Here is a 288,358-nt window from a genome sequence, read left to right on the forward strand (position 1 = left end):
TCTTTTCTTTATTTGTGTGTGTGGAATATATCCTGAAAGTTTGGCCATACCTTTTTGTAACACCCTGTATATTTTCCATGATGTGCTTTGTTTAAAAAGATAGCAACTTATCTAAAACTAATAGTTCGTACCATAATTGTACACCAGAAGAAAACCTGATATTCATTATGGTCTAAAAACAAAGAGCATGGTGCAGAAGGGGGTTTTATACAGTGCCAGCCAGATTTTTAATGCCCTTCCAACAATAATTAAAGAATTGGTTGGAAACATGCCCAAGTTTAAAGAAAAGGTGAGGCAGTTCCTTCTAGATGGATCTTATTATAGTACAGACGAATTTCTAAGCCAAAGTGTATAATATCTCCTGAGTATGCTTAAATTTATTTTTGTGGCTTTTATGACCTAATCATCTTTGTCTATCTACAGTGTAATTTAAAAACTGATATGTATGCATATCTGTATGTACAACTGTATATTCATTCAGAACTCAAGTATGGTAACTCATACATAAGGTTATATGTTAGCTTATCTGTTCCTGTTATTTATATGATAAGAACAATGTACTCGCACATTAAAGAATAATATGTAAAAATCTGACTCATTCTATATTCAGAGATATATTCTCATATGGATCTGCAGAACTCGAAATAAATAAATAAATGTGGTTGTCCTACCTACAAGGTTGTCCGCCCCAGTAGCTGAGTGGTCAGCGTGACGGATTGCCGTCCTCTGGGCCCGGGTTCGATTCCCGGCTGGGTCGGAGATTTTCTCCGCTCAGGGACTGGGTGTTGTGTTGTGTTCATCATCATTTCATCCCCATCCGGCGTGCAGGTCGCCCAATGTGGCGCCGAATGTAATAAGACCTGCGATATGACGGCCGGACCTGCCCCGCGAGGGGCCTCCCGGCCAATGACGCCAAACGCTCATCATCATCATCATCACCTACAAGGTTGTCTGCAGGTCTTGAAAATGCTAAGAGAGAAGCAGAGGAGTTGGTTGCATCTTTAGGAAATATTGGTGAATTAACAGAATCCAGATCGCCAAACACTTGAAGGCAGTTTTCTTACAAAAGTAAGGATTAACCCATTTCAGGGAAAGAAAACCGCGTAAGGCTACACTTCTTCAATGTTCTGGCAGACACCGCCATTATGCCTATTGCCTCTGAAGGAACGGTTTCAGCAGCTCAGTAACTGCTGTGACGTGTTCAGTGTCAATTTTGGTATTAAGAACTTGACAACAAAGAAATGCCATCTCAACAGAGAATGTAAAAATTTTTCAGAAGCATTGAGAGACCCTAAAATGTATTTAGGAGATAAATTCGCAGGATCTCGCAAAGGAATTGGAGCTGTTGTCACCCGTGCTTCCACAAACTGCGGACATGTTTAGAAGTACTTCGGTATATCTTCGAAATGAAGTTGCAAGGCTTTTCCCAAATATAACAATTGCATTAAGGATATTTTTGTGCATACATGTCTGCAACTTCTGCAGAATGTAGCTTTTCCCTGATAAAGATTGTTAAAAACTGTCTCAGCTCTTCAATGAGCAACGAACGACTGAGACTCCTTCCGTAACAGCATTGGAAAGACAGATTGTGAGTTCGCTCGACATTGAGAAACTGGTGAAGGGCTTCCCTGCTCTCAAAGCAAGAAAGGTAAAGATTTAGGTGAGTAATTTTACTATATTAGTTGTACAATTTAGTAGGATTTCCTGGTCGTATCTACTGTTAGAATCTATTAAATTACATGCCTAAGTTTGCATGGTCATAGCTGTGCATGTAAGTTAAGCCTATACTACTAAGTCAGCCGGGCTTCGCTCGAAACTTGTGAACTGTCACTAAGGTGTGGATATTAGTGATAAAAAATAACGAAAACAAAATTTATGAATGCATATACACAGTTTATTTCTACGACAGCTCTCATTGGCTGATTGCCTTGAATGTAAAAACAGATCAACGTTTCACGCAATCTGCAAACCCAGTGTTGAATCAGCCACTATCTCTTATTAAAAAGTAAAAACTATGATGAAACATAGAGTCAGTATAGCCGCTGTAATATCTGTAGTAATCTGTGGTCCCCTCAATTTATATGACATACTGTAAGTAAGTTTTTTAGTAATTTCAAAATCGCTATATACTTGCTTGCTGTTATAAGTTATCAGGCCTTATGATTCTGGACGTACTCCGAGGATTATTGTACTTGCAACATTGCGACATTGAAGTTCTGCTTCGTACCATAATGTGACGCAGGTGTTTTTCGTTTTTTTTTTTTTTGTTTTTGTTTTTGCAGATGTTAAAAGTGCTATGATGAAAACTACACTCCTGGAAATGGAAAAAAGAACACATTGACACCGGTGTGTCAGACCCACCATACTTGCTCCGGACACTGCGAGAGGGCTGTACAAGCAATGATCACACGCACGGCACAGCCGACACACCAGGAACCGCGGTGTTGGCCGTCGAATGGCGCTAGCTGCGCAGCATTTGTGCACCGCCGCCGTCAGTGTCAGCAAGTTTGCCGAGGCATACGGAGCTCCATCGCAGTCTTTAACACTGGTAGCATGCTGCGACAGCGTGGACGTGAACCGTATGTGCAGTTGACGGACTTTGAGTGAGGGCGTATAGTGGGCATGCGGGAGGCCGGGTGGACGTACCGCCGAATTGCTCAACACGTGGGGCGTGAGGTCTCCACAGTGCATCGATGTTGTCGCCAGTGGAAGGTGCACGTGCCCGTCGACCTGGGACCGGACCGCAGTGACGCACGGATGCACGCCAAGACCGTAGGATCCTACGCAGTGCCGTAGGGAACCGCACCGCCACTTCCCAGCAAATTAGGAACACTGTTGCTCCTGGGGTATCGGCGAGAACCATTCGCAACCGTCTCCATGAAGCTGGGCTACGGTCCCGCACACCATTAGGCCGTCTTCCTCTCATGCCCCAACATCGTGCAGCCCGCCTCCAGTGGTGTCGCGACAGGCGTGAATGGAGGGACGAATGGAGACGTGTCGTCTTCAGCGATGAGAGTCGCTTCTGCCTTGGTGCCAATGATAGTCGTATGCGTGTTTGGCGCCGTGCAGGTGAGCGCCACAATCAGGACTGCATACGACCGAGGCACACAGGGCCAGCACCCGGCATCATGGTGTGGGGAGCGATCTCCTACACTGGCCGTACACCACTGGTGATCGTCGAGGGGACACTGAATAGTGCACGGTACATCCAAACCGTCATCGAACCCATCGTTCTACCATTCCTAGACCGGCAAGGGAACTTGCTGTTCCAACAGGACAATGCACGTCCGCATGTATCCCGTGCCACCCAACGTGCTCTAGAAGGTGTAAGTCAACTACCCTGGCCAGCAAGATCTCCGGATCTGTCCCCCATTGAGCATGTTTGGGACTGGATGAAGCGTCGTCTCACGCTGTCTGCACGTCCAGCACGAACGCTGGTCCAACTGAGGCGCCAGGTGGAAATGGCATGGCAAGCCGTTCCACAGGACTACATCCAGCATCTCTACGATCGTCTCCATGGGAGAATAGCAGCCTGCATTGCTGCGAAAGGTGGATATACACTGTACTAGTGCCGACATTGTGCATGCTCTGTTGCCTGTGTCTATGTGCCTGTGGTTCGGTCAGTGTGATCATGTGATGTATCTGACCCCAGGAATGTGTCAATAAAGTTTCCCCTTCCTGGGACAATGAATTCACGTTGTTCTTATTTCAATTTCAAGGAGTGTATTTTGACAGATGTAAGGATGGCCTTTTGAAACATTTGGAAAGATGTTTGGTAATTTATTATAACAGACACAATTAAAAACCGTTCAGCATTGTTTCAGCACTGCTGTAACGTCTGCAACAGCTAACAAATTTTTAGATTTCTGTTTTTCCAGTTATATTTGGTGTTGGTTTTAGGTACAGGTTCGTTCATTTTAAGTGCATTTTAGCGTAGGTGCAGGTTCGTTCAGTTTAAGTGCATATTAGTGTATTTTTGGTTCACATTTTCTTTGTTTTAGTTTATATTTCGTGTAATTTTTTGTGCATGTTTTAATGCAAAAATATTTGCATTTAACACGGCAAAGCTAGCTGGCGATCTACCTGCGGCAACGGCACCATCTGTTTACATTTTAAAAAAAGATGAACGGAGGTACCGGGTATTATGAAATCTACACTGTCCGATATTCTTACGACTCAAGGTTGACACGTTATACTCCATATGAAAAATATATGAATGCGTTTTTACTAACAAGTACAAGCTAACCTGTGACTTCGCATAAGCTTACCATGGGAAGTTGTGTGTAAGCCTAGTACTTAATAAACTACTGATCTGTTTGTTGATAAGATTCAAAGAATCCTCAATCCGCGAATTTCATCGAAACGTTTTGAATTGCATACACACACACACACACACTCATAAAAAAAAAAAAATAAATATATATATATATATATATATATATATATATATATACAAAAGTCATACGAAATGTAAACAAAATTACATTCCAGAAAATTTGGGTGCCCCTAACTGAGACTTCGCAGGGGTCCCCGAAGTTTCTTAAACCAGCTCTGGCTCTTACCAACCAAAATCGGGACACATCTAACCAGGCAACTTTTTCCCAGTCTTCTAGGATCCAACCGATAATATCACGAGCCCAGAAGAGGCGCTGTAGGTGATGTGCCCGTAGCAAAGGCACTTGCGTCAGTCGTCTGTTGCCATAGCCCATTATTCCCAGATTTCGCCGCACTGTTCCAATGGATACGTTCATCGTAAGACCCACACTGATTTCTGCGGTTATTTCACGCAGTGTTGTTTGTCTTTTAGCACTGACAACTCACACGATCGCCGCTGCTCTCGGTCGTTAAGTGAAGGGCGTCGGCCACTGCGTTGTTGGTGGTAGGATGGTTCAAATGGCTCTTAGCACTATGGGACTTAACATCTGAGGTCATCAGTCCCCTAGAACTTAGAGCTACTTAAACCTAACTAACCTAAGGACATCACACACATCCATGCCCGAGGCAGGATTCGAACCTGCGACCGTAGCGGTCACGCGGTTCCAGACTGAAGCGCCTAGAACCGCTCGGCCACACCGGCCGGCTTGGTGGTAAGAAATAATGCCTGAAACTTGGTATCTCGGCACACTCTGGACACTGTGGATCTTGGAATATTGAATTCCCAACTGTTTTCTAAAATGGAATAGTTCCAACTACCTTTCCGTGTTCAAAGTCTGTTAATTCCTGTCTCCATAATCACGTTGGAAACCTTGTCACATGAATCGCCTGAGTACAAATGACAGCTCCGTCAGTGCACTTCCCCTTTATAGCTTGCGTACTTGATACCACCGTCAACTGTGTATGTGCGTATCATTATGCCATGACTTGTGTCACCTCAGTGTAGGACACTTATGGTTTATCAAGTCGGGAAACTACCTCAAACTGACCTACAAAAACTAACAGTACATGCATGTCGCTCGAGATTTTCAATATTCTCTCGGTCTCTTCACACAAACTATTAGCCCTGCGGGAAAATATTGGAACTTTTTTGTAGGGAATTTAAAATATTTTAATTTTTTACTGTGATGCGTTTTCGCTAAAGGCAGCGTTTATCGAGTTATTTAAAAAAAAAAAAAACGTAAAAATGTGACCTTCAAACGCACTCCCATCCTCACTCTCAACCCCCCTTCCCTTCCCCCCCCCCCCCCCCCCCCCCCTCCCCTTTCATATCCGACACGATTTCTATTGGCCCATGACGTTCATGCGATTTCTTCCTACCACTGTACAAAAATGTGCAACAACGCGAATTTTTCCCATATTCAACTTTCTTAGTCTTCATTGTATGGGATATTATGCTGCCGGCTAAGTCAGGTACTTACAAATAGCGAAACTGACGTCTGTGTAAATTATAATTGACAGTTTTTTTTAACTTTACCAGCATAATATTGACAACGAAATATGTTGTTCGTCTCGTCTTCTTACTAAGAGACAGCTATGTTTTTTTAAGCGTTAAGTTTAGATGGAAATGTAAACGTAATTAGTTTTTGCACAACGTTTACAGAAGCTCTTTTTCTTTCATTACTGTCACAGGAAATTTTAAATTCGTAATGTTAACAAAATAGCCGACTAAGCCCGTGAGCATAATTGTCCAGTCAATGAAGGCCAACAAAGGTCAAATACGGGAACTAATTCTTCTAGTTGCACATTTTTGCACAGTAGTAGCAGGGAGTAGCATGAACAGTCTACTCGAAATCCTGACCAGTTGTCTGGGGGGGAGGGGGGAGGTTCAGTGTGTGGATGGTGATGCATTTGACAGTCATCTTTTTATGTTTTTCCTGATTAACTCTAAAAATGCAACCTCTATCGGAAACGTATCTTAGTACATACGTAAACTACATTAAATTTCCTAATTCACTTTTTCTCTAGGACTAATAGTTTGCACAAAGAGAGGGAGAGAATACTGAAAATCTCACGCAATGCGCATAGGTTGTAGGTTAGGTAGTTCTTTAGATCAGTTTGAGGTACTTTCCTGACTTGATAGACCCCAAGTATTCTGTATCAAACTGTTCATCTTGGTTTCCTCTAAACCACTGCATCACTTCATGAACAGTTATTGTTTACACCTTGTATTTCTGCTCTTAATTTGAATAGAAAATGTCAAATTTCAGAAGCCCAATAAATGCTTAGATACTTTTGAGTGAGTTGTTACTTCTTATCCTTTAACATACCACTGCACTCAGAATATGCTGTTGGCTGTCGTGTGAGTCATCCGAGCTGCGGTTTTCAGGCAGTGCTCAAATGGAACAGATTACAAAGTGACTCAGGAATCACTCCCCTCCCAGTGGCTCACTGCTCCCCATCGCTTACACATAGCAGATTGCAAAGCCACTTAAGACTTACTCTACTCCCCATCGCTTACACGGAGTGGATCGCAGAATGACTCAGATGTCTGCACTATGGCTCAATCCCTGATTTAGCTCACAGCACTTCTCCACCTGAATTCAGCTTTACTGGATACTGTTCTTTGTAGTGATAATGGTATGTATATTCCACTATTATTTTTACATGTGTGATGTGCCTATATATATTATTTGTTTTCATTTTTGTACTAGCTAACCCAGCAATGCTCCAAAATTGCTAACACGTATGGTATTGGATATACATCCTAATACCCTTTTTCCCTCTCACTATGCCCATTTCCTCCTCCCCCTCTCTCTGTATATCTCCTCTTCCCATCTCTCTCTGAACTTGAGCCTTATTTATTATTATTGCAAACAAAACCTTGGTTGGGAATTGAAGTCACTTAAACTGAGCGGATAAATCAGCTGGAATCATTGGTATATGGGGTACGGCAGAGACATGTGAGGACAGTTAATGACGTATTTCACGTAGTTTTAATATGCAAATAGGTAGGATTAGAAAGTTTTGAATGATTCAGATTCCTTTGTAGTGCTCTAGACGTAACCTAATAAGTTTCCTGTTAAAACCAAGTGCGAGGAAGGAAAAAAAAATAAAAAACAGCACATTATTGTCTATACAACTTTTGTTTAAAATTATGTATGAAGAGACAGAATATCTACGGGAGGAACAGTTTTCTAAAGATTTGAGTGTTCCACTATCATACTTAATACTGACTGTGAAAAAGGAAACTTAATCACAAATTTTCACAGAACAGCAAAGCATTTTTCAAAAAACTCTTCAACCGCTTAGGGTTGGAATTTTGAAAAATACCTTCTTAAACAACACCTACAGTATAAGATCCACACCTTCTCTAAATGTCAAGTTTCTGTACTTGGCAGTTTGGGCTGGGCGATGGTGAGGCAGTCAGCCTGTCAGTCGGGACGTTGCCTCTTATACACTGAAGAGCCAAAGAAACTGGTACACCTGCCTAATATTGAGTAGGTCCCTCAAGAGCATGCAGAAGCGTAGCAACACAATGTTGCCTGGACTCGAATAATGTTTGAAGTAGTGCTGTAGGGAACTGACACCATGAATCCTGCACGGCTGTCCATAAATCCATAAGAGTATGAGGGGGCTAGAAATCTCTTTTGAACAGCACATTGCAAGGCATTCATGTCCAGGGAGTTTGGTGGCCAGTGGAAGTGTTTAAACTAAGAAAAGTGTTCCTGGAGCCACTCTGTGGCAATTCTAAACGTGTGGGGAGTCGCATTGTCCTGCTGGAATTGCTGAAGTCCTTTGGAATGCACAATGGATATTGATTGTGTTGTGTTGTATGAGTAAAAATTAGTGGAGAAATGTGATTGGCCAATGGAACCACATTAAAATGGCTGGAAATCCCAAGCTCTAAGATTCACTAAGATTCAAGCTCCCCCTCCTGATCCTTTATAACTAGTTCAGTTGCGCAGACCTCTTCATTTGAAGTATGTGCACCTGAGGAAGAGGTTTAGGTTTGCAACAAACAAATTATTATTAACAGTAATACTATACTGAAATGGTCAGGAAACAATAACAATGATACATTAACTAATGGTCTATTAATAATATTTTTCCATTTTTTATTAACATATCTTTTTTCTTTTGTTGATTTATTTACAAAGCTATTTGTTTCTGGTGGACAATAATTTGCAAAGCCATTTTTAGCTAATGCCTTCTATACATTGGTTTATTTACAAAGCTATATTTTTCTGATGAACCATAATTTGCAAAGCTATTTTTTTATGACCATACTAATTAAGATAGCTTATCTTGAACCATGGACCTCCTTGGGGAGGCTTGCATGCCTCAACAGTACAGATACCCATACCATAGGTACAAACACAGTGGAGAGGTAGCTGTTTAGAGGCTAGACAAATGTATTGTTCCTGAAGAGGAACAGCAGCCAATTGACTAACCTGGCCTTGTAACATCAACCAAAACAGCCATGCTATGCTGGTACTGCGAACCGCTGAAAGCAAGGGGAAACCTCAGCTGTAATTTTTCCTGAGGGCATGCAGCTTTACTGTATGGTTAAATGATGATGGTGTCATCTTGGATAAAATATTCTGGAGGTAAAATAGTCCCTCTTTTGGATCTCTGAATGGGGGCTACTCAGGAGGATGTTGTTATCAAGAAAAAGAAAAGTGGCATTCTGCAGATTAGACTGTGAAATGTCACATCCCTTAATCAGGCAGGTTGGTTAGAAAATTTAAAAAGGGAGATAGGTTAAAGTTAGATATAGACGGAGGTTGCTGCATACTCCTGGACTTTTCTATAAGCTATGAAGTGAAAACAGATTTTAATTTTTTAAATGAAGATTGCATATTCGAAAGTTGTTGCATAGAGCTTTAAGAGCTTAATATGTTGATCATTTCAATTTATAGAATTCCAGAAAGGGCTTTAGTCACGCCATTCCTCTCTAAATTCCAGTGCTTGCTAGATAAACTAAAGAAAGAAAAGAAGAAAACATTGTAATAACAGCAGATTCTAATATAAACATTGCAAATGACAATAAAGAATCAACAACATTTATTTATTCAGTTAATAAGTCTGGTTTTAAACTAAATTTTTCAGAGTTCACCAGAGAAAATATCCACTCAGCAACATGCATCGACAACATTGTAACAGATTACTACTTTGATAATGTACATAAACTATGTCTAGACTTAGGACTTTTCGATCACTGAGTCTTATTTGTCTCACTGCCAAAAACTGATAAACATAATGTAAGAAAATCATATATCGAAGGAAGTTTCAATAAAACAAATATTGAAGTATTCTATGAGAAACTAACTTAAGTTAAGTGGTGTTTTGGGGATGTGGATCCAACAAATGAAAACTTTAGTACATTCTTAAACAGTTTTCTTGAAGTATTTAATGAAACTTTCCCACCAAGATCATATTGCAACAAAACATCAAGCAAGATAAGATGGATCACACCAGGAATAAAAATATCGAGTGAGAGGAAAAGGAAGCTACACAATCAACTGAAGTACAACAAAGATCCTGATTTTGTAAAAGTTGTTAGAAACTATAAATCTATTTTTAAGGAAGTTGTGAAAGCTTCAAAACAAATGGCAAATAACAAATTCATTCTAGGGCAGAAAAATAAAACAAGAACAGTATGGTCTGTAGTTAAGTCTTAATTAGGTGTCCGAAATCATAAACAAGACTTTTCAGAAATCAAACTTAAGGAAAAATCGATTGTAAATCCAGCTCAAATATCTGAGTGCTTCAATGAGTACTTCATAAATGTAGCAAAATCTGATTTAGACATAGCAAATTATGAGCAGAAAACAAATAGTTTTGGGTGAAAAGGCAATACCAGTGAATGTCTCAAAAAATTCAACACAGTCTCAGCAAAATTTGTTGAAAATGTCATACTCTCCTTAAAAGACAAAAACTCTGCTGGCTGGGATGGGATACTCACCAAAATAATTAAAAAGTTTACAACATAATAGCTCATCCTCTCTCTCTTATAATAAACAAATCCTTTGAAGAATGTCTGCTTGTGTCTGTGTATGTGCCTCTCCCTGGAGGCACCACCTTATCGTAGCACTGTCCGTGCGGGTGGGAGAGTTTGCGTGTTCCTGTGATGCTGAGAGCTATACCGGTGGTAGCGTAGCTACTGGCAGGTTCAACCTAGCCGGTCAGGTCTCAGCAGAGGAGCCAGACGAAGTGTGCCTCACAACGACCTACCGTCCTTTCCTCCCTTTCCCTTCCAGTCTCCTCCCTTTCCTTCTTCCCTTCTGTCAGTCTCTTCATCGGTGTAGGAGGCGGGTAATATTGATAGGTAAACACTCACGGCTTCTGTACCGACGAAGCAAGGCACCTGTGATGTGCCTTAAGGGCGTATGTCAGGATACTTCCAGTGGCATATGGCCTTTCACTGCATCCCCTGCCTCTTGCCAGTCGTATCGGCCCTACGATCCACTGCCAACCAGAGGCAGAGGACGAGAGAGTGGATCTGCATCAGTGCAACTGCTTGTCCTTTTTAAATACCTTCACGCGCAGATGACTCTGGCAAAGTTTCAATGGACTATTGAGCTTTGAAAGTCCTGCGGCGATGGAGTACTGATGGTGAGGCAAGGGTTTGGTGTACCTGAACCTTAGTTGGTGCTCTGCACGTTAGGCGGTCACACGGTGATGGTCGTTCTGGTACTCGTGAGAGACGGGAGGTCTGGTTCGGCAGCTCGTCAGATGACAAAACAGCCCTATTTAGGATCGCTTTGCTTTCCCTAATCCAGGGAGGGGCCTAGAAAAGGTGGCCTAAACATAGCCCGTCTCAACCCAGCACAAGTGGCAAACTGCGGTCACTTGTTCACTAACATATGCGGTCAAAAAAATAATAAAATAAACAGTTACCTTAAATATCTAATGATTGGAGTCTGGAACGTCCGTACTTTACAGGATAACGACCATAATCAGTGCCCAGAGAGAAAGACAGGACTTATCGCAAGGGAATTGGCTAGATATAACATCGACATTACCGCCGTAAGTGAAACACATCTTAGTGACTCTGGACAGTTATGTGAACCGCTCGGAGGTTATACCTACTACTGGAGTGGAAAATCATCCACTGAAAGGGCAGAAAGTGGGGTACGCTTTGCCATACACAATAAATTGGCATGTCCACTAACAGAACTCCCAAAAGGTATCAGTGACAGAATAATAACACTCAGACTTCCCCTGGCATCCAAGAAATATCTTCACTTGATCAATGTATATGCACCTACATTGCCATCTCCAGATGAAGAGAAGAACAAGTTCTACCAAGACCTCCGACATGTCCTTAGAGATATTCCTTCTGCAGATAAACTTCTGTTACTTGGTGATTTTAATGCTCGTGTTGGGAATGATTTCAGTGCTTGGAATGGAGTCCTCGGTCGCCATGGGATTGGAAAATGCAACTCGAATGGTTTGGATCTTCTAACTCTATGTGCCGAGTTTGAACTCTGTCTGACAAATACATATTTTTGTCTGCCTGCAAAATATAAAACGACATGGATGCACCCGCGATCTAAACATTGGCACCTTCTGGATTATGTGATACTACGGAAAAACATCTTGGTGACGTACTGGTCACACGTGCAATGAGAGGCGCTCAGGGATGGACAGACCATCGACTCGTGAGGTCCAAATTAAAGATAACTTTGAAGGCACCACGCCGAGCTTCACGCAAAATACCAACAAAATAGTCCTGCAAAATCTTGGCCAATGATCAGATTATGAGAGCAAAACTGGATGAAAAATTTGGTGTCGATGGCCTTTTGATATCTGAATCTGCCCCTGTAGATGAACAGTGGAGTGCATACGCTAGCAGACTGCGTGTCTGTGCTTCAGAAGTCTTGGGAAAGCCTCAGAAGAAGCACCAGGACTGGTTTGACGACTCAGATTCAGAGATCAGAAAGCTAATTAATGATTTCAGAACCTCTCTTCACACCCCTGATGATAACAAGCGTAGAGCAGCGCATTACAATCTGAAAGTGAAGGTACGTGCTCTCAAAGACAGTTGGTGGGCAAATAAAGCAAACGAAATACAGTTATATGCCGACATACACCAAACGGGCAGATTCCTTGAGTCCCTGAAAACTATCTTTGGACTAAGAGTTGGGAAGATAGCACCAGTCTATAACAAAGACAAAAGTTGTCGGCTGACGCAACAGAGTGACATCCTGTCTCGGTGGGCGGAACATTTTAATGACGTTCTTAATCCCGACCATCAGACAACCGATATTGAAGCACTTGAAGACCTGCCAGTTGAGGAACAACTTGCGGATGCCCCTTCCTACGATGAATTCATTTCAGCACTGGCTAAGCTGAAAAATGGCAAAACAACAGGATTAGATAACTTGCCATCAGAGCTATATAAATATGGGGGGCCAAACATCAAGAAACCATTGTTTGCTCTGATCTTAGGATTTGGGAGTATGAAATGATTCCACAAGACTGGAAAGATGCTTGTATTTCCAAGATCTATAAAGGTAAGGGTGACATATCAGACTGCAGCTCCCACAGGGGCATTTCTCTTCTCTCAGCAGCGGGAAAAGTCCTTGCCCACATAATTAACACCCAGTTAACACACTTTGCAGAAAAACTGCTACCAGAGACCCAGTATGGCTTTCGCCCAAACAGAGGAACAGTGGATGCCATATTTGTTGTCAAACAAATGCAAGAGAAAAGCTTAGAGCAAAAGCTTTGTTCATGTGCTTTGTAGACCTGGAAAAAGCTTTTGATCGTGTCCCAAGGGAAGCTCTCTGGATCATACTAAAGAAAACTGGGTGCCCTGACAAAATTGTCAGTTTGATTCGGCAGTTTCATGAAAACATGATGGCAAAAATCCGCCATGAGGACAAGCTCTCAGAACAGTTTCCCATGACATGTGATGTAAAACAAGGCTGTGTTCTGGCTCCTACACTCTTCTCACTTTACTTTGCAGTTGTTATGAGAGATGCGACCAAAGCCTGTAGTAATTAAATTAGTCTCGACACAAGGACAGACAAAAGTGTCTTCAACATCTCTCGCTTCAGAACCAAAAGTCGCGTAACCAAACTATCCATCTTAGAGATTCTCTATGCGGATGATGTATGCATGATGGCTAATTCTTGCGAAACTCTTCAGACTTACATAAATCTGCTAAATGCCTCCTACAGAAGATTTGGCTTAGCCATTAGCATCACTAAGATGCAAGTTCTCAAACAGCCACTTAGAGGTCTTAATGCAGATGACTCCAGTATTGAGATAAATAACAAACCCTTGCAAAATGTGTCAAATTTCAAACACCTCTGAAGCCAAATTAGAAGTGACAACAGCCTGACAACGGAAATTGCAGCGCGTATAGCCAGCGCAGCCTCAGCCTTCGGTAAGCTTAATGACCGAGTTTGGAAATCACATGATCTCAAACTACAAACAAAAATTGCAGTCTACAAAGCAGTAGTATTATCCACCTTACTCTATGCCTCGGAAACCTGGTGCTGTTATAAAGCTGACATTAAGAAGCTAGATAAATTTCATCTTCGATGTCTGAGATCAATTCTGCGCATCAAATGGGAAGACTGTGTCCAAAACACAGAGATTTTGCGCCGCGTGAAACTGGCTGGTATTGAAGCTTTAATAATGAAACATCAACTGAGATGGAGTGGTCACATAGTACGCATGGATGACAGTAGGCTACCTAAAGCGGTGTTCTACTCGCAGCTTTCGTGCGGGAAGAGGAGGAAAGGTGGTCAACACCTGCGATATAAAGACACCATTAAACGCCACCTTGCAGCCTGTGGCATTCCAAGCAACCGTTGGGTGGAGCTAGCATTGTGCTGATCGGAGTGGCGATCAACTGTGCATAAGAGCATCGAACAATTCGAGCAAAAGCGTCTAATGAACCTGGATGCTAAAAGAGAGCTCCGAAAATCTCAGCTCAAGCCTGTCTACATGTATACTTACAACTCTGCTGGTCAACTTCACTGTGCTTCATGCAACAGGATATTCAAAGCGAAATTCGGATTCGCGAGCCACATCTGAGCCTACCACAAGGACAGAGAAGACTGACGGAGTCGCTGTCGCCAGACACGGCGAGGAGGACATCATCATCATCATCATCATGTGCGGATGGATATATGTGTGTATACCTGTCCTTTTTTCCCCCTAAGGTAAGTCTTTCCGCTCGCGGGATTGGAATGACTCCTTACCCTCTCCCTTAAAACCCACATCCTTTCGTCTTTCCCTCTCCTTCCCTCTTTAAATATGTCTGCTTGTGTCTGTATATGTGTGGATGGATATGTGTGTGTGTGTGCGAGTGTATACCCGTCCTTTTTTCCCCCTAAGGTAAGTCTTTCCGCTCCCGGGATTGGAATGACTCCTTACCCTCTCCCTTAAAACCCACATCCTTTCGTCTTTCCCTCTCCTTCCCTCTTTCCTGACGAAGCACCATTGGTTGCAAAAGCTAGAATTTTGTGTGTATGTATGTGTTTGTTTGTGTTTCTATCGTCCTGCCAGCGCTTTCATATATATATATATATATATATATATATATATATATATATATATATATATATATATATATATATATATATATATATATGGTTATAATCTTTCCTGATGAGGCAACAGTTTGTAGCGAAAGCTTGAATTTTGTGTGTATGTTTGTGTTCGTTTGTGTGTCTGTCGACCTGCCAGCACTTTCATTTGGTAAGTCACATCATCTTTGTTTGAGCGGAAAGACTTACCTTAGGGGGAAAAAAGGACGAGTATACACTCACACACACACACACACACACACACACATATCCATCCACACATATACAGACACAAGCAGACATATTTAAAGACTGTCTTTAAATATGTCTGCTTGTGTCTGTATATGTGTGGATGGATATGTGTGTGTGCGAGTGTATACCCGTCCTTTTTTCCCCCTAATCCCGGGATTGGAATGACTCCTTACCCTCTCCCTTAAAACCCACATCCTTTTGTCTTTCCCTCTCCTTCCCTCTTTCCTGATGAGGCAACAGTTTGTTGCGAAAGCTTGAATTTTGTGTGTATGTTTGTGTTTGTTTGTGTGTCTGTCGACCTGCCAGCACTTTCATTTGGTAAGTCACATCATCTTTGTTTTTAGATATATATTTCCTACGTGGAATGTTTCCCTCTATTATAACTATATATATATATATATATATATATATATATAAAATAGGGAAACATTCCACGCGGGAAAAATATATTTAAAAACAAAGATGATGTGACTTACCATACGAAAGCGCTGGCAGGTCGATAGAAACACAAGCAGACACATACATACACACAAAATTCTAGCTTTCGCAACCAATGGTTGCTTCTTCAGGAAAGAGGGAAGGAGAGGGAAAGACGAAAGGATGTGGGTTTTAAGGGAGAGGGTAAGGAGTCATTCCAATCCCGCTCCCGGGATATATATATATAATAATATATATAATATAATATTAATATTCACTTAAAGAATATGTTATAGAGCTCAGTAATCTGTTGTACTATATTTGACCACTAATGCATGGACTATGGTCCGTTGTTTTTAATTTTGTTCTTTGTCTGTAGTAGCAGTGTTTATTTCTTGTATTATAGGCATGCATATCGGAGCACTTTGTTGCTTTGTTTTGGTGTGTCACAAAAAATATAATTAATTAGTAAAGATACAGTGAGTAGACTGTGAGGTATTTATGATGAACAAAGATTTCCCTGCATGAATCTCTATACCCTAAGCCATGGATAATTCTGATTGCTCTTTTCTGTAGTGTTAATATTCTGTTCATATGTATGCCAGCAGCACAACCCCATATCTCTATCCCGTAATTAATCTGTGCAAAAATGGTTCCATAATAAATTGTTTTTAATGTCTGATGTGGGACTACTTTTGATAACTGGCTGATTAGATGTAATGAACTGCTGATTTTATTGCATAAAAATTTGATATGGTTTACCCATCTTAGATTTTCATCTAGGTGAATACCTAGAAATCTGCAACCTTCTGTGTCCACTACTTCAATTCCACCTATGTTACTGATAGAGGTTTGGTGTGATTTTGTAAGTTTAAATGGCAATAACTGAGATTTTCTGATATTAACTTTCAAACCTTGATCTTGGAAATAAGTAGTTATTTGACGTAGTCCCTCAGTTGCTACCAACGTTAACTCATCATTTTGTTTAACAAGAAATAACAGTGAGGTATCCTCTGCATAGGTTACCAATTGGGAGTTGAAAGGTTGCTCTATATCATTTATGTACACTAGAAAAAGGAAAGGGCCCAAAATTGAGCCCTGGGGTACACCTTGTGTGACTGTCTCATATTTGGACTGGAAATTAATGATATGATTATTGATTTTGTAAGTCAGCTTTGTACACTGCTTGTGGTTAAATAAATATGTAGCCAGCAATTGCATGGATGCAGCATTTACATTGTATGACTCAAGTTTACTTAAAAGTAACTCATGGTTTACCGATTCAAAGGCTTTAGTAAGGTCTAGAAATATGCCAGCTGTTTGCATTCCTTGATCAAGGGCACCATACGTTTTGTGAAGAAATTCCGTAATTGCTGTGATAGTACTATGATCTATTTGGAATCCATGTTGTGTCTCTGTTAGGAACTTATTTTTGAAGAAATAGTCACTAAGTTGTGTGAGCAGCACAACTTCAAATACTTTGCTGAAGATAGGTATTAATGATATGGGTCTGAAATTTGAAACCTCTTCCTTGGATCCTTTTTTATGCACTGGTTTAACTGTGCTCCATTTCAATACATTTGGAAATGTATGTTCTCTGATACTGCAGTTTACCAGGTGGGTGATTATTTTAACTAATTCCTTATTACATTTTTTAATCACGATACTACTCAAACCATCCCATCCAGATGAGAACTTATTCTTTAGGTTATTTATTATCCTGCCTATTTCTTTTTCACTTACTTGTTTGAATTCAAAAGGTGGCTCTTCAAAGGGGCAGAGCTTTACTTCACTACTCACAATTGTGTTATTAGCTGGACTAACAGCTGCAGATATAAAGTATTTATTGAAAACATTGCAGACTTTATTAGGATCTTTAATTGTGTTTCCTTCATGTCTTGTATTTACAATTTCAGTTTCTGGCTTCAGTGTGGCTTTGCGAAATTGATTTACAATTCTCCATGAGGTCTTGGCTATATTGTCTGATTGAGCTATTTCACTGCTGTATATCTGTTTTCTTAGATTTGAAAGCTCTTTCTTAAAGATTTTCTTGGCTTCATTGTACTTGGCCTTAAAAACCTGCAGGTTTGTTGACTTGTGTAACACATCCAGGTCCTGGATGTTTTGCCTGAGTTTTATCATATTTGCTGGAAGTATCAGTCTGTTGGTTTTTGCACTTTGGTTATGGGTGAACACTTTGTATTTTCTTAACAGGGCAGCATCTGTCAAAGGGTCTTAGCATAGTATCATAGAATTTGGCCCATTTGTTTTCAGATCCTTCAGTCTGGTAAACCAGGGCAAGGATGTTACCATCTTTTAGGATTCTTTTATTTTCGATAACTTTTGTCATTTTTGGGATGCTTGTGTTTACATACTCTACAAGCTGGCATTTGTGGTCAGAGTAGTGAAAACCCATATTCCAGCACCTAACACTGTCTTTAATATGTTTACTTAGTATAACGTAATCAGTTCTGCTAGATGTGGACTTTGTTACCCTGGTATCACTATTTACTACATTTATGAGATTATATGGGTTAAGAGTATCTATTAACCTCATATTACACAAACTGGAAGATTTTGCCTCAATATTCAAATCACCAAGTATAGTTAGGTCACTGGGACCACAACGTCCCACTACTCTACTAAATATGTCTATGAAGCTAACTACATCAGCCTTTGGTGGGTGATAAATCCCAATAACTTTATGTTTTCTCATAACCTCTGTACACTCTTTGGTGTGGACTTCAATGCCTGTCACTTCAATCAAGTCTTCTTTGTTGTACAGGTCTAGATAGTTTATTTTCTTGTACTCGAGATTCTCACTAATGTAAACTGCCACACCACCACCCTTATGTTGCTGTCTACAATAACTATTTGCTAAGGAGTTGCCTTCTAGTTTACAGTAAATAATTTCATCAGATTTTAATCCATGCTCCGTTAACAATACTATATGAGGTGACTGTTCATTTACAAAAACCTGTAATATATTAAGCTTATTTCTGAGGTACTGTATGTTTAGGTGCATGAGCCTTAGTGGTATTTTTAACTGGTCACTCTGATTATCTTCCTTTAAAATGCACTGAGTTGGTTCATTTACATAAGTTCTGGATACAGGCATTAAAAGGGTTCCTGTTCAGTGGCGAACTTGCTCCGTACAGTCCGAGAAGTTGCCGGACTGCCTGGTGTTGCAGTAACTGGAGTTGTATACTCCACCACATTTGATTGAGTAAGTGATGCTGAAGAGTCTGCAGTTGATGCCACAGCTTCTGTTGTTTTAACTAGCTGGCTTGGCAAGTTGTTTTTACCCAGTCCTGGGAATTTGTTAGTTGCTTTACTTTCCCTCAAAAACATGTCACTTTGAACTCTGGGTTTTATTGGTCTTGAGGATCTTCTAGGAGCACAATGTGTTTCTGGACTTTTGAATATCCTGTTGTTGCAAACTGATCTTCCTACTCCATTGTTCATTACTGTCCTCTTGACAACATTGTGATTGATTTCTGGTACTGTAATTTTTTCTTGCTGTGGTATTATTTGCTCAGTTCCATCTGGATCCTTCGACTCAAGTGATATTTCAGGCTTTAGTTGATTTTTTGGAGAGATGACTGCATGTAAAGTTATGGCCATTTCTTCCTTGCCATTAGCATTTAGGTGTAGTCCGTGAGAAGTGTACCAGTCTCTGTTATCAGGGCCTGTTACAAACTGAGTGTTTTGGAAAGATTTCACTATTTTGGTTATTTTCCTATTTGTTCGCCTGGTTTCATCGTTTACACAAGACCAGTTTTCAAGATCATATCTATGGAGTATCCCTACTATGATTACATTTGTGTGCTGAAGCTTAATTAATGCTGATGTTATAGCATTTAATGCCTTGTCTGCTTCGTTTTTGGCTACATCATTTGCGCCACCCCAGATTATAACTGTGTCATTCATTGTGAGATTCTGTAAGTTGTTACAGCTTTCAAGTATTGAAGTTAATGGTGCACCTGGTATAACATTTCCTTGGATTTCGAAATTATTATGACTTTGATGCATTAAGTTAGCTGCAACTGATCACCCATGGCTGTCTGCAAACACTGTTATTCTTTTTTTGTGTTTAGGTGAGCTTTTTATGTTACTGCTGTGTCTGTTGCACGAATGTTTGTTGCTGCTTATGCTGTTTTCTTGAACTATGAAGTTTTTATTTACCTCAGTGCTTTGTTGTTCACAATTTTCATCTTTTTGTAGCCCATCAAACCTGTTTCTTGTCGTAATGTGTAACAAGGAACCATTCGCAATTTTTTTCACACATACTTAAGAAGCATTTTGGTGTGTATTATGCACATATATCATTTATAAACTATGAAAAGCACAAGCAGGCAGTGGAGCGAGGCATTTCGTATTTCTCACTGACATTTTGTGTCATCATGCTTACTATTAGCATTACTAAAAGTGATGTTATCTTCAAAATCTTGATGACAATTCAAATGTAATAAATAGTGCATTAACACTTCAAATTCCATAATGAAGGAGGACTTTATAAGCTGCTAATTAGAAGATTTACCAAGTACTGAATAGCAAACATAGCAACAAATTTACTGAATTCGTATAAGCCAAAGTTTAGAGGTCACCCTTTGTGTGGGTGGACATCTGGTTGGTGTTTGTTCTCATATGTACCATAATTTCAACAAAGTTGACCAGTAACATTGTTACTTTCACATGTGATCTCAGGAGTAGTAACTGATGAATAAATAAATGGTGCAGGTCTGACTGTAATGGGAGATGTGTGAAGAATGTAGTGATGAATGAGTGGAAGTTATAAGCTTAAAGGAAAATGTGATTAAGTTGTTTTAATTTAGAACTTCTATTGGTCGATAATGTCGTACCATGATTAAAATAACTTTTTGGTTAACAGATTGCAGTGGTGGATAATTGGGGGGGGGGGGGTGTTGTGTGGTGGTGGCAGCGGCGAGGGGATGGAGGGGGTGGGGGGGAGGGAGCAGTGTTACAGGCATACAGCCACTTGTGCTTAACAGGACTCCGAATGCACCAGAACAAGTAACATTGCAAGAATGAATTATGGCTGGCTGACAAATGGCTCCTCGCTCTTAGCTTGCTGAAACACGAATCACAGAGTTATTTTAACAGAAATACAGTTTTTACATTTCAGAACTTGCAAGCAATTTAAGGGATTCAGCGTGTGCTTGTGTATTTCAGATCAGAAGAGCAGGGGAGGGAAGGAGAGTTCTATGGTTTCCTTTACTGTTTGTTCAGTAAACAGAATATCATTGGGGATATGCATGGTAAATTGCCCCAAGTGTAAGTTTCACCTTTCTTTATGTATGAGAGTTTCTTACTCATTCCTAATCATTTCTATGACACTATTTTTTCTTATTAGTATTACATTATTTATCTGCCTGCCCTCTGTTGTAGCCCAATGATCTACTTTGATAGGTATCTACATCATGATTACTCTGCAGGTCACACTTAAGTGTCTGGCAGGGGGTTCAGCAAACATCCTTCAAGTTATTTCTCCACCATTCCAGGATAAACAAAAACTTAAATGTTTCCTTCTGAGGTCTGATTTCTCTTATTTTATTATGATGATCATTCTTCCGTATGTATGTGGGTGGCAACAAAATATTTCCAGATATTGAGGTTAAAGTTGGTGACTGAAATTTCATGAGAAGTATGTGCTGCAACTGAAATTGCCTTTGCTTTAATGATTGCTACTCCAACTCATGTATCACACATGTGGCACTCTCTCCACTATTTTTTGACAATACAAAATGAGCTGCCCTTCTTTGAACTTTTTCGATGTCCTCCAGCAGTCTCATCTGATGCGTTTCCCACATCACACAGTAGTACACCAGAAGAGGGCAGACAAGCATAGTATAAGCAGTATCTTTAGTAGACCTGTTGCATTTTATAAGTATTCTGCTATAAATCTCAATCTCTTGTTTGCTTTCCCCACAACATTATCTATAGGATCATTCTGATATAAGTTATTCATAATTGCAATCTGTTATTTTCAGTCTTCAGAGTTGTATGATTTAACATATAACCGAAGTTTAGTGGATTTCTTTCACTGCTCATGTGGATGACTTCACACTTTTGATTGTTTAGAGTCAGTTGCCACTTTTTGCACCATACAGAATGTTGTCTAAATTGTTTTGCAATTTAATTTGATAATTTGATTTTCTGATAATTTTATAAGATGGTAAATGATAGCATCATCTGCAGACAACTTAAGAAGATTGCTCAGACTGTCTCATAAATCATTTATATAGATCATGAACAGCAGAGGGCATGGGGAACACCAGATATTACTTCCCTTTTACTAGATAACTTTTCATCAATTGCAAGTAAACTGTGACCTTTTTGACTATAAATCAAGAATCCAGTCATACAGCTGAGACAGTAATCCATATGTATGTAATTTTATGAGAATCCACTACTGAGGAATGATGTCAAAAGGCTTCTGGAAATCTAAAAATATGGAGTCAATTTGACATTCCCTGCCGATAGCACTCATTACTTCATGAGAATAAAGAACGCATTGAGTTTCACAAGAACAATATTTTCTGAATCTCTATTGGCTGTTTGTCAGTAAATCATTCTTTTTAAGGTACCCATAATGTCCGAACACAGTATATGTTCCAAAGTCCTGCAGCAAACTGACATTAGCGATATGGGTTTGTGATTCAGCAGATTACTCCTATTTTCTTCTTTGGTATTGGTATGACTTGTGCAACTTTCCAGTCTTCAGGTAGAGATCTTCCAATGAGCAAGTGGTTGTGTATGATTATGGCCATTGTGTCAGGATATGCTGAAAGGAACCTGACTTGTATACAGTCTGGACTGAAGGCCTTGCCTTTATTAAATGACTTAAGCTGCTTTGCTACATCTAGGATATTTACTTCTCAGTTACTTATGTTGGCTGTTGTTCTTGATTTGAATTCAGCATTATTTAGTTCATCTTCTCTTTAGTGAAGGAATTTTGGAAAACCGTGTTTAGTAACTCTGCTTTAGTGGCATTATCATCTGTAACATCACCTTTGACATCACGCAGTGAGGGTATTGATTGTGTCTTTCTGCTGGTGTACTTTACATATGACCAGAATCTCTTTGGATTTTCTGCCAGATTTCAAGGCAGAGTTTCGTTGTAGAAATTATTAAAGGCATCTCAGATTGAAGTTTGCGCTAAGTTTTGGGCTTCTGTAAAACTTTACCAATCTTGGGGGTTTTGTTTTCTTTGAAATTCAGCATGCTTTTTTTGTTGCTTCTCCAACAGTATTCTGACCTGTTTTGTGACTTGAAAGATCGGCATCATCTCTTATTAGTTTATTTGGCATATATCTCTCAACTGATGTTGACATTGTTTCTTTGAATTCAAAACACATCTGGTCTGTACTTACATATCAGATTGGAAGAGGTGGAGACTGTCTCTTAGGAAGGCATCAGATGAATTTATAGCAGCCTATATATTGTGAGTTTCTTTTTGGTGGGCTTTGATGTTATAGTATTTGGTCTCCCTTCAACAATCTTGTGGTCACTGATCTCTGAATCCATCATGACGCTACCTACTTCCTCAGGATTATTTGTTGCTAGAAGCTCAAGTATGGTTTTGCAACCATTTACTCTTCATTTGGACTCCTGAGCTAATTGTTCAAAATAATGTACTGGGAAAGCTTTCAGAACAATTTCAGAAGACATTTTATGCCTACCAACAACAATGAACATGTATTTTCATAAATATACTGAGGGTAGATTGAAGACATCACAACTATAATTGTTTTTTCTTTGATCTTTTCAGCAGTTTTATTATCTGATTTGGAGGGAGGGGGGAGTGGTAAAAGGAACCAGTTATTAATATATTGACAAGTATAACCTCTACCCATACTATATCACAGGAAGTATCTACTTCAATTTCATTACAAGGTAAACTTCTTCTGACAGCAATAATCACTCCAGAACCTACTGTGTGTAATCTATCCTTTCTAAACATGGTCCAAATTTTGTCTGAACTTATTTTTGGCTTTAGCCAGCTTTCCATACCTATTACAATTTGAGCTTCAGTGCTTACTATTAGTGCTTGAAGCTCTAGTACTTTTGCAACACAGCTATGCCAGTTTATGAGTAGAATATTGATTGTTTCTAAATGTACCTTTGTGTGTTTGTCCTGTACCCTTTTAGACTGACACCCTTTCTGTAGTGCCCCAAGACACACTAACCTAAAAAACCATGTAGTGCCATCCACATAGCCCCTGCCTCTCTCTCTCTCTCTCTCTGTCTTTACTTTACTGCAGGGTTTTCCCTTTGTAGCATTGCTTTTGCCCTTCAGAACCTTCATTAACATGTCCAGGGACTTACATTCTTTGCTCACTGCCTCACTTATGAATAGTTCACAATAGTTCACTTAGTCACACCCAAGTGAGATTCAGGCTCACATGGAGGTTTACCAACAACAGTTCTTCCTGTAGATGATTCTCAGCTGGAACAGTGGTATGCAAAGTACCCTCCTCCCCACACCATTAGGTAGCTTGTGGAGTATAGATGTATCTGCATTGTTGTCTGCTGTGACGGGTAAGGTCCCAGCTTGATAGCACTTGCTATTTGAGAAGTGACCATATAACACCTCTCTGCATTTGTCAACACCTCATTTCTCTGGATCTAGTTTCTAATGACTTCCATGTCCTTCTGCAGAATCTCACTGTCTTACTTCCTTGTACCATAGTTACAGTTACTTCTGTTATCTGGGCTTGTACACTACTATGTCACCAGCAAACAGTCACAATTCTGAATTTAACTCTTCCCTAGTATCAGTGGCATAAATCAGAAAAGCAAGGACCCTAATTTTCTGCATTTAATGTGAAATCTCTCACACTCACCACCTATTTTCTTTGGTATAGAGATGCTGTCATCCAACATACCACTCTTTCATCAATACCCAGTATTAATTTGCATTACCCAGTGAATCTCCCAATCAGAAGCTTTTGAGAGAATAAAGCTATACAGTCAAGTGGCACTCTCCTGTCAGTCATTTCTGATAAGTTGAGGGTGTGTGACAAAAGTTATATAGTTGCATGGCCGATGCATTATAAGTGCTTCCCCTGATGGATGGACACTTACAGTACTTACAGTATTTTATTTTTGAAGCCATCCCAACAGGTAACTGAAGATGAGACAATATTGTCTTGAAGTTTATCACTGAGGTGACAAAAGTAATGGGATAGCGATACGCACATATATACAGACGGCAGTACTATTACATAAAAATGTACAAAAGGGAAGTACATTGACAGAGCTGTCATTTGTATTCAGGTGATTCATGTGAAAAGGTTTCTGATGTGATTGTGGTTGCAAAATGTGAATTAACACACTTTGTATGGGGAATGGTAGCTGGAGCTAGATGCGTGGTACATTCAGACTTGAAATCATTAGGGGATTCAATATTCTGAGATCGACAGTGTCAAGAGTGTGCTGAGAATATCAAATTTCAGGCAGTACCTCTCACCACAGTCAATGCAGTAACCAACGGGCTCCACTTAACATCTGAGAGCAGCAGTGTTTGCGTAGAGTTGTCAGTATTAACAGACGAGCAACATTGCTTGAAATAACTGCAGGATCTATGACAAATGTATCTATTAGGACAGTGTGGCAAAAGTTGGCATTAATTGGGCTATGGCAGCAGATGACCAACATGAGTGCCTTTGCTAACAAGACATCACCTGCAGCACTTTCCTGGGCTCGTGACCATATTGGTGGAACCCTAGATAACTGGAAAAACATGGGCTGTTCAGATGAATTCCAATTTCAGTTAGTAAGAGCTGATTGTAGGGTTTGAGTGTGGTGCAGATCTCATGAAGACATGGACCAGAGTTGTCAACAAGGCACTGTGCAAGGTGGTGGTGGTTCCATAATGATGTAGGCTGTGTTTACACAGAATGGACTGGGTCCGTTGGTCCAACTGAACCAATCACTGACTAAAAATAGTTATGTTTGACTATTTTGAGACCATTTGCAGCCATTCATGAACTTCACATTCCCAGACAATGATGGAATTTTTGTGGATGGCAATTCACTATGTTATCAGGCCACAATTCTTTGGACTGATTTGAAGAACATTCTAGACAATTTGAGCGAATGATTTGGTCACACAGATCACGCAATATGAATACCATTGTGTGTGTATGGTGCATAATCAAGAGTCCAGTTGATGCACAAAATCCAACACTAGCAACACTTTCACAATTATGAACAGTTATATAGGCAGCATGGCTGAATATTAATGCAGGGGACTTCCAACTACTTTTTGAGTTGTCACATCGAGTTGTTGCAATATGCTGGAAAAAAGGAGGTCTGACACAATGTGAGGAGGTATCCCATGTCTTTTGTCATCTCAGTGTAGTACAGATATGACATAAAATAAAAAAAAATTACAGCCACAAGTAAACTGTCTTTCATTAGAAAAAATAATTAACAATTGATAATTCTGAGTATATTGTATATTGGGTATGTAGCCAACTCTACAAAAACAAAAAAATACTTTTAGGTGAAATTTTGTCATTCCAATATTTAGTACATTGCCAGTGAAATGATTAATCACTTTTTCAATGTAGAGGTCCTTCAGGAATCAAAATTATGACTGACTCAGAACCACTTATTTGCAGATATCTTGAACCGTTACTAAGCGCATCACCTTTTCCAAAACTTTTGAAATGTATTTGAATGTTTCTTACTTCTGCATCTCACAAGCAATCTTATGCTGATTTAAACTGTGCTTAGTGGATTAGGAATCAGTAAGTAAATCATAATCTTGTGTTCTTTTTTTCATCCAGTGATTCACGAGAATTTGTGTACTATACTGTGATAGCGATTAGATACATATTTTTATCCCATTATCACCAAGTTTTCCTCCATTACCATTTGCAGATAGTCATCTCCAATTGTGGTGTTGAACTAATTACGTAGAATGTGAGACTGGCAAGCAGGGTGACATAGAATGTTCTTTGATTCACTGTAAATTTTCTAAGCAATATTTTTTGTTATGTAAGTTCACACCCTTTTTTTAACTTCAGCTAGTTCACATCATGCGTAACCGCAAATTGCACGTGGGTTTTGATGTATACTCCCTAGGAGAATGTATTCAAATCCAGTTTTGGACCTGAAAATAAGCAAATGCTTGAAACTAGCCAGTAGTTATTTTAATCTAACAGCCTCGTCGAAATGATGCCTTGGTGCCAACCCCAAAGATGTGAGCTATATGGATATTCTGTTTTGCAAACCAGTGGGGAAATACGTAGAGTATATAGAACATTTTTTCGGTATACTTCAATATTAAAGAGTTTAGTATCTTTTGAGGAGACGGGGGCAACGCTCTGAGTAGGTGAAATCACCTTTCATTTATTTTCCTTCTATCTTTCTTTTCACTAGCGTTTATCCCATCTAGAAGAGGATCCGCTTTCTATCAGAATTTGGTAGTTTTTATTTTTTTATTTAACTTTGTTGTCAGATGCCCTTCCTGACAAGGGTGGGAAGTCGCATGCGGTAACTGCCTGAAAACCACACTCAGGCTGGCAGATGTACCAGACCCCGGTCGTTAATCCACCTTATGGATTCGTGTCTTGCAAGCTAGCGCGCTGCACATTACGTTTTACAAGCAGGTCGAGGAAAAATCTTCTTTTCACCAGAACAAACTTATGTATCTCGCAACAAAGATCGAATAACATCTAGAATCTTTTCTGCACTGTTTTCACCCAGCAATGGAACAATCTCGCCCTGAACCAGAGAGTTCATTCACCTTCTCATACTAATAAGCCACCTGTTAACAGATCATGGATTTTCCTTAATGTTACAGACATCGCCATCGTTTTCCATACGTAGGTGACTCTAAGTTTCTTACCTTTTAAATAAATTTCTTTCCACAAACGTATATTTTCATCACTGCTAACATTAAATTATTATCGTCAGCAACTCCCTTTTTGTCCACAGCTTGTGGTCTTGTGGTAGTGTTCTTGCTTCCCGTGCACATGTTCCGGGTTGGATTCCTGGCGGGTCAGGGATCTTTCCTGCCTCCTGATGACTGGGTGTTGTTGTGTCATCTTCATCATCATCATTCATCCCCATTACGGTCAGAGGAAGGCAATGGCAAACCACCTCCACTAGGACCTTGCCTAGTACAGCGATGCGGGGCTCCCGCATCGTCCCCTACGCTCCTCGGAGTATGGGACCTCATCATCATCATCATCATCAAATAAATGTACTTTTTTATTTTAATTCCTTATTTCAGTGGAATTCTCCATCCGGGCAAAAATATCCACTGAGAAAAAAACCAAAATTATACAGTGGCTTCAAACAAAGCCATTTTGCAGTCATTTGGTAGAAACATGAAAATACTGTCTGCATTCCCACAGTACTTCATTGTATGGTGAAATTTGCAGTTAACAAATGCTTGTGATTTAGAAGAGCAGTAACATTCACATCATACTTAACAAACAGAATGCAGAAGGTCGTGGAAGAATAATTCAACCAATGTTGGAAAGGTAGAAAATTTTAGTGGCTGGAAAGAAATCACAAAAGGAGTCCCACAGGTATCAATTATGGATCCATCCTATTCCTTATATACACTCCTGGAAATTGAAATAAGAACACCGTGAATTCATTGTCCCAGGAAGGGGAAACTTTATTGACACATTCCTGGGATCAGATACATCACATGATCACACTGACAGAACCACAGGCACATAGACACAGGCAACAGAGCATGCACAATGTCGGCACTAGTACAGTGTATATCCACCTTTCGCAGCAATGCAGGCTGCTATTCTCCCATGGAGACGATCGTAGAGATGCTGGATGTAGTCCTGTGGAACGGCTTGCCATGCCATTTCCACCTGGCGCCTCAGTTGGACCAGCGTTCGTGCTGGACGTGCAGACTGCGTGAGATGACGCTTCATCCAGTCCCAAACATGCTCAATGGGGGACAGTTCCGGAGATCTTGCTGGCCAGGGTAGTTGACTTACACCTTCTAGAGCACATTGGGTGGCACGGGATACATGCGGACGTGCATTGTCCTGTTGGAACAGCAAGTTCCCTTGCCGGTCTAGGAATGGTAGAACGATGGGTTCGATGACGGTTTGGATGTACCGTGCACTATTCAGTGTCCCCTCGACGATCACCAGTGGTGTACGGCCAGTGTAGGAGATCGCTCCCCACACCATGATGCCGGGTGTTGGCCCTGTGTGCCTCGGTCGTATGCAGTCCTGATTGTGGCGCTCACCTGCACGGCGCCAAACACGCATACGACCATCATTGGCACCAAGGCAGAAGCGACTCTCATCGCTGAAGACGACACGTCTCCATTCGTCCCTCCATTCACGCCTGTCGCGACACCACTGGAGGCGGGCTGCACGATGTTGGGGCGTGAGCGGAAGACGGCCTAACGGTGTGCGGGACCGTAGCCCAGCTTCATGGAGACGGTTGCGAATGGTCCTCGCCGATACCCCAGGAGCAACAGTGTCCCTAATTTGCTGGGAAGTGGCGGGGCGGTCCCCTACGGCACTGCGTAGGATCCTACGGTCTTGGCGTGCATCCGTGCGTCGCTGCGGTCCGGTCCCAGGTCGACGGGCACGTGCACCTTCCGCCGACCACTGGCGACAACATCGATGTACTGTGGAGACCTCACGCCCCACGTGTTGAGCAATTCGGCGGTACGTCCACCCGGCCTCCCGCATGCCCACTATATGCCCTCGCTCAAAGTCCGTCAACTGCACATACGGTTCACGTCCACGCTGTCGCGGCATGCTACCAGTGTTAAAGACTGCGATGGAGCTCCGTATGCCATGGCAAACTGGCTGACACTGACGGCGGCGGTGCACAAATGCTGCACAGCTAGCGCCATTCGACGGCCAACACCGCGGTTCCTGGTGTGTCCGCTGTGCCGTGCGTGTGATCATTGCTTGTACAGCCCTCTCGCAGTGTCCGTAGCAAGTATGGTGGGTCTGACACACCGGTGTCAATGTGTTCTTTTTTCCATTTCCAGGAGTGTATGTGAATGAACATTCAGCAAGTAGAATTGCTACATTTTGCATATGATAGTTGTGTTGTAATAAACCCCATTAGAGAGAAAGCAAAACCACAGAGACCATTAATGATGTTTTCCAAAGAGTTATTAAAGTAATTCTCTGAAAATGGACTCTCTCTTAATTGTGAGAAAATGCACTATGTTCAGTTCTGTACAACAAACAATATCATAGCAGCAACTGAAGTAGCACATGAAAAGGAGTCAGTAAATAGGATAGAATGCTCTAAATTTTTATGTGTACATATTGATGAAAACTTGAACTGAAAGAAGCATATTACTGAGTTTATCAAATAATTAAGTTAGGCTACTTTTGCTATTTGTGTAATTTCTAGACTTGGTAACAGATGAACCAATCTCGTTATATATTCTGTCTATTTCTGCTCAGTAATGTCTTATGGAATAATCTTTTGGGGTAACTTATCACTTAGAAAGAAAATATTGATTGCAAAAAAGCAAGCAGTAAGAATAATGTGTGTTCACCCTCTTCAAGGAGTTAAGCATTTTGACTGCACCATCACAATACAGACAGTCACAAATGAAATTTATCATAAATAATTCATCACAATTTGAGAAGAGTAGTCACATCCACATGGCCTTTATTATCCATTATTAAAGTTGTCAGTGGTGTAGAAAGAAGTTCAGTATACAGCAACAAAAGTTTTTGATAATTTGCCCTATAACATAAAATGTCTGACAGGTAGCAAAGCCACGTTTAAATCTAATCTAAAATCATTTCTCATGGACAATTCCTTTCCCATGGATGAATTTCTGTTTACAAGCTGGTGGCCAGTAAAATAAATAACTAAATAAAAATAAAAAAAACCTAATTTTAAGTATACTTTCATGAGCAGGGCTAAAACAATAGTGTCCATTAATGTTAATGCCATACGTTTATACATATCCTATAAACTAACTTATTCTACATCATTTCAATAAAAGAATCATTCAAATGATCTATGGAACATGTAACTAACTAAAAGATATGATGCTAGGGCAGCTACCCTCCACTATTATCTACTAAATATGAATAGCCAGTTAACAACTCCATGATAATCATGCAAAGAGAATAAATGTCTTGTTGATAACCTAAATACATTCAAAAGCAGAGTATAGTTGTTTTGCCATGATAACTTTTAGATCACACAACATGTCTTCAACAGGAGGAGGCCATAAACCACAATCTCAAACTAACCATTGTATTTACAAGTATAAGTTTTGGTTCATTATGCATGATTTCTTTGCAAATGGCTTGCCCTTCACAGGAACCCTTTTGCTCATTTCTCTTGTTGCTCACAGCCTGGCACAAGCCTTTCTAGTTGAGGCCTGAGGCAGTAAGCATATCAGGTGTCTTTAAATGTTTTGTATAGGTGACAGAGATGAGTGCATAACCTATTGGTATGGATTAGTATCAAAATTATCACATGGCTTTATTCCATGAAACAAAATTACATCACCATGTATAGCCAGCAACAGGAGAAGAGGAGGTGGCATACAGTTCTTGACCTCCAGAATCTACACAAAAATCACAACATGAATTCCAAACTTCTCTGCATTGCCTCTTGGAGTGAGTGCATGTGACACTGTTGATGATAATCTGTCTGCCTTGCAAGAATTTTATGGTTTGTGCCCCTATGGTGGTCGTGTTCAGGTCTAGTCTATGTGCTGGCACTGGCATCCACTGTCTACTTTCTATCATCATCAACAAACATGACACAACATTATACACATACTCACCACGTATACACAATATAATAACGCTCAAAACCTTTAACAAGCAATCCTCCCAGGTGAAGCCCATTAGCAAGGTTCTCACTCAACTGTGAGCCATGCATGTTAATAAATACTGCAGTAGGAAAGAACATAGACTGTTGTTTCATGAGAGAATTTGGTGGAGATATATCTATAAGAAACTGTTGTTAGCCTTCTCTGATCTTCAGATGCTGTTGTTTTGATAATAAAGTTGCCAGATCAGTCCAAACTAATTTATACTCCTCAGGACTTTCGAAATTACTTTCTCAAGCCCACAGCCTATTATTTCTCTCTTGTCTTCAAATGTCTGTCAGGATTCAAACACAACCACTGATAAACAGGGAACCCATCTTAAAATTGAGCTGTGAATTATGGCACATTGAATTGGTTCATGGTGTGGGTTCCTGTAGTCATGTCCTAGTTCATGAACCACGGGCAACGTATGAGTGGCCAAGTAAGTGGTCCCGACAGTCGGGATACCAGTTACTTTGGAATAAGGCTGGGCATCTCGGACATATTCTGAGTCATGGTCACCTTTGTGCTCGTACGGCAAAGACTACCAAATCCACCGGTTAGTCCCTCAGCCGTTAGGGGTAAAACCCAATGGGACTCGGGGCAAGTAAGGCTAGCAACCTGCTTCCCTGGTACTTTAAATATGATGCTGGCAATAATCAGAGCAAAATGCCTCGGACCTTTGGAGGTGATGGAGTCCCACCTCTAACTGACAAACCAGGGACTCCTAAGATACGACTTGGCAAACAAATGGTAATGAGATGGGGAGCTATTAATATCAATGGGGGCTACTCTGGGAAGAAGGTAGAGCTGGCAGAGGCTGCAGGTAAGATGGGGCTGGACGTTTTAGCTGTTAGTGACATTCGGGTAAGGGGTGAGAAAGAAGAGGAAGTGGGAGAATACAAGGTCTACCTGTCAGGAGCCAAAGCAGGAATAGCACAATGGGGTGTAGGGCTTTACATCAGGAAAGAAATGGAACCCAGCGTAGTTGCAATAAGGTATGTAAATGAACGACTGATGTGGATAGATTTGACAGTGTCTAGCAAGAAAATTAGGATTGTGTCAGTATATTCGCATTGTGAAGGGACAGATCAAGATAAGATGGATAGTTTTTATGAGGCTCTCAGTGATGTAGTTGTTAGAGTAAAGGACAAGGACAGTGTTCTGCTCACGGGTGATTTTAATGCCAGGATTGGAAATCGAACAGAAGGGTATGAAAAGGTTATGGGTAAATTTGGAGAGGATATGGAGGCCAACACGAACGGGAAACAACTCTTGGATTTCTGTGCCAGTATGAGCTTAGTAATCACAAACTCCTTTTTAAAACATAAGAACATTCGCCGGTATACTTGGGAAGGCAGGGGAACCAGATCTGTCATTGACTATGTAATAACAGATCAGGAATTCAGGAAGGCTGTTAGGGACACACGTGTATTCTTTGATGACACTGATCATTATTTAATCTGCAGTGAAATTGGGATTGTGAGGCCGAAAGTGCAGGACATCAGGTCCATATGTAGGAGGATAAGAGTGGAGAAACTTCAGGATAAGGAAATCAGGCACAAGTACATAACAGCGATCTCAGAAGGGTACCAGTTAGTTGAATGTAGTCAATTACAGTCATTGGAAAAGTAATGGACAAGGTACAGGGAGACAGGACTAGAAGTGGCTAAAGAATGTCTTGGAACAGTAGTGTGTAAAAGTAGGATGAAGCAAACAGCTTGGTGGAATGACACAGCCAAGGCAGCCTGTAAAAGGAAAAAGAAGGTGTATCAAAAATGGCTACATACTAGAACTCAGGTAGACAGAGAAAGTTATGTTGAAGAAAGAAACAAAGCCAAACAGATAATTGCAGCATCCAAGAAGAAATCTTGGGAAGACTTTGGAAACAGGTTGGAGACTATGGGTCAAGCTGCTGGAAAACCATTCTGGAGTGTAATTAGCAATCTTCGAAAGGGAGGTAAGAAGGAAATGACAAGTATTTTGGACAGGTCAGGAAAACTGCTGGTGAATCCTGTGGATGCCTTAGGCAGATGGAGGGAATATTTTGAAGAGTTGCTCAATGTAGGTGAAAATAAGGTCAGTAATGTTTCAGATTTCGAGGTAGAATGGGATAGGAATGATGATGGAAATAGAATCACATTTGAGGAAGTGGAGAAAATGGTCAATAGGTTGCAGTGCAATAAAGCAGCTGGGGTGGATGAAATTAAGTTGGAACTCATCAAACACAGTGGAATGTGAGGTCTTAAATGGCTACACAGGATAATTGAAATGGCCTGGGAGTCGGGACAGGTTCCATCAGACTGGACAAAAGCAGTAATCACACCAATCTTTAAACATGGAAACAGAAAAGATTGTAACAACTACAGAGGTATCTCTTTAATCAGTGTTGTGGGTAAAATCTTCTCAGGTATTGTTGAAAGGAAAGTGCGAGTATTAGTTGAAGACCAATTGGATGAAAATCAGTGTGGGTTTAGGCCTCTTAGAGGTTGTCAGGACCAGATCTTTAGCTTACGGCAAATAATGGAGAAGTGTTATGAATGGAACAGGGAATTGTATCTATGCTTTATAGATCTAGAAAAGGCATATGACCAGGTTCCTAGGAGGAAGTTATTGTCTGTTCTACGAGATTATGAAATAGGAGGCAAACTTTTGCAAGCAATTAAAGGTCTTTACATGGATAGTCAGGCAGCAGTTAGACTTGACGGTAAAATGAGTTAATGGTTCAGAGTAGTTTCAGGGGTAAAACAAGGCTGCAACTTGTCTCCACTGTTGTTCATATTATTTATGGATCATATGTTGAAAACAATAGACTGGCTGGGTGAGATTAAGATATGTGAACACAAAATAAGCAGTCTTGCATATGCGGATGACTTAGTTGTGATGGCAGATTCGATTGAAAGTTTGCAAAGTAATATTTCAGAGCTAGATCAGAAATGTAAGGACTATGGTATGATGATTAGGATCTCCAAAATGAAAGTAATGTCATTGGGAAAGAAATATAAACGGATTGAGTGCCAAATAGGAGGAACAAAGTTAGAACAGGTGGATGGTTTCAAGTACTTAGGATGCATATTCTCACAGGATGGCAACATAGTGAAAGAACTGGAAGCGAGGTGTAGCAAAGCTAATGCAGTGAGCGCTCAGCTACGGTCTACTCTCTTCTGCAGGAAGGAAGTCAGTACCAAGACTAAGTTATCTGTGCACCGTTCAATCTTTTGACCAACTTTGTTGTATGGGAGCGAAAGCTGGGTGGATTCAGGTTACCTTATCAACAAGGTTGAGGTTATGGATGTGAAAGTAGCTAGGATGATTGCAGGTACTAGCAGATGGGAACAATGGCAGGAGGGTGTCCACCATGAGGAAATCAAAGAAAAACTGGGAATGAACTCTATAGATGTAGCAGTCAGGGCGAACAGGCTTAGATGGTGGGGTCATGTTACATGCATAGGAGAAGCAAGGTTACCCAAGAGACTCATGGGTTCAGCAATAGAGGGTAGGAGGAGTCGGGGCAGACCAAGGAGAAGGTACCTGGATTCGGTTAAGAACGATTTTGAAGTAATAGGTTTAACATCAGAAGAGGCACCAATGTTAGCACTGAATAGGGGATCATGGAGGAATTTCATTAGGGGGCTATGCTCCAGACTGAACGCTGAAAGGCATGTTGTTGTTGTTGTGGTCTTCAGTCCAGAGACTGGTTTGATGCAGCTCTCCATGCTACTCTATCCTGTGCAAGCTTTTTCATCTCCCAGTACCTACTGCAACCTACATCCTTCTGAATCTGCTTAGTGTATTCATCTCTTGGTCTCCCTCTACGATTTTTACCCTCCACGCTGCCCTCCAATACTAAATTGGTGATCCCTTGATGCCTCAGAACATGTCCTACCAACCGATCCCTTCTTCTGGTCAAGTTGTGCCACAAACTTCTCTTCTCCCCAATCCTATTCAATACTTCCTCATTAGTTATGTGATCTACCCATCTAATCTTCAGCATTCTTCTGTAGCACCGCATTTTGAAAGCTTCTATTCTCTTCTTGTCCAAACTATTTATCGTCCATGTTTCACTTCCATACATGGCTACACTCCATACGAATACTTTCAGAAATGACTTCCTGACACTTAAATCTATACTGGATGTTAACAAATTTCTCTTCTTCAGAAACGCTTTCCTTGCCATTGCCAGCCTACATTTTATATCCTCTCTACTTCGACCATCATCAGTTATTTTGCTCCCCAAATAGCAAAACTCCTTTACTACTTTAAGTGCCTCATTTCCTAATCTAATTCCCTCAGCATCACCCGACTTAATTAGACTACATTCCATTATCCTTGTTTTGCTTTTGTTGATGTTCATCTTATATCCTCCTTTCAAGACACTGTCTATTCCACTCAACTGCTCTTCCAAGTCCTTTGCTGTCTCTGACAGAATTACAATGTCATCGGCGAACCTCAAAGTTTTTATTTCTTCTCCATAAATTTTAATACCTACTCCGAATTTTTCTTTTGTTTCCTTCACTGCTTGCTCAATATACAGATTGAATAACATCAGGGACAGGCTACAACCCTGCCTCACTCCATTCCCAACCACTGCTTCCCTTTCCTGTCCCTCGACTCTTATAACTGCCATCTGGTTTCTGTACAAATTGTAAATAGTCTTTTGCTCCTTGTATTTTATCCTGGCCACCTTCAGAATTTGAAAAAGAGTATTCCAGTCAACATTGTCAAAAGCTTTCTCTAAGTCTACAAATTCTGGAAATATAGGTTTGCCCTTCCTTAACCTAGCTTCTAAGATAAGTCATAGGGTCAGTATTGCCTCACGTGTTCCAACATTTCTACGGAATCCAAACTGATCTTCCCCGAGGTCGGCTTCTACTAGTTTTTCCATTCGTCTGTAAAGAATTCGCGTTAGTATTTTGCAGGTGTGACTTATTAAACTGATAGTTCAGTAATTTTCACATCTGTCAACACCCGCTTTCTTTGAGATTGGAATTATTATATTCTTCTTGAAGTCTGAGGGTATTTCGCCTGTTTCATACATCTTGATCACCAGATGGTAGAGTTTTGCCAGGACTGGCTCTCCCAAGGACGTCAGTAGTTCCAATGGAATGTTGTCTACTCCGGGGGACTTGTTTCGGCTCAGGTCTTTCAGTGCTCTGTCAAACTCTTCACGCAGTATCGTATCTCCCATTTCATCTTCATCTACATCCTCTTCCATTTCCATAATATTGTCCTCAAGTACATCGCCCTTGTATAGACCCTCTATATACTCCTTCCACCTTTCTGCTTTCCCTTCTTTGCTTAGAACTGGGTTTCCATCTGAGCTCTTGATGTTCATACAAGTGGTTCTCTTATCTCCAAAGGTCTCTTTAATTTTCCTGTAGGCAGTATCTATCTTACCCCTAGTGAGATAAGCCTCTACATCCTTACATTTGTCCTCTAGCTATCCCTGCTTAGCCATTTTGCACTTCCTGTCGATCTCATTTTTGAGACGTTTGTATTCCTTTTTGCCTGCTTCATTTACTGCATTTTTATATTTTCTCCTTTCATCAATTAAATTCAATATCTCTTCTGTTACCCAAGGATCTCTGCTAGCCCTCATCTTTCTACCTACTTGATCCTCCGCTGCCTTCACTATTTCATTCCTCAAAGCTACCCATACTTCTTCTACTGTATTTCTTTCCCCCATTCCTGTCAATTGTTCCCCTATGCTTTCCCTGAAACTCTGTGCAAACTCTGGTTCTATCAGTTTATCTAGGTCCCATCTCTTTAAATTCCCATCTTTTTGCAGTTTCTTCAGTTTTAATCTACAGTTCATAACCAGTAGATTGTGGTCAGAGTCCACATCTGCCCCTGGAAATGTCTTACAATTTAAAACCTGGTTCCTAAATCTCTGTCTTACCATTATATAATCTATCTGATACCTTCTAGTATCTCCAGGATTCTTCCATGTATACAACTTTCTTTCATGATTCTTGAACCAAGTGTTAGCTATGATTAAGTTATGCTCTGTGCAAAATTCTACCAGGTGGCTTCCTCTTTCATTTCTCTCCCCCAATCCATATTCACCCACTATGTTTCCTTCTCTCCCTTTTCCTACTCTCGAACTCCAGTCACACATGACTATTAAATTTTCGTCTCCCTTCACTACCTGAATAATTTCTTTTACCTCATCATACATTTCACCAATTTCTTCATCATCTGCAGAGCTAGTTGGCATATAAACTTGTACTACTGTAGTAGGCATGGGCTTCGTGTCCATCTTGGCCACAATAATGTGTTCACTATGCTGTCAGTAATAGCTTACCCCCACTCCTATTTTTTTATTCATTATTAAACCTACTCCTGCATTACCCCTATTTGATTTTGTATTTATAACCCTGTATTCACCTGACCAAAAGTCTTGTTCCTCCTGCCACTGAACTTCACTAATTCCCACTATATCTAACTTTAACCTATCCATTTCCCTTTTGTAAATTTTCTAACCTACCTGCCCGATTAAGGGATCTGACATTCCATGCTCCGATCCGTAGAACGCCAGTTTTCTTTCTCCTGATAACGATGTCCTCTTGAGTAGTCCCCGCCCGGAGATCCGAATGGGGGACTATTTTACCTCCGGAATATTTTACCCAAGAGGACGCCATCATCATTTAATGATACAGTAAAGCTGCATGTCCTCGGGAAAAATTACAGCCGTAGTTTCCCCTTGCTTTCAGCCGTTCGCAGTACCAGCACAGCAAGGCTGTTTTGGTTAGTGTTACAAGGCCAGATCAGTCACTCATCCAGACTGTTGCCCCTGCAACTACTGAAAAGTCTGCTGCCCCTCTTCAGGGACCACACATTTGTCTGGCCTCTCAACAGATACCCCTCCATTGTGGTTGCACCTACGGTACGGCTATCTGTATCGCTAAGGCACGCAAGCCTCCCCACCAACAGCAAGGTCCATGGTTCATGGGGGGAGGCTGAAAGGCATAATCAATCCTAAATGATGATGATGATGATGAAATCCCACCACCCTACACAATGTGTATGCCCAGTGGTTGCTTATTGCTGGTCACCTTTTGTGCAGTGACCTGTCAAAAGTGCTGCCACACTCAAGCAGTAGAGAACTACTGTGGAAGCAAAACAAGGGAGCAACAGAGATGGGTGTGAGCTGTATGGAGAGCTGCTAGTTCATGTGGCCAGCAGTGAGACATTCTGGTTGGGTCTGACCCTGAGCTAGCAGCTAACAGAACTTGTTATCAATGTGCAAACATAAGTTCCTATTCTGGGTGGGCAGACAGTGACTGGCATCTTCATTCCAGGGGACGCATGCTGATGGTACACCCGCAGTGTGTACTCTTGGGAGGTGGTGCACATGAACTGTGTTGTGCAAGTGGTGCTTGACGAAAGTGCTGGTTATGCAATCACCTGCATTCTGATTGTGATTCACATTCACCTAGCTGTTGGAGGGTTGTGAGTTTTCCTGTTTACTGTTGTCCTAATACTGGGGCTGCTGTAAAGTTTAAGTGTGTTCAGCTGCAGTACACTTCAGTTGTTAAAAAGATGGTGTAGCATTTTTGACCAGGAGACCCCATCTGAGGTTGTTCAGCTGCCTAGAGCAAGTCCTTTTGTTTGATGCCACTTCAGCAACTTGTGTGTTGGTGATAACGAAATGATGATGATGACACCACATCACCCAGCCCCTAGGTTGATAAAATCTCTGACCAGGCAGGGAATTAAACCCAGGTCCCCCACATGGTAGTCAACCACTCTGACCACTCAGCTATGGGGGCAGTCAGTTGTTGAAAATTTATGTGAATTGGGCCCTAGGGGTGTGTTCTTATGTTATTGTTAATTTGTTTTTAAATGTGCTATCTTCTTATGTCTAATCAGTTGGCTTAGTGATTGATTTCGCTGCACTTGTATATCTGGTCCATATTCCAGCATAGTGTCGGCCTTTTTCTGTATGGTTTAATTTGTCTCTTTTGTTCTGCCTTTAGTTATTTGGCAGAATTAAAATTAGCTGTAATTATTTTTGTGTTAGTTCTTGTCCGTACTTCATTTATGAATTGTATCCTGAACTTGTGCCTAGCTTCCTTATTTCCAATGTTGTTCCTTCCACTATAGTGACTTACCCATGAATGAAGATGAAATAATTATGAGGACAACACAACACTCAGCCCCTAGATGGATAAAAACTCCAGTCATGTGAGGAATCAAATCTGGGTCCCCTGCGTGGTAGTCAACCACACTGACCAGTCAGCTGTGGAGGCTGTCAGTTGCTGCAGATTTATGCAAATTGCACCATGGGGATATGTTATTGTATTATTGTTGTGTGTAAATGTGTTATCTTGTGTCTAATCAGTCGGCTTAGTGTTTGATTTTGCTGGACCTGTGGATCTCACCTCTTTCTATGTGGTTTAAGTTGTCTGTTTTGTGCTGCCATTAGTTGGTTGGCAGAATTAATGTAGCTTTTGGTGTTTTTGTGTCATTTCTCATTTGTATTTTATTTCTGAATCGTATCTTGAACTTGTGCCACATCTGAATAAGCATAATTTGATCCCTGACAGTTGCAATGAAGCAGCTTTGCTCACCTGCCTCAACCAGTCATGTTACATGATTTTGTGAACATCTCTATGGCAATGCCTCATTGTTGTTACAGCTCTTTTCACCTGCCGCCATTTGCACTTCACAGTTGAAAGCTGGCAGCAGTGCTGCAAGCTGTCGGGGATCTTCTTATGCGTCTTCTAATGGGACACACTTTTCTAACATACCCTTTTTTTTTATATATATAAGTAGCCGATACCAGGATTAATCCTGAATCTGGTATAGGTGAACACTCTTGGCTGTTTCATTGAAGGAATTTCATTTGATTTTGTATACAATGTATCATATTTCAGGCTAAAATGTATAAAAAGAAATTAATTTGTTAGTACTCTGTTCGTACAGTTAAAATTACTCTTCATTTATAAATATTTGAAATTACAAAATATCTAGCTTATTTAAAATTCATATTATAAATTGCACAATCTAATGCTAATTATTAAACTTATTTCTGGATTCATTTATAAAATAATATTATATCTTGGTGAGGTTTCTTCTTTTGTCAAGAAAGTTTGTAAACTCCTTTGCCTTGTAAACTCTTCAGAATATTGTGAGTACCTCAGAATGTTAGTAGTAGTGGGCATGCCTGTGATGGAAGTGCACGTGTTTTTTAATTTTGTCTGCAACAATGTAATTGAAGGTTTTATGAAAATGGAGATTGTGAAGTCAGTGTGGTATAGAAGAATGGGATAAAATAAGAAGATATTCTTAGCAACAGAAGAATTCCATCAGTTAATCAGTTCAACAAGAACCTATAAAATCAAAAATTCAGCTGTAAGAATGTACCCCTAGATGCAATAATTACAGCCAACAACAAAAAGAGAAAATGAATATAAGAAAAAAGTTTTCTTTTGTATACCTTACACCTCTTGAAGCTTTTGAAACTTTTAGAAACAGAGAAATTTAATGTTGATGTGTGGGTGGGTAAGATTGCAGACTACAGCTACCCAGTTCCATTATCATTCCTTTCAGTCTGGAAAGTTACTCAGTTGTAGGCTTGTTGATTTACCTTGTTCTCTCCTGTACATTTATTTTAAGGACAAGTAATTTTGCCTGGTAGGCATTATGTGTAAACTATTAAGTTCATGTGTATTTGTTGAATTTGAGCACAAGTAATATTTTCTTATGTTTTTTGTTATGCTCATGCACTCTGATTTGCTTGATTGTGTCATTAATAAATGTTTTGAGCTTCATAAGTATTTATGTCTCCACAACCTCAAGCCACTTACCACTCCCAATGTTTCCTGTACCACAAACTTCAGTCCATAATATATATGTTAAACTGGAAAGATATAGAGCACTTGTAGCTCTGCAATTAGTTCTGAACACTGGATGAACTACTTCTGTGGAGACGAACTATGGTATGAGGAAAGGCAACCACTCACTGTATAAAGTAAGTGTTGAGCAGTAGGTGGGCATGCAAACAACAGTACAAGTATTGAAATGAAGCTTTCAAACTTGTAATCTTCTCCAGAACATACACACCCACTGCTGTTGTTGTTATTTTCATCATCAGTCCAAGGACTGGTTTGCCATTGCTTTTCAACCTAGTCTGTCTCATTCAAGCCCCTTCTCTGTGCATAGGTATTGAAACCCGAATCCACTTGAACCTTCTAACTACAGTGAAGCATTGGTCTCCTTCTAGTTTTTACCCCCTCTCCTCCATAAACACTTCCCCCTATTGGCAAATTAATTTGTTTGATGCATTGGATGAATACCATCAACCTATCACGTCTTTAATCAAATTGTGCCATAAATCTGACTTCTCTCTATTAGATTCAGTACCTCTTCATTAGTTACTCAATCTACCCATGTAATCTTCAGCTGTATTCTCCTTTGTTTGTTAATACTTATTATTAAAATTTCACTACCATATAATGCTATGCTACAGACAAATACTCCCTAACACTGAAATTTAACTTTAACAGTGACAAATGTCTCTTTTTCAGAAACACTATTCTCACAGTTACCAGTTTTCATTTTATATTATTTTTACATCTGCCATTGTCAGTTGTTTGGCTCTCAAACAGCAAAACTCATTTTCTACTTTCATTGTATAATCTACTTTCATCAGCATCTCCTGCTTTGATTTAGTTACACTCCATTACACTGGTTTTAATTGTGTTGTTGTTCATCTTAAAATCATTGTATGAGACACTATCCATTCCATTCAAATGATCTTCCAAAGATCCTGTTTGCATTTAATGATATGCTGATGAGACAGGGGCTTCTGTATGTGGCAGCAGCTTTAAGACCAAAGTCAAACAGATCCATTTACCTTTTTTTATTATGTAATAAAATAAAAAAGCTGTTTTTCAGCATTAATATTTGCAGAATGAACTACAACTTAATAAAATATAAATAACAATTATTCACATTTTTCTTTTTCATTACCATTTACACAACATCGTATTTACAGTTTTGAAGATTTCCCTTTCTCGTTTTAGTATGTGGATGTTCATACCAGACACACAAAAGAATTGTCCTTTAAGGATGCAAAGGGCATCCAAGTTACCAGCATTCCATGACAATATTCTGATGATTGTTCTTTAACATAACAAAACATATATAACATTTGTCTATGTTACATTTGTACTTTATGGTCATAATTCGAGTGAAGTATATGCCTGAAGTTCCTTAATGCTGATGTGATTCTTTGATATGGCTCACTATTGTTCAGCAACCCGTACATGGTCAAAATGTTTGCTTATAAACCCATTGTTTATTAAAAACTTATGTAAGTGACTGGTTAAATTGCTACTCAAGGTGCTGAAGAAAATGTTTAAAAAGCAGTTTTATGTACCAAGAAGCATATTTCTGACTTAGTTTTCATTCCTGTTAGAAAATTTAAGTATTCTGTAACATAACATGTCATATTGTGTTTCAAATCCTTATTAAACTGTTCACAATGATATCAGTTACCATCCTGATTAAAATTATAGTTGAAACTGAATTGAGAATATAATGATGCACCAACAAAAATGCTCAGTTTCAGAATCAACATTATTTCATTTAAATCCTAGAAAGAGGCAGTCAATTAATAATATTCTGTGGCACATTTGTCACCTCAATTCAATTCAAAATACAAAATTTCCAATGTAATAGGATGTTACAAATACCAGCACTTGTAAGTTTGGAAGACACTGGAAACCAACACAGGACGTTGTTATCAGTACAATGAATGAACAGCAATTGGCTGCATTGCTAGTTCAAAAAGTGAAAAAATGCACATGAATTTTCAAAATAATGAACATATGCCAGTTAGAATATAGGGAATACTTCGAGTTACAGAAGAGAAATTTAGTGTAATTCAGACACTGTCAATGTTATTATTATGACTTCATGATAAATTTCTTGTTACAGAGTCAAAGATGTGATTTTTTTTAATGGACCATTTGTGCAAGTCTTACAGGATGATGTTTCCTAAATGTGGATCAACAAATGGATTCCTCTCAGATAATTATAGACTGATGACAGAATACTTTTGCATGACTTAAGTAGTATATCATGTGACATATGATGAACCAGTATAAAAGTAACGTCTAGTTTTTCCTAAAAATGAGAATACTGAAATGAATTTACAGGTTCATGTTTGTGACTGATGAAAGGTTACTGTATATGAAAATTGAAACATGGAAATGAGAATGCTGCATACTTTTGAGTTTGCTGCTCATGATCATTTGTATGGAAAGACAATGAAATAGGATCATTATTTATAGCACTGTTACACTTTTAGTGCCATTTGTAATGACCCATAAAAATATTATATAATTCTAACAGTAAAAAGTGAGATCACATTAATGTTGGCTACAGCTAGTTGCCTCCACAAAGTTATCATACAGTCTTTGGTATATCACACAGGATTGCAGATGTCTGCATATCACATTTGTCATCACGTTTCCACTTTCTGTCAGCTTTCACTCATTTGATCTGAACTCATCTGAAAAAGAAAAAAAGTAAATGAACAGATAGCATACAGGTTTTTAAATTCTCTTCTATATTTAAAGAATTCTTACAACTCACCAAACAAAAAAAATTCTGTACACATTATTTTATGTTGTGTCACTGAGTATCAAATTTTCTTGCTCTTTTTAAAATCGGTAGAATTTGTATAGAACATGTAGATTATACAAACACAACAAATTTTGTTTAAGGTTTGGCTCCACTGTTGAAGGGTATATAAGGTACCGTATTTCACCACCTGTCATCAAATAATGAAATGTGCAGTTATCATTTCACCCTTGTGCTTGGCGAATGGAAGTTGCATGGATAATTTTTTGGTGGGGCAGGGAAGAAGGGAGCACATAATGTTTCTCTGCAGGAACTGTTCACACAAGGTAAATGACAAGAGTTACCTGTGGACAAGTGGCAGTAGTGATGTTTTGGTGGAGAAAAGAGCAATGGAGGATGATTAGATTTGAGTTTTGATAGCTGTGACTTAGGAGCAGAAACATTATTAAAGAAACTGTTAATGAAAACAAATGTCTCATTTCCTTGTGCCACTATTCTTTTTTATTTTTTTATTTATTTATTTTTAAATGCTTGCATGAACCTTCCATCAAACTGCATCGTATCTGCAAACCTTAGATATGAACCATGCAAACAGATAATGACTGAAGTCTATGATAGTATTAGTAAGAAACTATCATAGACAGTTATCACATCATGACTAATTTCATTCGAAAGAACATCATCAGGTTAAACTCCCAAAAAACTTCATAAGAATCCCCCTTGGGGGGGAGGAGGGCAAACAGCAGTGGGAAGTGGTAGCTGGGAACAGGGGCCACAGAAAGAGGACATTGTCTGACAGTTTCCCAAGTGACACAACCAATAGATTTGCCTTGCTACCACAGTTAAGTAAGGAAGAGGCTCCAGTAGAAGTAGATGTAGTTAAGATGCAACAGAATTTCACTAGGAAACCAACTGTTTCAAAAAAAAGTAGAAAGTAAGAGGAAAGTTCTGTTGCTAGGTAGCAGCCATGGAAGAGGTGTGGGCCAGATTTTGCAAGAAGAATTAGGTGACAGGTACCAGGTCACAAACTTTTTCAAGCCAAGTGCAAGTCTTAGCCAGGTGGTAGAGGATATAGGTTCCTTGTGCAAGGGATTCACAAAGCAGGATCATGTGATGGTAGTGGGTGGAGTGGGAAACAGTATTGATAGGGATCAGGGCTACAGCATTGAGTGTGACCTGGTGAAAATAGCCTCAGTAACGACCCATACCAATGTTGGGCTGGTGCCTGCTTTCGTGCTGCATGATCATCCCCAGTTGAACCACTCTGTCAGGAGGGTAAATATGGAGTTGGATCAGTTGCATAAGGCGGCCACTCTGTCAGACATTGGATTGGTTCCAGTCGAGGCTATTGATAGGGGGGATTTCACAAGGCATGGCCTACATCTCAATAGGAAAGGGAAGGGTAAACTGGCAGGGTTGTTAGCGAAATCTATAAGGGGGGACACTAGTACTCTTTTTCAGGCTAATATCAATGTGAAGTTCAGGCAGGCAGGTGCTAAAGATGTCCAAAACTCACAACATTCTCACAACAGGAAAGGAAATAATAATTTTACCATATTTAACCAAAATATTGGTGGATTAAAGAAAAAAGTAGATTCTCAGAAAAGTAAAGTAAAAAATAATGTTACCATTTTTCACCAAAATATTCCGGGATTGAAGAATAAAGTAGATGAGCTCCTGGTTTGTTTAGATGACATTGAATCTAATAATGTAATAGATATACTATGCCTGTCTGAGCATCACATTGTGTCTGATATGGAAAAGGTAAATGTCAGTGGTTATAAACTAGCTGCACATATGAGTAGAGAGAATAAGGTGGCAGGAAGAGTTGCCACATATGTCAAAAGTTATCACTGTGTAGAAAGCTTAGATACAAAAAAAGTTTTGTCTAGAGCAACATATAGAAGCATGTGCCTGTCAACTTAAACTGAAGGAGGGCTCTTTTATAATTGTAACAGTATATAGGTCCCCTTCAGGGAATTTCATTTATTCCTGGAAAACTTGGATGCCTTGTTGTGCTATCTGTCAAATAGGGGAAAGCAAATTATTATTTGTGGGGACTTCAATGTTGATTCATTGAAAGAATGTAATAGGAAGAATGACCAGGAAGTCCTGCTCGGTTCTTTCAATTTGACATCTGTCATTAATTTTCCTACTTGGGTAGTAAAGGACAGCAGCACATTGATAGATAAAACTTTTATAGACCAAGATAGGTTTAAAAACATAAATTCTTGTCCTGTTGAGGATGGGCTTTCTGATCATGATGCTCAGCTAGTTACAGTATATGACATAGCTCCGTTCAGTAATTCAAAACTGTTGTGTGTTAAATTAATGACTCAACAATTATAAATTTCAGAGAAAATCTTCAGCAGTTAGACTGGGATGAGGTGTACAAGGAACCCGATGCTAATTTAAAACATAATTTATTTCATGATTCACTTGTAAGAGAATTTGAAAACTGTTTCCCCAAGAAAGCAGTTAAATCTAATTATAAGAAACTATGCAAAAAACCTTGGCTTACTGAAGGAATAAAAATATCTTGTAACCACAAAATGGAACTGTATCTAACAAAAAGAAAGAGTAAGGACCCAGAAACAGCCAAATATTATAAAAACTACTGTGCTACATTAAGGAAGGTTATTAAAAAGTCCAGAAGCATGTGCATCATGTCTGAGATTAATACCTCTGATAACAAAATCAAAACAATTTGGAATATTATTACAAGGGAGACAGGACAACCAAGAGTACAGGATGACGGCATCACCATCAAAGCGAATGGAAACTTGATAAACAACAAGTCGAAAGCCGAAAACATTTTGAATAATCATTTTTTAAATGTTGTACAGAAAATAGGGTTCATCAGAAGAAGCAAGGCAGTTAATGGAAGAGGCCTTACCCACCATTTGATACAATTGAAATTCCACTCACCTCTCCACCTGAAATTAGGAAGATAATAAACTCTCTCAAGAATAAAAGCTCACATGGGATTGATGGCATTTCCAGCAGGATAATAAAAGCTTGTTCCCAAGAAATAAGTGGGATTCTTAGCCACATATGTAATAGCTCTCTGAAGCAGGGTATTTTCCCAGATAGACTGAAGTATGCCATTGTTATACCACTGCACAAAAAAGGGGATATGTCTGATGTCAACAACTACCGCCCAATCTCTCTTCTGACTGCCTTATCCAAAATTTTTGAAAAAGTTATGTATTGTAGAGTAGCTTCACATCTTTGTAAAAATAAATATTTAACAAAATGTCAGTTTGGCTTCCAGAAGGGTTTTTCAATGGAAAATGCTATATATACTGTTATAACCTTTAAACACCAATAATTGCATGGATATTCAAACACACTCACTTAGAAACAATAGCTGGTTACATGATAACAACTCAGTATCTCTCATTCGACTGCCGTGCCATGACATGCGGCCGGCGCCGTTCGTAGCTAGGTGGCGCTCCCGCACTCAGCCGAGTTGCGGAGTGCCTCTATCGCTGTTTGCGCGTACTGTCATGGTGACACTGTTATATGTCGTGGCACTATTACAACACTTTTCCCCCCTTGAAAAAAAAAACACTCACTTCCTTGGAGACATGGACAGCGCTGAGACATCCATGGCTTCTTGTGAGGCCCCGAGAAGATCCCGTGGAGAGACATGAGAGTATGGTCTAAAATGTCCAGGACGGAAGCTCACCGAGTATTTTCCCGCACTAGGGGACACAACACAAGGCCTGACAGGGTGAAGCAGGTGCAGTAGAGTGCGCGGTTGGCAGCCATGCAAGAGTTCAGCAGGGCTGCAATCACCCAGAGGCGTAAAGCGATAAGAACTCAGAAATTGCAGCAGAGCGTCATCTGTGGAAAAATCACTAAGGAATTTTTTCATCTGGCTTTTGAAAGTGCGGACAAGGTGCTTGACCTCCCCGTTCGATTGCAGATGGAAGGGCGGTGCTGTAACATGATGAATCCCTTGTCCAGTACAAAAATCACGGAAGGCCTGCGAAGAGAACTGAGGGCTATTGTCCGTGACGATCGTGGATGGAAGACCTTCTAGCGCAAAGATTTTGGACAAAGCCAGCGTCGTCGCCGCAGTGGTGGGTGACAGACACCGAACAACAAATGGAAACTTCGAGAAGGCATCAATTAACAGTAGCCAATAAGTACCGAGGAAGGGGCCGGCAAAGTCAGCGTGCACCCATTCCCATGGCTGCGCCGGATCAGGCCACGGAGAGGGCATTGTACGAGGTGCAGCCAGTTGTTGAGCACACTGACCACACGCAGCAACCATGTGGGCGATGTCCGAATCAATACCGGGCCAATAAACGTGCCTGCGGGCCAGGGACTTAGTCCGAGAAATCCCCCAAAGGCCGTTATCCAACAGTTTGAGAACATCTTTGCGAAGAGAGGCTGGCACCACGACCCGTGGAGATGCGCCATCCGTGGCCAGAAGAACAACACCATCATGAACAGACAGACGAAGGCGCAAGGCATGGTAGTTGCGAAGGGGATCCGATGCCCGGCCCTTGTTCCTGTCCGGCCAACCCCGTTGAACAAAACCGATCACCTGACGCAGGACCGGGTCCTGCGCAGTAGCCAACCCGACCTGCAAACCTGTAAATGGAAAACCCTCGACCGCACGATGTTCTTCCTCATCAATGTGGAAACAGAGTATTTCATCACGATCGAAAACCGGGTCGGGGCCCATCGGCAATCGCAACAATGCGTCAGCGTTGGCGTGCTGGGCTGTGGGGCAATAATGAATCTCATAGTGAAAACGAGACAAGTATAAGGCCTAACGTTGCAGGCGGTGAGCTGCCTTATCCAGAAGCGACGCCGATGGGCTGAACAGAGAGACCAGCGGCTTGTGGCTGGTGATGAGGTGAAACTTAGAACCATACAAAAAAAAGCTGAACTTGTTTAGAGCATAAATGATAGCGAGTGCCTCCTTTTCGATTTGAGAGTAACGCCTTTGCGCATCGTTGAAGGTCTTGAAAGCATAGGCGATGGGTCGTTCCGACCCATCCTCATATCGATGGGCGAGAACAGCCCCTAGGCCATATTGTGATTCGTCAGTTGCCAGAACCAAGTGCTGACCCGGACGGAATGTGGCAAGACAAGGCGCCGACTGCAAATGAGCCTTCAGGCGGACAAAAGCCTGCTCACACTCATCGGACCAACAGAAAGGGACGTTTTTGCATAACAGCTGATGCAGAGGATGAGCTACCGCTGCCGTGGATGGAATGAATTTGTGATAATAAGCAATCTTGCCTAGAAACGCCTGAAGTTCTTTGACCGTAGACGGCCGGGGTAGAGCATTAATGGCCGCAACGTGCTGACGTAGAGGACGTATACCCTCACGGGACAAGTGGAAACCAAGATACACAATGGAGGGTTGGAAAAACTGTGACTTGTCCAGATTGCACTTCAACCCAGCCGAATGCAAAACCCGAAACAGTGAACGCAAATTGCGAAGGTGCTCCTCAGTGGAGGCCCCCGTGACAACAATGTCATCCAGATAGTTGATGCAGCCGGGAACGGAAGCCGTGAGCTGTTCCAAAAACCGCTGAAAAATGGCCAGCGCGCTAGCGACGCCAAGTGGTAACCGCTGGTACTGATACAACCCACAAGGAGTGTTGATGACGAGAAATTCCTTGGAAGAAGAATCCAACGGCAACTGATGGTACGCCTCTGATAAGTCAAGTTTGGAAAAGAACTGGCCCCCAGCGAGCTTGGCAAATAACTCCTCAGGACGAGGAAGAGGATAAGTGTCAATGAGGCTCTGAGCGTTGACGGTGGCTTTAAAATCACCACACAATCGCAGACTCCCATTTGGTTTAGAAACAACCACAATTGGCGATGCCCATTCGCTGGAGGTAACAGGAAGGAGAACCCGAAAAACTGGAAAGCATCATAACCGAACAGGTTTTCAGTGCCCGCATGATCCACCACATAAAACGTGAGGGGCCTAACAACAGACTTGTAGGCAGTGGAAGCATCAAACTGGCCAATGATAGGAATTTTCTGTTTATTATAAGTTCTCAGATTTCGTGTAACTGGAGACAAGGGAGGGGAGCCCAACTCCAAATACGTGTGAGAATTAATGAGAGCTACTGCAGAGCCAGTGTCCACTTGCATGCGAATGTCTTTATCCAGAACACGAACAGTAACAAACAACTTATTTGTTTGAGAAAGCACACAGTTAACATCCATGTCCGATGCCTCGTCCTCGTCGACAGGAACTTTAGGGGACTGACACACAGAAGCAATGCGGCCTTTTTTCCTACATAAATTACACGTGGCCCAACGTTTTGGTCACGTGACCCTGTCATGCTGTACGAAACAACGTGGACAAGAAGGAAGTGCGGAACGAACCTGCTTTTGTGGTTGCTGTTTTCTCTGCGAGCGTTGCGGCCCAACGCGATGTTGTTTACGCGAGTGAACCACCGCCCCATCTTCGTTCTCCTGTGAAACAGGCAAATTGTCCGTGTCGAAAGTTGACCTACATCACACCATGCGCCTATTTGCGCACCAGCAGCGTGAGGCACTTCAAAGGATTGAGCGATGCTTAGAACTTCCGACAACGACGGGTTTGGCAGTTGTAGGGTACGTTGCCAAACTTCTTTATCAGGAGCAAGCCGTAGAATAGCATCCCTAACCATTGAATCAGCATAAGACTCATGATGAGTGTCCATGACAAACTGACATTTCCTACTCAGACCGTGTAGTTCCGCTGCCCAAGCCCGGTAAGATTGATGGGGCTGTTTACGACACCGGTAGAATGCTACGCGGGTGGCAATGACGTGGGTGTTTTTGCGGTAATAGGTAGACAATAAGTCACACATTTCTTGGAAGGACAGGGAGGCAGGTTCCCGCAGAAGGGCTAACTGAGATAGTAGCTGATAGATCCATGGGGAAATCCAAGATAGAAATAACGACTTACACATAGGAGCGTCGACAACGCCGAAAGCCAAGAAGTGTTGCCGCAAATGCTTCTCATAATCCTCCCAGTCTTCAGCGGCCTCGTCGTAAGGAGGGAATGGAGGCAGAGAAGAGGAAGACAGACGATGAGTAATAGCAGCCGTCAGCTGTGTTTGTTGTTCAATGAGCACTTGCATAAGCTGCTCCATGTCTGCCCCGTCACGAACACACAAATCCACAACGCAGTGAAAATATCCGACCTCGTCACCAAAAAGTGTTACAACCTTTAATCACCAATAATTGCATGGATATTCAAACACACTCACTTAGAAACAATAGCTGGTTACATGATAACAACTCAGTATCTCTCATTCGACTGCCGTGCCGTGACATATACTTTCACTAATGAAATATTAAATGCTCTGAGTAACCGGAAGTTACCCGTTGGGATTTTTTGTGATCTATCAAAGGCTTTTGATTGTGTAAATCATGGAATACTTCTAGATAAGCTCAAGTACTGTGGTATGAATGAGACAGTGCTCAAATGGTTTAAATCATACCTAACTGGAAGAGTGCAGAAAGTTGAAATAAACAGTTCACATAATATGCAAAAAACTGTGATTTCTCAAACTGGGGAACAATCAAGAATGGGGTGCCGCAAGGTTCGGTCTTGGGTCCTCTGCCGTTCTTAATATATATTAATGACTTGCCATTCTATATTCACGAAGATGCAAACCCATGCTTAGAGCTGAATAGGGTTGACTTTTAGCCTAACAGTAAGTAACATAGGTGCACCAACTTTTTGAATGATCTAATATTTAATCTTGAGGTTTAGACCTTTTATCAAGAAATGTAAGCACAGCATCCATAAGTCAGTGAATTTTATTAGTAGATTAAAAAAATTCAAACCTAACAGATGTGATTTATTAGTTAGCTTTGATGTTATCTTCTTGTTTACAAAGGGACCTAGTGTTGATAATTATCAGTAATTATCAACAGCTTTGAGGAAGAGATGAAAGCATGATTTAAGAATGTGTTAATATCCATTTAACTTTTCATGTAATAACCAGTGCTTTGAACAGATGATGATGTCGGCACAAGGAACCCCTTATCACTCCTTCCAACTAATTTATGTACAGAGTTTTTGAAGAGAAAGCACTCAACTCTGCAGTTTTAAAACTGATTGTGTTCTGGTAATATGTCAATGATACACTCATAGTGTGGCCCCACAGTAAGAATAAGTTGAAGTTTTGTGAACTCTTAACTCCACTCATGAAAATACCTGGTTCACCAAGCAAAAAGACAAGAATGGCTGTCTGCCATTCTTGGATGTACCAGTTTGGGTTTCTGGGACACTACATGTATTGTAAGCCTATCCATACCAATTTACACACAGAGATGTCCAGCTGCCATCATACATTGGAAACCATGAGCAAATTTAAAACATTGGTTCACCAGGCTAATTTAGTATCTGACACTGACAGCCTACAGTACAACTGAAGGCGGTATTTAGAAAAAATGGATATGAACACCAGATTAAGAGAGATTTGTCAGTCACAACAGCAAACCAACCAAAGAAGAGCAAGATGAAAGAGATGTAAAGTCTAGATTCTTTTTTACTTATAAGGGAAATGGTTCTGCAAAAAACTGCCAGAATCATGAAAAAACATAAAGTGAGTGTGATTGTCTGCCCAGCTGCCAAGATAGCAGCTCTGACAGGATCTGTGAATGATGATCTGCTTTTAAGAATGGTGGGAATCTGAAATTTCTTACCAGTGTTGTAAAATCTGTATAGCAAAAACAACATGCACTGTGCAAGAACAATATATACGACACCAACACCACACCACCCTTCTTCAACCTAACAGATCAGTAGTGGCTGAGCATTGTATTTCTGCCAGCTGTTCCACGGAGTTTGCAAAAGTTATGAGATTGGTCACAGCTCATCCTAATGGTAGTCTGTGGTCAATGAGGCTGTGAAAACAGAACTGGCAGACAAACTGCTCGACTGGCAAACAACCTGTTCAACAGAGATGAAGGCTTCCATCTTGCAATTCATAAAAACCTCTTATTTCATGTGTGCACTCTCAAAGGAACTCTTGTTTTCAATCTTTACTTGCCTACATCTGAACATTTGCATTTGGTGTATGTTGTACTGCAGACTACCTTTCTTCATTGTAATGATGGATGATTTTCACGGTAAATGAATACTTGGTTTAATTATGCACTTTAACAACATGCTCTGGTTTGAAATATAAGTGTTTGCATAGTTTTGATAGATATTTGTATTACATACCAATAAGTATGTCTGCCTGCTAAAGCTAAGTGAGCATGCTCAACAATATATTTTTGTTTGTACAGCTCATGAGTTAGTTTATTGGCTAAGTATGCACACATTTATTTGGCATTTATTTTTTTAAATGAGTACATTACGTTAATCATAAAATAAAATTTGGAACATAGTTTTTTGTTCAAGTTCTTTATTTTTATATATATTAGGAGGCTAATGATAAAATAACATACCAGTGACTGTTCTTTCAGTTTGTCCAGTTCCTCTTTCTTGGTTCGTTTGAAAAATCCAGCCTGAAAAGACGAGTACTCATTATTACGCTATCATTAAATATTCTCCTACTCTATTTGTAATGGAAAGAAAATTATTCTTGTGATATTAGTGTGTTTTAAAATTAGGTGAATCTTGTCCAGAACGAATTTTTTACTTTGGAGTAGAGTGTGCACAGATATGACACTTCCTGGCAGATTAAAACTGTGTGGCAGGTCAGGATTTGAATCTGGAACCTTCGCCTTACATGGGTAACTGTTCTACCAACTGAGCTACCCAAACACAACTCGTGACACACCGCACAGCTTTACTTCCACCAGTACCTCATCTTCTACCTTCCAGCCTTCACAGAAGTTCTCCTGCAAGACTTTGTAAAGGGCCACCCTCCTCGAACATTACCTTTATTCAACAGAAGTAATCAATACCAAAAGTATTTTCCACTCTTGTATAAGTTAATATTATCTCAGCTGTTTTCCTACAGAAATTTCATATGATTTTGTACATGATGTATTATATTTCAGGCTAAAATGTATAGAAAGAAATTAATTTATTTTTTGTTGTTACAATTGATGGATGTGTTTTTAATTTTGGCAATAACAATGTAATTTTTGATTTAAAAGAGGACATGGTAAAGCCGGTGTGAGATAGGAAAATGTGAAAAAATAAAATTCAAGATAAAAATAAGTAGTTCTCCAATAATTATCATGTCATTTGGAACCTACAATGTCAAAAATTTCAGGCTCAAGAATCAACCCCTAGACATGAAGTACTGGAGCCAACTATGAGGAAAGAAGGTAAGTAAATAAGTTACTTGTACATCTTACTTCTCTCAAAGGTTATTAAAAGAGTTAGTTATTTTGAAGAGTGACAACCAACAAATAATGTGAGAGAGGGTAAGAATACAACTTGTAGGCCTAGCACTACTGGAAGATAGAATATTGTGGAGACATGGTTTAGCCACACTCTAGGGCTTGTTCCTAGAACGAATTTTTCACTATGCAGTGGGATGTGTGCTGATATGAAACTTACTGACAGATTAAAACTGTATGCCAGGCTGGGTCTTGAACTCGGGACATTTGCCTTTCGTGGGCAAGTGCCCTACTGAGTGAACTACCTAAACATGACTGATGACCAATCTTCACAGCTTTACCTTCACCACTACATCTACCTTCCGAACTTCACAGATTTTCTCCTGTGAAACCTGCAGGATAACATCCCTGGAAACTAGAAAAAAAGAATTTGCGGAGACATGACTTAGCCACAGCCCAGGGGATGTTTCCAGAATGAGTACTTCAGTCTGAATTGGAGCTTAAACTTTCCCACAAGAGGCAAAAGTCCCAGTTCAAGTCTCAGTCTGGCACACAGTTTCAGTCTGCCAGGAAGTTTCATATCAGTGCACACTTTGTTGCAGCATTAAAAATTAATTCTGGAAACATTCCCGAGGCTGTGTCTAAGACATGTCTCTGCAATATCCTTTCTTCCATGAGTGCTAGTCCTGCATGTTTCACAGTAGAATTTCTGTGAAATCTGGATGATGGGAGATGAGGTACTGGCAGAAGTAAATCTATGAGTATGAGTTGTTTGTTAGTTGTGCTGGGTAGTTCATTTGGTAGAACACTTGCCCACCAAAGGCAAAGGTTCTGTGTTCAAGTCCCAGTCTGTCACACAGTTTTAATCTGGCAGAAAAGTTTTGATCAATCTTGTGTTTATAAAAAGGGAAAGAAGTAAAGTTAGAATTTAATGTTTTGTTGATATTATTTTTGTGGTTTTCTACATGCCACATGCAACAGTTGTGCTCCTAGTCATAAGAGTAAAATAGTGTTTTAGACATTTCTCAGGCGACCTACCAAGGCTAAATAATACTTTTTTTAAAGGCATATGATAGTTAATATGCTTCTTTGTATATATTTACCATTCAAAAAATCTGTAATCTCTGTCAATCATTCCATTTTGTGCAAACAGTTTAGTCTTCACATTTGCTGCTCTCATTTTTAAACAAACCTTTATAAGTTTTTAGATGAGTATCTATTATCAATATTTTGTCAAATCTTATTAGCAGCCAGCATTCATAAAATAATGTTAGGTTATGTTAAACATTGAAGTGAGATACTTAACCCCTCAGAACTTTAGCAATAATTTGTCCATATTGGGGACAGTCACTCTTTGTCATTATGATTTCACTTAACTAGTAGGCAGTCAATAGCAATCTGATGCTTCCATCACATTTAGGCATTGCAACAAGGGAATTATGAAAGTCATTAACTGCCTGTTCAATCAAACCCACAATCTAACATTCAGTAAGTTTATTTGTTGACTGCTTCCTTCCTAGCAACATGTATCTGGTAAAATTTTTTGAAAAAGGCTTGTCCAGGTTTAAATGACACTCATAATTTTTCATGACTCCTGGCTGATTCGAAAATACATTGTGATAGTTGGTTAACACTTTTCATAATTCTGGTCATTGACCACAGGACATCTTTTCAGCTGACTGTATTTTAACCTCTGTTTCTTCCAGAATATATTTTTCTTATTTGTCAGCATCCTGACTGTTTCTGCTGAATCCAGTACCTTCCTCTCAGTACCTTTTAGTTTTCATTACTCTAATGGTCAAGTCCCATCTTACATTATCATGAACAAAATGCCTTTTCAATAAAAGCCACAGTATATAAACCAGTAGTTTTTGTGATTAAAGCAGATTGTATCTTGATGAAACCATATATTAACTATCCTTTAAATTTCACAGTGGTGGTGAATTTCATCTGTTTAACACTTGAGTAGTGGTTTACTGTAATTAAAAGTTAATTTATCCAGAACCTACCGTATTTACTCGAATCTAGGCCGCACTTGAATCTAAGCCGCACCGGAAAAATGTGACTCGAAATAAAGAAAAAAAAAAATTCCCGAATCTAAGCCGCACCCAAAATTTGAGACTCGAAATTGAAGGGGAGAGAAAAGTTTTAGGCCGCACCTCCAAACCGAATCAAAGTTGGTCCATTGTAATATGAGACACAATTTAGGTTGAATGAATGACGATACAGCTGTAGTAGTTTGGTTCGAGTCGTAAGCTTAGCAGTTAAGCTTTACCAGGTAGCCATTGCTATGCGTCAGGCGCTCCGTCCGTATTTATACGGGCACCCTTCCTTTTTCACGTGCTTCGTCTGGTTTGAATCTATGGCTTATTTTGCTTCGATCTGATAAGTGCCGTTTTCTTTGTTATAGGTGTTTACGTCACTCTAAGCTGAAAATGCATTACTGTACTGTGTCATGCATTGTTTGTCGCATTCTGATAGTGCGATTTACGGTCTGTCGCCACTCGCGGCATGGCTTGCTTTTGTGCGCGCTACTGCCGCTAACAATAAAAAAAATAGAGAGGAATCGTCTCATTAGCGAAACAATGGCGTGAGACTGCTATTTGTTGTTGCTTACACTGCTGCTTTCTCTGATAATGATCAACAAGAACCAAATAATAGACTGCGTATGATAGAACATGTTCTGAACGAGAGTTAGGCGAAAATTTTTCTCCGTTTGAAAATCTTTGCGGCCGCTTCTTTAGTACATCAAATTCTGCACATAAATTAGAGTCATCTTAGATTTGAAAATCTAGTCAGCTGCCGTGCTTCACTTCTGACTGTATCACTTAATACGAATATAAACATGACACGATACGTATATTCTTCCGCATTTGCTGTTGTCTCACTCTAGTTTCATAGTTTATTAGGCAGGCAGGATTTAAATGAGATAGCAGCAAACATGAAAGAAAACATGGCAAAATGTTTATATTCGTCTTATTCTTATGGTGAAGAGAATACTGCATGTGATTCACAATTCATACAAGTTCCTATTAGCAACCATCTCTTGTCACAGGTAGGAAAAATTTCAGAACGCAAAGTTAGCCATATTGACAAACATCCCAAACAATCTTGCCAGTCGGATTTTTGTAGTACATTGAAATTTTGCTACATTCGAAGATGAACAATACGGAGTTGTATTTACTTCGTTGGATAATGTGTGAAAATGCAGTTGTCGAAACTCTGGGCGGAGAAAAAAAGCTCGTCTTCCACCTTTTTTTTAAATTTATTTACTGACGCAGAGGTTTTGGAGCCAGTATTTATCTTTGTGCCTACAAACCATGCCTGTCTAGCGCTACATATATTCAACAGCAGTTCGTTGTGGCGGCACCTACCAACATTTTTCAGAACTTCTGCTTGCTTTGCACTCGATTCTAAGCCGCAGGCTGTTTTTTGGATTACAAAAACCGGAAAAAAAGTGCGGCTTAGATTCGAGTAAATACGGTAACCTTTGTTCTTTCAGAATGAGACACATGAGCAGAAATCAGCTGTTGGACATATTTTCTTGTCTGTCAAAGCTCTATGTGTACAAACTTCAATAGCATCTTTGTAGGATACTGTCAGCCATCTTGTCTCTGTTCTAGACAATAACTGTAATACATTGCTACTTACATCCACATTCTCATTTGTACTTAGCAGCTACAATATATTGCATGACAAAGAGTTAAAAGTGTATCAGAATCATTCCCTCCTCCCTTCATATTACACTGGTGAAAGGTATATAAAAAGAGCTGGATACTCACCTCCAACTCTTGCTCCCTGCCTCTTTCTCCCTCTACCCAACACATCTGACACAACTGCCATCCTAGTTCACCCACCTTCTTCCCAAAACTAGCAAAGTGTGTGCTTGTTGATGACCCAGTGCTTCTGCTATATGGTGAGTGGACTCCTTTACTCCTGAATTACATATATTCCTCCAGAACTTTTCTTACTATATAATTAAGTTTTATTATGTAACAAAAAATTAAAAGGTTTGTAAATGGAGCTCAGTTTTTCTCTATTTCTCTACTTCTGTCACTTAATATTAGTAATGTGACATCCTATGCAACACAGCCAATGTGCAGCATCACAGGAATAATAAAGTATTCACTTGGAGAACAGATTGAGTCAGCTTATTAGTCATCAAGAGGAAAATAAAATATTAAAAATTTTCCTCTCTTACTTAATTTGAAAGTATGAATCTCTGGACTCGAGGGAAATGTCTTAATTCTGAAGTTCACTGACTCAGTTAAGAAGAAGTAATCAGGAAATAAATATGGCAAATATGAAGATTTCACTGTAAACTTTTGTGCAGGTTTCTTGTACATGCTCAAATTAAACTGCCACATGCTAACATGAAGTAAGGGCTTTTGACTGCTCTCATTATTCAGCAGTCAAATATTAGAAAACGTTTACAATATTTATTATATTAGCTTTATAAATGAAAAGAAAGAGAAGAAAAATAGCTACAGATTGTAATACTCTCTCTCTCTCTCTCTCTCTCTCTCTCTCTCTTTTCCTAGAAGTAAAAGTCAAAAATATTATTGCCCTTAAGCTCTACATGTAAAATCATAAAGTCATACAAACCTTGATGAGACCAAGAATAATGAGCAACAGAACAAGGACACCACTTATGGCTGATATAATAATAATCCATGTATCAACCTTTCGTAATGGTCTACTGGCTAGCAGAAGTATTGTTGCTGCTGCTTCATCAGTTCTGGGGAAAAAATGAACAGTAGCTATCAGTCATTGATTTCTGAAAAACATTTCTAAAACTATTGCAGCACATATTAATAAGAAAATGATCCATTAAGTCTCATGAATATAAGAGAATGCATATGAGGTATGTTCTTTTCTGTTTGATTACTGCCTAAACGCTAGGAACACCTGGTATACTTACAAGCACTGTATTTATTTAAAAATAGATGAAAGTATGTTCTGGTATGATAGTCCAGCTATTGCACTTGTTCGATAATAGTAAAAAAAGAAACAGTATTAAGGAGACTGAGACAGAATCAGAGTTTCTTCTTCTGTAAATTGAGGGAATATAAGTAATGAATCATTTAGCTATATTGGAAGCAGGTGGTAAACAAAATTAATAAATCCACTTGTTTCAAATAATAAGCACATAGGTGTTTTATAAAATCCACAAGATCCATAAATATGTCACTAGTCATTGTTATTTGAAGAAAGACAATAAGGAGGTGATGAGGTAATGAGAGACAGGAGCGAAAAGCTATTTCTCAGTTGTAGCAGCAAAATGAGATTACATTACGTAACAATCACAAAACTAGAGAGTGGAGCATGAGAAAGGCAGAAGAGAGGATAGAATATTGGCATAGTTTTTCAAAGGGAAAATCACAACAATAGAGAAATAAATAAGCAAAAATGAGGTGTGAAAAACTCATAATAAAGTGCTGAGCTATAAGTAAGAGAGAGAGTTTGAGAAAAGTAATGAGTGATGAGGTTATTGAAATAGGAAAAGTTGTTGATTCAGAAGCTATGCTGAGTAGAAACTGAACAGCTGTAGAGTTTGGAAGTGCTGCAAGCTTCATTTGAGATGTAAACAATCTTGTTAGTGGAAATGTGATGTACATGGAACAGAGTTGAGTGTCGTTGTATGTATTTTACTGCAATCTGCTTACCAAGAAACTGATTAAATGTCTAGATTTTAAAAAAAGGAATCATTAACTATGCAATACAGGATGGTTACTGATAAAAGAGTTTTTTGTTGAATTAAAAAAAGATATACATCACTGACATATTCTTGCGTGACAGTCATTGAAAAAAGTAGGTGTATGTTGCCACTTGTCCTGTTGCCTGAATTTAGTTATTCAGTGAAGGATATACCTGTTGAATACTGTCTGAATTTTTGATATTCACAAGGAAATTGGAATGACATTACCTGTTTCCTGATGACAGCACATAAGTTGGTATTTTGATTCTTGCAGAACTGGTGATGCTAAGGCTTCCTCCTTCCTGTAGTACTGGTCCTGAAATCAAGAGCATATCTGTTTGGTATCTGCATCATTTTCCCAGATTGGTTAAGTAAGTAGACCTAAATTCAAAGTACTGGTAAAGTAATAAAAGGTATGAGGCCAACAAAACTCAACATTTACTTTGTCAATAAAATTAAGCAGATGTGCAAAATGGATCATGGTTTAGAGTGACTCTTTTACCCATCCAATGCCTGTTTATGTCCTCATCTTTCCTATTTGTATCTTCCACCCAATAAAGAAACTGCTAAAAAGTTCTGGAAAAGAGACTGAAGATGAATATGTCTGTGTTATCTTAGTATCTATTACCAGTGATCTCTGTTCAGCTTTCAAAAGTAGTATCTCAGTTGATCCATCACACTACTTTGCGGTACACTGGATACTATCTCTAATTCTCATGCATCTCAAAAAGAGAATAAAGAAGATTTATGGGATAAAATGAAGGCACTTTCCTGTCTGCATATGTCTTATAATGTGTTGATAGTGAATCACAGCACTGCATAAATGAAGTGTCATGTACTACCTATCACTATGTACTATGATGCTACATTTGCGGTGGAAATCATGTACCACCCTATGCATAGTCTGAACATAGGTGTCTTGGCGTATTAAAATGTGAGTGCTAGTTTTTGAAACTAAGAAGAAGGTGGCATACTGTTCACGTATGAACTTGCAAATGGCAAAGGGCATGAAGTCGCGCATCTGAAATGGGAGCTTTTTCCTTCCAGACAGCAGCCAATGTACAAGATATTTGCAGTGCTACACTAGTATGTTTATGAAAGAGGTTCTATACTGGCTCTCTGAATGGTTGTCAACTCTCTTACACATGATCATTCTGCTCTGGAACAATGTATGCTGCGATGTGTGGACTATGATCCGGTTATGAGTATGCAAGCAGTGGGCTGTGAAATGTATGTTATTTATTTGTCTGTGTGGCATATATAGGTGTTTATGACTTGTACGTATACCATCTGCAAAGGGCCTCAAGGGGCAGATTTGCAACTAATGGCCCAATCTCTACCAGTAGTCTCTTCACATGGTCACTACCAGAGTGATGTTTGTGTTGTCTGTTTCTTTCAATGAGGAGGCCTTCATGATGTAATAAATTTACAGGTGGATGGATATTCTGTTTGCCAATTATCAACACTGATTCAGGCTCAATGTATGGTGCAGTATTATCTTGGTAACTTGACTGGTCCATGAACTGAATGGATCAGCATGCTTGACCTTCCTGAGGAATGTACTATGTCCACTATTGGAAAATATGTCCCCGGTAGTTTGCTACATCTAGTGGTTCATGTGGGATAGTGCTCTAGTGCACTTTAGTTTGCATATGCAATCGGTCTTGTAAAATATCTTCTCAAGAAAATGGTTCATGCAATGATGACCAACACAGTGGTTTAACTACTCTCATGACCTTAATCCACATAAATTTTAGTTGCAGGAACATGTGAAAAGTATGGTGCAAGCTACTCCAGTTAGTAATATTGATGACATGGAACAGTGTTCAACTGTAAAGCTGCGGGATAAATCTCTGGTATTGTAAAGCAAATTTACTGAAACATGGGGCATTGCCCTGCCACGCATCCATTAATGTTCTTGGCAGACATCTCCTATGATTTAGTCACTGTGTGTTGGAATTGAACTGACCAGCAGAGCTCATTTGGTTACGTATAGTACAGTATTTTATGACACTTGAAGTACTGGACCTCAGGATACTCAAAATATAAGAGTTCATGATACAGATGACATTTTTCTGGGAATATACTAATTCTTGATTTTGTCATCACAGTTAAATCCTAACAAACTATCTTGTCAACATACAAGCATTAAAGCACCTTTAATTAAAATGTTAATAAAAACATTTGCTCATTTATTTCTTATATTTATATGTCGACTATATCAATAATCACTATCAATAATCTTATTTATTTCACTTTTAAATATGAAGAAGTGATATTAGACAACAAAATACAAAATGTACTTTGAAAAGTTTTGTAAATGTAATTCCAATAATCAATGTATGCATTTATCATCTTTGGACTTCCATGTACCCTCTGTCACACACCATACAGTGGCTTACAGGGTATCTATGTCGATGTTGATGTAGATGTATCACATCTTTTTGTGTATCTCACCAGAGAAACACATTACTCATTCCATTATGTGTTAGGATGTGGGATGGATGTATCGAGGTGCTTTGTAAGAGAGACGTCTTTGTTTATTGTATCACTAACGAATGTGAACATAGCAATTAGCTGATCATAACAGTAAACTAAAACGGAAGTTTAAACTGCAACACACATCTGAAACTCTTTTTTTTGTATGGTTAGCATTGTATGAGAAAGTGGACCCATTACCTTTTTGCAGCCAAGCAAGAATTAATCATGCGCTTAGACAAAATGAAACCAACATACCACATGGAGATAATCTACAAGATTTGAGCAGAATAAGCTAAGTGAACTGATTTATAACTGTGCAAATACAATTACCATGGTCAAAATTTGTGCACTATTTGGTTTTGCATGAATGCATTTAATTTTCAATAAAATCTGACTAGATTTTGTCCATTATTAGCAAAAGAAATAACAAAAAAATGAAAAGGACCCGGTAAGAGTTTACAGTACACTTAAGCGTGTAACTTGGTAACAAGACTGTGTACAACATGGGTTCATAGACAGCAGTTATTTGGTTTTGCAAGGAATCCTTCCTACCCCTCACCCTCTTCCACTTTTGGAGGTCTCACCTGCTCGCTGGCAGGCATCAATTTTGAAAGCAATATTCTGTAACCATTGTTCAATTACAATGACAGCTTAAAATATGCCCTTTTGAATTTCAGTACCAGTATTTTGCCAGACACACATGGGTAATTTGAAGACATAATCACATTTATTTTGACTTCAAAGTCATAGGTATCATTATTCTCTGTCAAATGTGGGTGGTCTGTGCGTTTTAGATACTCGACATTACCTGTCAGTTGGAACTGATTCTACATCTGCACCACATCACTTTGACTCTGATGCACACATCAGTCAACTTCCCTGGCCTTCTGAGCATTACATGATGATGCAGACCTGATAATTTATCGCAATTGGGTCCTTCGTGGCATGATGGATGTTCACTCTACTGTTCCACAGACGTCTCTAATGTGTTCCTACTGGTGCTTTACTTTTAAATGAAATGCTGCAATCCAATCAAATGCAGTGTTCTACCCACAAGTAGTGCTCATTGTAACTATGTGTATGTTTATAAACAATGTCAAGAATGACCTGATCCATATAGGAACAGTCACAATAGCAACACACACCACATATTGAGGTGATGCAACAACTTTTGTTGATGTGGGTAGATGCAGAGATAACATCTAAACTGTCCACAAGACAGCCTCTCTGTAGTTTAAGCAACAGAAAAGCAGCAAGGCATTCAACAAGATGGGAAATGAAGTACATATTGCACACAGGTTGCCATCACTATGTTTACTATAGCAGTTTTCATTCTTTTGTTATACTGTACTTGCAGTGTTCGTAATACATGTTTCCTATTTTATAATACTCCTATGTAATAATTCAGATTTTCAAAAGACACTAAAATCCTATTTCCATTTAATCTCAGTAAAAAGAACATCCTGTACATTTCCATCAGGAAGTATTAAAATTGCCATTTTTTTGTATTTCCGTATACAGCATTTATTTCTAGATAGAAATACTCAGAAATGAAATAACTGTATAGGTTTTACTCACCCCATGAGGTAATAGGAGTGAGTTTTGCAGTAAAAGTAACAAGCACTCTTGAAGTAAGAGGTGCTAATAGGTCAACAGTGCAGTACACTTGAAGGCAGACCACATCTCGATGGGAACAATTGAATGATTGTACACTGGTGGATAAATCTTCAACCTCTTTTTGTGTCACTTGCCGTTTTCGGCGTCGTTGTTGTATGACGTTAATACCACTCCCAAGAAAGTCGCCCTCAGGCTCACCAGAATCCCAAGTTTCCATTGAAGTAAAGTCCAGTGGACCTACATGATGACAGTTTAGTGGTTCGTCATCAAGATATGCCTGCAAAGATAAATTTATGATTAATCATCACTACATATGCATATCTTGGATGTGTCCTCTTATTATTATAACAGACATAAATGTATTTGTAAATGTATTCCAAGTATCACTATAACTTATTAAAAACAGACAAAATTGTTATTGTTGTTCAAATATCATTCTAAAGGAAATCCCAGAAAAAACATTTTGTTTCCTACAAGAGCTTAACTTGACCTGCTCAAAAACGTTATCCATATCTTACAACATACAGACTTTATTTCAGAATAGGAGATTAAATTTAAGGGAATTATGATATCCATAGTGACAATGAAGTTACAACATAATTCATTAAAACAACAAAATATTACTGACGAAATGTCAAACTTGTGCCTCATTAGTGAATTTCATTAACTTTTGATTTCACAAGTTTAATATAAACAGTAAACAATTAATACAGTAAAGACAATTCTCTACCTACAAAAGTACTTGAAGACACTCATTTTTGGACATATTTTTTGCATATTGAATATTACAATTACCTTTGGTTTATAAATTTCAAGGAGGGTTATGATAGAGTTCTTCATCTTGACCTGCACAGGAATATGGAATTCAAGGCCAACATCCTGCACTGGACTTGGTCCATAATTAACAACCTGTGAACATAATGTGTTTTTTTGTGTGTCTGTCACATATATTGCATACAGTATAAAATCACTTTATTACAATTAACATGTTCATTGAAATTTTTGGAATATGAGGTCAGTTTTGGACTGCACATCCCTTTTCCTATTTCCCTACAACTGAGGGTCACACTTAATGTTATTAATTTCCCTTTTTTCTCATTCTTCCAGTTCTGACTATGTAATTTTTCTCATTCCTCTTTCTGATTCTTCTTCCATCTTTTAACGTTCTTTTGATCTTTTTCTTTTGTTCCTCTGTCTTATACCTCTGATTTTACAAGTTCACTTCTTTTTTGTGTGTCTCGGACGTGAATGATTTTTCTCTGTTCTACCATTTACCTTGTTATTAGTATCTATGTATTAAGATTATTACATAAAATAAGGCAAAGGCAATCACTCCTCTATAGTGTAGAGACACTTGGAGCACAGAAACATGTAACAGGAAACAACATCCTCACTAGCTTTCAAGCTTTTGCTCTGCCAAAGTACACACACTCACATGTACATGAACATGGACCATGTTCCAAAGACTTGCCTTTTTCCTGCTATTACCTTCTTGTGTCCTTCCCTACCTCCACTCCACCTCCCTCAGCTCAGCCAACTGCTTTCAATAATTGAGTATCAATAATCAGTCTCGCTGTGATCACAAGAGTGTGTGTTCAGGTGTCTGTGTGGTTGTGTGTGTGAGTTTGTGTGCATTTGCTGTGAAAAGAGCAAGAGCTCAAAAGCTTGTGTGAATGTTGTTTTCTGCTATGTGTTTCTGTGCTCCACCCATCGGCCCAGTAGAGGTAAGTGGTTACTGTTGCGTTATTTTACACACTGCTCCAGCCAGGATTTACCATTATTGTTATTAAAATTATTAACAGCTCCTAACTCACTGTCCAAGTTTCCACCGTCTTTCTTGTCTCTTTACCCTTTAGCTTCTAAATGATACCTTAATTTAAAATTTCAAGATACAGTGGTGCATTCTGTGTATTACCCTCATTTTTGCTATAAATTCTTTACATATAAATGAATAACAGCTCATTGAGAGAGTATATTTTGGGAGGAAAAAAAGCCTTCATCTAAACAAATATAAAACAGAGCTTCCATTATGATTATTAGATATTTTTCACTTGCTTTTAGCAGAATATATTGTTCCCTCTGCAATTATTTTATTAAACTCTAGAACTAAAACATTGTTCAGAAGCCTTACTTTTACATGAAGAGCTTGGCTGTAACAGTGGTATGGGGCAATTTGTTTGTTTTTGGAAAATTGCACAGTACAGTTTCAATAAAATTTCATAAATAAGAGATTTCAAGTAAATTAATTGTGATTTCTTTACTCAGATTTGGCAGTTTTTAAATACCTCCAGAGTAACAACATATAAGCTGTTGATTGGAAAACAGATAGTGGTACAGAAAAGCCAGCAGATGTAATTAAACCCCAGTGATATTACTGGGCTAGACTGCCTTCTGTTGACAAAGGCATCTCATCTCCCTGCAGGAATTTCCCACTGATGCTAATATAGATCTGTTTTACCTAGTTGGTTGTCAACACTAGTAAGAACTGTGCAGATGAGATCACTAGGTAAAGTGGAAGTAGAGCCAGTTACTGTTGCTGCAGCAGACAGTCTAAACATAAACCTAAGTTATGACTAAATGTGAATATTGGAGAACAGTTACAAGAAGTCAATTTAGTTATGCATTCAGAGGAGATGGTGGACATGGCATCAGCTCATTGTCTGATTGTGAGCTACTAGGTAGAGGAGTGTCAACTAAAGCCACTAATGAATACTTCACACAATGGAAATCTGGTATGCTATGCATTCTATGTGGCCATGATCACTAACACGCTGCTTGTCCACAGGAATGACCACTGTCAAACTGTGGCCAAGAAGCAGATGGACAACCCAGCTGCTGACCATGGCATCCAGTATGATGTGCTTGACTTCAGCAACTTCTTCACAGCCTTTGCCACCTGGATTTCTCCCACCAATATGGTCCTTTGTCAATGGCATAGGTAGGAACTCACCCTGCAACATGTCCTTCACTCCTGTAACTGTCCTGGCCCCTATCCTTGCTAGTCTCTTTCATCCACCTGCCTATTCCCTTCCTTGCTCCTTCTCCAACCCTTCATACTCCTTTTACCCTGCCAGTGCAGCAACATAGTCATCACTCCTTCTCTACTTTTCTCCTCTGTCCTTTCCCTTCTCCCCCAGCACAGCTTTCCAATTCTGCACCTAGCAGGCAACTGTCCTGATCATCCACATCATATACTTGTATACTCCGACAGGCAGTACTACAATTTCCCACCAACTCTTCTTTGCCATCGCTTCCCTCCCCACTCCATACCTCTTCTGTAGCCCCACTACCCAAACCAGGAAAGATTTCTGCTCACTTCAGATGCAGTTGCAGTTGGGCCTTACCACCCAAAGACAACAGTCGCAATGTGTTTAATTATTTCTGGAAAATAATTCATCTAAGGAATACAGCGGATGGCCAAGCAGGTATTCCTTTAACATATATCTGAATAGCATTTCATTTTCTCTTGTACATTTATTATAATTAAGGAGTGCATTAAAATTCTTAATAGCAGCATAGTTACTCCCTTCTGCACAAGTGACAATTTTTTTATTTCAGAATGGAGATCATCTTTACCTCCAGTGTTATCGTTGTGGTATGAACAATTTATTTCATACAGAGCATAGTTTCTGATGAATTTTGTCATTAAAAATTATGCTCAGTATGAAACACATTGTTCATACCACAACTATAATGCTACAGGTAAAGATGATCTCCATTTTGAAGTAAAAAATTTGTCACTGGATGGAGTAAAGTATGCTGCTATTAAGACTTTGAATGCTCTGCCTAATAATATTACATGTACAAGAGAAAATGAAATGCTATTCAGATGTACATTAAAAAAATACCTGCTTGACCATCCGCTGTACTCCTTAGATGAATTCTTTTCCAGAAATAATTAAAAGTTTCCATATACACTTTTAATGTACTCCTTGAATAAAAAGATACATCTTGTTATTCAGTTATTAAATGAAAGATACAATACTATATTAATGTTAGACAGTGAATTATAATACTAGATAAATGTTCGCTACTAATTAAGAAAAATTGATGCCTACTATTGTTTATATTATTGTACTGTTATTATTATTCTGTAGTATTTGTTGTATTTGTATAATTGTATTGACACATTCCACATCCAAGTGAATTACTTGCATGTATGGATCCATGGAATACACATACCAAATAAAACAAATGGATGTGAGTTACATATGTGTGAAGTGCAAGTTTTTGTTTTTTCTTTGTCTGATGAAAGACTTCATCCAATAGATAATGATATCTAGCAGTCTTTTTTACTGTGCCTGCCCACCACTTAGTGCCCCCTCTATGCAGTGAGTGGTAATCTGTTCTTTTCATCTTCAGATGGACTCAAGGAGGTTGAGCAAAGGAAGGGTAATCTAGAGCATAAATAAGATAAAAATAGCAAATGTAGAAGAGAGTTGCTGAAGAAGAGCAAAAACTGGAGGTAAATTCTGAAGATGAAAGATGAATTTTGCTTAAGGAAGTAGAAGTATGAAATGTAGTAAGCTGGAATCTAATCCCTCTCTTACATTTTCTACTCCCAAAAACAGCTAAGTTTTTTTATGCTTTCAATCTATTCCTAATCCTGTTGCACATGTAATTTGTACAGAAACAGATAAATTGTTATTTAATGAAATCTTATTTAAACTTATAGATCAGTAGTTTATATTTTTCTTCCTCATAACAATGATGCACTTGATTTTATTGGAACACTGAGAATTAAAAGTTACAGTTAAGTGAAGTACCAATAATGTCATATATGGTAAAACATTTTGAGCTAATGAGCAACAGAAGAGGTATTGTTGCCAATTATTTGGAAGCAGACATACCCAAAATTCTGAAAATATAATTGAAATTATCTGTATTTAGTTAACTTGCAAAATAATTGACATTAAAAATTTGGACCCAAAAAATTTAAATTGCCTATTTTGCTTTAATCACTGCAAATTCTGAACTCTGACAGTGTAATATTTTTGCTTAAAATTTTTGTAATAAGACAAAACCTCTTACTAACTAATTCAGTGGGTAATTAAGCTTTCAAATGATTTAGAATCATAAATCATTTATTTCAGGATGGTTATACTCATAAATAGGGGATTTCAGATGACATATAATAATAATGCTCTGTACACTTTTGAGAATTAGTAACCTGAAACATTTTTCATAAACAAACAATATTTACGTCTTTGAGTCCATTTAAAATAATAAAATCTAACCCAGTCAAATTTCAAAGCATTTAGTATTTTCAGACACCACATCAAGTTCTTACACTTATCTTTATATAGCCATCCCTGCCCCAAAATCAGCAGTCAGTGACCAGCCAGCAGACAGATGAAATCTGTATGCCCTAAAGGAATGTTGGAAATTAATATAGACACATGAAGTATGAAATGAAGAGGCTTCAGAAAGAACAGACAAGGGAAACAAATCTGTGAAAAATCATTGCAAAAAAAGATGTGTATGTTAGTGAGATGTCCTATGGCAATCAGGATATAAACTTGTCACAGGAAAAAGTACTGAAGAGAAGTAAAGACAAACATGAAAATATATTAAATAAATTAATGATGTTTAACCTAGTAGATACCAATATGAAGTGATGTAAATGTTAGAAAAGACTAGAAGAGATGGATGATGGCATCAGAGCAGTCAAAGTTATGATGATGGAACAAAAATATCTACAAATTATCCTCAGGTTTTTGTGTTTTCCAACCTTTATATTCTTACACAAGCAGACAGCAGTTAACTTTAATAGATTAACAGCAACCTGAAATTCAAACAAAAATACTTTGATGGTCATAGAATTAGATATTACTTTAGCATTACATATAAGTAACAATAATGTTCTTACAACATTTGACTCTTGTGCTAAAAGTTCCACTGTACATTGGTAGCTAATGTGGTGGATAGAAACTGTTTCCTGCAAATACATTTATTTACAATTGCATTACTGATCAACTTTACATTCCTGAAGGTTTCCTTCTATACTCTGCTAAGTGAGTAGGGGTATGTATGTACACTTACCTGAAACAAATGCCTGAAAACTCGCTTCTTTTCTAGAGCTTCATTTGATTCAACTGCGCTGCTGTTGGTAGTAAGAAGAAGCTGCTCATGACTGCTTTTCCTGTAAAATTGAGTTATACTTTTTCAAGAACCTCTGCACATAATGTAAAAGTTCATAATAAATGATGGAATGGACAGAGTGTCTATACTTACCAAGATCACTAAGAATTTGATATAGGTGGTATGAAAAAAAAGGAATAAAGATTTGGGTTTAATGTCCTATAGGCAACGAATTCTTTTAAAGTAGAGCACAAGATCAGACTGGGCAAGAACTGAGAAAGAAACTGGCTGTGACCTTTTCAAAGGACTGATATTAGCACACGTGTTAACTAACTAGGGAAACCACGGAAGACATAATTCTGAATGGTCGATGAGGATTTAAAGCCTGCATCTCCTGAATGTATCTTAATCATTATACTGCCTTTCTGAATAAGAGTATCCAAGACTCAAAAAGAATGTCTGTAGCATACAGAACACAGGTTCTCTCCTCTGGAGAAAAATAAAATGTAGAGATGTTATTAAAAAAGGTGGAGGGGGGAGGGGGGGGTTGTTCTCCTAGGTTTTGTCCAGAATTAAAGAAAGTAAATACAAATGAAAGAAAGTTCACTAGTAATTACAGTCAAACTATTTGAAAATTTGACTTAGATCAAGATCTTTATTGATCTAAATAGCCCCCTCTTTGATTTCTTACAACTTTCTTTCTCTCCAGAGTAAGGAACATGATTTCTAAACACTTAAATTGGATAGCAACAATACCGAGTCACATTGTGCTCTAGTTAAATCCCTGTAAATTCCCTAATATTCCCTGCCCAAGCTAGAACTCTGTTTCAAAGGTATTCTAAAAAAAAACAGAGCATTAAACCCTAAACTGCAGTTTTTCATAAAATTATTTTAACTATTTCTTCTGTCCTCACAATATTCCTATCAATTTTAGTGTGCAGAATGCCATCATTCAGTAATCATTTATACATTATTAAATGTATTAACACAACACTGGAAAATCATGGATGGATTACACGTAATAGAAGCAGTAAAGCGCTAAACAGGCATAATCAATATCAAAATTGTTTGTAAGCTTTCTGACAATGTCCTCCTTCAGAGCTGACTAATAAAAATGTAGACTCTAATACTGTTATATTATCCTGGGTAGTTACAGTACTTGGAATGGCACAGTTTGTGAAGCAGTCATTGAAGTCAAGCATGTTGTGCTTGACAGTGTGTTGCAACACTGAGTGCTCAACTTTACTCATAGCCACAGTTTAGCAGTGTCCATTCATTCAGGTAGTTGCACTCACTTAAAGGGCACTGGAAAAGTTACAATAGAGTTGGTATATTGACATGACTGCTTTCACATGTGGGTCTGCACCTGATAGAATAGGATTTGCCTATGACTCAACTGGAATAGACCACAAGGATATGCCCCTTGTGGCAAGAAATTGGAAGGAAGCATGAGATACGGATATTTTATAAATCAAGTGGGCAGTGGTATATCAATTACAAAGAGTTGGTAAGGACATTGTTTATTTCAGAGTACAATGAAAGATAGTCAAAGCTCTGGCAGAGGATGTGAATACACTGTTCCAAACCGATAGTGTGGACAAAAATGGGAGTCCTCCTTTGCAACTAGTTTGTGGTGTTAATTGGAAAATTAGGGGCATATGTAGGTATGGTGCAGGAGATGTGTTCATGGACTACATTTGGAGGGTAATGTCTGTTTGTGAAATCCACAGTATGTACTTTTGTTTAATGGGCAAGGAATTACTTTGCCACTCCTGTTGAGCCATCCACAGAGGCTAGACAGTATGGGGAGACTTTTTAGTATGGAAGGAATGACAGTTATTGAAGTGGAGGTACTATTGATGTTTGGTGGACCTCATATGGACAGAGGCTTTTATGGAGCCATTGTAAATGTGGTAATCAATAGCCAGAAAGAGGGTGCTGTGAGCTGAAGAGTACCAGGTAAAATGGATTTGAGAGGAAATGTTAAGTCAGTAGTGGAATGAAAATACAGTGTCTTGACCATTAGTTCAGACCATCATCAATAAACATGAACCAGAAAAGGGGTTTAGAATGTTAGGTGGATAGAAAAAGTTCCGCTGGATGTCCCATAAAGAGGTTGGCTTATGAGGATGCCATGCAGCATCCCATGGCTGTGCTACAGATTTGTTTGAATATCTTCCCCTAAAATTTAAAGTAATTGCTGAAAAGTATATAGTTAGTCAGGTGTGTAAGGTATGATGAGGTGAGTTTGATGTTGGAAGTGGTAATGGGGTAGTGATGGTGAAGAGGCAATGAAGGACATGGATCAAGTTCTTGACGTAGCAAGTTAAGCTAAGGGCAATGGATTGGAGGTGTTTATCAGGACTGAAATTCTTTCTGTGGGAACACACTAACAACATTGATATTGCTCCATATAACATTTATTAATTTGTATTTGCTCAAATTAATAAACATTATATGGAGCAATATCAATGTTGCTATTAAGTTGTACGTGCTCATCTCCTATAAGTCCAGCCCGTCATCCAAGTCATGGGAGATGGGCAACAGCATGAAGTAGGGGATTGCCTATAGGAGCGAAGTACAGTGGGGACTGTGTGTGCCCCAGGACTGCTACGGTAGCTGTGAAGGTCCTACAGGAACCCTGAAAAGTGATGGCTAATGGGGCTCTGGCGAAGCTACGGTAGGCCCAGCAAGCCACTAGTGGATTATGATTTCTGCTTTCAAAAATAGAACAGGCCATGAAAGGGACAGATTTAATCAATGACAAACTGGCTATAAACAAGGACTAAGATTTGGAACATTAAATATATAAAAATTGACTTGAAAGGTGGAGGAGATGGTAGACACAATGGAAAGAATGAAGTTAGACCTATTAGGGTTAGCTGAAACGAGGTGGAAAGGAGAAGGAAGGAGAGAACTGAGGAAAGGCTACCAACTGTAATGGAATGGAAATGAGGAGGGAAGGAGAAATGGAGTTGGAATAGCAGTAAGAGATGGATTAATAGAGGAACTGAAGAGAATAAGTGATAGGATGATGAAGACCAAAATATCACTCAAGGGGACGAACATAGAGGTAACACAAGTGTATGTGCCACAGGTGGGTTGCACTTCTGAGGAGAAGCAAGAGTTTGAAGAGGAAATGCAGAAGCAGATGGAAGGAAGAATATGATAGCAATGGGGGATCTAAATGCACACGCTGGAAGAGAAAGACAAGGCTGTGAAAGTGTGCTTGGACCAGAGGGTTGGGGCTGCCAAAATGATGAAGGTGAAAGACTATTGGAATTCTGTCAAAGAAATGGCTTTCTGGTTGGGAAAGAGAGAGCCACAAGATTACCTGACTTAAAGAGAAAGTCGATAGTTGACTACTTCCTGTATGATAGTGAGATGAATAGGAACATCATTGACACTAAGGTAATACCATCAGAGGCCTTGGATAGCGACCACCATTTGCTGGTTAAGAACCTGAGAGGGACTAAGGACAATAAAGGGACAGAAGACCAGGGAAGATGTATAAGGGTGTGGAAGTTGAAGGAGGAAGAAAGCAGGCTACAGTACCTACAACTAGTAAAGGAAAGCATGCCAAAGGATGAACCAAAAATGGTAGAAGAGGAATGGGGTAGATTCAAGGGAACATTAGTAAGTGCAGTGGAAGCAATATGTGGGAGGACAAGCAACAAAAGAGAAGAAAAGAAACACCTTGGTGGAATGATAAAACAAAGGATATAGTACAGAAGAAGAATAAAGCCTTTAGGGTGTGTTTCCAGAAGAGAGCAGTAGAGACAAGAGAAGAGTATCAGACAAGAAAGAAAGAAGCAAAAAGAGTGGTAGCGGAGGAAAGAAGAAAGTGACTGAAACAGTGGACCAGAATGATGGAGGAGGATATTGAAGGTTCAAGGAAGGTATTATATGGGATGATTAAAAATAAGAGGAAGAATGGTATGACAGATTATGCTCGAATGGTGAACAAAAGTGAACAAGATGTAGATAATAAGGAGGAACTCAAGAATATGTGGAAGGAGTATTTTGAAGAACTCCTGAACCCGAATGGAGACCTAGATGAAGAGGAACAAGCTGAGGAGAAAAAAGAGGAGGAACAGCAAATAGAAAAAGACTTTACATGGGGAGAAGTGGAAGAGGCACTCGGAAAGATGAAGGGAGGGAAGTCAACAGGTGTGGATGAGCTAAATGTAGAGATGGTAAGAGCAGCAGGAGTGGTGGGGATGCAATGGCTATATCGAGTAATGAAAATTGTGTGGAGAAATTTAGTATAAGTAACAGTGAGATGATTATCACAACAAGAAAGCAGGAGAGAGAAACAGCTGGAATAACAATTGGTGGTGGACGATTGAGGAGAGTGGAGAGTTTAAAGTATCTTGGAAGCCTGATAAAGGAAGATGGAAAAAACACCAGATAAACAAACGAGCGGGGGAGAAAAGCAGAAGAATTTCGGAAGAGTGTCAGAAGCCTGATATGGAGAAAGGATGTACCCCAAATCAGTAAAAAGGTTATATATCAATCATACTATGTCCCGATCCTGACATATGCATCCGAAACCTTGGTTATGAAAGGAAGAGAGAAAAGCAAAGTACAAGCTAGTGAGATGAAATTCTTGAGAAACAGTATTGGAGTGACACAGATAGACAGGTTAAGAAATGAGAGGATCAGAGAGTTAATGAAGGTAGAACCATTACAGGAGGAGATAGAGAAATCAAGGCTGAGATGGTATGGGCACATTAAGAGAAGAAGATACCCAGGAGTATACAAGAGATGAAACTGGAAGGAAAGGGACCAAGAGTAAGACCGGGAGACAGAGAGCTGAGAGGAGTAGAGGAATGTGTCCAGAAGAAAGGAGAAGGCTGGACCAAGGTGAACACAGAGAGATGGTGGCAAGACAGAAGATGATGGAAAGGCCTATGTTCCATACAGACCCAGCCAGAGGCTGGAAACTGTCCAAGATGATGATGATAATGATGATGATGATGATGATGATGATGATTTGTACTTGCTCACTAATAATTAAGCAGTGAACTAATGCATATTATATCTCCACTTTTGCGAAACTGGACACTTAAACAAGTGCAGTCGTTCTGGTACTCAGAGACTGCTTCCCATATGGCACGTATGGCAGGTAGGATGGTGAGGGCGGCAGTCTGACTACAGTGACTTGCAAGGGAAGATGTGCTTATAGGACATGCAACAGTGGGAGAAACCAATGGCAGCAGCTGTAAGCGTGGTGAATGCAATAAAAGAAGAAATCACAGATTATCAGATGCAAACGATTATGTGAAGTAGTGGGTGTAGCAAATAACCATAAATGCCCAGTGAATGTAAGTTCAGGTCCTAAGAATGACAAGAAGAAAATCATTGCTTCTAATATCCCTAACATGGCCTCAGAAAGAACAGATGGCTCTCAAAAAACACCTATTGTAGAAAAAGTGTGTGCATCATCTGTCAATATCATAAACAATAATTAAAACACTTCACAAAGTATTAGTTGTGCCTCCAATCTCCCAAGACGTCTGACCCATATGCTTTGCCTGCAGATGTAAAAAATAAAAATATAGGCACACTACGCCCTATGGCAGTTAGGAAGCTGCTCCACAGCTCTATTTCTGAAGCAAAGCATAACATGCTAGACATTTCCAGGTGAGGTATAAACAGCTTAAAATAGTGGTAAAGAGTCTAGATGTTGCTAATAATACTATGAAGTCACTAGTACTGGCATGAAAGATACTGATATATACATTCCCTATTATTTGATAATTAAATAATGTGTCATAAGAGGTGTGCATCAGACAGTAACAACAGAGGAACTGTTCTTAGAAATGCAGTCACTTATTAAAGTTGTTGATGTAAGAAAGATGAGCAAATTAGTGCTCCAAAATAACAGTCCAATAATTAACCATATACTATTTTGTCTAAAACTGACAGATGAGACTGTGGCTGTGTACAATTAATGTAGGTTAATTCTTACAAAGAAGAAGACAATAACCAGCCACTATTAATACTGGTATTTATTTAGGTAAATAGTGCCGTTACTGGTTTTGAACTGGCAAGTTCATCATCAGATGGCTGTTCACGTGATTTGCAAGATACACTTTACATTATTGTCAGTTTTCGATTTTTATTTTTCCACTGTGGCAAAATATTTTTGGTGTGTTGTTGCCGTCGAAAATTCCACATGATTTTGTTGCGAAGTTGCAGGATTGTATTTTTCGAATATTCCAAAATATATCCAGCACTTATTTGTAAATCTGCAATCTTTGTGATAACTTCATATGTGGCAAATTCATTTGGTGTATGTGTATGTGTGTATGTGTGTGTGTGTGTGTGTGTGTGTGTGTGTGTGTGTGTGTGTGGTGCTTTGCACAATATGATGATGTAAAAATTACACAAGTGCCTTTGTCAGCACCAACTCACCAAAAATATTTCGCCGCAGTGGAAGAATAAAAATCGAAAACTGACAATAATGTAAAGTGTACCTTGCATACCATGTGAACAGCCATCTGATGATGAACTTGCCAGTTCAAAACTGGTAACGGCGCTGTTTACCTAAATAAATAGCAGTATTAATAGTGGCTGGTTGCTGTCTTCTTCTCTGTAAGAATTAACCTACATTAATTAATCATATATGTCACCGGTCTTACTGCAGTCTCCATATATGTTTTGACCAGGCTGATGAATTTCTTAAGGCTGCCATATTCTGCCATGATTTCTCATTTCTCATACCGTTTTTTCTGTGCACCAAAACTTAGGCTGTCATGAAGTCAAGAACAAGCCATGGATGTTCTTATTGTATTCCATTAGTTCTTCATTGATGGTCTTGATGCAGAATATGCTGTTTGTTGTTGTTGATCCACTTTTCCAAAAAGCATTCTGGTAGTCCCCTATTATGCCCTTGATTTAGGGGATTAGTCCTTGGAGTATTATATGGGACAGTACTTTGTATGCTGTGACTGTGACTGGTAGAGAAATTCCTCTGTAATTCCTGCAGTTTCCTTTATCTCCTTCCTTGTATATAGGGATAGTGATTAATTCCTCCCATTCATCTGGTACTTTTTCATCTCACTAAATTTTAACACAGTCCATTCACTACCCATAAAAATTATGGGTGTTTTGTGATTCTCCTAACTGTCAGCACTCAAGGAATGTCTGAGTATGGCCTTCATGATTGTTAATTCATGATGCATTATTTCCCAGCAGTGATGGCTTGTAGTTAGCTGTTCACTCTTTTAATACTTCTGAGAGCTGCTAGATGGATGTTCTTGCTTCCACAAAGTGTTATGTAACTTGAAAAACAAATTACAGGCATGATAAATTCCCAAACATTCATTGTTGCAGTGTGCTTCTGTAGTTGTCTTGATTGCAAAAGTTTGGTGTGAAATGGGAGATGGTTGATTGATGAGGAAATTCTGCAGCCACTTGAAGAATCTGGATCTGAAGTTGATTATGATGCTTTTGAAATAGATGGCAGTATTTCTGAAACAGATGGTCATCTGATTTTTTTTCTTTATCTTATAAGCAGGAGCCACAAAAAGAAGTTGAACAAGTTTATGACTTCTGGGGGCTGCAAAACTCACTTTGGCCCAACTGGATTGTGTTAAGAATAAAATGAAACAATTGTTCATGACATTTCTATCAAATGTCAGCAATTACAGTGGCATTCTACCACTTCCAGCTGCTTTGTGGTTTCTCAATTTTTTCAACCTGCTGGTTACTGCTTTGTATGTTGGGCAAGTTTTCTCCAGTTTGTTGCCTGTTTCTGTACAGTTCAGTTAGTTGTCAAAATACTCTTTACAAGTCTGTAATATCTCATTTGATCCAGTTATAATTTTTCTTTTTTCTCTTGGTAGCACGTTGATTGTTTCCTTCTGTCTCCCTGTAGCCATGTTCTAAATCTTCATCTTTCCTATCCTGTAGCGCCCACGCCTTCCTGGCTGTGTTGCTAACATCTACCACCATTTTGCATGTATCATTGAACTATTTCTTCATCCCTCATTCTACTTTTGTTAATGTTTTTGGCTGACATTTGATTCACTTCTTGAAGCATGTCCAGAGTATATTTATGTCTTAGTTTCACTTTAATTCATTTCCTTTGCTGTTTTGTCAGGTGCTTCAAATATGTTGCTCACAAAACCCAGAGCTTAAACAAACTCAACTGTTCAACAAATACAACTGTTCAACATGTTCAGGTGGTGGTAGTTGCTGTTGTCACTGCTGCAAAATGTGTGGCCAGGCCAGGAGTAGGAAACATGTATGTGAGTGGATGCACTCACAGTTGGATGACAGTGGTGCTCACAGCACACCCTCAGAGAGACAAAGAGAGGCCTTCCATGCATACACACTGGGTAATGAACTGTGCTGCTGGACACTCCTGTAGTTATCAGCTAAATTAAACCTCTGCAGTGCAACATGTCTGGTCATTAACCAGAGGTTCTTGTTTCTCTTGTTTTCATTTAATGGCGGGTAGTGCTGGATGCCAGGCAGTGCTTATTTGAAAACCTGCACCCCTATTAAAATTGTCCTCTGTATGGATATGTATGGCCTTCTTCAAAACACAATCCCAGAATGATGATGCCAAGGATAAAATGTCAGTCTTCTCCTAACACGTGATGCCCTGTGTTCAGGCAGTGCTCTGCTACAGCTGATTTATCAGGTTGGCCCAAGTATGTATGACAGACTAGAGGCATTACCTATGTCTCTCCAGCATTTGAACTCACTCCATCCAAATATTCAGTCCACCATGGAAGTGGAAGAAAATAGGATCTTACTATTCCTGGATGACATGGTTAGAAGAAAAGTTAACAGTATGGTGGGAGACAGTTTCTGCTGCAAAGCACCTCGCACAGAGTTATATTTGCAGGTCACAAGCTGTCATCATCCTGCAAAATACAGTAGTGTCTTACACTCTCTGGTACACAGAGCATATGTGGTCTCAAATGCTGACAGTCTCCCTGGTGAGCTACAACACCTAAGAATCATGTTACAACAGAATGGATACTCTGATTGACAGATATGCAATGCATTACATTCTGAGCAAGTTCAGTGTGGGGATGTAAATAAAGATACAGAGATACCAAACAGTGGCCTTCTTCTAATATTTTGGCAGAATGTCAAGAATAGAAAGAACCTTCAAGAAACACAACTTTGTATTGCCTACCATATTCGTACATGCCAGTGCATGACAAGAGGTTTCGACCACCTCCCATCACATCCTGAAATGAGGACTGTTCTGCTCACTATCCTTCCCACCACTTCCACAGTGGTATTCCACCACCCACTGAACCTACAAAATATCCTCGTCCATCCCTAATCAAGCCCTGCTTCGAACCTCTTGCCTATGGTACATATCCTTGTAGCAAACCTAGATGCAAGACCTGTCTCATAGATCCTCCCGCCACCACTTACTTGAGTCCAGTCACAAGCATCACCTACCCCTCAGAGGTGCAGCTACCAGTGAAACTAATCATGTGATCTACAAGCTAAGATGCAACCACACTGCTGCTTTGCATGTGGGCATGACAACCAACAAGCTGTCTGTCCCCATGAATGGCCATCAAAAAACTGTGGCCAAGAAACAACGGGACCACCCACTAGCTGAGCACACTGCCCAACTCAATATTCTTCATTTCAATGACTGCTTCACGGCCTCTGCCATATGGATCCTTGCTACAAACACCAGCTCTTCTGAACCGCGTGGGTCGGAAGTCTTACTGCAATATATCCTGTGTTCCCATGGCCCTTCTGGTCTCAATCTTTGTTAGTCATCCTCTTCCTATATCCTTCCCTGTTTCAATTCCAACATTAAACAGGCTTGTATTCCATCAATGCACTCAAAGTCTGTCTGTTTCTCTCCTTTTCCACCCCCTCCACCCCCGCCCCCCTCCCCATCACCTTGTTCTCTGTCTAACCTCTCAACCGTACCTAGCTGCCCTATTCTCTCTCCATCTCATCCCTGCTCCCACAAATAGAATTTTACCATCCCCCTTCCCTACCCACCTCCCTGACCCAGCCTCTTCTTTATCCCCAATGCCCAGATTGCTTCTCCCATCACGTGCAGTTGCTGGATGTCTGGCCTCGGCAGCCAGAGACAGTGGTTACATGTGTGTGATTCTGTTAGTGTGAATGTGTGTGTGTGTTTTGCCTAATGCAGAAGAAGGCCTTCTGGTCATAAGCTTTCGTGTTTAACAGTCTTTTCAATGTAATTGTTTGCAACTCAATACCTTAATTAGAAAATATCATTAATTGAAAATATTCATGCAGTACAACTCTGCAGACTTGGTGCAACCTAGGAGACATATTTCAGTAATTGGACCTATAAGGTTCAATAATACAATAATCCAACATAACAATAATGCATTTTATTTTTCCTGAAATTAATTATCTTTCATGATAATTGAATTTGGAGTTCGGAGACGCAGGCACTTTTCATTGTGAATTCTGTCATAGCTGCTGTGGCATTCTGGACTTTGACTACATAAATTTGTTACCTTAATTTTTCTGTATAGAATGACACACAGCATTGATTGATTAACTCACTAATTAATAATTTACTTTAAGTAGCAATGTGATGCTCATTCATGTAAACAATGGATTCACATCTGTGTAAGTATAATAGTTCCATAAAATATTTTGAATTTGTAACTAGCAACATTTTTTATAATCCAGAAGTCTATTGCTTCCTTAGTCCATCAATAACAGTAAATTCCAACCTGGCCGAATTTTAAAGCTTTATGTGGTTTTCAAAGTAACAGTTTGTTCCTACACTATCCTTTACAAGTTCCTGCGGGAACACTACTCTCTGTGCCCTCAGTGGCTCAGATGGATAGAGCGTCTGCCATGTAAGCAGGAGATCCCAGGTTCGAGATCCGGTCAGGGCACACATTTTCAACATGTCCCCAATGATGTATATCAGTGCCTGTTTGCAGCTAGGGTGTCGATTTAATTATCATTTTATTACAACTCATCCATGTATAACCACTGTCTCAGGCCATTGTGGCCAGACTGGCTAAGGGTTCATGGGAAAGTAGGATGCATTGAAGGAAGAGTTCCTCCTGCACAATTCAGAAGAGCTGCTGTTGGCAGCAAGGATTCAGATGATGCAAGCTGTGAAGAGTCATTGAAATGAAGCACATTGTATTCGGCAGCACTTCAGCAAATAGGTGATCCAGCTCTCTCTTGGCCATAGTTTGTCAAAGGCCATTCATGCAGACAGACAGCTTGTTAGCTGAAAGCAGCACAATGGTTGCAGCTTAGTTTGCAGATCACATGACTGCTTTCACTGGCAGCCCTACTTTGGGTGGGATAAGAGATGCAAATGTCTGGAATGGATTAGGTGGTGGTGGAAGCACATATGGGACAGATCTTGCATTTAGGTCTATTGCAGGGATATTAGCCATGAGGCAAGGGGTTGGGAGCAGGGATGGAGTATGGATGGACAAGGATATTACATAGGTTCAGTGGGCCATGGAGTACCACAGTTGGGTGGGGGTGGTGGGGAGCATAGTGGAGAGGATATTCCTCATTTCAGGGCATGATGAGATGTAGTCAAAAACATGGTGGAGAATGTGATTCAGTTGCTCCAGTCCTGGGTGGAACTGATTCATGAGGGGAGTGCTCCTTTGCAGCCAGATGGTCAATGTGTGGAAGCTAACAAGTAATTGGAGAGTCGAGGAGCAACAAAGCAGGTGGATTCCATCCAGCTGTTATGTTTTCCTTGCCCCCAAAATTAATATTATTTTTTCCACATTTTGTAATATATTCAATATGCTCAACTGTATGACATGTTCACAGTACATAAAGATCTTGAATACTGATTCAGGTCCCCTCCTGTTTAACTTTATTATCATTCTTTTGGTTTACTAGGAGTTAATGAGCCAGTCAATTTGATAAAAATTATGATAATTACAGAATACCACTAATCTAAGATTTTGTTATCATTGTTCATATGTAAACATATACCTGACCACTAACTTCCTGATCGAGTAGATGAATCCCTTGTTTTGCAAATCAGTCAGCATAAATAATAGAAATTGTCATAGTACGTAAAGTTGTTTCTGCAACAAATCTTCTTCTACTATTCAATTCCTCAGAATCATAATTCTTTAATTGGAAGTTGTGAAAGTTCAGTAAACAAGATAGCTAACTTTATTTCTAATTGTAGTAAACTTATAAACAAGAGGTGCAGGAAGTCATTTTTAGTTAGTCTGCAGTGAGTCTGAAAGGAGCAAAATCCATGTTCACCAATACTGGAAGTGTATTGCAGACAATTTAGTACAGTTTAAAGTTGGAAAAAATACTTTGAATAATCTAGATTTCAAGTCTCAAAGTTGGTTCCATGGTTCAGTGACTGTTTCTTACTGACTGATGTGGTTAAACTTCAATGATAGCTAATGCAAACTGTGACAATAATACTGGAGTGTGAACTGAGTTAGTTCTGAATATCAATTACTGTGGACATCTTGTTCATACTGATTTGTCTGTTAGATATGAAAGTGTGCATTAAAAGAATAATTATTTGACTGTGTTAAATGTATGTTTGCCACATATGAACTTGGGCGAATGACCACTTCAGTGTTATTTTACTACACACAAATGATTGCATTGTAGAACACCACTGAGTGTAATATGTGACTAACTGTTAATCTGTGTATAAATTATAATGTGTGAGACTTGATCTGGCCATAAACATTAGTTCATTCATCACCAAAATGCAATTAAAATGTGTGAACTTCGAATCTCATGTAACCTACATCATTTGAAATAATCTAGTTTTAGACATCAATTTTTGAGCCAGATTCGATGGAAGCACAGTTACCAATGTCATATTTGTACAGGTAAATATGGTTACACTACAAAGGCACAGGAGATCTGTTTCTGTACAAGAATGGGAGGATAATTTTGACCCGTGAAGCCATTAGCGAGGCACTTAGTGTATCTGGAGAGGCACTGCCCATCACTACAGTAGTGTAGGCTGTATAGAAGAGACTGCTCTGTATGAAATTGGTGGCAGTTATCAATATGGAGGAATTGCTTGTGGTTTGGTGGGCTTGATATGGATGGAGGTATGGATGTGACTTTCTGTGAGATGGAAGTCAACATTGAGGAAGGAGGCTTGTTGAGATGATAAAGATCAGTTGAAGTGGATGGGAGAGAAGGTGTTGAGGTTCTGGAGGAATGTGGGTAGGGTGTCCTCATCCTCGATCCAGATCACAAAGATATCACCAATGAATCAGAACCAGGTGATGAGTTTGGGATTCTGGGTGGTCAGGAAGGATTCCTCTAGACGGCCAATGACTTGTTGACATAAGATGGTGCCATGTGGATGCCCATTGCTGTACTATTGATTTGTTTGTAGGGAATGCTTTCAAAGGAGAAGTAGTTGTGGGTAAGTACATAGTTGGTCATGGTGAGCTGGAAGGAGGTTGTAGGTTTGGAGTCAGTCAGGTGTTGGGAAAGATAGTGTTTAATGGAGGCATGGCCATGGGCACTGGGGATGTTAGAGTAGAGAGAGGTGAAATCAACAGTGATGAGTAGGGTGCCATGTGATAAAGGAACAGGAACTGTCAGTGGAGGAAATGGTTGGTGTATTGTAGGTATGAGAGCAGTTTATAGGTAATAATCTGAAGGTGTTGGTCGATGAGAGCAGAGATTCTCTCTATTGGAATACAGTAAATGGCCACAATGAGTCATCCTGGCCACAATGGGGCATCTGGGTTGTTTGGCTTATGGACTTTAGAAGGCATGTACAAGGTAGGAACTTCAGGAAGCATGTCCAAGGCAGGAGTGCGGTGAGTGGCAGTGGTGAAGAGAGAGATAGATTCAAGAAAGAGGCTCTGAGATGGGCCTAAGAATTTGAGGAGTGACTGGATCTTCTGTTGGATTTGTGGAATGGGATCACTGGATGAATATGACAGTTGGTAGAGTTGCTTCACTGGGTAATCCCTGTGGGTCGAAATCACAGTGGTGGAGACTTTGTCAGCAGGTAGATTATAAGGTCCTGCCTCAGCCTTTGTTAGTGCCGGTCCTTTACCTACCTATCGCCTTCGCTGCCCCCACTCCAGCACTACACAGCCTTCTATTCTGCCAAAGCACGCACTATTTATTCCCCTTCTCTACTTCTCTCCTTTTCTACTCCCTCCCTCCCCCTCCCCCAAACCTCCCAACTGGATCTAGCAGCCCTAACCTGTCCCCACCACATTCCTGCCTCTTCACACAAGTAGCAATACATCTTCCCTCCTCTGCCATCTTTCCCCTCACCACCCCGTACCTCCTCCTTACTCCACGTCAGATCACTGTTCCCATAAGGCACAGTTGCAGCCTGCAGTCTGGCCGCAGTGGCCAGAGAAAATGGTCAGGTGTGTGTGCGAGTTGTGCTTGTGTGTGTGTGTATGTGATTTCTATTGCAGAAGAAGCTCTTTAATATATAAAAGTCTTTCAGTTGTGTCTGTCTGTGTCTCAGTGTCTCCTCTATATAGTGAGTAGCAATCTATTCTTTTCCTAATACTGTTTTATGGGAAATGTACTGCAATCAATCCAGTTGATACTATACACCAAAAAATATACCACATTTGTGACTTGTTTCATATTCTACCTTTTACTACTCAATAATTCAGTGACAATTCGTGATATTATTTTAATGTGATCCTATACATGATACCAGTGACTGTGTCAGTCATTAATAGTGACATATAATGACAATGTTGATTAATAAGAACAAAGTATTGCTGTACACTTCTAAGTTGTTGTTGTTGTTGTGGTCTTCAGTCCTGAGACTGGTTTGATGCAGCTCTCCATGCTACTCTATCCTGTGCAAGCTTCTTCATCTCCCAGTACCTACTGCAACCTACATCCTTCTGAATCTGCTTAGTGTATTGATCTCTTGGTCTCCCTCTACGATTTTTACCCTCCACGCTGCCCTCCAATGCTAAATTTGTGATCCCTTGATGCCTCAAAACATGTCCTACCAACCAATCCCTTCTTCTAGTCAAGTTGTGCCACAAACTTCTCTTCTCCCCAATCCTATTCAATACCTCCTCATTAGTTACGTGATCCACCCACCTTATCTTCAGCATTCTTCTGTAGCACCACATTTCGAAAGCTTCTATTCTCTTCTTGTCCAAACTGGTTATCGTCCATGTTTCACTTCCATACATGGCTACACTCCATACAAATACTTTCAGAAACGACTTTCTGACACTTAAATCTATACTCGATGTTAACAAATTTCTCTTCTTCAGAAACGATTTCCTTGCCATTGCCAGTCTACATTTTATATCCTCTCTACTTCGACCATCATCAGTTATTTTACTCCCTAAATAGCAAAACTCCTTTACTACTTTAAGTGTCTCATTTCCTAATCTAATCCCCTCAGCATCACCCGATTTAATTTGACTACATTCCATTATCCTCGTTTTGCTTTTGTTGATGTTCATCTTATATCCTCCTTTCAAGACACTGTCCATTCCATTCAACTGCTCTTCCAAGTCCTTTGCTGTCTCTGACAGAATTACAATGTCATCGGCGAACCTCAAAGTTTTTATTTCTTCTCCATGGATTTTAATACCTACTCCGAATTTTTCTTTTGTTTCCTTTACTGCTTGCTCAATATACAGATTGAATAACATTGGGGAGAGACTACAACCCTGTCTCACTCCTTTCCCAACCACCACTTCTAAGTAACATTAATAATTCTATATGAGTGGAAGGACAGAATATTGAGTGATTTCTTAAGTGTCAGTGTTAATTGCTTATTTGCCACATTTGAATAATTGTGATTAATTACACCGATGTTAAGTTACACTCAAACTATACTGTAGAACGTCAGCTGAGCAAAGTATACAATTATTCATTTATCTGTACCCAAACTGGCCATAAAAGAGAGTTCAGACAATCTCAAAGTGCAGTTAAAGTGTTTTAACTTCGATTTTGGTGTGAACTACATTATTGACAGTAGGCTACTTTCACCATCAACTTTTCAGCCAGTTTTTGATGGAGGCACTGCTACTGAAGACTTCTGTGCATGTAAAATGGGTAGTTTGGAAACCTCCTTGACAGCTAAGAAGCAGATTACAAAATGATGTGATCTCAGGCTGCAGGGTGTTGGTTATCACTGAATGGAAGGAAGTGGTACAAGACAAAAAGAGAAGGAGATAGATTATGAGAGCAGCCCAGAATCATCACGTCCTGAAGAAGCCAATGTCGTGAGTAAAAGAATAACTACTAGGTCGAGAATGGGTGTGTTGGGTGTGTGTTTCATTGTGTGTGAGGGAGAGCTTGTACTTAAACTAAAAAGAAGAGATATGGCTTGAAAGATAGGTAAAGTACATGCATCTGTATACTACACATCAACCAGTTACAGGTGAAAGGTTTCCTTTCCTCAGTTTTGTTTATTCATTCTTTATAATGCAGAAACAAAATGTGAAGCCTGAGTTATAATTTACTCACCCTATCACTTCTACATCTGCTGCAGTTACCACTGGAATTTGAAGAACTACAATATTATCTTCAGGAGTACTCTCTGTGCCAGCACTGCTTGCAGTCACATTGACAGCTATAGACTCTAATCCAATGGCTTCATCTCCAATCTGAAGATACAACGAAAGACGTTCCTGCAAATAAATAATGAAGTATCCCATTATAACACTGAGCATTTGCTATTTATCTTTGTTTGTACTATGTACAAGCAAAAAATAAACATAATCTGAAAGAGAAAAACATATCAATTCACAATACATTCCAAGTGTGTTGTCCCAGTCATTAATTCAGTTCTCAAAAATGTAAGCCATCTTCATACAAGATAATTAGATGTTGTTGTTGTTGTGTGGTCTTCAGTCCTGAGACTGGTTTGATGCAGCTCTCCATGCTACTCTATCCTGTGCAAGCTTCTTCATCTCCCAGTACCTACTGCAACCTACATCCTTCTGAATCTGCTTAGTGTATTGATCTCTTGGTCTCCCTCTACGATTTTTACCCTCCACGCTGCCCTCCAATGCTAAATTTGTGATCCATTGATGCCTCAAAACATGTCCTACCAACCGATCCCTTCTTCTAGTCAAGTTGTGCCACAAACTTCTCTTCTCCCCAATCCTATTCAATACCTCCTCATTAGTTACGTGATCTACCCACCTTATCTTCAGCATTCTTCTGTAGCACCACATTTCGAAAGCTTCTATTCTCTTCTTGTCCAAACTGGTTATCGTCCATGTTTCACTTCCATACATGGCTACACTCCATACAAATACTTTCAGAAACGACTTCCTGACACTTAAATCTATACTCGATGTTAACAAATTTCTCTTCTTCAAAAACGATTTCCTTGCCATTGCCAGTCTACATTTTATATCCTCTCTACTTCGACCATCATCAGTTATTTTACTCCCTAAATAGCAAAACTCCTTTACTACTTTAAGTGTCTCATTTCCTAATCTAATCCCCTCAGCATCACCCGATTTAATTTGACTACATTCCATTATCCTCGTTTTGCTTTTGTTGATGTTCATCTTATATCCTCCTTTCAAGACACTGTCCATTCCGTTCAACTGCTCTTCCAAGTCCTTTGCTGTCTCTGACAGAATTACAATGTCATCGGCGAACCTCAAAGTTTTTACTTCTTCTCCATGAATTTTAATACCTACTCCGAATTTTTCTTTTGTTTCCTTCACTGCTTGCTCAATATACAGATTGAATAACATTGGGGACAGGCTACAACCCTGTCTCACTCCTTTCCCAACCACTGCTTCCCTTTCATGCCCCTCGACTCTTATAACTGCCATCTGGTTTCTGTACGAATTGTAAATAGCCTTTCGCCCCCTGTATTTAAGTCTACAAATGCTAGAAACGTAGGTTTGCCTTTTCTTAATCTTTCTTCTAAGATAAGTCGTAAGGTTAGTATTGCCTCAAGTGTTCCAACATTTCTACGGAATCCAAACTGATCTTCCCCAAGGTCCGCTTCTACCAGTTTTTCCATTCGTCTGTAAAGAATTCGTGTTAGTATTTTGCAGCTGTGACTTATTAAACTGATAGTTCGGTAATTTTCACATCTGTCAACACCCGCTTTCTTTGGGATTGGAATTATTATATTCTTCTTGAAGTCTGTGGGTATTTCGCCTGTCTCATACATCTTGCTCACCAGATGGTAGAGTTTTGTCATGACTGGTTCTCCCAAGGCCATCAGTAGTTCTAATGGAATGTTGTCTACTCCCGGGGCCTTGTTTCGACTCAGGTCTTTCAGTGCTCTGTCAAACTCTTCACGCAGTATCTTATCTCCCATTTCATCTTCATCTACATCCTCTTCCATTTCCATAATATTGTCCTCAAGTACATCGCCCTTGTATAAACCTTCTATATACTCCTTCCACCTTTCTGCCTTCCCTTCTTTGCTTAGAACTGGGTTGCCATCTGAGCTCTTGATATTCATACATTCATTCATTCGCTTCTCTCCAAAGGTCTCTTTAATTTTCCTGTAGGCAGTATCTATCTTACCCCTAGTGAGATAAGCCTCTACATCCTTACATTTGTCCTCTAGCCATCCCTGCTTAGCCATTTTGCACTTCCTGTCGATCTCATTTTTGAGACGTTTGTATTCCTTTTTGCCTGCTTCATTTACTGCATTTTTATATTTTCTCCTTTCATCAATTAAATTCAATATTTCTTCTGTTACCCAAGGATTTCTATTAGCCCTCGTCTTTTTACCTACTTGATCCTCTGCTGCCTTCACTACTTCATCCCTCAGAGCTACCCATTCTTCTTCTACTGTATTTCTTTCCCCCATTCCTGTCAATTGTTCCCTTATGCTCTCCCTGAAACTCTGTACAACCTCTGGTTCTTTCAGTTTATCCAGGTCCCATCTCCTTAAATTCCCGCCTTTTTGCAGTTTCTTCAGTTTCAATCTGCAGTTCATAACCAATACTGGAATGTTGTAGTGTAGGTTACAAACTACATTATTTTTCTGAACATGCAGGCAGAAATATACATAAACAGCTATATAATCCCAGCATTGCAGGCAAGAGTTTGCTTTTGATGAGCGACTGAGTTAAAAAGTAAAAATGCAAACTGAAGATAGCACTACAGGGAAGGGAAGAGGATATCAGAGGATGCAGTAATGAATACAACTCCTGAGAGAGACATAGCTTTGGTATGGCCACAGATTAAAATTGTGGTACATATAGAGATATACAGCATGAAGGTTCAGAGGAGGGGTGATTCAGGATTGAATAGGAAGAAAGAGAGTAGAGAAAATGATGTGTATGAAGATTCATTGACTTGTAGGTCTATAAACTCAACTATATTCAGAGATTTAGGGTGGTGTAATGAGAGGAAAGGTGGATGTAAACAGGGATGTGTAGAGATTTAGGCCAAAGTCATTGTGGGAGCTAAGTTTTTGAGTGTGGGATGTAATGGCATGGGTCATGAAATGGCCGTTGAGGTCAACTGTGAATTGTTCAGCAGTGTATTCTGCATCTAGATTGTAAACTTTGTCTTTGGCCACAGTTGTACAGTGGCCATTCACAGGAGTCGAAATTTGGTTAGTGACCATACCCACACAAGAGGCTGCTCAGTATTTGCAGCAGAGTTTATTTATAAACATGGTTGTTTCCAAAGGTATTCCTGCCGTGTAAATACTTGTTGCAAGCTTAGAATTGTATACAGTACACTTGGTGAGTGTATGGGACAGGTCTTTTTCACAGATACAACTGATTTGGAAGGGGTTGGACGTAGGAGTGGTACAGGATGGTCAAAGATATTTCTCAGGTTGGATGTGCAGTAAAAAACCAGAGAGGTGTCAAGGATTAATGGATGATCTTCCTCATTCAAAATCTTCAAAGGTAGTCTAGGCTCTACCGAAGGATGTGGCTCTTCTGTTCCAATTTTCATTGACTTTGTTTAACAAAAGAATTGCTCCTTTCTAGCAAGGTAGTGTATGTGGTAGCAGTATTAGAAGCATGGGAGAAAGTGCCACACCATAGCTGTTTGTGGAACAGCTGTGAGGGTTAACAACTATGTAGAGGGTTGCTGTGTAAGTGATCGCAGACTGGTAGACCATGGACAGAAGTTTTATGGTGACATTAGAGATGTGAAGGATGATATTCAGCTTCATTCACCTCTGCATTTCTTGTGTTGTGGCCTGATATTTGTGAGTGTTTCGTATCGAGCAACTTAACCTCTTACCCGTGTTTACATTCCGCGCTGACCAGTTGCAGCTGTAGCGGGACATCGAAAGCTAAGTACTAATTAATTGTTTGTGTATAGTAGTTTATTTAGGAACTTTAGTAGTCTTCAACCAGTGTTCTTGGTGTTTTCCGGTGAAATAACTTCAGAAGAAATTTTTGCGAACTGCTTTCAGTTTCGTTACTGTCATTAGACGTTTGATTTTCTTTCTGTGTTAGTATTTGTTATATTCTCATTTGTTGTTGATTAATACTGTCAATAATAGTAGTTACTTCCCTTGTAGAGCAAGTTTGTGATAATTGTAGTCAGTTTTTAACATCTTCTTATTGTAGTAGCGGAACTTAGATAAAGTTGTTTTCTTGTTTCAATAATTGTAAAATTTTACCATGAGTGAGAAGTGTGGGCTTTGCCGTAGGTTCATGAGTAGTGGATTGCGGTGTGAGACTTGTTCGAAGTATTTTCACTGGGGGGAATGCAGTGGGGAAGCCAGTGGGCATTCTGGTGAGATCCTCTCCTGGAACTGCAGGTTATGTAGCAAGAGTAAGTTGATAGAGGAGCAGGAGCGTAAGATCTGTGCCCTTCAGGTGCAGTTGAAAAACGCACAGGAGGAGCTAGATAGGATGAGGAGGGAGAAGGGGGTTGGGGAATGGGAGCTGGCTGTTGGCAAGAGATCTGCTAGGAGAAGGAGATTTTCAGATAGTTTTACTATTGGTGTTTGTAATAGATATGACCAACTGTCAGAGTCTAGTGGAGAGGAATCTCTAGTAGCTGTAGATGTAGGAAGTATACAGCAGACCTCAGCAGTTACGGTGGCTAGGACAGTTGCAAAGTCTAAGAGAAAGAAGAAGGTTCTGCTGTTAGGTAGTTCTCATGGTAGAGGTGTAGGCCAGCAGTTGCAGGAAGTTTTGGGGAGTGAGTACCAGGTCACCAGCATTGTGAAGCCTAATGCAGGATTGGCTCAGGTGACTTTTAACATAGGGGGGTTACGTAGGGATTTTACTAAAGAGGATCAGGTAGTGATTGTGGGTGGGGCTGGTAATAGTATTGATAGGGATGGGGAGTATGACATAGATGGTGACCTGGAAAAGATAGCCACTCAGACTGGCAACACGAATGTGCATTTCGTGGAACTGTTTCAGCGTCACGATCGGCCTCATCTTAATACAGCCGTCAGGCGTAATAACATGAGACTTGGGGGTGCGCTGATGACAGAAGGCATGAGTCACATTTCAGTGGTGTCGGTGGAGTCTATCAGTAGGACGGGTTTCACTAGACATGGCCTGCACCTCAACAGGTATGGGAAGGGGAGGTTGGCAAAACTTATAGGTGACAGCATAGGTGGGGGTGGTGGGATCACTCATGGGAAAATTCCGGTAGTTGTGGGTGTTAGAGCTGTACCTTTTTTAGATTGAAGTCAGCTGATAGGTATTCCTGCTTAAGGGAAGTCTCTCTAACAAAGAAACCACTTTCCACAAAGCTTGGGTATCCGATTAATGAGGGAATTAGTATATTTCATCAAAATATACAAGGTATTAGAGATAAAGTTAGTGAACTGCTTATAGATGTTGACTCTGAAATTATTGGTATATCTGAACACTTCTTAAATAAGGAGATAATTCAGAGGCTTCCTTTACCAGGATACAGGTTGGCTGGCAGCTTTTCTAGGAGCACTTTGCGGTGTGGGGGAGTAGCCATGTAGGTGAAAAACGGTATCCCATTTGAGTCAATTGATGTTTCAAAGTACTGCACTGAAAAGGTGTTTGAATGTTGTGCAGGTGTGGTTAAATTTAGTGGAGCTAAACCTCTTACCGTTGTTATTTATAGATCCCCAGACTCCGATTTCACAACATTTTTGCTAAAGCTAGAGGAGGTTCTTGGTTCACTTTATAGGAAATACAAAAAGTTAGTTATATGTGGTGACTTCAATATTAATTGTATAAGTGATTGTGCAAGGAAAAGGATGCTGGTAGACCTCCTTAATTCATATAATCTTATGCAAACCGTATTCTTTCCAACGAGAGTGCAAGGGAACAGTAGAACAACCATAGACAATATTTTTGTTCATTCGTCATTATTAGAAGGGCATTCTGTTAGCAAAAAGGTGAATGGCCTTTCAGATCATGATGCACAAATTTTAAGTCTAAAAGATTTTTGTGCTGCAACACATGTTAAATATAGTTACCAACTTTTTAGGAAAGCTGATCCAGTTGCTGTACAGACTTTTGTAAACCTTATCAAGGAACAAGAGTGGCAAGATGTTTATAGTGCTGATACAGTAGACGATAAATATAATGCTTTCCTCAAGACTTTTCTCATGCTCTTTGAAAGTTGCTTTCCATTAGAACGTTCAAAACAGGGTACTAGCACAAACAGGCAGCCTGGGTGGCTGACTAAAGGGATAAGAATATCTTGTAGAACAAAGTGGCAATTATATCAAAACGTTAGAAACAGTCAAAATCTAAATGCAGCAGCCCATTACAAACAGTATTGTAAGGTGCTTAAAAAAGTTATTAGGAAGGCAAAAAGTATGTGGTATGCAGATAGAATAGCTAAGTCTCAGGATAAAATTAAAACCATATGGTCAGTCGTAAAGGAAGTGGCTGGTCTGCAGAGACAGGTCGAGAATATAGAATCAGTGCGTAGTGGGGATGTCCGTGTTACTGATAAGTCGCATATATGTACAGTACTTAATAATCACTTTCTGAATATAGCAGGTGAACTAAATAGAAACCTAGTCCCAACAGGGAATCATATAGCGCTCTTAGAAAAAAGTGTTCTGAGACTGTTACCTGAAATGCTCCTCCATGATACTGACAAGAGGGAGATTGAGTTAATAATTAAATCACTAAAAACCAAGAACTCTCATGGATATGACGGGGTATCTAGCAGAATACTGAAGTATTGTTCCACGTATGTTAGCTCAGTACTTAGCCATATCTGTAACTTTTCCTTTAGGAGTGGTCGGTTTCCTGACCGATTAAAGTACTCGGTAGTGAAGCCACTTTATAAAAAGGGAGACAGGGATAATGTTGACAATTACAGACCTATTTCTATGCCATCTGTGTTTGCTAAAGTTATCGAGAGGGTTGTATATACAAGGTTACTGGAGCATTTAAATTCACATAATTTGCTGTCAAATGTACAGTTTGGTTTTAGAAATGGCTTAACAACTGAAAATGCTATAGTCTCTTTTCTCTGTGAGGTTTTGGATGGATTAAATAAAAGGTTGCGAACGTTAGGTGTTTTCTTTGATTTAACGAAGGCTTTTGACTGTGTTGACCACAAAATATTACTGCAGAAGTTGGATCATTATGGAGTAAGGGGAGTAGCTTACAATTGGTTCGCCTCCTACTTTAAGAACAGAAAGCAGAAGGTAATCCTCCGCAATATTGAGAGTGGTAATGATGTTCAGTCCCAATGGGGCACTGTTAAATGGGGCGTTCCCCAAGGGTCGGTGCTGGGGCCACTGCTGTTCCTTATTTATGTAAATGATATGCCTTCTAGTATTACAGGTGATTCAAAAATATTTCTGTTTGCTGATGACACCACCTTGGTAGTGAAGGATCTTGTGTGTAATATTGAAACATTATCAAATAATGTAGTTCATGATATAAGTTCGTGGCTTGTGGAAAATAATTTGATGCTAAATCACAGTAAGACTCAGTTTTTACAGTTTCTAACCCACAATTCAACAAGAACTGACATTTTAATCAGACAGAATGGGCATGTTACAAGCGAGACGGAACAGTTCAAGTTCCTTGGCGTACGGATAGATAGTAAGCTGTTGTGGAAAGCCCAAGTTCAGGATCTTGTTCAGAAACTAAATGCCGCTTTATTTACCATTAGAACAGTATCTGAAATAAGTGACATTTCAACACGAAAAGTAGTATACTTCGCATATTATGTCATATGGTATTATTTTTTGGGGTAATTCTTCTGATTCAAAAAGGGTATTTTTGGCTCAAAAACGGGCTGTTCGAGCTATGTATGGTGTAAGTTCGAAAACCTCTTGTCGACCCCTATTCAATAGTCTGGGAATTTTGACATTGCCCTCACAGTATGTATTTTCTTTAATGTCGTTTGTTGTTAGCAATATTAGCTTATTCCCAAGAGTTAGCAGCTTTCACTCAGTTAATACTAGGCAGAAATCAAATCTGCATGTGGAATGCACTTCCTTGACTCTTGTGCAGAAAGGAGTGCAGTATTCTGCTGCATCCATTTTCAATAAGCTACCACAAGAACTCAAAAATCTTAGCAGTAGCCCAAACACTTTTAAGTCTAAACTGAAGAGTTTCCTCATGGCTCACTCCTTCTATTCTGTCGAGGAGCTCCTGGAAGAGATAAAAAATTAAGCAAATTCCAGTGTTACATTCTTGATTTTCTTTATTTAAACTAACGACTTGTCGCCTGAATATGTTTCTTATATTTCATTTTATCTGTTTCTACAATCGTGTTATAATTTCATGTATTGACTCGTTCCATGACCATGGAGACTTCTCCCAAATGTGGTCCCACGGAACAATAAATAAATAAATAAATAAAATAAATAAAAAGATGTCTTGACCTGAAGAGGAACAGGTGGAATGAATAGTAGAGAAGATGTTAATTTAATAAAGGAATTATAATGCCTTGACCTTAGGTCTAGGTCTTGGAGATAATGTGATAAACATGAACCATGTAAGGGGACTGTAGTTTTGGATGGTAGAGAAGGATTTCTCGAAGTAGCCTATAAATAAGTTGATGAATGGGTTGATGATTACAGGTGTGATGTGAGAGCCAATCACTGTGCTGCAGATTTTTTTGTACATGTGCATTTCTTTATATATCTTCCCCTTAAAGGAGAAGTAGTTGAGAGTGTATCTATAGTCATCTGTATACAGCATGAGGTAGTATGTTTGGAGAGAGACAGTGTTTGATGTCTTCAGATAGGTTCATTTTAATAGGTTAGGTGAGAAAATGAAATGAGTACACAAAGTCTGTGGGATCCATACCAAACAGCACTCTCAGATGATATTGAACATGTACAAAGAAGGGCAGCACATAATGTTACAGGTTCCTTTGACCCATGAGAGAGTGTTACAAAGAGACTGAAGGGCCTGAAATGGCAGACATTTGCTGAGATCAACAAACTATCTTACAAATTTTGAGACTCAGTCTTAAGTGGACAGTCTATGAACATAATGTAATCCCTTATGTATCACTCCTGTAAAGACCACAAGGACAAGATTACAATGTGCACAGGGGCATTTAAGCAATCATTCTTCCCACACTCCCTGTATGAATGAAACAAGAAAAAGTTCTAATAAATGGTACAATAGGAAGTACTCTCTACCGTGCACTCCACAGCGATTTGCAGAGTATAGATGTGGATATAGATATCTTTCACATATGGTGAAGAATGTGCAAGTATTATTATTTTCAGTTATAAAGACAAATAGGTGATTGGAATGTAATATTCATTTTACAATACACTATACAATCATACATTATTATAAAATTACTTTAAGAAATAGTACTGTGTTTAAAGAAGGTACTGTTTCAAATATTTTTAAAATTACTTTAAGAAATAGTACTGTGTTTAAAGAAGGTACTGTTTCAAATATTTTTAAAATTACTTTAAGAAATAGTACTGTGTTTCAAGAAGGTACTGTTTCAAATATTTTTAAAATGTAGTTAGGCCACTAATACTGGATTTGAAATTGTCTGGAAGAGCATTAAAAAGCAAGACTCTATGTGCAAATTATGCTTATTTCTTATATTATGCTTGTGATATCTTTTTTCTTCATTCTGTCCAATCAAAAATTCTCAACAAAAAATGACATAAGAGAAAGAATGTAATGCAATATTATGGTGAAGATTCCTAGTTGTTTGAGTAAGTTTACAATTCCTTTATGTATGTGTCTGACTTGGTAGTTAAACAAAATTGGCAATCTTATGACAAACAATTTGTTTAAAGAAGCAATATTTGAAGGGTTTACCATTTCTCCTGTAATGAGGTTTCCAATACTACATGTCAGTAGTACAGGTGATGTCCCATCTTCTTGGCATTTATGAGGGAGACGTACCAATGACACTTCTGGTGGTAGTGAAACATAGACATTTGTCACAAAAGCAGGTTCCATTGTATTGGTTACAGAAATGTCAACTGACACATTATAAGCAGCAGCTGTTCCCAAGGTAATTGGATCTCTGTGGAGAAACAAAATAAACATAAGAAAAATAAAAATGTGGTCTGTGAAGTCCAAAAGCTCCAATGTTTGAATAAAACATTTATCACTGACAATGAAGCAACAGAAACTTTAGCTTCCTTAATGACTTTTATTGCTTATACATTTGTGTGAATGAGGATCCAAGAAAAGGAAACCTATGTTGTAAGTAATGATATTTGAACACAGAAAGCAGCCTGAAGTGAATAGAAGAACAATTGCAGTTTTTTGCACACAGTGAGTACTGTAATATACCTGACAGTATTTGGAGTAATTGAATGTCATCTGAGTCTTAAAGTTGAGACACAATTTCATAATGAAGATTGCAAAACAGGATAATTTGGAATATTGTGTATATTATAATGTAACAGCTCTAGATTCTTGTATGGGACCTTTCGATAAATTTTTAATGAAGAACACAAAAGTCATAATTTTTCTTATGAAGGTGTACATTTATGTTCATATTTCAGTCCTAACTTATATTAATCATTTTTTTCACAAGATTTGAATCATTACTGTAAGCACCTGAATCTAAGCTGCAATTTTTTCCAATTTTCGGGCTCCAAAAAACTGCCTGTGGCTTGCAATCAAGTGAAAAACAGAAGTTCTGAGAAATGGTGCTAGGAACCATCACAACTAACTTTTGCTGCCAAATATAAGCATTGCTACACAATCATGCTTTGCAGGCACAAAGATAGATTTCAGTGTTAGTAAAAATACAAAATAAAAGGAAAAAGACAAATCTACAATTTCTTCTTTTTTCTTCTCTTTTGTTTTTTCTTTCTCAAATCTAAACTATTGTGTTTTAATACATCACCCAATGCAGAAAACAGAAATTCAGTATTGCTCATCTCCAAATGTAGCAGCCTTTCAAATATTCATAGCAACAAAAATAAATTTCTTTTCATAAATACCAACAGTGCATACAACTTTAGGATTCTTGCATGAGCTGGTAATCTGTGGCTCATTCTGGTTTCATGAATTGTTTCATCGAATTTTGTGAAGGCTGGTGTTAGTGAACTATAATGAAGCTCTTTCATTAAAGTGCCAAATTCAAGAAGGAATTTATTTCTTTTGCAGAAAAAGTTCTAATTGTGTTGCAGGTCTGCAACACAGGATTGGTGAGAGCAACGTCAATGATGGTAACTGCAAAGCGACAAATTCTTTGAATGTTCTATGAGCAGGAAAGTCTTTAGTGGGCCAAAATGTGGTCAATATTGTGCTCTTGAAGTAATTTTAAATGAGTTTCTTAAGGAACGGTGTCAGAAATGTCTGCCTGTGAATGCTGAATTTTAAAAATTGTGGCAAATGAAATTGCTTGAGTGCACAAAATCAAAAATTTTAAGGCTGGCCACAACTAAATTGGTCTTTTTGTGGAGTGCTGAAGTTTTTCACTTTTGAGGTGAACTTCAATGGTGCAGAAGCTGCTGAAAAATTATGAAAAATAGCTTATGGAATTTCAGCACTTCATAATCAGGCTGCACACTGAAAACCAATACCTTCTTGGCTAGATAGGGAATGTGGCCAAATTTGCTTGCACAGCAGATGGGCACAAAATACCCCCATTCATAGTTTTCAAGCAAAAGACTTAAGTGAAATCAGAAGTGTTTCCAAAAACTGTGATTGTACAAGTAAATTAAAGTGAGTGTTTTTTGGAGAACATAATGATGGAATGGAATAGACTTGTATGGAATCACTGTTCTGGCATAATGTTTCATTTACACAGTGTGCTGGTGTCAGATGTGTACACAGGTCATAAAACACCTGCAGTAATACAGAAATTATTAGAAAGCTAAATGGACTTGGCAGTAATTCCAGGTGGGATGACATCAATTCTGTAACCATTCAACAACTGTTTGAATAAACCATTTAAGGAAAAGCTTAAATGCATGTACATGGATTGGCTTTTGGAAAATGACATACAACTGACACCAACAGGACGTGTAAAATGTCGAACTGATGATGCATGGAAGTGTGTCCCAAATCAGACTACAACAGGCATTTAAAAAAAGTTCAATATCGAATGCACTAGATGGTACAGAGGATGATGCTCTACACAAATAACTGAGCAACGAGGAATTGAGTGATAGCAGGGCAGCAAATGATACTGATTCAGAATTGTCTGATTGGTATTTTAAACATTTCATAAAATTTATATTATAAATTTAATAAAATTCTGTTTTATATTTTTGCTTTACATTTCTAAGTTATTTTCATTCTTATTTTGTAATTGTTGCTACTCATAAATTTAAAGTTTTCACTAAAAATAAACTACATAAAGCTGATTGGCATGTCTGTGTTTAAGATTTATGTTAATATGGCCAACCCTACATCTTGAATTTGGAAATTGAGAGGTGTAGTTACTTCTGAATATATGAGACTGACATATTTTGAACATTCGAGTCTCACATTTCTTATCGACTGCTGGTATGTGGGCACTCTTCACATGTAAGTGACACATTGAAGAAACAAAAAATAGGCATAAGAGAAATGTCTAGGGCTGGACGATGAGATCACTGTTGACCTTTGTTTATAAAACTTAAGATACTCTCAGTTGTAAACCTGTCTATACCAGTATATGTCTTGTCACTATACATTAAACAAAGTGTAAAAGAATTTCAAACAAGAGGAAATATTGACTTGCACAACACTAGGGGAAAATTTAAATGATTGTTCCAAAATTGCACCCTCAGCATGTCCATATCTCGGAAATTATTTGAAAAAAACTTGTATAGCTGGTTGACTGAAAATCCATTTTATAATATAAAGTAGCATTTTGATGTACTGGTAGTGAACATATGTCAAAATCCAAAATGTATGACTAGACATCTGTAATTGAGTATTTAAATGAGTATTTGAATACTATGTGTAAGAGATGAAGCAATTCCAGTGTATATATCATCCATGGTGAATAAAAACTTACGTAATATTATGAAGAAATGCAGTCAAATGAAGATCAGTGATGCAGTTCTCAACATTTTTACAGCCATTTGCAGTGTGCACAGTTGTGAGTAACTTCCGTGAAGCATCTGGATCAATTGTAGGACATGTCTTGCAGAAAGAGTCATCTGTAAGAATGCAAATTTTTGGTGCTACAACGTTTTACCAGCATCTAAATTAACTCTACACTCTGTTATGTTACCTAAGTGCAAAAAAAACAAATATGCACATTGTAAATGGTGACTTCAGAATGTTCCAGTGATGTCACTAAACATATTCAAATTACATTACATAGAATTTTTTCCAGTGTGTGACTACACTTTGAACACAAAAGTTACTAATGATGGCTGTTAATGAAATGAAAGGAAAGAAAAAAAAATGTTTTAATTTGCCCTAACTGAAACAGCTGTTATGGCACCAAAGAAAAGAAACATCAGTGAACCATTGTCTCTGAAGTCCTAGATTGTGAGAGCTTCTTCTCTGGATGTATGGTCACAGAAATAAAAGAAAAACATATTTCAAAAAATTGTAGGAGTGAAGATTCATAAGGTAGCAATAGATGTAAGAATTAACAATGAAATATAACAGCAAAGATACTAGACTACTAGTAATAATCTCTGCGTTACAAATTGATTGGGGAGAGAAGAGAGGATGAAGAAACCATACACTATGAGTGTCATAGAAGCTGTGTTACATGAAGGGGAAATTGCTGTTTGTTCTTATTGTGTAAGCAAAAATAAAATGCGATCAACTTTTTGTGTTTCATATGAGGCATCCATAATGCTCAAAAGTGGTGATGTAATTGATGAATGCACAAATGTCTTCACTAACTAGAATTGAAATGGCTCTATAAACTGACAGATCCACATAATTTTATAAACATATCTAAAAACACAGATGGTGTGACTTACCGAACGAAAGTGTTGGCAGGTCAATAGACACACAAACAAACACAAACATACACACGAAATTCAAGCTTTCGCAACAAACTGTTGCCTCATCAGGAAAGAGGGAAGGAGAGGGAAAGACGAAAGGATGTGGGTTTTAAGGGAGAGGGTAAGGAGTCATTCCAATCCCGGGAGCGGAAAGACTTACCTTAGGGGGAAAAAAGGAGGAAAAAAGGACAGGTATACAGTCGCACACACACACACACATCCATCCGCACATACACAGACACAAGCAGACATGTCTGCTTGTATCTCTGTATGTGCGGATGGATATGTGTGTGTGTGTGTGTGTGCGAGTGTATAACCACTTTTCATCATGTACAACATGTCAAAAGTTTTATCAGATACATCTTTCGGGTTGACAGAAGCATCCGATCCAACGCGTCGGCTTTGACCCGTGACGTAAGGGTGTTGTCGTGTGTGACGCCATGACGGCGCGGAGTTTGGTTTGAGTGTGGCTGTCTCCAGTTCTGTTTTATCTTATTTTATTTACTTTTCTGATCTGTTCATTCTATCTCGTGAGATTTTTTTTTTAAATTTAAAAACACTTATTACTTATTTTAATTATCTGTTTCCTCGAATTTCTGTTTTAGTTTATTATATTTATCTTTCTGATCTGTTCATTCTATCCCGTGAGATTTTTTTTTTTAAAAAAAGACAAAAAACACTAATCAGCTACTGAAGCATCTTTATCTTCTATGGGTTGCAGAGGTTACGACCCCTGGGGAGGTGGGTAGGCATTCATGCATGGCTGTCTTCACTTACACGTTGTAGCTACGCAAGGCATCTAAATTTGTTTATATTTAGTTTGCCCCCACCCAAAACACCCCATTCCCCGCACTTGTCCCGTTAGTGTCATTAGGCTTCTTGTGGAAAGTGTGTGTGTTTGTTTTTGTTTCCGCCATATTTGTGACGTCATGGGTCAAAGCAGACGGGTGGGATCGGACGCTTCCATATTTCCCATCTTTCAATGTTTTATTAAGATAGTTGCTAGCAATTTCACAGTTTTCCTCAAAGTGGCTTCTATATTCTGAAAATGATGTCTGAATTTAAAATTGTAGATTTTACATTGCAGTAAGATACACAAACAATTCTTTCACTATCTTTCATGTAGTAAGACTTTGCATTGCAGTAAGATACACAAACAATTATTTAACTATCCTTCCTGTAGTAAGACAATCTATCTTACAGATATGATTTTAATTTGCCCTTAAAATAATTTTTATTACTTGTTAGACCCTTCAGAATAGGTCAATAATTGTTGTTATTGCATACCTAATCCTTCTCTGATGGATTCTATGGCTGAATGATGGACAATATAAGCCACGTTTCTTTCTAACATTACTTTATGGAAGTGTTGTTGTTCTTAAACTGTGAATGTGGTTGTGAAATTATAGAATGAAAGAACTGTACAGTGAAGATGTTGGTCAATATGCCAGTCATCAAAATAGGTCCAGAGGTGGACTCCCCAACTTGTCATTTTAATACATGAGAAAATCTGCAGTTGGATGACACTTATCATTTGTGATGTCCATCCACTAGAGGCACAGTGGACCACAATACATGATAAAAAAAACTTCAGAATGGAATAACAAATCAGGGTTTACAGTGACTTCCCAATTGTGAATCAGGTTCAGCATAACTTACACTATTTTGTTCATATTTTCATTGTTATTGGCTGAGAGAATGAGTAAGCACTTTACTTTTCATTTTGAAGTTTATCTTAGTAGACTCTAGTAGGAGCCTCAACATTATATTGAATCATAGTGTGCTTTGACACAGCCATCAACCAAGAAATATTTATAGGCTATTGATGATGACTAGTCCATTGAAACCAGTATAGCCACCAAACAATGGTCATGTTAATGTTAAGAAACTAAATGAAACAATTACAGTGGGGATACACAAACATTATTTAATTACTTACTGTAATCCAGTATGGCCCTTCGTTTTCTTTCTTTGTCCAGATCAAACTCCATTGTTATGTCAATTGGTTTGTAGAATTCCTCAACATGAGTCTGTAATGAATGAAGTAACTGACTGTCAGTGCTCTGGATTGTATTTAACAGAAATAACTTTTTGTGGTAAAAACTGAGTAGAAGTTTAAATATGACCAGTGGATTCAATAAGTGCTGCATTTTCTTTTTTTTAAAGCTATTGTGTACATAGGAATGGAATATAACTCAAATTTACCGTTATTGAAATGGTGAAAGGCTTGCATGTTGCTTTGTCTGGATAGACTTCAGCTGAGAATGTCACGCTAGTGTCCATGCCAGACTCGTCTGTTAGAAACTTTGCTCTTCCTTCACTGGAGGTGACATGGAGCTTCACTCGCACTCCTAGAAATTGATATAAATTTTTATTAACCTAATATGTTGATAGTGCACAAAAAAGTGAAACAACTTAGAAAATTTTACAGATGAGTGTTATATATTTTGCCACAAATATTTTTATACTATAAAGAGATATGCATCGGAGATCTGAACAGTGAAAGAAGAGAGGAGAGTAGAATCTACGCCAGTGAAATTAAATTCCTAAGAAGCATGTTAGGGAAAATAAGGAGGGGCAGAGTGAGAAATGAAGATGTTAGGAATAAAATTGGAGTAGAAAAATATAATGAAAGAATTGAAAAGAACAGGTTAAAATAGGTTGTACATGTCAAGAGAATAGGAGATGGAAGAGTACCAAAATGTATGATGGAGGTCAAGTTTGAGAGCAAGGGGGAACTTAGAGCAAGATGGACCAACTCAGTAAACACAAGTTTAAGGAGAAGGAATCTGGACTGGAACAAAATAGCTGAAGAAGGAGTATGGTGGAAAGACTTAGGAAAGTGGAGAAGTACCACAAATGCCCCAACTTGGCCTGATGCTGGATAAAGAGAAATGATGATGACAGTGACCAGTAAAGAGAAGTGTTACAGATTTTCCTACAAAACTGGTCAAGATAGACTGAAAATTACTTTCTGGCTAGAGATCTGCATCTGGTTTTAATCCAGAAAAATGTTACACCCTTGTTGATCATATGGGAGCATCTGCCTGCAACATATAAAGTTGGCAGTGTTCCAAGATATGCTTAATAAATCTCAAGTGTTCCTGCTTGGAAAGATAGCTTGAAGTGAAAGATAGCTTGAAGCTCTTCTGGCATTTAGGGAGGTATTTTTCTATGTAGCTCTTCCCAACAACTGTTTTCTGACAGCTCAATTTTACTCATATTAACATTTTTTTTTTTTTTTTTTTTTTTTTGCAAAGGAATCCGCCATATTTCTGTCCTTGGAAAACTGAATTTTATTATTCTAACACTTGCACTTTCATCGTTATTGAAAAGTCATATTTTTTCTTACGTAAAATTGCTGTAACATAGTGAGACATTTCACTCGGAAATTTTTATTTTAGATATTCTATACGCCATTAAGCATGGGATGCTCTTAGGTCAAGGTCTGTGGTACCTATAAAAAGCAAAGAATTTATCAATGTGATGTTCTCCTACACACTGAATGATTTGAACAATGTGCAGACAGGCACAAAGCACTGCTGGTATGATATACTCCACTCTTCCTTTATTAATTTGTACACTTCAGCAAAATTCTCTTCAGTGACCAATGAGAAAATTTAGCATTAGTGGAGAGCAAACTTGAAACTGGAGTTAACTTCCTGGAATGTATGAACTATATGAATATGGTAGAAGTGGGTAAGATTCCTAAGTATTTGAGGCACTTTCTTGAATCACTGAACCATCTGATGAGTGGATATAACAACATTTAGTGAGAAGAGTTCAACCAGTTGTCTAGAATGTACAAAGGGATAATTGTAAAATATACACAGAATGGCTTATGAAATGTCCAGCTTGATCTCACACTGTACTGACTTGCTGTTAACCCTCAAGGTTCTCCTTTGTTAATATTATTTCTTTTACTTCTATTTTTATTTACATTGATGAGAAATCCAGGACTGAATATGGCATGTACATGAGGGGAGATCATTATTTCCTAAATAGAAAATCCACTGATAAGTGGGTGACAACTTGGATAGCTTGTTTCTTGATTCATTCCAGTGTACAAACAGAATAAGAGCAAAAGAAAAGAATAGTTACTTACGAGCCATCGGTGGTGGATACTGTGCACGGTAGCCTATACAGGCTGATATATTGAAGCTTGTATCATTGATAGAGATAACTTTGGGTGCAAGTATTTGTGGCAGCAATGTTATTACTGGGTATGACCGTAGAACAATAGTATGCCCAGATCCATAAGCACCTATGGCCACATCTGTAAAGTCAACGAAAAACAACTATAAATGACTCGGTGTTGTGTTAACACTTAACACTTAGGTTAACCCCAAGTAATTCTGTTGCTGCAAAGATCTATTATGTGCATAATAGAAAATGGTATATAAAAAGAATTCATTATTGCATTATTCTCGCTACTAGTATAGTTACTGTTGTTCTATTATACTCCTATTTGATAGGCAAGCAACCTTGATTTACAGTGCCAAATCTTGAAAGTTACTTGTTACTTTTATTTTCAAATTAGTGTAACTTTTTTCCAGTAACATTTTATTTCAGTTTGTTAAGTGTGATTAGCATTCCAAATGCTTGACTTCAGCCACCCACCTGAGTATAAGATTGTTTATGACACTTAACAAAACAGTCACTCCTGTGAATGCACTGCTGGTGTAAAAAATGTGATGTTGCGCTCTTGTTTGCAGTTTACTCAAAAGACGAGGGTCTCTTAAGATGGCTGAACAAACTAGTTTACAAATTGGATGAAAGAAAGGACAGATATATGCAATAGAACCATGTATTGTGTAGTATAGTGTTGTGCAAAGAAACCGTTTACTTTATGAGTGTCCTGCTAATTTTTCTTTCATCGACCATGAATCAACATATTACATTCAGGAATAACAACATTTCCTGTAAGGTGAAAATTTTCTGAATTCCATTATGCCAATTGCTTACCTAGTGATGCAATTATATACTTTTAAACGAATCCTCAAAATTGCTATAAATTTGTTTTATATGTAGCTCATGCGACAGTGGCTCTACTAACAATAAAATGTGTCTGTGTTCAAACAGTGCTGTAGAAACTGAGAGTGTTTTCGTTAATTTTATTTCCCTAAGCTTCACAGAAAATGCCCATTTATAGAGTAACCATTTCTAATATTGAGGCCTTAATAGAATGTTAACAGTTATTCTTTTACATGTTATTTCTACTAGCTAACTTTGTTAGATACACTTGTATAGAAGAGAGAAGTCTTACCATTGTAGTGGTTGTTATCGACATCAAAACCCCTAGAGATGCTAATCCCAAAACCCATCAACAAAGGACTGAGTTCAGAGGCAGCTATGCGCTGTGAATAAGGCATTCTCAGTCCTGTCTTGCTTGTACCACTACCCATATACACATAGACAGCACCACGACCTTCATCTTCATATGGTGCTCCAACAGCAATGTCTGAAATCCATATTTCAGTAAACTGCTAATATACTGTTGAATAAATTAAATAAACTTAAAATTACTCTAGATTAATGCATCTAGAGGAAAAGGCAACAAATAAAAGTGAGAAGAGGGAAAAATGAAAATGGTCAAATGTGAAATTCATTCAGATAAAAATAGGAAAACAAATCCTCTCTTCATATTATACAAACTGTGACAGTTAATTAACAGTCATGTTAAAAAGAAAGCAAGATAAGATAAGTTTTTTTTATTCCATAGATTCATAGTGAAAAGATCTTCAACTATGTGATGATATGATATTTCTTGGCTAGTATAGCACAGAATCATCAAATAGAAAAATCATTTTACAGCACTTACTTACATTGAATGTATTACTGCAGTGAATTTGTTCAAGACACAGATTGTTTGCAATACTTGCATTATTTGATGTTACACAAAAATATGTGCATTTGTGAATGGGATAGAAGTAGTTGGCCAGCAATAAATACTTTAGTCTCTTCTTCTTTTGAACTTCATTATTAGTTAACCTTTTATGGCTACTGTCAAGTTATTAAAAATGTGATTCTTGAATAATGGATACTTTTCTGAACCAAAGTAAGTGACTAAATCCTTATTAAATATATTTTTATTTTCAGTAGCGATTCCATGAAATTAGTAATAAATTATGCAGTGTGAAAAAAATTTTTAAGAGTTGGATGGGCTGGGCACAAGGAAAGTGTAGTTCACTGGAAAAAGTAGCCATGTATGTGTATGTTTGTGTTTTTGTGAATTAGCTCTAAGGAAAACATTATCTGAAAAAATTTCAACAAATCTAATCTCGATTAGGTGTCTGTTGACTCCTCATTCCTTAACTAGACAGTGAATGGTAACTTTACTCCTTCAGTCATTTATATGCTATCAAGGACTTTCCAGTAACATATTAATCTTTTTAAATGTTGAGATATGACAATCACTAATGACCCATGTGAAGAGAATTTCTAGGATGGAAAACTTGGCAGGTTGAGTAAGCATGAGTGTCAAAAAAAGCACTTTCAGGGAAGGGAGGAGTTTCCTCTTGATAAAGTGCAAAAGCAATGGACAATTTGACTCAAAAGATGGGGGAAATAGTGAAAAGTGCGTAGTATCAAGTCAAAACCCAAAGAAAAAATGAAATTTAGATTGAAATGGAAAATAGAGGAAAATAATTAATAAATTAAGGATGATGTTGTGGGAGGGACAGAAGAGAAAAAGTGGAAAAGGATATAGAAGTAATGTTGATTCAGATGATGGAACTTTGGGAGAGCTGCCCCAGAATCCTACAATCTACCAATGTGAAACCTATGTATACTCCCCTTTTCCTCTTTTGTTTTCTTCTCACTCCTCTATTCTTTCCTTTTATTCATGCTTCCACAACTCTTATCACAATTATCTTCTGTTGTTTTCACCAGTTTTTTGCCTTATTGTGATAGTCAACACACTGTCTGATGCCTCCCATGAAGAATAACTAAAGATACTAAATATAATATAATGTAATATAAATAATATAAAATAATGAATGTAAAAAATTCACAGTAAGTGAATCAATACTACAGCTGTTGTTTTCTTATTCTCTCTAACTGCTACATTTATCTGTGGAAAATAATTTGTTTACCTGGAAATCCATCCATGTTAATGTCACCAAGGTTTGATATTGCGGAACCAAATCGGGACCAAGGACTACCTGAACCAACTATTTTGTGACTTTCACCAATTTCTTTAAATCGTCTCTGTAAATCAGAATCACTGTGTAGTGAAAGCATTTCACCAATTGTACAAATGCTACAAATAAGTAAGAGACAATACAACACATTACTTTTTTCTAAGAAGATCTAAAAATGTGGTTTTCTCTAGATGCTGATTAAGTTGCATGACTAATTTTTATGAATTGTTTGTTGTAACTGACACTGAATTAAACAATTTTACTGTATGTGAAACATAATTAGAATTGCATCTTAACTTCAAAAGGAGTCCCTAAAAGCAGTATATTTTAATAAAAATAATTTTGTATAGATGTTTAAAAATATCATGAGGCATTCAATAAGTATAAGTAAGGTAACAATTTTTTTTCTTTCCCCAACCAATTTCAGTTGAAAAACTGCAGAATTTATTGTGGGACATCGTGGAATACTCTTGCTTCAGCTCCTATAGTTTCATGAAATTCCAATAGGTGGCAGCACTGTAAATAGCCTTTGAAATGATGTCTGCAAAGGTGATGCTTTTCAAGCAGAGAGCTGTCATTGCAGAATATCTCCAGAGACCTGGCAGTGAACAAAAGTGCGGTTAGTTGCTGGGTGAGGCGTCCATCATCATGACAATGAAGTCGCAAAATCCTGTCCGATCTCCTGTGCGCCAGCCTGCCACAGCTGTGACTCCTGCAATGTTGGAATGTGTGGTCACTCCTATTCGAGGTGACCAATGGATAACAATCAAAAACCTTGTTCTCAACTGGATGTCTCTGTTGGTAGTACTGACACACTCAACCACCAGTTGGGGTACTGTGAGGCTTGTGCCCACTGGGTTCCTCACCGCATAACAGAAGATCATGAAGAGCAATGAAGGAACATCTGTACAGAATTGCTTGCATATTGTGAGGCTGATTAACACCAATTTTTGTTGAACATCACCACAGGAAGTGAAACATGGGTTCATCACTTCAAATCAGAAACAAAATGGCAGTCCAGAGAGTGGTGACACGCCACTTCTCCTCTGAAGGAAAAGTTGAAAGCCGCACCCTCAGGCAGAAGAGTCATAGTGACAGTATCCTGGGACTCTGAAGGGGCTATTCTGTTTAATGTCCTCCCTGATGGTACAATGATCAACTCTGAAGCATGTTGTACTACCACCAGGAAATTGAAGAAATGACTTCAATGTGTTCACTGTGACAAAAATGCTAACAAACTTTTCCTTTTCCGTAACAGTGCAAGGCCTAACACAAGTATGTGCACCTGAGGGAAGCTCACAAAACTTCACTGAACTGTTCTTCCTCAATCACCCTACAGCCTGGATCTCATGCCTTCCAACTCCAGTCTGCTTGATCCAATGAAGGATGTACTCTACGGGAGCAGTACATGGAGGATGGGGAGGTTATTGATGCAGTAAGACATGGACTCTGACATCAATCAGTAGAGTGGTGCCACATGCACATAGAGGCCCTCTCAGTAAGGCGGCATAAGATCATTGCATTGAATGGAGATTATGCCGAAAAATAGCTTTTTATTGTCAAAAGAGTGGGGAATAATATGGTGTATTGGAATCCTGAATATAACCAGTCTTCTTTTAGAAAAAAATGTGTTGCATTACTTATTGAACATCCCTTCTAAAAACTACACTTTGTTGCTAACTTACTAGTTTTTATGTTCCTGTAGGATGTGAATACTCGAGGATTAAAGGAGACCACTCACAGAAAAGTGGAAACATTGAGTTGTGAATAGGCACACAGAAAAGAAAGAAAACTTGCTAGCTTTTAGAGTTATCCTTTCATGAGTTAGAGTTCAAAAACACAAACATACCCACAAACACACATACATATGCCTATTGTGTGTGTGTGTGTATTGCCTTTCTTACTTAAATCAGCTTTTATTTTCTTGCAACACTTCACACAGGTACTAAGATTTTTTTTTTTTTTCACCAACCTATAGCAACTTTTTCCCCTATCATCATCCTGTTGAATAGATATTTCAGCACTAATTATCATGAAGTCTACAAAATCTCATTGTCTAATGTTTCTTTTATCTCATCTGCTTTTTGGTAGGTCCACAGTACATGTTTTTGGGTCAAAATGCTGAATACATGACACCCAGTCAATGCAATATAAAGATAAAAAAGATGTTTTTCATGGAAAGGCTTTATTAAGGAGAATATGCAGTTTATTTTCCACATGATATTACAGAGGAAAGCCTTATGGTCCTTTTGGTGGAGCTTGTCCATTTCAACTTTTCTACTCCATAAAACGAGAAAGATGATTATTATATTTCATGGTAAAGTTACAGGTATAGTTTTTCTGCATAATATTCAGTAGCTCCCAATGACAATCCACCATCCTAAATTACAGATCCAGTTTACTGTCTATTCAGAACAAACCAAAAATTTCAGAACGGTTGCTGCATACATCCCTGAAATGATGGACTATAATTTGTAAACTACAGATATACGAGTGTTGAATGAAAAGTAATGCCTCCACCTTCATTAATTCGGTTTGGATGGGAATATTTTAATAAATCAAATGCAGAATAATCCTTAGAATGTGATCTTTAATTATCAATATTCACTTTTCCACATAATCACCAGCCATTTGGATACAATTCTGCCAATGATGAACAGGTTTACTGAAGCCATCATGGAAGAAGTCAACACACTGTTTCCACAACCACAGTCTCACAGTTCTCTCAACGTCTTCATCAGAAGTGTAATGACATTGTAATGGTGTACCCACATTTCATCTTCTGTCACAATTGAATGGAGAAAGATGTCACCTTCACTCTCACAACGCAAGAGGAGTTCCTGGCAAACTTCAAGTCTGTGCACTTTCATTTCAGAAGCCAGCATATGGGGTACCCATTGTGCATAGATCTTCCGATAGCCAATCAAAGCAATAATGTGACCTACACGTTCTTGTGAAATGCTGACTGTGCTTGCAATTTCTTTCTGAGTGATACAATGATCATGAATCAATCTGTCAACATTTTGCATGTGAAACTCAGTGGTGGCTGTCAGAGGACATCCAGCTCTTTGTTTGTCACACAGGTCAAATGTTCCCACCTCAGCATCTTTAAACTTACTTGCCCAATGACGCACAGTACTCCTATCAACAGGGTCTCCATAAACAGCTTTCATTCTCTGATGAATCGCCTTTGGGGGGACACCCTCTGCTGTCAAGAATTCAATGACTGCATGTTGCTTAAATTTCATTGACCGACCATCTGCGCAGGGTTCCATACTTTACACTGTAACAACACAATCATGTAATGCTAAGGCTTCCCGCCATCTGGAGCTGTACTGAAGAAGCTCCGGAACAGGACAGTACCTGCTGCATACCAATGCTGCCAACTATTGAAAAGTTAGGAAGGTGGAGACATTACTTTTCAGTCAACTCTCGTAATTCAGATTTTTGTGCCAAGAGGAATAGCAGTTTTGCTTACTCCTCACCTAAGTAGTTGATGTTGGTGACTCCAGTTTTACGAGGGAGTCTTACATCCAAAAGCACTTCTTTTTTTTTAAGGCCAACTGAAACAAGACTGGAGAATAGCTACCTCATGATACCAATTAATTCAGTACCAATCAACAATATTCCACTATACAATGCTTCTCATGTAGCTCTGAAGATACATTGTAAATCATGAAAGACTATATTACCTTACATGAACAAAAATGAATGTAATAACTTGAATTTTTGTAGTTAATGCTTCTGCAAGCATGTGATAAACTTCTTCAGGGTTACTCAATATGTAAACAAGAAAACACTGATCTCCCTTCATTTTTATCTTACCCTTCTCTCATTTATTTTTCTCCAGCAAGAAATACAATGGATTTCTCTAGCTCTTACCCCCACTTTAACTGATCATTGTGAATTGATCCACCTGTCAGGGATTCACCAAAGTGTGGAGTACTGTTACAATCATAGACTAAATTTCCTATTAATGGTATAATTTTCTTTTCTTGCCCTGAGATATCACATTGGCATTATCAAACTTATTTCTGACACCCTATACAGAAAGTCATAACTGAAAGTAAAAATTTTCTGTTTTTTCATGGTATGAGAATAGCAGCAAGCAGATATGCACTATCAGAAGCACAGATGCCCTGTAGGATACTGTAGTAGGAAGTAAGAGGCTTTGAAACTCCGTAAGTCACCTAGTGCCATGCTACAGCTCTTTATATGTGTAGGTCTACGTAACTGCTAGACTACTGAATACTGAAATCATTTAACATCATCCATTCTTGTAAGCTATTGATGCAAACATATACTCTTATAGAATCCAATTGAGGGTGCAAAGGTGCACCAACCAGAATGTCATCAAGACCATCTGATTGAGTTTGATAATGCTAACAGCAGCCATGTTACAGTTTTTTATATGTTTAGGTCCACATACCTGCTAGATTATTGAATACTGATATCATTTAACATCATCCATACCTGTAAGCTATTGATGTAAACATATACTCTTCCAGAATCCAGTGGAGGATGCAATGGTGCACCAACCAGAATGTCATCAAGACCATCTGAATTGAGATCGACAATGCTAATGGCAGCCCCAAAGTATTCTCCCATTACTTTTCCTTCATATTCACTGATTATAAAAAGTTCTGATTTTTGCCTCTCCTGGTCTATTTTAACTGAAAATATTAGAATCTGCAACACAGAAAGATGTAAACCTTAAACATTAAAAAATTCCGTTGTAAAATTATGTGGAAGTAATGAATGTAGAGAGATCCACTTCAGTTGTGCTAATTATTTATTCAAACCATGACCACTTTCAGGATTTTAAAATCCCATCTTCAAGTGTATGAAACTGTGACATACAAAGGAGAGGAGGGAAGAAGATGGGGGTTTAAATTCCAAAAACCAGTCATGGTTTGAATTAATTAGTACAACTCAAATGGATCTTTCTAAATTAATTATCATGCATCACAGTTGCAAATGTCCTACATACCAAATCATGTGTAAACTGAAGTAAGTTCTCTCTTATGAGGTAGTAAGTTCTCTCTTATGAGGAAAGAGGGGGTGGCCATAAACACAAAAGTGTAATGAGGTCTGAGGCCATGACTTCAGTGAGCACTGCACTGAACAGCTCTTTGAGTGCTGCACTTCAATGCTAGTCTTGAAAACACAGTCTATATGCCCCAGCAACAAAAGGTTTTAAAATTCGTTAAACAATCACCAATAAGAAAGAGCATAAGTAACTGGGAAGTAACTACACATTGAGATTCCAATATATACACATCGAAAAAAGTTTTGCTTCACCTCAGTTCTGAGATTTCTGGAACATGTACAGAAAATTGGAATAGAGATCAACATAAACATCATTTCTGACCTTTTTATTGCTCATGAAAACCTCACACTGCATGTTATACCACCATACAGCGAGACCTTCAGAGGTGGTGGTCCAGATTGCTGTACACACTGGTACCTCTAATACTCAGTAGCACATCCTCTTGCATAGATACAAGCCTTTATTCATCATGGCATACTATCCATAAGTTCATCAAGGCACTGTTGATCCAGATTGCCCCACTCCTCAATGACATTTCAGCGTAGACTCCTCAGAATGATTGGCGGGTCACATCATCCATAAACAGCCCTTTTCAATCTATCCCAGGCATGATCGACAGGGTTCATGTCTGTAGAACATACTAGCCACTCTATTCGAGCAATGTCGTTATCCTGAAGGAAGTCATTCACAAGATGTGCACAATGAGGGCGCGAATTTTCATCCACGAAGATGAGTGCCTCGCCAATATGCTGCTGATATGGTTGCACTACTGGTCAGAGGATAGCATTCACATATTGTACAGCCATTACAGTGCCTTCCATGACTACCAGCGGCATATGTCAGCCCCACATAATGCCACCCCAAAACTGCAGGGAACTTCCACCTTGCTGCACTCGCTGGACAATGTGTCTAACGCATTCAGCCTGACCGGGTGGCCTCCAAACACATCTCTGATGATTGTCTGGTTGAAGGCACATGTGACAGTCATCAGTGAAGAGAACATGATGCCAATCCTGAGCAGTTCATTCCACATGTTGTTGGGCCCATCTGTACCATGCTGCATCGTGCCACGGTTGCAAAGATGGACCTTGCCGTGGACGTCGGGATTGAATTTGTGCATCATGCAGCCTATTGCTCACAGTTTGAGTCATAACATGACATGCAGTGGCTGCACAAAAAGCATTATTCAACACGGTGGCATTGCTGTCAGGGTTCCTCCGAGCTATAATACGCAGGTAGCAGTCATCCACTTCAGTAGTGTCCCTTGCGTGGCCTGAGCGAGTCATGTCAGCAATAGTTCCTTTCTCTCTGTATCTCCTCTACATCCAAACAAAACAATTTGATTCACTCCGAGATGCCTGGACACTTCCCTTGTTGAGAGCCCTTCCTGGCACAAAGTAACAATGTGGACACAATCGAAGCACGGTATTTACCATCTAGGCATGGTTGAACTACAGACAACAGGAGCTGTGTACCCCTTCTTCATGGAATGATGGGTCGTGATTGGCTATCAGACCCCCTCAGTCTAATAGGTGCTGCTCATGCATGGTTGTTTACATCTTTGGGTGAGTTTACTGATATCTCTGAACAGTAAAAGGGACTGTGTCTGTGATACAATATCCACAGTCAATGTCTATTTTCAGGAGTTCTGCGCACCGTGGTGACACAAAACTTTTTTTGATGTGTGTAGATTTAATATTGGACAGTTCTGATAAAGGATACCTTGAATTCTCCATAACCAGAGATCAATGGGCTAGATGGAAAATTAATTTTCAGACAGTCTATGCATCTCTCTCTAGGGTTCAGAGTGAAGTTCAAAAGTCTATAAAAGGTTGCTAGTATATGTCAGGCAGCTAATTAAAAGTCCTCAAATATTCAGAGACAAAATAAAAGAATACAGAATATCTCATTAGTCACTCCTCCTACAATTTATCAGACTATTTGGACCAAGGGATGTGTATTTTATATCACTGTAATATTTATATTAGATCTTGATTTTGCCACAATTGTAATTTTTAACTGTCAAACACTTCAAAGATGATTTTATTTCATAGATGAAAATATAGTTGCAATGTTACAGCATAGTGCGTAAACAGAGACTCAACATTCAGTAAACATAACAGAACAAATTGTCAATTAGTCATATAATAAAGTTCAGAAGTGGGCTATGAACAGAAGTGATCATGTGGCTTTAAAATGTTTGGCTCAATAATTTGTTCCATTTAAAAAACAAAAAATGGAACACTTGAGGAAGACTCTTAGTCTGTTCCTGAATCTTTCTTAAATAAGTGGGATCCTGTCAGACTGGATTAATAGCAGACATCAAGTAATGAGCACTGACAGAGACAAGTGGACATTAGGTTTCAATGACAGTATCAGTAGTCAAAATCTGTTGTGAAAAGGTACTTGTGAAATATCAAGGACCAATTTCCCATAAACAGCATAGTAATAATTACAGTAATAATGGAAAATCTTTTTATTAATGATAGCACTTACAGAGAGTTATGGGAAAGAGTTTTTACATTATTGTATTCAGGAGTGATACAGGAATGACTGCCTATAACATTACTGTATTAAAACTTCACTGCCATATACATCAAGTGACTTTCAGTGTCTTGAATAAACCTATTGTTGGGCATAGATAAATTTAATGAGCATCTTGTGAAATGTGTCATTCTCTCTACATATGATCTCTAATTTTGCAAATTCACTGTGTTAGGGAGCCAATGGGTGCCTCAGATACAGCCATGAATTGTTATGTCATAGAACAGAAAAGAGCCTGTTCTTGAGAAATTTTCCTACTGTAATACTTTGCAGCTTGCCACTCTAAACAATAGGGTTGAGTTAAGCTGCACTTTGTTATTGTGAGACTTTCCACAAAACCACAGAAGATAGACAGTTGTGGTTTGTATGTGTTATACTTTACTCTGAAAATGGTATCCTGTTCAAACACTGACTGACAGGTGAAGGACGTCATCAAGTTTCCCAGGACCTGAGACACTTGAGAAGGAGGTGTAAAGGGTTTCATGTTACAGTAAAATGGACCTGCTGTAAAGTTGCTGCCTTCTTGGAGATCAAGGGAAGCAGAGACAGAACATCTGAAAACATTCACAACCATTTCTCAGGAGAAATCCAACAGGGTATTTTCTGTGGGTAGAGGCTGATGCAGTGACAAGAACACCACTGGAACACAGCCTGAAGTTCATGTGTTTCGTGCTGGCTGCTGTCCAGGGATTTTTGAAATCAAAATCAAAAAGGTTGGTATCCTATAACCATGACTGGAAGGATGGAGGAATTGAATGAATCATTCATTGGGAGACATAGCAAAACAACACAATATGATCAGAAATTCAGCATCCTGAAGCATAAGAGTAGGGAAAGAAGAACAAAACTTCTGAACAGAAGCTTTCAGAGGGATATTTGTGGAAGATTTTCATTGCAAGTCATGTTTAAGTGATGTACATGTTGTTTCTCGTAGAACTTGGAATTCTGGAGAGATGTCATTTCATTTCCCACTCTGTTTTCAGACATTGAATCTGATTCCTGTATTCATCCTGGGGTATATTGGCTTTTTATGAGATCATTAGTTCCCTTTCTGTGTTAGTTAGTTTTCTTTTCTGTCCAATGATTGGATGCATGAACATTTGACTGAGTTCATGCTGTCTGGCTTACATCACCAAATACAACTTGAATACTGCCTCTGAAGTCTAACTGCAGCAGTCAAAAGACACTGCCTGCACATCAGGCATCAGGAGACCGTGAGTGACTGCTGCAGCCCAGACATTTGCACTATGCCAACTTTCAGTGGTGCTTTTACTTGGTGAGTAATTAAGAAGGAAGCCGTGGACAGGATGTGAGTCATGCTGCTCTGAGCATCACCGATAAAGATGCAGATACAAAGAAATTCAGAGATAACCATTACTGGCTAACAAACAATGGCTTTGTCACACCACACCTGCTTGCCTGGAGATCAGTATGTCGCACTGACACCACAGTAGGTGCCTATGCTTTCATACACCACTGACTCCACCATGTGGTTAGGTAAAATGGTTAACAACCCAACATACCCAATACTGAGTTGTCTCTATGGGCAGTCAAATAGGAGTTGAGAAATTTTTATTTATAATTTATGTAGTACAATAAATGTGATTATATTTATACATTACATTTGTTAGGTAATGCAGGCTACCAGATTTCAGTTATCATGGTAAGATCATACACTTAACTTAGGACATGTTGAGGGAGGACTCAACAGAGAACATTAAATTTTACCTTTTATTATTTTTAATATGTGCCAAATAACTTACAGATAAAGACAAAGGCAAAATTTCAAACTATTTTCAAATAAAATTAGAATGCACTATATGAAATTAGGACCATAAAATAAAGTATATATGAGCGCACATTCTCTCTCACCTTCCCCTTGCAATCTGCACCACGTGGAACTCCACTTACGTAGAATACTTCATTTGTATCAGCATAGAATTTTCCTGTTCCCAGTGAATAACCTTAAAAATGTACAATGCTATTAGAAACTGTTGAAAATCAGTCACAGAGAGATTATACTAACTCTGTTTTTACTCACCAAAATACGAATCTTCTTTTAGTGATGGAGTATGCCGTGGATTTGGAACTGCCACTTTGGTGTATTTAGATTTGTCACTTTCCTCTGTTCTGAATATGATAGCAGATCCTTGAAACACATCAAATATAAATGTTGAAGCTAATAATTATTGTAATATGGTGTTTTGTACTGCATTGTACTTATTTGTTTCCTCACAGAAGGTACAGGATGTGGAACAGACATTGGGTCTCTCTCTGCCTTATGGGACTTTTAATCAGTTCCTTCGTTAGCAAAGAGATACGGTACAAGTAATAAGATAAATTAAAGCAAAGATGAGTAGCTGATAAATAAAAGTAAATGTAGTCCCAACCCCCGAAGCATTGAAAAACCAAGATGCTGAAAAGGCATCAGAAGCTACAACAGTCGATCAAGCAAGATTATAGTATTAGTTTACCGGTATTTTTTCTATTTTTTGCACATTCTATGAGTCATATTTGTGGCAGTTCAACATGATATGAAGCATTTCATTATGTTCACAAGGAAGATACGTTTTATTAGTGAAAACATGGTTACCTGTTGGCAGTTTACATAACTGGATTATTTTGTTTAGGTCTACAACAAAATTTGATAAATTTAACCCCATTACATCTACATTTTCTGTTAAAAAATTCATTTATGGAATAGAGAGAGTTGTCAAATGTAAATTATTCCTATGTGTTTTTAAGCATTTTATTTATTATCTTTCAGCACCTTTAATTCAGGAAAGAGGTGGTCAAATATTTTTATCGGTGCATACTTTGCTTCTTTCTGTGCAACAGTATGATCAAGTTGTGGATAGTGGACGTTATTTTTATTCCTAGTGTTATAGTTATGAACACTACTATAGTTACGAACACTACTATTATTCTGAAATAATGTCTGTTGCTCCACAACAAACTTCGTAAGAGAATAAATGTAGTGTGACATTTATGCCTAATTTTCTTTAAATATTTGCCTGTATGAAATTCTTAGAGGGACATCAGGTATTTATTCTTACAGCAAGTTTCATTGAATGGAAGTATATAAAGTAAGCTAATATGCAGACTCTGTCACTAATAGTTAAACTATGGGAATCAATACTTGCATGAAATCACAGAATACAGATGAAGATAAGAGATACAGAAAACATTGATAGGGGTGAATGAAGAGAGGGGTAACGCTAGATGAAAGGGGGAAATAAAATCAAAAGTCATGAAAACTACAACAATTAAAAATAAGTATGAAATACTGATGAAAGTAAAAATATTTAGCTGTACAAACATAAGGTGCATGGAAACAGAGAAAATAGGAGGATGTAAAGATAATTCAGAATGTATGAATGAGAAGCAAAAAAAGTTACATAAGATAACAGAGAGGAGTAAAAAAGGAAGAAGGCAGTAGAGCTGTAAAGAGAGAAGAAAGTAGTATATATTGAGTGGTGCTTCATTAAGAGATCCAGCTAAAGAGTTAAAAATTATTGTTGTTGAAATGCAATTTGTGGCACAAATATTCATTCCCCTCTATTACATTCCAGTAAATACTCATTGGTGGGATGTTTGTGATGTTTGATACTGATGGGATAATGTTAAACTATGAATGTGGTGTGTTCATGCCAATAGAATGTTAAGTAAGAGTGGCTGTTCAGTTGGCTCGCCACATATCTTGCTTCTTGATTATGTATGTTTGTTTTGAAATTCAACATTTATTTCTTACTTTTAATGCACCATTATGCTTTAGGATTGTACATTCTGTGTCAGTACACAACTAAATGGAAACAGGGAACTTAATAATTAATATGAGGCTGAACATTTCAAGTAACTCTAAAGGAAACAGTGCCACAAGTGAAACTTTGATTATAAAAGCTAGAAAGTCTTGATAGACTTGAGCAATCATGATACACTTATAAAATGACATATTGTCTACAGTTATAATTCATTCTGGCAGACCGTCATCATCAGATCCTCAAAAAAAGAACTGAGCAATACAAGGTAACATGCCAATTCTTGTACTGCATATCCCAATGCACAAGTACTATGTGGATAAATAAAGAGTGATCCAGGCACCTCTTTCCTCACATACATGTCAAACTTATGTTCTTAGCTAAGTCATAACTTTACTAACTAAGATTTGCATTCATCATTTCAGACAGACATTCAATCTGTGTACTGTGCATAATATTTGTATGAGATAAAAGATGAAACTCAGAAAAAGAATGACCAACTGTAATTTGTATAAAGTATCAGGATAAAACTCTTAGAATTGTCTGTTGTACATAGGATGGTTCATATAGCTGAGAACTGATGTGAAAGGACATGGCTTGTCAGCATGGTTCAATACCAAATAGTTTGTAATGTAATGCCACTAAACAATCGAATTTTCATATAAACAGGCTTACACCTCTTTTATTTAACTGTATGTATTATTACTATTTTTAAATGCTGAAATTAAAAAGAATTGTCATTTAATATATAGCAACTAAACACAGTCATTCATCATACAACCCGTCTTGTCATCTTCAACACATTTTTGGTAACTATTTGCTGGTAACATGAACTCACATGAAGACACAGTGGAAAAGCTAGTGCATGGATAGCTTAATGGCTGTTCATAATATTACACTGGCTCAAAATGTATGACACTGCTCACTGTACTAAGGAAATTTTTATCATAATGTATTAGTGCATAACTGTTTTTAGATTTTGAGCTTTCCTCATGTTGTGACAAGAGTAATCAAAACTGCTCAACTCAGAATCAATGAGTGAGAAATTTACTATAGATGTGTTCTTCAACTGTAACACAAGCCAAAACTAATCAAGCCTCTGCGCAATCTCACAAAAAAATATGTGCAGAAAGATGTCAATGAATGAAAGAAATGAGTGTAGGTATATGTGGACTGAGGTGGGTCCTACTTTGAAAGTAAGTGCCATTAACTGAACATATTTAGTAAGTATCCAGATTTGCATCAGTTTTGCTTCTTTCTGTCAGTCTCTTAAAATATTTCCTTGAGAAGCAGAGTTGAAAAATTTTGATGAAACTTACACAGTGTAATTAACTAAGTGAGGTCAAAAACCAGTTGTGAATGAATATTGCCCTGTTAGTGTGAGCAGTCACAATGCATTTGTGTTTATATGGTATGTAATTAAGATATATGCACCTAAAGAGGTAACAGAAATTTTATTTCTTTTCTAATCAACATCAATTTCATGAACCTACTTCTCTGAAAGCAATGATTTTTCATGATTGGTAACAAGGATCATTTGATATCTAGATGCTGGCACAACAAAAATGAAACTTTTGGAAGTTTCTTTAAACACTTGACAGCAGTAACATAATGCACACATTTCGATGTGAATATTACTTTACTTGATTAAATGGAGAAGAACTCTGCAGTGCTTACCTTTCCAGACATATATACCAGGTGCACCAATTATAATTTCAGTATCATTCTGAAAAAGAAAGTAATACATAAAAAAAAAAGATTTTTAATGTCATTTGTTTGCTTTATTTTAAATTGTGATTGTGAAATATGTTTAGTTGAGTTAATTAAATGAAAAGATTTGCACTTCGATATGCCTCTTAAATAAAAATGACATTTACAAAGACAATTCATACACACTGTGTCATGAAAAGTATAATGTTTATAATGTGCCACTTAGTCTGTTGAATAGAATGCAAATAATCTGGTGCAATGTCCTATTTCTCATTTGAAAGTATCTTTCATTGTGTTATTTTAAGTGTTTACGGGAATTAAATTTCAGTTTTCATTGAAGTATTATGTTGTTCAACCAGTACAACAATTCAGATACAAAATGAGTTTGTCATATTCACTGATGCATTTCCTATAAGTCCTCCTGCATATATCACCAACAATATCCTGCACTCTTTAATGTGCTGCTGTTGGGAGATTTATCTATAAGCAACCTTCTTTCCTCTCTGAGTGCTGCAGAAGATGGTTATGAAATTTTGCACACCAACAGAATTTGAGCTGACTAACACTTTGGTGACCAAGCCTGACAGTAGCTCAGGGCACAAAACTGTCTTCAAATGACTGCACCCAAGTACATCTCAGGCTGTGATTTTCATGATGTGTGAGCTACTTACCACTTGAAAACAGAGCTAGTTTTGTATGGGAGCAATATACAGACACCATATTATCTACCCCTTGACAGATTCTGCATTCTCTTGAAAATTTCTAGCATTATTTCGAATGTCAAATGTAAGAACATTGAGCCATTGTGTGCTCTTGTTGGCATGAGTTTCATGTGTGAATTTTGTATTTTGTTATATTTCTGCTAAATATGCCATGCTTGCTGGGTGAACAAGAATGTTTGAAAGCTCAGGATGAAGAATTCAATGATTCTACAAAGGGGGGAGAAATAAATATCTGAGTGAGAACAATCTGAAGAAGATTAATGTTTCGGTAATATACAGTCAGCTACAATTTTTCTTTGCTAATGTTGTTGCTACAAATGCTGCTGCTGAAGTTACAGTTTAGTTCTGTTTCATTTGTCCTAATTTCATCTTTTTTACAAATGAATCTCATGGTGAAGCAGTACCGAACATGGGTTTTCAAAATTTGTTTGTTGAAGTCAAGACAATTTAGTGGCAAAACAAACAGCAAAGAAATGAGCTGATATTACCCTGATTGCAATGTATCTCTCTGCATACAAGAATGCTACAAACATTTCTGAATAAAAACCATTTAGGTGCCAAATTATTCAAGAACTCACCTCATACTTTTTTTTGGAGGATAATTATACTTTCCACCATAATTATTGTAAAAATTTGTAATCCATAAAAGAACTAAAATAAATATAAAAAATAAATCTTGAAGATTGGCCTTTTTTAAATGTATATTAACCCTTTAAATATAATAGAGGGAAACATTCCACGTGGGCAAAATATATCTAAAAACAAAGATGATGTGACTTACCAAACAAAAGTGCTGGCAGGTTGATAGACACACAAACAAACACAAACATACACACAAAATTCAAGCTTTCGCAACCAACGGTTGCTTCATCAGGAAAGAGGGAAGGAGAGGGAAAGACAAAAGGATGTGGGTTTTAAGGGAGAGGGTAAGGAGGCATTCCAATCCCGGGAGCAGAAAGACTTACCTTAGGGGGAAAAAAGGACAGGTATACACTCGCACACACACACATATCCATCCGCACATACACAGACACAAGCAGACATTTGTAAGGGCAAAGAGTTTGGGCCAAACTCTTTGCCTTTACAAATGTCTGCTTGTGTCTGTGTATGTGTGGATGGATATGTGTGTGTGTGTGTGTGTGTGTGTGTGTGTGTGTGTGTGAGTGTATACCTGTCCTTTTTTCCCCCTAAGGTAAGTCTTTCCGCTCCCGGGATTGGAATGCCTCCTTACCCTCTCCCTTAAAACGCACATCCTTTTGTCTTTCCCTCTCCTTCCCTCTTTCCAGATGAAGCAACTGTTGGTTGCGAAAGCTTGAATTTTGTGTGTATGTTTGTGTTTGTTTGTGTGTCTATCGACCTGCCAGCACTTTTGTTTGGTAAGTCACATCATCTTTGTTTTTAGATATATTAACCCTTTAAGATATATCAGACACAAATGTGTCATAAGCATTTTAAATCATGTATAAATTGCTGAGCTTTTGGGCCTAGAATGTTTCTAAGTGGCTGGACCACAAAGTGCGGACACTGTGTTGAATGCCATAACATTAGTATGCTTTTCTAACCTCAGGTTTGAATGTTGATACTTATCAAGTCAGCCAAACACCACTATCAACTTTTCACCTCTGAATGCTTTATTCACTTTTTATATTACGAAATGTTTCTCTTTAATGATATGTGTAACAAACTGCTAGCAGTTCTAGCATTTAGCATATGTTCGCTCTCTATTGTCTTACAGAACATTCAAATGGCTTGTGATCTACACTAGTATGACACAAACTTTACAAACAATTTTCACTGAGACTCTGCAGATTTCACTAGATATGAAAGTGACTTGCACTATCAAATCCACTACACTATGATCACTGTAAGTCATTAAATTAAAAATTTCAGTACATATTAATTCCAGATTGCCTTTTTCAGTATTTAGTCGTTACTTTCTATATAGTCTTTCACTTCTTTTTCATATGGTCTGCCTTACTACACAGGTGTTACATTTTCAGTAAACATTATTCAGTAGATCTTTAACAGACTAAGCCATCTTATAACACTATTTTGTAACTTGTAACACACTGTTTCTGTGTAGATCCACTATTCCAACACCTCATATGTATAGTTTAATGATGTTTCACAGAAGCATTCCTGTGAAACTTGCAGTAATAGCTCTCCTGGAAGAAAGAAAACTGAGAAACGTGGCTTAGCTACAACCTGGAGGATGTTTATTGAATGAAATTTTCACTCTGCAGTGGAGTGTGCATTGAGATAAAACTTTCTGGCTGATTAAAACTTAGACTGGACTGAGACCTGAACTCAAGACCTTTGAATTTCACTGATAAGTGCTCTACTGACTGAGCTGCCTGAACATGACTCACGACCCATCCCCACAGCTTTACTTCCTCTAGTACCCATTCCTTCATTCTAGAAATTCATAGATGGTGGTGGCACCTGCCAAATGTAGTGTGTTTGTGGTAGTAATTCAGTGCTGCCTTCATGTTAGTTGTTACTGTGGAAAGATGTATTTCTGTCTAGTGATATAGGATTTTTTAATAAAGGAAAAGTAAATCGAAACAGTTGCTGGTTACTGACTCAACTACAAAAATATTATATTTCACAGAGCTGAGTGAAATTTAAATATTTTCTTAGTTGTACATTTTCCATTTGAAATTTTACTGCACAGTGAAATACATTGACTGTTGTAATTCTTCATGCTTTCCCGGCGATCTGTTGACATCTTGGATATTCGGGAATCCAGCCGGATGTTCGCGTCGTTCTCGCACGATATTTCAACAGCGTGCCTCGCTGTCTTCTTCAGGTGCTACCTGAAGAAGACAGCGAGGCACATTGACTGTTGTTCCAACAAAATACCTCTAGATTTTCCAAGTATATGTTTTGTTCACAAATGTGATATTTCTTATTTCACAAATTTTTGAATGGTTAATCTTGTAGTAGGAAATGGTTGTCTTTACTCATCCATTCTTTGCATTATGTCCACAATTTTACAATGAAGAGTCAACGTGTTTATTCACTAAAACAATTATGTACCAAAGAGATAGTCAGAATCTTCAAAGATGTAAAATGGTGTAAAATATAACTTGATCGAACAAATACAACCATGCATTCAGCAAAAAAGCTGCTCCCTTTCAATTTAACTAATTAGCTCTTGTTTATCTACATTTGCTCATTTACTTTAACACAAATTCTTAATAACTATCAAAGGACAGCAGTTACTGATATACTGTAAGATTAGAGGCATTTACACAGTGATTGTTGTTGCTTTTGAAACTAGTAACAGTAATTTTCAATTCATGTATCTGTAGTGCAGACAGGCTGATTCAGCAGCCCCCACCAATCTCATTTTATGCAACCTGCTATGTTATATCTAGCTTTCAAGTCCACATGAGAGATTTTCATATTCTCTTGCTCACTACACCCAAACTAGTAGTTCCTTGAAAAAAAGTATGAATAGGATCATTTTTAGGAAATTTAATGTAGTTAAATTTTGTTCTGAGATACGTTTTCATTGTACCCCATTGTTTTATAATTATTCAAGAAAAACAGTTAAAAAGACCTTCAAATGCACCCCCACTCCCACACTTACCCTCCAATTGTCAGGATTCCTAGTATGTTGTTCATGGTATCCCTCCTACCTATGTAAAAATGTTGTAGCTGCACAAATTATTTCCCACATCTGACCTTTTTTGGTAATCATTGAATGGTCTTATTATGTCTCTAGCTTAACTGAGCACTTACAAATTGTAAAACTGATGTCTCTGAAAATTTCCCCTAAAATTTTGGGAATTTTAACAGCATAAAATAAAAAATTACATTGTTGTATTCATCAGGTCTTCAGAATACAAAACTATTGTGCTTGTAAGAATTAAGTCTGGATCAAATTGTCAACATGATTAGTCTTAGTCTAAGATTTATGAAAGTCAATTTGCTTTCGTTACCCTCATGGGCACATTTAAATTAATAATGTTGATGGAATAGATGACTATGTTAACATTGTAATAGCCCAGCCAATAGAGATAAAAAAGGTCAAAAATCAGGAATAATTTGTTACTCAGAAATTTTAGCACTGTGGTAGGAGGGAGTGCCTTGAACAACATACTGGAAATCCTGACTGGTGATGGATGAGTGTGGAGATGGAGGTGTCTTAGAAGATCACTTTTGTATGTTTTCCTGTATAACTTGAAAACTGCGGCCTCCAGCAAAAATGTATCCCAGTATAAATTTTAACTACTTTAAATTTCCTATGAAGAGATCCTGTTCTTTTTTTTCTGTAGGACTAATGGTTCACATGTAGCTAGCAGAAAAATATGAAAATCTCATGTTTCATTTTTGAAGGCCAGATATAAGAGTGTGGGTTGCATAAAATGACATTGATAGGGGCAACTGAATCACTCTGTATATGATTTAAACTTTCTACTGGACTGGCAGGGATTCCCTACAGACAGCTTGTAGAAGACTTTTGCACAAGGTTATATAGCTCTATTCTGAACCCTAGCGAAGGCAGAGTCTTCGTGAATAATATTTTTGAGTGGTGTGTTGCGTATTTCTAAACTGCAGTTAATCTGAAATTCATTTAAATAGCTAGTAAAGGGTACATGTATAGAAAGTCAATGCAATAATTCTCAGATTTATGAAGAGACTTCTGCAATATGTGCAGCTATTATCTTTGCACAATATTTTTAATTCTTGATTTGGCAAAATGGTACTTTATTGACTACATCACCAAAGTAAATGTTCTGCAGACCAACAAGAAGTTGAAATATGCACAACAAAGTAACATTTTTTTTCAGCAGGACAGTACAGTGAATAATACTTCATAGTGTAAATGAAACTAAACTGATTTAGAAAAGAAAAGCTATGAAAATTCACTAAGTGCCATACTTTTTGGATTGCAAAGTGATAGCTTCTATGGTGTTTTATTTTGATTACATGTAATATGAGGGATTCTTGTGTCAGTATAGTGATATGATGCTGTTTCAGAATAAAAGTGTACTGTACTATGTCTGTTTATCTCAATGATACAGGTTTGAATTATACAGTACTTTGGCTTGAGAACAAGATGCAAATGAAAAAAAGAATAAATTATTTACAATAACTGAACCAGAAAGTTATTTGGAACCCATTTAACATATTGTACCATGAAAAAATTTGTTAACTTGTTTTTTGCAGACTGATAAATCAATTTTTGAACTTACTTTTGCAAACTGAACTGCCAGTCCAGCTTGTCCATAGCTGTAATAGTATTTTATAGCCTTCTCACCATTTTCTATTTCTTCATAACCTTGATCCCCTGCAAACAAAATAGGAAATCTCCATAAACAATTTATTGTGTGTTCATTTAAGCTAATTACTAAGTAATTCAGTAATTGGGTCAGAAAATATTGATATAATTAAGTTTTGATAGATTCCTTTAATTGTGGTTTTAACTAAGAAAACCAAATAATGGTTTGCTGTTACTTTAGCAGTGCTATAAAAATTGCCCTAGTGATTTCTTATCAGATAACATATGTTATATACGGTAATAGATATTTTCATTTTTTTTTTTTAATATGCTGGAGGTCTCGGCGAAATGTGTGAAGAAATATGATACCAGGGGACATATTTTCAGTGTTCAAACTTGTGGTGACGCTGTCATTTCATCAACTGCAGATGAAGTGTTCATGATATTCTTAATACTAATCATTGACTCTTTGTGATAGTTGTTTGAGTGTGTTATTAATCTTATTTAATACATTCCATATTTCTGAAGCTCATCCTTTGCTATTAAGTGAGGGCAAATCAAAAGTACCATAGGTTCTCTGCTTAGCACTTAGAAGCAGAGGATAAATCTGTTAGCTGAAGCATCTTTCATACACTGTGTTAAAGTGCATAGCTTAAAAGTAATGTCAGTGCAACAGCAGGTACAAGATTTTTGAGAGATAATTGGAGGTACACATCAATTTATTTGCATTTTAAAGGTAAAAACAGAACCTCTTAACATACACAGAACAATGATATGTCTCTGTAGGGAGCAGAACTAACAGAGTGAAATTTACAGAGCATTAAATGATTGGGAGAAAACAGAAGGTGGTGTGGTGATTTATTGAGATGAAGTGCCCTGGTGTAAATCGAGTCGAAAATATACACATAAACAGGAGACTGATTTTGAGGTAAAGGTAATAAAAGTGTTGAGTCATTAACAGGCATGTGAACAAGGCTAAAAACTTCACCAGCTGTACCTGTAAATATCTCAACACTTTTACTATATGGCGGGTTGTTATATTTACTCCTTAATTATTTGCATTCTGCCATAACCTGCCACACCATATTTGTAAATAGTATAAGTTGAAGGTAACTTCATTTTTTTCACAAGGCTTTGCTTGGACCTATCTCCAAGTTTGTATTATGAAGTTTTGTTCTGAACAGTAAACATAAGACTATGGGAAATAGTCAAATTATTGATAAATGTTATAAGCTATTTTATTGACAACAATTCCATACATGCATATAGGTGTATAACAAAAGGAAGTGGTGCCAGCACATGGATAAATTAACCAAAAGCTCACTTCTGCCTGCTTTGCACTTAGAAATCTCTCTAACTGCATTGAATTGAGGATGAGATTGCTAGTATAAATTGCACACTTTCAATTTATGGCACATTCTTCTGGGGCAGTGATTCTAATGTCAAAAGGTAATACTTATCGAAAAGTACCCAGTAAGAATACTGCATAAAGTAATGAACCAAACACCTTGCAGAAACCTCTCCAGGGATATTAGGATTCTTACACTTACATGCCGAAACACTTATTCCATAACTTTATTTGTAGTTATTAATAAGAATGAAACCTTTATGAACTGAGAAATTTACAACCATTATTTGACAAGTAAACATAGCTTCCATATACATTATGCTTCTCCATTTATGGTTCAGAAAAGTGTTATACTTTCTGCTGAAAAGGTCTAACAAGTTGTTGGCAGACATCAGGCAGGGAGTTGGACATACGCAAATATTCAAAACTAATGTAATCAAGAACTTTATTAACCATTCCTTCTACAATTTATTGGAATGTCAGAGATGTAAATTCTAGCTAACAATAATATTCACATTACCCAGATATTAACCTGACTAAACAGGATGAGTCAGGTATGGAACATCTGCTGCACTCATGTTAGAATTTCAGCAGAGATATCTGAAAAGGCTGTTGTAATATGTCACTGCATATCACTGGATGTAGTTGGTATGTCCTTGTAGACAAAACCTTTCAGCTTCCCCCTCAGAAAAAAGTCTACAGGTGTAAAATGCAGGAAACAGATTGGTCAAGGTACAGGTCGTCTGCATCCTATCCAGTGATTTGGAGACAATTTGTGAAGACATGCTGTAGTACTTTGTGCACTATGAGCCAGACAGCCACCACGTTGGTATCACAGGTTTCTCCTAGCCTGCCGAGCGACGTCTTCTAGTACCCATGGAAGACTGTCTGCTAAGAGGCTACTGATGTATAATTCTTGCATCCATTCAGTGTTCTATGAAAATGGGCCTATGAGCTGATGTTTCACTATCCCACACTATATGTTTGCACTCCATGGACTCTGAAATTCTGCTAGAAAAAGTCAATGGAGATTGTCAACAGACCAATAATGCATGTTTTGGTGGTTTACCTGGCCATGATTGGTAAAACTGGCTTCATTACTAAACATGATACATGACTGATCTGGAGAAGTCTTAATGCCCATGAACAGAAGTTAACATGATTGTCATAATAGTTTCCATGTAGCTTTTATTGAAGAGAGGTATGATAGGGATGGAACCTATGTCAATGGAGAATGCCTGACTCATGCCACTTTCTCATGCAATTATGCAAGAGCTAAAGTGTGGATCAACTGCAACAGCAGCAAGAATATTACTGTCTCTGTCTTCTGTTGTCACTTCTTTCCTTCTGTTACACTGTTTAGGCGTTACAATACTTTCCACATAACTGATTGAACATGTTGATAAATAATTGCCAAGATGGTTGATGTCTATTGGGATATCTTGTACCATACGCCACACCTGAATGAACTGCATTCTTTCTACACTCTCCATACACCATGAACATGTTGGGTTTTTCTGCATTGGTCAGTCCTGTCATCCACTCACAACCTTAGGCTTGGACTGTCACACACTAACTGACAAGCAAGCTGCAATGCACTCAGGGAACACACAAGCACACTGTAAGCAAACATAACAACATCTTATGATGACACAAACAAATATAGGTATGGAAACTTTTCAAAATATGGTACCTCATAAATGACTTGCACTAGAATCTTGCACAAACACCACAGACATTCCAATTTACCCAACTTCTAGTCTGTTAATGTCAATAGGCACTGTTCCCTTTAAAAAAGTGTATGTTTGCACAAAAAATACTCTTTCTGAGCATTATTACAATCTCTTCACTGGATAACAATATGAGTCCCTCACTAGCAATCCATTCCTTGAAAACAGTACGTCAATACCATTTTCCATTTTCACAATATTTGTGGTGCAGGTTTTAAGTGATGTACACTGTATATAGAGAACTGACAGTACTCTGTGTAAAGTCAGACACATGCTTAGTCTGAAATACTCCTTAAAAACAGTGGCTCGGTAATGTAAGAGGATGAACAGTGGGATTTAGAAAGTAATTACTTTTATACTATTATATGAGAGTAAATTTATATGGTCTAGAACTCATATACTACTTTCAGTTATTGTTCTTTTATGTCCATTTTAATAATTCTCTTTTATTCCCTATGATAGTAGCTTCTGATATCCTTATGTTATTCTGCAACATGGAATTTAAAAAAAAATGTGTTTGGAATGGGAATACCCCAGACCACCAAATCTAAACAGTGTAGGAGATCTGCATGTGGCAGCAGGTCAAGATGACATCTGTCTTTTGTGATACTCATAAATGACCCTAAAAACTGGGGCACAGCAGGAGATATTAGTTATTATTAAAAAGCCATTCAGTAAAGATGACATTAAAGCAGGTAAACCTGGGTGTCACATTCTGCATAATACAAGAGAATAACTGTCCCTATGATAATGTCAGTTTGACTGTCACCTGCAGTGCACTCTGAGATACCTTTGCCCATCATCAAACATAAATTCTTGAAATCATGCTACTAGTCTAAATTACTTCATTTCTTCAATGAAATGGAAAACTCACTATAGATTGAATTTCAAAAATATTCAGTACATACGTTGAAAAATAGAGTTATGTCATCGAAACATAAGAATCTTCTTCAAACCATGTTTGTTTGTTAACTTCTAACAATTAATCTAAACTTTGTCCATACATACACAGCCAGCCGAAGTGGCCGTGCGGTTAAAGGCGCTGCAGTCTGGAACCGCAAGACCGCTACGGTCGCAGGTTCGAATCCTGCCTCGGGCATGGATGTTTGTGATGTCCTTAGGTTCGTTAGGTTTAACTAGTTCTAAGTTCTAGGGGACTAATGACCTCAGAAGTTGAGTCCCATAGTGCTCAGAGCCATACATACACACACACACGGTTAATTGTGCACATGCATCCACAAATATACGTGGGTTCTTAAATACATGTCATACAAACCATTGTAAATAGAGAACAAAAATGCATCTTGCTGTAAAATAAAGAAAATTATTAAAGAGAAAAATTGCTGAGATGAATAAGTCATATAAACAGAATTGGAAATCATCAGTAAGACTACAGAAACTTACTTCTCTGAATAAGTGGCATTATTTTCTGGACCTTTGAATCTGCTTGCTGTGTGTCTTTTAGAAAATAACAAATTCCATTGATGAGGTAGTAACCTGTATAGAACTGATTTATCCATCGGCTTCCACAAGCCTGTAAACAAAACAATAATTGCTATGTCTAAAACTGCATAATAGTATAAAATCTCTTAAAAAATTAGGCTTTTGTCATTTAGATCACAATATTTTATTTAGTAATATTGCGTACATCATATTTAATTGCTTAATTTGTATAAGTCTTAACAAAATTTTATCTGTAGGGCTTTTTTATCAACTAACATCTGTAACTGAAACTGTGCTGTGTAGTTTCAGTTTGTATCATTACAAATGACTAATATTTATCAAAAAGCAGCATAGCACATATTTGGTGTGCAACCTATCCAAACAGCAGCACACATTAGCATGCAGTTTCTGGGATTCAGGGAGATATGTCATCCCAGGACTGAGACCAACCAAAAATTAATAACAGAAGTTGGTGTCCCACATCCAGCTAGCTGAATTCTGAGCTGATACCTATGACCCTCCTCAGTTACATGATTCACATACATATGGAAAACATTCACACATTTTCACATGGGATAACACTAGGCATAGGATAACATGAGATGCAGACATACTGGTTACATAATTTCTGGGGAAGGGGAGGGGGATGGGTAGTGGTGGCAACAGGAAGTCCATCCTCCACCACTCACACTGCCAAATCCAGTATTAACACGCAGAACCTGTGAAGGTTTGGGGTAAAGATCAGGAAAAAGAAGAAGAAATATTTAACACTTGGTAGCATACTGCATTTTGTCAAGGTTCGAAATTGTTGCTCTCTTACTGGAGTGAAAATGATTGGTGAAATTGCTGACATTTTACTTCCCACGTAATTGAAAATAATTTTGGATTTTAGTGACATAGTAGTGTCATCTGAACATGGAGAATTATGTGTAATAGATTTTTTATCATAAACCAAACAATTCAGTTAATTTTGCAAATAGTCTTTGCGGTTCTTCATAGCACATTTACATTTTGTGAGCAATATAGCACATACCACAATGCCTGGTCCATTCTGTTGGACATCAAGGGAACCACCAAGCCACATATCGTCTTTGTGATGCTTGACATCAAATCCATCACCCAATCTCTGCTCCACATTTCCTGTTAAAAAATTAGACAAGGATGGTTATAGGGATTAATACTCTCAGCTGGAGTGTTGTGTTTTATCATACCACTTGATACATATGTAATATACAACAGTATAATACTCTTCATAATTCAGGTTCTGTTTGTGATTACTATATAAGAAAAGTAACATTTTTTATGTAGGTATCAATATTTGTATCTATTTTTTAAGTAGTATTTTAAGAATGGTATCGTGCAATCACTACTGAATAGAATCACAAGATAAATCTGCAAATACTTCAAATTATATACTAAATATTTTGGTTTAGTTTATCTTCAGAAAACAGATCTTTTTTTTCCAATGTCTCTGATCACTACATAATGTATTTCCTCAGGTGAATCCAAAGGTATTCTTCAATGTTACTCTTTCTTTACAGTTCCATTCACCAGTAATATGTAAAATTATGTACAGTTTGTAAAATATAGTATGTGCAGAGCATGATGTAACTAAATTAATGAAGTAACTCACCTGTAGGATCAAGTGAGAGGCGTATGCAATCCTTGCTGCCTAGGACTGCACATTGATAGACTACACCTGGCTGGTGGATGCTTGCATGAGCTGGATACGTTGAATTGGCTCTGGGTGCACCAACTACAACCCTGAAAAGATATATATTTATTCATTTCATGTGGATAAGAACCTACAGACGAGTCAGCCTTTAGAAAGTGTATAGTACATGCATAAATTGGTTAAATGTACTGTGTGCTCTGTTACGTGCTAGGTAATGAAGGGATATGAAAAATAAGGAGAAAATGTGATGTAAAAAGATAGTTGCTCATTAAGTAAAGGGAGCAGGACATGTTTTATCAATGAGCAATTGAATTAGAAAAATATCATTGGTAATGTGTAACAACAATCTTGTGTTAATAGCACCAACTTGTCACACCACGGAGCCAGTGTGCAGTCATGCTTATCCATGATTACTCAGTGACAATCCTCAGCTCAACAGAGACCTGTCCGAGCAACATAAAAGGGGTACATACCTCTTCACAGCATCCCAAACATATTCAGTTGCAATGATAAAACATGTATGATATGGTCTGTTAAGAATTAATCTGTCCACTCTGATTTGTTTTGAAAGCTATAGTGACACCACTATGGTCACACTTCGTCTTACTAAGCAAGCAGACTCACAGCCCTATATGCATGATGGACAAATGAAAGCATATTATCTATATCTATACTCTGAAAATCATTATGAAATGCATGTACGTGTATCATTTTACTGTGTGGAGTGAGGGCAGACATAACACTTAAACACATCGTGGCTGACATCTCTGCCTCCATACATGGCACTCTCTCTCAAACATGACAATTCCCACTAGGGTAACTGTCCATGCTGAAATGCCAGTATTACACTCCACTGGTCTGAGGAATATGTTGATGAATTTAAGTTGTTAACCTAGTGCCCACATTATTAGGATATTAACACTACTGCAAGCATTTATAATGTGATCAGACACAGTATTCAATAAATACTGTCCTTGGCTAGAAATGACTGGTTCAAATATTGGTAGTGGAAGAAATTTTGATAACCAATATATGCCCAGTGGGAATGTACAGTTTTTAATCACCAGTCTGAGAGTCAACATCGTAAGTCTTGAATCCCTCCACAGTTTCATGAAGGCTGAGGGTAGCAGACTCCTGTTAATTCTAACTGACCCACCTCCATAGCCAGAGCCTCTAACACACATATGTGCACAGTGCCACTCACTTCAAAGGTAAGCCAGTTTGAATCCTGGTGGTGGTTGAAATTTTTACTGCCAGTATTTGGCAGGCATTGGGAGGACGTCTGGTGGTGTAAGGTGTCTAATAATCAGTCGTGTAAAGACTAGATTAAATTTCAAATCTCTCCAATGTGTCTCATGAAGTGAGGACATGTTCACCATTGATGATGATCTGTCCATTGGCTGCCCCCTTGGTGCTATTTGAGAGGAACAGGCTATGTGCTGGCACCAAACCTCCCCCTTCTCTCATCATCGTCATTCAACACAAACATAACACTATGCTTTACACACATCCATTACAACCACCTATATTCTACAAGTATATGTACAACACACCACTCTTTCTTATGACAGGCATCTGTGGGGTATCCCGGTCAACAATGGCATACAGAATTTAGTTTTACTGACTAGTAGGATTTGATGGACTCTTTGGTACTACTCTGTTAATAGCTTACTTTCTAATATCAGATGCCATCCACTTCCTTCTCCCTCATTGTCATCAGCAACACAAAAATTTCCCTACCTGCTAGATCGCTCACATAATCCACTAAAGGTCACTCTCTGATGCAGTCAAAACTAAGCAGGATGAAAGAAGGGTGAAAATAAAGAACATCTTTTTGGGTTAGGTGCCAACACTAAATAGTTTCTGAAAAATAATGGTCAAAGCTTTGACATGACTTCATCTGTCCTCTGGCATGGCACATAACTGATTGAGGTGGTAGTGAAGTAGCTAACAGCAGAGCTTCGCAGTCTTGTATCCCACATTCATATCCAATGTTATATTGTTGTTTTTCTCTCTCTTTTGTTGTCATGAAAGAATGTGACATCATTATGTTTTGTGACATCTTGAAATACAATGGAATTATTGACAAAAGAGGTAAGCATTTCAATTCTTATTAAAATCAGTTTTTATCATCACAACTCACTCAGATTAACACTTTCCAGGAAACTGTTACCAATGTTTCTTTTTTTTTTGTCTCCAATACGTCAGTGGGAAATTTAGTCCATGACTCCAACAAGATGTAAACCAATTAGTGAAATGGCAACAGAATGTGTACCTGCAACACCACAACATCAGGAGAGCACTTATCATCGGTTTAGGACTAAGTTTGTGACCTTACACAAAAATGCAGCCTTATTTCTATATTATTGACATCTGGGTGGGCAAAGCAATCACTCCTTATGCAACTGGCTGATTGTTAATGAAATGGGAATATTGATGTTTTTGGTAAAAGTAATTCTGTCAAAGTGTATGCCTTTATGTTAATTGTAAAACATATGCTTTTACTGACAGGTGAAGATTGACATTCACTGATTCCAGTAGAGACTTATTTTCATCACACAGTGAAGGGAAACCACAAGTATAAGTGATGCAAATTAAAATACAGGGTTTGGTCCATAATCAATTGCAGGCTCCAGCTTCTAAGCAAACGATTTGATACACTTGATTTGCCACAAAATGACTGCCAAATTAAGGGTATTTAGCTATGTTAACAAGGATGCTTTCCTAATGGTATCCATACTAATAAATATGACTGTGGCATATGTGCCTTCCCACATTGCTTGTGTTGCTCCAAATTTTTATATGTTGAATGTTCTTGTGATAGATATGGCCATGGAGGGCACATGATTCTGTTGAAGAATGAAAGCAAAAATGAGAGCAGAACACGAAATGCTACAGGTCAATTTTCAGTTATCATTAATTATGTAAAATTTGCAATAATAAAATCTATTTTTAATATGATATGAAATTCTCATTTCTTTTATCAATGATTCCATTGTATGAGCATTTCACAGTGTCACCAAAAATATTTATGTACATACTTCTGTGATGACAAAAGAGGGAAAAAGGATAAAAGACTGGATTTGAACATGGTGTGCAAAAGTTTAATTCTGTGGTCTAGTAATTATGCTACCAACTCACTTCAAGGCACAATGTGAGAGAGGACTAATCAAGTGGCGTCTAAACTTTGACTGCCTTTTCTCGAAAACTACTGCATGTTGGCACCGAAGCTAAATAAGTGTCCCTTTATTTTCAACCTTCTTTCATCCCACCATGTGACCTACAATGGGCTTCCTTTCTAGACAGGTATACATTGATGAGCCACATTATTATGACCAGTGTCCACTGTAAGACTAAATGCCACCTGGTGGCATTGTAGTCGCATGACACAGCGAGGAAAGTATAGAAGCATAACATGGATGAATCAGGAATCATCCATGCAGTGATACAGCCCACAGTTGGGTAATCCAGGGACATAAACAACTTCGACAAGGAAAGTCTGTTATGGCTTTGTGCCTGGGAACAAGCATCTCAAAAACAGTGAAGCTGGTCAGCTGTTTGCGAGCTGCTATCCTGAACATCTATAGAAAGTACTTGAACATTGGTGAAACGATGAGTAGGCAACAAGGTGTTGGACATACACATCTCAACACAGAGTGTGGAGGTCAGAGGCTTGCCCGCTCTGTAAAGCAGGATATGTGGTAATCTGTGGCAGATATGATGATGGAGTACAACACTGGTACAGGTATACTGTATGAGTTTCAGAGCACACTGTCATTGCACATTCCTGAATGTGGGGCTCCACAGTAGATGAAACCAATGTGTTCTCGTGTTGACTCAATGAGATCATCAATAACAATTGAAATGGGCGTGGGATCATTGAGTCTGGACTATGACTCAATAGCGGCACGTGAACCTGGTCAGATTGACTATGTTTCTTGTTACATCAAATCCGTGGTGCCCAGATATAGCATCATCCTGGTAAATGGCTGCTGGAAACATGCACCACGTCACAGACGAGGGCCAGTGTGGTCATTGTTGTGCTAGGGGGGTCAGTCACCTTTGCTCCCATGGTACCTGTGGTCGTGATCGAAGGTCCAATGATGACAGTGGACCACATGAACATTGTTGTGGGACACCTGCATCCCATCATGCTCGACATCTTCCCCAATGGTGACGCCAACTATCCATTTCACAACGTCCGAAAGTGCTTTGAAGATCATGGTAGTGAGCCCATGTTGACATGTTGGCCACCAGATTATCGTGGAATGAATCTGATGGAACATACATGGAACAAACCTGGAGCCAGCTCCGCGCCCACAAACTATCAACCATTAATTTACGTAAATTACGTTACTTAAGCATGGAGGTCTGGTGTCACTTACCTCTGGAAACCTATTAAGGATTTTTCGATCCATGCCACGCAGAATCGGTAGCGTATCGTGTTCTAAAGGTGGACTGGCATGCTATTATGCAGGTGCTCGATAAGTTTTAGTTCACTGGTGTTAAGTTGCACTACTATTTGTCAATAGGATAAGTTTTAACAGTCCGATTTACGCCAGTAAAATATTTTCATTGAATGATGTTGGATTTGTAGAAAGTTCGTTTTTGTGTGTCAGTGTGTAAGGGGAAAAATGTGGAAGACATTGCAATTCCTTGGTCGTGTCTTTACGTTGTTATGTAACTACAGTTGCAGATTCCCTGTTGGCCCTTTGCTACCGATTTCTGATAAATATAGACTTCGATTAGAAATTGGTAGCTAAGGTAGAATATTCAAAATTTCTAGGTGTATGCATTGATAAGGGGTTGAACTGGAAAAAACACACTGAAGATATGCTGAAACGTTTGAGTTCAGCTTCTTATGCTATTGGGGTCATTGCAAATTTTGGCGATATACATCTCAGTAAATTAGGTTACCACGCCTATTTTCATTCTCTGCTTTCGTATGGCATCATATTCTGGGGTAACTCATCATTGAGTAAAAGAGTGTTCATTGCACAAAAGCGTGTAATCAGAATAATTGCTGGAACTCATCCAAGATCATCCTGCAGACACTTATTTAAAGGGCTAGAAATCTTCACTGTAGCCTCACAATATATATATATTCACTTATGAAATTTGTTATTAACAATCCGAACGAATTCAAAAGTAATAGCAATGTACATGGCTACAACACTAGGAGAAAGGATGATCTTCACTGCACAAGGTTAAATCTAACTTTGGCTCAGAAGGGGGTAAATTATGCTGCCTAAAAGTCTTTTGTCATTTACCTAACAGCATCAAAAGTCTGACAGATAGCCATACACCATTTAAAAGGAAACTAAAAGAATTTCTTAATGGCAACTCCTTCTACTCATTAGATGAATTTTTGGACATATACTAAGTGGGTAATTCCCCCAACCCCCACAAAAAAAAGAATTAAAAATATTAAGTGTCGTGTAATGTTTTGTGTAATGTAATATCTTGTATATAGACACCTTTTATTAACCTGCCACGTTCCACATCATTACGAAGTAATCTAATTTAAGTACCAAGTAATCCTCCTATAGTGGTGTCCGGCTGTAAGTTATATCGGGGTGCAGTGCGTGGGAAAACTGACCACAGTAGGCATCCTGAGACCGAAGTCAGCGACGCTTGCTGACGTGTTTGCAAAAAAAACAGGATGTGGCAGCGACACAGGAAAGACACCGACTGCTGCCGCTGGGCTTCAAATGGTGAGCGTGTCCGACCGCAGACGTTTATCGAGGAGGGGGCTGAGGGGAGGAAGCGAGACCCTAAAATTGCCACGGAATAGTAAGTTATATAGAAATTACTAAAGCCTTAACATTGACCATTGTGAATAACACAAGTGATACAAATGGCAAAACGACAGGTCTGCCGCTGGTTAGGTTAGGTTAGGTTATCACGAGAAATCACTTATAGAAGTTTATGAGGATCCTGTAATGACTAAAGCTCTGTACTCCAAATTTCAGTGGGAGGGTGGGATTTATTCTCGCGACTTCGTATACCGAAACTACACTTCTCGATCCGCATCGGAGTACTACGGGGTTTTGATTGTAGTAAAAGTCTCATTACGTACGAAGCTAGCCAGACGAAAGTCGACATACGGTGCTACCTCCAATAGAGACCATACTGCACTTTGGGCTCGGCGTATCATCGTACGGAGCTCAGATCGCTAACGAGAGGAGTATGATTCCATTACACTTTCTGAGAAGACTCACCACAGATTTCTGTAACTACGAGAGATTAATGACACTCCGAAAATCAGGTTTTCATAATTTTTGTATACAGCATTCACGTAATGAAGCGTAAGAATTAGTAATCCGCCGGTTTAATGCAAATCTGCCATCCACACACATTGTATTGTGTCACTTTCGGGTCACTGTGTTTCGTCTCCACAGATTTGTATGTTTTCTATGTCCAACATATTACTCTCTCATCAGCCTCGTTGCAAAACCAGCCTTGCATTCATTAAGATGAAAATGAGAAGAACGCAAGACACTGATGGCAAAGACGCCAATCTTTTTCAGTTGATCTGTCATGCGGATGCAACTGACGTCCAGCATCGAATTGTTATATGGTGTGGTTAAAGCTATAACAGATATGATAACAATCGGAAGAGTGTGACATTTTGTCAAGTAAAAGCTGCGAGTTAACTAAAATGTCGAAGCCAACACTTTACCAGACAGCGTCCTCGACATTTCAACAAAAGAAATGTGTACTAATCGTAACAACCGATAGAAGAAGTTGCGGCAACAGTGAACCGTATGGATACTCGTTTATTTCTCGTTGCGTAGCTGCACTGGCTATTGTAGAACATAATACCTACTAATGCAGTGCACCCCAGAAAACCACTAAACGCTCTACTCCAGATTTTGACGAAATATGTTCACGTACATCCTGTTTTTAGAGATTAATTTCGTCCATTTTTGCTGAATGAGAGGCCGTGCTTGCACGCAGTTTTCAGGCTTTACTTGTCAGCTTCAAAGACAATGTTCGGTAATACTAATTACGTTTTTAAACACACGACGAGTTTAGGGAGAGCATCCTCTCATCACAAGAAAAATAGACGGATTTCTCTGCCACGCTTCCAAAAGAAATTATTTACGCTATTAGATGAGATATCGCGATTGTGTCACGTTATTTGTCAGCTTCAACCGTGCCGGACTAAGTAGGGGGCGGCTCGCCACGGTCCTCTCACCCTGGTGTGGGGGTTCCGAATCTCGAGGACCTCAGGATTTGGCCCCCGTACCCTCTCCACCACGACGATATCATTTTTAATCAAATCTCTAACAAGGGCAAAACATGTTCAGTAAATAAGAGACAGCACGTGCGCAAAATATAAAACATAGGTACCTAATTACCTTTTATTATGGTTTGTCAGTTGTCAATGGGTGTGTTCAGAATTTCTGTAAAACGTTGCATGAAGCTTAAAAGCTGTAAAATGGTAACCAGTTGCCTGCTAGACGCAATTATTTTACGTGAAACGTTCTTTGACACCTAAGCCATCCACACAAGTGTACTATAAGTAGAATTCAAAAATATGTGCAGAAGTGCAGTGAAAAGCTTACCAGTGATATATTTTTTTTTTAACTAAAGTATTACAGTCTAAAAATTACTTTTTCATAGGTTATACTGTTTATTTTATGAATATGAAAATTCAACTAGATCAACTGCATGATACGTCAAAAAATAATCAACAGCTGCTGGAAAGTGAAGGGCTGCATATTGCGTTGTGCAGGGCTTAAGGTTATAATAACGTCCCGTCAGTGTTACTTGTATTTGGAGAGTACAACGAAAAATTCGAGAAACCAATCCAAAAGCTCCGTTCAGTCCCGGTGCTAATCATTCATTCATTCCTTAAATCTTTGTGGAGTTCACACATTCACATGTGTTCCCTCTAGCGTCACCTGTTTAGAACTGTAGATAAGTTACATTCATTCATCTCATATTTTACATATAGATGTGAATTACTCGTAGTGAAAACAGGAGAAAGTCTGAAACGATTGTCTGCTACTGGCTACAGGGCTCATTACAGTGTGAAGAAAATGTGGGAACAATTGTGAGCACTTTGGATCATATGCGAGATTCATGCAAGCTTACTCCTTCCAACTATATATGTTTTCACGTTTTTGAACTGTATTAACTTTTGGCACTCGGTACTGGAGGAGGTGAAACAATCCTAAATTATCTACAATCCCCAAAATGACTTTAGATTAAGGACTCGGCAAATTAAAAACTCTGAATGAGGTTTCAGCGACAGAACGGCCCACAATTATTGACAATGCTGTTACTTTCGGGCCTAAAAAATATGGACATCAACAATCCACGACGATGAAAAGTAAATAAAACAAACTCTCATGACGCTGGATCATTGATTCAGGAAGAAGTTTGTTGATCAATGTTTGAATGCATAGATCGATTTATACAAGACTTGCCAAAATGATACATGGCCCTGAAAAAATCACCATAATTTTCCATACTGTTGAAATAAAATTTATGCTTGAAGCTTCTGATGAGGCTCTGGCTGTATCACTGGAGAATCTGGTAGAATTTTACGATGAGTTTGGTAAGGAGCAGAAACTGCCAGAAATAAGGAGGTATCATAAGCTCCCGTGCAGCCGATAAGTGTGGGTACTTAAGTGTGGATGATCATGTTGCTGCTAGATGGACAGTCCAAGATATCCTTTAATTTGTGATTGAACTGGACTTCAGGGAATCATTACCCCGTACATCACTCATAATTAAATACTTCTGGACCATGTGTGTGTCAGTTACCTCATGCAAGACAAGTTCTTCTAAACTGGAACTAACAAAAAAACTATCTTCGCTCTACGATGAATCAAAAAGGCATAGCCTTTCTGTCCATTTCATCAATTGAAAGAAAACTTTCAAATCAAATAGATTTCAACGACCCTATTGAGGATTTCAGTAAAATAAAGCCACGAAAACATATACTGTAATAATATCAATAACAATAACTATCTCGTACTAAAGCTACGGATCTAACCAATATTATAATTGTACAAACTTTGTTTCCAGACGCATAAAATAGAAGGTAATTTTCTTATTCTATTCTTTGTTATTTCTTTGCACTCTACCTAATGGTTGCTGTGCTAAAACTTGATTCGTATCGTAAGCTTCTCATCTATATCTCTAAGTGTGTGTAACGCAGTTATCAAAGCGCAGAGTACACACGTTATAATAACTTGATTTCGAACAGATCCATTTCTAAGCAGACTGAGCCCCGTTTAATTTCGCCAGCCCGGTTCTCCAACGGGCTTAGTTTAGCACTAGCTGCAACCACAATGTTCACTACTGCTAATTACATTGCAAAAGGAATGAAACAATTCTTTTGGAAGGTAAGGCAATGAGGTCTATCTAAGGCATCTCCCTGCGACTGGGACGCATAATCGCTTGGAACACGTCGTGTGTACAATCATGTAATTAGCATTATTGAACATGGTGGTTACAGCTGACAAGTATCTTTCACAAAGCTTACAGGTTGTTTGAAAGTGGAAAGTTTTCTGAGAAATGCGTTACATTAGTGGACACCAGAACCACCACATCAGTATGCAGAAATTTGTATAAATCAGATGAGGATTGCGTACCACATCAATACAATATGTATTCTGTCTTGCAGACAAATACAGTTTCTGCCAACAAGTCAGCCTGTGACACTCTTCGGCTGTAAATCCGCTCCTGAGATCAACTTGAGCAAGCACACAAGTGATATTCCACCATAAACAAAGATATCGATTGATCTGCAGCGGATACTAATTTGAGTTCCGGCAGCAAGCATCTCTGAAATCATCGCTCGTTGGAGCAGAAGAGCAGAATCGTCGAGAACGCTGGACACCTTGTGTTAGTCAGACAATGGAACTGTCTGAAACAAAATGAAAATAGATTTTTCCGCCTTACTCTGGCCAAGTATGTCAGCGAGGTTTTCGCAGAGAAACAGTTTAGCAAACAGAAAACGGTGCTTCCCCGACAACTGGCTTGCAGCGACCTTGCGCCACACGTTTACTCCAGCCGGTTTCTGGGAATCAGACAGGCGAAGCGCGCACGCCCTACACGCCAGAAGATTCTGAGTAGCTCTGTTGCCCGTCAGGCGAACTCGGGAACGGCGGTATGCGAAAATGGCGCTACGTGATTCACCTGAAGAGAGAATAATTTCAGTATTCCACAACGTCTGGAGGCGAGTACGACGCGACATCCAAATGCAGCGCTTATGATGTAGTCACGCCCTCCTGTTCAATGGCATTACACCGCGCGAACAACAACAATTTCATTGGTATTATAGTCGACCATTAGGCCCAAGCAATTAGTGACCGACAGAAAATTTATATCCGCATCGGCTCCGTCTGACTTACTTTTTATTTCTCGTTCTTAAGTGGCTGAATGGATGCAGAAATTGTCCGCTATGCAAAACTATGACCGAAAGCTTCTAAATTTGTTGTCAATGTTTTTAGGGCACAGAGATGGTGTTGATAGCATCAAAAATTTATTTCCGTTATGTTGGTACAAGGCGCAGTAAAGCATGTTAAATATCAACTTTTTCTACTTGGTTCTGGTTGTCTGGCCTTCTAAAAAACCGCACAAGCGTGAGTAGGAATCGCGCTCTGAGACTTCTGCAGAAACTTAATTACGTATATAGATAGTTAATCCATAGGTTCTGATTGACTTTGCGAGTATCAAGATATGTGACATCAATGGCTGTATATTTTGACTGCATTGACTTCGAAACTTAATTTTTTTTGCACCGCCAATGGTTCGTAAATCCTAGTATTTGGCATAAATTTCTATCTGATACCTCTACCCGTTCATTAGAAATAGGGATCTTAAAGAGACGGTCAGATAGAGAGGCGGTCAAGAAATGGTAAAAAATATTTATTATGTCATATAATTACACGTTAACGTTTTTCAGATTTTTTTCTTTACTTACTGCGAATCCTTTTTCGTGACAAATTTTATGGTTCAATATCAATGGTTTTGAAGAGTGAGTTCGCAAGTATCAAATTATGGGACATAAATGGCCGTATCTTTGGATTAGAGTGATTAAATTTTTTTTACACCGCTAAGGGACCGTGGACCTTGGTATTTCACACACATTTCAGCTTAACACCTCAACTCCTTCTTGTGAAAAAGGGTTTTAACAATCGGACTGACAGATGGACAACAAAATGATCGGATAAAGTTTCCGTCTTTACCGATTGGGGTACGGAACCTTAAAAAGACGTATTGTTGGTATTGCATTAAAATACATGAACTGGTATACCACAGCGACATAAAATGTGTTTCTGTCTTCATTTCCAACATTTTTCCGATATCCTACCAATGCTCCGAAGCCTGGTCCCTGCTTTCTCTTGAAGAAACAGTTCACGGCTTACAAGAGGAAGGAACCATAAGAAAGCTTGATGCAAGATGGGTACCGCAGTTGCTGGAAGCTGACAAAAAAACAAAAACAAAAATGTGAAAGAAAATGGAATCTCAGAAGTGGACTGCATTGGTTTTACGTGGCGAAGAATGACAAACACGCTGTTACACGCATTGTCATAATATTCTGGTTGATGGGGCTGACATGCTTTTCAGGGGAGATATCTGAGCCACAATTGGCCGCATGTCTGTATAGCCTGTATAACCTCGTCGCTGGCGCGTCAGCTGCCGGCGGTATGTGATATGCATGGCAGACGCAGTGACCTCCACTCGTGGCGTGACGTCATAGCCGCGCTCACCGGGGCCGAGCGCTCACCTTGTGTTGTTGGCTGTAGACGCAAGCTCCGAAAGCCCGAGGCGCCAAGAATTCTGTACCTCAATGCTAAAACCACTCGCGTGAGTATCTCGCTACGTTGACTAGTTACAGTGAAGGTAGTTTTGCTTTTAAGGTATAAGGGCGTTCAACAGCAGTGCTGCAAATTACGTGACACTGCGATTGACAAAATGTACATCCAGGAGAGGGACTGGCACGGACCACAGTGAAGGGAGTTTTTCTTTTTACGTATAAGGTCGTGCACCTGCAGTGCTTCAAATAACTTGAAATACTGCCAATGTCAACTGTCCATGAGAGGAACTAGGCACGGACTCAAGGGGATGCAAGGGGTAGGCCTGGGGGTGGGGTGGCGGGAGGGACGGACTCTCGTCCCCAAAGGATATTTTACTAAAGGCGTTTATATTTTTACGTATATCATTTACATGTTTCTTAGATAACTTTCGGAAAACACACATGAAAACAATCTAAAAATGGCAAGAAATTCTAGAAAAATTCAAGCTATGTTTAACGTTGGACCATTTTCTGTTGTAACTAGATGGCCTGCCTACATGGATGCACTTGTGGGTTGTCCGACTGCAGCGAGTATTCCAGCCACAGCGTCCATCACAGGCTGAGCCTGCCTGCTGACAACAAATCCGACAGGGTTCGTGAGCACACAGGCAGGTTGTATATTATACTAGGGAAACCGAAAACGCTTCGTAATTGCTAAATACGTATGGGAATTGGATGTACGTCATAATCTTCTTCTCCCCCTCCTTTCTCTGCCCATCTCCTACCCCCTTCTACTCTCTCTATTTCGTCTTCCCCCCTCTTTCTTTAACTGCTCCCTCCTCTGTTGCTCCATCTCCTCCCCCTCCTGTCCCTCTCTCTCTCTCTCTCTCTCTCTCTCTATCTGCAAACGAAACCATGATTGGGAACTGAAATCACTTAAAATGAATGGCTAAATTGGTTAGGATGTTTGCTATTCGGGGTAGCTTCAATAACAGCTAGTCTAACGATATAAATGCCCTGATATCGTAATCAAAACTGACTGTGAGATATTTATCACTGTATCTGGTAAAAATCTGACGCACATCGGTCGAGAAGCAACCGTCGAAATGTTTATTAGAGAGTAGTGTAAAAATTGCAAAAGTCTGAAATAAATCAGTCAAGAACTTTTCAACATTTGGTAACAACGGTTTATATCTATATAGTAGTATCGATTATTGTTATTATTATTAAAACGTAGGTAGCTGTGGTAAGTTATAACTGGCACTGTCAGGCAAACCCAGCTGGTGTGCTATTTCACAAGCACTACGAGCGCGCTAAGCGCACATCCCGTTGTCTACTGCTGAGGAATGTACACGTCATATTCCGAGAACAATGGAACCTTAAAGATACTATCGATGCAGTATATTTTCTTAGTCCAGTCAGCTCCATTAAAGTGCGACAATCCAGAACGAATGGAGATAGGTAATGGACAACAGCGCGGTTCGATGTAGGCCATACGTGATTAGTTTTACTCACTAGATAATGTACCACACATCCAGGAACAGTTTCCGACGTTACAGTACTTCTACAATGAGAATAATATCTCTGTTCCTGTGATGGCAATCGACTTTGTTACCGAACGATGTAACTCTGAGGTTCTGACAATTGAGTAATTTTTAGATGAAAGTAAGTTGATATCCCGTCTACTACCTGACTAAAAAGTACCATTGAGTTTTAACTCAGTAGGCCTGCAATTCGACTGTGGGCGTGTATGCAGTATCATCGTTATGCAAATGCACCTGCGAGGTGCTAAACTCGACAGACAGCTCCCATTAAGAGGTAACTTGAGCGTATGCGCCACCGAGCCAAGTTTTGGCACAAAAGTAGTGACGTGCTCCAACACTCTTCAATGTAAAGCTCACCTGAAGATGGCTGAATGGTTGCCAGCCGAAAACTCGTGGCAAAATGTCGATCTCATCTGGCTGCAATCCCAAAACCTCAATAGGCGGGAAAAACTTCAAGAATCAAGTATTTACTTCCTTAAAAAGGCATGAAACATCTTCTGCCCGTTTCCCAGCGTTTGTGGATGGTAAAAGAATAAATACAAAATAAATAAAAAATGATGTACATACAAAAAAGCCACGTGGATTTCTGCCCTCCAATAAATGTCGCAAAATTCTCACTTCTTATTGCTAAGATTTTGATTGTGATCTGCATGACATGTATCTCATGTCGTACGTCGCATGACATGCAGAAATGAATGAGGTAGGTAATGGGACTGACGTTTACTTATTATTTACCGGTAACAGCCCCGCCCCCCCACCCCCCCCAACCCCCACCTTCCCCATAGCCTCGATTCTTCAAACAATCGAACTAACATGTACGAAACAGCTTAAAACATCTTATTACTTTACAAAAGACTTACTGTGTTAAATATTTCACATTAGGCATGTAAAATATTTATCTTTGAAAATGATGTAGTTTTCACGCGTCTCAAAGTTTATGACGTCATATCTCCTGAACTACACTACTGGCCATTAAAATGTTTGCTTTAGACGGTGCTCCTTATATAATCAAAGCAGGAAAAGCTCTGCGAGTATTACATCACAATTTGATTCATATGACGTGCTGTGCTCATGGAGTACATCGCCTTGCTGAAGAAGTACGTTCCACGTTTGTGAATGTAAATAAACCTCATCCACAAAGAAAGTGTTTGTAAAGGCTCTTGCTCGCATCAAGACCTACAAAGAAAAACTATCAAATGTGATTTTACCTCCCGAACCAGTGGTAACTCGTTGGGGTACGTGAGTCGAAGCTGGGTTGTTATACAGTGAACATTTCGAGGCCGTTGGAGGTGTAGTAAACGGCTTCGATAGTGCAGAGGTTTTGGGAGTTTGCCAGTGCAAGGAAGCTTTTAACGATTCCGGTATTAACGAAGACATTGCTGTGATTAGCACTCATTTTTCTCATATACCTGAAAGTATTATAATTTGAAGTTTTACCAGAAACAGTAAGTGCCAACAAAGCATCTAAATTCAAATACTGCCCAGTTACCTCAGTCGATGTAGAACGGTCCTCTTCTGCTTATAAAGATGTTTTGAGTGATCGAAGACACAAACTTACTACCGAACATTTGGAACAGCACTTGGTCGTTTATGTTTACAACAGTAGAAACATTTAAAATAAATTGTAAATGATGCTTTGGCCCAGTAGTACTAGTTAAAAGTTAATGCTGTTCAAACAAATTCAAGATTGTATGTTGTTTTTTAAATAAAATATTACGCAGGTTTTGAGCGTGCCCCTCTGGATGGGATATATCCCGAAGTTGGTCGTTTATATATAGATTGTTTCGCTGCGACTCACTCGCATCGCATCCGCTTGTTACCGACAACAATAACAAAGAAGGAACAATTCCTGACACACGATATGCGTCTCCATTTTGCAAATATTTAGAAAATAATCCCAGAAAGGCCCCCTTCCTAACCTCTACCAGAAAGTATTCAGAAAACGTACCGATTTTTCGCTTGGCCGGTGCTCTTCCTCGTAATTGGTATGCACAGGTTCGACTTTGAGATATAATGCAGGCAGTAACTACAATGTTTTTTTTATTATTTGATCTTGCATATTTCGACACATTTCATGCATTTTTAAGCATTTTGAGGTTCTTATGATACATATGATCCGGTCTCTAATCATAAAAAAAAAATGGTTCAAATGGCTCTGAGCACTAGGGGACTTAACATCAGTCCCCTAGAACTTAGAGCTACTTAAACCTAACTAACCTAAGGACATCACATACATGCATGCCCGACGCAGGATTCGAACCTGCGACCGTAGCGGTCGCGCGGTTCCAGACTGAAGCGCCTAGAACCGCTCGGCCACACTGGTCGGCTCTCTAATCATCACACAGCCTCTCAATCCATGATGTTTGATTTCGTTAACTCCTCCCCTCAAGTTTCTTTCTCAGGCAGTGAATGTGGAAGCACATCGATCGTCATGTTCGTTGTGTGAATCCTCCGCCACCCTCCATTAGTTGTGAGAAGAACGTGTAGACAGCGTGGCTCTAGATATCAGTGTCTAGCTATCAGCATCAGAGTGAGTCACTTCCAGCTCGTCTAGATGTTGTGTGTGCTGAACACGGCGAGCACTCTGGATACTGCCAGGTAGCTCAACAACGTACTGTCAGTATGTGTACCGGGGAGGAGTGCCCACCGCAGAAACGGGGTTTCCTGGTAGCGTGTCTGGGGTCACGCCGCTTAGCGGAACGGGCTGGCCGGCATTGGCCGCCTTATCAGTGGCGCGCCGGATGCGATGCCCACCCTGCTCCTCTCTTTTTACGCGCCGACGGCCCACGCCTTATCGCAGCAAGTGAACCCGCCCTGCAGCGTCACGTCCGCCCGCCAGCCGGCTAAACGCGCCATCCATCCGTCCGTCGCTGCAGTTGCCGCTTCTGTTGGCCGGAGGGAGAGCTTCGGTTTACACTGAGGTGACAAAAGTCATGGGGCACCTCCTAATATTTTGTCGGACCTCCTTTTGCCCGGCGTAGCGCAGCAGCTCGGTTTGGCATTGACTCAAAAAGTCATTGGAAATCCCTTGCAGATACAGGGTGATCAAAAAGTCAGTATAAATTTGAAAACTTAATAAACCACGGAATAATGTAGATACAGAGGTAAAAATTGACACACATGCTTGGAATGACATGGGGTTTTATTAGAACCAAAAAAAAAAAAACAAATTTCACAAAATGTCCAACAGATGGCGCGTGAAAGATCTCTTGCGCCCGTCGTTTGGTGATGATTGTGTTCTCAGCCGCCACTTTCGTCATGCTTGGCCTCCCTTGTCCCCAGACCTCAGTCCGTGCGATTATTGACTTTGGAGTTACCTGAAGTCGCAAGTGTATCGTGATCGACCGACATCTCTAGGGATGCTGAAAGACAACATCCGACGCCAATGCCTCACCATAACTCCGGACATGCTTTAGAGTGCTGTTCACAACATTATTCCTCGACTACAACTATTGTTGAGGAATGATGGTGGACATATTGAGCATTTCCTGTAATGAACATCATCTTTGCTTTGTCTTACTTTGTTATGCTAATTATTGCTATTCTGATCAGATGAAGCGCCACCTATCGGAAATTTTTTGAACTTTTGCATTTGTTTGGTTCTAATAAAACCCCATGTCATTCCAAGCATGTGTGTCAATTTGTACCTCTCTATCTACATTATTCCGTGATTTATTCAGTTTTCAAAGTTATACTCACTTTTTGATCACCCAGTATATTGAGCCATGCTGCCTCAATAGTGGATTCATAACTGCGAAAGTGATGCCGGGGCAGGATTTTGTGCAGGAACTGCCCTCTCTATTATGTCCAATAATGTTGGACGGGATTCATGTCGAGTGATCTGGGTGAACAAACCTTTCGCTCGAATTTTCCAGAGAGTTCGTCAAACCAATCGCGAGCAGCTGTGGCCCAGTGGCATGGTGCATTGTCATCTATGAAGATTCTCAAATTGTTCAAATTGGCTCTGAGCACTATGGGACTTAACATCTGAGGTCATCAGTCCCATAGACTTAGGACTACTTAAACCTAACTAACCTAAGGACATCACACACATTCATGCCCACCTGCGACTGTAGCAGCAACGCGGTTCCGGTCTGAAGCGCCTAGAACCGCTCGGCCACAGTGGCCTACCTAAAGATTCTCATCCATAAAGATTCCATGGTTGTGTGGGAACATGAAGTTCACGAATGGCTGCAGATGGTCTCCAGGTAGCCGAACATAACCATTTACAGCCAATGATCGGTTTAGGTGGACCAGAGGACTCAGTCCAATCCACGTAAACACAACCCACACCATTATGGAGCCTCCACCAGCCTGCAGAGTGCCTTGTTGACAACTTGGGTCCACGGCTTAGTGTGCCGCACCCGAACCCTACCGTCGTCTCTTACCAACTGAAATCGGGACTCATGTCACCAGGCCACAGATTTCCAGTCAAGACGCAACTGTCACGACCACGAGCTCAGGAGAGGCGCTGCAGGCGATGCCGTGCTGTTATCAAAGGCGAAGCCCATTAACGCCAAATTTCGCAGTACTGTCCCAACGGATAAAGTTCGTCTCTCACTGGTTTCTGCGGTTATTTTACGCAGTGTTGCTTGTCTGCTAACATGACAACTACACACTAACACCGCTGCTCTCGGTCGTTAACTGATGGCCGTCGGCCACTGCGTTGTCCGTGGTGAGAGGTAACGCTTCAAATGGCTCTAAGCACTGTGGGACTTAACATCTGAGGCCATCAGTCCCCTAGACTTAGAACTACTTAAACCTAACTAACCTAAGCACATCACCCACATCCATGCCCGAGGCATGATTCGAACCTCCGATCGTAGCAGCCTCGTGGTTCCGGACTGAAGCGCCTAGAACCGCTCGGCCACATCGTCTGACAGAGGTAACGCCTGATATTTGGTATTCTCGGCACACTCTTGAGACTATAGATCTCGGAATACTGAATTCCCTAACGATTTCCGAAGTGGAATGTCCGATGCATCTAGCTCCAACTACATCTCCGCATTCAAAGTCTGCTAATTCCCATCGTACGGCCATAATGGCGTCGGAAACCTCTTCACATGAACCACCAGAGTACAAATGACAGTTCCGTCAGCGCATTGTCCTTTTATATCTTGTGTACGCGATGTTACGCAATCTGTATATGGGCATATCGCTATCACTTTTATCACCTCTGTGTAATAAGATGTCTAACAGGCATGGATACCAGCCATACATAGCGTAAAACATTTTGATATAAGTAACAACGTCAACATCTATACATCTGGGTACATAATAAGTGTTTGTGATAGCCTGCGGACGTCCTGCATTTATACAAATAGCTGTTGCCAGTGGAGAGTAGCAGTGCGAGAGTAGCTCTGTAATCAGTATCGTACATCCAATAGTTAAAATGTAATATCCGTAGTAACCACTTAAAATTATTTCATGTAGCAAAATGAGCGTCTGATAATAAAATATAAATTGACATACGGTATGTGGAAATAAAATCCATACTTCAGATCCACGTAAAAGGTATAAAGGGTAATGACAGAAAGCTCCTACCATGGCAACGTAAATAACACAACATTGTGTAAAAGTAACATGAAATATATTACTAGCAATTAAACGTATTCGTAAGTAAATAACTAATAATACAATTATTATTTAATTATACTCATGATAGTTGTTAACACATTCGGCGCCGAATCTCGCCAGCGCCGCCTCGCGGCCTGTCTGTAAAAAGCTTTCGTATCCCTGTGGCGGAGCTTGCGGAAGAAGACCCAGTCTCCTCACAGCCTTTGCACAATGATGTGTTATTTACGTTGGCAGGCTAGGAGTGGCGGCCAGAAGGTTTCTATCTTTAACCTTTTATGCGTTTTATGTGGGTCTGAAGTGTGGATTTCATTTCCACGTATTGTGTCAGTTCATGTTTTATTATCAGAAGCTCATTTCGCTAATAAAATAATTTTAACTAACGGCTATGCATATTACATTTTAACTGTTGGGTGTACTATACTGATTACTGATGTACCCTAGCATTGGTGCCCTCTACTGGCTACAGTTATTTCTATAAATACAGAGCGCCCCCATGTCATCACTAGCACGTAATATGTACCTCGATGTATACTATATATATTGATCTGACGTAATTATATTCTCAACTTCACCTTCGATAAGGGTAGAAGCTGAAATAATGAATTAAAATTTGTGCCAAAGCCTTATAGAAGATAAAGCTGAGACTCTCTCTAGGAAAATGTAATTACATCAGACCAATAGATCAATTACGCCTGAGGTACAAGCAGGATTTCCTAATTATGTACAAAGCTGGGGTGCTATTCCAGTGTTGGAGAGCCTCGGCAATACTGAATATTTAAGAAGGGGAAAATCAGAATGAGCTGAGGTTTGAATTCAAGTTTGTGGTAGCGAGGGCTTTGATCTAGGGTATTCCATGGAGATTAGTTAGCCAGAACGCGCACATGGTGTCGTGGATAGCACATCTGCCACATAAGCAGAAGACCTGCGTTCGAGTCCTAGCCTTGGTACAAATTTTAATTCAATACTTCAGCTTCCATCCTTACTATATATACTGATGCTGATACATCAGAATTTTTACGGTATATCAGGGTGATATAAGTATATTAGTCATATTATTATATTTTTTAATTATGTATTCTTCAGCCTTTTGTAGATTTAGCTTCAGATAATTGAAAGCCCGCATCTCGTGGTCGTGCGGTAGCGTTCTCGCTTCCCACGCCCGGGTTCCCAGGTTCGATTCCCGGCGGGGTCAGGGATTTTCTCTGCCTCGTGATGGCTAGGTGTTGTGTGCTGTCCTTAGGTTAGTTAGGTTTAAGTAGTTCTAAGTTCTAGGGGACTGATGACCATAGATGTTAAGTCCCATAGTGCTCAGAGCCATTTGAACCATTTGATAATTGAACTTGGTTTGTCCCATCGTTGTTTTAACTCCTTGTAACAGATCTGGTTATGACAACAGGCAAAACCAGTAATTTTGAATTTACAACTTATGTGATCAAAAGGGGTCTTTACAAATAAAGTGCCATAATACGACCGCAGACTCATTTACAGACTTTATGTCTTCAATTCATAATACTCCAGTGCCTACTGTGTCATCACGTGTGTTTGTTATTAGCTTACGAGAGTTAGTCATAAAGTTCTAATCACCATATCGAAAAACCGAATTGCGTAATTAATTAATAATTTGTTTGCAGGTACATGCAAGCAGTCGTGGTACACATTGGAGTTAAAATGAATAGGGTACAACAGTCGAACAGCTCTTTCTGTACTCATTGCTAACCGAAGCTTGAGATGTAAAAAGTAAGGCCACTAGACAATGGATGACTGGAAACGAATGATTGGGAGTGATGAATCATGCTATACCGTGTGGTAATCCGATGGAAAGATTTGGGTTTGGCGAACTTTGCGTGCCATAGCGTATGGTGGCAGCAATGAAGCACAAAGGAGACGGTGTTTTTTGCGATTGCGGTATGGTCCCATCATTGCGCTTAAGAAAATGTTAAATGCAGAAGCAGTATGTACTCTGCATGCAGTAGCGAAACAGTTCGGTGACTATGTTGTTGTTTTTTTTTTTTTTGTATCAGCACAACATCACAACCGCGCACAGTTGACTGAGTGAGGGCGCCAAGCGTTTCCTCTCGAGGTTTCTTATAGGCTATGGGGATTTCTCGGACACCTGTACGGTGTACAGACTGCATAATATGTGGATAAATCGTCATTCTGTTGTGCCAGTTTTGGAGTATAGATTTTTTATTTTCTTCTGTTAAAAACTTTAAGTCAAGATGGGAGTTAATTATTGTGTTGTTAGCGCAGAGGCGAAGTTCCCACTCTGAAAGAATTACCGTAGAAATGAGAAGCGAGGATCCTGGTTTTCAAGCACAGCCGCGGGTTGTTATGTGTCGACATTCTAAGACTCAATTTAGTACGACCTGGCTTTAGCTACACATCGTGGAGATACGTATTTCGAAGCATCGTATGTGTAATCTACAAGGACGAATACTCAGAATGGCCACTGGTGTCTTGTTGCTATCGATAGAACTACTCGCGTGACGCTCGCGTTGCTGCCAAGAACAAGGGTGGTAGCAAATTATTGCAGCGGGACATAAGGGAGAGCACACCGCCAGTCTACATGTTGGCACTATCGGGATATCGTTGTTAGCTATGGCCGTGAAAAGTGATGCAGCAGGGCGTACTCTGTGAGTGCGGTTATCGGTCGTTGACCTCTGTCTAGGGCGGTCCGAAGAATTCTCCTATAAAGATTCAGTGCCTGCGCTGTTACTTCAGAAACAATGGTGTGTATCAACTGTAATCGTCTGTTCCAGTCCAGTGAATTGTCGTGGGGGCCGCAGCATGATGTTGGACTACACTGATGAGCAGTCACTAGAATTAGTCAGGACAGTCATACATGAATAGGTATCCAATGAGAGCAGTTAAAGGTGAACTGCCAATTAGAATTCTACTGTATTTGTGGGGGTAGGTAGATACTTGGCTGAGATACGCTGGAGGAATCCTACAGAAGGGTAATTCATCTGCGGTGGAGCTCACTCACTCGTGAAACTCTCGTCTGGCCTACCGGGTGTAGAAGTATGCAACCAGAATTTGGTTGCAATAATTACACGTCTGTTGTTTGAAATCGCCATTGCTATTTATACATTTCCCCCACCTCCTTGGCAGGTTGTAAATGTCACGCAAAAAAAAAAAAAAAAAAAAAAACCAGTTCTTCTTTTGAAGCGAACCAGCCAGCGAGTCATTTTCGTACATTTTCATACGAATTGAAGCGTGTCCCGGTGATGCAAATAGACGATAACCGGACGGAGCCAAGTCTGGAGAATAAGCCGTATGCCCTAGTATTTACCAACTGAACGCCTCGAGCGTTTCCCTGACCTGTTTTGCTGTGTGCAATGGGGCGTTATTATGGAGCAATATGACTTTGTGCTACCTTTTTCCATATCCCGGTCGTTTCTGACGCAATGCTCGATTTAAACCGATCATTTGCTGTTGGTAGCGATCAGTGTTATCCGTTTCGCTACGTTTTAGCAGTTCATAATAGATGACACCCTTCTGATCCCACCAAACACAGAGCATTGCTTCTTTCCAAAGCGATTTGGTTGTGCAGTGGACGTCGATGGTTTGCCTGGATTCACCCATGATTTACGACGCTTAGGATTCTCACAATATATCCATTTTTCATCACCTGCCACTATTCGATGGAGAAACGACTTTCTTCTGGCGAGCAGCATTTCACAAGTGGTCTTTCGATTTGCTTGCTGTCTTTCATTCAGTTCAAGCGGAATTCATTTTCCCAATTTTTGCAACTTTCCCATAGCTTTCAATTGTTCTGCGAGTTCCTGTTGAGTTTGAGTATCATCTTCATACAATAAGACCTGCAATTCTGCAATTCGTTGTCTTAGAACTTTTTCGGTGTTTTCCCGCGCTCGTCGTTTCTCATGTCAAAATCACCGCTTTTGGATTTTTTGAATCACTCGAAGCCGGCTCGGAAGGACGAGCGGTTCTAGGCGCTACAGTCTGGAACCGCGCGACCGCTATGGTCGCAGGTTCGAATCTTGCCTCGGGCATGGATGTGTGTGAGGTCCTTAGGTTAGGTAAGTTTAAGTAGTTCTAAGTTCTAGGGGACTGATGACCTCAGAAGTTAAGTCCCATAGTGCTCAGAGCCATTTGAACCATTTTGAACCACTCGAAACACTGTTTTCCCAAGAGCATGTTCGCCAAAAGCTTCGGCAAGCATTCGATGCGATTCTACACCAGTTTTCTTCAGATGATAACAGAACACCAATGCTGTCGGCGGATCGTAGGCGCAGAACTCGACATGTTTACTGGTTTGGAACAGATAGAGATGAATGGAACATTGTATTGACATTCGTCGTCAGCCGCTACAGGTAGCAGATGGCGCTGCAGACGCGGCACAAGGGCCCTTTACTGACGGCTAGCGCCATCTTTTAGGGAAATTCCGGTGTCATACTTCTACATCTGGTATTCTTATCGTGCGTTGTAATGGAATTATCTGAACAGATAGAGAAAGCTCAAAAAATAATAGCACGATTCCTCACAGGCATTGAACACGAGCGTGATATGAAGATGCAAGGCCGGCCGCTGTGGCCGAGCGGTTCTAGGAGCTTCAGTCTGGAACCGCGCGACCGCTACGGTCGCGGGTTCGAATCTTGCCTCGGGCATGGATGTGTTTGATGTCCTTAGGTTAGTTAGGTTTAAGTAGTTCTAAGTCCTAGGGGACTGATGACCTCAGATGTTAAGTCCCATAGTGCTCAGAGCCATTTGAACCATTTGTTTGAAGATGCAAGAAGTCCCAGTGGCAAGTGCTACAAGACAAGCGTTTCGTGTCACCAAAATCCTTGCTTCTTGAAGTCCAAGAATGAATTTTGACGACCAGTCAAGATTAGTGTTGCCTCGTCTCCTCTTCCATCGAAGTTGGAGCGCCTGCGGAGTTGTATCGGCAGTCGTTCTGCTCGCATAACTTCCTCGAATGAAATACGAAGCAGGAAAACTTCTATCAATATTCAACTGCCAACTGCGCTCATATTCTACGACTTTCTGCATCGCCTTTCACAGCCACATGCAGCAGTGATAGGGCGATGGCAGACTTGATGTTCCAGGAACTTACAAGACCTGGTCCAAAAATCCCAGTGTAAATACCGGACATAATCTTGATTACAAGTGAAAATTACAAAAGCAACTTTACCGCAGGTGGTACCAAATCCATCCCTCAATGAACGGCAACCAGGCATTCAGTTTCTGGAGAATATGGGTTATCATGATCACAGAGAAATTCGTAGTTCTCTGACGAACGACCAGCGAAGAATCATACGTACGCTGGAACCTTCAACATCAACACCTCAATTCAACATGGCAAAATACACAACCTCATATCAGAGCTATATCAGCAAAACATACAGAAACTAGACCTTCAGAAGAAACGCTTCACAGGCAACAACACTACAGGCTACGGCAACTAAGATATTTTCAAGAGCAAACCAAGTGAGTCGGAAGGGAGGCCACCCCACTCTTGCGTAAGGCTGTTGCCGTAAACAGGAATATAGCCTATTCTACCAAAGATCCGGTAAACAACAGGATCATGCCAATGCGCGTGCAGTGTGCAAACAGGAAATAAACGTTGATTAATGTACATGTTCCACAAACATCGATAACAAGAAAGATCCTGAAAAGGTTGAACAATGTTGAATTAAACTGAAGGAGATCTTTGGTAAAATTCCTAGCGAAGATACAAGAATTCTACTAAGCGATTTCAACGCATAACTTGGCAGAGAATAAGACACCAAAAAATCGCTGACAAGTTCCCAGCACATGAAGTCCCCCAATATGACTGGAACCAAACTCACTGCGCTGTGTCAACAAAATACTTTGAAAATTATTTCGATCTCACTGGAAGCATTCTCGAAAGCAAAAGACCTGGTCACTCACACAACTGCTTGCTGGATATCAAATCGATTATGTAACTATCACATACGTTTCGAAGAAAGAAATTTGGGATGTACAAGTCCGCAGAAGGGCAGATCATTATCATTTGAGCGCCAAAATTACATAATACACAGCAAACGGTGGCGAAGCGTGTATAGGAGCACTGGAATTGCCGCTTACCCAATAATTTCAAAAGAAGAAGAGAAACAAAATCAACTCGAAACAATACTTTATTCGCTCTGGATACATTTTTAAAATTTGTTTGCGAACATCTACTGTGCTTCGGGCAGTTGTATAGTTGTCGAAGCTCGAGTGACCAGTGCCGCTGGCTGATTCAGTACTGAACAATACGGAACGTTTTCATATTCAAGCAGTCTTAACCTCTTCGCAGTTTTCGGTTGCAATCGGATTCGCCTGTAACTTCGTAGGTTTCCGAAAACAGTCGGACCCGTCGGTAACTGTTAGGCAGCGTTGCAAGACGTCACGTGAAATCTCTGTAGTGTGCAAAGTAAAGATTATTAATTTATTTTATGTGGCGCATTTAAACAGAACTGGAATATGTTTCAATAGCAATAATTAGTGTAGACTGGTATTTAGTACTAAAGAATAGGGATTTCTTGTGAAGTTTTAAGTAATTAGCAAAATCGTATAATTTTCATAGTTTCTCAATTTTAGGTTAACATTGCTCTCGGTGTTGATCAGCTGTAGCAACTTCTGATTGGAGTGGAGCGGGGGAATGTGTCTGCTTGTAGGTGTGGACAGTCTTGCAGGGCAAGAAGGATCTATGTGCGCTGACTGTATAATGGAAAGAATACTGAACAGTACGTTTGGTTCTTTCAGTTATGAGGAAAAACTAAATACAATTAAAAGTGACATGCAGAAAAAGCTTCTTATTAATGATATCGGTAAGCAAAGCAAAGGTGTTAAAACATTTAAGCGTCAATTTAATGAAAATATATATGACACAATTCCATGATTATGTGGGTTTCACAGGTCGCGAAAATTTTTTTGCTTGTTATTTCGCAAAAAAATAAAAACACATGGAGTTAAGCAGATTCTGGGGACTTGAATAATTTACGCAAAGCTCAGGAAAGGCGTCAGGGATTGTAAAAGGACATTATTTGTCTCAAACAATTTATGCAGTTAGGAAAACACGGATTTAATCGTATTTAAGTAAGCGATTCTGGCTCACAATACAGAAGCACAATGAAAATGTAAGAAGAAATAGGAAAATTATTTCGCAAATGATAGGCTAACTATAGTACCGGTATGCTTTTTGGTAAAGCAGGAACTCGCATTTCGAGGACATAACGAGTCCGAAAGATCTTTGATCAGAGGAAATTATGTTGAAATGTTGAAAGAATTAGGAGGCTGTGATGCAGACTTATTAATTGTGAAATTCGACATTTTTTTCAGGGTTGTTCTGTGACATAGAGGATGGTATTATTTATTCTTTTTCGTAACTGATGGGAAACGAAATAAAGAAGAAAATTTCTAAAGCTTCTTTTGTGGTAATTATTATGATGAGGCAGCATATATTACAATGAAATCACATCTATCAGGGGTAGATATCTGATAAAAGATGCAAGTACGAAAGAAAGATGTCTGTGTTTAGAGACGTCGCTGTCGATAGAACAGCACATCATGTGCGTGATATCTTAAAAGAATTTAACTGGAAAGACGTTGATGGGGCTACTGTGATGTCAGGAGAACACATTGGTCTTCAGATGATAGTAAGAGAACAATGCCCACAAGTTGTAGTTGTGCATTGCTATACACATACAGTGAATTTAGTTTTGTCACAAACTCTGAGCTTCGTTACACAGATTAAAATATCTTTGACTTCACTTTCTGATTTTGGTATTTTTGTTACATCTAAAAAGTGAATGACAGCACTCGATTATGAAATAAGCAAGAGATTTGCAACATTAGCTTTAACAAGATGTAATTATGGTAATAGGCTATTACAAACTATGTACGAATACAAACAAGATATAGAAGACTTGCTAAATTCAAAGATCGAAAATGTTGATAGGTCTTCTTTTATCATTACATGAGTTTGGTTACAACTAGTTTCTTCATGTGCTCTACTGTCTATTTCCTCGGGCTGACATACTATACTCTAAAAGAAGGTTTTTTCTTTTAATTTTTGCCGTAAACAAGTTGACAAATTTTCTATGCGTGTTACGAAACTCAGAAGTGATTTTGAATCTATCTGGTATAAAAAAATCTGATATCTGTTGCAAGCCTGGCCCCAATAAAAGACTTGGAGTAGTTACTTCACCAGGGGAAAAGTGCATCAACTTATTATGAGATATTCTCGGAAATTTTGGCGTATTGAAGAGCAATATTCATTCCAGACTTGCTGACTTTCGACCTTTAAACAATTTGCAAAACAGTTTCCAGAAGTCGGGTTTTTGAGTTTAAAGTAGAGCTTTGGCAAATTCTTTGACTTTTCGATTTTGAGAAGTTAATTGCGCTATTCAGAGACATTGAAATGCATCGTGAAATTACAGTATATCAGTACGTGATAGAGACGGGATGTGTTGTGTTTCAAGGACTACATAAATTTGTCGTTTTAGTAATTACCATTCCAGCATCTGGTTCATTTGCTGAGAGGTTACCATCAGCAACGAAAAGGATTATATTTTGTCTTCGAAACAGTCAATGTCAGGAGAGACCTCGTTAACTAGCTCTTCAAAGCATTGCAATGTCCTTGCTTACAACTTTGCAGACCCGTTCTTCTACGATGACATGTTTGATATCTTCGGGAGGAAAACTAGAAGGATCGTTGAGCTGTACAAAACATAAGGTACGATATTTAATTTACTCTTCTTTGTGAATATATGGTGTTCATTGTCTACTTATAAGAATTTAAATGTATTTTTTTTTCATCGAGACTGAGAAAAAAATATAGATACGACATTCATTATTCTCTTCCTTTTAATGACAGTTATTACTTGGAGCTTCTCTTAGGCTGAAAGACACGCTTCTCCACGGACTGCAAGAGAATCAATCTTTTTAAAGAATACTGGGAAAAAGAAAACTAGTGTACGTTATAACAGTTCCAAACGAAGATCCTACGAAATACCAAAAAGCTAATCCTGCGGAAGAACAACACAAAATCATCCTTGGTGGAATTCAGCAATGAAGATCTGGAAGAACGGAAGAAAATCTTCAGGACATATAAGAGAAGAAAAATGCTAAACTACACTTTTATGGGATGAAAAAGTTGGTGGGGAAATTAATTGGTTAGATAAAGATGAGACACATGAAAGAACAACCTCACAGAAGGCAACACACGTGACGCTTATAGAACTTTCGGAGGAAAGATACGTGGATACACACCACAGAACCTATGCTTCAGAAAGTAGGATGGTAAACTCGCCCTGACAAATCACGTGAACTGTAAAGAGCGAGAAATGTAAGGTTGTGACTTGATGAGTCAAACACGTTGCGAAAACTGACAATATTTCGGAGCTGAAGATGACGAACCTGCAATGACTTGTTGTTCGAGCCAACAATCTTTAATGATTTGCTCTTGCTGTAAAATGCTATTGATGGAAATTTCTTACACCATTGGTACTTTACTGAAATTAAACACGAAGTAATGGCAATTCATGAGGGTCATACACTTGAAGTCTCTCGGTGAGATCATAAAACCAATGGGGCTAGACTAGAAATGGGACCACAAAGAATTCGATTACAGAAACTCAAGAGAATAAGAAGTGCATGTACACACATACAAAGGTTAGACTGCACAACAAGCTTTGTACGCAAGCGAACCTAGTTCTCAACGGAAAAGGCGATCAAGAAAACATCCTGTAGGAGGAACGAAGTATTATGAGGGGAATTCTTGGGGCAGTCTGAGCAGTTTTCTGTATACTACTTCCACAGATTCTATGTGGGCCCTCTCGAGTTTTTTCTAACTCGTTTGATCCATGGCGTATTATTTAAATTTCTTTTACATGTTATAATTTTGTGTGTAATCATCATTGTTGGGAGTCTTTGAACACGTCTGTAGAGTTTCAGTCTTCGTGTTCTAATTTCAGCTGCCAGATTTGATAATTTCTCTGTTACTTTGCCAGATTTCAGTCTGTATCCATCCTCTGTTTTTTCTATGAGAGAGGGTTAAGTTTTGTACAGAGTACACCAAATACCAAGGATAATGGACAAATATTTTTGTCCGGATACTTAAGAGCGACACAGATTTGCACTGCTGCAGCCGTAATGTAGCAGAGGTACAATTATTTTAGGCCTCGCGCTAGAGGGGAACGGTATCAAGGCGATATTTGTGGCGCCAGTGTGGTGATTAAGACTAGTTCCGGAGTCGGCCGCGACAACAGCACGGCGCTGACAAACAAGGTCACAGGTTTGGCTGCTGAGTAGCAGTGACCTTGATAGTTCCCTATGGGCTCCCACCAACATTCCAAACTGTTAAAGGACGCGTACGTCTTTGACGTACTGTATGTACATGGATATCACAGTGGACACATCGTAGTTGGCGATTTGGTGGTTTTCACTCTACAGGTCATCGTGTTAACAGTCGTATGTGTGGAGGGAGGTAAAGTAGGTTGCTGCTTTCTTGTAACAGCCAGTCGGGCAGCTTTCAAGTTTCAAGATCCGGCGCTAATCGGCAGACAGTATGGCGGCTTGGATATATATAAAATACTCATTTTCGCAATATGTACGTAAAGAAATAAGGGGTGATAAACCATCTTTACGGTAGACGTTTCATACGAATTTTGTCTTCAAGCTTTGCGAAACTGGTATGCGCTCAAATGATGCAAGATCATATTTTGTTAATCAGTGATTTAAGAAGCAGCAACTCCATTCACGAAATCATTCATTAGGGTAATTAACGACTTAACTATATATTTCTGGAACTGGGTTGTCTTGTAATAGCAATACGTCTCTGTGGATAGTACGTATTAATGAAGACGTAAAACAAAGTTTCTGCAAGTCCACCGAAGACAGTGAGACAGCAGCAAGACGTGAAGTAAATGACTAACGATAGTTGAAACCAACAGCTGTATTGTAATTCAAACGTTGTTGTTTCATAACGTGCTTCCGGTTTCGACCCGAAAAAGCGTCATCTTGAGTTGTCTGACCAATGGTGGGCTGTTTACCGGAAGTTATGGAATCCAATTGATTTCGGCCCCGCTACATTCAACTTTGTTGGTTGCACATGTTGGCCTAACAAGGTTAACAGGTTGTACCGTCTATCCAAAGACTCCGTTTGTCTATGTCATTGTGGATCGAACATTGATGGGAGATTACGCTTGGTGCCTGAAAATGACGCTTTTTCACGTTAAAACTAGTAACACGTTTTGAATTAATGACGTTTGAATTACAACACAGCTGTTGGTTTCAATTTTCTTTATTCAAGTAAAACGAAGTTAGAGCGTGAGCAGTTGTTAATGAATCAATTTGAGTACCTGATTGTATGCCACAGGGACAACCATATTTTGCGAGCGATTACTGTAACTGGTTTAAAACTTAGTGGACCTTCATTTCTCATCATTTTTTCTGAAAATTACTGGCGTTTTGTGAGCTTATTTAATCCAGTCAATCGCTCACATCAAAACGAAATTTCATATCATGAAATATCTCTTATGCGTTCTTCCCTTGCGTGATAGCGTTCATTACCCGATTCGAATTGAGAATACGACGCACACTCGCAGTGATAATTATTTTGTGAGCTTGAGGAACGAATTTTTGGTTCTGACAGATGAAGGGGCAAAAGGTCTCATATCAGTAGAGTCCGGATATGCATATTTTTCGTTCTGTTATCCTCGACCTCTATCCTCGACTTCGTTCCCATCGTTCTTCCCTTTCCCCCCACCCAACACGAACACAACCCATTAGTAGTGTGTTTACATTTTACTCCTGTTCCATATTTAGTCTTGACTAGGCCTCTGTTCTTTGCTGCAGTTGCAACGACCTCGTTAGTCGTACCAGGAATAAGCAGATATGATATGCACATTTGGGCAAGCGAATAATGATAGGGTACGGATTTATAAACTTTTCCTACCCATTTTCGATATTTTACCAAATGAGTGTTCAATCCTGACCCTCCACAAAAAAGTGTCTAATCGTATGTCGAATGTTTCAGAAGTTGGATATTTTAGACTTGAAAGGTAGTGAATAAAAGTTTCAGCGTGGCTTCTTCACAACATCCATGTAAGCCAGGTACCAACTTTGATACATCGATAGTTCTACAAGAGCACATGGAAAAGTCGTTAAGATAGATTATGAAACACACTTGATTGATGAAAATGGCAATCACCAGCATAATCAGAGTTCTAGAATTCTAGTCAGATGTCGAACTAGCAATTTTCACACAGTTTGCTGAGAAAGCTGGCCAGAGTGAAGACATGGAAGGAATTCTCAACATGGGAAAGTAGTTTCTTAAACGAACTTAAAACTGATGCTTGTAAACCTGAAAAGACTGATTCCGTGACTTCTCCTTAGTCTAACTTTGTTTTGAAGTGTCAGATGGACGTCTACGATAATTACTTTCATACCAGCTTTATGCTTGATGCCGCATGTTGTTTACCTGCATGTGCGCTCTGTGACAGTGTATTGGCGCGGCCGTCGTCGCCTGCGCTTGATGCACATAAGACGGAATCACGACCGAGCGAGGTGGCGCAGTGGTTAGCACACTGGACTCGCAATCGGGAGGACGACGGTTCAATCCCGTCTCCGGCCATCCTGATTTAGGGTTTCCGTGATTTCCATAAATCGTTTCAGGCAAATGCCGGGATGGTTCCTTTGAAAGGGCACGGCTGATTTCCTTCCCAATCCTTCCCTAACCCGAGCTTGCGCTCCGTCTCTAATGACCTCGTTGTCGACGGGACGTTAAACACTAACCACCACCATCACCACGGAATCACGATAAATACACCAAACGAATTTTTAGATACGAGCGAGAAGGAGGCCTGCGGTTGAATGAACTATTGAAAGGAGGAAGAGTGACTGGAAATGGGGGATGGGAAGCTACGAATGGTAAGGGAACGACTCGTCTGGTCGAACCTCCATTCAGGCATCCAGGCAAAGCAGAGCGCTGTTAACGTGTCTCTGAATAGACACTGTCCTTTGACAAGCGGCTTTCTTCTCCGCCGAGGGTCCCACCAGAAGGATCTCTCCTCTGTTCAGTATAAAACAGCTTCTACATTTTTGTGCGAACTTCTAAATCCATACCCAAGTTAGGGAAAAATATTTAGCTTGTTGAGCGGATCGGTGCTAGCAAGACTACTAGCATTAACTATTTATATTACTTTGTAATGTATCTTACAATTTATTTTCTTGATTTTTGTCCATTGATTCTCTTATTATTCTGATATAATTTTTATTTAATTTACTTGCTAATTCATTTACTCGTGCACAGTACTTTATAGCGCAGCTATCGTGCATCCGAATTCAAAAAACTACAGAACTCAGATTGTCTGTGAATTCAATTAGATTCCTTGTGGATAAAGTTAGTGTTTTAGTATAGCCATAGCTGAAAGTTTTGTGAAACAATTTCATAAAGCTGTAAACAGATACTTTTGTTTTACGATTATATGACGCACTTCTTCCTTCTATAACTTCAGTATCGTGTGTTTTCTGATTACATTAGTGAATTATATTTGCTAAATTTGTTGTTCGGTTTTGTAGGTAACATGCATGATATAAAAACTTCAAATACCGTAGTAAAAAGCAACGTTTATAATAACTCTTTTTTGCTTTATTTTTATGGTAATATTGCACAGAATTACTCTGAGTGTGTCATTACAGATCAATAAAAGTATTAAAAATTGCTACTTTCTTCTGACACTAACATGATGTTTAACATATGATACACATTAGTTTTTACTGAAATGATCTCATGATGTAGTACAATAATAGGAAACCGTTCACGATATCGTAAAATAAAATTGGCTTATTATAGATATTTTATCATTTTAGTTTAAACCGAAAGAAGGTAAGTAAGATTTCAGTGGTTGTAATTGCCATATTCACTTTTGCACGTACTGTTTACGGCTAACAAATGTCGTCCAACAGTGGACTATGAAAGATTTTTATTAAAAAGTAGAACGTAACTCTATGCATCATCATTCATGGTTAAATAACTTGCTGTGAGTGGTGGCTTTGCTGCGGTAGTTGCATGGTGGAGCGAGTATCAAGATTATCGGCTCCTTGAGTTCTTTTAGAATGAAAATAGCGAGTGTTACATTGAAGCTTTCTACCATTCTTTTTCTAAAGTTCAGCGCGTGTCGTCTTACACCAATATCCAGATTTATTTTTCAAATACCAACGCTAACGCTGTAGTGTGGGGGGTATTATTCTTCTGTGCATTTGGTTAATTTTATCGGTTTTTTCAAACAACACCTGGTATCTTAAATAAAACTGCACTTTCATCTACGCAATGATTTATTTTATGTGATGTTCTTGTTAAATACTATAATTTTTACAGATCTGATGATGCCTGCATATGACGGGGGAACTAGTTATAAAATCAAATTGTGTGCGACTTATGGTTGCTTTATCCATACACTAAACTACTTCAGGTTTATTTTTTTATTTTTTTAAAAGTCGCCGAATTACGCGCGGATAATAGGGAGCTTAATTTCATTCACTGTAATCAATGTTTCTAGAAAGTCTGCGACTGTGTCGCTGTACACAATAAAAAGCAAGGAGAAAAAATTCTCAGTGACAAACTAGACAGTGTATCGATTAATTTCTTCAAATGTTGCTACTCTATATAACAGCTACGGTAAATGCTAAATATATGTTCATTCCTTTACTCATTCCACTCTGTATTTGCAACAAGATAGTATAAAATACAATACAAAGCGTAATCACTCATTTAAATAGTCAGTAGTGTTAGGATAGAAGTTATAAATGACATCTTGATCTAAATAAAGTAATAGACGCAAAATGGAACACCTCTGTATCCAAGTTCTTTGAGAAGCCGTACTGTCGTAATATCTTTGTACTGTATTGTGATTTCGCATGAACAGTGTGAATGATGTTTTGCGAGTATTCGAATTTCTGTACAATGAAGGAGGTACTGTATTTGTAAGTAAGCAGACAAAAAAATAAAATTTTTCTTAGGTGAGTGTCTTCAGCTGTTAAGTATTTTTAAAAAGCGCATTTGCGTCGTCAATTGCACAGTTGTATGCAGGATGAGTCAGGAGGAAGGTACACGCTTTGAGGAGTGATAGTATTAGCAGTTCTAAACAAAACCCTTCACATAGACGTATGCCCTATTCCAAATGGTTTCCGAGACAGAACGCATTTAATGTATATTACATTTAATGTAGTTTATTTTCTGTACTATTCAGACATTGTCATTGTTTACAACCCACCACAGTGGAGTAGAGGAAGTCTATACGAACAATCTGATACAGGACACTTGTAGTCCATCAAGTCGGGAAACTACCTCAAATTGGCCTACAAAAGCTACCTAAGCTACAGCGCATGCGCATCGCGCGAAATAGTATTTCCGCGCTCTCTTGGCGCAAACTATTAGTCTTGCAGAAAAAATGAACTCGACTTTTATCGTAGGGAATTTAATGTAGTTTAATTTTGTATTGCCCCACATCTTCGCTGGAGGTTGCGGTTTTCGAGTTATTCACGAAAAATGTACAAGAGTGACATTAAATGTGTTCTCCGTCGGCAAACATTCCGAATGGGATGTTTGTCTATCACAAGTTTTTTGTTCAGAATTACTAATACTGTCACCCATCAAAGTATGTAGCTTTCCTCGTAGCTCAACCAGTATTTATTTTCTACCGATTTTAGTTATAACAACCATCTTCACAGGAGTAAAACTTCATACATTCATAACGATCACGTATTTTCTAAATTTAGTTGCGTCGTATTCGACGAAGGTTTATTTTTGATCCATTGACGTATACTGTTTTCTCCTGTGAGGATGGTTGTTGTAACTGAAATCGATCGACAATAAACATGCAGTTGTACAGCTGATGGCGCAAATATGCATCTTCGGGAAAGACAAAAAATACTTTTTCTAACATTAGCACGTCAGACAATCAAAAGATTTGAAACTTCCTGGCAGATTAAAACTGTGTGCCAGACCAAGACTCGAACTCGGGACCTTTGCCTTTCGCGGGCAAGTGCTCGCACACTCCGCTGCAGAGTGAAAATCTCATTCTGGAAATATCCCCCAGGCTGTGGCTAAGCTATGTCACCGCAATATCCTTTCTTTCAGAAGTGCTAGTTCTGCAAGGTTCGCAGGAGAGCTTCTGTAAAGTTTGGAAGGTAGGAGACGAGGTACTGGCAGAAGTAAAGCTGTGAGGAGAGGACGTGATTCGTGGTTGGGTAGCTCAGTTGGTAGAGTACTTGCCCGCGAAAGGCAAAGGTCCCGAGTTCGAGTCACGGTCCGACACACGGTTTTAATCTGCCAGGAAGTTTCATATCAGCGCACACTTCGCTGCAGAGTGAAAATCTCACTCTGAATCACAAGATTTATATTTTTCGATTGGCGTAAAACCACAGAAATGCTACTGTGGAGCAAGAGAGGCAGAAAATCATACACGGAAGCATCACGAAAAGTACAGTCAACGGCTTTGCATTGTTGACTACACCAGTTCTCGTCACATCATTGAAGTTAATTGACGTGGGGCGTGGCCGGTATTTGGATGGGTAACCGCCTGGGTACGCCACGTGCTATTGGCTGCTTTCCCTCGCCTTCGCGGCAAAGGGAAGGAGAGGTCGTGGTGTTAAGTTCTTGTTCACCCGACTTTGCGCCAATGACCAGGATTAAATTTCAAACCTCACGAAAGGAAGGCATGTGAGCATGTGACACTGTTGATGGTGATCCGTCCTTCGTATGGGGAGATGGGGACGTTAAACTAGGCAGCCTCCTTGCTGCTATTCAAGAGGAATATGTTATATGCCTACACCAGGTTTCACCCTCTCCCCTCTGTTATCATCGTTCAATGCAAACATGACACCACACTACACACTCACACAACACAGTTACCGACACTTACACATGCAACTCCCACAATTCAGAAAGCAAACGTGCCATTGTGTGCGAAGGACAGAAAAAACTTTTTATTACGGCGGCTAAACTTGCCCTTCGGGGTCTTCTAGACAACAATGCCATTAGCCTTTACTTTTAGTTAAAATACTAAACTAAATATTTGCACTTGATAATAGAATAAATTCTCGGAACACTTCGTCCTATGCACGAAAAAATACTGTGAAGTGTTTTATTATTTAAATAGAATGCTAGCAGTTTTTAACTTGCGACCAGAGACCACGGATCCTTTATACCAAAATACACAGAAAATATTACCGAACAGCTTCTGCAGTTTAGTCGGTGGTGTTGCAGGTTCATCTTGTAGAGGGAGATCGCACTGTGATCGGCGAGACTATCTTCCGAGGACTCACCACGTGCCGAGTTGGTCCCTACGCAGGCCGACGGTGAACCCGAAATAGCTGCCACGCTGCGCGTTGGGGTCGGCAATGATCCTGGCCAGCTCGGGGTGCGTTTCTAGATTGAAGGCTGCGGCTCCAGCCAGGAGCAGCAGCTGCCAGCGGCAGGCTGCGGCCGACCACACGCCTTGCGCCTCCATCACTGGCGCTCGCCGTCTGCACTGTGCCGGGATCCGGAGGCGCCTATCGCAGTTTCCGGCAGCGAAGGCGAAAATAGTGGCGCGCCAGCTGCTGGGTCCCACAGCAGAGCGCTCGCGATGCCAGAAGGCTGGTCAGTTCCGTGAGAACAGTCTGCCTACAAGCTGTGCGACGGCTCCAGTCTTCGAGAGCCACCCAAGAAGATGTCAGAGGTCTAACTCTGCCATTGATGGTAACATTTCTGGAACTCATCTTCTGTAATATCCTCCAAGAACTTCGTCATAGCTTTTTGGGCATCTTGTGTTGTTCGGAAATGGTGTTCCTTGACCGCCGTTTTGACTCTTGGAAATAGAAAAAAGTCACACGGAGTGATATCTGGTGAATAAGGTGGCTGTGGTAGTACTGAAATTTGTTTCGGGGTTAAAAATTGCTCTACTGACAGAGCAGTATGGGATGGCGCATTATCGTGATGCAGAATCCAATTATCAGCAATGTTGGCACGGACACGAAGAACTCTTTTACGAAGACTTTCTAAAATTTCTTTGTAGTAATATTGGTTAGCTGTTTGTCCAGGAGGCACCCACTCTTTATGAACAATTCCCTTGGTATCGAAGAAGCACACAAGCATGCATTTTGTTGTGTTGGCAGAAGAGCCAACACCGTGTTACTAGAGCAGGCCGAAATGCACGCGTTTTAGCTCACGCAGGCTGGCGTGAGGAGGGAAGAACTATATTGACGTGAGGTCTGGAACATGACAAGGAATTAGAATTCAGAACGCGGACGTAGCTAGTTTGATAGTTAACTTTAATCCGTTAATGATGAACGTCGCTCTTGACGGTACATGATTCACAATTTGTGTGTTCAAAATTCATTCTAATTACTGAATATGGCGCCTTGCTAGGTCGTAGCAAATGACGTAGCTGAAGGCTATGCTAAACTGTCGTCTCGGCAAATGAGAGCGTATGTAGACAGTGAACCATCGCTAGCAAAGTCGACTGTACAACTGGGGCGAGTGCTAGGGAGTCTCTCTAGACTAGACATCCCGTGTGGCGGCGCTCGGTCTGCAATCACTGACAGTAGCGACACGCGGATCCGCCGAATACTAACGGACCGCGGACGATTTAAAGGCTACCACCTAGCAAGTGTGGTGTCTGGCGGTGACACCACACAATTCACTTTTGACTTTGACATACGAGCTTTTTTTGGCCTGGGTGATACCTTTGAGCACCATTGCGAACTTTGGCGTTTTGTCTATGGATCATACTGAAAAAACCAACTTTCATCACCAGTGATAACACGGCTCAAAAGTTCTGGATTGATTTCCGTTTGCTCTAACAGATCGGCTGCCACATTTTTCCGCGTTTCTCGCTGTTGTGATGTGAGATTTTTGGGGACCATTTTTGCACAAATCTTTCTCATACCAAGATCTTCAGTTATTATTAGACGAACCGTTTCTCGATTGATGTTCAGTTCTTCTGCAATCATTTTCACGGATAATCTTCAATCAGATCGTACGAGTTCACGCACCCTGGCCAAGGTGACATCCATCCGTGAGGTTGATGGTCGTCCACTGCGGTCTTCATCTTCAACATTCGTTTTGTCTTCACTAAACATTTTATGCCAACGAAAAACTTGAGCTCTTGACACAACCTCCTCTCCAAACGCCTTCTGAAGCTTACCGTAAGTTGTCGTAGCGTTTTCACCCAATTTAACGCAAAAAGAAATGACATACCTTGCGCAATATTATGCGGTTCCATTTCCGTGACGAGAGACACAAGCACGTGTTAACTTATTACAGCACAACTCACGACTGAGCAGTTGCATCGATGTGCCACTTGGAATAGAAGCAGCTTATACACCAAGGTCAAAAATATTGTGCCTACGCAAGCATGCAAGGTTGCCACATATTGCAAAGAAAATCAGTCTCATTACTTTATTGTTACACCTCGTAAAAAAGGTTACGCACCCAGAAGACATGGTCAGATGCGAATGTAGCTTTGTACACTTACATAACACTGGCAGGTTGTTGTTGTTGTGATCTTCAGTCCTGAGACTGGTTTGATGCAGCTCTCCATGCTACTATATCCCGTGCAAGCTTCTTCATCTCCCAGTACCTACTGCAGCCTACATCCTTCTGAATCTGCTTAGTGTATTCATCCCTTGGTCTCCCTCTACGATTTTTATCCTCCAAGCTGCCCTCCAATACTAAACTGGTGATCCCTCGATGTCTCAGAACGTGTCCTATCAACCGATCCCTTCTTCTAGTCAAGTTGTGCCACAAGCTCCTCTTCTCCCCAATTCTATTCAATACCTCCTCATTAGTTATGTGGTCTACCCATCTAATCTTCAGCATTCTTCTGTAGCACCACATTTCGAAAGCTTCTATTCTCTCCTTGTCCAAACTATTTATCGTCCATGTTTCACTTCCATACATGGCTACACTCCATACAAATACTTTCAGAAACGACTTCCTGACATTTAAATCTATACTCGATGTTAACAAATTTTTCTTCTTCGGAAACGCTTTCCTTGCCATTGCCAGTCTACATTTTATATCCTCTCTACTTCGACCATCATCAGTTATTTTGCTCCCCAAACAGCGAAACTCATTTACTACTTTAAGTGTCTCATCTCCTAATCTAATTCCCTCAGGATCACCCGACTTATTTCGACTACATTCCATTATCCTCGTTTAGCTTTTGTTGATGTTCATCGTATATCCTCCTTTAAAGACACTGTCCATTCCGTTCAGCTGCTCTTCCAAGTCCTTTGCTGTCTCTGACAGCCACACACCGTTGGGTGGCTTGCGGAGTATAAATGTAGATGTAGATGTAGATTACAATGTCATCGGCGAACCTCAAAGTTTTTATTTGTTCTCCATGGATTTTAATACCTACTCCGAACTTTTCTTTTGTTTCCTTTATTGCTTGCTCAATATACAGATTGAATAACATGGGGGATAGGCTACAACCCTGTCTCACTCCCTTCCCCACCACTGCTTCCCTTCCATACCCATCGACTCTTATAACTGCCATCTGATTTCTGTACAAATTGTAAATACCCTTTCGCTCCCTGTATTTTACCCCTGCCACCTTCAGAATTTGAAGGAGAGTATTCCAATCAACATTGTCAAAAGCTTTCTCTAAGTCTACAAATGCTAGAAACGTAGGTCTGCCTTTTCTTAATCTTTCTTCTAAGATAAGTTGTAGGGTTAGTATTGCGTCACGTGTTCCCACATTTCTACGGAATCCAAACTGATCTTCCCCGAGGTCAGATTCAACCAGTTTTTCCATTCTTCTGTAAAGAATTCATGTTAGTATTTTGCAGCTGTGACTTACTAAACTGATAGTTCGGTAATTTTAACATCTGTCAAGACCTGCTTTCTTTGGGATTGGAATTATTATATTCTTCTTGAAGTCTGAGGGTATTTCGCCTGTGTCGTACGTCTTGCTCACCAGGTGGTAGAGTTTTGTTAGGATTGGCTCTCCCAAGGCCATCAGTAGTTCTAATGGAATGTTGTCTATTCCCGGGGTCTTGTTTCGACTCAGGTCTTTCAGTGCTCCGTCAAACTCTTCACACAGAATCGTATCTCCCTTTTCATCTTCATCTACATCCTCTTTCATTTCCATAATGTTGTCCTCAAGTACATCGCCCTTGTATAGACACTCTATATACTCCTTCCACCTTTCTGCTTTCCCTTCTTTGCTTAGAACTGGGTTTCCATCTGAGCTCTTGATATTCATACAAGTGGTTCTCTTATCTCCAAAGGTCTCTTTAATTTTCGTGTAGGCAGTATCTATCTTACCACTAGTGAAATAAGCCTCTACATCCTTACATTTGTCCTCTTTTTTCTTCTGTTACCCAAGGGTTTCTACTAGCCCTCGTCTTTTTACCTATTTGATCCTCTGCTGCCTTCACTATTTCATCCCTCAAAGCTACCCATTCTTCTTCTACTGTATTTCTTTCCCCCATTCCTGTCAGTTGTTCCCTTATGCTCTCCCTGAAACTCTGTACAACCTCTGGTTCTTTCAGTTTATCCAGGTCCCACCTTCTTAATTTCCCACCTTTTTGCAGTTTCTTCAGTTTTAATCTACAGTTCATAACCAATAGATTGTGGTCAGAGTCCACATCTGCCCCTGGAAATGTCTTACAATTTAGAACCTGGTTCCTAAACCTCTGTCTTACCATTATATCATCTATCTGATACCTTTCAGTATCTCCAGGGTTCTTCCATGTATACAACCTTCTTTCATGATTCTTAAACCAAGTGTTAGCTTTGATTAAGTTATGCTCTGCGCAGAATTCTACCAGGCGGCTTTCTTTTTCATTTCTTAGCCCCAATCCATATTCACCTACTATGTTTCCTTCTCTCCCTTTTCCTACTCTTGCATTCCAGTCACCCATGACTATTAAATTTTCGTCTCCCTTCACGATCTGAATAATTTCTTTTATCTCATCATACATTTCATCAATTTCTTCGTCATCTGCAGAGCTAGTTGGCACATAAACTTGCACTACTGTAGTAGGCGTGGTCTTCGTGTCTATCTTGGCCACAATAATGCGTTCACTATGCTGTTTGTAGTAGCTTACTCGCACTCCTATTGTTTTATTCATTATTAAACCTTCTCCTGCATTACCCCTGTTTGATTTTGTATTTATAACCCTGTATTCACCTGACCAAAAGTCTTGCCCCTCCTGCCACCGAACTTCACTGATTCCCACTATATCTAACTTTAACCTATCCATTTCCCTTTTTAAATTTTCTAATCTACCTGCCCGATTAAGGGATCTGACATTCCACGCTTTCTCCTGGTAACAACGTCCTCCTGAGTAGTCCCCGCCCGGAGATCGGAATGGGGGACTATTTTACCTCCGGAATATTTTACCCAAGAAGACGCCATCATCATTTAATCATACAGTAAAGCTGCATGCCCTCGGGAAAAATTACGGCTGTAGTTTCCCCTTGCTTTCAGCCGTTCGCAGTACCAGAACAGCAAGGTAATTTTGGTTAATGTTACAAGGCCAGATCAGTCAATTATCCAGACCGTTGCCCCTGCAACTACTGAAAAGGCTGCTGCCCCTCTTCAGGAACCACACGTTTGTCTGGCCTTCTGGCCTCTGGCAGGTATGTAAATGATAAGAGTTGCAATACTGTGTAACAGGTAGAATGGCCACCAGAATGCATTAGTCTTGTTCAAATGGTTCAAATGGCTCTGAGCACTATGGGACTCAACTGCTGTGGTCATTAGTCCCCTAGAACTCAGAACTACTTAAACCTAACTAACCTAAGGACATCACACACATCCATGCTCGAGGCAGGATTCGAACCTGCGACCGTAGCAGTCGCACGGTTCCGGACTGCGCGCCTAGAACCGCGAGACCACCGCGGCCGGCCATTAGTCTTGTTCAAGTTAGTGTTGCGACCAGGCCTGGTAGGGTGTACGTGGGGCGCAAACAGTGTCAGATGTCTAGTGATCAGAATGAAGGACATGGAGCGTGGATCTCCATTTGGCCAGTTGTTCATATCGTGCAGTATCCAGTTTTGTGGGGTATTCAGATGTGACAGTGGCCCAATATTGGACTGTACGAGGACGTGAGGACAGACATTCTCCTTGTCGAGGCTCCAGTCGACCGTATCTGAACACCACATGGGAGGATAGCGGCACTATGCGCCGAACGAGTTGTTTCCCATCTGTGCTTGCCGTCCCAGGAAAAGTAATGGACTCCCAGCAACATTCTATGTCGTCATGCACCACCGCTCAGAAACCAGCAGCAGCTGGACAAGGAAGTTACCGTCCCATGTGACGGCTGCCGTTAACATTATAACACAACGGCTGCGTCTGGAGTGGTGCCGTGGCTGGAAAGCATGGACTACAGTTGAATGGCGTCGCATTGTGAATCGCCGTTTTGCACTACTCCGGATGACTATTATTGATAAGTATGGTGGCGACCTGGGGAGAGGTCTCATTCTTCCAGTGGTGTGGGGAGCCGTCGGATATGACCAGTTCATGGCTGGTTGCGATTGAGGGAACTGTGACGGCACAACGGTACTTATCAGACGTATTGAGTCCTCATCTGTTACCTCTTATGTAACAGAATCATGGTGCCATTTTTCAACAGGAAATTGCTCGTCCTCACTTGGAATGTGTCTCTATAAGCTGTCTGCGTGATGTTGAGGGGCTCCAGTGCCAGTACCCGGGATATCGAGAAGCGGTTACAACAGCTGTGGGCCAGCTGGGCTCAAGAGATGATACAATGGCTTTACAACACCCTTCCCAAATGAATCAGTGCATGCATTCAGGCCAGAGGAGGTGCAACGTCATACTGATAGTGCCAGATTCTTTGTAAATATGACTCGATTCTGTAATCACTGAAATGCCACCACTTACCCTGTCTACTCATAAAGTTTCATTTCGTTTCCTCCTATCCTTCTGGGTGCTTCACATTTCTTGTCAGGCAGTGTACATTTAAAATAAAAACAAATCTTTGGTCAAGTCCTGAGGGCTGCGCAATGCCGTCTAGCCGCTGTGTCATCCTGTGCCATATGGCGTCATTTGTGATGCGTTATGGAAGGATGTGAGGCCAGCGCACTACTCTTCCAATCGTTGTCGGCTTTCCAGACCTTGGAGCCGTTACTTCTCATTCAAGTACCTACTCAGCTGGTATCACAAGACTTAGTAGACTCCGTTCCTGTTCTCCAAACGAGGAAAAATTTCTGGCAGTACTGGAAATTGAACATGATCCTCTGCATGGCAGTCGCGCTGACTTCTCAGCTCCAAAGACGGACTCTGCATCGGTATCTATATCAATAATCTGCATACCACTGCAGAAGTGCTTGGCAAAGGGTACTTTACCATTTACTAGGGCTTCTTCTCATTCTATTCACGCATGGAGAGCGGGAAGAATAATTACTTAAACGTCTCTTTGCGTGCTGCAACTAGTGTGTTCTTCTCTTGGCGGACAGTACGGGAGCGATACTTTTGAGGTTGTAGTATACAGGGTGTTTATAAACGAATATCGGGGTTTTAACGCTTTATAATATTTATTATATTAAACTTACAGCTATAAATAATATGTCAAATGAAAGAGCAACTCAAACAGTTTTACCAAGAACCTTATAAATGTTCAATGTGAGCACCATTCGTCACACGGCACACATCAAGTTTATAGCCGAGTTCTTCTCAAACGTTGATAAGTGTCTCTTCAGTGATTGCAACAACAGCTGCTTCAATCCGGCTTCTTAATTTAGGGAGGTCTGCTGATAGCGGAGGCACGTACATACGATCCTTGATGAGGCCCCAAAGGAAAAAATCGCATGGCGTTAGGTCGGGTGAACTGGAGGCCATGCAAAGCAAGCGCTGGCCGGTGGGGCCGAACGGTTCTAGGCGTTAGAGTATAGAACCACGCGACCGCTACGGTCGCAGGTTCGAATCCTGCCTCGGGCATGGATGTGTGTGATGTCCGTAGGATAGTTAGGTTTAAGTAGTTCTAAGTTCTAGGGGAATGATGACCTCAGATGTTAAGTCCCATAGTGCTCAGAGCCATTTGAACCTTTTTTTTTTTTGCAAAGCAAGCCCTGTCGTTGGGCCCCTTGAGGCCTATCCAGCACTTGGGTACAGTGAAGTTCAACCAATCGCGTACTTCGCTTTGCCAGTAAGGTGGCGCACCATCTTGCTACAAATGAAGTTCTCTGGCTCATCTTCTTCCAACTGAGGGAAGAGCCATTGCTCTAGTGTATTAAGGTAAGATGTGCCAGTTACAGTAGGTTCACCAAAAAAGAAAGGCCCATAAACTTTCCACCGGGATACGGCACAAAAAACAAAAAGCACATGCGCACTGGTGCCAAACACAACTTTTGAGTTGCTCTTTCATTTGACGTATCATTTTTAACTGTAAGTTTCGTGTAGTAAATGTTATAAAGCGTTAAAACGGCGATATTGATTTATAAACACCCTGTATTCCTAGATGCCTCACATAATGGCGGTTCTTGATTCTTTATAGGCAGGACTTTATATGAAGGATAGCGTCTGCCTTCAAGTGCCTGCCAATGCAGGTTTCCCAACATCTTCATGACGCTCTGCCATAAGTTAAACAAACTTGTGACCATACGTGCAGCTCTCCTTTGTAAACTTTCAATATCTCCTGAGATTATTGTTGGTATGGGTCCCACACATCTGAACAATATTCTAGGATGGGTCGCAAGTGTGTTTTGTAAGCAATCTCCTTTGTAGACTGATTGCGTTTCCCTGTATTCTACTACTGAACGGCAGTCTGCCAACTGCTTTGTCTATGACCGAGACAATGTGATCTCTCCACTTCATATCCTTGGAAGGCGTTACAACGAAGTGTTTGTGTGAGTTGACCGATTCCAGTTATCACGCTTTGATACCGTAGTTATAGATATCACGTTTTGTGAGGCGCACAGTTTTACATTCCTTAACGTTTAAAGCTAGTTGCTAATTCTTGCACCACTTTGAAACCCTGTCAAGATCCGACTGAATATTTGTAGAACTTCCCTCAGACGCTCCTTCATTACAGATAACTGTATCACTTGCGAGAGATCTTTTAACATTGTCTGTAAGGTCAATAACAACAACATGAACAGCAAGGGTCCTAATACACTGTCCTGGGGCACTCTGAAGTTACTTCTACATCTGTAGATGACGCTTAGTCCACGATAACATGCTGTGTCCTCTCTACCAAGAAATCCTCAGCCGAGTCACAAATTTCACTTGGTACCCCATACGATCGTACTTTTTATAAATATGCCTAGATGTAGTACTGAGTCAAATGCTTTTCAAAAATGGAGAAATACTGCATCTACGTGACTACCTTGATCCGCGGCTTTCAGGGTGGCATGTGAGAAACATGCGAGTTGCGTTTCACGTGATCTGTGTTTACGGAATCCAAGATGGTTGTCATGGAGGAGGTAATTCTGTTCGAGATACTTCATTACATTTGAGCTCAGAATATGTTTCAGATTTCTACAATAGACAGATGTCGAAGACACTGCACGGTAGTTTCGTGACTCGTTTCTTTACTTTGAGTGTGCAGAATTATATGAGGATCTAATTTCTACGTAGGAACAAGAAACTTGATACACTGCTTCAGGCTCTGGACTCGTGTTCAGGAGGTACGGGATTCAAATTTCTGTCAGCGTATCACTGATGCTCCGTCTGAGGTTAAACCCTAAACTTTTTTCTTCCCGGAACTTATTTTCTGAGTCTAATGCCCTACAGTGCTACAGCATCTCTGCAAATGAATTGCAAACGGGTAGCGGAGGCTGTGTGGCGTGGACTGGGCGGTTTTTTAGGTTAGAAGGCCTCGGGAAAGTATGGGGTGGGCTGCAAGCTCAAAGGGTGCATGGCAAATACAGGACGTGCTTGGATCAAGGAACAGTCGGAATTGTAGTTGTAAATTGTTGTAGTTGTGCTGGGAAAGTCCCTGAGCTTCAAGCGCTAATAGAAAGCACAGAAGCTGAAATCGTTAGAGGTACAGAAAGCTGGCTAAAGCCTGAAATAAATTCTGCAGAAATTTTTACGAAGTCTCAGACGGTGTTCAGGAAAGATAGATTAGGCAGAATTGGTGGTAGAGTGTTTGTGTCTATCAGTAGTGGTTTATCTTGTAGTGAAGTCGAAGTAGATACTCGGTGCGAATTGGTATGGGTGGAGGTTATACTTAACAGCCGAACTAAGTTAATGATTGGCTCCTTCTACCGACCCCCAGACTCCGATGATATAGTTGCTGAACAGTTCAGAGAAAATTTGAGTCTCGTAACAAATAAATACCCCACTCATACGATTATAGTTGGTGGGGACTTCAACCTTCCCTCGATATGTTGGCAAAAATACTTGTTCAAAACCGGTGGTAGGCATAAAACATCTTCCGAGATTGTCCTAAATGCTTTCTCCGAAAATTATTTCGAGCAGTTAGTCCACGAATCCACGCGAATTGTAAATGGTTGTGAAAACACACTTGACCTCTTAGCCACAAACAATCCAGAGCTGATAGAGAGCGTCATGACTGATACAGGGATTAGTGATCACAAGGTCGTTGTAGCTAGGCTCAATGTCGTTTCTTCCAAATCCACCAGAAACAAACGCAAAATAAGTTTATTTAAAAAAGCGGATAAAGTGTCACTAGAAGCCTTCCTAAGAGACAATCTCCATTCCTTCCGAACTGACTATGCAAATGTAGACGAGATGTGGCTCAAATTCAAAGATATAGTAGCAACAGCAAATGAGAGATTCATAACTCATAAATTGGTAAAAGATGGAACTGATCCCCCGTGGTACACAAAACAGGTCCTAACGCTGTTGCAGAGGCAACGCAAAAAGCATGCGAAGTTCAGAAGAACGCGAAATCCCGAAGATTCGCTAAAATTTACAGACGTGCGAAATTTGGCACGGACTTCAATGCCAGATGCCTTTAATAGGTTCCACAACGAAACATTGTCTCGAAATTTGGTAGAAAATCCGAAGAAATTATGGTCGTATGTAAAGTACACAAGCGGCAAGACGCAGTCAATACCTTCGCTGCGCAGTGCCGATGGAACTGTTACCGACGATTGTGCCGCTAAAGCGGAGTTATTGAACGCAGTTTTCCGAAATTCCTTCACCAGGGAAGACGAATGGAATATTCCAGAATTTGAAACACGAACAGCTGCTAGTATGAGTTTCTTAGAAGTAGATACCTTAGGGGTTGCGAAGCAACTCAAATCGCTTGATACTGGCAAGTCTTCAGGTCTAGATTGTATACCGATTAGGTTCCTTTCAGATTACACTGATACAATAGCTCCCTACTTAGCAATCATATACAACCGCTCGCTCACCGATAGATCTATACCTACAGATTGGAAAATTGCGCAGGTCGCACCAGTGTTTAAGAAGGGTAGTAGGAGTAATCCATCTAACTACAGACCTATATCATTGACGTCGGTTTGCAGTAGGGTTTTGGAGCATATACTGTATTCAAACATTATGAATCACCTCGAAGGGAACGATCTATTGATACGTAATCAGCATGGTTTCAGAAAACTTCGTTCTCGTGCAACGCAGCTAGCTCTTTATTCGCACGAAGTAATGGCCGCTATCGACAGGGGATCTCAAGTTGATTCCGTATTTCCAGATTTCCGGAAAACTTTTGACACCGTTCCTCACAAGCGACTTCTAATCAAGCTGCGGGCCTATGCGGTATCGTCTCAGTTGTGCGACTGGATTCGTGATTTCCTGTCAGGAAGGTCGCATTTCGTAGTAACAGACGGCAAATCATCGAGTAAAATTGAAGTGATATCAGGTGTTTCCCAGGGAAGCGTCCTGGGACCTCTTCTATTCCTGATCTATATAAATGACCTGGGTGACAATCTGAGCAGTTCTCTTAGGTTGTTCGCAGATGATACTCTAATTTACCATCTGGTAAGGTCATCCGAAGACCAGTCATCAGTTGCAAAGCGATTTAGAAAAGATTGCTGTATAGTGTGGCAGGTGGCATTTGACGCTAAATAACGAAAAGTGTGAGGTGATCCACATGAGTTCCAAACGAAATCCGTTGCAATTCGATTACTCGATAAATAGTATAATTCTTAAGGCTGTCATTTCAACTAAGTACCTGGGTGTTAAAATCACGAACAACTTCAGTTGGAAAGACCACATAGATAATATTGTGGGGAAGGCGAGCCAAAGGTTGCGTTTCATTGGCAGGACACTTAGAAGATGCAACAAGTCCACTAAAGAGACAGCTTACACTACACTCGTTCGTCCTCTGTTAGAATATTGCTGCGCGGTGTGGGATCCTTACCAGGTGGGATTGACGGAGGACATCGAAAGGGTGCAAAAAAGGCAGCTCGTTTTGTATTATCACGTAATAGGGGAGAGAGTGTGGCAGATATGATACGCGAGTTGGGATGGAAGTCATTAAAGCGAAGACGTTTTTCGTCGCGGCGAGATCTATTTACGAAATTTCAGTCACCAACTTTCTCTTCCGAATGCGAAAATATTTTGTTGAGCCCAATCTACATAGGTAGGAATGATCATCAAAATAAAATAAGAGAAATCAGAGCTCGAACAGAAAGGTTTAGGTGTTCGTTTTTCCCGTGCGCTGTTCGGAAGTGGAATGGTAGAGAGATAGTATGATTGTGGTTCGATGAACCTTCTGCCAAGCACTTAAATTTGAATTGCAGAGTAGTCATGTAGATGTAGATGTAGATGAACTACACGATGCTTATGGTGTGTGTGGCGCTCTGTTAAAATACCGACATGTCGCGCCCTCCAAACTGCAAACAATGGCCAGCGTTCAGTGTCCGATTATAGGTGCCTTCTTGACAGTAATCTAAATTTTACTTGAGGTATTGTTTGTACGGTCACCACAGCGTACAGCGTACGAAATTCATAACCTTACACCAAACCTTTTCATGACAGGAATATGCATTTCGCCCCATTCAAGAAAAAGAAAATACAGCATGTATTAAGACAAATTATACCTGATAATGGACTCACAGGGTCCGAAATGCACCGTGTACTTAATAAAACACGAAAAGTTGTGACTGAAGGCGTTTGTTAATTCATACTTCCATTGTATTGAATACAATCACGTTTGAAGTTGCGAAATATGGATAAAATTAAGAAGGGAATCTTGACTAGTGACAAGGATGGGATGCCACTAAAGTAAATAATTACGTCTAATAAGGACATCACGGCTATGAAAGTGACTGCTGAACTAAACTTCTTTCTAGACAGCACAGTATTGTTCAAAATGTTCAAATGTTCAAATGTGTGTAAAATCTTATGGGACTTAACTTCTAAGGTCATCAGTCCCTAAGCTTACACACTACTTAACCTAAATTATCATAAGGACAAACACACACACCCATGCCCGAGTGAGGACTCAAACCTCCGCCGGGACTACCCGCACAGTCCATGACTGCAGCGCCTGAGACCGCTCGGCTAACCCCGCGCGGCAGCACAGTATTATTGAGGAAACTATGTAAATAAAGCATTTGTGGCAGAGCTTCTGAATTCAAGTCTTTTGTAAATAAGGTAAATACAAAGACGATTTTAGTAAACAGGAAGTGCTACGTGCGGGTATCACCGAGGGAAGCATAAATTTAAAACTGCCTCCTTCCAGTTGTTGAGTGACGCTGAATCAGATGGAAGCTTCTGACGTGAAGTATCATGGGATGCGAACTTCATGGGTCGCATCTGTGCTTCATAGTAGAGTCAGTCGATCCGTTATCTGCTAATGGATGGAAATTGTGAAATAGATCGCTTAAATGGCTGATTAGTTACAACCTTTTCTGATTGTATCTGTCACGCATGCCTTCATGTCATTCCACCCCAATTTGTTATTATGACTGGCCCTTATGTAACACTCGTTTTCTGCTATGTACGCGCCGGCCGCTGTGGCCGAGCGGTTCTAGGCGCTTCAGTCCGGAACCGCGCTGCTGCTACGGTCGCAGGTTCGAATCCTGCCTCGGGCATGGATGTGTGTGATGTCCTTAGGTTAGTTAGGTTTAAGTAGTTCTAAGTCGAGGGGACTGATGACCTCAGGTGTTAAGTCTCATAGTGCTTAGAACCATTTGAACCATTTTTTTGCTATGCGCGCGGCAAAAATTATCCTCCTAACGCCGTGTGATTAATACGTCTGGGTAAATAACGCGTCAGGTAAAGGTAGAGTGAATCTCAGACTTCAACGGACTACTGACCGCGAAAAGATTGTTTGTCCTCCAAGCAGATCGGAATATTGCATTGCAAAGCCGTCTACTTTAGTTTGACCTGCTCATAATGAAATACAGTTTGCAATGTAGAGAAGTGAAAGAGACTGACAGAACCCACGCAGAGGATTAAGCACCTTCTTATTTGGCGATTGTGGGTATGGGTTTTGGCGGTTTTTTCACAGTATCTAGGCGGATGCTGTCGCTGGTTTACCGTGCCCATCTCAGAGTCACACACGTGCAACTGACGAAATCACGCGGAACAGAATCCGATTACTCGTAAATGGCGATAACGACACTTATTTCCATAGGTTAACATGATGCTGTGGTGTCAGGAAGAGCATACGGCCGCTGAAACACGTTCCAGGTCCGCTAAGAGCAAATCTTTATCAGGCAATAAACGCAATGTACAAGGAAGAAATAATAAACCCTAGCAATGATGCTGTACATCAGATCTGGTATGATTGGCAGTGTGTTTAGATGTACCGGGTGATCAAAAAGTCAGTATAAATTTGAAAACTTAATAAACCACGGAATAATGTAGATAGAGAGGTAAACATTGACACACATGCTTGGAATGACATGGGGTTTTATTAGAACCAAAAGAAAACAAAGTATTGCTAGACGCGTGAAAGATCTCTTGCGCGCGTCGTTTGGTGATGATCGTGTGCTCAGCCACCTCTTTCGTCATGCTAGGCCTCCCAGGTCCCCAGACCTCAGTCCGTGCGATTATTGGCTTCGGGGTTACCTGAAGTCGCAAGTGTATCGTGATCGACCGACATCTCTAGGGATGCTGAAAGACAACATCCGACGCCAATGCCTCACCGTAACTCCGGACATGCTTTACAGTGCTGTTCACAACATTATTCCTCGACCACAGCTATTGTTGAGGAATGATGGTGGACATATTGGGCATTTCCTGTAAAGAACATCATCTTTGCTTTGTCTTGCTTTGTTATGCTGATTATTGCTATTCTGATCAAATGAAGCGCCATCTGTCGGACATTTTTTGAACTTTTGTATTTTTTTGGTTCTAATAAAACCCCATGTCATTCCAAGCATGTATGTCAATTTGTACCTCTCTATCTACATTACTCCGTGATTTATTCAGTTTTCAAATTTATACCCACTTTTTGATCACCCGGTAATTTACGCTAAGCACTATTATAAAAGAAGATTCCGTAGAAAAATGGCTGAGGACAAGATCATGGCAATGCTCACTGGAGTGAGAAGGTTTGGCACTTACAGAACGCCCTACTATGGGACACGATAGCTATTTTCATTCGATTCAATTGTTAGCAGCTGTAGCCTTATTTCCATCCTGGATAAGAATGATCTCTTTGTAATGTTGGGACATCTGTTGCTTTATTGTAATGTACTTGATTGTCGCCAAGTACACAACGTATAGTAATTGTACAAGAGATATTTATCAAATAATTCTCAACAGCAGTAGCAAGAGGAAGAACGTTGAGCGCACTCCATGTCGAACAAAGAAGTGCATTGGTAGCTTAATACTAGAAGAGGCCGTATCATCTGGCGCGCTTTGGTACATTACGTCATGGTGTAATAGAATCAAATTACGCAAAGCACGCTGGGAAATGTTTACTACTTGAGACTACACTGCGAATCAGCATTTGTTCATCGCAGTCAGTGAGGCCATTAGTATAAACAGTAAACAGAACTATACAGCGGACAAGTTTTGATGGCTCTGGCGCTCGCAAGTAAAAAGTTTTGTCTTGCGCAGCAATCAGTATAGAGAGCACCGCTAAATATGAGTAACTAATATTTAAGAACAAGATGGGCAGAGAGCAGACAAGCATGGAGCTTGACGTATGGTACGCTCTCCACTTATCAAACGGATGGCCAATCGAAATACTACTACAGCTATATCAGGTTTTCTATAGGAACACGAGAAAGTTACGTTTATGCCACTAAACTAATTCAAGGGGTCCAGCGCGCGCAACAGTGCATGTGCGTCGTACACGTGTGTGCACGTGTATATGTATGCGTGAACAAAAGAACAGTGGAGACGATAACAAAGAGAACATACAGAATTGAATGCCATTTGCAAGACCGTTGCGAACTGATTCGTGCTATTGAGCGACGCAATAGAAGCATACCGTCGTGCTGATCTCACGTGTACATGAAATAAATTTGGTGACGTCACAGGGGCGATCGAACGCAGATGTTTGGCTTTGGTCAACAGGTCTCCTTCTGATGTTGAACAGATTGTTTGTTCGAATGTTAAAACAGGCTATCAGTATTATGCTATCTGAAAAAAACACTATCCAGTCGTTAAATAATTATTATAATGTTGTATTCTATGTAGCTACATCGTTCGAGTGAAAGACTCATCAGGCTACACTGACACGTTCACGCTACACTTCTAGGTAATGCACATTTTACGCTGGCTTCACCCGATTGAAAGAAATGGTTCAAATGGCTCTGAGCACTATGAGACTTAACATCTGAGGTCATCAGTTCCCTAGAACTTAGAACTACTTAAACCTAACTAACCTACGGACATCACACACAACCATGCCCGAGGCGGGATTCGAACCTGCAACCGTAGTGGTCGCGCGGTTCCAGACTGAAGCGCCTAGAACCTCTCGGCCACACTGGCCGGCTCACACGATTGAAAATGATTTCAAATTCCTAGTTCTTCCCTAATCTACCCCCATACTTCTTTTATCTCAAATCTGTTTCAGCGACCTTCTTCAGTTTTGTATAAGGCTTTATTCACTTAGCTCGGCCGGCCGGTGTGGCCGAGCGGTTCTAGGCGCTTCAGTCTGGAACCGCGCGACCGCTACGGTCGCGGGATCGAATCCTGCCTCGGGCATGGATGTGCGTGATATCCTTAGGTTAGTTAGGTTTAAGTAGTTCTAAGTTCTAGGGGACTGATGACCTCAGATGTTAAGTCCCATAGTGCTCAGAGCCATTTGAACCATTTGAACTTAGCTCGAAGCTTAGAATTGACTTCTGGTTTCCAATTTTTTACGGATAAGTTAAAATAACGGTCTAGTCACTGAAATAAATTTGAAGTTTTCACCGTATTGACACTATCATAAGATATGTTTACTGTTGTCATGCGCCGTCGCGAGTACACTGCTGTTGATGGTATATTGCGGTTCACTACCCTTCATATAACTATGCTGTGCGTGAAGTCTGTTTTCTAGAGTGAAGATTCTTAAGAATGTAAACTTTATATTGTGAAAGGAACGCTGTTCTTCGTAACACAATCATTTAAGTCTTTGAGACCCTGCAGTATCAGGTAATATCTTGAGTCACAAATCGCCCTCTCCCTTCTACTCCTCTTGATGGCTAGACTCCAGTAATGCATCTTCCTTCCACTAGCGTTTTCCCCAACCGCCAGTCTCCGAGCCGTTATAGCGTTGTGTTAATGCAGCTTAGGAACACTTCGCACGCAAGAAGAAGTACGGTTTGCAGAACAAAGCCTGCCCACTGCTGAATCTTCTGTAACTGTCGTTCTTGCCAGTCTGTGTAAAGAGAAAAATGTGTGGGCCCACCTTGGGGAAAAAAACTTAAAGGGGTTTAACGGGTTTCTCAGAAGGGGTTTCAGCAGAAATTATCACTCTACGATACCAACATTCCTGTAAGAAACAACAGGTTTCAACAGGCAACAGAAGTCATGGGATATTTACTAATATCGTGTCGAAAAACTTAAGCTTATGTGTACTATTACTGACTTTCGTTTTCTTGTTAATTAGCTTGTTTAGTGTTAGTTATAGTGTTAGCTTTTCGTTGGTTACATTTTAGGCCTTTGTACCCTGAACTAAAATTGACCATTATTTTCGTTTTTACTGTTGTGTTGTTATTTTTAGTATAACATTTTTTACTCACGTTATTATAAGGTTGGTGAAATTCGAAGGGACGGATTATTTTGTCGGGTATTATAGCGTGTTAGGTATTAAGTTCTGCATGTTGGTGAACTGAGCGTGGAAAACCTTACTTGCGTTATCTTGTGTATGCGCTCTGAGTTGCTGAAACTGATTTATAAATGTTTTTAAATTACGCCCACACAACCCCATCCTCCTTCCACTCCCACCGTTTCCTGCGCCACAAGTTTCGCAGTGCTTTTGTAGACATTAGGTGATTCCTTTTATCACTTAAATCTAACAACCAAATCCCTAAGCCTGTTGTAAGGAATGTACAGTTCAATGTGACACACAAAGCAAGGTGCGCCTTACACATTTTGAAACGTCCCCTTTGAACAATTATACATGACTATGCTTAAACTGACACACAATATTTTTTGGCGCAACGCAATCCGACTTTCAAAAATCCCTACAAAAGAATGGCCCTGACTAACATTAACCTATACCTTTCACAAATCACTTACCTCACAAAAATCTTCGCTACTCGAACTACTGCAATACAGCGAGTGCCACTACTGCCAGCTAAATAAAAGATTCAAACTACGGAAGGCACTAACTACTGATACGCATAGTTAGCAAATGAAAGATTTTAATAGAGAACAAACAATGTATTTACCTTAATAGTGTTGAAAAATCATAATATACATAGCAGTTCATGACATCCAGTCTTACGAATTTCAAAACTCCGCCATTTCTCTCCCCACATCCACCACTGCTGGCGGCCCACCTCCAAATGCGCAACGCTACGCGCTGTTCACATCCAGCTGCCCAACACTACAATGGCAGACAACACTGCAAACTAGCCACAGACTGCACACAGCACAGCCAGTGATTTTCATACAGAGCGCTACGTAACGTTGCCAATAAGAAAACATAAACAGCCTACTAACAATTTCATCTGGTCGAAACATTCCAGTACAATCAAGCAGAGAATTATGTAACTCGCCAATAATTGGACCCCAAACTGCTGAATTAATAATTCAGTACGGAACAGAACAATCAACCTACGTATTGTTATGAGGCAAGTTACACCGGTACCAACGCACTGGATTCACGTTCTATAGGAGAAATCCTAGTAACCTCGTCTGGCCCTCCTGATTTAGGCTTTCTGTGATTACCTTAAAATACCACAACGTTTCGCTCAAAAGGATTCAGCAGTTTTTCTGCCCTTATCCTTGTCTACTTCCGCTGCCGCTATCGAGCAGGTCGTCGACAGCACTTAAAACGATAATATTTCCTTTTTTTAGTACAAACGGCCTCATCTTTTATAACGCTGTAAAAAAAGTTATAGACCTCTAGAAACTTCTGAAAGTTGTCGGTAAACAGGCCTGTTTAAAATCATAATTCAAAAGATGAATCTGTACTTCTTGTACCCACCAGAATGACGAAACAGCAGACGCGGGAAAATTACGTACCACGCCTGTACAGCGAACCAGGCTGCATTTGTATCGCTAATCTCGCTCTTTCCAAACCGCTTCCTCTTCCAGTTCAACGGCTGCGGTTCACAGTCTACATATATTTCCCGTGACAAGAAACAATCTGTCAGGTCAGACACAAGCAGATAAGGGCGTTGACCTAGCGCTGCAGCTCTTATCACAATAGCGGGCAGTAGTCTTCAACAGGCAGTGTCGATTACGCTCTCATTATGAGCAGAGAAAGTATCGATACTGTGAGCTACGAAGTAGTTTACGAGATGTAAATTTTACATTGTCCGTATCTGCATGTAGTCATCGTTACCTAGCACATTCCTCCAGTGCAACATGACATCTTAATCAAGTTCGTTATTTTCTTGCAAGTCTCAGTGTCATGACTAACGGCAACTGATGAAAAATTTATTGAATGTTAAGCCTTAACTTATGCAAACGAAGGTTTGTTTCGGTTTCTAAAAAGTTTTACAAAGTATAGAAAATATTGTATTTTTTAGCATCACATTAGTATTTTATGTACAAGTTCCTAAACACTCATTCACTTTTTCAATACACAACCAAATAAAGAATGGACATTCACGAGAGTAATGCAGGATGAGGCGTATTTTCCAAATAATTTTATCTCAGCAGTGTTACAGAACTGAATAAGTTTTTCTCTTTAGCTTACAGCTCGTTTCCGAACTGTATCTTTAGCTTGTATGTATGTATTGAACTGCGGATGTAGAAAAGACGGAGAGGCTTCGTCCGCGCCATTGCCCTCAGTGGTTCACAGCCCCTAACAGGCTACAGCAGTCCACTCACCCCACCGCCGCCCCACACCGAACCCAGGGTTATTGTGCGGTTGGGCCCCCAGTGGGCCCCCCGGGCACGTCTCATTCCAGACGAGTGTAACCCCAATGTGTGCGTGGTAGAGTAATTATGGTGTACGCATACGCGGAGACAGTGTTGCGCAGCAATCGCCGACAGAGTGTAACTGAGGCCCGCATTCGCCGACGCAGATGGAAAACCGCCTTAACAACCATCCACAGGCTGGCCGGCACACCGGACCTCGACACTAACCCGCCGGGCGGATTCGTGCCGGGGACCGTCGCGCTTTCCCGCTCGGGAAACAGTATGTTAGACGCACAGCTAGCAGGGCGGGCTTATCTTTAGCTTACCGCTAGTTTACAACAGCTCTGGAAGGCTGAACACTCAATCTTATAATGAAGGTATTTGGAAAGGTAACACAAATCAAATGAATGTTTACCTGTATTGTTTTTCTCTACAGTACAGTTACAAATGCATGTCATCGCATAATGTGTGTGTGAGTAGATGAAATGCTATAGCTGTATTTCAAGATGTGTAACATTTTTGAAAAATCAGGACCCATTTCATTCCTCTGCCTACTCGGAGCTGACCACAGAGCTCCCGTCATAATCACTACCTGAAGCGTGAAGATTACTTATTTTTGTTTAAACAACGTTGAATTATTTTTTAACGTACGACTGATGAGCAATCATTTTCTGCTGCCACTCATTTCTTCCCCCTTGGGGAATAAAATGAGAAAAAAATCTCGAAAGTCTGAAGAGAAGTATTAACATAAATATGTGGGAGAAACACATTTAGCGTGCCATACTGAGGAGTTCCCTTTTAAAAATTAATTAGCGCTGTATTTTTTTTAACTCATTGCCTTGTTATCTAATGCGAGTTGCACTGTACATAAAGTTTCTGACCCAATTTACATTATAAAAAAATTGTTTAATTTTTAATCAATTTAGAGCTAAAAGTACTTAAAAGATGCACATTAAATTTAATGTGTATGTGCAGTACAGTGAGATGACATTATATTACTATATTACAGTAGAACGTAAAAAAATGGAAATCCATATAGGTTTGCTGGCAGAATAGCAGTGTGGTCAACAAAACACGTTTCATCGTTTGTAAATATTTTCATAATCGAGAATAAAACCTGACTTAGGATACTACTTCCACCGCGAAAAGTGCCTCGTTAAATTGATCACGCCATTTTTCATAGTGTGAACTAACATGCCGTTACACTCTAAAAATGAATAGGTGCGGCATCAAAGCTGTTCAAGACCAACGTATAAGTGAGGTATGTATGTGTATGTAATGTATTTTACATTTCAATACCTTTATATGGAATGGAATGAGCTGTACTCTGCAGCAGCCGAATTTAGTGACAGTCACACTGTGACGGGTCCTGACACAAGAGATGCTTTTATTCTATTTCGTTACTGTTTCTGGCTGTAAGAGTAGCCGTTTTAACGAGAAAATTGGGTTTTCGTGTATGAAGTAGCTTCTCATATGTTTCGTTACTATTTAGAACAGTTGTTGTCAAACATTTTAGCTCAAGAGCCAAAACTAACAAGGAAAGGACGCCTACTCGTCATCGCCGAGTTCGTTTATGGTACATGTAGGGCGTGGTGAGACAAGAAAGTGCCTCAAGTGGGAACTCCAGACGGCCAAACGTTTAGGAAATAAAAGGAATTTTGATACGGATCTATCACCAAGTTCCAGGCGGCCTTCGGTTATTTTGTCAGTAAGGGTTGGGTGTTCGAGAGCCGTTACGAGACGCTTTAACGTTGCCCACACGTGCAGGCGGCATTGGAATGATTAACGTGCACAACAGAGCGCGCGGCCTCTTCCTGCGGACGATACATCGCCTACGTAGTTCGGACAAGGACACCCTCCTTGGTAACTGATTGAGGAGGTGGTGCCTCAATCCCTCCATACGCCGATTCCTGTTGGACATACGAAGAGCTTATTTCAATAGTGGTACAAGTCCATTGCCTCCACTTTGCTGCCTATAATGCTTCTGAAATTAATGATCCAAACAAACAGGTTCATTTCTATAAAGAAGCCATATGCTTGAATATTTCTGGTATCTCAACTGCAGATTTTTCAGCGCTCATTTAACTTTAGGACTCTGTATCTCAAAATGAACAAAAATGGACTTGTACCACTATTGAAATAAGCCCTTCATATCACTCCGCACTGTGTCACATTCGCACCTACCTGACCGACATGAGTTATCAGTTGGATGTCTTGCCGACCATTGCGGGATCCTAGAACCAAGGACTTCTACTGTTCCTTTCAACGGACGCTGCCTGCTAATGTGATTGAACGCCGACATCCGGCAGTTGGCTGGAGGCGGGTGTGGAGTAACATACACTGGTCTTTACTTCCCACCACGGTCAGGGCGCTGTGGTATGTGACAACGATCGAAAAATTCACCATCCGACAATGTTTACACATGATACAGACCTATATCACTGACGTCGGTTTGCAGTAGGGTTTTGGAGCACATACTGTATTCAAACATTATGAATCACCTCGAAGGGAACGAGCTATTGATACGTAATCAGCATGGATTCAGAAAACATCGTTCTTGTGCAAAGCAGCTAGCTCTTTATTCGCAGGAAGTAATGGCCGCTATCGACAGGGGATCTCAAGTTGATTCCGTATTTCTAGATTTCCAGAAAGCTTTTGACACCGTTCCTCACAAGCGACTATGCTGCGGGCATATGCGGTATCGTCTCAGTTGTGCGACTGGATTCGTGATTTCCTGTCAGGAAGGTCGCAGTTCGTAGTAACAGACGGCAAATCATTGAAGTGATATCAGGTGTTTCCCAGGGAAGCGTCCTGGGACCTCTGCTATTCCTGATCTATATAAATGACCTGGGTGACAATCTGAGCAGTTCTCTTACGTTGTTCGCAGATGATGCTGTAATTTACCGTCTAGTAAGATCATCCAAAGATCAGTATCAGTTGCAAAGCGATTTAGAAAAGATTGCTGTATAGTGTGGCAGGTGGCAGTGGACGCTACATAACGAAAAGTGTGAGGTGATCCACATGAGTTCCAAAAGATATCCGTTGGAATTCGATTACTCGATAAATAGTACAATTCTTAAGGCTGTCATTTCAACTAAGTACCTGGGTGTTAAAATCACGAACAACTTCAGTTGGAAAGATCACATAGATAATATTGTGGGGAAGGCGAGCCAAAGGTTGCGTTTCATTGGCAGGACACTTAGAAGATGCAACAAGTCCACTAAAGAGACAGCTTACACTACACTCGTTCGTCCTCTGTTAGAATATTGCTGCGCGGTGTGGGAACCTTACCAGGTGGGATTGACGGAGGACATCGAAAGGGTGCAAAAAAGGGCAGCTCGTTTTGTATTATAACGTAATAGGGGAGAGAGTGTGGCAGATATGATACGCGAGTTGGGATGGAAGTCATTAAAGCGAAGACGTTTTTCGTCGCGGCGAGATCTATTTACGAAATTTCAGTCACCAACTTTCTCTTCCGAATGCGAAAATATTTTGTTGAGCCCAACCTACATAGGTAGGAATGATCATCATAATAAAATAAGAGAAATCAGAGCTCGAACAGAAAGGTTTAGGTTTTCGTTTTTCACGCGCGCTGTTCGGGAGTGGAATGGTAGAGAGATAGTATGATTGTGGTTCAAATGGTTCAAATGGCTCTGAGCGCTATGGGACTCAACTGCTGAGGTTATTAGTCCCCTAGAACTTAGAACTAGCTAAACCTAACTAACCTAAGGACATCACAAACATCCATGCCCGAGGCAGGATTCGAACCTGCGACCGTAGCGGTCTTGCGGTTCCAGACTGCAGCGCCTTTAACCGCACGGCCACTTCGGCCGGCTAATTGTGGTTCGATGAACCCTCTGCCAAGCACTTAAATGTGAATTGCGGAGTAATCATGTAGATGTAGATGCGCCGCTGTCGACACCGACATGCACCGTTTCATCATTTGTGGTACTGCTACTGACTGCTGGCTCCTCACACGGCGCATGTTGGCATTGTTGCTGCGACGGACCCCTCAGTCCGTAGAGTTCACAGAACTAATCCATCCCGACGTCACTTACTTCCCTGCTACTCGTCATAAAGCCACGGTGTGGGTATGAAATTGTCATACTTTTTTAATGAGAGCGTTGCAGGGGTGTTAGATTACTGGCATTATTTAACGAGTAACTATACGATTTTACGGCGCAAAGCGTCGTATGGTACGCTCTTTGCGAATTACTTGGGGTCGTTGTTTACGCGCCCTCCAGACCATTGGGGTGTACCGGGTGTCAGAAGAGACTGAGTTGTTGCATATGATGGACTGATGGGAGACGTCAACGGTAGTTATAGGGTGTTTCACCTTCGCTGAACGAGAAGACGACTAGGATATCCCGCCGTCTGGCTACTGTGGACACCCCCGAGAAAAAAAAAGATATAACAAAAAAGAATTGCACATAAAAACATTAGAACAAAATGAGCAACAAATAAAATATAATAAAGTATTGTACCCCTTCCTTTATCCTATTCTTTTTTTAACAAAATGTTCAGAGGCATATTTAATTTTTGTTCGTGGGCGGAGCCTGAAGTGGTGGCGCACGACCGTCCTACTTAGCTTTAGGGTGGAAGTGGCAGTGGCACTAGCTTTGTTTTTGTTTTTAGGTTAGAAGGCTTTTGGGGGTAGTATGGGTGATAGGGGCCAACGCCTGAAGTGGAATAGGTCTAACTAAACACTACATTAAAATACGGTATATAAAAAAAGGCGGTTGCGGCAAAAAGTGGTAAGAGATCGGATGTGCCTTGAAAGGGTCGCAGGTTCGACTCTGCCCGGTGGCAAACCAGTGATAGACCGTTCACAACCCCAAGTTTGCAAGATAATAAGCTTCTTTTTTTTTTTTTAAAAAAAAAAAAAAAAGAAAAGACTGACGTCTCATGGTGATGTGCACATAGAAATACAAAATAACTTATGTGATGTTGCGGTTAATTGTGACGTCAGTAGTGAACGCATTGCCAAGGAGCACAGAAAATATTTGCCGCTGGGCGGAGCCGACCCGGCGACCCTTTTAACAAATCCGTTCTCTTACCGCTTTTTTTAAATCTCATTTTGTTCGTGACTGTTAGTTCTATTTGTTCGGGTCGGATGTCCCACGACGCTTGTTCAAGTTCATCGTCGTTCCATTAACTCAGTTTTTTTTAATTACGGAGGGCAGCTAACCCTCTGACCGAACACGCTGGGCTACCGTGCCGGTATAGCTGAGCCAAACACCGCTACATAAACACATTGTCACAGGGACAATTGGTAAGGTGCACATGGTGATAGATCCGTATCAAAATTCCTTTTATTTCTTAAACACTTGGCGACCTGAAGTTCCCACTTGGGGCCCTTTCACGCCTCACCACGCCCTACATGTACCGTGAATTTGGACGAATTCGGCGATGACGAGTAGGAGCCCTCTCCTTGTAAGATATTCGGGTAGCACCTCGGGTCACTCAGGTACCGATCTCATTATTAATTAGTATGTTATGTCCCTCACATCCAATAGACTAGCTAATAGTAAGGACACGATAAGGTGGACGCTGCCTCCAAATATCCACAGCTCAAAGTCGGTACCATTCGGAACCCTTTACGTCGGCTGTTCTCTCTTTGCTTGCTACCACCCTCAGTTATCCCTAAAGTTCTGAAACTGTAATTGCCTGAGGAAGTGTTGCTGAGTTGTCTGTGTGAGCGGGTAATTAACTGATTAATAAAAGTAATTATTCTTTTAGTTGAATACACTATGCAATACGATAAACAGTCACAGATGTTCACTATTATAAATGTTTTGAATGCCATTTTTCTTCTGCTCATCGCGCTGTATTAATTTAATTTCACATTACTTGCTACAAATGTGAACCCTCTACCACGTCCCCTCTCCCTTCAACGATACATCAGTCTCCCCTCCACCCAGCTTCGCCCCTGAGGTGACCGGACAACTTTTTGCGCGTCTACCATAATTCCTCCAGTATATTTTTGATTCAGTGAAGGAGTCGGATATGGTTATCAGTGGCATATGGTTTTTACTCCTTAGCGGTCCTGAATATACCTTTGTTATACATCTTCAGAAGCTATTAAACATTAACACCGGTTACAAATGGAAATATATATTCGAAACCGGTAGAGAATAAGTACTTACCATTCAAAAGTGTTGGTTGTTCCTCTCTTCTTCGTCGAATAAAATTGTTGGGCAGTTGGTGATAGTGATCAGGCAAGTTTATGACATTAAAATCCTACAATAAGGAACACGAATTTTAAATTTCTGCACCATTTATCCCTGTCACCCTGAGTAAGCGGAAAATTTTAATTAGCTCACAGCCGAATTCACTAACGCCAAAATTAAGCACATCTTAAAATATTACTGTCTCTGTAAGTATTTTGATTACTGAGCATGGAAATTACACTCTTAACAATCTCACAACGTTAGCTGACGTTTTCGGATTCGGATGCATCTCTATAAATAAAAATCAACTGCCACATGTAAGAAACATCACTTGAGAACAACTCTACCGATTTGGCTGATTGTTTTGTTGTCCGAATAAGGTTTCTGCTAAAAAAAAAGTTTGGAAACTCCACATGAAAAGTGGAAACCTGGATGGTATTTTTGTACGAAACTCTCAATGAAAGGAATGTAATGTTCAGTTTTACAGTTCTGCTGTCACATGTTTTCTTTAAAAAATGTAGGTTTAATTTCAGTTCGTGGTAATCCGGTGTATTGCAAACATTAAAAAAAAATGGCTCTGAGCACTATGGGACTTAACATCTATGGTCATCAGTCCCCTAGAACTTAGAACTACTTAAACCCAACTAACCTAAGGACAGCACACAACACCCAGTCATCACGAGGCAGAGAAAATCACTCACCCTGCCGGGAATCGAACCCGGGAACCCGGGCGTGGGAAGCGAGAACGCTACCGCACGACCACGAGCTGCGGACCTGCAAACATTCAATTGATTTCAGTTTGTGCTTTATTTCTTTGGAAAAAATGCAGCCAATGAGGGGTCGAAATATCGGTTGGTGAACGCGCATTGCAGACCAACTGAATGATCGTTGAGCCAGTGATACAGACGAAGAGCGTACACAGCGTTTGGTGGGAAATTGAATAACAATATACAATCAACTCTTGCTGCTAAACCGGCTGTGAGAAAGAAGATGTTACTCTGCGTTATGAAAATGTGCTGTTTTGTTCCATAAAATTTCGGGCGTGCAGCCGCATAAATTCAGCTTCTTCTAATATTTCGGCTGAATACTGTCCAGATATCTTCAGACTGAACCGAGATGACTAACGCTCCGGCACTTGCTCCGTCCTTTTAAACCTGAGGACCGAACCACTGCGTATGCGGCCAAAGATACACAAGGCGCCAGAGACGTTGATAGGCGGCCAAGAGGTGTAACATATGCATGGCAATTAAATCTATCGCTGCGTAGTCGATCCACACGGTGATATCGATGTGTGACGGAGAGCTGCTCCATCGCGACGTCTTTGTGATTTAATTACAGAAATTGCCGGATTCCACGATTTGTCCAAGCTGAAGCCGCCTTAGCTGTTAGACGCCTCTTCCCTGCAGTCTGTGCCGTGTCGGACATCTCTCTGCGTTGCCGCTGGCCTTGGGTGTCCTGCGGTCCCTGGCATCGCCGCTCCTTGGAGGCCAAGGTCGAAATGAATAACCGACCGCCGCGATAGTTGGGAAGCCAAACACAGCCGCCTAGGGCCCGCCGCTCTGACATGCCTTTCCGGCACGAAAGCACAAGGAATACAGAGGCCACTACTGCGTGCTTCGGAAATTCTTTCTTGTACTCGAACAATGAATTCTTATGAATTGGCTCTCTCAGATTTTCGTCATACATGTAGCATTTGAAGGTCATTGCCCAGACACCAAATCCTAAAGCAGCACGGCGCAATTCTTACATTAAAAATGAAATAAAAAATTGTCGCCTTTGAAGATAAGAATATTTCCTAGCACTCTGAAGCAGATCTTCCGAACCCAGATCATGTTCCTCTCCCAACCACAAAACGCAATGCTGTGAACTAGATTTAAGGACAGACGGCACTCTACATGCTGACAAAAGAAAGAAAATGCAAGGAAGATTTTTCACTGTATAGCACTACACAGCATTACAACTTAACGAAAACAGAAGAAAAAAGGAAAAGTTCGCAATCTGAATCTAATGATTACAGAACAAAGCAGTGACTTAACTGAAAACGATTAGAAGAAACAGAAGCTAAACAAAAGTTGACTAGGAAAAGCTTCAGAAGCAAAGAAGGATTATTCATTTTCATTTTATATTTTGACAGTTTATCGGCAGTGGGTATCAATTCAAAGTTGATGACGGTTTACAGGCGCAAATCCCATAGAAAACACAAATAGTATTTTCACTCAATTTTCCATACTTAATATTAAACTGTGTTACAGTGTGCGCAATACTTCATAAACTGGTTTTGTTTATATACTGCAGCGATGTTTTGGGGATGTGATGTGTAATTTTAATTTTGTTAAATGAAGTTTAAATAAATGCGTAGCCTACAAGTCTAGCAATTACAAAGTCGCTTGTTTGACTCGTTACGAGCAACTATTTTATTTATTTTCCTTAAAATTTTATGTTTCTTATGAAATGGAAATGTTAATTCACAAATACTGAATCATGGTGTTCAATTAAAATAATATCTTTTTATTTTTAATCATTGGTCATATGAAAATGTATTAAAATTTGATACTGCCATGAAAAATCTCTTGCCGTTAACTGAAAAAATAATGTACATCAATAATACTTTTAACGGTCCATAAATAAATAAAACTCTTTCTTTTGTATTCTGTTTTGTATTTTTGTGCCTAATTTGAGTTCGTCGTTATTACCTTTTCCATGTGTTCAGTAATTAAAAATAAATATATATTATTTTTATTTGTGAAATATGGTTTAATACTGGCTATTAACATTTCTAATTGTTAATAAATATCGAATTTGAATCAAAATAAACAATTTGCTACTAGCGAGATTTGAACCAGTGCTGTTATGATTACATGACTGTTACACTACGCTCTCATCTACGGGCTGCTAAGTTAATTTGTTTTGTACTTAACACCACTTGGAAATATTCTTATGTTTAAATTTATGTCCGACGCTTGAACTTTAAATCCTATAAGGATGAAGAAACTTGAAGACGGCCAGTTTGTAGAGTCTCCTTGTTGACTAAAAATAAAAACAAGGTTTTGGGTGATTGCAATTAAAGGGGCCAGTGTTATGCGATATGTAAATTTTTAATCCACTGAGACATTTTGGAATTAAACTTCACACAAAAAGGATGGGAAATATCCTAAGGTTCAAAGGCAAAGCTCCCTATGTTTATGTACGAAAGCAAATCAAACTTGCAAAGCGCTGATTTTCTTCACATTCGTAAGTAATTGACTGCAATTGAACTGAAGTGGGTGGAATTTCGACCAAATTTTGTTAAAAGACTGTAGCTTTCTGTACATGTGGTCATGACGACACGATCCTTGAGACGCTTGGTATATTTAACGGGGGTACATCTCCGAGAGTCTCTTATTTGAGTTGTTTTATTTGCTGACAATCGGGATGTAATGTAAGAATTAGGGAATCTCCAAGAAACACTAAAATCTCTTTAAAGGAAATCATACTACTGGGCAAAACTATTGCAGCACTCTAAATAAGTAATCAGGAAAGCATAAAACATTGTTCAATATTGACACAATTTAATGATAAAAGTTACGATCTAATACAACTAAGTCACCGACAAAAGACTAATATTCCAGTATTTTGTGAGGGCTAATCAACAAAGACTGAGACTGATTTTTTCTTGTAACTTCCGTGATAGTTTACTACGAATATTTGAAAAGAGCCGGTTTTCATGTATAATGTCTATAGGTGGTAGCACTCTCGTGTTGATAGGTTGATACCACTGATGTCTCTGGTTGGTAATGCTCAATTTTGTAGACGCTATTTTCCATTTCGCGTATCAAAAAATGGACTTGACGCGAGAGGAACAGTACTGTATGGCACAGTAAAATTCTGTGTTCATTCGAACCATACAGCCACTGAAAATTAAGAAAAGGTGCTGCAACCTTACGGTGAAGACGCACTACCTCGTGCAACAGTGTTTAGGTGGTTCAAGGACGTCAAAGAAAGCCAATTTGTATGTGTTAAGCAAGATGAGCCTGGTGTTTCGGCTTTCGCTGTGACTGAAGTCAGCATCAAAACAGCTGGTGTGACCGTCCGTGAGGATCGGCGTATAACATTGCGTAGCTTAAGCGAATATTTGAGATATTCAGTGTCTTTACGATTACGCATTATTATCTCCATATGATCCGTGTTTGTGCCCGCTGGGTGCCACTTCTGTTGGTTTCTGATCAAAAGGCTGCGAGAATGGAGACAAGCGTGAGGTTCTGGGTTTTTTAGCTGTTGGAGGGGATGCTTTTCTGGAACCGATTATCATCGGTTGTGTGACATGTCTGCATTATTACGATCCTGAAGGAAAACGAGCCATTAAAGTTTGGAAATCGCAAGGATCTCCAACACCGAAAAAGGCGAAAGTTGTTCCATCTGCTGGCAGAGAGATGGTGATCACATTTTCTGACTGTCGCGGAATGATTTACCAGCATGCAGCTCCCCCTCACACTACTGTTACAGCAGCACACTACACGTCAGTATTGCTATACTGAGGAAGCACATTACCAGGAAGCGACCAGATCTGTCTCGAACTAGGTGGCGACTTCATCATGACAATACGCAGCCTCACGCCGCAAATCAATTCATGCAGTTTCTGGGTCAGTTCACATTACCTGTGTGCCGAATCCGCGTTATACCCTCGATCTTGAACCCTATGATTGCTTTTATTCCCATCACTAAAGGCAAAGCTCCAGGGCAGTCCATTTGAGAACTCTGAAGAAGTGCTCAAGAAAAGTGAGGCGATTCTCAAGAACGTGACAAAAAATGTCCTGTACCATGTGCTCGAGGACTGGCAGAGATGTTATAAAAAGTTAAAAAGTGCATTCAAGTGGGATGGGAGTACTTTGAAAAAGATCAAGTAAACATTGAAATGGAGTAATAAACATTTTTGAAAAAATTAGTCTCAATTTTTGTCGATTAGCCCTTGTACTTAGAGCGACAATACAGCCTTATCGTCGACACAAATGAAGACGTTGAGTTTCTCTCGGCTTACCTACTGGTTGTCTTCGATTCTGATGTACAGCTCATTTTTGCTGTTATAGTGGGGTATATTGTGGGATTCTTTATCAAGATAAATGCCTTTTATTCCGTAACATCTCAGGCAACAGGTGGACAGGGAAGAAGAAATGTGTGGTGCGTCCGGAGTAAGTCTCCCCCATCGCAAACGACACGTAACAAGGAGTCGTGAGGTTAGAATTCAGGCAGTGGAGAGTGCTGTCTGGTGGTAACGACTTCTAGTCAAACTTGCCAGGCGCTTTAGTTTCTGTTGGGAGTATTCACTATTTGTAGTAGTCGTATTCGAGACACGTCATGCCTCCTATTGTTTCGGCAATTAACTTCACAACGGATAAAGAATCGTGGTGGTCCCAGACAGAGATGTTGCCAATTTATCGTTGGCCATTTATTGATCATATCATCTTTTTGTTTCATGCGGCACATGCTTTACGATTTTTGGGACTTAAAAAATAACGGCGGTTAGCGGACTTCCTGAGTCATCTGCCCAGGCATCTGTTCCACTGAACTGTTTGGCATTCTGCGAAGCCCAGTAGCGTCTGCTACGTGCTGACACGGAATGCGTCACGGGGTTCCGTGGCAGTGACTCAAAGAAGTCAGCGGCGCCACGGCCGCTGCATCAGCTTACTGAGCTAACCTTCTGCCAGTCACTGTCAGCAGAGTGAGGCGGGGGAGGGCTGGGGGGGGGGGGGGGGGCAGTGCGGTGAGTCTGGCCTCTACGCTGTCGTGTCCACGGCCCCTAGAGTGACTTACTTATTCATTACGGTCTTTACAGATTTCACCATTCCCATGCACGGTTTTTCTAAAATATGTGCCTTCATTACATTTATCTTAAGAACTGTCATCAAGTTCTTCGCGTTGAAGACGTTCAGGGAATCGAAAATTGTGAGATTCTGTTGTTACAGTAGAGATTCAAATGGCTCTAAGCACTAAGGGACTTAACATCTGAGGTCAACAGTCCCCTAGACTTAGAACTACTTAAACCTAACTAACCCAAGGATATCACACACATCCATGCCCCAGGCAGGATTCGAACCTGCGACCGTAGCAGCCGCATGGTTCCGGACTGAACTGCCTAGAACCGCTCTGCCACAGCAGCCGGCTGTTACAGTAGAGATATTCGTGCACTGATCATGGTGTCCGCCGTGAACATCGTAATGGATAATGAAGTTGATCTTCATGTAATAGGGGTAACACCTTCAGATTGAAACGTCCCCTTAGAAAAATTAATGAATGCCTGTGCTGATAAACCTCTTACATTGTTTGATTTTCAAAGAGCTGAGCAAAACTGAACGTACTCAGACATTACTCTCTTTACTTATTCTGATCAACACTAAACTGACACAGAATATTTTTAGCGCAACGCAATCTGACTTTCAATAATCCCTACAAGAGAATGGTCCTGACCAAATTAACCTATACGTTTCACAAATCACTTACCTCACAAAAATCTTCGTTACTCGAACTACTGCAATACAGCGAGCGCCACTACTGCCAGCTAAATAAAAGATTCAAACTACTGAAGGCACTAATTACTGATAGGCATAGTTAGCAAATGAAAGATTTTGATAGAGAACAAACAATGTATTTACCTCAATAGTGTTCAAAAGTCATTATATATATATATATATATATATATATATATATATATATATATATATATATACACACACATCAGTTCATGGCATCCAGTCTTACAAATTTACTGTCTCTGTCCAAAACTCCGCCATCTCACTCCCCACGTCCACCACTACTGGCGGCTCACCTCCAACTGCGCAACGCTACGCGCTGTTAACAGCCAACTGCCCAACACTACAATGGCAGACAACAATGCAAACTAGCCACAGACTGCACACAGCACAGCCAGTGATTTTCATACAGACCGCTACGTGGCGTTACCAATAAGAAAACTTAAACAGCCTACTTACAAGATGAATTCATAGTTTTTTATTGCCATCGATTTCGTTATTCCATTACACCATCTTCAATATACTCTGTGATACCAAGTGATACTATGGATACGAGTAATCATTATTACAGATCGCAGAGAGGTTATAAGAAGTCTATAACCGCTATGCTGAGCGTGCTTTCTGTTTAGGGTTTGATCGGCGGTAGCAAATCGGCTAGACAGGAAAGCAGGTTCATCATAGTGGACACGGAGTTCCTTTATGCTCTGTGAGGTGTATAATGATGATTACCCAGCATCCACATTATTTATTTATTTATTCGTGTAGAAAGTATTAAACTTCAGCATATAAGATAAGCATATATCCACATGTAACACCACTTATAAAGTAATTTCTAGTTTAAAAATTTGAAGACAATGTTACGTCTTGCAGAACATCGTTCACACTGGTGTAGTTTGTTAAACTCCAGTCAAGGTCACCTGCAGAGTAATGCTAATTTGGAATTTGAAGAATATATTACAGCATTGTTAAAAGAAATAAAGACAAAGATGATAAACTAAGCAACTTTAGCCCAGTATTTGGCAATCACGAGGGCCACACAACTTTGCGGACATCAGTCCATCAGTGATATATCTTGCTGAACATAGTCGGCATTGGCACAAGTGCTCTGTAGTTTGTTGCGCTTCACGGTCACAAAGGGCTGATGATGTCTTTTGAAATTGCAACCCGTGTTCTGGGCCTTTTGAAGAGTGTTCCGTCGGGCCATTTTTCAGTGAAACCAGCAGCTTGATATTCCGATGACGTCACCCAGTGGTGTTCACATCTCATCTTCCACATAGGAAACCGGGAACACATCTGTTGACCAGTGTTACCTGTAGCTCTTATGAAACTTTTCCTGAACGTCACTCTTGAAGGAGGAGGATGGTGATGATGTAATCAGTGCAATATTTACTTGTCATCAGATGACCAAAATGAATTGAAAAATGATTTAGGTAAAATATCTGTCTGATGAGAAAAGCAGCAATTGACCCTGAATAAAGAAAAGTGTGACATTTATCAAATGAGTACTAAACGAAATCCGCTAAATTTCGATGACGAGATAAGTCACACAAATCTTAAGGCTGTAAATTCAACTAAATACTTAAGAATTACAATTACAAATAACCTAAATTGAAACAGTCACATAGATAATGTTGTGGGTAGAGCAAACCAAATACTGCGATTCATTGGCAGAACACTTAAAAGGTGCAACTGGTCTACTAAAGAGACTGCTTACACCACGCTTGTCAGCTCTATTTTGGATTGTTGCTGAGCGGTGTGGGATCCGCACCAGGTGGGACTGATGGATGACATCGAAAAAGTTCAAGGAAGGGCGGCTCGTTTTGTATTATCGCGAAATAGGGGAGATATTGCCACAGACATGATACGTGAATTGGAGTGGTAATCATTAAAACAAAGACGTTTTTCGTTGCGAAGGGATCTTCTCATGAAATTTCAGTTACCAGTTTTCTCCTCCGATTGCGAAAACATTCTGTTGGCACCCACCTACACAGGGAGAAATGATCATCACGATAAAAGAAATCAGGGCTCGCATAGAAAAATTTAAGTGCTCATTTCTCCCGTGGGCCGTTTGAGAGTGGAACGGTAGAGAAACAGCTTGAAGGTGGTTCACTGAACCCTCTGTCATGCACTTTATTGTGAATAGCAGAGTAATCGCGTAGATGTAGATGTTGTCAACGGGCGTCCCCTGGGCAACGGCTGATCCATTCAATACGTGTATTATTTTTGAGTGACATTTCTTACAGTAGGATCGCTATATTTTTCACAGACCGTTTAGACACACTAATCATTTAGAAAAAATGTATTAAGTAATGAAGTACGAAATTCTGAAAGAAAGCCCGTGGAATGTTGCAAACAAACTTTGGAGGCACAAACAATAATTAAGTGTTCTGGATGCTGAAAAATTCGTGATAGTCCTACTGAAATTACTATAGCATTTCCAGATTGGATTTTTCTGTAAGTAGCCTATGTTTCTTTGTAAAACCTCAAAGACTGTAAACACCTATTAGAGACGCTATACTCACGCAGAGCGCTTATCACGGCGGACAGCAGTCGTCATTTTTAAACTCTAGTCATTGCCCGTTTAAGCAGTGCAATTTTATTTATTTGGCTATGATCGGTTGTATTGGATATTAGACTGTAAAGATGAGCCATCTATCTGAGACGTCCAACATTAGTTATTGTATACTGAGAACCGATGCCAAATACTACGTATTCTGAAACAGTGAACTTACCACGGGAAAATGCGTAATTTTTCCATGCCTGCTGTCCATATAGGTTTTAGTCGGTCAGTGATAATATTTGTGCATAACATTTCAGATATAGTAAGCTTCCATGTCCTTTCCCTACAGTAAGTAATCCTGGGTCGTGTTTCCAGTCCAGATATATATACAATTTATAATGAGATACGGGGCTAATATAAACAATATACAGTAGCATTTCTATGTTGGTTATGTGACATCACGTTTGAATTATGCCCACACTCCCCCTTATCATGCCTTATGACACTAGCGGTTCACTCTCCGATTATTTTTAATGAATTCCTCTTGAAAAACATTTAAAGAGAATTTTTGAAAATCTCACTCTAGAAATATATATAGAATACTAAAGAAATTCAATATTTTCATAGAAAAGTTTTTTCAAAATTACTGATTTTCTAATGATTTTATAATCATTTTAACTGTTATTGGAACAATTCTCAGTTGTAGTCTATGGAGCTATGTTCACTCTGATGTTAAGTATGAAAGATCCAGTTTTTTCAATATACCCTTCAATGTAACGTTCTATTAAATAAAAAAAAATGAAAGCCGTTGTTTAAGTCCCGAGTGAAAGCTCGGAAGAGAAAAGCGAAAGGCCGGCCGCGATGGTCTAGCGGTTCTAGGCGCGCAGTCCGGAACCGCGCGACTGCTACGGTCGCAGGTTCGAATCCTGCCTCGGGCATGGATGTGTGTGATGTCCTTAGGTTAGTTAGGTTTAAGTAGTTCTAAGTTCTAGGGGACTGATGACCACAAATGTTAAGTCCCATAGTGCTCAGAGCCATTTGAACCATAGAAAAGCGAAAGCAACTGCACGTAGGAAAACCGAGCTATTTTTAAGAGTACTACCAACAACAATTCTCGGTTTTTTCTCAAGTACTATAAACACGTGTGATACCTCAAAGTGGGACGGGAGACTTTGATCTTATCTGTGTATTTGAATACTTGACTCCCTACACTATGTCACCTATCCTTTCGATATCAGGGAAACTTAGGTTATTAAATCCGATGCTTGGAACTTTGGTAACTAGAGTGTATGTCCACTGTGGTCAGCAACCCACGATCTGTTTCACTTGGAGACAGACTTCACGACCCTGTTCATAAATACTGCAAGTATCTTATCCGGTTCATTCCTCCAAGCGTTTTCTGGCTGCCTCTGCCAACGAGTATCTTCAGAGCTGGGTTTCCGAAACTTTTTCTGTGACGGAACTGCTTGAGAATTCTGGTACTTGTATGGAACACCTTCTTTACTTTGAGTTTAAATAAAATTAAAAAATTTTTAAAAAAGAGAATCATAACAAATAGCATAAAAATAATAATGAAATTTTTAAAAAATCTGTAAAACTGGGATGTCAAACTCGGAGACTCTTTTCGCGTTATTCGAGAAGAGCGTGTGACGTACTGATGCTGTATTTTACCATATTCTGTTCTGAATTCCAAGAATTATTCGTAACAACACATACATGATACACAGAATTTATCACACTCATTCACTTGACACAGGCACACATTTGTCTAAGGAAATAAGAGAGAGCCTGCCTTGGTATATAATTTTGTCCCAATGACACCCGTGAAAATGGGTCAGAAGGTTCGGATCGAGCTAATCATGAGTCAAACATCTATATTCTGCTTCATTGTCGAGGTCACTGTAAACTAGCAACTCCTCCAAATAGTGTGATCCGTTAGGCTCGCAGCCTTGATTGCCCACTAATTTCCTCGCAGTTGGCTTCTAACAGTACGTTTGGCGAACAGCTGCCAGACGTTCATAAGCTCCTTCAGTATACTACCACCACACATCGTACATTCGTTTATAGTTCGTTTTGCATAACCTTCAGATGCGCTTTGATTCTTACGAGCGCTTCCTGCGTTTCAAGTGCGTGTTTCTCCATACACTAAAGTCTTTTTGTTGGTTCAGTTATCTCGACTGATGTGTGACAGTTTCTCCAGTGGCCTACAGAAAACCAGAGGGAATCTGTGCTTTACAAAACAGCGCACTACCTGTATCGAAGGCACCAAACTACGTTTGACTCTGTCGGTGTTGTGAGTACCTTTCGAAATAATCCGCTTATGCATTACTGTTTACGATCTGTTTGGAACACGGGTAAAGACCTACATATGGAAACGCTTCCCAAGTTTCATTGCCCGCCATCGTACAGTCAAACAATAAACGAGATACAACAATCCAATACAAAGGTCAACATTTTTACATTGTGCAATCCCGCGTATTCTTTTTAGTTTAAACATAAATATACAAATCACATCGTCGGTAACATGATTCTTATAAACTCACTTCGGCTCTCTTTTCACAAAATTTTATCCTTTGTGGATTCTGTATTGTCTTCAATTTTAGCCTTGTTGAGTACTTCAGTGGAAACTGATGACGCGTTTATTCTTTGGCGCGTTTATGTTTTGATATTGCGAGAATCGGACATCGAGCAGAAAATACTTCCAAAACATTAACAATTGTTAACACATAAACACATATATCCTCATGTGATTTCAAGTTACATATAAACGAAAATACTTTTTGTTGCTGGATTAACCTTTCCGTCGGTTCCTTCCCATGCTTTAAACGAGCATTCGGTATCAGGATTTTAGAGTGCTCTTAACTTCGCGACTGGCCTTCACCTTTCGCTGAACACGTTTGCCGTGTAGCCTCACGGCCGCACCGCTTCCCCTTCTGCTCCTAAAGCGTTTACAGTAAATGGCGCCTCGAACTGAGAACTACAAGTCGTACATGATACACAGACTATTACTAAGTTACGTATAGGCAATACTTCATTTCTTTCCTTTTCCTGTGAGATTAAAACTGAAACTGTGATTATGATAATAATAAGTCCCGTTTGCCTATCAAGAAATCTTTTGAACAGGGGAAATGTAGATGCAAAGTAAAAGAAGGGAAAATGGATGTCATCCTCGAAGCATTAAAAGGCGAGCTGACTTCGGTAGTTCATCATAGTCGAGTCCCGATTCACGTTTTGATGGAATGTTAAAGAAGCTCCTGCTGCAGATGATTCCTTCAGTTTTTTGTAGCAATGTATGTGAAACGCGAGGTCACTAGACACAAGAGCAGCGCAATGAGACAAAAATGGTGCGGATGATGGCGGGAAGTCAAGCCTCGTGATTTAAATGAAACGATTCAGAATTTGCCTGGAGGGATGTAACTGAATCACAGGAAACCGCACCCGAAAGGGCTGACCAGGGCTTTGCTTCTGGGTCGCGATAGTCTGTTGTCTCATCTGCGCCGCTTTCTCCAAAATCACGTTATTATTCAATTTAACTCGGAGGGAAGTTCTATTTAAGCTTCTTCTCAGTCTACTACGAGACTTTTTTACAGTAGTCTGCCTGTGACCTTGTGCTAATTGAATCAAATAAAGATACTCTCCTCCCAGGTCTGCAAAACTGAGCGCCTGCGTTCTTGAGAATTCTTGTAGGAATCCACGTAGTCCTGCAAGAAACTTAAATTCTGCCATCAACATTATAAGTGGGTGTAGAGCTAAACCTACTACTGCTTGGATGAGGATGGTTAAGGGGAAAAAACCTCACACATCAAGACTAGTCCATATAACCCCAAATTTTAACTCCTGAAACCAGTCAGAGCACATCGGAAGTCATGCACCAAGTCCATTCAGTTCTCGCTTTTGTCTTCGTTGCTGCCATAGTCAAAAGTCTACTTCCATTTTCATGTGGTGGTTTTCGAGTACTGTGTGTTAGAATGAATGAGGAGGCAGTTCCAAGTACCTTATGATACTAACTACAACGCCTCCCAGAAAGAGTCCTAACTATCCACAATATAGGTAGACACTTGTTACAAAACATGCTACCTCTGCACCACTCATCTCCGTAGCAACTGTTACTTCACCCGTACTTCGCATCCACATTTAAAATCAAATAAGTTAAAAAAATGCGTGCATTAGACTTGCTATTTGTAAATCACTTGACTGCTGGACACCTTACATCTGAATTGTCAGAAACTGAAAGACTTCATGCTGCTTATACTTTTTTCTGCCCACTGCCACTAATAATAATAGCAACAATTGATAATAATGTATAAAGCAGTATGGTAGGCATTATGTAGTTCTGGTTGTTTGGCGCTGGCAGTTAGTTCGTTTATCTATTTCAACGAGCGATTTATGGGCTACTGCTGTCTCACTTTTATTGTCACAGACGCACAGTGCAAAAGCACAAAGTATATGGATAGGGAGTGGATATAGGAATATGTTGTTCATACATTCGATCCACTAGCTGTAACCTCCACCGAATCGTGTCATGCATTAACGATAAAATTTGAAAGAAAAGTAATTGTTCATATTATGTAATCGATATTAAAATCTTACAATATTTATATTAATGATAATGATCTTTTAAAAATAGTTTCGTGACTGAGACACAATCCAACACTTTTGGTTTTATCCCTCGGAAAAATTCATTTGATCCTCCCAGGGGATAATTTCTCCCAGGTTGGGAACCACTGCGTCTGGCGATAGCAGGACGAGGGTTACAATTTGTATACTTTCGGTCAGCTCCTTACATACCAGCAATGATCTTTCCTTCACGCACACTAGCCTTGTTGTCTTTCCTTTTTTCCCTTCAAGCCTACCTTGTTTACCAGCAATGAAATAAGCGATCGTTGTGGAGCAGAGCCACGTTTCGGAACAGCCCACGAAGCACGTAAGTATTCAGTTTCTTCACACTACAGCTGCCTTATTCTCATAGACTTTAAAAAGTGTCTTCACATGATAGACGAAAAAACAAAAAAAAGTAACCAGCCCACCACACCAAAAATGCTCTCGGAAAGGTGATTTAGCTTCTCAGTTGAGTTCTCAGTATTACTTCAAACCTACACGGGTATGATTTTACATCTACATCTACTTGATTACTCTGCTGTTCACAATAAAGTGCCTGGCAGAGGGTTCAATGAACCACCTTCAAGCTGTCTCTTTACCGTTCCACTTTCGAACGGCACGCGGAGGAAACGAGCACTTAAATTTTTCTGTGCGAGACCTGATTTCTCCTATTTTATCGTGATGATCATTTCTCCCTATGTAGGTGGGTGCCAACAGAATATTTTCGCAATCGGTGGAGAAATCTGGTGATTGAAATTTCATGAGAAGATCCCGTCGCAACGAAAAAAGCCTTTGTTTTAATGATTGCCACTCCAATTCACGTATCATGTGTGTGACACTATCTCCCCTATTTCGCGATAATACAAAACGAGCTGTCCTTCTTCGTACTTTTTCGATGTCATCCGTCAGTCCAAACTGATGCGGATCCCACGCCACACAGCAATACTCCAGAATAGAGCGGACAATCGTGGTGTAAGCAGTCTCTTCAGTAGACCTGTTGCACCTTCTAAGTGTTCTGCCAATGAATCGCAGTCTTTGGTTTGCTCTACCCACAATATTATCTATGTGATCGTTCCAATTCAGGTTATTTGTAATTGTAGTTCCTAAGTATTTAGTTGAAATTACAGGCTTAAGATTTGTGGACTTATCTCGTAATCGAAATTTAGCGGATTTCGTTTAGTACTCATGTGAAAAACTTCACACTTTTCTTTGTTCAGAGTCAATTGCCACTTTTCGCACCATACAGATATCTTATCTAAATCATTTTGCAAGTAGTTTTGATTATCTGATGACTTTACAAGACGGTAAATGACCGCATCGTCTGCAAACAAACGAAGACGGCTACTCAGATTGTCTCCTATGTCGTTAATATAGATCAGGAACAATAGAGGGCCTGTAACACTTCCTTGGGGAACGCCGGATATTACTTCTGTTTTACTCGATGACTTTCAGTCTGTTACTACAAACTGTGTTCTTTCTGACATTCCATTAAATGGAATAAAATGATCTGTAAAGCTGCGTTGTCAGATTTCTGACAACTGACTGCGTTTATTAACTGACGCCACGAGTAGCCGCAATATCTGCAAATATGGTACACGTGAATCATTGTTGGTTATTGCATTGCCTACAGTCAAGTCGAACATCACGATAGTGCCATCTTCAGTTACAGCTGAGGAGATTGTGTGAAATCTTATGGGACTTAACTGCTAACGTCATCAGTCCCTAAGCTTACACACTACTTAACTAAATTATCCTAAGGACAAACACACACACCCATGCGCGAAGGAGGACTCGAACCTCCGCCGGGACCAGCCGCACAGTCCATGACTGCAGCGCCTGAGACCGCTCGGCTAATCCCGCGCGGCAGTTGAAGAGATACTGCTCACAGAAACAGATCGTTATAGATGGTGTAGTGATTAAGACTCTAAACACGCATTTTAAGGACGGTGGTTCAAATCCACAACAGGCCATCCAGATGTGTATACTCTATGGTTTCCCTAAATCGCTTCAGGCAAATCCCTTTGTGGTTCATTTGAAAAGGCCACAGCAGAATTCATTTCACTATCCGAGCTTGTTCAAAATGGTTCAAATGGCTCTGAGCACTATGGGACTTAACATCTTAGGTCATCAGTCCCCTAGAACTTAGAACTACTTAAACCTAACTAACCTAAGGACATCACACACATCCATGCCCGAGGCGGGATTCGAACCTGCGACCGTAGCAGTCCCGCGGTTCCGGACTGCAGCGCCAGAACCGCACGGCCACCGCGGCCGGCCTCCGAGCTTGTGCTCCAAGAGTTGTCCTCGTTTTCTTCGGGATTTTAAACCATAATAATACCTTGTTTCTTTCAGAATAATGATACAGCAGTAGATCACTGCCTTTGTATCTGTGACTTTCGTTGCATCAGTAAGGAGTGCTACGGATAAATTATAGACGGTGCCAAGCAGTCAACGACAGTGTTCTAGAATCTATAGGAAGGTGACGGATGGTTCTTATGCGACGTGATGAAACTGTAACTTCTCCAGCTACAGTCCAATCTCTGCTGCGTAGGCCAGTTAAAATTTTCCCCGTAAATATAGTGTATGAACGTTAGCAGTCATAGAGTCACGTCAACTTTGGTCATCATGCGACATGCAGGGGGGTAGTTCCATGCATCTTGGCGCTAACATCACGTTCATTAAGTGTAAATGAAAACTTGTTCTTGCACTATAGCATGGTGTGCCAACCTTCCTTCCGGGTGTTCAGTTCCGATACAAATTTTCTTTGTCAGTGATTATTGATGGTGTGACGAAATATAAATCAAGTTTTACAGAAAGTTGATGTGATGCCATATTAATAATGTACGGTTCCCCATTGTTTCTTCATCTGCCCTTCGTTAGAATGGATGTGCAGGCAGAAAGAGAGCATTAACCAAGTTGAAACGTATATATGTAACACCAGTAAAACTAAACTAATAATTAGAACAAGATAAATACTTCAATATTTGTTTATTTTTATTTTATTTTATTTTTGGGGCGCTCAACTGCGCAGTTACAGCGCCCGTTCAAAGTCCCAATTTTTCCCCAGTCCAATTTTTTCGCAATCCAATCTAGCCACTGTCACGAATCATGATGATGATGAAATGACGAGGGCAGCACAAACACCCAATCCCCAGGCAGAGAAAATCCCGAACCCGGCCGAGAATCGAACCCGGGACCCCGTATCCAGAGGCAAATATTTGTTGTTGAAAGACTATTTGTCTCTTCAAAACATTTATCACTGGTTACTCTATTACCCCGGCATGAATTGGAAAAAAATCTCAATATTTGGTTTTACGCACGCTGTAAAACAGTTTCGCTGCCTGTTCCTGCTTGTATTATGTGGAAGAGCGATGTGAATTCTGTAACGAACATGCGAATAAGTGGTTCTTGCATAGCAGTTCTCCTTTTACAAGAAACCGTTTTATGTTAGGATATGCCAATGGCAAGAAAGGAAGATCTGTGTTTAATATCCCACCGTCATTGAGATCTTTAGTGATGAAACATCTGCTCGTATACGACAAGGAAGAGGATTGAAATTAGCCTTGTTCTATTCAAAGGAAGTACCCCGTGATTCAGGTTAAACGATTCTGGGAAGCCGTGGGGAACCTAATGTCGGATGACTGGAAGGAGATTTAAACATCAGTTCTCCTGAAAGCGAGTGTACTATGGTGACTGGAGAGCCACATCGCGTGGTTCATACCAGAAGCGTGTTTGGTTGCCTGCAATCACTTCCCAGCGAGGTCGATACAGACTCGGAATGTGACCTCGGAACGGAAAACGAAAGACGAACAGCGGTGAGTGCCTCTTCCTGTAGATCGGAAGGAAGTTTCCCGTCTTAATAGTTTATTCACAACATCGGTTTGTTTCCTAGGAAGAAGTTACAACATAGTTTCCTGCTCGAGATCCCATGGTGGTAATATTTTCGTTATTTTTCGGGATGCGGCTTGATGGCAGAATTACGTTCACGGAGATATACTGTTTCTGGAGTCAGACTTGGGCGTACGTAAAATATTATTAGTTAAGAGATGGTATGTACTATGACCAACATTGTGAACCTAACAAGGGGACCATCAGACCTGTTAATCAAGTGTTTTGATGAGTCTTCGGTGTGTCTTCGGTACGTAAGTCTGTAGTAGTGGACACCGGAAGATCCTGAGGAACATCCCAGCAGAGGGGTCGAAACGTCGACTATTTTAGAGGAAATATGACGCGGTCTAGTAATCCAGAAGATTTTAACTTCAGACTTCGGTACGTTCTAGAAGGACTAGTGCTGAGAACCTGGATAGTAGCTTTTTATGTGACAAAATCGATCATGAAGTTTCATACGTACCTACTACACTCGCAATGTTTATTGTGTCCCGAGCAAGCTAGAGTAGCGCAGTGGTTAAAGTTCATGGCTATGACGCCGGCACAAGTTCAAGTTTTGCCCGTGTACTTTTTTTTCAGTTTCATAATGCAGAATGTCATTAAATAGTATACGTCATGTAAAATTATTCAAAAGCAGTCACTTTAGCCGTTGTAATTTCATTAATAAATCAATCACTACAGTGAACTTTCCTCAAATGTTTGTTTCGTTCGTTACAGAATAGATTACGGAAATGTCTTACTCGCCCGCTTTCATCGGTTGCTGTGCTAGAACAGAATTACGGATTGTATTTGTTGCAGACGCAATCGAAATATAAATTCGCAGAGCACCACGCACATTTAACATTGTTTCTTTTTCGATCAAATTCGATACTTGATCATTCCTGTGGAAGCATGTACACCAAACTGATGCGCAGACATGTCAGAGAACAGCGGCTCTTGCCGGATGAGCATTTCCGTTTTCGGAGGGGGCTCTCCACTAAGCAACAACTTCTTAGACTAGATGAGCAGGCAGTAGAAGCGCGGGACCGTTGAGAGTATCTTGGGGCAGTTCCATGAAACGTGTCAAGGCTTTTGACAGCGTGTGGCATGACTGTCTCCTATTCAAGCTTCCTGATTTGAGAGTACCGGTGTCACACGTGCCCTTTGCTCAAGTCGTACCTCAGAACATTTCATCCCAGAGCCAACGAAGGCATCTCGGCTGCTCGACAAATCAAGGTTTTGTGCCGCAGAGGGTTCGTACTCGGCCCCTGCTACGTACTCTATTCACCTCTGTTACCCCAAGAACACCGAGGGTCGAACTGGCGTTATGCGCCGACGACATTGCACTATTCAGGCGCAGTATAAAGGCACACATCGTGCGACATCTTCTGCAACAGGACTCCGAGTGGAGGCTCAAGATGAACACGGTGAAGAGCCAGGCTCTGATTATCACTCCGAAAAACTTATTATGAACTTAATTCCGTTCCGCATTGTGGGAGGCTCCATCCCATGGTCGCGAACAGGAAAATACCTAGACGTGACCCTTGACAGGTACCTGACGTAAGCACCACAAGGCCACGAAGTTTGGGGTAAAGCGTTGAGACGAATGGAGACGCTTTACTCCTTCCTAAACTCAGCCCAACGTTATTCGAAAATTGTGGAGTTACACATTAACTCACTACGGAAGGTACTAAACAGAGCGTTACGCTCTCTCTTTATCTACCAAGGCGTTAGCTGAGCAATAGAGAAGTTCACGACCAAGCAGGGGTCCAGTTATTAGGAGACAAATTCCCACATACCGCTCGTCAGTTTTACACACTGGCACAGCAGTCTGAGATCAGGCTTATCGCCAAACTGAGAACCAGATGTGATGGCGACCGTCCACAAGCTGGTTGCAACTGCTTCGTGTGCGGTAACCAACACGTAGCAAAAAATGGTTCAAATGGCTCTGAGCACTATGGGACTCAATTTCTGGGGTCATTAGTCCCCTAGAACTTAGAACTAGTTAAACCTAACTAACCTAAGGACATCACACACATCCATGCCCGAGGCAGGATTCGAATCTGCGACCGCAGCGGTCTCGCGGTTCCAGACTGCAGCGCCTAGAACCGCAAGGCCACTTCGGCCGGCAACACGTAGCAAGAGACTTTTGCGTTAAAACTGGATCATAATATGAGCAGAGATACCAAAAAGAAAGGATAAAATATTGCCGAACTAGCGAATTAAGTAGGCAAGGCATCAAGAATGCTAAGGCTACGAAAAAAACAAGATCCAATAATCCTCTGATGTCAGTGTCGTGTCGTGGTCCTTGGTGCGACTCGACAGGTAGCCCCTCGTAAACATAACGTTATGTCAAAGGAAACTTCCAGCCCTGAGACGACACAAAAGCAAACACGATGTTCAGTAAAGATACAGCACACACCGCAATACACATCCGGCAATATTCTGCACCCTATGTGTAGAATGAAGAAGCTCGGTGGCCGATGACGAGTCAGATGCGAAGAAAACCCCACAGCTCCGATAAGCAATGAAGGGGGTCACTATAGATCTGGTTACTGCCATAAGAGATGTTACGACAACTACACTAGGTGCAGAAAGCGCCAAGATGACATCCGTGGGGCAAAATAAGGTGGCAACGGCAGGAAATCCGGTCAGAGCTTTCGGAGGTCCTTCCCTAGATTCTCCAACAAAGAACCCCGTCCTCCATAAACAAAGTAAAGAGTGCCAATGCAATGCCAGAAAACAACTGACCGCCATCTTCTTCAAAGATGGAGCGAGAGTTAAAAAAAAGAAAAAGGAAAAAACTGACGCGCCCGTACCATGGGCTCCGACGGCAAAATGCCTGGGCACTGATCGGCAGCTGACATGGAAACATGGCGTCTGGAAGAATAAAACTGCCATCCTAGGTGCCCTGTACCCAATGATTAACGAACGATCTGCACTCTCCGAAGAATGCGAACAACTGCTCTTTAGAATATCAGTCCGATCTGTCATGAACTACGCTTGCCTGCATGGAAAACCGCAGCCAAGACGCGTATAGAATAAGTTCAACGGATCCAGAATAAAGCGCTACGGCGCATCTATCACCTTTCCAAAAATTTTCCAGCCCGCTTACCTCCATGAACTGCAGGGGAAAGACAAGTGCTTCCAACGATTCTTCATTCGCCAAATTCTCTCCTGCGATGTCGAGGTCAGCACCATTAAGAGACAGACCACTTTGAGCGGCCGGTGGCCCTGCTGGACATTCAATTGGCCCACAATAGACTAGCTAGTAGCAAATAAAAATTGGTGTCCGGGAAAACAACGGTAGTTCAGAGAATGCAACAATCATCCTATTTAGCAGGCAATAAGTACGCGTAAAATACTGCACCCTATGGGTAAATAGGTTGAACGAATTCAGAAGAGGTCTACAGTTTCAGGTAGCACCTGATCAAGCCGACGAGTCACGCCACCCATGTAAGAAGACGACAGTGTCTGGCAGTACACCCGTCAACTTAAGAATGTCACACTAACAAACTGAATACTCAGTACTGTGTACGACAGCGCCACATTGGGAGTCATACATCTTCAGAAGCGGCACAGGTGTTGGCGGCACTCACCAAGGCCCCCTGTCGTCCCTCCGCAGCGCCACACTGTATCCAAAGTAGCTGCCGTCCTGGCCCTGGGGGTCTTGCAGCACCGTGGCAGCGTCGGGGCTGTCCGCCAAGTTGAAGGCGCCGGCAGCTGAGACCGCCGCCAGCAGCAGCAGCGTCCGCGCCGCCATCCAAGTCCGTAGAGCGCGCGTGGCCATCGCCGACTGACTGACGAGCGACCGCTGGCGTCCAGAGGCGCTGGTGGGGGCGGCGGTGGTGGTGGCTGCCAAAGAACCGGCGCCGGGTTCCTCGCAGCTGCTTGAGTCACGCAGGCGGCAGGCAATCCCTGCGAACGTGACACGCCCAGGCGCGTGACGTTTCACTTGTGGCGTCCGCGGAAACGATCGACTCGGCGAACAGCGGAAGTCAGGTTGCCGTTGCACCACGGTGACTCACCTAGCGGACCTTTTGATGTTCTTTTTTTTTTAAATTCCTTTATTCAGTCTTTATTACACTACTCGCCATTAAAATTGCTACACCACGAAGATGACGTGCTACAGACGCGATATGCAAATGATTAGCTTTTCAGATCATTCACACAAGGTAGGCACCGGTGGCGACACTTACAACGTACTGATATGAGGAAAGATTCCAACCGATTTCTCATACACAAACAGCAGTTGACCGGCGATGCCTGGTGAAATGTTGTTGTGATGGCTCGTGTAAGGAGGAGAAATGCGTACCATCACGTTTCCGAGTTTGATAAAGGTCGGATTGTAGCCTATCGTGATTGCGGTTTATCGTATCGCGACATTACTGCAATGACTGTTGGCAGAATATGCAATCGGTGGGTTCAGAAGGGTAATACCGAACGCCGTTGTGGATCTCAATGGCCTCGTATCACTAGCAGTCGAGATGACAGACATCTTATCGGCATGGCTGTAACGGATCGTGCAGCCACGTCTCGATCCTTGAGTCAACAGATGGGGACGTTTGCAAGACAACCATCTGCACGAACAGTGCGACGACCTTTCCAGCAGCATGGACTATCAGCTCGGAAACCATGGCTGCGGTTACCCTTAACGCTGCATCACAGACAGGAGCGCCTGCGATGGTGTGCTCAACGACGAACCTGGGTGCACGAATCGCAAAACGTCATTTTTTTCTCTTTACAGCATCATGATGGTCTCATCCGTGTTTGGCGACATCGCGGTGAACGCACATTGGAAGCGTGTATTCGTCATCGCCACACTGGCGCATCACCCGGCGTGATGGTATGGGGTGCCATTGGTTACACGTCTCGGTCACCTCTTGTTCGTACTGGCGGCACTTTGAACAGTGGACGTTACATTTCAGATGTTTTACGACCCGTGGCTCTACCCTTCATTCGATCCCTGCGAAACCCTATATTTCAACAAGGTAATGCACGATCGCATGTTGCAGGACCTGTACGGGCCTTTCTGCATACAGAAAATGTTCGACTGCTACCCTGGCCAGCACATTCTCCAGATCTCTCACCAACTGAAAACGTCTGGTCAATGGTGGCCGAGCAACTGGCTCGTCACAATACGCCAGTCACTACTCTTGATGACCTGTGGTATTCTGTTGAAGCTGCATGGGCAGCTGTACCTGTACACGCCATTCAAGCTCTGTTTGACTCAGTGCCCAGGCGTATCAAGGCCGTTATTACGGTTCAAATGGTTCAAATGGCTCTGAGCACTATGGGACTTAACGTCTGTGGTCATCAGTCACCTAGAACTTATAACTACTTAAACCTAACTAACCTAAGGACATCACACACATCCATGCCCGAGGCAGGATTCGAACCTGCGACCGTAGCAGTCGCGCGGTTCCGGACTGCGCGCCTAGAACCGCTAGACCACCGCGTCCGGCCGTTATTACGGCCAGAGGTAGTTGTTCTGGATACTGATTTCTCAGGATCTATGCACCCAAATTGCGTGAAAATGTAATCACATGCCAGTTCTAGTATAATATATTTGCCCATTGAATACCCGTTTATCATCTGCATTTCTTCCTGGTGTAGCAATTTTAATGGCCAGTAGTGTATTATACATGATAAACCACTACCTTACATAATTAGTGGTTCGTAGTAGTGTTACAATAAATGATTGTTGCAATTGGTTTGCAATCTACAAGTAGTGTGTCAGTAACTGATCTGCTACAGGGAAGCTACGTTGTTAGTTTTAACTATTATGGCTATGCATTAAAGTTATTCTCTGCTAATCAACTACACTACCTCCAGCATCAAAGGTTGTGCTTGTTTGATATAAACCTACTGCGAGATGGCCATGCCCACTGAGCTAATCCTAGTGGGCGTGCCCCTGGCAACAACATCAAAAGCCTTAAATTATAGCTGCTGTCCTTAGTCCGATACCTATGGATCAATTGTGTACATTCGTCAAGACATGCAAGAATATTCGGGACTGCGAGCTACCAGGAAGAGAACACTGAAATCATAATAACCAACCTAGCAACAATCCAATCACAGCATTATACAAACCACCTAATGAAACGTGACAAAATCCCGCATTACCAGACGTACCTCATCCTGCAATTTATATAGGGGACTTTAACAGTCACCATGAAATGTGGGGTTACAGAGCAAATATACGAACGGAGAAGCTCTTGCAGCTTCGATCGAAAATCACCACGTCTCATAAGATGCAAATGACTTGAAAACCTTTCACTCAGCCCGATGGCAGATTATACAAACCCAAATATCTGTATTTTAACAACTGATCAACAACACACCCCAGTACCCCACACGAAGAAGGTGTTATAAGGTTTCCCTCACAGCCAACACTGACCAGGGCTCGTAGCCATCGGAATTCAGACTCCTCTAATCAGATCTGTCGAAAAACCAAGATGGAATTCAAACATAAGCAACTGGATGTCTTATGCGAAGGAAGCTGATGGACATCTCCTCTGGATCCCAGCGACATTAAGAAACTACACGCGCTTTGTTGGTGTCATTATAGGAGCAGCAAAACACAATATACCACGTCGTTTCAGGAAGGAATATGTGCTCTGCTGGAACAAGGAGACGGAAGTGCTCTGCAAGAAAAACGGAGCCGATGATGGCCCAGAGGCAGGCAACAAGGTACTCCAGTCTCTTTAGAGCCAAAGGAAAGAAAGATGGTTGACAACTACCAAAGAACTGGACTGCACCCCCTCAAGCCGCAAAGAATCGTCCCTGCTCAGACGACTAGGGGCAGCAACACCAAAAATCAGACAGAAACCACAGATCACCCCATCGCGGATTGCACAACATATCAAGTCACGAGCAGACAATGTTCCTCTGGACCTCAGCAGCACAAAAAATTTACAAGAAGAGATCAAAACAATAGGTGGCACCCTCGACGGAAGTTCACCCTTCAGCTCTCCTTTTACTGACAGCGAAGCTGAGAAAGCCATAAGATGCCTAAATCTAAGGAAATCAGCAGGTGTAGGTGGAATGTTCCCAGAATTTATCATCCATCTTGGCAAAAGTGGAAGGACATGGCTACAGTGATTCTTTACAGACTGCTTGTGAAAGCGACAGGTACCGGCAGATTTTAAGATAGCAAAAGCCCTTGCAATCCTCAAACCAGGAAAACCGAAAGACGATGTCTCAAGCTATCGTCCAATTTCCCTTCTCAGCGTCTGCTACAAACTACTGGTACGGCTAATCTACAATAGGATCTACCAAACTGTGGCTTTCTACCAAGCAGGCTTCAGGCAAAACCGCAGCTGCTGTGAGCAGGTATTGGCGTTCACTTCATATATCGAAGCTGGTTTCCAGAATGGGCTGAAAACTTCAGTAGCATTTGTAGATCTAACTGCTTCTTACGACACTGTGTGGCTGGATGGACTAATGTTAAAACTAAAGCGAACTGCTCCATGCTTAACAACACTGCTGTCCAGCATCCTGAAAAACCAATATTTCCGAGTGTGTCTTCATGACAAAGCGAGCAAGTCATATAAACTTAAGAACGGCCTACCACAAGGATCTGTCCTGGCCCCACTATTGTTCAACCTGTACATAAATGACATACCTGAAACTATATCTAGGAAGTTTGTAAGAGGTCCGAGCAGATGTAATTTCCATGTATTGCTCATGCGCTGCCTGCGATATGCAAGGTATAAGAGAATCGCTGACCAGAGAGCAGTGTTGACTGTACGAACTGTGTAGCAGTAGCAGTAAGTTGTTGCCAGTGTGTGTGTCTGCTCTGGTCTGGTCTGGTGTGTCATATTGGCCGGGCCGGTCGCGGTGCAGCGATGCCGGAGCCTGAGTATTATTGTATAAGCTAAAAAAAGCAGCCTCGCGCATATCTAGTAATAATATGTAAACTCCCATGTATATCTTTTAAAAATGTCCTAATAATAACAAGCATTCATTTCAATTTAAAGAATTTAATATTTTTTTTCAATGCATGGTCATTCCGATTGTTGCAAAAGAAAAATCATTTGCCTCCTTTCAAAAATAACAAATGTATAGGCCACCATTGCACAGAGCTGTGCCGGAAAAGAGCTATTGTAAGAGCAGATAGTTGCCGACTTTATCGAGCTGAGAATTTTTGCTTTTTATTCAGAATGATCTTACAGGGCCATGACGCAGCACTGATGTCGTCCAAATTTTACCAGGTTACTGAATTTATTTTTTATTGCGAGGTTTAGGAATTTTTCTGTTTCGAGCTTACATTAAATGAGAAAAGAATTTTGTGGATACATTAAATGGGAAACAAATTTTGTGTGGAGGTTAAATGTGAATGAATTTCGGGAGGTTACACTAAAATAGAATCACATTCATTATTCATATTAATATTTTAACAATTTTTCTGTGGGGAGGTTACACTTGGCTTATTGTTTTCTGCAGAGAGGTTACAAGTTCTGCTACATTGACGATACCGCCATTGCATATCAAAGCAAGCACCTAGAGGAGGGAGAAAATGTGCTCACACAAGACCTTAGAGTACTTGGTGACTATTACACAAATTGGAGATTGTGCCCTAACCCTACAAAAACTGAAGTGACAGCTTTCCACCTCAACAACCGATTAGCAAACCAGCCACTAAATGTCACCTTCTTAATAAATCAGTTAAAAACAACCCTCATCCTAAGTAACTTGGAATCACACTGGACCGATCACTCACGTACAGGATTCACCTCACGCCACTAACGGAAATGTTAAAGACCAGGAACAACATTATCTGGAAACTAGGTGGAACTTCCTGGGGTGCACACGCTGACACTCTCCGTACAGCGGCCTTATCTCTCGTATATCCTGTGTCTGAACACTGCGCACCTATCTGGTACAGGAGTGTACATGCCAATAAGGTTGATGTTCAGCTGAATGACACCGTGAGAATTGTAACGGGAACCCTGATGTCAACACCACTACCTTGGCTGTCTGCTGTCAGTAACATCGCCCCACTACATTTGAGACTATAAGAAGCAACGACACGCGAACGGGAAAAGATTAATAACGTAAAGCTTTCCCAAAGGCTATCCGCCCAGGAAATACTGCTCAATCAACCCTGCAAGCGTCTCAAACCAAGGAAACCATTCCGCACAGCTCGAGAACCCGAACCATTCAAGATTGAAGATATGTGAAAGGAGACATGGAAAAACGACACCAGTATAATTCTCTGTGGCCTCGAAGACCCTACATGCATACCAGGCTTCCAACTACGTGGAAGCACCTGGTGCGTGCTCAACAGAATCCGACGTGGGCATGGAAGAACTAAGTCCTTCACGTACAAATTGGGACCCTCAGACTCCCCGATGTGCGACTGTGGAGTAGCAGAACAGACTGTTGAACACATTGTAGAGGAATGTTCCAACAGATGTTCTAGTGATGGCTGGAACGACATAATCAACGCCTCGCCAACAACACTGGATTGGATACACTCTCTGGATATCTCTTGTACATTCCTTTTGTTATGTATAAATATTTCTTTTGTATTGTGTAAATATCGCTGTAAATTGCATGTGTATGATAAATAATAATAATATAAATAATAAAATCGCTGCAGTCTTCAATCTATCTAATACTACCCTAGCACTAATTTCTACCATACTAACCTATCATATGTCAAGTTTGGTGCGATTGTCAGGTCACGTCTTTGGCATTCTCCTCCCCCTAGTCCAGAGCGTGGCGGATCCAATTCGTAACGGCGGTCGGGCAGTTTACGCCCTGGGGGTACGGGTTGGTGTGACCACGTGTACATCTCATGGTTTGCTAATTGTCGCAATTATCCCTCAAATATTCCTGAAGAACCCTGCGTGATACCTATTTGGTCAGGTTATTTAAGATTTGAAATGTACCCTCTTGCCGCAGTAAGTTGAAAGTGTCATGGGGGGGGGGGGGGGGGGGGTTAATTGCTGCCGTAACGCAGCTGCCACTTCATCGTGCCACATCGCAAACCGGCACAAATATTCCGAATATGGTCCAAGGCTACATCTACATCTATGTGATTACTCTGCTATTCACAATAAAGTGCCTGGCAGAGGGTTCAATGAACCACCTTCAAGCTGTCTCTCTACCGTTCCACTCTCGAACGGAGCGCGGGATAAATGAACACTTAAATTTTTCTGTGCGAGCCCTGATTCCTCTTATTTTATCGTGATGATCATTTCTATGTCGGTGGGTGCCAACAGAATGTTTTCGCAAGTGGCTAGTGAGAAAGTGAAATAATCCCCTCCTTGGTTTGAACTACCTCATAGTTAACCATTCCATAACATCTGGCAGGAGTTGAAACGTTCATCCTCGCATCCTTTTGATGTTTATCAGTTGACTAGTGAGTACAAGTAATAATGTCTAGGTATTGCAATTAGCGCTATTGCTATTCCACCCTTCCATTTTCTTCTGCCGCGGATACGGAATATTGCAACTTATGCGGACAGTTATACAGTTTAGAAAACATTCTGTGAGTAACTGTTTCTACAAGGATAGCCAAACTAATGAAAATCTGCTGAGGCATGCTGGAATAATTAATTAGGCAATGAAGGAATGGCAGATTGTATGCAGATGATGCTGTCGTTTCCCCTTTAATAAACTCGTTAGAAAATCAACACGTATTATAAAATGATTTACACAAGAGATGGCTATTGACCCTCAACAATAAACAGTGAGGTCCTCCACTCAGTACTGCTGCCGCTAGTCGTATACTCCTAGCTCACTCATTTGTTACAAAGTTTAATTCTTAATTTCTTTGCGTGTTTTTGGTACTTGCATTGTTTAATTCATAAATTTCGGGCGTATTATAGTATTTGAGAGTTGTAGCATCACGTTTTAGTACCTGAATAGTGTAAATTCGCGTAGTCGTCTATCTTCTGTTTTTGTTTTGAACGGCCAGTGTCGGTTGGTCACAGTCAGTGTGCTCCCTGCCGCCGTTGGATAAGCAGCTGCTGCAGCAAGTCGTATACTCCTATCTCACTCATTTGTTACATAGTTTAATTCTTAATTTCTTTGCGTGTTTTTGGTACTTGCATTGTTTAATTCATAAATTTCGGGCGTATTATAGTATTTGAGAGTTGTAGCATCGCGTTTTAGTACCTGAATAGTGTAAATTCGCGTAGTCTCCTTCCGCCGCCGAGCAGTGTCAGCAGTGCGCAAGTAGCAGCATTACTGCATTTACTAGGCAATCTTGTATTTTAATAACTGTTTAAATTTTGTCGATTTGTTTGCGTTCTCTGTAGATTACTTCAGACGTTCTTTGCAAAACAGTTTTTAGCATGGATAGGGACTGCAACTGCTGTGTTCGGATGCAGGCTGAGTTGGCATCCCTTCGCTCCCAGCTTCAGGCAGTGTTGGCTTCGGTCGCACAGCTTGAGGCTGTTGCCAATGGGCATCACTGTGGGGGTCCGGATAGGGGTTTGTCGGGGACGGCCAGCTCGTCCCACGCATCCCCCGATCGGACTACGACTGTGGTTGCCCGGGATACTACCCGCATTGAGGCTGATCCCTCACCTGTGGTAGAGTGGGAGGTCGTCTCAAGGTGTGGCAGGGGGCGAAAGACATTCCGGAGGGCTGAACGGAAGGCCTCTCCAGTTTGTGTGACGAACCGGTTTCAGGCTCTGTCTCAGGCTGATACTGATCTTCGGCCTGACATGGCTGCTTGTCCTGTTCCAGAGGTTGCCCCTCAGTCTGCAAGATCCGGGCGGTCGCAGAGGGTGGGCTTACTGGTAGTTGGGAGCTCCAACGTCAGGCGCGTAATGAGGCCCCTTAGGGATATGGCAGCAAGAGGGGGGAAGAAAACCAATGTGCACTCCGTGTGCATACCGGGGGGAGTCATTCCAGATGTGGAAAGGGTCCTTCCGGATGCCATGAGGGGTACAGGGTGCACCCATCTGCAGGTGGTCGCTCATGTCGGCACCAATGATGTGTGTCGCTATGGATCGGAGGAAATCCTCTCTGGCTTCCGGCGGCTATCTGATTTGGTGAAGACTGCCAGTCTCGCTAGCGGGATGAAAGCATAGCTCACCATCTGCAGCATCGTCAACAGGACTGACTGCGGACCTTTGGTACAGAGCCGAGTGGAGGGTCTGAATCAGAGGCTGTTCTGCGACCGTGTGGGCTGCAGATTCCTCGACTTGCGCCATAGGGTGGTGGGGTTTAGGGTTCCGCTGGATAGGTCAGGAGTCCACTACACGCAGCAGCCGGCTACACGGGTAGCAGGGGTTGTGTGGCGCGGGCTGGGCGGTTTTTTAGGTTAGATGGCCTTGGGCAAGTACAGAAAGGGCAACAGCCTCAACGGGTGTGGGGCAAAGTCAGGATATGCGGGGACCAAGCAGCAGTCGGTATTGTAATTGTAAACTGTCGAAGCTGCGTTGTTAAAGTACCGGAACTTCAAGCGCTGATAGAAAGCACCAAAGCTGAAATCGTTATAGGTACAGAAAGCTGGCTGAAGCCAGAGATAAATTCTGGCGAAATCTTTACAAAGGTACAGACGGTGTTTAGAAAGGATAGATTGCATGCAACCGGTGGTGGAGTGTTCGTCGCTGTTAGTAGTAGTTTATCCTGTAGTGAAGTAGAAGTGAATAGTTCCTGTGACTTATTATGGGTGGAGGTTGCACTCAACAACCGAGCTAGGTTAATAATTGGCTTCTTTTACCGACCTCCCGACTCAGCAGCATTAGTGGCAGAACAACTGAGAGAAAATTTGGAATACATTTCACATAAACTTTCTCAGCATGTTATAGTCTTAGGTGGAGATTTCAATTTACTAGATATAGACTGGGACACTCAGATGTTTAGGACAGGTGGTAGGGACAGAGCATCGAGTGACATTATACTGAGTGCACTATCCGAAAATTACCTCGACCAATTAAACAAAGAACCGACTCTTGGAGAAAACATCTTGGACCTACTGATAACAAACAGACCCGAACTTTTCGACTCTGTATGTGCAGAACAGGGAATCAGTGAGCATAAGGCCGTTGCAGCATCCCTGAATATGGAAGTTAATAGGAATATAAAAAAAGGGAGGAAGGTTTATCTGTTTAGCAAGAGTAATAGAAGGCAGATTTCAGACTACCTAACAGATCAAAACGAAAATTTCTGTTCCGACACTGACAATGTTGAGTGTTTATGGGAAAAGTTCAAGGCAATCGTAAAATGCGTTTTAGACAGGTACGTGCCGTGTAAAACTGTGAGGGACGGGAAAAACCCGCCGTGGTACAACAACAAAGTTAGGAAACTACTGCGAAAGCAAAGAGAGCTTCACTCCAAGTTTAAACGCAGCCAAAACCTCTCAGACAAACAGAAGCTAAACGATGTCAAAGTTAGCGTAAGGAGGACTATGCGTGAAGCCAAAACCTCTCAGACAAACAGAAGCTAAACGATGTCAAAGTTAGCGTAAGGAGGACTATGCGTGAAGCGTTCAGTGAATTCGAAAGTAAAATTCTATGTACCGACTTGACAGAAAATCCTAGGAAGTTCTTGTCTTACGTTAAATCAGCAAGTGGCTCGAAACAGCATATCCAGACACTCCGGGATGATGATGGCATTGAAACAGAGGATGACACGCGTAAAGCTGAAATACTAAACACCTTTTTCCAAAGCTGTTTCACAGAGGAAGACCGCACTGTAGTTCCTTCTCTAAATCCTCGTACAAACGAAAAAATGGCTGACATCGAAATAAGTGTCCAAGGAATAGAAAAGCAACTGGAATCACTCAACAGAGGAAAGTCCACTGGACCTGACGGGATACCAATTCGATTCTACACAGAGTACGCGAAAGAACTTGCCCCCGTTCTAGAGGCGTGTACCGCAAGTCTCTAGAGGAATGGAAGGTTCCAAATGATTGGAAAAGAGCACAGGTAGTCCCAGTCTTCAAGAAGGGTCGTCGAGCAGATGCGCAAAACTATAGACCTATATCTCTGACGTCGATCTGTTGTAGAATTTTAGAACATGTTTTTTGCTCGAATATCATGTCGTTTTTGGAAACCCAGAATCTACTATGTAGGAATCAGCATGGATTCCGGAAACAGCCATCGTGTGAGACCCAACTCGCTTTATTTGTTCATGAGACCCAGAAAATATTAGATACAGGCTCGCAGGTAGATGCTATTTTTCTTGACTTCCGGAAGGCGTTCGATACAGTTCCGCACTGTCGCCTGATAAACAAAGTAAGAGCCTATGGAATATCAGACCAGCTGTGTGGCTGGATTGAAGAGTTTTTAGAAAACAGAACACAGCATGTTGTTCTGAATGGAGAGACGTCTACAGACGTTAAAGTAACCTCTGGCGTGCCACAGGGGAGTGTTATGGGACCACTGCTTTTCACAATATATATAAATGACCTAGTAGATAGTGTCGGAAGTTCCATGCGGCTTTTCGCGGATGATGCTGTAGTATACAGAGAAGTTGCAGCATTAGAAAATTGTAGTGAAATGCAGGAAGATCTGCAGCGGATAGGCACTTGGTGCAGGGAGTGGCAACTGACCCTTAACATAGACAAATGTAATGTATTGCGAATACATAGAAAGAAGGATCCTTTATTGTATGATTATATGATAGCGGAACAAACACTGGTAGCAGTTACTTCTGTAAAATATCTGGGAGTATGCGTGCGGAACGATTTGAAGTGGAATGATCATATAAAATTAATTGTTGGTAAGGCGGGTACCAGGTTGAGATTCATTGGGAGAGTCCTTAGAAAATGTAGTCCATCAACAAAGGAGGTGGCTTACAAAACACTCATTCGACCTATACTTGAGTATTGCTCATCAGTGTGGGATCCGTACCAGATCGGGTTGACGGAGGAGATAGAGAAGATCCAAAGAAGAGCGGCGCGTTTCGTCACAAGGTTATTTGGTAACCGTGATAGCGTTACGGAGATGTTTAGCAAACTCAAGTGGCAGACTCTGCAAGAGAGGCGCTCTGCATCGCGGTGTAGCTTGCTCGCCAGGTTTCGAGAGGGTGCGTTTCTGGATGAGGTATCGAATATATTGCTTCTCCCTACTTATACCTCCCGAGGAGATCACGAATGTAAAATTAGAGAGATTAGAGCGCGCACGGAGGCTTTCAGACAGTCGTTCTTCCCGCGAACCATACGCGACTGGAACAGGAAAGGGAGGTAATGACAGTGGCACCTAAAGTGCCCTCCGCCACACACCGTTGGGTGGCTTGGGGAGTATAAATGTAGATGTAGAATAAAACAACTGTATGTTGGTTACACGATAAATCATACAAATTTAAAGATTGTCGGTTCAACTAAATGGCTAAGGACTGCAATTAAGAACAACTTAAACTGGAACCCTCTCACAGAAAATGTTGTCGGGAAAGCGAACAGAAGACTTCGTTTTGTTGGTAGAATGATCAGAAGATGTAACAAATCTGCTAAAGATACTGCCTACACAACGCTTGTCCGTCCTCTTCTGGAGTAACGCTATGCTTTATGGGGTCCGTACCAGGTAGGACTGAAGTTCGAAGAAGAGCATTACTGCGAAATAGAAGGGAGAGTGTCACCAAGCGAGTTGAGATGGCAGTCATTAAGGCAAAGAGGTTTCTCGTTGTGGTGAGATCTTTTCAGGAAATTTCAATCACCAACTTCCTCCTCCGGATGTGAAAATTGACTCCTACCTATGCAGGAAGAAACAACCATCGTGATAAAATAAGAGAAATCAGAGCTTACTCAGAAAGCTCTACATAAATACAAATCACCGATCACAAATCCTGGAGATCATTAGCCGACCATACAATGTTCGCCCATACATGGCGATCTAGTGCACCCAAGGCCACCCAGTTGCTGAAGGTCTTCCTGCAGTTCATCCTCTCACCGCTTTCTTGGTCGTGCAGTTTGACGGGTTCCATCAGGTTTAGCTGTAAGCACAACTTTCGCCTGACAAGTGTCTGGCCTATTGGAAGTGTGCCATGCCAGGCGTATTCTCCGCGCTTTCATTTTCTGTACGATGGTGAGTTGTATAATCCGGACTGCGGCTTCTGCTTCTTTCTACGTGTCCAAGTATTCTCTTTTCCGTTTAGAAATCAACTGGTTCTCTTCATCGCTTTTTGTTGTGCTTAACGTTTCCGTCCCAAATAATAACACTGGTACTATCACTGCCTTATAGATGTGTTCATTCTCCCCAAGTGATACACGGGAATGGAGAGATCAAGAAATAGTCTGTAAACGCCGTAGCAAGGCAATTACGAGAGAAAACCATGTGTCACCTGTGCGTAAATAACGGTAATATAGTGCGTCCACAAGGAAGACACTAGGACAAATGCAGATTTCTGGAAGTGTGTTCGGATAATCGAAATTGTTAAGGCGACCGCTCGCGATAAGCAGGAAATCCAGGCTTGAATTGTGGTCCGGCAAAAATTTCCATTTCCTCACGTATGTCAAACAGCATTCTTGCCATCACACGGTACATCACCAATAAACGACTTATTCCTCTTAAAAAGCGTTCATGATAGCAAACGGATATACACTTCTGGAAATTGAAATAAGAACACCGTGAATTCATTGTCCCAGGAAGGGTAAACTTTATTGACACATTCTTGGGGTCAGATACATCACATGATCACACTGACAGAACCACAGGCACATAGACACAGGCAACAGAGCATGCACAATGTCGGCACTAGTACAGTGTATATCCACCTTTCGCAGCAATGCAGGCTGCTATTCTCCCATGGAGATGATCGTAGAGATGCTGGATGTAGTCCTGTGGAACGGCTTGCCATGCCATTTCCACCTGGCGCCTCAGTTGGACCAGCGTTCGTGCTGGACGTGCAGACCGCGTGAGACGACGCTTCATCCAGTCCCAAACATGCTCAATGGGGGACAGATCCGGAGATCTTGCTGGCCAGGGTAGTTGACTTACACCTTCTAGAGCACGTTGGGTGGCACGGGATACATGCGGACGTGCATTGTCCTGTTGAAACAGCAAGTTCCCTTGCCGGTCTAGGAATTGTAGAACGATGGGTTCGATGACGGTTTGGATGTATCGTGCACTATTCAGTGTCCCCTCGACGATCACCAGTGGTGTACGGCCAGTGTAGGAGATCGCTCCCCACACCATGATGCCGGGTGTTGGCCCTGTGTGCCTCGGTCGTAGGCAGTCCTGATTGTGGCGCTCACCTGCACGGCGCCAAACACGCATACGACCATCATTGGCACCAAGGCAGAAGCGACTCTCATCGCTGAAGACGACACGTCTCCATTCGTCCCTCCATTCACGCCTGTCGCGACACCACTGGAGGCAGGCTGCACGATTTTGGGGCGTGAGCGGAAGACGGCCTAACGGTGTGCGGGACCGTAGCCCAGCTTCATGGAGACGGTTGCGAATGGTCCTCGCCGATACCCCAGGAGCAACAATGTCCCTAATTTGCTGGGAAGTGGCGGTGCGGTCCCCTACGGCACTGCGTAGGATCCTACGGTCTTGGCGTGCATCCGTGCGTCGCTGCGGTCCGGTCCCAGGTCGACGGGCACGTGCACCTTCCGCCGACCACTGGCGACAACATCGATATACTGTGGAGACCTCACGCCCCACGTGTTGAGCAATTCGGCGGTACGTCCACCCGGCCTCCCGCATGCCCACTATACGCCCTCGCTCAAAGTCCGTCAACTGCACATACGGTTCACGTCCACGCTGTCGCGGCATGCTACCAGTGTTAAAGACTGCGATGGAGCTCCGTATGCCACGGCAAACTGGCTGACACTGACGGCGGCGGTGCACAAATGCTGCGCAGCTAGCGCCATTCGACGGCCAACACCGCGGTTCCTGGTGTGTCCGCTGTGCCGTGCGTGTGATCATTGCTTGTACAGCCCTCTCGCAGTGTCCGGAGCAAGTATGGTGGGTCTGACACACCGGTGTCAATGTGTTCTTTTTTCCATTTCCAGGAGTGTATTTACCAGAAGAATTTAATATTCTAAAGTTACAGCTGTTACATTCAGAGAAAAATCCTGCAATCCCTGCCATATGAACAATATCGACTGATTTTTGTGACGAAGTAGAACATAAGTTTTGGATATTGCAGAACTGACATGTTCAGTGTATGACAAATATAAGTCGACTGTTCTGAACTTGATTTGCAGATAAACATGACAAAGATACAACTCAGATACAGATTTTGAATAAGCGGTAACAACATCTAAGACTTAAAATAAACTACATAACGGAAAACCAGACTAGTTTTACGAGATTAAACGTTTCGAACGTTTGAGGTCCAGAAAATCAGTGATAAAGAAAGCAATCTGTATGGATTACCGGAAGAAACTTCCGTTTCCTGATATTTCAACCAGTGGAGTGCATTACTGCGGGCAGATATTATTTTATTCGCATTCATTCAAAAGTCATTTGCTTTCTTCTGGGACTTTATATATACATGACGAAACACTTTCCAAGAAAGGACTATCAAAATGTGTAGTAAACCCTTAAACGACGCAAGCTGGCGTTTTTGAGCAAACAACTTTCACGACTCGAAACAATGAAACCACCTGAAGGTAAGATGTCCGCCCCCGGTAGCTGCGTGGTCAGCGAGACAGATTGTCACTCCTAAACGTCCGGGTTCGATTCCCGGCTGGGTCGGAGATTTTTCTCCGCTCAGGGTCTGGGTGTTGTGTTGTCATAATCATCATCATTTCATCCCCATCGACGGGCACGTCGCCGAAGTGGCGTCAAATCGAAAGACTTGCACCCGGCGAACGGTCTACCCGACGGGTGGCCCTAGTCAAACGACATTTACATTTAAGGTAAGATGACGGACGTTGGCTTCAAGTGTTTGACATCATGACAACTCCACTTGTTTTTACCTCTGTAGTTGCTGTCCGAGCCGTGGTCGAAGGGCTGCCAGCACGGTAACTCACCGTGTTTAGTCAGAGGGCTGGCTGCCCTCTCTAATAAGAAAACTGAGTAAAGGAACCAACGATGAACTTAAACGGGTGTCCCAGACCAAACGCAGCGCACAGAATGGAAATAAAAAGGGGGTAGTGTCTTTAATTGGTAATCACGACGTTCTCGGTTTCGAACCTCACCACCACATAAATTTTGAATTAAAATCATCAGCACTGGCGGCCGAAGACTTTCGGCATAAGAGGTCACACTCACTCTACCAATGGCCTTGTCACAGAGAGTGGAGGGGTGGGCAGGGGTTCAGAGCACTCTGTTGCCTTTGGAGTGGGTTGGGTTGGGTTGTTTTGAGGGAGGAGACCAGACGGCGAGGTCATCTGTCTCAGGGGATTATTGAAGGATGGGGAAGGAAGTCTGCCGTGCCCTTTCAAAGTAACCATCCCGGCATTTGTCTGGAGCGATTTACGGAAATCACGGAAAACCTAAATCAGGATGGTCGGACGCGGGACTGAACCGTCGTCCTCCTGAATGCGAGTCCAGTGTGCCAACCACTGCGCCACCTCGCTCGGCCTATGCAGTGGGAAACTGCCCGTAAAGGAGAAAGAATCTGCAATGATCAACAGGATGAGGGTGCAGAAGGTTTTGGAAACCACTGCACTTAAGACACATAATGTGTATCCACAGGACATGTGGCCTGTAACTGAAAAAATGTTATGATAATCTCTTCATTGGCAAAAGATTCCACATTAACCCTTATTCGGATCTCCAGGAGGGGACTGCCAAGGGGGAGGTCACCATGAGAAAAAGATTGAGTAACCAACGAAAGGGTAACGGTCTACGAGTCGGGGCGTGGAACGTCAGAAGCTTGAACTTGGTAGACAATCTAGAAAACCTGAAAAGGGAGATGCAAAGGCTCAATCTAGATACAGTGGGGTCAGTGAAGTGAAATGGGAAGAAGATAAGAATTTCTCGTCAGATAACTTGAGGGTAATATCCACAGCAGCAGAAAATGGTGTGACGGAAGTAGGATTGGTTATGAATAGAAAGGCAGGGCAGAGAGTGTGTCATTGTGAATAGTTCAGTAATCGGGTTGTTCTCATCAGAATCGACAGCAAACCAACACAGACAACGATATTTCATGTATACATGCCGACGTCGCAAGTTGAAGATTAAGAGATAGAGAAAATATATGAGGATCTTGAACAGATAATTCAGTACATAAAAAAGCACTCCGTCTTCAGGCCACAAGTGGTCCATCTGGACCATCCGACCGCCGTGTCATCCTCAGCTGAGAATGCGGATAGGAGGGGTGTGTGGTCAGCACTCTACGCTGCCAGTCGTTATGATGGTTTTCTTTGACCGGAGCCGCTACTATTCGGTCGAGTAGCTCCTCAATTGGCATCATGAGGCTGAGTGCACCCCGAAAAATGGCAACACCGCATGGCGGCCTGGATGGTCACCCATTCTAGTGCTGGTCACGTCCGACAGCGTTTAACTTCGGTGATCTGACAGGCACCGCTGTATCCACTGTGGCAAGGCCGTTGCCAATTCGGCACTTAAAGGGAGATGAAAATCTAATAGTCATGGGGGACTGGAATGCGGTTGTAGGGGAAGGAGTAGAAGAAAGGGCTACAGTGGAGTATGGGCTTACTAATAAGAATGAGAGAGGAGAGAGTCTAATTGAGTTCTGCAATAAATTTCAGGTAGTAATAGCCAATATTCTGTTAAAGAATCACAAGAGGAGGAGATATAACTGGATAATTTCGATAGATATGGGAAGATTTCAGTTAAATGGGGGGTGAAGTTTAAGGGATTAATGAGTAAGAATCAATACGTAAAAAAGTGGGATACAGAACTGCTAAGGAATGAAGAGATATTCTTAAAGTTCTCTAAGGCTATAGATGCTGCAATAAGGAATAACTCCGTGAGCATTTCATTTGAAGAGGAAATGATGTTTTTAAGAAGGGTAATCACGGAAATTGGAAAGAAACACATAGATACAAAGAAGGCAGCTGCGAATAATTTCTTGTTAACAAAAGAAATCGATGAAAGATGGAAGCAGAAAAATATTCAAGGAAATTCAGGAATACAGAAATACAAGTCGCTGAGGAATGAAATAAATAGGAAGTCCAGAGAAAGAAAGACGAAATGGCTGCATGAAAAATGTGAAGAAATCTAAAAAGAAATGACTGTCGGAGCGACTGACTCAGCATATAGAAAAGTCAGAACAACGTTCGGTGAAATTAAAAGCAAGGGTTGTAACATTAAGAGTACAAAGGGAATTCCACTATTAAATGCAGAGAAGAGAGTGATAGCTGGAATGAGCACATTGAAGGCATCTATGAGGCGGAAGATTTGTCTGATAGAAGAAGAAACCGGAGCCGATTCGGGAGAGACCGGGGGTCCAATATTAGAATCAGAATTTAAAAGAGCTTTGGAAGACTTAGGATCAAATAAGGCAAAAGGGATAGATAACATTCCATTAGAATTTCTAAAATCATTAGGGGAAGTGGCAACAAAACGACTATTCACGTTGGTGTATAGATGTATGAGTCTGGCGATGTTCCATGTGACTTTCGGAAATATATCGACACAGTTCCAAAGACTGAAAGAGCCGATATGTGCGAGAATTATCGCACAATCAGCTTATCAGCTTATGCATCCAAATCGCTAACGAAAATCAATCACAGAAGATCAGAAAATAAAACTGGGGATGCCTTAGATGACGATCAGTTTGGCTTTAGGAAAGGTAAAGGCACCAGAGAGGCATTCCTGATGTTGCCGGTGTTGCGGTTGATAATGGAAGCAAGACCAAAGAAAAATGAAGGCACGTTCATAGGATTTGTCGACCTGGAAAAAGGGTCCGACAATGTCAAGTGGTACAAGGTGTCAGAAATTCGGAGGAGAATAGGGGTAAGCTATAAGGAGAGACGGGGAAAACGCAAATGTACAAGAGCGAAGAGGGAATAATAAGACTGGAAGACCAAGAACGAAGTGCTCGGATAAAAAGGATGTAAGACAAGGATGTAGTATTTTGCACCTACTGTTCAATATATACATCTAAAAAGAAACGATGGAAGTAAAAGAGCCGGCCGGGGTATCCGAGCGGTTCTGGGCGCTACAGTCTGGAATCGCGCGACCGCTACGGTCGCAGGTTCGAATCCTGCCTCGGGCACGGATGTGTGTGATGTCCTTAGGTTAGTTAGGTTTAAGTAGTTCTAAGTTCTAGGGGACTGATGAACTCATAAGTTAAGTCCCATAGTGCTCAGAGCCATTTTTTTGAAGTAAAAAAAAGGTTCAGGAGTGGAATTAAAATTCATGATGAAAGCATATCAGTTGTAAGAATCGCTGATGGCATTGCTTAGTGAAAGGAAAGAAGAGTTACATGTTCTACTGAATGGAACGAACAGGATAATGAGTAGAGAATATGGACCGAGAGTAAATCGAAGGCAGTTGGAAGCAATTACAAGCAGCAGAAATGAGAAAAGAGAGAAATGTAACACGAGGATTGATGGTCTCAAAGTAAATGAAGTTAAGTAATTTATAACACTAACTTGCCGTGAAACACGCTAATGTTACCCTCTGAGAGGATTTCGAAGATTGACTGCACATGTGTGTACTGGACAAAGGTATCGGACTATAATTTTGAATTTCGTGAAATTAACAGAAAAACCAAACGGACTTTAATCTTGGGAGTTAATGAAAGTGATAAAATTATAAGTGAATGAAAAAAAAGAACGGTTGCCAGCCCAATTAGGCACATTAATTTGGAAATATATGTTTAAGGAAATTGAATATTGGTTACTGAAGCTACTTTCTTGAGATTTCGCTTTGAATAGCACACGGGATACAAACTGACACAGTGCACTCTGAACTGTGTGTAGCAGCAGTTACCAATAACGCGCAGACCAGTAAATTATAGGAAGTAAATTTGCACCAAGCTCATACTAACGACAGCTACACTCAAGAGCATTACTTAATCAAATATTGAAATGTTACTGTATGCAGTGCCGAACTAAATTTGGACATGAGGGTTTTTTATCTTAACTGGCATGAAAAAAACAAATAAAGATGAATAATATCATAAATACACTGTTTAAGCTTCTCTACATAATAGTTTAATTTTTTCCTAATAGGTGGAGAATATGCTGGGGGCCCATTAACTAGTATAGTTTCACTAGTCGACGCTCTTTGATTATTACAGTAGTAAAGACTAATTCAAAAAGCTAATCATTCACTTCACTTCGAGTAATACAACACTGGGCTTAATTAATTTCAAACAAGGCACTATTCATGATAGAAATCAAAACCACTCTATTATTTAAAATGAGCATAACTTCTTTGCCTTCTTATCACCAATGAAGCAGGCATTCTAGACAATAATACCTACACAATCTCGCATTGTAATCCTACAAAATTACATTTTGTGGTAAACTAAGGATATTTTAGCAAAAGCCTGTCCAACTTCACTTTTGTGGTTTTAGCTTAACTTTTAGTACTACTTTTACATTAGACAAAGAATCGCTTTTAAACACTTGAATGTAAGAATTGTTCACTTAAATCAGGATACTCGGTTTTAATAGCACTTAGGTTACGACCCTGCATAGGTTCGTGATCAGGATAGAAAATATGGTTCCGGACACAATTTATGTTTTTGTGATTATTATTGAAACAACACACAGATTAACTGGTCCATGCCCGTATACATTACTAAATGTATGAAGTTTGTGAAGCAGTGGCGAAGATTGCTGGCAAGCGGCATGGTGGCTAACTGTACTCACGGCTCTATATGTTTGAATGTTCTATAAAATCTCTTCTTAGTGTTGGATTTTCAACATATTGGAGCCATTCCTTTACGCCGAGAATACCAATTAATATCCAGATCCACATCTAAAGCAAAATTCTTGATAAAGCAGCTTCCAATTGCGTCTCTTAGCACCGCCGAAGCCCGTGCTATGGCTAGCCACATACTGCGCGCCGTTCACACAATGGGGATCCCAGTTCGACCGCCAAAACCACCTTTTCATCGAGCTATTTCACTTCCGTTGCTTTTTTTTTTTTTGAACATACACATATTATAATAATTTAACATTTTAACATATCCTTTTGTTTTTTCATATATACATTACAAATTCTCATTTTCTTCCCACAGATCAAAAAATGGTTCAATTGGCTCTGAGCACTATGGGACTTAAATTCTGAGGTCACCAGTCCCCTAGAACTTAGAACTACTTAAACCTAACTAACCTTAGAACATCACACACATCCATACCCGAGGCAGGATTCGAACCTGCGACCGTAGCGGTCGTGCGGTTCCAGACTGTAGCGCGTAGAACCTCTCGGCCACTCCGGCCGGCGCCACAGATCAAGGAGTTTAAATAACATAGAAAACGCACTTCATAATTGCAGCTACACCGTTATATAATATAAATCTATCTCTAATCGGTATAAGTGTTACAAATTCTACTTCCTAGGCAGCAAAATAATCGATGACGGACAGAGCAAGGAGAACATAAAAAACAGACTAGCACTGGCAAAAACGACATTCCTGGTCAAGAGATGTCTACTAGTGTGAAACATAGGTCTTAATTTGAAGAAGAATTTTCTGAGAATGTACATTTGGAGCACAGCATTATATGGTAGTGAAACATGGACTGTGGGAAAACCGGAATAGAAGAGAATCTAAGATTCTGAGATGTGGTGCTATAGGCAAATATTGAAAATTAGGTGGACTGATAAGGTAAGAAATGACGAGACTCTGCCCAGAAAAGGAGTATATGGAAAATATTGACAAGAAGAAGGGTCAGGATGATAGGATATATGTTAAGACATCAGACAATAGCTTCCGTGGTGCTAATGGGAGCTGTACTCGAAAGACATAGACTGGAATACATCCAGAAAATAATTGAGGACGTAGGATGCAAGTGCTACTTTGAGATGAAGAGGTTGGCACAAAAAAGAGTTAGTTCAAATAGACAGTCTTTGCTCGCTTGAAACAGTGGAATATTTGACAGCTGGCGTGGCGTATTATTGGAAGCTAATAACAAAAATGTCTCTCGAAGAGTTAAGGTTTGAAAAGAAAAAGACCTCGCCAAAGAAGTCTTGTTTGGTATCCGCAATCGAACAATTTTCAGATGGCGCAACGCTCCGGGATATTAAATACGGCAAGCAGCGCGTGGAAGAAAAGCTGCCATTACACACTCGGCTTGACGACACTTTACACAACAATCTCCCGAACGAGGAACATAAAACGAGTATCTTGACAAGGCGAAACAGTCAAGTTTCAAGGCCAAAGAGGGTATTCGAAAAAAAATTTCTGCTTCTACCACGACAATGTATTCGAATGTCCCAGTCTCGTACGTGCTTCAGTTTCCTACGACAATTAAGCTCCCATCTATTAATCTTGAACCCTTCTCTGAAGACACTAAGACCTGGGCCAGATTTTGGGAGCAGTTTCAAAGCTATATCGGTTGTAGTGCTTCTGTGTCTACTAATATCAAACGCGTGTTCTTAACAGGATATCTCGAAGGCGAGCCCAAACAACTGGTCGATGGCTCCAGTGATTGCTTCGACTTATGAAGACTCTAAGCGAATTCTTAAGACAAGGTACGACACCGCAACTACAAAACGCAGGCTCACGTAGACTCCTTAAAAGAACAGCGAGCCATTCGTGTTAAATGTCTTCAAACTATTAATACAACATTCATAGAGTGCAATAGACGGGCCCAAGTCCTGAAATACTTGGGTGAGGATGTAAATGCCCACGGAAACGTTCTCACGCCAAAGGTTTGCGCCCATTCCCAGCAGATATTAGTTGGCGCTGTCCGCCCCCATAGCTGAGTGGTCAGCGTGACGGATTGCCGTCCTACGGGCCCGGGTTCGATTCCCTGGGTCGGAGATTTTCTCCGCTCAGGGACTTGGGTGTTGTGTTGCCTTCATCATCATTTCATCCCCTTCCGGCGCTCAGGTCACCCAATGTGGCGTCGAATGCTATAAGACCTGCACCAAGGCGGCCGGACCTGCCCTGTAAGGGGTCTCCCTGCCAATGACGCCAAACGCTCACTTCCATTTCCATTTGTTGGCCCTGCGTAATCTACGTCAAGAGGATGAAACTGTTCGAAGGGAACTACTACGTTAAATGAAATTTTTAGGCACGGAGGCCGATGGTGCGCTCACTGCGCAAAAGACACGCAAGGACACGCCATTCACAAGCATGTTACCTCCTGTCACAGCCACTCTTAACATTAATTCCAAACAAGGTCGTTCGAAGCGCAAGATCACTCATACCTTGAAGCTTTATTGTGCTTTTTGTGAACATAGCGACTTGTCTGAGTCAAGGCTACACTGCCAGAGACTGTTCGAAGTAAGCAAGGGCGGCCTGCTCTTACTGCAATGGGAGTCATCAATAATCAATCTGTGATGTTCCGAATCAGTCAAAATCATCCTACAAACCATTTGATTCTCTGAGCGTCCCCATTAAGAGTGGAGGGGCAATGTGGTCACGGAATGCTCAAGTTTCACGCACCTACAGATGGCATGCGTGTATGTAATAGGGCTCATAGGCGACAGCCAACTCACACGCTGTATTTTGGAAGGAGGTAGCCAGTCCATATTCATTTGCCGAAATATGATCAATAATCTAAATCTTCAGGTTATCGATATTCAGCCTTTGTCAGAGGGTGCATTTGAATCTTATTTGATGGCCGTGCCTCGCAGATTTGTGCGTTTCAAGCTAAGCGGCGTATGCAAGAACGATCATGATATGCTTAATGCCTTCGAGAGTTTACATAGCTTCACGAAGTATCCGACTGTTCCCAAGAATGTCAAGACAAACCAAAATATCAAACACAGTTGGCAGACCCCACTGGAGTGGAGGTACACCACTGGCCATTAAAATTGCTACACCAAGAAGAAATGCAGATGATAAACGGGTATTCATTAGACAAATATATTATACTAGAACTGACATGTGATTACATTTTCACGCAATTTGGGTGCATAGATCCTGAGAAATCAGTACCCAGAACAACCACCTCTGGCCGTAATAACGGCCTTGATACGCCTGGGCATTGAGTCAAACACAGCTTGAATGGCGTGTACAGGTACAGCTGGACATGCAGCTTCAACACGATACCACAGTTCATCAAGAGTAGTGACTGACGTATTGTGACGAGACAGTTGCTCGACCACCATTGCCCAGACGTTTTCAATTGGTGAGAGATCTGGAGAATGTGGTGGCCAGGGCAGCAGTCAAACATTTTCTGTATGCAGAAAGGCCCATACAGGACCTGCAACATGCGGTTGTGCATTATCCTGCTGAAATGTCGCGTTTCGCAGGGATCGAATGGAGGGTAGAGCCACGGGTCGTAACACATCTAAAATGCAACGTACACTGTTCAAAGTGCCGTCAATGCGAACAAGAGGTGACCGAGACGTGTAACCAATGGCACCCCATACCATCACCCCGGGGGATACGCCAGTATGGCGATGTCGAATACACGCTTCCAATGTGTGTTCACCGCGATGTTGCCAAACACGGATGCGAACATCATGATGCTGTAAACAGAAGCTGGATTCATCCGAAAAAATGACGTTTTGCCATTCGTGCACCCAGGTTCGTCGTTGAGTACACCATCGCAGGCGCTCCTGTCTGTGATGCAGCGTCAAGGGTAACCGCAGCCCTGGTCTCCGAGCTGATAGTCCATGCTGCTGCAAACGTCGTCGAACTGTTCGTGCAGATGGTTGTTGTCTTGCAAACGTCCCCATCTGTTGACTCAGGGATCGAGACGTGGCTGCATGATCCGTTACAGCCATGCGGATAAGATGCCTGTCATTTCGACTGCTAGTGATACGAGCCCGTTGGGATCTAGCACGGCGTTCCGTATTACCCTCCTGAACCCATCGATTCCATATTCTGCTAACAGTCACTGGATCTCGACCAACGCGAGCAGCAATGTCGCGATACGATAAACCGCTATCGCGATAGGCTACAATCCGACCTTTATCAAAGTCGTAAACGTGATGGTACGCATTTCTCCTCCTTACACGAGGTATCACAATCACTTTTCACCAGGCAACGCCGGTCAACTGCTGTTTGTGTATGAGAAATCGGTTGGAAACTTTCCTCGTGTCAGCACGTTGTAGGTGTCGCCACCGGCTCCAACCTTGTGTGAATGCTCTGAAAAGCTAATCATTTGCATATCACAGCATCTTCTTCCTGTCGGTTAAATTTCGCCTCTGTAGCACGTCACCTTCGTGGTGCAGCAATTTTAATGGCCAGTACTGTAGATATTGCTATGTAGTCTTTGTGATCTATACTCTGAAGTTTGCTTTGATAGAGCTCCTTATGCTACTCTATACTATGCGAGCCTCTTCATCTCTGAATAGCTACTGCATCCCATAATCCCTCTGAACCTGTTTACTGTATTTATCTCTTGGTCTCCCTTTGCGGTTTTTATTCCCCACATTTCCCTCCGGTACTAAATTGGTGATCCCTTGATGTCTCAGAATGTGTCCCACCAAGTGATCCCTTCCTCTAGTCCGGTTGCGCCACGAATTTCTTTTCGCCCCAATTTGGTTCACGACCTCCTTGTTAGTTACGTGATCCACCGATCTAACCTTCTGCGTTCGTATGCAGCACCACAAACCAAAAGCTTCTATTATGTTCGTCTTTAAACTTTTTGTCGTCCATGTTTAGTTTCCATACATAGGCTACACTCCATGCAAATACTTTCAGAAAAGACTTCTTAACACTTAAATCAATATAAATTGTTAACAAATTGCACTTTTTGAGAAGCACTTTTCTTGCCATTGCCGGTTTGTATTTTATATCCTGCCTATTTCAGACATAATCAGTTATTTGGCTGCCCAAATAACAAAACTCATGTACTACTTTAAGTGATCGTTTCCTGTCTAATTCTCTCAGCATAACATGATTTAATTCGACTAGATTCCGTTATCCTTGTTTTGGTTTGGTTGACGTTCATCGTATGTCTTCCGTTCAAACACTGTCTATTCCGTTGAGCTGTGTTTTCAAGTTCTTTGCTGTCTCTGACAGAATTACAATATCACCGCCAAAGATGAAAGTTTGTATTTCTTCTCGCTGAACTTTAATTCCTATGCCAATTTTTTCTTTGGTTTCCTATTTTACTTGCTCAATGTGCAATTTGAATAACATTGGGGATAGGCTACAATCCTGTCTCCTTTTCTTGTCAACCACTGCTTCCCTTTCATGCTGATAAGTGCCATCCGGTTTCTGCAAAATTTATAAATAGACTTTCGCTCCCTGTATTACACCCATGCTACCTTCAAAATTTCAAAGAGAGTACTCAAGCCATCATTGTCAAAAACTTTCTCTAAGTCTACAAATGCTACAAACGTAGGTATGCCTCTCATTAACCTACATTTTAAGAGAAGACGCAAGAACAGTATTGCCTCGGGTGTTAATACATTTCTCCGGAATCCAAACTGATCTCCCCCGATGTTGGCTTCTACCTGTGTTTCCGTTCTGTAAAGAATTCGTGTTAGTATTTTGCAGTCAAGACTTATTAAACTGGTAGTTCGGTAAAATTCACAATTGGCAGCACCTACTTTCTTTGGATTTGGAATTATTAATTCTCCTTGAAGTCTGAGGGTATTTCGCCTGTTCCATACATCTTGCATAACATGAAGAGTTTTGTCATGGCTGGCTCTCCCAAGGCTATCAGTGGTTCTAACGGAATGTTGTCTACTCGCGGGGCCTTGTTTCGATTTAGGTCTTCCCTCCTCTATCAAATTCTTCTCTCAGTATCATCTTCATCTTCGTTTCATTTCTATAATAATCCATTCAGGTGCATATCTCTTCTATAGACTCTCTATATACTACTTCCACCTTTCAGCTTTCCCTTCTTAGCTCAGGATTGGTTTTCCATCTGAGCTCTGGTAGTCATACAGCTGTTTCTCTTTTTTCCAAAGGCCTCTTTAACTTTCCTGTATGCCATGCCTATCTTTCCCGTGGTGATATATGCTTCTAAATCCTTACATTTGTCCTGTAGCCATTTCTGCTTAGCCATTTTGCTCTTCCTATCAGTCTCATTTTTTGGACGTTTAGAACCCCTTTCGCTTGTTTCATTTGCTGCATTTTTATATTTTCTCCTTTTATCAATTAAATTCAGTATCTCCTGTGGAATACAAGGATTTCTACTAGGCCTTGTTTTTTTACCTATTGGATCCTCTGATTCCTTCACTATTTCATGTATCAAAGCTAAGCATTCGTCTTCCACTGTGTTCTTAACCACTGTTCCAGTCCATCGTTGTCAAATACTCCCTCTGAAACTTTCGAAAACCTCTCGTTCTTTCAGCTTATCCACGTTCCACCTACTTAATGTCCTACCTTTTTGAAATTTCTTCAGTTTTAATCTAGAAGTTATAAGCAATAAATCGTTGTCACAATACACATCTGCCGCTGGAAATGACTTGGAGTTTAAAATCTGGTTCCTAAATCTCTGTCGTATGATTACATAATCAATGTTTAAACGTCCGGGTCTCCAGGTCTCCGCCACGTATACAATCTTCTGTTATGATTCTTAAACAAAGAGTTAGCAATGATTACATTATACTCCGTGCAAAATTCTTCCAGGCGACTCCCTCTACCATTCCTTTCCCCCAGTCCATATTCACATACTATTTTACTATTTTGCTTTCTCTTCTTTTTCCTACTATCGAATTCCAGACCCTCATCAGACCCTCATCATTTTCATCTCACTTAACTATCTGAATAATTTGTTTTCTGTCATTGTAGGTTTTTTCAATCTTTCGTTGAGCTAGTTGACCTATGATCTTGTATTACTGTGGATCGTGTGGGCTTCTTCTCTGTATTGACTACGATAATGCATTCACTATGCCGCTCATAAAGCTTACCCGCATTCATCTTTTCTTACTCATCATTAAACCCACTCCTCCATTGCCCCTATTTTATTTTGTAATTATAAATCTGTACTCACCTAACGAGAAATGCTATTTCTCCTGCCACCGAACTTCACTAATTCCCACTACATTTATCTTCAGTCTATCCATTTCGCTTTTCAGGTATTCTAACCAATCTGTCCGATTAAGGGATCAAAGAACTAACTTCACAGTCAAGTGAAATAATACGAACTGAATTATCTAGGTCAGACAGCTATGAAAGACAGAAAAAGGAGACAACTAATTTTCGTTAGCACTTAGAGAGTCCGAAGGAAACAGGTGCCCACTCATCCTCGTACTGCAAAGGAGGCATTAGAGCAATTAAATGTTTAGATATTTTAACAAATCGACACGAAAGGTTCTGCTTCGTAGACCTGGAAAATAATATAAACTGATTGGAAAAATCGCAGTTCCAAGAAGCAGTTGTACGACATAAAAGAAAGATTTTGTATGTCCATCCTTGTGGTTAATAGCCTGCAGAACTTCGGCTCTTCACTTACGTAATAAAATGAAATATCTGCAGCCGTCGATTTGATGTTATTTAGATGTATTGCAACCAGTTTCGGTGACGTAATACATCATCTTAGACTTACCTGCCGCTGTGGGAGTGAACTCCAGTCGTAAACGCGATCCCATCTGTGGTTAATATCTATGAACTGGTTTCCGTAGAATATTGTAAAAGCGATATCGGCAGTGATGGCTGCAGACGCAACATCGCTTTTACAGTATTTACGGAAACCATTTCATAGATGTTGGCCACTGATGGGACGGTGTATACGATTGGAGTCACGAGATTGTACAGTCGCAAGAAGGCCGGGCTCCGGATTGCCACGTGGCACTGCCGAGAGGGGAGGCCATCGTGTTCGGCGTATGGCTCTGGCGCATCGTACTACATCTGCAGTAGCAATTTGAGCAACAGATGACGGCGCAGTCACTCAACGAACTGTTACAATCGGTTACTTCAAGGACATCTCCGAGCCAGACGCCCTGTAGAGTGCATTACACTGATCCCGAATCACCACCATTTGTGACTTCAGTGGTGTCAAGCGAGAGATCATTGGAGGCCAGGATAGAGGTCTGTTGTGTTTTTTGATGAAAGCTGGTTCTGCCTCGGTGCCATTGATGGCCGTGTGTTGGGTAGAAGGAGGCCAATTGTGGGTCTGCAACCAAACTGCCTGAGTGCTAGATATTCCGGAACTACACCTGGAGTTATGGTCTGGGTGCGATTTCGTATGACAGCAGGAGCACTCTCGTAGCTATCCCAAGCACCACGGCTGCAAATTTTTACCTCAATCTGATGATTCGACGTGTTGTGCTGCATCCATGAACAGCATTCTAGGGGCTGTTTACCAAGAGGATAAATCTCGTCCACAAACCGCAGTTGTAACGAAACATGCTCTACACAAAGCGACATGCTGCCTTGGCCTGCTCGATCACCGGATGCGTCTCCAACTGAGCACATATGGGACATCATGGGACGACAACTCCAGTGTCCCTGTATCGGCCAACGAAAGTGCTGCAGGCATCGGACTCCATCCCAAAAAATGGCTCTGAGCTCTATGCGACTTAACTTCTGAGGTCATCAGTCGCCTAGAAGTTAGAACTAATTAAACCTAACTAACCTAAGGACATCACACACATCCATGCCCGAGGCAGGAGTCGAACCTGCGACCGTAGCGTTCGCGCGGCTCCAGACTGTAGCGCCTGGAACCGCACGCTCAATCCGGCCGGCCTCCATCCCACAAACTGATATCCGGCACTTGTACAACTCTACGCATACACGTTTGCGTGATTGTATTCAACATTCTGGCGGTTACACCGGTTATTAACGCACTTGCATTTCACATGTGCCATGGCTTATCTCGCGCTTACATGTTCAAATGGTTCAAATGGCTCTGAGCACTATGGGGCTTAACATCGGAGGTCATCTGTCACCTAGAACTTAGAACTACTTAAACCTAACTAACCTAAGGACATCACACACATCCATGCCCGAGGAAGCATTCGAACCTGCGACCGTAGTGGTCGCCTAGCTCCAGACTGAAGCGCCTAGAACCGCTCGGCCACCCTGGCCGGCTGCGCTTACATGTAAGTGTGATCCTGCAATGTTATTCACTTAAATATGTTACCCATCCAAAAGTATTCCCTAAATTTAATTACTCTAGATTAATTATTTTTTCGTGATGCGATTTTTTCCGCGACTGAAGTAGTTTCCACATGCGAACAAAATCTGCAACTTCTGCGTAGTAATATGCCTAATGTATTAGCGGATGGGACATTTTACGTTTCGATCAAAACACTTCTATCAGCTTTACACGTTTCATAGACATTCTACCTTGGGGTATGTCCAAGTTATGTCTTGTTCAGTGTTATGAAAAACTGTATCAGCGTAGGAATGCATGTGGTATTTGTAGGTTGTGCACAAAAAGTTTTAACCCTGAAACATTAATCTTAGATTGAGAAGTTGCAGTTCATGTGGTGGCGCAGAAAATGTCTCCACGTGATAACATTAAAGGCTGCAGTTCTCTCTTAAGCCAGGCATGGTATCGAAAGACAAACGAACTTGAACTTCGTGCTGAGTATATCAGTTCTCAATTAGAAGTCTCAAAGTTTCTAAAATATATATGTTTGGTTTAAGGTTTCGTCCTCCAAACACAGTCGGGGATTTGTTTGTAGAATTGATAAAATTTCTCCCAATCACACTCAGTAAATTTTTTTAGTATTATGTACTTGAAAATTATCCAAGTGAAGATGCTAAACTGCCCGCTAATTTATGGGCTAGAACACCAACAGATGAAAACAGAATTATAAATGGTGTGTAGAGTCATTACATCGACATTTAAAACAATAATTTTTCAAACCTTTTCCTAGTATCCAAGAGTTTACGAAAGTTTTAAAGTATCTGCAGAAAAATTTGAAAAGAACCATTTTTGAAACTACTTCCTTGTATCCAAGAGCTTACGGAAATTTTAAAGTAACTCCAAAGTGAATCTTATCTCTGCTTTGACACAGTGGATTATGAAGGGAAAATAAATATTCCTGACCGTGAAACTCGTCGTGTTGCTACTGAATTGTGCGGCAAACGTCGAGAATTATCGTTGCTGGAGTACGTAAAAAGAACATATCGATTCCAGCTTATTCCACTCTAGAACAAGTGTTTCACTAGAGTAAACACTATGCTGCGCTGCCCGTTTTAAAGGTAAGCTGTTGTGCACTTTATATTTTCGGTAGTGATTTCTGATATTTTGCGGTAAAGATATGTCCAATTTTCCGGTAGTGAAACTTGGATGTTATGCGGTAAAACTAGGCTGTTTTGCGGAAATATAACCCGCCTTGTATGTGTCCACACTAGAGTTGTGTTCTGCCAAAACTATAGTGCGGTAGTTTTTTTACACTACATAAATCACATAGGAAATGGTATTGGTATAGTTGGCAGGGAAAGAAACGTAAATGAGCATGTAAGAGAAAAACTGGGAGCCGACGGCGTTTTGCACATAATTAGAACCACACATCCTTATATATATATATATATAGGGTGTTTCAAAAATGACCGGTATATTTGAAACGGCAATAAATAAACATAATGGCAAAAAATCATGTCGACAAGTGACATAAGTGTACTCGCACTGGAGTTCAGCGAATCGAAAAAAAATGTAGAACCCATGAACATAAATGATGTTAGCAAAAAATGATTTTCACTATGTGACAAGAATTAGGATAGGAAAGGGAAGGATTGCATCATGGTTGAAGCACTCTAGATTGCACACAGCTGTTCTGAAAGTCCATATCTTTCCACAGCAGTACCACACCAAGTGACACAATTTGAAGTTCTTTTCCCATCAGAATTTATCAGTGTTGCCAAGACACTGAACTGTCGTAGTAATATTCCATGTTTTCATTTTAGCAGTACATTAGGTACACCAAACAGTGGGACCATAATAACGTCTTCATCGCTCACGGTGGTGGACAGCATGTCGTGTCAACACCACGCTCTTACAAGGCACACCAACGTAGAATTAGTGCAAAACCAAAGATAGTGCTCCATGATCACTAGGATAGACAGGACAAATGGACATTGCAGTAATTCAGGGTAGTTAGCTCATAAGGTGAAGGACATTAAGTCACATACCATTCTTCATTAGTAGTTTGCGGCATTCATAGCCCAGTTATTGAACATTTCTGTACCATGTATGTAGTAATACAGAAAAATGTTCATTAATTGTTTTACATAGAATCAGTAACCTTCTTTTCCTAGTTACAAAGCATTATTAAATAATCGCATTCTTTTCCAGTTACAAAGTATAGCATAGTTAATTAATCATTTGTCATTCCAATATAGTATTAATCATTAGCCTTCTCCTAATTACAAAGCATTAGTAAACAATTGCATTCTTTTCCAGTTACAAAGTATGTCATAGTTAATTAATCATTTGTCATTCCAATACAGTACGAATCATTAGCCTTCTCCTAATTACAAAGTATTATTAAACAATCGCATTCTTTTCCAGTTACAAAGCGTAATTAATCATTTGTCATTTGAATATAGTAAGAATTATTAGCCTTCTCCTAATTACAAAGCATTATGAAACAATCACATTCTTTTCCAGTTACAAAGTATAGCATAGTTAATTAATTATGTGTCATTCCAATATAGTAATAATCATTAGCCTTCTCCTAATTACAAAGCATTATGAAACAATCACATTCTTTTCCAGTTACAAAGTATAGCATAGTTAATTAATTATGTGTCATTCCAATATAGTATTAATCATTAGCCTTCTCCTAATTACAAAGCATAGCATCATTTGTCATTTCAATATAGTAAGAATCACATTCTTTTCCAGTTACAAAGCATAATTAATCAATATAGTAAGAATCATTAGCCTTCTCCTAATTACAAAGCATTATTGAACAATCACATTCTTTTCCAATTACAAAGCATAATTAATCATTTGTCATTTCAATATAGTAAGAATCATTAGCCTTCTCCTAATTACAAAGCATTTTCATTTCCAATTACAAAGCATAGCATAATTAATTAATCATTTATCATTCCAATAGTAATAATCATTAGCTTTTTCCTAATTACAAAGCATTATTAAACAATCGCTTTCATTTCCAATTACAAAGCATAGCATAATTAATTAATCATTTGTCATTCCAATAGTAATAATCATTAGCTTTTTCCTAGTTACAAAGCATTATTAAACAATCACATTCTTTTCCAGTTACAAAGTATAGCATAGTTAATTAATTATGTGTCATTCTAATAGTAATCTCATTCTTTTCCAGTTACAAAGCATAATTAAGAATCATTAGCCTTCTTCTAATTACAAAGCATTATGAAACAATCGCATTCTTTTTCAATTACAAAGCATAGCATAATTAATTCGTCATTTTCCAAGTGACATATTATTCATTGCTGATTAGCATTACTCAGAACTCTCTTAAACTGGTATCACTATTTGGGACTGGTAATACATTTTTTGTTAGCAATGCATTGCGTTGGGATCGATAATTAATTGCTGAGGCATAACACTATTTGCTTTTGACCTATTGCTGCAAATGAGGATAGGTAACGTCATTCGTCATGAGTCAGCTGTAGCAAGGTTATGTAACAAGGCAGTATATGTGATCACATTTATAAATGATAAACACAAATGGGTAAAAAAATAAAAATGCAAGTACTAGAACAGGTATAATAAGTAACAGGTTTAGTAAGTATCATGAAAAGCTTCTCCCAAAAAAAAATACAAAATGGATTATTGAGCTGAAAGAAGAAACGCACACTATGCTGAAAAGTAGTGAACTTCGAACTAACAGGTAGTGAAATGTGTATAAAAATGTGTTCCATAGCTGTCCTTTCCAAAACCTTCAGTCATTATACTGTGCAATATAACACCTGCTGTCAAAACGAACTGCAACAAATACTTAAATAACTACATAGCCTAAATACATAACTTCAACATTATCCTCATCTGTAAAGAAAAAACTTCATTATAAATCACTTCATTACCCACATTATCATAACTTCATTATTATCATCACCTGTAAAGAAAAACTTCATTATTCATAATAGCATATTCTTCATCATTATTCGTCAGCATTCATTATCATCTGCAAAAAATCACTTCATTACTCATTACACAACTATTCCTTATCTCTAGCATATTTCATCACTAACACTAAGATGTGTAGTTCTGTCTGACAGCCTGCATCAATCACCTTGTATTCTGAAAGAAAAAATTAGTTAAGACTGCTATTCTACGATGAGTATAGTATATTCTTGTTAATGCCTGCCAATCCTGATCCATTTACTCTTCCTCATAAAGTTATTGCATCTTCTATCGTTTATTCCGTAGGTGAAACTCCCATTTCTGTTGAATTTATTTCTTACACGCATCATTTCTTTCTGAAATTGATGAACAGAGATTAATGTCTTGCATTTAAATCATATACCCACTAAATAATGACTAGTTTATGGTGACATAATTAACCATACAGCATAACATGACAGAAAACGTAATATGTCAAAGACATTGACAGTGTTCAGATGCAAAAATGTACATAGAATATCACAATGCAAAAAATGTAAAACAGTCATGATCTTGAGATGTCATAGGGCAAAATAATGTCAAAGTCAACTGGTGTGTTATATCTTAACTATTTCACAATACATACAAACAAAACTGGAATACAATCATACACACAAAAAAAATGGAAAATGTGCTCGGTCTGATGTGTAACGACAAGAAAAGCGACCTGCTAATCTTACCTTGCCGGGCACTTGCCAAGAAAAAATACGATAATCATCAGTAATTAGTCAGGTGAATATAATTGCATTAGTAAATGGCATCATAGTGTGTTGAATCATAAAGTGTCTTCATTCAATAAACGGTTTAATGTTTGAGATATGGTGATTGCCTTTCGATTTTCTGGTTCTCAAAGTTTCGACGTGTACAACATTGGGGTGAGGGATGCTGCGAATCCGATATGGACCTGCGTATAGAAATTCAAATTTACTGCACTTACCTTTTAATTTACTGGATAAATAGTGTGTACGTACTAATATTTTCTGTCCAACGTGAAAGTCTCGGCGTGTACAAACCTGTTTTTGCTGTCTTCTCCGGCGCTCTGCAGCACATTTGATGTTGTTCAGCGCAATGTCAATTATTTCGTGGTGTCTTAGTCGACGACATTTGGGGAAGTTTACTAATTCTTTAATTTTGTTTGGTGGTTCAACGTTTTTCAGTATAACAGACGGAGATAGCATAGTGGATTCATTTGGAATGGAATTAATTACATCTTGGAATGAGAGTATGTGTGTATCCCAATCAATATGTCTTTTGTGGCAGTATATTCGGCACAGCTTACCAATTTCTTTCATTAATCTTTCACAGGGGTTCGAAGAAGCATGGTACTTGGATATATAAATCGGAGAAATGTTTCTAGCTCGTAACATACGTGTCCATACGCCACATCGAAATTGTGATCCATTGTCAGAAATTACTTTCATCACATGCCCTACATGAAATAGAAAATGTTTTACAAATGCTTTCGAAACAGTTTTAGCAGTAGCTTTGCGTAATGGAGTGAAAGTAACAAATTTTGAAGTGAGCTCAACAGCGACAAATATGTAGCAAAAACCTCTGTTAGTTCTCGGAATTGGACCAAAAATATCTACAGCGGCCATATGTCTTAATTTAACAGGTATAATGGGATATAATGGAGGAATATGTGAGGTGGTGTCTGATTTAGCTTTCTGGCAAATTTTACAAGAGGCTAAAACTCGTCGTATACGTTTCCCCATGTTAGTAAAATAACAGTTCTGTCTCAGTATAACAAAACATTTTCGTGCTCCGTAATGTGCGTAACTTAAATGAGTGTACCAGATTAATTTGTTAACCAATTCGTCAGGAATGCATAATAACCAATTGTTGCTGTCAGGATGAGAGCGGCGAAACAGAATGTCATTGCGTACAGTGTAATGGTTTCTAATCGTAACATTATTCTTATCTTGCCAAAAGTGTTTAATTTCTTTCCACACATTGTCTTTATTTTGTTCTTGTGCTATGTCCTGTAATGACGACGAAATAAAATTTTCAAATGCTACTTGTTGAATGTACATGACACTGAAATTTGCTTTGCAGAAGTTGGTTGCTACGTCTTGCTGATTGTTGCTGAGAGATCGCGATAGTGCGTCTGCTATAACATTTTGCCTGCCGGGAATGTGAACTATTGTAAAATTAAATTCCTGTAAATAAAGTTTCAATCTGCTTAATCTGTCGTGAGTGAATTTAGCCGAAAGTAAAAATTGTATCGCTCTATGGTCTGTGTAAACGGTAGTCTGTCTGCCATAAAGAAAGTGCCGAAATCTCGTAAAAGCCCATACAACACATAATGTTTCAAGTTCTGTAACAGAATAATTTCGTTCAGCAGGTGACAAAATGCGGCTTGCAAATGCGATGTTTTTGATTACTGTAGACCCATCTTCTTCAATTTCCTGGAAAATACGTACGCCTAAAGCGGTGTTTGAACTGTCGGTGGCAATGGAAAAATTTCTAGTAAGATCTGGGTGCGATAAAAGTGGTGCATTCAACAGAGCATGTTTCAAATAACATTCTCGTGAGCAAAATTCTGCGTGTCAAAAGTAATGTTTGCGTTACTGTAATATGCAATCTGTGCTGTATCTGGTTAAAATCTATCGTACGTGTTATTATTTACGGGAGAATGTCGTGGCATATCCACTATATGAACTGTTCTGTTATTTCTTACTGACGTGTTACGCTATGGATGACACCTATTGTCTGTTCCATTCATGATTATTTGTTGTTGCTGATGTTGTTGCTGCTCATAAGATCGACTGTTATTAAATGTACGCTGAAAATTGTGCTCATTATTTTTACGTTGGTCATGATAGTCACTTCTATACGGTGCATTGCGATAAGAATTCAAATACTGTGTTTTCTATACGTAGTTGTTTCCTTGCTGCCGTGCATTACTATTTGTTGGATCTGGGACTATACGTGCACGCGGCGGAACATTAAAGTTTGGTTAACCTTGTAGACTGCATTGTTGGTTAGGTATGCTAAGCGGCTGACTTTCATGCTGTTGTGGTGAAAAGGTCTATTGTTACCAAAATGTGGTTCCTGTTACTAATAATTTTACACATACTGATGATTACGATTTTATCTGTAATTAAAATTACGGCGGTAGTTGTCATTACGGGAGTGCCTACTAAAAATTGTCACATTCGGTAAAGATTTGTCATATCCGGTTTTCATTACATATTCTTAATCCTAGATAGAGCAATAGTTAAAGAGCTGTTTGGATAGATATATAGGATAGCAGAAGAGAAGGCAGCAGTGCAGAAAACTAAAGATGAAACAGCACTACTACAGCTCGGGGCCCTATGCTCGCTACGGCACATATTCATTAAAGCGTAATGAATCCCCTGAGGTCAATTACGCACTGAGAATAAATTTTAGTTTTTGCGTTGCACGCAATAGCGGTAAAAATTCAAAAGTAAATTGTTGTAAGCACGTTAATTCAAGTTTCCTCATTACACGCAATGCTGATAAAAATGCAATACCAAATTGTCGCATCAGGTTCAAAGCTAGTTTCTGCATTACAGGTAATAGCGGTGAATGTACAAAGATAAATTGTCGTACACAGTGCAAAGCGTGTACCTGTACGCTGTCATTATTAAATTCTTTACATTTCCTTACAAATGCAAACTGCTTATTATCAACGTTCTCGTCACTGAATTTGAGAACACGTTCGGGTTTGTGTGAGAATTTGTTTGTCTGTGTCATTTCGTACTTCAAGTTACGTAGCTTTTCAGATTTTAAGTCGCGTGTCTTTTCGGATTTTAATTCGCGTAGTTGCTGTAAATTGCTCACATTATACACGCTGTGGGACTCTGACAAATGCTCGCAACGTGGCGGTTTCTGTGACGTATTGGTGACTGAAATAGTTTTCAACTCTGTTACTGTAACACTTTCGTCAATTTGGTTGATCTGTCGTGCAAATTTCTCGTCAACTTCCGTATTCGGAGTGTGTGAAACTTCCACTGACTCTAAATTAACTTCGTCGCGAATCTGTACTGCGTTTTTAAGGCATTGTTCGGTGACTGCATTAATTTCGTGTATCTGTGTTGCGTTTGCTGAACATTGTTCAGTGACTGCATTAACTTCGCCTTTATGTAATTCTGTTGTGCTTACACGTGTACTATTTAATTCTTGTGCAACAGTGCCAACTTTTTCATTACTGTTATTAGCACAAGTCTTAGTATTCACACGTAATTGTTCTTTAATGTCCTGGCATTGCATGGTAACAGCTGTAATCTGTTCGCTAGCTTGTTTGTTCTGTTCATTAAGGTTATCGTGTTTTTTTCTCGGCTGTTTAATACCTTCAGAAAATTGTTTGTTCCGTTCTCTAAATTGTTTGTTCTCTTCTTCCAGTCGTTTGTTCTGCTCATCAAGTTTTTCATTAAGTTGTTTGAAATAATCATCCATCCTTTCTAGTCTTTTACTATCTTGTAGCAATATTGCCATAATTTGACCCAATGTAACATTATCTACTCCATTCTCTGTACTATTTGACGGTGTATTTGCAATTGTCGCGTTTTGTGTGACCATTTGGTCATTTTGTAATTTACAAAAAGGTTTATCACTCGAGTCCGTCGTATTTTCGGTACACTGACCACTTTCATTAGACAAATTTGTCTGTTCGTCACGAGAATTTTTCAAACCGGGTGTGTTAGGCTGGGCAGCGCTCATTACAATAGAGCGTCCCGCGTCATCAATTGTCGTCAAATTAACAGAGGAGACAATTGAGTTCGTTTGTTCATCATTAGTGGTTGGAATGCACTGATTGTTAGTGAACGCAGGATTGTCACAATTACTATCGGTCACGTTGTTTAAGTCGGTAATTTCGTTCATAATACCTCGCGATACACTATTCACAGTCTTTCGCGGCATTTTTACAATAGTCAAAAATTTTCACAAAATAAATAAGCACAATGCAAAAACAACACACAAATACAACAGAGCAACGAATTGCCGTTGACCTGTAGAAAGAAAGTCACAAGATTAGAAAACGCGTTGCGCCAAATCCTAATTATATCTAAGCAAATAAGAGCAGATATCTGACTGTTTTTCAAAAGACTCTCAACGAAATACGATCCTGGACTGGGTGTCGCCAAGTGTAACCTCCCCACAAAAATTTTAAAATTGTGACAATATTATTTATGAATGCTAATGGACATTGCGCTAAGTGTAACCTCTCCACCGAAATTTTAAAGACAGAAATAATAAATGGATGGGAGCCAAGCGTAACCTCCCCAATCGCAATTTAAAAGACAATATTATATAGAAATGGAGCCAAGAAACAATATCGTCCCCACAGAAATATTTAAATAAAAAATATAATAATCAATGGGAGCCAAACGTAACCTCCCTAGCAATTAAATTTAATGACAATAAAAGTGAGAATCGCAATCTGACCCAAGTATAAGTTCCTCACAAAAAAAATTAAAGTCCATTCAATGATAAGAAAATCTCAGTGATAATGATAATTCAATTAAACCGAAATATCGGTCTTTGGCCCTGTGCAAAAATCATAATTAAATTCTTACCTCAGTATAACTGCATGTCAAATTTCTGCTCTTATTGTTGCCCACGGGTTAGAGGAACTGCATTGCAAATAATATATTTTTTTTTTTTTTTGAAATTTAACTGAAACTTTTCTTTAAGGGAAGTGGAAGGAAATCGTTAGTTTAATTAAATAAAAATTATTTTTTTTGTAAAAATTGCTTTGAAATCAAAATTATTATTGGGGTACTTGTTGGAAATTAATTACAATAAATAAACTTTACATTATCTGATGATTACCTACATTAATAATATACCTCATTCAGCCTCTTGACCAGAATGCCATGTCGACGCTCGCCGACTGCGTCCCGCTCGCGACCGTGACAGGACTAAACCACTACTGCCGACAGACTACATCACACAACCGCACTGGGCTGCTACTACTGACCGACTGCTCTGCATGACGACTACTAGCGTACTGCTGGATGCAACTGAACTGAGCTACTGCTATCGACAGACTGCACTGGCCTACTGCTACTCGCGTACTGCTCGCAACACTCGCGCGGTCAAGCGCAGACTAACTACGATAATAGGCTCTCTGGTCAAAGATTTTAACGTGCCACACCATCGCTGCTACGTTACATACGTGTTTCAATATATATATATATATATATATATATATATATATATATATATATATATAGTTGCTATTTTGTACTTAATAGAACGTTCTTCATCATGATCAAAGCCAAGAATTTCCTGTTGTTATTGGTAAATTTGACAATTGTTTATGAATAACAGGTACATGTTTCACGTAAGTTCAGCGAAATACTGAAGCGATGCTTGATATATTTTTGGTTTGTAGATTTTTATTTTACGTTTCTGTTGAGGAAATTGGGTTTTCTAGCGCTGTATAATAAATCTGTATTGTTTTTTTGTTTTTGTTTTTACTACAACATACCCCTCTATTTCACGTTACAAATCAATGATTTTCAAGTAAAATCTGAATTAAATGTGGGCAATTTCAATTTTGCTATTAATACTCTTTACTCGTAAGCAAGATACAGGAGGATAGCTACACAGAATAAAATGTTCCATAGGCTGACTGGTGCTTTATAGAAGCTCACTCAGCTTCTAGACGGTTCATGTCTTCCGGTTTTTAGGGCAGTCTAGTAAGACACTGATTGCTTACACAAAGACAGCGAACGTTACGAGGTAACGCCCAATAGGTATGCGACACACCCAACGTAACGGTAACGCGGTAACTGACCAAAGCTACCAGGAAAACTACCTTAGTCTGCACTGACTTACGATAGTCTATGGTACCCTACGGTACTTTTACAACTCTACTCCTCACACTACGGCCACGTCCTACGTCGATTGTTAGTAGGTCCCCAGTCCTTGCTGCTTGTCATAGCAACTCTACAGTAGGTTTCGTCCTCCACTGTCCACCGACTGACTACCATGGTGACTCGCTCCGTACTTGCACCTCTAACTGCCGCCACTGCGACGCCTTCTGCCTGTTATGCTGCTTTGACGAGTCGGGTCAACGTCCCTACACAGGTCTGGCGCTACCCAACGATTCGTCATCCGCTGGTACCAGGGCTACCGGCGGAGGCTCCCCTTACTGTCGCCGCATCACTCGCTCCGCTACCCACGCCTCCAAGCGTACACTGCTTCAACATCTGTCGCCACTACAACTCGGTCACACCCCGCACCGACTACCGGCGTCGCCGCTGCCGTGCCGACCGCTCCACTACAGACACGCCACTCGCTTCCAAGAGAGGTTTCCTGTTGCGAGCCGAGCAGGTGACTGTCCTCCGAAGAACTGCGTTTGGGTTCGTCTGCATTGCCAGTAACATTCTTTCACCAGTAGTGTAGTGAAAGGTGCCAGCTATCCTGCGGAAGTCTACTCAAAAATCTTCAAGAACCAATTTTGGATGAAAAAGCATAAATGTACCACGACCCCTACGTATCGCTACCCATAGGATCATGAAGACAAGATTACGCTAATTACAGTCAGCCCAGAGACATTTAATGACTCATTCTTTTTCCACTCCTTACGTGAATGGGCGAAAAGAGACCCTAATACGTGACAGAACGGGAAGTTCCCTATACACTGCACTTCACAGTCGTTTGCAGATTAAGGGGGGAGACATATTTCGCGAGATTAATGGCAAACGTTTTGTTTGGATGCTGAGAAGAGATTCTGTTTTGGCACCAGTGATGGTTGCGAGTGCGCCTCGAGCAGGTGAGGGACAACCGTCTGACCAGGTCTTAGCATCATAACTTCTAACGTTTGTTGACGCTTCTGTTGTGACTTGGCAAGACAGCCAATCCACTATGAGGTAGCCGAAAGGCACGCGTTTAAGCTCACGCAGGCTGGCGTGAGGTCCGGAACAGTTAAAGGAGTTGAGTCTACTAAAAAAAGTACGTAGCTTCTGGAATACTTAACTTTAATCCATAATTGGTAAACATCGGTCTGACGGTACATGCATCACAAGATAAATAGCAAATGATAATGGCGCCTTGCTAGGTCGTAGCAAATGACGTAGCTGAAGGCTATGCTAACTATCGTCTCGGCAAATGAGAGCGTAATTTGTCGGTGAACCATCGCTAGCAAAGTCGGCTGTACAACTAGGGCGAGTGCTAGGAAGTCTCTCTAGACCTGCCGTGTGGCGGCGCTCGGTCTGCAAACACTGATAGTGGCGACACGCGGGTCCGATTTAAAGGCTACCACCTCGCAAATGTGGTGTCTGGCGGTGACACCACATTTTCAGTGTATGTCTAGGCAGCCCATTCTGTTGCAGCTACTTCAACGTCAAGGAGATGTGATTGGCAGGAGACAAATCCCCATGCACACTTCTCACGTAACCATTTCGCTTTGCAAAATATCCATCAACTCTGGTAACAGCACGCTCGCTGGACCTTTTCCTCAATGAGCAAGTATGCGACACCATGGAAATGCGTTTGGCTTTGTCTGTATTAGCAGTAGCATTCCTTCTCTAAATGCTACAGCATGTGATTACTGCACGGAACACTACCACCGAAGATCAGATCCGACACTTCTCTAATTCTCTCTATGTACGACTGTAGTAGTACATTGCAGCAAGAGGAGGATGTACAAGATTTTGAAATTCATATCCTAGACAATATGATTACCGCTGAGTGATCCTGGATTATTATCACGTATAGTTTACTACCCGTATGATATTTTAAGAAACTTCAGTCATGTGTGAACTAGCTTCAAAATGTTCAGTTTTTAAAAGACCACTTGAATCAGAGCACCATTCAAGATCTTCGAGCTGGCTTGGAAGCGCAGGGAATACTGTAGTATCACGAAATTGTCGACGACACTTGCTACCAGTGAATCGTCGACCGAGTGTATGTACAATCCATTTTACAATTTGTGTTATTCGTTAAAACACGCGTTAGTTATGTGACTTCAGAAACTGTATTTTTTTCTTTTCACGCAACTGCTGGTAACGGGGAGAATGTGTGTTAGCATTTTATGACGGGCCGCGCTGTCTAATATCTCGTCACAAGCCGCAATGCGCCGAAGTAACGGTCGCGTATAGAGAGTGGGGAAATACCGTTGCCTGCTAACTATCACAAGACAAGGACTTGACACTCACATTATAGCAGAAACGTTAGCTTGTTATTTAGTTTATGGCTACTATACATTTAATGTGGTGTTGTATATTAGTCATTTACTACAATATTCCGGCAAATAATGGGAGTCGACAAGGGAAAAAAATATTCATATGGCTTATATTAGACGCTCTGAAGCGCTTTCTGCGTTTCCTGTTTGGATATTCGTTGCTAAAGTTAGTGGCCTCCAAGCTTTATATGCTTTTTTTTCCTTCTTAGCTTAATACGGTACAGACGAGATCATTGTGGACCTAGAAACTATGCATTAAAGCGGAAAAAATCAGAAGACCTACTTAGTTAATGATGTTTAGAAACGCCAAAGAATGAGAGCATGGTAAAACAATTTCACCGTAGCTGATTTTCGAAAACGAAACTGCCGTTATTACGGATTCTCGCACTTTCATGCGACTAGTAATTAAACATAAAAATATTATGATTCAAGAATTGATAACTGATATTTCACTACGATAAAGGCATTTCAAATAACGGTAAAAAATTGGGGATAGCGAGAATCGAACTGCCGACGGCACGATATATGTTCTTGAATGCTGCTTACTGAGCGACACATGACATTACGACGAACAGAAGAAACGTTTCATAGATAATAGTGCATAGAAATTATCGAAGTCGATGTTTTTCTTCCCAAGAAAATAAATCTGCAGACGTGGTATGTTATGCCGATAAAATTTTCTCGGGCTTGCAGCCGCGTGCAGTAATTTAAAATCCACGAGCTTTCGGCCGAGCTCTCCTCGGCCATTGTCAAGTGGTGACTGTCGAATGATTGCTGCTGACGTCCTTAGATAATCGCGCTGTCTTCAGTGACGTCACTGGCGCTCGCTCCAGCGCCAAATATGGTAATGTCTTCATTGCGCGCTTGCCGCGCCCGCTTCAACTTTCCGATGGCTGGGCTCCAAGTTGTGCTTAGCTGCAGGCCGCTCTTTATTGAGGATATTGTCAGAAATTTTTAACTCGATCGCTTCTTTTATAACACTGTCCGAAAAACTAGCAGTCCGTGTAATAACAGATGTCTCGGTAAATGTAATACGGTGTCCGTTTTCTAAAGCATGTTCCGCCACCGCTGATTTCCCAAGATACCGCAGGCGAAAACATTTCTCGATCCACACGGCGCTGTTCAATAGTACAGTCTGTCCAATATAGAATTGTCCACACCCACACGGTATTTTATGTACTCCTGGCGTTCTGAGTCCAATATCATCTTCCACAGGCCTCATTAGCTGTCGAGTTTTAGCCGGTGCCCTAAAAACCGTATTGAGTTTATGCTTCTTTAGAAGCCGGCTAATCTTTCGTGTTATTGAGGCACAGAACGGCATGAACGCAAGCTTCTTCGTGCCCTCCTCGGAGGTATGCTGCTTATGTTTCTTCGGCAGGATGTCTTGCGAAATCTGGCGGTTGTTGTAGCCGTTTTCTTTGAAGACTTCCCGTGTGTGGCTCACTTCCTTCGGAAGGCTTTCAGCGTCTGCAAAGGCTTCGACTCGATGCCCCAATGTCCTCAGAACAGAACTTTTCTGCGAAGGGTGGTGATAGCTGGTAGCATGCAGGTATCGGTCTGTTTGGGTGGGTTTCCGATAAACACTGTGGCCGAGACACCTTTTCTTTCTGGTGGACGACGATGTCTAGAAAAGGCAAGGCACCATCTGTCTCTACTTCCATCGTGAATCTGATGTTATCATGAATGCTGTTGATGAGGTTGAAAAATTCTCCCAGCTTTTCACGCCCATGACGCCAGGCAACGAATATATCGTCGACGTAACGATAACAGCAACTAGGACGATGTTCTCAAAGTACTCCATGAAGAGGTTGGCTATAACTGGATCTAATTGGTTTCCGATCGCGACGCCGTCCATCCGGTTAAAATTATATCCATCATACAAAAAAATACGTTGATGCCAGAGTGTGCTTAAATAAATTCACAACAGTGTCGTCAAATAACTGGGAGTGCAAATCTAAACAGCCTTTGATGGGAACCCACGTGAACAATGACACCACATCAAAGCTAACAAGCATATCTCCTTCTCATAGACGCAAGCATTTAATTCGACTGATGAAGTCTGTCGTGTTCTTGATGTGGTGCTCACGATAACCAACGTGCGGAGTAAGGAGGCTGGTCTGATGCTTAGCTAGTCTGTACGTTGGTGATCCAATGGTGCTTATGATGGTGCGTAGAGGAGTGTGCTCCTTATGAACTTTGGGAAGGCCATACAAAGTAGATGGACGAGCTGCCTGATGGATGAGCTTTCTACCGACATTCTCTTGCAGTGAGGACCTACTTAGAAGCTCCGACGTCTTCCTCATTGCCCTGGATGTTGGGTCCCTTGAAAGTTTTTGATACGTCTCCTCTTCCAGCATCAATCGGATCTTTGCGACATAGTCAGATCGTTCCATAATGACGGGTGCATTGCCCTTGTCCGTTATGTTATAAACTGAATGAGTTTTCCAAAATACGAGGGGTGTCCGTAAAACAAGGTTCCCAATTTTTTTTCAGTGTAAAACACGTTTATTTCATGACTGCGTACATTTTTGGAAAGTTCAGACTTCAACCTATTTTTCTTCACAGTCGCCACTGAGGTCAATACATTTTTGCATGCGGTATATTAGTTTTTGAATGCCCGAGTCAAAAAAATCAAAGTGAGAGAAGATACCTGAGAACCGCTTCTTCTAGCTCTTCTCTGTTGCCGAAATGCGTTCCACCCAGGTGTTTCTTCATGTCAGGGAAGCGATGGTAGTCACTTGGGGCTAAGTGCGGGCTGTAGGGTGGGTGACTGACAATACCTCATCTAATTTTGCGATGGGCTCGTTGGTGGCTATAGCGATGTGCGATCGAGCGTCATCCTGATGCAAGCGCACCCCCTTGGACAGCATACCCCTCCTCTTGTTTTGAATTGCACGGCGCAATTTTTGCAGTGTCTCGCAGTACCCGGCAGCGTTGATTGTTGTATCGGTGGGCAAGAACTCGCACAACAATACCCCCTTCCTGTCCCAAAACATTGTTGCCATCACTTTGCCGACACTCTGCGTTTGTTTGAATTTTCGCGATCTCGGCGACTCTTGAGTGCTTCCATTGTTTGGACTGTTCTTTGGTTTCGGGTGTGCGGTAGTGCACCCAAGTCTCGTCTCCAGGGATCTTGAATAAGTTCTTGGGCCGCTTCAACGCGTTGACGGTCAACGTTCTTGGCACCCATCTCGCGCAAACCTTAGCATACCTTAGATGCTCCGTCAAAATCTTGTCAATAGAGGTTTTGCTGACATCAGGGATCATATCGGAGAGCTCACGAGCCGTCACTCTTCGATCTGAGAGCACCGCTGCCTCCACTTTTGCGATTGCTTCGTCATGATGGTCGTCAGTACGCCCGTTCTTGAACTCTCTGCGCCATTTGCGCACGTGTTGGACGCTCATACACTTGTCTACATAGATTTCGCATAGCTGGGAATGGATTTCTGCCTGCGCAATGTTTTTTGCAGACAGGAAACCGATCACCGAGCGCAGCTCTCACCTGGCGGGCGAAGCGAGGGAGAGATCCATCACTTACGGCTGCCAAGCCAAGACTGAGCTCCGCAGGCAGCTCGCTAGGGAGGGGATTTGGAGTGGGGGAACCAAGGTACAGTACAGAATCGCGGGATCCACCGTAACAGCGCTTTTCAGGACTGTAGCGCCATGGGGACCTTATTTTACGGACAACCCTCGTACTTAACAATCCAGCTCCTGGAAGCACTGCGAACATACGAATCGAGAGAGACGCGTGGCAAGAAACTGGCGTTGCAGGTGATCAGCAAGTCACGTGTGATTCCACCAATGGCGACTCTCTTCTCTACAAAGGCTGTCTAGTCACATATTGTCCATGTCTGAGTCGCGACATTTTTATTATAATTCATAACGTCATTTTAATGGAATTGGTTTTCATTTAGTCCAGTTTATCAATATAAGCTTGTACACATTAATTAAAAAACCTACAACATCAGTGAATCTTTATTGGAGATTGAAAGCTAAGGAAATAATTCCTGTGGATTTAAATATGCTGAATTTTATGGAGATGGAAATTATTTTATCAGACGAATATGTTTTAATTTCTATTATACGCTGAAGCCTGGAGATGAGTTTATGGGACGTAGGAAAAAATGTTGGTGAATTATTTAGGTATATGAAGACAACTTTAAGAGAGAAAAATTTGATTTAAGATTTTTGGAAGGTATATTGAAATTCTACCCCTCTCGGTGGCGATTTAATGAATGCTATTGTTGATAGATATGTTTGAACTTTATCACGTTCGTAATCCCTGGTCTCTGTATCTTAATATCTTTTCGATATCACGCTGTACAAAGTCGAACTTGCAATTTAAAAAATGAAAATTAATATGATCAATCAATGTAAAATTCTGGTACACGGCAGAGCACATACAACTCTGAGTGAGATTCTTTGAGCGTTCAACAGGCTTGAAGGAGATCAAGTACAATAAGTAAAAATTACGACTAGATGACAAAGCCAAATTGTGAACAATTATAAACGGGGACCGCTCAAAGAATAGCGTAGATTACTACGAAAAACTTGACTTAAAATCAGAATCATTCTTCAGCGAGGAGTCAAGAAATATCGAATAGAGCCCTTCACAATCTTCACAAAAGGACTGTTCTGATAACTCCGAATTAAATGTTGTTCTTACAGAGCTACATAAGAAATAATTCTTCCAACTTAGCATTGGTGAGTACAAGTGTGTGTTAGAATGCTGGCCATAAACTTGTTTATAGTGCACAGAGCAAGAACGCAAATGTAAACGCTAAAGGACTGGACTAACCAGACATTGAGGGAAATACATCGTGTCGTAACGAATCCGTAGGCTTTAAATCTCAGCCAACGATGAATCTTCTTTGCCCCTTTTTTTCTGGGAAAAAGAGCGCTAGAGATTCATTCGAAGCGTGTCAGTGGATTTCGTAGCATGATTTTACATGCGAAGTGGGAGCTGCACGTCGTCACTGAAGCCGGACAAACAATAAGTGGCAGTCAGGGAGTGTGCATGACAAGTTACCTGTTCTCGCCGCCTTTCGCCGGAAGTACGTGACTGGACTCGGCCGTTTGTGTCCTAGGGAGCGAGGCAATCGTTATCACCACTCCTGTGTCTGTTGGCGCATGCCAGTACCATTCTGCTGTTGTCTACAAGATAAACTTTTCACTTAACAAAACGGTAAAAAGACGAAAGCTCCTCACTCAGCAATAGACTATATTGTGATCCGCTTTCCGCTGTTTCGCTTATCATCATTTTGTTCTTAAAGCAAGGACGTTCGTTACGTTCCAGTAACGTGCATCTGGAATCTTCGATTAAGCAGAAATTTACGGCAGACGTACGGCAATCAACAAATCTGTGAAGAACTTGCAGTGAAACCTTGCGTCTCACCTCAACATTGTAAGGCGACCGATTGAATTAATATATCTAGCAGGTAGGGGACATAAAGTTCCTGACAGGCTGGGAGAATAAAATGGTTTAGGACTACATGTGAGTGATGGCGGTTGTACGAGCGATAATTGCCTACGCTATATACCGGGTGATCAAAAAGTCAGTATAAATTTGAAAACTTAATAAACCACGAAATAATGTAGACAGAGAGGTAAAAATTGACACACATGCTTGGAATGACATGGGATTTTATTAGAACAAAAAAAAAAAAAAAAACACCCCATATTGCTAGACGCGTGAAAGATTTCTTGCACGCGTCATTTGGTGATGATCGTGTGCTCAGCCGCCACTTTCGTCATGCTTGGCCTCCCAGATCCCCAGACCTCAGTCCGTGCGATTGTTGGCTTTGGGGTTACCTGAGGTCGCAAGTGTATCGTGATCGACCGACATCTCTAGGGATGCTGAAAGACAACATCCGACGCCAATGCCTCACCATAAGTCCGGACGTGCTTTACAGTGCTGTTCACAACATTATTCCTCGACTACAGCTATTGTTGAGGAATGATGGTGGACATACTGAGCGTTTCCTGTAAAGAACATCATCTTTGCTTTGTCTTACTTTGTTATGCTAAGTATTGCTATTCTGATCAGATGAAACGCATCTGTCGGTCATTTTTTGAACGTTTGTCTTCTTTTGGTTCTAATAAAACCCCATTTCATTTCAAGCATGTGTGTCAATTTGTACCTCTCTATCTACATTATTCCGTGATTTATTCAGTTTTGTAGCAGTTCTGGACGTGTGGGGTGTCGCATTGTCCTGCTGGAATTGCCAAAGTCCGTCGGAATGCGCAATGGACATGAATGGATTCAGGTGATCAGGCAGGTTGCTTACCTACGTGTCACCTGTCAATCTTATCTAGACGTACCACGTGTCCCATATCACTCAAACGCCTCACACCATTACAGAGCGTCCACCAGCTTGAACAGTCCCCTGCTGATATGCAGGGTTCCTGGATTCATGAGGTTGTCTCCATACTCGTACAGGTCCATCCGCTCGATGGAATTTGAAACGAGACTCGTCCGACTAGGCAACATGTTTCTAGTCATCAACAGTTTATGGTCGGTGCTGACGGGCCCAGGCGAGGCGTAAACCTTTGTGTCGTGCGGTCATCAAGGACACACGAGTCGGTCTTCGGCCCTGAAAGCCCATACCGATGATGTTTCGTTGAATGCTGATGGCCCAGCATTGAAATCTACAGCAGTTTGCGGAATGGTTGTACTTCTGTCACGTTGAACGATTCTCTTCAGTTGTCGTTAGTCCATTTCTTGCAGGATCTTTTCCCGGACGCAGGGATGTCTAAGATTTAATGTTTCACCTGATTGCTGGTATTCACGGCAGACACGTGAAATAGTCGTACGGGAAAACCCCCACTTCACCGCTAACTCGGAGATGCTGTGTCCCGTCTCTCGTGTGCCGACTATAACACCACGTTCAAACTCACCTAAATCTTGATAACATGCCATTGTAGCAGCAGTAATCGATCTAACAACTACGCCAGACACTTGTGTCTTATAAAGGCGTTGTCGACCGCAGCGCCGTATTCTGTCTGCTAACATATTTCTGTATTTGAATACGCATGCCTGTACCAGTTTCTTTGGCGCGTCAGTGTATATCTACCTCGGAGTGGCGGTACGTTGCATATACGCTACAGAAACGCCAACAAACGGAAACTTTTTGATCACTCCTTATATAAGCCAGAAAATTCAGCCATATGTTCACGGCAAGGACAAGGAGTCGAGCAAATGATGAATTCGGTCTCTCACCTAAAACGGAACTTCAGAAACAACAGAGTGTTGTAAATTACGGAGAGGAGTCAGAAGTTGTTTTGTAAGGGGACAGAAAATGGGGCCTCCTGTGTGAATTTGTGTAAGTATAACTAGAAGATGGGTGCAAAAAATAAGCAATCAAGTGCAGGAACTGTCAAGGTTACATGCTCCAATAGTTCACGGTATATAAACGCATCTCATACGAGGAAGTCAATGTACTTCATAAAACAACAAAATATTATGAAAATAAATTAAGTGCTACGATGTGTTGTGATAGATTGGTTAAAGTCAAGTGGTCCAGTAGAATGCATGTTTCCCGCCTCGAGACGTTTATCTTGTAAAATAAGTATGCGGAACATGGTTTTGAGAAGTTATGATATCCATTCTATACGCAAATAATGCGGGCTCGATGATCCAGTAGATACGGTTATAAACTTCCGCGTCAAAACGTTTTGACCATAGTATGCTGTTCCACATTTGGAACGCAATACATCAGCGATTCTGCGTGGCAAGCATTCGAAAAGTCTCTTGTAGCTACCGGGAGGTATGTGACACAGACCAAGAAATTCCCCTAAACTATGGGCTGGTGATTTTTGAGCACGGAGCTGGCACCATAACGGCCCATACGTGTTCATTTGGATTCAGATCAGGCTAGTTTGGTGGCCACGAGACCAATGCAATTTCACTACCGTGTTTCTCAAACCACTGTATCATGAGTGCGGCCTTGTAACATGGACAGTTATCCTGCTGGAACATGCCATCGCCGTTGGGGAAGATGTCAACAAGGTTGTCATGGTACCTTTGATTACTACCACAGATCCAGTGGAACCCCAGGCGTGTGTCCCCCGTGGCATAGCACTGCCCCAGTCGTCCAGTGTCTGTGGCGCAGCTTATGTTTCGAGCAATAATTCGCTTGAATGCCGGCTTATACGGAGATGACGATCGATCTGGTGTCGCAAGAAACGGGATTCGTGCGACCAGTTGACATAATCCAATATCATGATCCCGTGGCCACAGTAATAGTAACTGACGATGTCATTAGGTCTTGCAAGGAAACATTTAGGAGTCGTCTGTTGCGAAGCCGCATGTTCATCAATGTGTGCTCAACGGTCTGCTCCGAAAGACTTGTGTTGCAGTAGCGCTGTACTCTGTCGTCATTTCCGCCATAAATCGCCGCTTTTCGGCCGTTGTGGCCGAGCGGTTCTAGGCGCTTCAGTCTGGAACCGCGCGACCGCTACGGTTGCAGGTTCGAATTCTGCCTCGGGCATGAATGTGTGTGATGTCCTTAGGTTAGTTAGGTTTAAGTAGTTCTAAGCTCTACGGGACTGATGACCTCAGATGTTAAGTCCCATAGTGCTCAGAGCCATTTGAGTCAAATCGCCGCTTTCCTTCTTTACAGATCGGCAAGCCCTCGACCTTAGCGTAGATGCCAAACATCTTGATGCCTACTCGGGGCTCCGCCGTCGTTAATTCACTTTCCATGGATACTCGCCGCAGTAAAACGCGAACAGCCGACGATATTCTCCGTTTTCAAGCTGCCCATTCCCATGTGCCGGGACATAAAAATCTGCTCTTTGTCAGGGTCGCTTATGCAGTGAATTTGCCCGTTTTCTGCCCGTATTGTCACTAGAGTGAATCCCCATCCGTCTCCGTGCCGCTTATATACTTTCCTTACCGCGTCACGTGCCCTCAGCGCCGCCAATCGGCATTCACTCTCACATTTCCATCACTCTGTAATTACTCACAACAAACAAATGTACAATCTTTTGTGTGAAAGCGCGGGCAGCCCTCCCTCTGTCTGATCCTTCAATTACCCCACCTCTCCCTCCGCCAGCAGGCACCAGTTTTTGTCTCGTGGTGCTATTTCGTAGAGTTATAGTTTGTAGGAAAGAACTTTTCATCGACCAAACCAGTTACTTATGTTGTAACTGAAATCTTCTTAGCACAAATACGAGAGGCGTTCAGTAAGTAATACAACACTTTCTTTCTCGGCCAGTTGTGGAACATCGTGTAATATTCCTGCTTTAGTGTCTATAGTTTCATCAAGTTCCGATAGGTGGTGGCGCTATACGTAGCCTTCAAAATGGCGTCTGTAACGGAAGTGAATTTCGAGCAGAGTGCTGTCATTGAATTTCTTTTGGCAGAAAACTAGAGCATCGCAGATATTCCTAGGCGCTTTCAGAATGTTTACGGAGGCCTGGCGGTGAACAAAAGCACGGTGACTCGTTGGGCGAGAGTCTTTTATCATCGCGACAAGATCGTGTAAACCTTTCCGATCTCCTGCGTGTCGGCCGGCGGCACACAGCTGTGACTCCTGCAGTGTTGGAACGTGCAACACTCTCAGTCCAGCTGATCGGCGGATCACAATCAAATACCTCGCTTCACAACTGGAGGTATCTGTTGGTAGTGCTGACACACTCGCCTGCCAGTCGGATTACTCAAAGGTTTGCTCCCGCTGGGTTACTCGTCACTTAACAGAAGACCATAAAGAGCGACGAAGGGACATGCCAATGAAGGATGCCATCCACGGGAAAGATTAAGTGGGTATGGGCAGCTACTGCCGTCAACCAGTGAGGTGCGTAACACCCTGATGAACCCCAAAACCCAATTAGGAAAGACCATCATGATGTAAAGTAGGGAAAAGTCATCCTGACAGGTACGACAACTTTGGCGATGATGTAACACCAGAAAGTCTTGATAAACACCAACATTAAGCATTACGGAGTGTGTTTTGGTAGAAAGAAAGAAGAAAGAAAGGTCATCTTTAGTTATTTGCCAAACATCTACATAATAATTGCAAATTAATACCATGAAAGTTAAGTCCAAAGAAATGTCGGTCAGAGATAACTTTTATGTGGAAGAGAGTTGTAAACGCAAGGAAGAAATTCAATGCATCTACAATACTCATTCACGGAAAAAGTAAGTCGCTTGCTAGCTATCGTGCTATGAAGTCATACGAGAGCAGCTCTTGCCCTAGTTGAGCGACCGGAGCGCGACGAGATTGTTTTACTTTCAAGAGTCGTTGTGGCGTGACATAGACGCACGGATTTTGTGAACTGATATTCAGACTAGAGACTTGAACCGAGATAGTATGCTGACTGTGTATACCGAGTTGTTGGACTTTATTACCGCAAGTAGGCAATATTGGACTCAACATTCATATAAGTGAACTTATAGAAAGGAATGGACAAAGTTTCAAAAGACTATAATACACGTACAATCTCGAGTAGGAGACATTGACACGAATACATGAAGAAGATACAATTACGCCGAGGGTTAAAGCTGTCGTAATTGTCACGATACTTGAAACTAACAGAACTGCCAGTGATAATTAACCGTGCGTGCGTGTGGCGTGCTGTTTATAAAGTATTTAGCGAAAAGGAACAATAAAATTGTTCATCAAAAGTGGAAATTCAACGTGTCGCCTCCATCATTCTATGAATATTTGGTAATTGCTCATCAAAAATTAATGAACAGTGACTATTTAACTTGGAAGTAAATTTGTGGACTGTTTGTTGTGACAAGGAGGATTTGGATATACATAATACTACGACGCAACATAATTAAGACATTGTTAAAGAGTATCTGTGGCTCTCGCGTCATATAGAGCGAACAATTTTACTTAGCAACGAACAAACAACGACCAATACGATCTGCAATTGAACTTTTTCCTCGCTTTTCGTGGTGTGGACGATGCGCATGAGAGAAGATTCATCAATTACTGCACTAAAGTGTTAACCGGGTGCATAATAATTCAACTTCAAACCATAAGAGACAATCAGAGTGCGCAGTTCGCATTAATAAGGAAACTGTGCGGACTCGCTATCACACTTTAATCATTATGCGAGGAACGATTTCTTAAGAGCTATTTCAGATATTGTCTCTCGTTAACCGACGGAGACATCCATCATCGCGCATGGCGTCTCGACTCCAGCGACCGAGTTGTAGCAGTAACAAACAGTTCCACGGAGTCGACAACACCAGCACGCGGCGGAGAGGGGACGTCACAGGTGGTACTATGCGGGAAAACAGGCCCTCCCAGTAAGGTGACGTAGGCTGTCTCATTGAACGGAGATTCTGTTAAAAATATGTTTTTCTAGCCAAAAGAGTGGGGAATAGTATGGTATATTTGAATCATGAATAAAACTAACCTGCTTTCAGAAAAAGTGTTATATTGCTTGTTGAATGCCCCTTGTACATGGAACGCCGTGGTGAATATATTTACAAAGAATATTTTCGAAGACACGTATTATGTACTATTTTTTAACCAACTGCCCAGTTTTCTACCGTCAGCTGTTCACTATACATAATCTCGTGGACATTAGATATACTATAGATGCTCGTTACTATTTGCTAACCTTTCAGTGCTTCGTCTAATTTGGTATCGATTGGACGCAGAGTTGGCAGCTGAAAGACGTTTATAAACTGCGCTGCAGTCGGTGTGACTCTGTGGAGAAGTACGCGTGTGACTAAGGCGCCAACCACTGCCGGTTCGTCCGGCTGTGCGTCACTGGCGACTTGCCGCGGCGCGCCTGACACGCCAGCCGAACGACAGTCATCAAGGTCATCCCTTTCATGGCCCTCCATCGGGCTTATTATAGGCTGCTGAACGTAGCAATCGTTTCTATGTGCCGTTACCATTCAATGTTTCGAATTAAAAGCGCAGGGGTTCCTGTTACCACACCTTTCTCTCGTTCTCGGCGACCATGATGTGAACGGTACGTGAAAGCTTCCAAAAAGCAATGACCTGTCCACCGTTCAACTCGTAGAATAAAGTAGTAATAGCATTCGTAAATACTAGCTGAGTACACGGCCTATGTATTCCAATCATCTGTTAATCTATCACCTCCTTCCCTCCCCCTTCATCTGCACGTTCCTCCTCTCTCTGCCCACCTGAGCCTCCTCCTCCGCCCCCTCTCTGTTCATCTGCCCCAAACCTTCTCTGTGTCCATTGCCTCCGTCCCTCCCTCATGTCCATCTCCTCTTTCCCCTCTAATTGTAAATTCATCTCCTTCTCCCCCTCTCTCTCTGTCCATCACTTCCTCCCCCTCTCTCTGTAAATCTCCTCATCCCCCTGTCTGTCAGTTTCCTCACCCCCCTCTCTCTGTCCATCTCCTCGTCCCCCACTCAGTGTCCACCTCCTTGTCCCCTTCTTTCTGTCCATCTCCTCCTCCCTCTCTGTCAGTCTCCTCAACCCCCCCCCCTCTCTGTCCATCTGCTCATCCCCCACTCAATGTCCATCTCCTCATGCCCCTTTCTCTGACCCTTATCCTCCACTCAATGTCCATCTCCTCGTCCCCTTCTCTCTTTACAACTCATCTGCTCTATCTGCCAATCTTCTCATCCCCCTCTGTCTGTCCATCTGCTCAACCTTCACTCAATTTCCATATCCTTGTCCCCTTCTCTCTGTCCACCTCCTCTTCCCTCCCTGTCTCTGTCCATTCCTCATCCCTCTCTCTCTGTCAGTCTCCACATCTCTCACTATTTACCCCTTCATCCTCCTTCCTCCCTCCTATCTGTACCCATCTCCTTTTTCTTTTATACTTCCATCTCCTCCTTTACACCTTCTGTCACCCTCACCAATCTATCACCTCGTCTCCAACAGCTGGCTGGTGTTTCTTACATCCACGGTAATTCTTTCTGGATGATAAGTAATATGTGTACCCAGTTCGGCTGAAATCGAAACAGGGGTTTAGGAGGAGCGTTTTACTCGCAGCATTGCCACAGTACACACATGTCACAAATATTTAACATACTTCACATAGATTTGTACACATATTTTACCTGTATCTGTAGCGAATTTCACCCTACGTTTTCGTTTTCATGCATCTGAATGTTTTTGGCGTTATACCTTCCAAAGAATGTGTCATACAACGACATAATTTTTCAGGTACATGTGAATACTGTCTACAAATGTGTCGTGAATACAGTTGCAGTAAGGAAATAATAAAATGCCTGATGCGGTAGTTTTACTGCATTAACAGTGAAAATGTAGTAAGCGGTAAACTTTTTTCCTTTCATTTTTAGAGTGAGAGGGGTGGAGTTGTCAGCAGAAAAAGTTTTGAAATGGCTCGAAATTATGTGTAGATTTTGTTGCAAGCCACTAAGTGCCCTCATTCTCAAATGCTGGATGAATGAAGTCTGAGAATTTACGCGTCGTGAGCTACGTTTCTTTTTTACCCCCGCCCATTTGATAGGTGCGTGGTTCTTACCCCCACAGCGATTCTTTCCAGACAATATGTGATATGTGTACCAACTTTGGTTGAAATCGGTCCAGTGGTTTGGGATGATACATGGAACATATACTGAGGTGACAAAAGTCATGGGATACCTCCTAATATCGTGCCAGACCTCCTGCCCACCGCAGTGCAGTAACTCGACGTGGCAGAGACTCAACCAGTCGTTGGAAGTCCCCTGCAGAAATACTGAGCTATGCTGCCCCTATAGCCATCCATAATTTCGAAAGTGCTGGAGGTGGAGGGTTGCAAGCTTGCTACTTTCTTTTGTAATCAAGACTTTAATAAATATGGCAAAGGTAATGTTAATCTGAACACAGGGAGGAGTTGTGATCGAAATAACAATAGCTTTATTCATTCTTAACATCATCAGACAAAAAATGGCTAAAGAAACGTCACATTTTGACTTGACAAAAGCTTTCACTAATATCGGGTGTATGGTCGACAAAGTGGTCAGCTGGGGATTGACGCACGACACTAACCAGAACACTAATCGCTTCCTCTTGTAAGTAGGCTGTTTAGGTTTTTTTTATTGGTAACGCCACCTCTGTATGAAAATCACTGGCTGTGCTGTGTGCAGTCTGTGGCTGGTTTGCATTGTTGTAATACTCGCCATTGTAGTGTTAGGCAGCTGGCTGTGAACAGCGCGTAGCGTTGCGCAGTTGGAGGTGAGCCGCCAGCAGTGGTGGATGTGGGGAGAGAGATGGCGGAGTTTTGTAATTTTTCATGAACTGCTATATTTATACATGATGATATCAAGGTAAATACATTGTTTGTTCTCTATTAATATCTTTCATTTGCTAACTATCCCTATCAGTAGTTAGTGCCTTCCATAGTTTGAATCTTTTATTTAGCTGGCAGTAGTGGCGCTCGCTGTATTGCAGTAGCTTGAGCAGCGAAGATTTTTGTGAGGTAAGTGATTTGTGAAAGGTATAGTTTAATGTTAGTCAGGGCCATTCTTTTGTAGGGAATTTTGAAAGTCAGATTGCGTTGCGCTAACAAAATATTGTGTGTCAGGTTAAGCACAGTCTTATGTAGAATTGTTCTAAGGGGACGTTTCATACTCTGACTTCAGACACGTGAATCCGGGGTATATCACAAAAACTACGCCACCATCAAGCATCTATACTCTACTATTCCAAAAGGAAAAATGTGATTCGAAAGAAAAGGGTTTTGCGAAACATACGTTGGAGCCTTGTACCATAGCAGCGAATACTTTACCCTTCTGCTGGTCAGGGCGGCACACCACAATCCTTTCGGCGACTGTAATCGTGGATGGCAGCAAACTGTTTTCAATGGTGGACGCCCGAAAAAATGCGAGTACGCGGTCTTGCGTTCGGCTAATTCGGAACGCAGGTACTTCCCTATGAACATCTGGAACGCCAATGGATTCCAGCGTGCAGATGGACACGTTTGCTGGTCTGCCAAACCAATTTGACTCCGTCCCACGACTATGCGCGACGGAATATGTCAAATGTTTAGACGGCCGACTCAAGATAAATAAGTACACCCACGCATTAGTCGTTGTGTGTGTGATGCTAGAAGCAGTACCTCTGACGGTTCAGATGGTGACTGGCACAGGCTTTAAGTGGCACACTATCAAAGGACACAAGTCTCACCGTTTAGGTAGAGACATGCAGTTCTTTACTAGCAAAGTACCAGTACAGGAGTGACTACTTCTCTCTCTCTTCACTTTCCTCGCCAGCTCGGTAGCAAAGCACATTTACATAAAAGACTACTCCCACACAAGCCAATCACGAGTTGGAGTGCCGCATTCGAAGATGCGAGACTGCTCCTTGCTCTGCATACACAGATTTGACCAGAGACATTCAAGTTAATTGGGAGAAAAGGAAAAAAGGTTCCGCTTCACGGCCTCTTTCTCACGCATTCACGCCGTGTCATTTGCTAACAACATGACCAGGACGAAACCGCAGCCCCCTATAAAAAGGTCGCTACCTCCCCTGTTGCGTCTATTTCGAAGTTTCCAAAGAACGGCTATAAACTCATTAAAAGCCTCATGCCTTCACAAATCTGTCTCGTAACAGAGTCTGGACGTCTGGGGGCCAGTGACCTGTCCCACAGAAATTCGCAGAAAGCTCATAGTTGTCTCGTCAGCTTCCTGCCTAACAAAGGCCCATCCTCTGCTTTATTGCCCATTGCAACGGCATGTCCTCTGCGCTAGTCAGCCTACCTGGACGCGACCCCCGATCGACCGGCGCCATCCAATGTGACTGCGCAATGAGATCGCAGAACTCGGCCGTCTGAAAATGTTTTCACACAGGTTCCACAGAAAAAACGCTCCCCTCGACCGTCAGTCGCTGTACGCTTTTACTGCAGTCATTTAAATCATCACCCTATTCCTTTCAACACAGGTAAAGCTTACCGCTATTCCTTCACTAGAGCACACGAGCAAGAGCGTTAACTACTGCCCACCATTTCATCATGATGTATGAAGTCAGATAGTATATAGATTATCTTCCATAAGAACATTAAGCGGCTTGATTGCAGCCCAGTAACAGGGCGAATTGCCATCCATAGAAATTCCATATTTGTTTGGGAACATGGAGTCCCTAAATGGCTGCAAATGGTCTCCAAGTAGCTGAATATAATCATTTTCAATCAATGATCGGTTCAGTTGGACCAGAGGGCCCAGTCCATTCCCTGTAAACACAGTCCACACCATTATGGAGCCTCCACCAGCTTGCACAGTGCCTTGTTGACAAATTGGGTCCGTGGCTTCGTGGGGTCTCCGCCACACTCTAATCCTACCATCAGCTCTTAACAACTAAAATCGGGACTCATCTGATCAGGCCACCGTCTTCCAGTCGTGTAGGGTCTAACCAATGTGGTCATGAGCCCAGGAGAGGTGCTGCGGGCGATGTCGTGCTGCTAGCAAAGGCACTCACGTAGGACGTCTGCTGCCATAGCCAATTAATGACAAATTCCACCTCACTGTTCTGACGGAGACGTTCGTCGTAGGGCCACATAGATTTTTGTGGTTATTTCAAGTAGTGTTGCTTGTCTCTTAGCACTGACAACTCTACGCAATCGCCGATACTCTCAGTCGTTAAGTGATGGCCGTTGGCCACTACGTCGTCCGTGATGTGAGGTAATACCTGAAATTTGGTACTCTCAGTACACAACTGACACTGTGGGTCTCCGGAAATTGCATTCTATAAAGATTTCCGAAATGGAATGTACCATGTGTCTAGATCCAACAACCATTCTGCGTTCAAAGTCTGTTACTTTCCGCTGTGCTATCATAATCAATTTGGAAACCTTTTCACATGAACCACCTGTGTTCAAATCACTGCTCCGCCAATGTGCTGACCTTTAATACCTCGTGTGCGCGATAATACCGCCATCTGTACATGTGCATATTGCAATCCCATTATGTTTTGTCATCTCAGTGTACATACGTACGTCCATTTTTATTTCATGTATTGATGTACAAATCTTCCTTGTGAATCCGTCGATGTATCAGTGAAAACTGTATCAAAATACCCACAGTGGTTCCTCAGATCAGCATTCACATATAGACAGGAAAAATCGGCGGGGGCCTTTAATTTATAATACGTACAGATTATCTTTGGGATGCAAGTTTAGCGGGTCTTTAACTATGGGAACACAGGATGAGGTTAGTTCAGATTTTTCCATTCCGTTGGTGGTAATTAATCGGTGAAATCGTTGGAAGATGATATTGACAGCGGCAAAAACAGAAGAGCTGTCTATTCTGTACAGTTGACAGACGTGTTTCAGTTGCTGACGCTGCTGTTGGTACTGGTGGTACTGTAGCAGTCTCGTTACTGCAAGCTACTGTATAAATGCTGTTACGATCGTGCTAACCTGCGTATGATGCTAATAACGCCGCAAGTTGTCCTAATACCAGAAGACGGAACTCATAAACTACGATAGTCATATTTATTCAGAACTGAACTGAACTGGGAAATATTTGTAAGCCTGACTTGGTAATGAGCCTTCTCAGTGAACAGGAGAACTGCCCACCCAGACAGTTCTGGAACCTGTCATTTCGATGTCCTAATCGGTTGCTGTCACATGCCAGTTTATGCCCATTTCCCACATTCTCTGTCCCGAGTACTTCGCTGTGCCATTACGTTTGAGTGAGTAAGAGAGGTAGATGTGACCAGCATAGTTCAACACAGAATGGTGCAGACGATAAAACAGTGCGTGTTCACTAGCGAATAATAATCGAAGCGAGTGGTAAACTTGTACAGAACTGTTTGCGCAAGAATTAAAGATTAAAAGTAATTTGGCAAAACCTACAGCCACGTCTGTATTGAAAAACTTACTTGCAAAATGACGCGAAATGGGATGTATAGCGAATAAAACCATAACTACCTGAAAAGCGTTCGAACACCAGAAAAACTGCTCGAATGAAGGAGAGTTTGGAACAAAGTCCGACGAAATGTTATCAAAAAGGACTTGCGTCTCAGTCTTTACAAATTTTCTGTTGTGCGTGGGTTAAAGCGTTTATACGAACTTTCGCTTGTTGAGTTCCTCAGGGCCGTTATATAACCTCAAGATTAGTGTTCCGTGCCCAGTCTCTCGTGCCCGGATCGTAATACGATTCTTTCACCAAACTGTTGGTGGTAATCAGTATACCCAGAAAGTGTTTAATCCGTAGGTGGATCGACTCACAGAAGCTAAGCGACTATATGGATACTTTCAGCAAGACGGAGCAACAGCACGCACTGTTAGACGAAATTGTCCTGAACACAAAAGGTGTTCGGTGAGGAGAGGACAATGAGCAGAGACAGCACTATCTCTCGACCAACTCGAACTTCTGATCTCTCTTCCTGTGATTTTTACATACGGGGCAAATGGAAGTGTTATTTATACTCAAATATTCTTCAAACACTGGAAGAGCTACTCTAGAACACTGAAAACGCTATTGCTACTGTCCATCAGGTACAGCTGCTATGGCCGGCCGTGGTGGATGAGCGGTTCCAGGCGCTTCAGTCCGGAACCGCGCGACTGCTACGGTCGCAGGTTCGAATCCTGCCTCGGGCATGGAGTGAGTGATGTCCTTAGGTTAGTTAAGCTTAAGTAGTTCTAAGTTCTAGGGGACTGATGACCTCAGATGTTAAGCCCCATAGTGCTCAGAGCCATTTGAAACATTTAGAGCTGCTATGCGTGACTCACAGTTTGACAAATCGAGCGTAGCTCTTCATCGAAGTCACGGTTGTCGTTTGCAGCATCTTCTGTTATCTTGATCAACAAGGGTCAATTCTGCGTCAGTTGAAAATACAGTGCCTGACAAAAAAAGTAAATCATCCAAAAGACATTGACGGATGTCAGTGTAACTTTCTACGTGTATACCATTGCCGGTTGTGTAAATACTTGTGAAAGGTAGAATGGCCACGAGAGTCATTAGAGTTGTTCGTGTTTAGTGCTGTTACCAGACATGGTAGGATGTACTTGGTGTGTGACAGTGTCAAATGTAGAGCGATCACTGTAAGCTACCCCGAGATGCCGCGTATCTGACAGCGTTTGAAACGGACTTCTTTGTGGGTCTCTCTTCAGCCATCTGATCGAATCGTGCGACCTACAGATTTTTGGAGCATTCGGATGCGACACTGATTCGATGATAGACTACATGGGAATGTGATGCCAGACATACCCATCGTGAATGTTCCGCTCGACCACGTCTGACTACCACAAAGGAGGATCGCTGTATTGTGCACCGAGCACTTCATAACTGCTCCCTCCACACCTGCGCCAGCCTCCTAAGAACAAGTAATGGATTCCCTGCAACATTCTGTGCCATCCGCACCACTGACTGGAGACCAGCAGCGGTCGGACTAGGAAATTACCGCCCCGTGCGTAGATTGTCGTCCATACCGCAACACAAAAGGCTGGATTCGGAGTGGTGCCGACAGGGAAGCGCGGACTGATGTTGAATGGTATTACATTGTGTTCAGAGGCGCTTTGCGGTTTCGCACTATCCCTTATGACCATCATCGGAGACTGGGGCAGAGGTCCCATTCTTCCTATGTTTTGGAGAGACACAGCGATGATACCAACGTTGGGTACGATTCCAGGTCACAGCTGGTGGTGATTGAAGCAACCCTGACGTCACACTGGCACATCACGTACATCCTGCGTCCTCAAGTGTTACCTCTCACGGACAGTATTGTGGTACCGATTTCCAACTGGACAATGCTCGTCTACACATGGCGTTCGTATCTATGAACTGTCTGCATGATGTTGAGGTACACCTGTGGTCAGCAAGCTCTCCGTCTTCAGTTGATATTTCATGTGTGAGGCCAGGACGTCAATGCCATCCCAATGCCATGTGATATATCAAGAATCACTTACGTTTGTAAGCTAGCTTGCCTCTGGAGACGATGCAACTGCTGTACGACACCCTTCCCAACCGAATCAGTGCAGCCAGTCAGGCCAAAGAGAGTGCAATGTCACACTGGTAAGTGGATTCACACTGCCAAGTTATTTGTAAATTTGATTCGATTTTGTAATCACTGAAATAGCACAACATACCTATCAAACCATGAAGTTCCATTTCGTTTCCTTCTCGCCTTTCGGGTACTTCACTTTTTCCGGGAATTGTATTTTCTGGGGTGAGTTTTATTTTACTTACAGTGTGTAAACAAATGAAGCATGACGGAGATGATAAACATTTGAAATGGGGATAGTCAGAATACTCCCACATGGATAGCGGAGACCGATTTGCAGTATATTTTGTCCACGGACAGATTCTTGAATAAAAATGAGGAAAACAGGTTCTATGAGCATGTGTCCGGAAATGCATCGTTGCCACGGTAGATGGCTTTGACGAACGAAAGTTCCTCTGATCATGTGCCGTGTGTTACTTGTGCGTCGCAGGGTGTATGATTGACACATTAAGCACCAGAATGGTCCAGTACCGATGTCGGGAACAAGCCGAGATGGTGTTTGTGTATGGCCAAGCATATGGAAACGGTCGAGAGGCAGCACGGCCACACAAAAACAAGTACCCTCACAGACGCCAACCACATCACACAACATTTCAACCCCTTGCTAGGAGTCAGTCTGAATGGACCCATGATCACACAAACACCCAAAATGGGGTTGAAATGTTGTGTGATGTGGTTGGCGTCTGTGATTGTACTTGTTTTGTTACAGCCCTGCTGCCTCTTCGACCGTTTCCATCTACTTCATCTACATCTACTTCTACATGGATACTCTGCAAATCACATTTATGTGCCTGGCAGAGGGTTCATCGAACCACCTTCACAATTCTCTATTATTCCAATCTCGTATAGCGCGCGGAAAGAATGAACACCTATATATTTCCGTACGAGCTTTGATTTCCCTTATTTTATCGTGGTGATCGTTCCGCCCTATGTAGGTCGGTGTCAACAAAATATTTTCGCATTCGGAGGAGAACGATGGTGATTGGAATTTCGTGAGAAGATTCCGTCGCAATGAAAAACGCCTTTCTTCTAATGATTTCCAGCCCAAATCCTGTATCATTTCTGTGACACTCTCTCCCATATTTCGCGATAATAAAAACGTGCTGCCTTTCTTTGAACTTTTCTTGAATATTGGTGTGACCTGTGCAACTTTCCAGTCTTTCGTCGAGCGAATGGTTGTATATGATTGTTAAGTATGGAGCTAAAGCATCAGCCTACTCCGAAAGGAACCTAATTGGTATACAGCCTGGACCAGAAGACTTGCTATTATTAAGTGATTTGAGTTGCTTCACTACACCGAAGATATTTACTTTTACGTTACTCATGTTGGCAGCTGTTCTCGATTCGAATTCTGGAATATTTACTTCGTCTTCTTTTGTGAAGGCATTTCGGAAGGCTGTGTTTAGTAAATCTGCTTTGGCAGCACTGTCTTCGATAGTATCTCCATTGTTATCGCGCAGAGAAGGCATTGATTGTTTCTTGCCGCTAACATACTTCACATACGACCAGAATCTCTTTGGATTTTCTGCCAGGTTTCGAGATAAAGTTTCGTTGTGGAAACTGTTATAGGCGTCTCGCATTGAACTCCGCGCTAAGTTTAGAGCTTCTGTAAAGGATCGCCAATCTTGGGGATTTTGCGTCTGTTTAAATTTGGCATGTTTGTTCCACTGTTTCTGCAATAGTGTTCTAATCCGTTTTGTGTACCAAGGAGGATCAACTCCGTCGTTTGTTAGGTTATTTGGTATAAACCTCTCAATTCCTACCGATACTATTTCTTTGAATATAAGCCACATCTGGTGTACACTTATATTATTAATTTGAAATGAGTGGAGATTGTCTCTCAGGAAGGCTCAAGTGAATTTTTATCTGCTTTTTGAATAGGTTTATTTTTTGGAGGATCTGGGGATTACAATATTCAATCTCGCTACGACAACCCTGTGTTCACTAATCCCTATATCGGTTTTGATGCTGGTTATTAACTCAGGATTATTTGTTGCTAAGAGGTCAAGTGTGTTTCCACAACCGTTTACTATTCGCGCAGGCTCATGAACTAACTGCTCGAAATAATTTTCAGAGAATGCGTTTAGCACATTGAACATGTATTTTCGCCATCATATCGAGGGTAAATTAAAGTCACCACCAACTATTATCGTATGAGTCAGGTACGTGTTTGAAATCAAAGTCAAGTTTTCTTTGAACCATTCAGCAACTGTATCATCTGAACTGGGAGGTCGGTAAAAGGATCCAATTATTATTTTATTCCGGTTGCCAACAATGACCTCTGCCCATACTAACTCACAGGAAGTATCTACTTCAATTTCGCGTTAAGTTAAACTACTTCTAACAGCAACAAACACGCCACCGCCAACCGTGTTTAGCCTATCTTTTCGGAACACCGTTAGGATGTTCGCAAACATTTAGGCTGAGCTTATATCCGGCTTTAGCCAGCTTGCAGTGCTTATAACGATTTGAGCATCAGTGCTTTCTATTAGCGCTTGGAGCTCTGGTACTTTCCAAACACAGCTACGACAATTTACAACTGTTATACCAATCGTTCCTGTATCTATGTTCTTCCTTTGTTCAGCCTGCACCATTTGTGACTGAAGCCCAACTTGTGTTTTCTCGAGACCCTCTAACCTAAAAAACGCCCAGTCCACGCCACACAGCCCCTGCTACCCGTGTAGCCGCCTCCTGCGTATAGTGGACACCTGACCTGACTTGGCAGTACACCAACACCATCTCGACCAGTTTCCGCCATGAATGCCGGACCATTCTGCTGCTTGCTGTACGCTGCATCAGTCACACGGCCTGAAACACACAAGGAACACCGGCACGTGATTAGAGGAACTTTCGTTCGTTAGTGCCATCTGCCGTGGCAACAATGCATTTTAGGGACGCAGGTTCATAGGACCTTTTTTCCACCATTTCCAGTCAGGAATCCGTCCCCACAGTTTGCCGGTTTTATTAATGTTCATCCTATATATGCGAAAAAAGTCTTATTTCAGAGCCAGAAAGAATTCCTGATGTAGCAAACTTTTGTTAACTACCAGTGTCGATCAGCCGCTCATCAACAGGAATGATACCATTATTTTCATCAGGCTACCGGCAACATTCTTACTATAGCGTCAAGAATAATGTAAAAAAAGATTATCTTGCACCACTAAATTGCTATTAATAGAAAACTGTATTAATACAGTCAAATAAACTTCATGCATTTTGTATGTAGAATGCATTTCCACCTGAAAAAACCGACAACACACCATTTGTCATTTAGTTCTGTTTTATAATAATTAGGACGTAAGTTTTCAGAAATATGATTTTCTTATTTTTTATTACTTTTCAGGATAACGACAGAAATGTGTTCCAAACTTTAATTTAACACGCTGATTACGTTATAGTTCACAAAAATGTACGTATGTCAATCATTCTGAAGCAATTAACCTGTCACTTTCAGACATCACAAAGTCATCCAACAAACTCTCGAGCTATAAACAATATTCAGCAGATACAGCAACCGTAAAAACTGAGTGCCTTAATTAAAGCATATCGACTTTTAAGGAAGACTGAATTTGTGAATTGGTTTTTGGGGACAAAGGAAACATGCATGTGCTGAAAGCGGAACTCCACTTAAAGACATATACCGTTAAGGGTGATCACAATAATAAACCAATGGAATGCACATAGTAAAACAGAAATCAGAACTTTTTTCATCATGTGGTTGTGAGTGAGTGGAAATAAGTGGTATGGCCAAAATGAAGTCATATCTGTTCCGAACACTATCCCATTCTAGAAAGATGTACAGCAAATAACGCTAAATTATTACCTTTAGAGTAAAGGACCTATAGTAATAATTGTTTATACTGTTTGCACTTAAAAGGCAGGTGGTATGGTGGCTATTAGCAGATGTGATAGTAAATGTAAAATAAAAGTGTGTTGAGAAATGGCAGATTCGCCATAGAATTATTTGTTTTTAAAGCAGGATACGACCAGAAGATTTGGTTTCAAGGGCAAACAACAGCTTTAGTTTTTTCCCTTTGTATGAAAGTCGTTTTATACTTAATTGGCAAATCAGCTTCTGTCGATATTATTTCCCACTGTTTCGTGTTTCGTTACTCAAACATGGTGACCACCCAGGGTCCTTAAAAAATAAAAAAGTGACCGGTTTGATGCTTTATTTTTTCTGTTTCTACAATTAATTACGGTACATACGCTCTCATTTGTAAAAACCATCATAAACGATATTATACTCTCTCACCCGGTACCAAAGTCAACAATTCAACTTTCTGGCCGCTTGGCGCCTTGGTACCGTATTTTATAATAAACACGAGTGGAAGTATGGCATTGGCAATAATATTTTGAAAAAACTGCGGTACGCGCCTTTATCTTATGCGTGGACAGAAGAAATAAACAACATATTAACAAATTCATTATTTTTTAAGGGAACGGTAGGCAATTTTTTCTTAAATTGGAGACGCAGCTGCATCCACTTTAAGTTATTAGAGTGTCAGATTCCATAACGGTTACATTTTTCTTCTGCGAAACTACTTGACGATCACGACGGGAGGAAGGCGGAAGGAAGGCGGAAGTGTGGAAGATTGTCGCTGTATCTGGTGGATGACATCAGCAATGAGACGTCTGATGGGATTGTGTGGTGTATGGAAGATGCTGCATTCCGAAATCCATTGCACTCTTCCATCCGCAATACCTTCAGTCCCTGTTTCAAGGACAGAACGGAAATTACTAAGTACCTAAAAAATTGGTTTCGTTGTCTTACGTGTCGTAATAGGAAAATGAATTTTCAGCCCCAGCACTGAAAAAATAGGAACGTTTGTAAAAAAAGGTTTGTTCTACAAAAACAAAACAGAAAATAGAGACTATAGTTATATACAGCTGCGATACATACTTGCTATCGGCGTGATCTGCTCTCTGTGAAGTAACGTAAAAGCTGTATTGGCAGCAGAGCCCATTCCCGGGAAAAACATGTAACCTACCTGTTCTCTCTTGTTAAATTCGGATTACACGCAAAAATGTATCCTGACATATGCCCTCTTCTATATAAAGCTTACACTCAACAGTACCGAGCGAGGTGGCGCAGTGGTTAGCACACTGGACTCGCATTCGGGAGGACGACGGTTCAATCCCGTCTCCGGCCATCCTGATTTAGGTTTTCCGTGATTTCCCTAAATCGTTTCAGGCAAATGCCGGGATGGTTCCTTTGAAAGGGCGCGGCCGATTTCCTTCCCCATCCTTCCCTAACCCGAGCTTGCGCTCCGTCTCTAATGACCTCGTTGTCGACGGGACGTTAAACACCACTAACCTAACCTACACTCAACAAATTATGGCTCTGAGCACTATGGGACTTAACATCTGAGGTCATCAGTCCCCTAGAACTTAGAACTACTCAAACCTAGCTAACCTAAGGACATCACACACATCCATGCCCGAGGCAGGATTCGAACCTGCGACCGTAGTGGTCGCGCGGTTCCAGACTGAAGCGCCTAGAACCGCTCGGCCACACAGGCCGGCAACAAATTATGTTATAACGTTATCTGACTACAATATTTTAAAGTAACATAATGTACTGAAAAACAGGTAAAGTTTACTTGTCATAGATTGTTTTCAAGAACGTTTAAGCAACCCACCTAGTAGTAGGCAAGTTACATGCAGTAAATGTGTTTGGTTCAGTCTGTGAATATAATCTTTTCTAATGAGAAATCTGAAAAACTGAAGACACATAACAATTAGCTCGTGCATGAAGCGATTCATCGCAGCTTTATGCGTTTCCAACCGATGATTTGTCTTCTGATCTGAAAAACATGTAAAGAAATAGCCAAAGGGTACTGCTGACTGCAGTCCTGAAAAACGTATATAGTAATTGTAATACTAGCCTGTTAAGACTGGTATATCCTCCAAAGGCAAAAGTCTATAACATACATGTGACAGCTCAATGCGGGTTACAGGCTGAACACTCTATGCTAAAGATACTAAAATGTTACACAGTCACAAGGGATCACGAATAATCAACATAAACTTTGACTCAAGCGAATGTAAATTTATCTAAAGCGTAATCATAGCCAGAAGGAAGCACCGTAAAGGAAAGATTCAAATAACAAGAATTTTATACGTATTAGAAAGTGCTGAACACAGTCTAATAGACGAGGATGTGATGAATTCAGCGGTCCTAGTATTCTGATGTACTAACGTACCCCCGGTTTTGTATCATGCTTGGTAAAACTTTCTGTCTCACCTACCAACGAATTTTAAGTTTGAGTATAGATAAATACAGGTTAAAGAGGTGGAAATGTGCCAATAGCGTGACGCCAGACCACTCAGTGTAAACCAGAAGCTCAGTAAACATTTGTAACACGAAATCAAAGAATTATCAACAGAAAGTGATTTCAGATTCTTTTTAATACATCACTCAACCACAGCAGTGCGTCTGCCCTACGAGAAACGTCGACTGGAACCTTTCAGACAGACAAGAACTCCCTTTTTCCAGAACGTGCAGCGCATTGTTTAGCGCTACGCCTCGCCATAGTGTTACCACCTGAGATATCCCGTCCCATTTAGTAAACGACTGCGATATTTTCAGTGACCGATTACCCGGTACAGAAAGATCCTTGCAGAATGTCTGCGATTTAGCATACGCTGAAGGAAAATCGATTCTAAAAGTTGTGATTGTGACTGGTAACTTTCAGACTCTAAGGAGATATGGAAATGCTCCTGCTGGAGACTAAACGGATGGAGCTGGCGTTCCCAAAGCATTGCGCACGTGCTCTAAGGAAACCATAACTGTGGATACCTTCACCTAAGCCCAACTTACTGTGCAGAGCAACTCATTGCGGACGTACATTATCGTCCGTGAAGAAAAACTGTCTGAAAAGTGGCACACGTCGTCGCGGTATCTTGTATTTGTACTCCTAGGCGTTAACGGTATTTCCTCCACAACCAACGAAGATAAGAAGCTCAGTATTCCCTCTCCACGCTCCAAAGCCCCACAACGGTCAGTCTTGTCTCTTCCTCCTCATTTCCTGTGACTGCACCAGATACCGCTTGTCCATTATAAGACTGGGTAACGAAGTTAAGTGTGAAAATTGAAGCGGAATACGTGTGTGAAGAGCACGGTCGTGGTTCCATCTAGATGATGCTGACTTCACAAGACACGCTATCTGCAGTACTGTGAGCAGGACACTCGCGGTGGGCGCAATGCGTACAGAGTAGCTACACTGAGCCTCGACAGTTTGTTGGGAAACTGCGTTTCCTGAGACAGCTGCTAGCTCTCAAGAAATCGTACACTTTCCTCATGCAGTTACGGCCGGTTGTCAGACCTGTTGGCCGACCTTGCAATACCCTACGACATCTGCGTCTCGGAGCTATTGCAAGAGTCTTGAGAAGACACTTTATGGAACATCGAATGCTGTTGAGACTGCAGCCCACGTTGACCTGCTTTAAAACACTTGAGATTCGTAGAATGCAGAACAGGTTGTCAGTGTGCATCTTCATGTTTTCGCGGCGTAAAGACTGTTCCTTGAAGTTCGGGCGTGCAGCGGCGTAAATTCAGTTTCTTCTTCTAATATTTCGGCTGAATACCGTCCAGCTATCTTCAGAGTGAGCCGAGGTGACTATGCGGCCAAAGATACACAAGGCGCCAGAGACGTCGGCGAACATTTAAAACCATCTCCTCCCCGAATAGGTACTTGATGTGCATCTTCATGTTTTCGCAGCGAAAAGACTGTTCCATAAAATTTCGGACGTGTATCTTTAGCCGCATAGTCACCTCGGCTCACTCCGAAGATGGCTGGACGGTATTCAGCCGAAGTATTAGAAGAAGAAACTGAATTTTTGCGGCTGCACGCCCGAAATTTTATGGAACAGGTTGTCAGTGTGTAACCTCTCCCTTACTAATCTGCCTACCCTACTTGCGATATAAAATATGATCGTGGATCGCGTGTATACTTTATGGATTTTTACTTATTGGATAAGGCTATCTTTCCCGAAGTAATAATACCGATAAGTAGGAGGAAAGTATACAACAGACCCTTCTGACGGAAAATTCTACTAAAATTAAAAGTAATTAAACCGAACAGGGTTATAATTTGGGAAAATGAAAGTTATTTTGTGCATTCACTCACGAACAACACTGGACAGAAAAGGGGTACCATTGATCATGACTCCAAAACCTACACTAATGAACGAAAAGGAAATAATTAACGGTCGCCTGCTCACTAGGGCAATTTACATCCAAATTCCTGTACAAGATGATGGGAAAGAAAAAAAACATGTATTGTTAAACACTGACGTGGCAACTGAAGGTTGTCACGTATTTTTGACACTAATTTTAAGTGAGTATGTAGTGATAAAAAAACTGAGAAGTCACTCTTATGTTATGTTTGTCATTAAATTTTGAAAAAAAAATCGGGTAATGATTTTAAAATGTGCAATTAAACTGTATGTTAGTATTGAACATCGTTACATGAACAATGACTTTCAGTGGCTTCAACGTAACGTCATCAAAGAAATTTAGAAAAAAAGCAAGCACTTTTACTTTGCAGTTACTTATTTTGCAAACTGGATTTCAAATTATTGTCTGAACAACTGACCCTTTTTTTACTGACTTGGACAGAAATAAATAATAGAATACGTACCAAACCAAACAGCCATGTGCTCCAAGCTATATGTAAAATAAATAAAACTTCTGCACTCTTAATTTGTGCATTTCTTTCGATTTGGATTTTTTCCAGTGATTGATTCTCAGAGCTGAAAAATGAAATTGCGGTAATTTACTCATTTACTGAAGCCTCTGTTGTACAACAGTTAATTGAAAGTAGACTGAGGCTAAAATTCTTAAAACTGAAATTATTCATTAATAAACTAGCAGTTCTAGGCGCTTCAGTCTGGAACCGCGCGACCGCTACGGTCGCAGGTTCAAATCCTGCCTCGGGCATGGATGTGTGTGATGTCCTTAGGTTAGTCAGGCTTAAGTAGTTCTAAGTTCTAGGGGACTGATGACCTCAGACGTTAAGTCCCGTAGTGCTCAGAGCCATTTGATTTGAATAAACTAGTTGTAACTATTCAATTTGTTTCTTATGACACTCAGTTATCATATAAGGAAAAAAAAGGAACAAGAACCCCGCTTGGTAACAATGTCTGAGGGCAATGAGAACACAATCGCTCTGAGTTTAACTGATTATTATTTAAACAAATTTTATCAATCAAATCACATTCATCTGTGCTGCTGGGTTAGCCGTTAATACTTTCTACCAATGAACAGTCTTGTTTCAGTGCTGTGCATACTACAAAACTCGGAGCCGACGACGAATCTATGTTGCTGGAACTTGTGGTGTCACCGCCAGACACCACACTTGCTAGGTGGTAGCTTAAATCGGCCGCGGTCCATTTAGTACATGTCGGACCCGCATGTCGCCACTGTGTAATCGCAGACCTAGCGCCACCACCAAGGCAGGTCTCGTGATACGAGAGAGCACTCGCCCCAGTTGTACGAGAACCTAGCTACCGACCAGATGTACGAAGCCTTTCTCTCTCATTAGCCGAGAGACAGAATAGCCATCAGCTAAGTTAATGGCTACGAACTAGCAAGGCGCCATTAGCCATACAGTGATTGTACTTAAAGTCTCCTGTGTATCGTCAAGATCGATGTACCACAAGGATTAAGTAAAGTTAAGTATTAAACCTGCTCCGTACTTTTCTTCCTAACATTAATTACGTATCCTGTTCCAGTACGTCACGCCCGTCTGCGTTAGTCTA

At 40.6% G+C, this 288,358-nt stretch overlaps 1 protein-coding gene across 2 annotated transcripts; it reads right to left on the reverse strand.

The window, feature by feature from the left end:
- Positions 1-42,268: 42,268 nt before the first annotated feature.
- On the reverse strand, positions 42,269-216,416 carry LOC126483652 (integrin alpha-PS4-like). 2 transcript variants are annotated; one of them, XM_050106715.1, is made up of 24 exons: positions 216,231-216,416; positions 132,729-132,859; positions 132,129-132,235; positions 131,057-131,186; positions 126,549-126,643; positions 120,590-120,638; positions 117,196-117,303; positions 117,027-117,118; positions 112,034-112,249; positions 107,513-107,627; positions 105,685-105,879; positions 104,524-104,694; positions 102,624-102,769; positions 102,358-102,448; positions 99,467-99,611; positions 96,316-96,526; positions 86,615-86,778; positions 70,130-70,229; positions 64,883-64,996; positions 64,049-64,364; positions 60,218-60,305; positions 58,897-59,029; positions 53,446-53,505; positions 42,269-43,939 (listed from the first exon to the last, which is right to left on the reverse strand). In XM_050106715.1, exons 1-24 carry the CDS (start codon positions 216,392-216,394, stop codon positions 43,910-43,912), a joined length of 3,171 nt encoding a protein of 1,056 aa, XP_049962672.1. In that variant the 5' UTR covers positions 216,395-216,416; the 3' UTR covers positions 42,269-43,909. The 2 variants fall into 2 exon arrangements, with proteins under 2 accessions (XP_049962672.1, XP_049962671.1); XM_050106714.1 differs by lacking the exon at positions 216,231-216,416 and adding an exon at positions 168,948-169,141.
- Positions 216,417-288,358: the final 71,942 nt, after the last annotated feature.

The sequence above is a fragment of the Schistocerca serialis genome, chromosome 6, assembly GCF_023864345.2.
Source record: "Schistocerca serialis cubense isolate TAMUIC-IGC-003099 chromosome 6, iqSchSeri2.2, whole genome shotgun sequence".
In the NCBI taxonomy this organism is placed as follows: domain Eukaryota; kingdom Metazoa; phylum Arthropoda; class Insecta; order Orthoptera; family Acrididae; genus Schistocerca; species Schistocerca serialis.

What these genes read in the sequence shown, in the direction of transcription:
- LOC126483652 (XM_050106714.1), bottom strand. Translation starts at nt 169,132, where the DNA reads ATGGAGGCGCAAGGCGTGTGGTCGGCCGCAGCCTGCCGCTGGCAGCTG. An exon ending in AGGGACCAACTCGGCACGTG is followed by an intron (nt 132,860 to 168,947) that starts GTGAGTCCTCGG and finishes ATATCTTTTCAG; the next exon opens with GGTTGTAGTTGGTGCACCCA. An exon ending in CCTCTCACTTGATCCTACAG is followed by an intron (nt 132,236 to 132,728) that starts GTGAGTTACTTC and finishes ATTTTTTAACAG; the next exon opens with GAAATGTGGAGCAGAGATTG.